The following is a 220,994-nucleotide window of genomic DNA, read 5'->3' on the forward strand; positions in this document are numbered from 1 at the left end:
CCGCACCAGTGTGGCGGAACGCAGGGATTAAGCGGGACGGATGCCGACCACTCCAGTGTCGCCTTGGATGCCCGCAGGACATGTTCCTTTGGCATCAGGACTGCCCAATACGACAACAACAACAACAACAACCTGAAGGAAACCGGAAGAAAGGGGTGTAGGACCAATCATTCTGCCCCCACACCACCTAACCCCCTTCCCGAAGCCATGGCATGACACGCATAACACGCATAACACTGGGACAGCTCACCACCCCAGATGACCGGCTGATGCAGGTACCCGTCACTCTGAACGGGAGACCGACAGCTGCTCTCGTAGATACAGGTGCGAGCCACGTGTTTGGTACAGCCAGTGGACGTCACACCAAGATGCTGCACGCTGCGCCTGGCCACGAGCACTGGAGTCGGGACAGCCATCGGGGACGCCATCATAACAATGATTGTGAGGGAGCTGGTTACACAGAGGGCAGCAGTTGTAGTAGACTCAGGGAGGACCTTGTGCTCGGACAGCCTTGGTTGGTGGAGCATGACACAGTGATAGTGCCGGCCTTTGGGCTAGTGAATGTCGGTAAACATGAGCGCCTGGCAGTGTATGCACTAGGTAGAGCACCCCCTCCCCCAAGAGAGCCCACGAAGTTAGAAGATGTGGACAATGATGTACCCCCAAAGTATCAGGATGCATTCAGGCGGCTAATAAGGGAAAGGCAGAGCGTCTTCGCCACTGCCGACTCACTCAGGCGTACAACAGTGACAGAACACCGAATCCCCACTATGCACGACCAACCAGTGTATGAGGCCCCCAGGGAATATGGTTTCCGCGAGAAACGGGTGATACGTGAGCAAGTGCACGAAATGTTGCGAGATGGTGTCATTGAAAACTCCAACAGAGCATACAACTCACGCATCGTCCTAGCTGCCAAGAAGGATGGCACCATGTGCTTCTGTGTGGACTTCTGTTCCCTGAATAGTGTCACCATCAGTTCGCCACCACCGCAGATCAGTGTGGACGAGGCCTTGGCAGGCCTGGGCAATGCACGAGTGTTCACGACCCTTGACTTACGTTCGGGCTATTGGCAGGGTACATTGACCAGTTTATGACAGCATACCTCGACGACGTGATCGTGTACTTCAAGACCTGGGAGGACTATGTGCGGCACCTGTACCAGGTCCTGGAGCGGCTCGAGACGCACCACCTGACCTGTGCCACACAGAAGTGTCACATTGGACAGAGAGAGGTGGAGTTCTTGGGGCATGTGTTGGATGCTGATGGTAATCGTCCGCACCCGATGCACCTGGCGAAAATTGCAGAAGCTAAACCCCCTAGAACCCGCAAGCAGTTGCAGAAGCTCTTGGGTTTCGCCAACTGGCTGCGGAACCATATCCCGCAGTTCTCCACGCTCACTGCCCCTCTGACAGATCTGTTGTTACCGCGACAGCACTAACACTGGACACCGGCTGCACAGAAGGCGCTGGACAGCTTGAAGGCGGCTTTTCTTCGATACCAAACTCTGTCAGGGATAAACCCCGAGAGGACGCTGTGCGTTCAGACGGATGCGAGCGCCGAGGGGGTGGGTGCGGTGCTTTACCAACGAGACGAAAATGGGGAAAGGTGCATAATTGATTACGCCAGTGCCAAGTTCGGCCGCGCTGAACGGAACTACCACAGCAATGTGCAGGAGTGCCTGGCAGTGGTATGGGCACTGAGGAAGTACCATCCCCACCTCGAGGGTAGGCAATTTGTATTGCGCATGGACAACCAATGCCTCACGTGGTTGCGGACCCTCCAGGGGAGGAAAAGCAAACTCGTGAGGTGGGCGCTGTTTCTACAGTCGTTCGACTTCGTTGTAGAGCACGTCCCAGGAGTAGAAAACTAGCTGCTGAACGCTCTGTCATGGGACCCTGATGAGGGATCGTGCCTGGAGGACAGGGTATCTTGAGATGAGATACTGCCACCTGGCCGTGAGATGGATCACCACCACCCAAGGGACCCAACCTGCCACCTGCTTGCTCTAGGTGTGGACGACTACCAGCCTTCTGCGAACCTGATCGAGCTGAAATGTCGGGTGCACAATGCCCAATGCACTTCTCAGGATGCTGAGCGCAGACACGCGAAGCAAATAAGGGAACAATGTGAGACCTGGACTATGAGGGACGGCGTGCTCTACACACGAGGAACGGGACCCGACCAGGAGTGGCGCACCTATGTCCCACCAGAGGCACGTGAAGCAGTGTTGCGCTTTATGCATGATCACGACCTGGCCGTACACCCTGGGGTGGACCAAACACGGCGGGCGGTCGGTCAGAACTACCACTTGCCCGGCATGGCCCGGGACGTGCGGGAGTACGTAAGGACTTGTGAGACATGTCAGGAGCGGAAAGCGCGGCGGAGCGACGGGATGGAGCAACAACAGCCTCGCTTTCCCACTACCCCTTTCCAGTCCATCGCATTGGACGTCATGGGGCCATATCCCCGCACAGCCTGGGGCAAGAGATTCCTGGTGGTAGTGACCAATCTCTTCACCCGTTGGGTAGAAGCTTACCCCACCAACAACGTTCGGGCCAACACCATTGGGACGATATTGCAAATGGAATTCTTCCCACGTTGGGGCTACCCGAGAGACCTGCTGAAGGAAAACGCCAGCCAATTCGTCGGGAGGCAGTGGCGGGAGATGAGCAACTCGTGGTGCGTCGAACACCGGACCACACCTGCCTTTACCCCCGAGCCAACCCGACGGAGAGGCGAAACCAAGAGTTGAAAGTCCAGATGCGCATAGGGCTGGGTAGCGACCATACTAAATGGGATGACCATCTTGCAGAGGCTCTGTTTTGCATCCGTCGCAGAACCAATGCAGCCGCAGGAATGACCCCGGCGGAAATGGTCCAAGGTCACAATTTGCCCTCGCCAGAAGAATGGACAGCCCACAGGGTAGCCGAAGAAGAAGAAGACCCAGAGGAGTGTCGTCAATGGCGAGAGGCAGAAATGACAACAGTGCGTGAACACGAGAGGGCCTATACTCGCTAGATAACACCGCAGACGACCCGACTGCCACCAGAACTCCAACCTGGAGAACTGGTATAAGTGCGCACACAGCCTCTGTTCAGCGCGCCGAAGAATTACAGTGCCAGGTTGAGCCCCAGATGGTCGGGACCACACCCGATCCTTAAACGGCTAAGTAGGAGCACCTACCTGGTCCGCCTGGATGGACAGCGGGTACGAAAAGTGCACCGAGACACCATACGAAGAACAACATTCCCAGGAGAAAATTTGGTCTCTGAAGATGACACCCTAGTAGAAGTGGACGAAACGCCAACTTCAGACGACTCGATCATGCCCCGAGGCATGCGGGGCCTGTTCCATGCCACCCCCAACCCAGAAACAGCGACGCTGGAAACAGCAGGAAGCTCGGCCACAAGTCCGAGGCGACGCTGTCGGAGACGAACGACGCGGACACAGATCTGTGATGTCACCGGTATTGCCGAGGCAGGCGCCGATGCGGCGAACGAACAACCTCTGGTGATCGAGCCGGACAAGGAGGCAGCTGAGCCACTCTCCCCCACTCGAGGTGGATGGGGACATGGTGGCTCCCTCGCCGATGCAGTTCCGAGTCACAGTCGAGGAGCCGGCTGAGACGACCCCGAGACACAACCGACGACGTCGCCGAGCTCCACATTACTTGGCAGACTATACCACAGGCTCGGAGCTGGACGCGCTTGTGTACGACGACCCGGCGAGTACGGGACGAGAGAGGCGGCCCTAACCCCGACGACCGCCGCGGGAGAGGGCGTCCCGATCCTGCTGCCTCGTGTGGATGCACGGACGGCCTAGACCCGGGCTTATCTAAGAGGGGGAATCTGACGTCGTACCTCCATGCCTCTGGGTTAAAGCCCGGATCACAGCCCTGTCCGCAGCACGCCGCGGCTTTGGGAATGACGTCACTTCCGCTCCATACGCGCGAGAGCATTGCCCCGGCATCCTGGTCGCCAGTCATGTGCGAGCCACCTTCGAGGCTAGGCGCGGTCGCGATACACTCCATAAACTCGCCGCTATTATCGCTTTTGGTTCTGTTCTATAGTGTTATAATCTCTTTAATCGTTTTTCTCTACCGTGTGCGTGAGCGTTGTTTTGTATCTGGCATGTCCACAAGCCAAAACACGTGGACTAACACAACTAGCCTGCACCGCACTTTTCTCCAGCGCGGGAGACGTCCCTTGGCAGCTACACGGGCTGGACGGTCCAACCCTGCTCCCCGCAGGGGGCTGCTCTACGCGAGAGAGCTGGCGCCGGGCAATACAAGAAAACGGCCGAGACACGTCCGCCACGTCTCTACACATCCTACGGAAACGCATACGCGACAAGCACTTGACGATTCAAAAAGGTATAGATGGTATTTTTTGAGGCTTTGCTATTTTTAAATTACTGAGATAGTTGAACAGAGAATTATTTTTTCAGGAGAATATACTTCAAAAAGTATTTACAGCATTCCACTGCTCTACATTACTTACTCATTACTCCTTCTTCCTTAGTCAGCAAACAAGAGGGTACATGTTTAGGAAAGGGGGGGAAGGGGGCTATACATACTGAAATTATTGGTTCTGAGGCTCTTACAATTTCAATGCAATGTACTTAACATATTTATTGCAAAATGTGAATACGGATATAATGAAAAACCAAACACACTATGAATTTGAAATCACAATTCAAAGACATAGAAATTAAAAATTATTTAAATTTGTAATTTAAATATTTATCAAAGCTTTTCTGGTGCCACTTTCATCAGTAGGGTGATTTACATGGCAATATTTGAAACAATAAGCAGTAATCATAAAAAAAAAGAAAGTTTTTTATGGCTGTAGTTCAAAAGCCATTTGTCAGAAAGCAACTAATATTGCAATATTGTGACACTACGTGCCAAAAATATTTATTTTTTTTCCTGGTTAAAATTAGTATTCTGTTTTTTTTTCTTTACTTTAGTGTTTCAGCTATTTTTATTTAATTTAGTGCTCAGTTACTTTTGAAAACTTTGAATATTAATGGTTAAATTTATTTACTCCAATATTTACTGTAAATTTATTTCAGTATAAATTTTTTTTTTTTTAATGCTACAGTTTTGTCTTGGGAGTCATGTGACAGCTTTAGAATGCTTAATAAAGTTAGGGAATAAGCTCAGTGGGTGTTTATGTACGGACTGTTGGTGCACCTGAATAATGTTACCGGATATTGTCGCAAGGTGTGCGGATGGATGAAACCTACTGTGACCAGGGGGGGCTGAGCATTGTCCCAGCAGCTAACAAAATCTGTAAGTTACGAGCTGCGGCTGAATTGGGTGTGAGGCCTGGGATAATTTCAAATTAACTACGACGTTTTCTTTGCAGAGTGGTTTCGGTTGCAAGGAAACAGGCTGAAAGTACCTTTATGCCTATGTAGTAGCAAGTATTTTGTCTTGAGAAGTATGTTTTTTTTTTGGGGCAAATGCAAGGAGTTGTCTCGCACGCACGCCTCTAGTTTATTTTGGTCTGGACTTACAAGTACATTTTTGCTAAAGAATCTGAGAATCAGCGTGGGAAATAAACACCTGAAAATCTGTGATGTTTTGCTAGAGCTAAAACATTGCCCTTATTTGTGTAGGGTACTGGAAAGAGGAAACGAGTATTCGGTGGCTGTAAGATGGCCTTCACCAGTTTCTCTCGTGCTGTATGATGAGCCCGAACTAGACTAAAATTTCACAAGTGACATCGTTGGAGGTAAATCGTAGTAAAGGAAAAATAATGAATGTACTGATCCGGTAATTTGGAATCCTACAAGTGGTTTCTGAGGTTGGCAAATTTTCTTAATGTTGAATTTCGTCAATTGTAAATTGCCATAGAAGTGGCATACAGTTAACTTTTTCACTGTGATAGGCGAGTAATGGAGCTTGTGTACTTTCGTAAATTTGCATTACTTTTGTGTAGGCCGTTTAAGTTAAAGAAATCTTTTTTGACTTTGAAAGAAGAGTTTTTCTATCGGTATACTGAACGTTTTTGGATTAGTAACATTTAATTATTTAAGACATTAATTTTTATTTCAGGTAAATATATCTCTAGGAATAGGGTAAATTTATATATTTATAGTGTAAAATTATTTTGAATAATTTTCTAGTTATCCTTTTTTTTTTTGCTGGAATATGTGCATAACAACGCACAGATTTTCCAAATGGGAGAAAAAAGTAAACTTGTGGTTTTTACAAATAAATTTTTGGGTTAAATGTTTTCTTTCTTTCTTTGCCTAGATGACTCAATTCCCATTAATTTAATTTGTTGTCTGCTATTTTTAGCATGGCTTTGACAGTGATAAGGGAAGAAGGTCAAAATATTTAATTTTTTATATTTTTCTAATTTTTACAATTTTTTGATTGCGAGCTTAGACCCAGCCGGGGGCAATGCATTGCTAATATGCTGTGCTGTTTTGAGGGCACGAATACCTGCAGTGTATGTACTCATTTTAACTCTCTTTACCTCCCCTTTAGGGATTCAAAATTGATTCTGTCTCATCTGTCAAGCTAGATAATACCTCGCTCCCTCTTCTTAAACATTAATTCAATAAGCCGTAAACAAAAGCGGACTAGAGGGGCATAAGTGAGGCAGTTTACAGAAAGAACGTGTATTTTTTTTATCTAAGCGGAGATTCGGAGTCAAAAATTACCAGCGGTCTATAGTGGCTTAGTGACGTAGTTATGATTACACAGGGCATATTTTTTCACCTGCTTTTCCCATCGCTGTTAATTCATGTTCTTTCAGCCACAAGATACAAGTTCGTAATTATATTACGACCCTCACTTTTAGTTTCAGCAGTGTAGGTAAATATCATCATTTTATTTTCGGGTGAAAAAAATGTCAGCAAGCAACGAATGTCCAAAATGAGGCTCACTTCCATAAAAATTGTTTGATCTGTGAATTTTTTTTTGCAAAAAACTTCACATCTTCTTTTATGATGTGTAATTACAAAATTAACAAATTTGTCAATAAAACATACATTTAATGACATTAGGAGGTTCTGAAAAGTCTTTTGGCTTTAATAATTTAAAAAAATTTATTATTGAAAAATATTGGTATAGGAACTTTCAGAGATTTTAACGATACATACTTAGAGATCTCTTAGGGAATTGCTTGAAAATGAAGTCTCTTTTATGGAATTTTAGGAACTGCTTCTGCCCCAATCACTGCTTTATAGACGGTGTTGGGGTGTAGGACGAGTGCGAAGGAGGGTAGAAAGGCTTCTGCAAAGCACGAGAGGGGTGGTGAGCAGCTGGGCATGTGGCAGGTCGCCAGCAGGCTTCCGTGCGTACTGCGGGCGTGGCGGCGAGAGAACGCACGCTGATTTACTTTGATTGAGGCATGGGCGTTAATACTGACACCTAAGGTTTAAAATAATACTGATACTAGTTTTTACTTTCCCCAAAGATATATTAAAATTGACTAACATTACAACTTTAAATATTTCATGATTTTTTTTTACTTTATAATCAACTTTAACATCATTGCTACATATTAGGTTTATTATAATTTATAATTTCCAAAATATAAATTTTGCATACATTTCTTTTTTCCTTTGAAAAATGTTTTTTTTAATATAAATATCTTTACAATGAACATAAAAGGAAATACACAACTGCATTTAAATGAGTTCAATACAATTTATTTAATGCATTACCTTTTGTTTTATACATACTGACAGAAATGAAAATTGTCATGAAATGAGTAATAATTAAATTACTAGTATCATCAATATATAAAAAAAGTGTCACACATAGATAGGCTAACTCACTTTGTTAATAGAAATTATATAAATTTGTGAATACACTTTCTTAATAGAATATTTTTCATGTACTCAAAACAAATACATATTTTTATTCATCTTTTGAATCTTCAATACAATGTTACAAACTTTGATTGTAATAATGCATAAAAAGCACATACTAAATGCTTAGTGAGTCTACTTTAGTATGTCATTTGACAGCAGAAAAGGCATATCAGTCATTATACCACTGAAAATTATATAGTAGTTTATACAGCATGACCATTCTATTCCACGCACGAAATTCCACACAAAATGGAATGTTCTAAAAACAATTTCTAAAAACACCGAGTGTCCACTGTGACAATGTTGAGAGATTCGAGCATCACTCGGACACATGACAAGTATACTACCCGGCCTAGGTGGGCTGCTGCGGGGACGGCTGGGCGGGAGAGGGGGATGGCGCAGCAGTGGCCTGGGGTGAGGGAGGGGTGGGGGTGGTGCTGGGCGTGGCCGGCCCCTGCTGCTGGGAGTCGGCGGGCGTGGGAGGGGCAGGGGAGGGGGCCGACTGCTCGGCCGCCAGCCGCTGGTGAGCCTGCTGGCGGGCGCGAAACTCTGCCGCCTTCAGCTGCTCCAGGTGGAACTGCTGACGCTCCGTGATGAGCTGCTGGCGCTGGTATTCCAACCCTTCGCGCTCCCGCTCCATCGTCGTCTCCAGCTCCTCGAAGTGCCGCAGCTTGATCTCCAGCTTCTTCATCTGCGTCTCCACCAGGAGTGCCACCAGCGACTTGATCTTGCGCTCCTCCACGGCTGCCAGGTGCTTGGCCTTCACCGCGGCCGCTGCTAGCGCGGCGGCCGCCGCGGACTGAAGCTGTGCGTCCTTCACCAGCCGCTCCCGCTCCGTCTCCCCGCCTGTCACACGGTGCCTCCCTTCTCATACCTCATCACATCACGCTGCAAAATTCTTACAAATAAGTCAGACAACTTTGTATTTCCGTTAATTAAATAAATAAGTGGTAATGACCGAAATTAAAATTTTGATTATACCTACACCGCGGCGACACAGACGATCAGATAAAGGAAATAACGTTTAAAAACGTCTTTATAAGAAAATTTACACGTCATACAACTTCGTATTTTTCCGTTAATTTATTAAGTATGTGGTATGACCGAATAAATATTAGATTTCTACTTTAAAATACATCGTTTTATACGGAAAAGATACCTACACAAAGCGCTCGGCATCTACTAGCGGGACCAAAAACATCATGCGACATTTACGCGAGAAGTTTTTTAATCCCAATTTTGACAGCCTAAAATATGGTTGCGACGATTACGCGCGTACGACGAATATGCGATAAAACACGGTACTTTCTGGATACTTACATTTTAATTCTTCAAAAATTAAAGTGCTTACCGTGTTTTATCGCATAGTCATTGCACATTTTATACTAAAATCAAGTTTAAAAAGTAGGCGTGTGATTTTAATGTGGGAAAAAAATATTTTATTAGGTAAAGTTATTCATAAAAACAAAACCCATTCATGGAAAGTACATTTATTTAAAAAGTAGAGTATACAAAAGCATCCCAAACAATTTAAATTAATAAGTCATGCAATAAAAACCTTTCTTCAACTTTAAATAGAAAAACAAAATCTGTGACTCGAATGCCAGCCTAAACTAACGCATAACTATCGTCGTAGTACACGCGCGCCGTAATACTTCTAGATTTGTCTCAAATACTTGAAAACGATGCATTTTGCTCTCACTTGGAAGCCATGATTCCACTATGATTCCAACTGCAGGTGATTACGCACGTTCAGTTACTGGCAGCTGAATGGGCAGACGTTGCTTTTGTTTGTGTGAATTCCCTGCCACTGGCTAGACTGAGTTCACGGCCCTGTCTGTGGCCAGGCGACAACGGTACTACGGCACGGCAGCTTACGCGCGGACATAAACTGGTCCTTTACACTCCATAGCCGTAATTTAAATTGCCATAGCTGATGTTTGTACAAAAGCCGATAACGTAGTCAGACCTGCGCGCGCATCTCTTCCCCCCTTGTTTGGCTAACTGTATCCCATGGCACATCTGTTGTTTACAGAAGTTGAAACAGACTTCGTGGCGTCATGCCCAATTTTTTTTTGCCTGCGGAGATTTCGCGCTAACTGAAATTTACAGACTTGCTATTCAAGACTGGGGCAGTAAAATTAACATTGCACTAACTAAATTCATGTAATTTAAGATGTGCAAAGTGTGGGATAGGAATAGTATGTTTATTTCGTGGACCAACATAGTTTTTGTATATTACAAGTTAAGATGAAAGTACAAGATAAGGTTTAATTATTAAAAAAAAATTTAATCTGCTTGGCACTTACTGAATTACAATTTTAATGGTATCCTATTTTGTCATATTGGAGTGATTTTTATATGTGCAGTCTTGATAATTTTTAATATACAAAAAACAAAAAGGAGTTGTTATAATTTTCTCTGTCAGCAATAATAAAGTATGTTTACCTTATTAACTAAAGGAATTTGAACTTGGGTTGATAATGCAAAATAATAACATCAAATTATAAGATTTTCTGAAGTAAACATTTTTTTTAGAAAAAACAATTGGTTTTATGTTTTCAGAGAGAGTTGATAATATAATCATGTTTCATGTTGAACATGATTATTAGAAAAGAGTACTTACTTAGCATCATAGTGATCTAAATGGACTAAACATAGTGTTGTGACTGATGAATTTTTACCTATCTTTATCTGTAGTCATGTCTAGTTTTAATGTAAACCGTATGGTGAGAAATGATAACAAATACTACTGATGAACTCTATTCACTAGACATGTGCAGTCCAATAATATTTTCAGTTAGAGAGCTTTTAATGGCAAAATCAAATAGTTAAAAATTGATTTCACAATAGGTCTTTAAGGTTAACACATTAGTTACAAGAAATTTGCTGATACTAGTCTATTCAATGCATTTACTGACAGAATATATTTTTTTAAACCATAAAAAATATTGGGTATCGGATTGGTAAAATGTTAATTATCGGAACCTGTATCGCAATCAGGGTTTTTCAGTATCGGGCCACCATTGATTGAAATGCAAAGCACGTACCTTCACTTGTGGCACCAGCTGGCGTCTCTTCAGTTTCCCCTGTTTCCATCTCGTCTTTACTCTCATCTTTTATCTGTACTCCATTGACTTCTCTGCTCTCATGGTCCTGCTGTTCCTCTGGCTTCTTGTCCACGTCCATTGACTCTGCCTTCTCCTCTTTCTTCTCCGCACTCTCTGCCGGCTTCTCATCACTTTCTTTCTCCCCATCTCTTTTCTCCTTCTCCCCATCTCTGTCTTCTTCCTTCTCTGGTTCTGTGCCAGCAATCCCACTCTGAAAACAGAGATGAAAACATGTACTCCCCACTGGCTCGATTTTCCCCTGCAAGTACTTTCTCTACTCTTTCTCTACTATCTCCCGGCACTAACCTGTGCCAAGCCAGCCGATGGGTCAAACTTCCCATCCGTGCACGATGCTTCTACATTTTTCACATGAGCATCAAGAAGGGCAGCAGGAACTTCATCCTGCAACAGCAAAAGTTAAATGTACTACAATCACTTGATTTATTTCTGGACCACAGAACATAACCATCCTAATAGTAGCTGATAGTACATGCACATTTCAATAGCATTGCAATAGCTAAATTTTTTCTGATGTCACACTTGTGCAGAAGTATATTTCCCTTAAAAAATAATAAATGAATGATTCACTATGTACGTGTATGAATGGTAAAGACACTGATATAGGGTAATTGTAGGTTTATACAGTTATTTTAATTGCTTTGTATGTTTCCTCCAATTAATACGCAACTTAAAAATGTGACAGAGAACAAACATAACTGTTACTAAGTTGAACATATAATATTAACTAATAAAATTAATTTATACACAGAAAAATGTACCAACTGAAGAAATACATTTCAAATGTTGCTATTTCCAGGAAAAATTATCCACTGGGTCTAAAATTTAAAGATAATATATTGTAATCAAAACGTACATGCTATTAAAACTACATATTTACATCACTAAAGCAATCACCTGGTTCTTTCTTTTTAAAGTTGGTATTTGTGATAGTTTGCAAATTTTCTCCAGTAATAACAGTTCAACTAATAACTAAGATTTTTATTTAAATCTTTTTATCACCTTACCCTTTTATTTACAATTAATTGTACAGCAAATGATCTTTACAACTAACGGTGTACCTAGAAAAAACCACCCGGTACAATAAACTACACCAAAATACAGACGTAACTAAACAATGCAAGGAAAAATATTTCTATGACTTTTCTTAAAGTAACCAGAAATCTTATAAAATAATATGTCTGCTAATAAGTTACAGACGAAAATAATAATAATAATAATAATAATAATAATAATAATAATAATAATAATAATAATAATAATAATAATAATAATAAATGCTACTAGCTCCTGCTGCACACAGTGTCTACTCTTTTTTGAAACTAACTCCCTGTGCTTAGTAGCTAGGTCCCAAGAAAAAATAATTGCTTTTTATGGAAAAATGGTTTGATAATAGATGACCTGAAGAGCTAACTAAATTTGATTAAAAATCTTAAAAGTAAAATCAATAGAAAATTTTGTTGAGAGCAAATTCTAATATTCATAGAACTTTAACTTTGTGGTACTATACAGTCATCACACATGCATGATCAAGAAACTACTATCTGTAAAACTGACCTTGATACTGGCAAACTCCTCCATTGCTGCCTTAGCTGCGGACGCTGCCACTCGTGGGTCTACGACGGAGGCTAGGAATGCCACAGTGGACATTATCGGGTTTCCTGCCTTGCTGAAAGGTATCGGCTGGTATGCAAGTGGTCCCAGTGCACCACCTTGAACAAACATTATATCTGAAGCAGGCTAACATGTATTAAATGAGGATGACATTGCTAAGATAAGGACAGAAAACTCACTGCCTAACGTAAGGAATAACTAGTTGTTCATTCCCGTTAATTTAAAAAGTGACAGTAATGAGAAGAAACAGTGTTTGAATTAAAATGAGCAAAAAATGGTACTAATTACACTGAGTGTTTCCTCAGAAAATACAGTACTGTTCTTCTTTGTAGTGTTTGCTTGAGAATACAACAGAGAATTAACTGCCCAAATACCTTTAAACAAAGGAAAGGTACGTATTTTATGAATGCATAGAGCCTTTACTACATGAAAATGAAAATTAATGAATACACTGTGTACAGTAATTTATCTGGTAAGACAGACCTCAGAAATATACTTTATGAAAGCATAAAGCTGTTTATAATGAAAATTAAATAGCCGACTTTGCAATAAAAGGCTAATATTTTTTACAGAAATGCGTAATGTCCTGTTGTCTTCTGCTCTGCACTCTGCATTTTGCTGCTTCATCACAAAGATGACGAAAAACATTAAGTCCATTACAGACACACCTTGTTCAAAATACTTAAGTGCAGTTTCAACATCTTTTAATCCCTCAATATGTGATATTTTAGGAGCTTGTACAGTGGAGTCCTCAATGTCAACGTCTTCATCATTTTCCCATATATTTTTTCTAACTGTGACAGCAGCAATAATTTCTGCATTGGACATAATGTCTTCCTCAGTATCATTCTGAAACCACTGTTCGATGTCATTTTCATTGGCTTCTGCACATCCAGGAATTCTTTTCAGGAGGTCAAGTATGTTTACATTTTCTGCATCATCATGTTCAACTAACTCTTTTCCCTCATGATCAAGGAGTTTTTGCCACGAACAAACTAGTTTTAATGACTAACTCATTCCTGGCATCTGCCATCCATCCAACAACATCCTATAGGTTATAGGTTAATTTTCTTTAAGTTCTGGATAATATCTTAACCACAATCGTTTGCAGAAAGAAGGGAGGATAATATCTTGCGCCTATATCTTCTCTTGAGACTAAAAAAAACCCCTTGGTCCATTGGCTGTCGTAACGCTGTGACATTGGTTGGTAAAAACATTGCTCTTATGTTCCCATTCTTTAACAATTCAATGTCTGGGTGCGAAGACACGTTATCCAATATCAGAATAGTCTTTCTTGGCAGGTTTTTAGATTTGAAAAACTGCTCAACAGATGGAACAAATACTTCATGGAACCATTCTTTGAAAATTGCACAGCTCATCCAAACATCACTTGGTTTCGATACCAAACTGAAAGTTTATCCATTTCAATGTGCTTAAACACATGAGGTTTCTTTGATTTTCATAACAGATAAAGTTATCTGTGCTCACCTGTTGCATTACTGCATGATAGGATTGTTAATCTCTCCTTGTTCCTTTTAAAACCTGGAGCTGACTGTTGCTCGAAAGCAAGACTTTTTGCTGATAACAGTTTATAATTTAACGCTGTTTCATCACAATTGTACAATTGCTCTCCGGTCAAACCTTTAACTTCGATAAATTTCTGAAAGTTTTCTTTAAACTGAGACATACCTTCTATGTCCCCAGATTGTTTTTCCCCACGAATACTAAGCTGCCGGACTCCATAGCGTTTCTTTCAGCAATCAAGCCACGCAGTGCTTGTGACGTCATATTTTTTAAATTTTTCATAAAATTTCAACGACTTCTCTTGCAAGATTGGCCCACTAATTGGTGTGCCCTTCTCTCTTTGTTTGGTGAAACCAAATGAAAAGTGCTTCATTTACCTCATTAAAGTCACTTTCATTCATACTTTACCTTTCTTTCAATGTTTCTGTAGGTACACATTCTCTTAACCCACCACGACTCGATTTCTGTCCGCTTCTTCTTCCAGACTCCAATCGTACTTTTGTCGAATCCCAAGTCCTTAGCCACTGCACAGACACTTTCTCCCTTATCCAGTCTTTTTAATGCCCGCAACTTTTGCTCCATAGATAAGTTCACTTTTTTTCTTTTAATGAAAGATGCCATCGCAGAGTACTGTCCAGCACCCACAAACTGTGAAACAGCTCTGAACAATACATTATGCACAGTCACTCACATCAAGTTACGCAATGCGGTTAAGAAATCGACTAACCCTGGCAAAGGCTGCAGGTAGGCTGAATGGCTGGACACGCGCCGGCACCAGACACGTGGTGGAGGAGTGGGAGTGTGGCGCGAGACAAAGGAATGCAGGACCTTGAACGGGTCTGCGCCCTGGTATTTTTTTTGCCCTGCCAGGGTGTGGCCGAGTTATTCAGACTGTCCGGTTTTTGAGTGCCTAGTTTTCGGGACTCTTCTGCATGAGTGAAAGGGTTATTTCTAGAGTCACGCTGTAGCTTTGACAAGTGATCATTTGTGTTATAGTAACAAGGTCGTCGTAACCTGAGTCATAGTAGCAGTGGGTACACTATGGCTATTTTTATTGAACCAGGTCTAGGTTACCTGTGCCACAGTAACGCTCATAGTGTGTTTGTTTACACCAGCTATTTTGGCTGTTGTGAATTTTTATAAGATAGCCTGGAATTTCCTTAGCTTAAGGTGGACGGGGTTATAGTTATTTGATTGATTATGGAATTTATTATATTTTATTGTGTATAGTATTTTTTTTATTTTCACTCATTAAATCTACGAAGTAATTGTTTGAATAGTTGTAGAAAGACATGTATTTCAATTAAAGAATACAATTCTTCATGTCCTACGCAGATTTGGCAAAGGTATTTTTTTTTTACTGATAGCGTTACAATAAGTTTGTAGTATTCTCAAATGTGCAAGCCTTAGGGGTAGAAAGGATGAGAAGTGACATTAAATGAACCTGTGACATTTTCAGCAAATGTAAACATAAAGTTATATAAATAATTTTGTTGATATTACTCTAAGATGATAAAAGCCATTATATGTATATCAAATGTCGGTATGGACATTCAAAAGGTTACACCAATTAAATATTTAACTTGTTTTTTGAAAATGTCCACACTATTTTGTCATTCAAAGCAGATGTATCCATTTTGGAGGAGCTAAGTTCTGTAAAGAAATTTTATTTATTTAAGAGAAATGTCATTAGTTTAAACACCACAGACTTTATGCTAAGAATATGTATTAATTACTCGAGGTATTACAAATATGACACATCTAAGTTTCAGTAACAAATTTTTTTTAATTTATGAAGTGATAAGTTGAAGTTCCTCAAAAGAGGACAACTATTTCGCCTACTGATTTTTTCGCAAGATTTCCATATGAAAGTAATACGTTGTGTACGCTACCCGCCTAGGACTTCTGTAGCCAATTTTGAAATGCCTCAGCTTCTGACTTGACAAATCTGGCGGGCCAACAAATATGCTGGCAGTATGGAAATTACTAAGACCGTCGAATAAGCTATCGTTGGTAGACACTACTCGTCTGGTACCTAATACTTTCCTCAATGACTTGATGCATTAGTATCCAGATTCTCTTAAGGAATACCTCACTGCCATTGACTACCAGTACTATTTACAGCAAACCTTAGTCGGTGTATAAATTTATATGTTAAGGGCACCTTTAGACTACTGACTTATAAATTAGACAAATGGAAAAGGATCTTTCGTACCATTAGAATTTTATTTAGTTTACTTCACACAGTAACCAGAGTCACAATATATTTATAATCAACAATTTAAATTACAATTATAATTTAATGTTACTGTGAGAGTTATACCTTCTTTTAGTATGTAAGAGTAAAGCCTTTCCTAACTAGTTGTATTTCAACATACGTTTTGCGTGTAGAGAATTGTCTAACTCACCGTCAACAGTCTACCGACTAAACTAGTATTTCTGAGAACACGAGCGATGGTTCAGGACTACTGGGAATCTTCCTGGATTCGGGTAGGCAATGGATTCAAACTGAAAAAAATGTCTAATGCTACGGCAAATTCGACATCTCGTTCCGCAGCGACTTGACGTCCCTCTGGCTCTGGAAAGTGGTAATATCAGAACAGATGAACCTCACCAAACGGTCTGCTTGCAGAAAAAGACACGGCCACGTCTGACGACAGCGGGAAGTCATCACGGCAAGGACACATCCTCCGGGTGTCGAGGTCGGCACTGACAAACGCTAGAAGCGTCTGATGACTTCCTTCCAGAGTCGTTCCGAAGATTTTTAAAATGTATTTCTCATAGTTAATCACCAAAAACCGTAACGACCGACGCGGTTGAATATTCTCTTGAAGTTCGGAAATTTGCCTAATTCCGTCACTAAAAGTGCAGAAGTTACTATCAACTCGTCGTCGTCAGCTATAGAACGCACTCCGCGGTTGTCCCGGATCAATTTAGAGTATTTCGGGAGAAAATAGCCGTTCAACCCGAATATACATCTACTCTCTTCGGAGATCTTTTATCCTAAAAACTCGAATCCTTCAAACGTTCTAACAAAAAACAAAAATTATTTTGACAACCAACGACGAAGCAATTGATAAAAAAACCTAGTAGGAGAAAGGAAGAAGATGACAGCGCTAAATTTGAAATATCAAACTTATAAAAAAAATCCATAGAAGACAAGAATAACCAATCAATACTTTCCCTAATGATATTTAAATCATAAAATAAATAAAATTTAGGATTCACTCGCACGTATTCCAGAAATATAACTCGTGTACATAATTTGTTACATTAATTAAAATCAATTTATTTATCTATAAACGAATTGAGTGTTTATAACATGTTAGACCTAGACTTATTGAAGGAGGACTAAATCTTTAATTCCATCTCTATGGCCAGGCCGAGGATTGTCGTGGAGCTAAGAAGAGCTACTAACACACGAGAATCATGCTTGAACTGTTCTGTGTAAATTTGCCGAAATCCGTGATGTCTGGAAAGTGTTTTCGTGATGACACATTCTGGAAACTCCAAGAAGAATAATGAAGTCTACCAATGTTTTACTGACTTTTAAAGGTGTAAAATATAATGGAGAAATGCCAGGTGTGACAAATCAAAATGCGCTCACTCCAGATTCGCCATTTGAGACACTGCTATTGAGTGCATCATTGAAGAAGTGAAGCCATCGGTAGGTTGAAACCACCCGCACAACGAGACTTTTTACCTTGTTGATGACAGAGATCATCCCTAGAGGCTTATTCATAGTAACTACGGACCATGAAGTGGATACATCATGTTGAGAAAGGACGAGTATTTAAGTAGGTACTGTAATCTACAACGGTATGTACACAGGTATACGATTGTTCTAAAGTTGTTTGCATGTTTTTTTTTATGTGATAGTATCCAAAACACATTGGATTTTCATTTCATATCTTTTAAACATAAATTTATGTTGTTAATCTGTACTGGGACCAATTGTAATATTAAATTATCTAATTCTTTACTATCAGAAACGGTTGATTGTTTTGTTTTCTCAGTGGTTCCATAAAAGATAAGGGTTTCTTTTAGGCATGTGCGAGAAAGACTTTTTTGAATTCGAGACGAGATCGAGAAAGCAATTTAAAAATTCTCGAGAATCGAGTCGAGATCGAGAAATCTGTACTTTAGTTAACAGGATATGATCCAAAAAAGTAAAACTCAATAATCTGACAAACATACATAATTATTCAATAATTTTATCAAGTATCCACAATTGCAATTGCAATTACAACTTTACCTTTACACTCAACAGTTTATTTGCCTACTGTCGTATGTAAACATACGTTATTGACTCCATAGTCTATACAGTTTCCTTGAGCCATGGACGGTACTTGATCATGAAAGTCTGAACATTCACCACTATCGATATGTCACTATCGATACGGACCGCAATTTAAACATCATGTTGCTTGTTATATACTGCTGGCCGTGTGTATAACCTAAGGCCATAAAACAAAATGCAATCGCGGAAGAATTCTGCAGTCTTGTTTATATTTTTATTTTTTACCGTACCGTTTTACGTTGATACTTGATATTGATACCGAAAATGATTTATTTTTAACTTTAATGTTGGTTTTATTAACGGAAAATAATCATTTTCTTCTGTAATTTAATGTCATAACCACAGCACAATTCATTGTTTACGTTTACCGTTTCATGTAGTGACTTGTGAACGGAAGTTGTTTGTTTTTAACTTTTTAATAATTTATCGTGTATACTATCGTAACAAGTATATTTTATTTTTTTCGATCTACGTTACGTTGAAGATATGTTAATTATTTCAACACGCAACGCAAAATGCTGCCTCAATATATTATATTACCTAACCTATTTCTTGTTTACAAAATTCTCGAAAATTCCGAGCCAAAAAAATTATCTCGAGACGAGATCGAGAAAATTTCTGTCTCGACTCGTTCTCGATGATGCCGAGACTCGCACATCACTAGTTTCTTTTTGAACTGTTCTTTGAATTATTCTAGTTTCCATTCATGCATTTATAATTATTGAGAATTTTGTTTGTTGATAAAGAGATATATTTGCTTAACTGATTTTGAATTATAATATAATTTTCTAGTAAATAGTACCATTATTAATTTTGGATACTTAAATTCCATTATTCATATTCTATTTTATTTAAAACTTAAGAGTATTGTGAATACTGTCACGTTTCTCATGCCAGAGCAGTATCTCGTTGACTTGCACGAATTAAAGTTCAAGATTGCTAAAAGTCATGAGTTATTATTGGATGTAAATAAAGATAAAATAATTAGAGCTGCACCAATTTACAAAATTTTGCCGATACACCAATATAACTGTTGCCGATTCACCAATTCTGAACCCACATTTGGTTAAAACATTTTTATAATTTTACTAAATTATACAAATTAACTCATTTTAAGTAAAGCATGCAATGAAAATGACATTTATTTTAGTTTAAAAATGGAACATAACCTCTCTTTTTTTAACTCATATTTTATCTTGTTTTCGTTTGTTTGTTGATGACCCGTTAGTTGCTTATTGAAATATTTATTTAATAATGGAGACTAGAAAATTTAATTATTTAATTTGTAATTATATAAAATAAGATTATTTAATAATATGTAGGTAACTATGAAATATATTGATTCACAAGATACTAAGTTTTAAAAAATAAATTTTAAATGTGAAAAATTGTTAGACTTTGTACATGTTTACAATTCAAGAGCGGAAATTCTAATACCATCTTAACACATTCGGAGGCAAATATTTACATTACCACACATTTAACGGAATTGCGTTTCATGTGGTCGCTTTGCACGGGAAACAGTGTAAGTAATTTACATTATATGAAGTCTAATATTATACTGTTATTACTTTTTTATTCAATTCTAAAAACTTTACGTAAGTTAATTTAAAAAATCTCAGTCACAATATTACGAAACATATTTTGCAGTTCAAGCAGTTGGTATTTTCCTATTTTCCTTGTTTGTATGCTTCCATGCTCTAAATAAGCAAATTTTTGTTCTATCTAACTTTACCATGCTGGTGATGTATATTTACTATGTATTAGAATCAAGAACATTATTAAAACATAAGATGTTTAAGTTTGTAATGTACGGCTGGCACACATAGCTAAGAAATTATGCAAGTTCTTAGTATGTAGTGGTACAAAAAGTGAAAAGGGTACTGGTGGATATATAGGTTATCGTGAATGGACAGAAATGCTGATTCAACAAAATATTAGCAAATTCGGCTCCTGTAAATTTGTATCGGCACAGCTCTAAAAATAATACTAAGTATCTTGAATCAAATTAGCAGTACTAGTGGCGCCCAGGCGAAAACCTATATAACAATTGCTCAGTATAAGTTGCTATTTTTAAAATTTCATGATGGGCATAACTACTGTCGAACCAATAGTAAACAAACATGTATTAGAAGGATTGGTTATAGTGGATACACTTAAGAGGTGCAATTATCTGGTCCATTATATATAAACTTTTGAATTTATAATGGTTTAGGGGTCTATGGATCAATAAATGAAAAACTATAAAAAAATTTAGAAGTCACACCAGGTAACGGCTACAATAGGTAGTAGGGATGGGTCGGTACCGGTTCTCGGTTCTCAGTTCTCGGTTCCTATGGTTCTCAGCATTTTAACCGGCACCGAGAACCGCAGCTAAAATGTCGATGTCGGTGCCGGTGCCGGTACCGGTACCGGAGTATAGCAAAACCCTTTACGAAAATAGTTCTTCACTACAACTTAATTGCAGCATGAAATGGCTCAACTCACGTCCAATTCACGTATGAATAATTTTTTTTGGACTTTTGTGGAATAATATTCATCTCTAACTATAAAATAAATTACACGTGAAAATATTTAATATTCTCGTCACATCTGTAAACAAAGTAAGTTTTTCAATCAAAACATAACAATTGAAGGTGCCATAGATGTAGTTCATCGATGTGTGCAACTGTATAACATGCCTCGGCAGAGAGATGAGAACAGAAAGACACCATTTTTGTTTCAATGGTGTATAAAGAACAATTAAAAGTGCAAGTTCCATAGCATATTTGTTTAATAGAATTAATTGATTGATTGTAAATATTTCCGTAATAATTTTCGGTATTCTAAAATTGTATGCTTTTTGTGCAGTGCTGTGGAGTGTAACTTCACTGCATCTGCAGCCATCTAACGGAATGGCTAGTAAATTTCTCTTTTAGGCAAACGGGATTGTTTTGAAAGTGGCATATCTTTGTTTTTAGTGTTAATAGCGTTGACGAAGATCCCGCGGACACATGATAAAAAATAATGGTTTTAACGTTTTAAAGTGAAGTGCTTGTTGACGCTTGTAAAGTATAATTATTCTGGCAGAAGTGTGCAAATGTGTAAGAAATGGTATCAGAAGTGTGGCAGTAATTTACTGTTGACTGTCCAAACAAACTAAATGGACAATTCATTATTTTATTTTCTTTGAAAGTTCACCATCATTTTATTTATTTCCATTACTGTAATATTTTCTTTTTATTCCTATGTTTTAAAGGAGGGTGTATGTAGATTTCTTGAAGTAATTGCTAGATTAATATAGCAAATTTTAGTTTTATTAAGTGTTCTCTATATTATTTAGAATTATTTTTCACTAATACATATTACATATGTAATAGGTTGGTGTGTTTGCCTCTAGCTTGAAAACTATACTAAACCTTTTAATTTGCTTTGATAGCCTCTTTAAAGACTGAAACATTATGCCAATGCATTTCTTAGTAATCATTCAATAAAAACATTGAGGACAGAACAATACAAACAAATTATTATTTTCAGTGTTATAAATAGTAAATTGTTGAAGATATAAGTCTGGATACAGGCTTTTTAGTGTTTGTTTGTAGCCAAAACAATAAATCGTTTATTACTTGAAACACCTCATAAATAATGTGTGAATAACGTTTATTTTATTTTTTAAGTCAGAACCGAGGACCGAGGACCGAGAACCGAGAACCGATTTTTAAGAACCAGTACCGAACCGAGAACCGGGAAAAAGCAGGAATTCACCCATCACTAATAGGGAGTACAGTGTTTTATCGCATAATCGTCGCACGCGCATGATTGTTGCACCGTTATTTTAGAACATTAAAATTTGGAGAAAACAATTTCTCGCATAAACGTCGCATGATGTTTTTAGATTCCGAGCGCTTTGTGTAGGTAGTTTTCCAGTATAAAACAATGTATTTTAAAGTTTAAATCTAATATTCATTCGGATATTATGGTTTAATTATTTAATTAACAGAAATACAAAATTGTCTGATGTGTAAATTTTCTTTTAAAGACGTTTTCAAATGTTATAACCTTTATCTTTTCGTCTTCGCCGCCGCTGTGTAGCACTTAGAAAAATGTAGCCAACGCTAGTTGGCATCATTCATGTTTGGTTCTGTTGCTTCCCGTATAGAGCGCACACACGTAGTCAAGTATCGATATCTTGCAGATTGCATACAACGCGCGCTCTCTGTTGAGTGCCGAGTTAACTACATTTGATGGCCCGCACTCTTTCGTGGTACGTGTGTACTACGACGATAGTTACGCGTTCGTTCAGGCTCGCATTCGGATCACAGATTTTGTTTTTCTATTTCAAGTTGAAGAAAGGTTTTTGTTGCATTACTTATTAATTTAAATTGTTTGGAGTGCTCTTTCATACTTCACTTTTTAAATAAACGTACTTTGCATGAATGGGTTTTGATTTTACAAACAATTTTACCTAAAAAAAATGTTTGTTTTTTTTTCGCATAAGTTGCACCCTTACTTTTCAAACTTTATTTTAGTACAAAATGTGCGACGATTATGTGATAAAACAGGTTATTTCTGCGAAATCTACCTAAAACCTTTCAAAATATCTCCAAAGATACACGTAACATATGATTGCATAAATCAGTTTTGATCTCAAACACATTTTAATAGCAAACCAGCCTATATTTAGTAACTACTAAACACAAGTGAAAAAGTTGGTGTTCCATTTAAAAGCAATATTATATGTATGCAATGTAAGGGAGCTGCTACATCATCATCAGTGCATCCCATTAGGTTTGATGCAATCTTACAGGGGAAAAAAAAAAAAGGACTTTGAAAATGTCTGTACGATGAACCTGGAAAGATGATTGCCTACTTCGGAAGTGTCTTTCTTTCCGGGGACTCAGATTTGAGAGATGACTACTTACTTTGGAAGTTTCTTTATTCCCGGGGAAGTAGATTTGATAGAGGACGACCTACTTCAGTAATATCTTTATTCCAGGGGACGGAGAATTGATGGATCATATTTGAAAAGAGTGTGAACACAGACATGTCCTAACCTGCTTCGTGGTCCTCCAGGTAGGGGTCTTCAATGGGCAGCCGCAGGAAGTGCAGGATGCACTCGTCCTGGGTGCGGCTGCCCACGTGCTCGCACACCTTGTTCCAGTCGTCCTTGTACAGCTCCAGCCCTTCCAGCAGCAAGAGCGTCTCCTGCTCCGTCCACTCCCGCGTCACGCTGGCTGCCGTCTTGTTGCGCAGCGCCGCTGGCTTGCGTGCGTACCTGCCGCACCCACAAGCTTCGCGTGAACACTCGCAACATGGCAGTTCACAACACTAACACACCAGTGCATTGTGACCAGAACAGTATCACCCTTTTTTTTTACAAGTGGAAGAGAAAAAAACCTTATATGGAGGAAAGGTTACAAGCATGAATTAACTAAATTTCTTCAACCTCAATTCTATTGTAATCTACATTATTATGTAAATACAGTAGTATACCTACATTATTATATAAATACTGAGTATACCTACATTAGTATATGAGCGAGGGCTGTTTTATTTCATCAACCTCTAAAAGGGATATAAAAAATAGACCAATTTACATAACATAATAAATTTACTACCAAAAGTTCAGCAAGGTCTTACTTATTTTTCTACTTAATCGCTAAAACGGTTAAGGCATTTGTCACATCGTAACACAAGCTTCTTGATGTCTTCTTCGAAGAAGTCAGCCGCCAGTGAGGAGAGATACAGGACAGCCCCTGGACCTCCTTCTCTCTCACGACGCTGCTATGAGGCGAATATAATAATCGTACAGCGCACTGGCTCCTGCATCAAGATGTATAGCAAGAAATGTGAATGGAGTGGCACAATGCACCGTGTGATCGGTCTATTGGCATCACAGCAGTGTCGTGAGGGAGAGGGAGGTCCTATATCTCTACTCACTGGCAGCTAACTTCTTCGAAGAAGGCATTGAGAAGCTTGTCTCATGATATGAAAAATGCCTTAACCATTTTGCCGATTATGTAGAAATAAATGTAAGACCCTGCTGAACTTTCGATAATAAAATTATAATATGTAAATTAGTATTTTTATTATTGCCCATTGAAGTTTGAAGGGCCCTCGTAAATACAGTAGTATTTTTTATTATTACAATTTTTTGTTTAACCATTCAGATCTTTAACTAGGTACTCAAAATTCCAAAAGCCAAACATGTCAGAAGTTTCAGAATAAATTAAGAGCTGCTTTAATATATCTGTTTCTACTAGAGCATAATGTCTAGGGAATGTACTTTAAAATCGAAGAATTATATTTTATATTTACAAATTCATTCTATAATTTCTTTGCTGTTTGGATACAAAACAACAAGTGACTGACTAATCAGTTTGATGACAATTACTATGCAAAAGTAATAAATAACTTCATCATTTTAAAGATTAGTTTACAATGTTATAAGCAGGACATTTTTAACATGAAATATTAAACACATATCTTTTATGAAGAAAATGCTGCGAATGTAAAATAACAAGCAGGAAAAATGCTATAAGCTTGAACCTTGTTACACTCCAGGTTGGCCTGGCTAAGCAACCTAAAATAGTAACAAGCAATTTATCACTGGAAAGTTATAGAATGACTTTGCAGTTACGTTTTTTAAGTTCACCTTTTTGCAAACATTGAGGATGAATTATTCTTCCAATAGAGTAGATTTTTCTGCAAGAATTCTTTTGCAGTCTTTTTCGAAACAAAACGCAGATCACCACTTACATAACAGACCCACATGACATTCCACAGTCACTATAGTTCACCGCATGATTATAAAAAAAAAATAAAAAAATTAAGTCCTTAAGTTCAACTCTTCACTAAGATACAAAATAACCCGCGGAAAATATCCTGGAGGGGTGACAACGGTCACCTTGGGTCGATGCCAACGCCTGGGATCAAATCTCTATAAAAAAAAGTCCAAACGAATACAAGAAGAAAGGTTAAATCTTGGCCTAGCCCCAACCAACAGGCGTGAAATGATCCTGGCACTTTTCACATAATATTTTCAAGAGCTGCAGATAACGTGGACGCACGAGGCAACAATCGAGCAACAAGTACTAGTTGAGCAACAACTACTAGTTGAACAACAAAGCTGTTGGTCCGTACAAAAGTGAAAAAACTGGGAAGCAACCCCATGGATCAACCTACGAATAACAATAACAGAATCAGAAACATAACCATATAGGAAATAAAATTGGGAAAAAAAATGTCCTCTAAAGTCTGGAAAGACACAATACAACACCGCATGGTTTGTCCTGATTGTTTGGCGAGACAGCGCCCAGCAAAAGTTCTACTCTACTGCTGCGCAGTTATGCATCCTACGTGCTGGGTTTTCCCAACAACACACAAACTTGAGGCATGAAAAATAACTTACTGGCAACAGTGTATTGCGCCCATGTCTCGTCTGTCTCGTCCTTTTCTTTAAACCTTCTACAATTTACAGCCTCACTAACCAAAAAGATGCTTTAAAATTGCAAAAAACATAATTAATAGACCAATGTAATTAACTAACCAAACCAATTAGAGTGAAAAAGCAAAACAAAATGCATTCATCTTTATGTAAAACCTAACCAAAATTAATAATTAATATTTAAGCAAAAATTAAATACTTAAATGCCTATGCATAACAGAAGAAATATGAGTATAAATTAATTATGAAACATGAATAAAACATCAGCAACATAACATTCTCAATTACAGTATTATTAGTAGCAGGGAGCAGGAATTATGATATGTTACAAACTTATAATAGAGTTCTATGCAGGGAACTGTAGGAGTTGGCCATAGCGCGTTGCAATGAACTATCCCAGCATTTTGCTAGAGTGATTTCGAGAAACCATGGAAAACCAAAATCAGAATGGGTAGTGCTGGATTCGAGCCACAGTCCTGAATGTGAGTCTAATGTTTTACCAATGCCCAGGTGAGGATCTAGACTTTCGATCAGGAGGAGGCAGTTTCTATAAAAATGTTCCATCTCGCCAAATATTCATTTTGGTTGTGTGATTAGTGTGTGTGAAACCAAAATTAAAGTTATTAGTTATTTCAAAAATATATAAAAAATTTTAACTAAAAAAGGGGGTTTTCTATTTGCACCAATGACAAAGAAAATAAAATAGATAGCTCAAATAAAAAAAAATTATACTTAAAGAGGAAGAAATTTCCTAAAACATTGTTTCGGCTCTGCAGCTATGCTCAATTATTCACTGATTTATTGACGTGACGTCTAATAAATCGATGAACGCCGGCTGCACGCACGAAAAAGTGTCCCACTACGGATGTGTCCTGTTTGCTTATTGTACGCATGTGTGGCATCTCTCTTCATGCTCATTGTATGCATGCGTGACATCTCTCTTCCACTCTATTGGAACAACCAACGATTTGACTATTCAATCATATTTTCGTCGTTTGAATTATTAATATTATGTAATTTAATGATCGTCCACTGATTTTCAACACAATCGGTACAGTTATTTAAAAGTAATGTTGAATATTAAAATCCTACGTTTTGAACCAACAATGGTGTTTTACAGTTACACATAATAATTCAAATTACACCCGTGATCTTTTGCACAATGTTTTAAAAAATATTGTAACACATTATAAATAAGTCTGGTGTATTTGGGATGCGTATTTGTTATAAAATCGTAATAATATTACTCCCCTACCGTGAACAACATTTTTATAAATTTATATAGATCATCTGAAACTATTATTTTTCAAACATGGCCTCGTGGCCGATCGGTCAGCGTCGCAAACTTCCAATCCAAAGGTTGTCCGTTCGAATCCCGGCAGCTGCGAAATTTTTTTTTGCACTTGTAAAAGTAAATATGGCGCTCGCAACATTTCAAAAGTAATAAATATATTTGAATTAATGAATCCAAATAAAAGTAAATTTATTAATTAAATTGAACATTTCATTTCACTCCTTTGTATCCATACAAAATAGTGATAATTCAATAAAATTGATTCAATTTTATTCATAAAAGTATACAGAGGTAGATTTTATCATACAAAAGATGGAAAAATTAAAAAAAAATTTCTTCCTCAAAGAATATAATATTTTTAATGCCTAACTGGTTTGGTTGCAAAAACTTATTACGGCTCAGTCTCAGGCCGAATATATTTCCTTATTTTTTCTGGATCAATCATTTCATCAATGTTTTGTTATGACGTTGTCACAAACTATCGTCCGTAAACCGACTTTACAGACAACCAATTTTTTTTATGTGGAAAATAGGTTTTACGGTGCCAGTGTTAAGACCGCATGCTGTTGCAGTTCTCAGAGTTAATTTAAAAAAAATTAAAAAATATTTTTTTAAAAAATTATTACAATAACATTAATTTTCAAAAAAAAAAAAAAAACTTATTTTAATCCTTTAAAGAATATAATCCACTTTAGAAATGTTTTTTACATGAATTTTTCATTATTTGAGGACATTGTTGATTCAACATTTATGCAGGAATAGTTTTTTTTTTTTAGAAAGTCATTTATTTACTTAGTACATACTCAAATTATTTTACATTGTGGAAGTCTCAATTCTTACTACTAGTATATTGATCCAGTTTATAAGAATAAGGTATATACGTAGTTAAATTTCCTATACAACTAGAATTTTTCTTACTCTACAGCCATTATTGTTTAATAAATATTAAAATGTATTTCATGAATTTGTAAACCAGACACTAATATAAAGGGATTGCTTAGTTCTCAGTGCTTTGAGTAATAACATATAATTACATTTTACCTTTAGGTATTCACACTTACCACAACAGAAGCTACAAAACCATCACAGAGCAGAACCACTCTGCGCGGAGGCCGTAGCCCAGCGACCCAGTTTTAATCCCCCTAATTTTTACCACTAAGGTTATAGTGGGCTGTGCACCATGTGGGTACTCATTCAGTGCTCATAAATTTAAGTTCTGATGAAGTGTTGGCATTTTACCCACAATTCTACCACAAGAGTATGACCTGTTAGTGATCACTGACACCGAGGTCCTCATAAATGAAAAATAATCATGTCAGTTCGAGCGAGTTTAATTTTGAATATGAATGCAACCTGCTTGCCATAAACATCTAAATAAATATAAATTTTCACTGAATTAATCATTTAAATTAATTCTATATAAACACTACAAGTCAAAATATGTGTGTCACAAGCAGGAATTAAGATTTTACGAATACAGTAAAACTCAGTTTAGATGTTTTTCAACAGACTGACTTCAAAAACTTCTTAGTAGGGAAAATTTCTTAGATGGGAAAAGGAAAATTTCTATCCTTCATAGTTCACTAATAGTAGGCCTAAACGCATATAACAACAAAAATTATAAATGCTTTATTTAAAAAAATCTAACTTAAATATATATTGAATAAAAAAGAACAAAAATGTTCGAATTGAAATTGGAACATTTTAAAATTAGTCAGAAAGTAAATTTACACATAAAACACATATTCTAAAATTGTGGTCAGTCCCAATTTTATCTGATGCAATATTACTGGTAAATAATTATTGAGGAAAAAAAAACAAACCATATTTTTAATCAAGTTTAAATATCATGACAACTAAAAAAGTATTAAAGAATGAGAGTACCAATAACTACCCTCTTTTATTGCATAATCGTCACACGTGCATAATCGTCGCACCTATATTTTAAGGCATCAAAATTTGGATAAAAAAACCTCTCGCGTAAACGTCGCATTGATGTTTTTGGTCCCGCTATTATATTCCGAGTGCTTTGTGTGGGTATTTTTTCCGTATAAAACGATGTATTTTAAAGTAGAAATCTAATATTTATTCGGACATTACCACTTACTTATTTAATTAATGGAAATACGAAGTTATCTGATGTGTAAATTTTCTTTTAAAGACTTTTTAAACGTTATAACCTTTATCTGTTTGTCTGCGTCGCCGCGGTGTACCGCTTATAAAAATGTAGCCAGCGCTAGTTGGCATCATTCATGTTTGGTTAAGTTGCTTCCCGTATAGAGCGTGCACACGTAGTCAAATATCAATATCTCGCAGATTGCATGCAACAAGCGCTTTCTGTAGAGTGCCAAGTTAACTACATCTGATGGCCTGCACTCTTTCATGGTAAGTGTGTACTATGATAGTTATGCGTTCATTAGGGCTCGCATTCGGGTCATAGTTTTTTTTTTTCTATTTAAAGTTGAAGAAAGGTTTTTGTTGAATGAATTATTAATTTAAATTGTTTGGCGTGCCCTTTTATACTTCACTTTTTAAATAAACGTACTTTCCATGAATGGGTTTTGCTTTTATGAATAACTTTAACTAAAAAAAAAAAAAAAAAAACTTTTTTTTCCGCATAAACATTGTACCCCTACTTTTAAAATTAATTTTAGTATAACATGTGCGACGATTATGCGATAAAACACGGTATAATCAAAAAGTACACTTCAACCACAGCGTGCAAGCTATCAAATATACACTCAAACCTCTCTGAAACGACCCCTGACGGTTCCCAGGAATAGGGTCATAATAGAGGGGAGGTCATAATAGATGTTTTCCGAAATTTTCAGTTGATTTCAACACACCCCCCCCCCCCCTCCCAAAACGCTACTCGCTATGAAACCAGCCGTACAATGGCAGGATGCTGTCACTCACAATGCTAGACGGCTTTGCTTTAAACCCACTTCAACCTTCATTACAAGTCCGTCATGCTACAGGCCACCTCTAAAGAAAATAAGTCAAAAGACAGTTTATTTTTACTGTATAGTTTACATGTACGTTTTCTGCTTGCCGTAGTTAAATACACTAGAACCCCGATGTCACGAACCCCGGATTTAACGAAGCAGTGATTTTATGAATACATTCTCGGGAACCGTCAAAAAATTGGACATTTTTACCAAAATGTGATTATCAGAAGAAGGAAAAAAAAAAAAAAAATGAAATGAAAGATCATTAATATCTGTTAATTTTAACACACAGTGTATTTTTGTGTCGGCTTTAATACTTTCAATAATGTTCATGTAAGAATAACAAAAAAATAATGGGACATTTCCTTTAAAAATATGGCAGCGGTAGGTTCTACAACGCGAGTGGGTGCACACGAAGCTCGCCCGGCTGGCTGGCGGGGCAGCGGCTTCATGATGCATAAGCTCACCCCTCCCTCTCCTAGGTAACATTCTTCAAAGCTAGCTCATCCCTCCCAGACACACAAACCATCTAGTGTCCTCCCTTATAACACCCCAACTTCGCTCCCCTTTGAAAAACCTTCAGTGAGAAAATGCTCTATTCACTCTCCCTTCTCCCCGTTGTAAATATTTTCGGACCCCTCCCTTCTCCCCAAACACGCCCAAAAAAAAGGATGTCAAAATGTCACTTTTCACACCAAGTTCGAGTTCAGTCATCTCTGGCAAGGAATTTAGCTTTCAAACTTAAATATAAATGTATTTTAATAGCAAGGGTCCTATGAAAAGAAATATACCAAATAAAATCAAGCTGCTGTCACCAAACAAAGCACAAAACGGCCCAACGCGTGGTCGCTTCGTTATTGCTCGCGCGAGAGGCGAGAATGAAATGTTAGAAGAAAGATAAATGCGGGGGAGACAGACGGCAGCCAGTGTGTTTCCTGCGTGGGGAATAAGTGGCGTAGCCTTTTTTTTTATGCTGGGTGAAGCGACCTTTTTCTATCAACCCACGGGAAAAGATAATTGCTTGAGTTGTCAAAATAAAAATCACTGCGGCAGTTAATACAAGTCGAGGCGGGCGTGCATTCAGTCGGTCGCTGTGTATATCTACTCGAAAAACATAACATCTCAATTCATAACAAGATTCCTTATAACCTACACGTATTGCCGAGTGTTTTCAGCCTGATCCATGCCCCTTTTTTTGCGGACACATAAAGCTTTTATCAACTTGCTGACAGTTTTAATATATTTTTACTCTCGTTAAAATGAAGCAGATAACGTGATTGTTAACAAGTACAAGCAGCATCCGAGATCGACCGCAGCGCACAGTACGGGCAGAGAGTGAGCAAGGGCGAGCGAGCGGCCGACTACCATGTTCACACGCTGCGTTCGGAGGGTTTTTCCTGCATTGTATTAATAGTAATTAATATTTATGGTATTTTATTTAGTAAGTCAGAATACAAAAAATCGAAAGAAAAAAACCCTGCATAAGTCATCAACAATAGTTCATAAATTCAAGCCAGAAAATATACCAAATCGGACTTCAAAAAGTAAGCAAACATTGTCAACCGATAGTAATCAAAATCAAGAGAAATCCCTCAGGTAGCTTTGCCTTAACTGCGTACTACATTAAACACTCGCAAAAAGCTAAACGTAAACACGTTGCCACAAAAACCTTTATCTGCACCCTGCCGGCAAAGGGACGTGGAATGGGGGTTGTCAAGCGCTGACAGCGGTCAACAGGAAGTGGTATCTAATTAGATATGCGCTGCCTACGGCAGCACAGCACTCGGCAAGAGAAACACAGTAACACGCTACTCACCACAAGAAACTTATTTTCTGTCCGATTTTCGGCAATTTTTTCACGGTTACTCGAAATTGTGTTGTAATAGAGAGGTGGTCGCAATAAAGGGGGTCGCAAAAAAAAGGTTTTACTGTAGTTTATTAGGCACAAGACAGAGTACACAATCAAAAAGCAATCGATTTTGCTATCTGACTACGAGCACATGATGTCAACCAGCACTGTCTACAATATTTTGTGTGCTACACAGCGGTCGCAGAACAGGTTGAGAATGTAACGTTTTAAAACGTGCCCGAAAAAAAATATGATTATTATTATTGAACTACCATATTTACCCACATATGGGTAGCATTTTTTATGCCGATTTTCAGCTTAAAAATATGTAGTGCAACTCAACATTGGGTAAAAAAAAATTTGTTACTGCAGTATGTCTTGAGTATGTGTGTAAATAATTCTCATGTGTTGTTTTAAATAAGTATGTTCCAAGTAAGTATAAATTGTTTAGTTAAAATATCTGAGCAGTGTGTGAAAACCACAATGAATGGCGCCATTGTGTTTTGTCTACTCGGTTGGGTCGCCACACCAGTCGTCCAGCCACAGCTGGCGCCAGCGAGTGACGTGACTTGCTGGGCTGGCATTATGCTGGAAGAGGGAAAATCTCAAAATAAATAAATGAGTTTGCGTGTGTGCATTTTGTGAGTTTGTGTGGCCATATAGCGGTGTTGGCGGTTCTCCCTCCCACCTTCTCACTTGTAAATTTACTTGAGATTCCTCAACTTTCAAATACAACATTCTATGACAAAACTACAGCCATTGTTGGTGCTTTGAAAGCCACACATCAAAGCCTGGACTTTTATTTCTTCAGCTCTGTAATATGTGTGCATGCTAGTTTTATAAAAGATACTGGCAAGAAAGGGTAGCTTGCTGCCTTTTTTTCTATTCTGGAAGAGGACTGGTTTAAAAAACTACAATAGCCAGGAAGGGACACATTGTCTTTTGTTATTAGGAGGGGTAGTAAATCAGTAGGGGAGAAGCAGAGATAAGTGGGATGGCCTCACTTCCTTCTACACAGTAATAAAGTAGCACAGAAAGCAGACAAAAAGAGGTTGGAGGGTTAACACCAGGGCCGTATTTCTTACGCACCAATAAGCTGAGACATGAAACAAAGACTTCACTTGTACTCGACTGTATACAGATATACGGTGCGACTCAAACTGAAGGCAACCCTTACCGTGATAAAGTTGTAGTTTTGAGACCCATATTCAGGGTGTCCACCAATATTTACAAAATATTTTCCAGTACATAACAAAAAATTCCAGTACATTTTCCAGTACATTCAAAAATATCAAATTAATTTCTAGTTACTTCTCAATTTTGAAAATAGCATAAATATAGATGCCTCAATTTAATTTTCTTAAAACCACGAAGAACGTAGACTTGATTCATAGTTTAATTACACATAATAAAAATAACATACAAAATATAGTCCATTTAATGTATATAAATGGAATACTTTTAAAAATACTGCAGAGCAAACTTACCCTTTAGAGTAGTAGCAAGTTAAACTGTTTCAGTACAAGTGTCTATGTATTTCTCTTGAAAACCTTGCTAATACTGAGTACACTATGTATCACTTATAAACAATGTCCTCAATGACACCCACGCCATTCAACATTCTGGAAATTACAACTATGCCACAAGTAATTGTTCAATAAAAGTTAACCAATGTACGTTCTTGATTATTGTAATCAGTAAACCAATTTTGGGATTTGTGTTTCAAAATTAGTTCAGTGAATTAAAATATGCCTACGCCTATAATACATAATTTAAGCAAGTATTATTGCAAACCAAATTCAGATTCTATAAATTTATTTTACAAGAACACTGCATTGCATCACTTATTAATCCAAATCCATTTCTAACTGCTGCTTCAATTTTTCAACATATTTATTTTTGCTGAAATTTCATTAAGTGCCTTTTCCTTCTCTTCAATTAGTTTTCTTTTCTTTATTTCCAGTTGTCTTATTTCCAAAGCCATTCGTTTTCTTTTATCTTGCTTTTGCTCTTCTGAGTCTTTCTCCTGTCGCTGTTTTTCCAGGGCTTCTTTGTATTTACCATTGGCATTTCTCATTGCAAACACAACAGACTTTGTTATTTCAATATTGTCCAAGCCTCCCTTCACAGTTACAGAATCATGAATCATTCGCTGTGCCACCAGTGACTGTTCCTTTAAGTTTTCCACCAAACATTCCCTGTTAACTGAAAAACCCCTTTCTAGATTTGAGTTGCCATGTGACATGATGAGAATGAGTTTAACAAAGTTTTCCAGATTTCTGTATTCTACCTTGTGCTCAAGGACTTCCATCCAAAATTTATCTAAACGTATATCACTTCTTGAGTAGTGAATCATTTGATATTTGACGCTTTCTCTAGAGCACAAGTCAGTATACTCACGTTGTATTTTATCTGCTACATTGCCTTCCATTACATTCCTTGAAACAAGGGTTTCAAGCATGGGCGTAGATCCCGGGGGGGCCAGGGGGGCCCGGGCCCCCCCTGGAATTAATGGGCCCCTCCTTGGGGGGGCCCACTTGGTGATTTTAAAGTTAATGGTGTACACAGCATATATATCAGATTATTATTTACAACGACGACAGACACTTTGACATGCTTCTTTATATTCCTACCTTTGAGTTCCGTAGTTATTTTCCCCTACCCCTTCTGCGAAAGCCATGGTATGGAGTTTTCCAGTGAGAACTTTGAAACCCTTAATTCCTAGAAACCGTTCATTCCAAAGGACGAATCTAGGGTAGGGTTCCGTTAGCATTTCCTCCCCATTGATACCCACACTACCTTGTCCTCTGAAACGACAGTATTATAGGTTTCAGGTAGTCTGTTTTTAAAGTGGTTTTGCTCTCGTGTGCGCCAGTCTTCTGCTTTCTTGGCAAACATCAACATGGAGGAAGAAACGGAAAACAGAATCTGATTCTCACCTGGTATGCTTGATTGTTTTATAAGTAGTGACTATTATTTAGGTAATATATTTTATTTAAGTGATTATGTAACGTTATTTTTTCCAGTAAATAAACAACTTAATACTTTAACAGTAATTATAGCAGAATTTAGTTTATTTACGAACTGAAACTAATATACCATTACTGGAATTTTTTTTAGCTCATCTCCATTCTGTAAGGCTAGCTGCTCTGTACGTTACATGTGAATATACAGGGAATAATTTTTTTCCTCGTCAATATGGAATTTAAAATCACTCCCCTTTTATTATCAAACGATAATTTTCACAATTCATGGCCGATAATCACTTTATAACATTTGTTATTTGATAACTGCAACACTGCACGAGTAAACAAAAGTAAGATTGAGAAAGAAGTATTTAAACGTTACACATCCGTATTTAAGTTAATAAGGAAGCAAACGCGTCTCTTTAATAACTAATCAAGCGGTATATTTTAACTAAATAATATTCACTGCCAAAATACTGATTATACTAAAAATAAGCCGAGAAATGTATGTGGTTCAATTAGCTGTAGGATAAATTTCATAGTTCTATCTACGAGATTTTTCATTTGTGTCATTAAGTTTTTTTTTCTTTTTTACCTGGTTGATGCCTTTACTAAATAAAAGAGTCTTTAAGGGTTTTAATATGACTCGATCGTTCATTTGATGTTGATCCGTTTATTAGCTTTGGAGCTTTGGGTTTTTAGGGCGCATCAAAAACTGTGAACAAAGAATTTCACGAACAGCATTTGAATTGCAGTAATTATGTGATGTGGCATAAAAAACCTGACAAAGTGCGAGTCGAACTCGCGCACGAAGGGTTCCGTACCATTATCTATAAAAAGGCAAAAAAAATCATGTCTGTCGTATGGGATTGGGAGCCCCTCTTAAATATTTATTTTATTCTGTTTTAGAATTTCTTGTTATAGCGGCAACAGAAATACATCATTTGTGAAATTTTATTCTGTTTTCACGTTTGTTGTATGGGAGCCCCCTTAAAAATTTGTTTTATTTTAATTTAATCATTTATTTTAAAGTGAATATATAACTAAATATTCTGTGAATATTTCAAGCGTCTACCTGTTGCAGTTTTCAATATCAAGCAAAAACGAACAAAAAAATCACGTTGGTTGCATGGGAGCCTCCTTAAATATTTATTTTACTATGTTTTTAGTATTTGTGTCTAACTATCACGGTTCATGAGATACAGCCTGGTGGCAGACGGACAGACAGACGGACGGACAGCGTTATATTCACGTATATTATTTTAATAGATTTTTTCATGGATATTTTATGTATTTAGGTTAGCAAATTATACAAACATGTTTGAGAGATCATTTCTTATAGTCATTAATTAATAATTACTAAAACATATGTTGCTCTGCTTTATTGTTAATATCACTTACGTAAAAATAAAGTGTATAACATACGAGCTTATCATCCAGAGAAGACTTGTTTCGGTTGACCTCTAGCGCAAAATTCTTAAACCACAGAATTCACGGGCCCCCCCTGGAAATCCTACAGATTTGCGCCCATGGTTTCAAGAGTTTGTCGTAGCCTTGTATTTCCTTTATCTGATGCAGAAATATGCGGACTAAGGCAAGAAACAGATTCTGTAAAAGAATACTTTAATGGTGACCTCTCCATACATTTCTGGATAAATAACTTCAGGAATGTTCTGCAGTCATTTTTGAAGACAAGAATATCTTTTTCAGTAGCACCCTTACATTTCTTTAGAGATGACCTCGTCGCAAAACCAACATCAATGTCTTTAGAAAGCATTAGAGTTTCCTTTTTTCCAATGTCAATCTTCAGAAAATTTGAGCTCATTACTTCAGCTCTGACTATTCTTGTCATGATATTCCGTACAAGATCAGACAGTGTTTCAAACAAGAATGGCACCATTGGACTGTCCGTCTGAAACTCTCTCAAGAAGGGCTCGACCTCTTTGGACAGAGACTGAAAAAAAGTCAGTTTGGCCAATAATAACCTATCTTTGAGACTACTAACAACAGTTTTGAAACTATTGCATTTGGGTTCCATTGGAGTGCCTTCAACTGTTTTTACATATTTTTCTATGCAAGGAAGAACCTGCAAGGCTCTTGATACAACAATGTCATTTTCAAGCCACCTTACATTGCAGAACTTCAATGGGAAAACAGAGCTTCCTGTAACCTGAATGTAATCTCCTCGCCTAGCAGGGGAATCTTTGAACAAATAATACAAAGCTCTAAGAAATTCATTTAGATTCCATTCAGTTCCCTTGAGCCCTACCTTAAATGCATTGTGCAACGTGTGCAACCCACACGATCCGATATCAAGCAACTTGGGTCCATCAACCTCACAGGACGAGAGTTCACTGTTCAATAATTTTTGAAGTTTCAAATTAACATTCGGTCCATCCATAGACAACTGCATAATTTTATTCAGTGATATGCCTATCAGTGCCTCTTTAATGCCTTGAAGGAGACATTCAGATGTAGAATGCTTCAAAAAAACAGATGTCAAGTACCTGGTACATACAGTATTGGTGTTACAATCCCAAAACCGTACAGCTACATCCATCTGCTGGCTCTGTGCTACTTTGTTTAGGGATTCATCAAAGCCTAAAGTAATCTTACTACATGTTTTCAACAGACCTTCTAGCTCATTCTTGAAGTATGGTGCTAGGCCATAAACAATTGAATATGCCATTTTAGTCCGGTGGAGTTGCATGCTATTGGCAATTTCACATGTTGGGAACATTTTCTTAAAGAGGCTGCAATTTCTTTCTGCTGAGCGTAAGGATGAGTGGTTTAGCACCGTGGATAAACACCAATAAGCCTCTGCCTTTGTAACACTGTCTTTAGTCAGCATTCTTTTCAGACCACTACCTTCAACTGTGTGTAAATGTGATTGTTGTATGTCAGGTGATTGAAATGGTGACGATTCAGATTTTTTGTTTACTGGCATGCTTAGTATGCTCACTGACTCACCAACTGACGTTTCTTGTCCAATGCTTATTTTACACGTATCTTGACTGGATGCATATGTAGACACAAATGATGAATCAAGTGCAAATGACGTAGAGGCATGTATAGCAGACGTAGAAGCGGTTGAAACAGATGTTGAAGCAGTAGATGCAGAAGTAGGTAAAGCAGATGTTGAAGCAGCAGATGTGAAATCAGGTACAACAGATGTTGATGCAAATGAATACATCAATGGTGGTGTTGAGTTCTGAACTTTAATTCTTGACAAATGGTCCTTTCCTTTGCTATGAGAAACCACCGCACTCCTACCCATACTGTCTATAGCAAAATGTTTGTTGCATACTTTGCATTTAGCTCTATACAAGTCGGTTGTAACAAGGGTTAGCCAAGTGAATTCTTGCTCCCACTTACTATTATATTTTATTTTGCCTCGTTGCGAACGCATTATGATTTATAGGAATTACAGACACTGGAGTGTATGTTGAAATGACACTAGTTAACTTGGCCTACATGACCAATACTAGACAAAAGTATCGAACATAACACAATGTGAACATCACTTACGCAGCATACGAGAAGCGTCACATAAAAATAAATAAATATTACATTAATCACAACAAAGAAAATCACACTTTTTGTGGACTACACGTCTCTTTTGCAAATCTGTAATTCTAGTTAATTACCGCGCTGCGGAAAAATACTGTCATAACCCATCTCTCACGGCGCACTTAGTAGTATCAACACCTTTGTCTAGAGAATGTTAACAAAGAGTCCGAGGTTATCCCACGAAGAGTAACATTTCAACTGAAACAATTTAAACAGTGAGAGAAATATTGTGTTCTCTTTAAAAAATGTCCGAAAACAGTAACACTACGGCCTATCCACCAAATCAACTTGCCAACGAACTGCGGTAACTTTTACCGCCTTTTGTTTCTCGCACCAAGAAACGACAATTCCTCATACTACACGCCATAAAATTCGTTCCCGTACAGATTACCACCCAAAGCTACCAGTTTAGAAGTGCCACTATTCTCTTACGTCCTACAATATTGATACAGCACAGTAGCATCTAGCATTCCAACGAGCCGAGACATAACGAGCGTTTCCGAACATGGGCTTGGCTATCACAACGACGTTATCGTCTATCGTTTCGAATTCCCGGATGGAAACTTTCATTTCCCGCACATTCCCGTATGGTAAAAAATCCCCGTACATTTCCCGTACTTCCCGTATTTTCCCGTCTGGTGGACACCCTGCATATTATAGCTGCGACCCATATTATGGCTGCTCATACACAAGAGTGACTCTTCTGCGAGTAAGTACTGTAATATTTTTGGTCAATTAAATAAGTAAATGGCAATTTCCTAACAAATAATAGATTTCATTAATTTTTTTAAAATTATATTTAGGGGAACCAAAGTTTTAAATGAATTTTTTATATGGGAAATAATAATGCACATCTTATGAAGAAAATAACAGTGCCAAAAACATTTTAACGTATTATTAGAGATGGTGATTTATAGCATTTAAAATAATAACATTTAGCATTTTAAATTTGAAATTTAGCATTTTGTAGCATTTTTAAAAACAAGATTTAGCCAATTCTCTTAATTTACATTACTGAAGAAAAGAATATTTTTAAAAAGCATTAAATAATACACATATTAATTATTAACAACCACAGAAATAAAGGTCTAGCACAACTACAAAGATAGCCTATCTTGGCAGGTTTTCAAACAACTTTTTAGTACTTATGAGTGCAATAAATTGAATACTTAAAATTACAATAAATTTTTTTTAGCCGTGTTCATGGCCATAGTTGATGTAGAGTGCACAAATAATGTTATTGGAACTCGTTTTTTCAATTTTTTTTTTCAATTCTCGCCTTTTTTTGGTTTTCGATCATGCCAGAAACCGTTGCTTGCCGTTTTACAGACTTTTTTCCTTCATTTGATTTCATTTCTTAGTGAATCTTTTTTTTGCAGCCTGATGTCCCTCAGATTTAATGTGCTTTTCAAGTACATCTCCGCCACTCCAGGCCGCGATTACATAAATTGCACATTAAAATATTTGTATCACTTTCGTAGAACTGTTCACTTTTGTATTCATTTATGCGATCGCGAATGGAAATTACGTTTCGTCCCATTTTTACCACGAGAAATAACAGTATACAACACATTCACCAGTATGCACGTATTTGTAAACACACCACCTTCCACAGACTACACAAGAATGCAGCTTTCACGTGAAACACAGCCAGAAAATGGGACTTACAATTGTTAGTGCGATGCAGAGATGTCGCAATATGGTGGCCTAAAAACTTGTACTCAGCAAGATGACGGACACTCTTCCAGCTAGTTGTTCTTTGCTTTGTTTACAATCGCGAGGCACGGATGGCCATTCTTAATTCAATATTTACGAACAACAGTGTTGTGAATGACGTGACAATTAGATACTTGTGCTGAATATGCCATAAAATGATGGTTTCTTTTGATACTGAACTGAAACGAAATACAATCGGTAAATAAATTGTGTAGAGCGAAGACGAATCTACGTTTTTTTACCTTTATTTAGCATTTATCTCAGAATAGTCTAGATTTCGCATTTTATAGCGGAAAAAATATAATTTAGCATATTTTTGCATCTATTTTGCGAAAACGAAAAATCACCATCCCTACGTATTATAAAGTAAATCACATTGTGTGGGATCACCTCAAACAAGTTTTACTGTACTATTTTCCAATACTTCCAAGTGCATATCCTTAGCAATCTAAAGTTTTGAATTGCAAACTACTAACACAATCAAATTATTTGAATGTGAAGAAGAGCACAACAGCAAGTTAAGAAGACCAACATGGTGGACTGTAAAAACTCACTGGTCTAGCTTTAAGCCAAAGTTGGATCCCGGGTCGATGTCGAGCTTCTTCGCCAAGTCTCGTTTGTCTAGGTCCAGCAACGTCTTGGCCGCAGATGGCTGCGGGGTTTTGGGGGGGTTGACCGGCTGCAGCCCCGATGGTGTGTCCGACAGCACGTGGAAGTGAGATGTCGGAGGTGGGCCCATGGGTGTGGGCCGGCTGTCTGAATCCACCTGGTCACCATGAAAAAGCCCAAAATTTATGTACAGTTCCAGTTAGTAAACCGCAGGTTCAGATACTTGTATTTAAAAAAAAATCCTGCATCCACTCATCATTGAAATGTCTCACATAAACATAAAATTAGAAGATACATAAAATAATAAACTACTGTAATTATCAACATACAAGCAGAAAAAATCATGCAAGTATTAAGATTTTAAATCTGCATCTTGTCTTATATGCAATACTCTATTATGTTGTGGTTCGTAGGTCATTGTTACATAAAGACTGAACCATGCAGTACTAAGCTGCTGTTTCACAAAGGATGATGACAAACACAATTTTTTTTATGAATGGACTTGTTTGAGGCTGTATTTTACCCTCGTATTCACACATAACCTCCATGTTGGCTTTACTTTAAAACATAGTCTCTTTTTATATGCTGCAGAATTTAAAAGCAAGGCAGCTGGAACTAATCGCTCTCCTGTTGTATACAAAACTCCTGACTATAAGTTCCTACCAGACATCATTTTGCCAATACACATCTCGCCCTTTCCATCACCCTCTCGTCCATCACAGTTGTCAAGTCCTTGTTTATGTCCGATAGCAAGTACAACCAAAGCAGTCTTTTGTTTAACAGTTTCTCTGCACACACATAATATCATTATAAAATTCTATACATAATTTTTTATACTGCCTTAGAATAACCAAGACTAGGTGCTCCCCATCTTTATGAATGTGAAAATTTTATTTTTAAAATTTCATAATTGAAAAGCTAAATGATTTTATGTATCCTAAGGGGCCTAGTAGTTGAGCAAAGTATATTGTAAAGATGAAGGGTACAGTAGAAGTGGACTGAATATGATAAGAGCACATATGTGTATTATAAAATACCCCTCTTTTTCCTTTAAAACTGGTTGAAGAAACTGCCTCACGCTGCACCCATATAATAATTCTAGTTTGAAAAATTCTACGGCTTCTCATCCCACTGGGACAATTAAACTGGGGACCAGACACTGGCAGGAAAGGATTCAGGTAAATGGAGAGTTAAATTTATTACATTCGTAGGTAGGAATCCCAAAATTACACATTTTCAAGTGGCAAAGGAACTGGAAATAGGCATTCCCACCCTAAATGCCGTCGTCACTAATAGTGAGACAATTTTACAGAAATGTTAATGCTAAACTCACCTGGTAGTTTATGAGTCCCCACTGTTCGAGGAATGCATGAACTCTCATGATGGCACACACATCTCCAGCCAAGTTGCGTCTGCAAGCCGTGCTGGTGATGTACTCTGTCGGGTTCAGTCTGTAAGTGTCGATCATGAAGTTACGGTACGCCAAATAAATCTCCGGAGTTTTGGATTTGTTCTTGCCTGAAACAACAAATGCTTTGTGAAGTTCTACACCACTGTGTGCACATGGTTGCTACAGATCAGGACCAAATTTACCAAACTTTTGCAGGTTCCCTCAATAGAAAAAAGAATTGATAGTACAGTAAAAGTCCGTTATAACGTAAATTTATAACGGCGCCAAAAGTTTATGTTATAGCAAATTTTCGTTATAGCCAAAATTTAAAAATTTAAAAAAAAATCTTATTTTTGTAGCATTTTTAAAATATATTATTTTCTCGCTTGTTTTTACTATGGAAATTCACAACAAAAGTAAAGGAAATATACATAAAACTTACTAAAATAACATTTTTAAGCTATATCAGCACTTGCAGACTGCGAAATATGAGACCACGTGGCCGTGATAAGGCCGTCACGGACATGGTGGCTAAGCGCACAGCTGTTTGTTTACATGGAGACGGGCGGCCGGGGTCATGCAAGGTCATGCCGGCAGCTTCCTGTCGCTTTGACCGCAGCTGGTTTGCTGGAGACATGTGCGCTAAGCTAATGATATCGGGTGCATATTTGCAGAGTTTTGAATACTTACTAACAATATGTAAACTCAAAGATGTAGTGAAATTTATTTTAAAATTTATCACATTATTACTCACGTTGACACCTATGAAAAATGTCAAACACAACATTTTTTTTGAAAAATCTCTAATTACCGTATTTACCTGAACGCAAGACGACTATTTTTTCTCCCAGCAACGGTAAAAAATTTCACATTCGTCTTGCATTTGAAAATCTTTATTTTTGATGGTAGTTTGTCCCACATTTTTAGGCTAATACAATGTGAAATTACTTTTATGGGTACAGGCAATAAATAACTATTAACATTAAAATCATTTAATGAAAAATACAGTACAATTTAAAGCTAATTTGTATGCAAAAAGATTATAAAAAACATCCACGGTACTAGTCGCCATGCTTTGTTTATTTGCGCTCACGCCATAGATAAAGTATGCCCGAAAGAAGACGTGAAACCTAGACTTGGGAGTTGGTAAACCAGGTCATTTCTCATGCTGAATTTTTAGTACATGATATCTCCACTATGTTGCGAGCGCTGTAACAATTTTAGTAACTCAAAGTGTTGTATACGTTTTAACAATGTTATTCTATGTAAACGAAATTGTTTATTTTCGTTAATAAACAAATGCGGTAAATTGCGGGAACCTAAAATGGATAGTGTTGAAAGGCGAGGAACATCAAGTTCTTTTATAAAGAAAGGCTCTCGAATATATCACGATGCAAATTTTAAGCTCATTGTGGTAAAATATGCAGAAGAAAACAACAACAGTGCTGCATCAAGACGTTTTGGCATATCCGAAGCAAACGTGCGACGGTGGCGGTAAAATGTTTATTTATAGCATGTTATATACTATTTTCTGGTTTATAAAGGTTAAAACGTTGACCTCGTCTTGCATTCGAGTCGTCTTGCAATCGGGTAAATACGGTACGTTGGACAACATACAAATTATATAAAATAATTTTTCCGACAATTGGTAAGTAACACAAAAATAATCACTCGTACAGACCCTTGAAAAATAACACAAAATTAAAAATAACTTTTTAAAAAACGAATTAATTTTCGTTTGCCTTGATTTCACTAGACTTTCGGACAAAATAAACAACTGGACCTCTTGGAAGTTCATCAAATCTTTCGTCTATGCATTTGTATGCTGATAAAAACGACTGATTGTGTCAAGTGCCTCCATCATTGACGTTTTCGACGGACCAGATACACCACTTGGTTCGTCGTCATTATTGTCATCATCTTCAGACGCCGCTTCATTTTGATTAGAAGAGACGAGCTCGACAAGTTCTGTATTCGTCAACGCCCCGCACACGTCAACATTATCATAAGCCATGGCAAATTCGTGGAACGTGCATGGCACATGCAAATGTTCAGCAAACGGTAGGCCAAACACCGGGCTTATCTGCTGAACCATCCGGCAATGCATCGTCAGATGTAGAAGCATCAGTTTTACATTCACGGAAACCTGCATGCCTGAAACACGCAGCTATCACTGCCGGCGTGATCTTCTCCCACGAAACTGCCATAGCCTGAATAGCTTCAAATACGTTCCACTTGCAGACAGTTTTCCCAGCAGCAAGTTTCCTCATCCCCACATTCACAAGCATCTTGCGAAATTCTCGTTTCAATAAATTAAACACACCCTGATCCAGGGGTTGCAAGATGCTAGTACAGTTAGCTGGCAAGAACACCAACTCCACATTTTTCAGCGGAATGTCTGGATGTGCCGGACAACGATCGATAAACAAAACAACTTTACGATTTTTCATCCCCATTCTGGAGTCAAAGCTGTGAAGCCACTGCGTGAAGAGCTGCGACATCATCCATGCTTTTTTTGTTTGCTTCGTAAACACATGGAATGTTGCGTGTACCTTTAAAAGCCCTGGGATTCCTTGACTTTCCAATAACAAAGGGCTTTAACTTGTCACTTCCATCCATGTTTGCGCACAAAAGTATTGTCAGTCATTCCTTGCTTCGTTTTCCCCCTTTGCAAGGATCATTCCTTACTGCCAAAGTCTTGTCAGGTAGTAAATTATAAAAAAGCCCAGACTCGTCGGCGTTATAAACCTCGGAGGGTTTGTACCTATCCAGTATTGATAGAAGAATAGGTTGCCAGTTGTTGACTGCTTCTTTATTGACACTATCCGACTCCCCAGAAATTTTATGCAGTGTTATTCCTCTTCTTGCCTTAAATCTGTTCAGCCAACCATCACTGGATTTGAAGTCTTCGTCAATGTTCAGTTTTAAGGCTAGTTGCACAGCTTTAGCCTTTAACATAGCACCGGCAACCGAAATACCTCGTGTGTGATTTTGGGAAAACCATGCAAACAAGGCTTTCTCAAGATCAATATGTTTTGCAGCACGTAATTTTTTTGTTTTACCTGGTACGCAATCTTTTAAAGCTGCCGACTGGATATTTTCCTTATTTTTCAAAATAGTGAATAAAGTAGATGGAGTCAAACCGTAGCGTCTACCAATTTCACTTCTGCTAACGGACGGATTTTCACACTTGTAAAATTTTCAATTTAGTAGATAGTTCGAGAGATTTCCTTTTTTTTATCCAGGTCTGAAGCTAAGTACGTAGTTACACGTGTCGCGTATAACTAGACGTAAACAACGTCTAGCGTAGTGCCGTACACTGAAACTACACCGTACGCAACGCTTACGATGCAAGTGTGAGACGTGTTATGCTCATTTACGGGCTACAGTCGGCGTGATTCTAAATAAGTAACGCTCGCAACGGGGCCCTGTCGCAGTGGGTTAACGACACTTGCTTTCGTCGCCGCGAGGCAAGCTATGCTCACTGTGGGGCCCCACCTTGTGCGGTGTTGCCAAGAAGGCCACATCATGCACGTTGTTTCATTTGCCGGACACGTGGAATTGTGCGAAGCTGTTTCTCATTTATTAAGGAAATTGTAGATGTTTTCTCATTGTTTTAGAGCAAAAGTACAGGTGTGTAATCTATCGCTATAGCGAAAATGAGCCCACGCTACATTCGTTATTTCCGAAATTTTTATCCTACGCAGCATATGCAAAACTGACGGTGCCAATGGCAATTATCGTTATAGCGGACTTTACGTTATAGACCGTATTCGCTACAACGGACTTTCACTGTATTTTTCTAATTTAAATAGTTACTATTTCAACCAAATCAAAATACAAAATCTTAATCTTTTTTAACTCAAAATAAACATAATGTTTGCTGTTTTGAATTAGAATTTCTCTTTGAATCCAAATTATTTTACTGATACTATTTTCACTCATGGAATATTTTTTTTTTAGTTGTAAGAAATATTTCCAAGCTAACATAGTATCTTAGATCAAAATTAACAACCTAAGTGTTATTTTCCTTAACGACTTTAAAACTCACTGACTTCTACTAGTTTTCAAGATGTGTAGCAATGGTCGCAAGCTCACCGTTGAAGAACTCAGGCATGGCTCTCTTCTCCACCATGTGTATGCTATTGTAGTCGAACCAGGCGGAGTACGAGGGTATGATGATGTGGTGAGTCTGCTCCGTCACGTTGTCCTCCTGGCCGTCGTCCTTGCTCCCGGATGAGGTCTCCGCCCCCGAGGCGTCCCCGCCCGGCCCGCGGCCGCCTCCCCCCGGGCTGTCCTCAGCAGGCCCCACCTTCTCCGCCCCCGCGCCTCCCTCCTCGTCGAGGTCGGCCAGCGCGCCACCCTTCACCGGCTGCAGCTCCGAGTCGCGCTTGGACGACGAGCTCGGCTTGGGCACCGTCACCTCCGTGATGTTCGGCTCTTGCAGGGGCTCCTCCAGGTCCTTTGTGAGGTCATCCGCCTCCTCCTCTGGCTTGTGCTTCTTGTTGATGCCCACGCCAGGGCTGCGTCCGCTGCGCAAACCACATGTTCACTCGTACCTGGACCACCTTACAAGGGTTGCATCTTAATGGCAACAAAATTAGTAGACACATAATTTACAAGCCAATGAATTCAGGGAAGGAATCAGCCCTGGCCTTTAACAGCAACTATTCCAGAACTTGCCTGGAGTCAACTATAGAAACAGAAAGCTAAATTCAAGATGAATGGACCAAGATTCGAACCTGGGCATTCTTGAATGTGAGTCCAACATTAACAAAAAAAAAAATCAAAATTAAGTTAAGCACGTAAGGTAGGCCTCATATATAGTTTAAATAAAATTTGAATACAAATAAAACTATACATATACAAATGTTATATTTAAATATTAAATGTAGCAATATTTTTTTTGCCTTTAAGTTGTATTTTAATAAATATTTGTACATAGTATTTCACAAATGCTTCTTTCATGTTCAAATAAACCCTGGGTAGTTATATTAAGCCCATTAATATATTTAAACTGAGCTGTACACATTTGTATTATAAAAAAAAATTACTCAACCTTGATTTTGATCATTACACGTGGTGGTGCTGTGCTCTGAGTACACATCCTCGTGGGAGCTGTCTTGTCTACAGTTCTTTCAGCCTGTGGAGCAGGCACCCTGCAATACTAACGTGTTAGCGAGGAAGCCTACAGTCCAGGCGACCTGCGAGGCGGCATGCGAGGGAAAATAAGAAAAACAAAAAAAGGTTGCCGACAACTGTTTCTGGTTATGACATCATCCCGGAAGGTGACCATTGCTGCTAACAGAAGATAGAATATCCTGGGTGGTCTGGCTGGCCATCTGGATGACTATATAAAACCACGCAGAGAGACTCACTCAGCAGTCATCGGGAGCTCACCAAAGCACTATCGCTGAGGGCTGCCGCCATGAAGAAGAACGCTGTCGTTACGCCACCCAAAGCTCCAACTAGTCACCACAACGTCAAACTGCCTGACCTCAGCTCCATGTTGAAGTATGTTATGTCAACGAGAGTTTAAGTCCAGCTTCTGGTGATTGAAAATTTTCCATACTGCAGGTGATAGAAATTTTCCAGGTGCTGTTAACTGCAGGAGGAGAGGCATAAATATTCTAAGTCTGAACAGGACTTAGCCATTGGCAGGACTGTTGGGGCCACGACTGGACTTAATGTTTGGACTTGGTGATTGTGTCGAGCTAATCTGTAGTTGGTCATATTAATGTTTTTTAACCCGCTCTGGACTTTGTTTATTTTTCCGATATGATTAGAGATGTTGAGAGTGAATACGTAAGATTATGTAACATACGTACGATTATGTAACATAAATAAAAACTGTTACGCTTATGTGTTGAAAAGGTTGCTATGCAGATTTGAGCTCTATGAGACGGCGCATTCAAGTGACTATAAGACATAGCGAATTTCAAAAATTCACCCGCCGTGTTCAAAATAGTTACGTAAGGCTGATTGACTCAGATAGAAGAGAGAGAACACGAGTCTTATAATTGCTGCTTATTGTCAGAGTACATTTCAACAGCAATACTGAATATGATTTATGCGTGGCCATAGAGTGAAGTGTACTTTCAAATGAGTCTGCATGCGCAGTATTTGCTGGACTTAGTTGCCACCAGCAATCAATGAGGTGATCCACACAGCTGTTGGAGTTTCATCAGGGGCTCAAGATGGTACCTGGTGATTGAGAAGCCCGGCGGTGGATGCTCGGACACGACTACCAGGGCGAGTAGGAACTCGCTGCCGCCGCAAGGCAATACAAGACAGGTGACGAGCAGCAGTTATTTCCACACATTTTTGGTGGTGTTAATTTCCGACACATCTCACATAACTGCGCGACGTAACAATCTGGCTGAGACTTTTCTATAATATTAATAATATTTGTAATTTTGGAAATATTCAGTCGATGTCTCTTAACAGCTCAATGTTTGATAATATAACTGTAACTTCTTCCTTCTCTTACTTTAACATGGATATTGACAGATAATTATGTATATTATTGCATATGTAAAAGCAAATTAACTTTACCGATTTTGTAACTGATTTGTATAGTGGAATAATTCCGGACCCATTTAATATATGTACATATATATATTATATAATTATATTATATAGTATGTGTGTACATTGTGATTATTTGCTCTCTAGTAATATTTAAATTATTGTGTTGCAGCTCTGAATCTAGACAAGGGCAAAGAATATTGTTGAATTATAATTTCATTATGATAAATTATTGTGAATTTAATTGTGCTTAATAAATATGTATAGCATCCGCCTTGTTCTATATTCTTTCTGTTGTGACCCCACAGTTACAACAGTGGTATGAAACAGCTTCATCAGTTATAATGCCGTGGGATCAAAGACACAATCAATACCTTTTTCTTTTTGCAGCTTTGGGTGGTGGTGAAGGTGATCGCTTGCGCTTTGCTTTCTTCTTACATTTGTCAGGATCTGACTGGCTCATCAAGTCCTCCACTGACAGTCGCAACTGGGAAAATGGGAAATAAATAAATAAATAAATATATATATATATATATACACACACACACACACACACACACACACATGCATACTATAGTTAAACCTCGTTTATCCAGGCTTACTGGAATAACCAAAGGCAATCTGGACAAACAAAAATCTGGATGGTCAAGATAATATGAGTAATAAGTACAAAATGTTTAAATTAGAACAATTACAATTTACTACAATAAAAAACTATGTTTTGTAACATAATTATGTAGTATACATGCTCCATTTTGTTTACAGTCATTAAAAAATACAAAATAATTTTCACATCATTTCTTAACAAAGAATTCGTCAACTTCCTTCTGTTTAAAACATGTATGGTGTTTGAACGAAGCATGGTCAGGTACATCATCGTGTGCTAGCTGTCTTTGTTTGCAAAGATGTAGAATACACTTGTCATTTTTATGTGAACATTAAATAAAATATTTATAAATCTGATCCACGTTTGCTACATATTTTTTAATATGCAATTCCCTGACTCTTCCAGGTTTCCCAGTCCATATAGAAAATTTTCCAGATCATTACATAATATTGTAATAGTACTTGGTAACTTATTTTGAAAGTTCATAAACTGCAATATTTATTCATCATATTTGCAGCAAAACTAACTGATAATTTTATAAGTTTTTGCTGAAGGCTTGAAATGTCTCCGAGGAGGCTTAAACCAATTTACCAGCCTCCAGTAAGTCTATGGAGAGGACCTTTTGATCTTGACCATGGCCACCATCTTGGATGACATAATGTCCGCTATTCTGAATAATTATGACATCACTTCCGCCATCTTTAATTAAGTGTCAAAAATGTACCAAAACATGAATTTTTAATATTCATATGTATAGGCACGCAAATGAACTTATAAAAAGATTAAATTTAAAAAGTATTTTCTCCACTTATTAATTAAACCTTTTTAACAACATTAACACGCCTGGTACTCGCATTTGTTGCAGCCTTCCCATTTCCATATTATTCTACAAATGTTGAACAATCAAACCCCGTGTAACCAGAAAGCAGGGCAGCAGTACATCTGGAGACAAATGACAATCAAGGTGTTTCAATTGAAAGTCAACAAAACTCAAACTGCAAATTGCTAAATGTTGAAACAGATTTTGATTGGAACACGGCCTAAGCAAACAATAATCTGAACAAATTTGTTTTGGTACTGGATTAACCTACTTAACCCCAACATAAAATTCTATGTTAATATTCACAAAACAGAAACTATAAAAAGCAAAGTTATTAAAATTCTAGACGATTTTCATGTCCATGCACGATGTAAGTAAAAAATATGAAAAGAAGTTTTTAACTTACTACAAAATCATAACAAAATAATCACAGTGCGCCATGGAAGTTAAGATTTTTTGACTACTGCCCACATCAAATAGTCGTAATCACCAAAGTATCATAACAATTTACATCACAGCGTAATGCTATTTCAAGATCAAGCCCTATTGATTGATCAAAATTATGGGAAACGGAATAAGGTCTATTTGGTTTATTAAATGCCATCTTGTCTGTCGTGTTTGTGACTTGACAAAATTAAAAATAACAGGAGAAACAAAAATATTTTCTTAAACAACTTAAAAAAATTATATTTTAACAGTGTGGGGGAAAGTGTGTTGGTTCATAGTAGTATGTATAGTAAATTCCAGATATCTTTTTGATTTCCCTGACTCCTCCATGACTTTTCCAGGATACATGGAATTCCTGACTTTTCCAGGTTATCCCTAACTGTAGCAACCATGTGATCCAGATTAGCTGGAGATCCGGATCACTGAGGGCCAGATAAAAAATGTTTTACACAGTGTGTATATATAAATAGTGATGGGACGGTCCCGGTTCACGGTTCCACTGGTTCTCAGCAAATTAACCGACACCAAGAACAACAACCGTAAATATAATTTTGGTAACTGTATTGCAAAAAGCATAAAAGCTAATCCTTTTCCTTCTGAAAACCTCCAGTAAAACACTATGCTATATTGCCGTTGACCAATGCGCACATCTCTTTTTAACTGCACTTCAAGCCCCATGTGACACGTGAATGCTTCGTAAATCTTTGAAAATTGCAAGAGTTAAAGGACAAAGGGCAGTCTCCCTTTCCCTACTTTAGCCCCCTTAACGCTAGACCACATAGCGAAAGGTCCCTCAGACCTGTGATACCGACAAGATGCTTGCGATCTGCAAATTCACGGGCATTATCATCCGAGTGGAGGACTACCGCAAGGGCTTGCGGCACTCAGGCTGTGTGTTGCTGGTGTAGCGGCGCATATATTACTCCTGACTGACCACACTGCGGCAACCGAGGCTTTGTCAAGAGCTGGCACTGCCGCTGCAATCACTGCGCTAACTACCACGGTTGCCCGACCTACAAGGCTAAAATCTGCCAACACCTCCCTCATCAAACCAGGAGGAAGCGCAAACAAAAATCCCACCACGCGATGTGGGACAATAGGCGAGCTGCAGCCGCAATCCAGGCTCCGCCAGCGCACCACAGCTCCTCAGGCCCACAGGGACCACCCAGACCCAACCACTGAGGACACCAGGGTACCCCTCATCCAACTACTTCGGCCAGTATCTGGCACAGGCCAGTCGCAACATTTTTGCTTCTCTCGACTAACAAGGGTACAAAATTGGGAAATTTTGAATTTCAATGACAAAGGTCAAGGTCATCCAATATGGCCACCATAACGTTACAATCCAAGATGGCTACCGACACCACACCCTGAACCCTGGTGCTGGACATGCATTTATATACTACTAAAATCAATATTGAAGCAATAAACGAGACACACCTGCAACCAACTGATCGGCTTACTGTCATTAATTATGTACTCTACAGGCGAGATAGAAATGACAGGGGAGGGGGCGTGGCCATAGTGGTGCACAAGAGTATTAAACATTCGGTATGCCAGCTACCCCAGTTTCCTAACCTAGAAGCAATTGTTATACACATAGCAATCAATAACCAACAAGTAAAACTAATCTAATTTATACCCCACAAGGCAGCTTCCTAGACCCTGTACTATTTAACTACACCTTGGACTCGCATACCGCGAACAAATGGTTCAGAGAAATACTCGCACTAAGTGAATTCGCATTACGCGAGTTCGGCTATCCCCGTTAATAACAATGTTATTTTACATGGTACGGTTTAGTGAAAGCACAAAAAAATCCTTTCAGTACGAGGGGAAGTTAATAAAACTGTCACACGTAGTGGTAGAAAGCATCAGTGGTATTTACTTTGAGGAAAAAACATCTAAGAACAATAATGAAACATGGTACAACTGTTTGGGCGCACACACACCAAGTTACCTTTGAGTTTTCCCCTAAATTCTTATATGTGTCTGTTAAAAAAAAAAACCTAAAACAAAAAAATGAACTCGTAAACACACATGACATAAGTTGCAGATTGCTTTACATAAATGGAAAGAATAACGTAGATTGTCCGGAGAAAAAGCGGATGTGGATGTAGTCGTTTCTTCCTCCACGAGTGAAAATGTAAACAAGCTGTCTTTGTGTTCGAGTACAGCAGGGGGTGACTCAACTTCCTGTCCTGAAGTGGGAGGGGTAGCTGGCGTGTCACAACCTTCATCGCTTCCTGCTCTGCACATCTCACCTCATCCTGTTCAATAAGTTCTTGTGCGGTAAGTTCTACATCATGGGAGTTAATGTATTCATTCACATCTGTTGTGTCAATTCCTTCAAATCCAATTTTTTTACCCATATCCACTACATCCTCTGCAATTTCCTCTAGCCGACTCTCAACTGGCTCAAAGCCAGGGAATTCCTCTCTAAATAATGGACACAGCTTCTTCCAAACACCACTTGAACAAGATTGTTTCATTTCATCCCAGCTTGCAGAGATGTTATTAATGGCATTTTTTATGGAATACGATTCCAAAATTCTTTCAGTGATGGTTTCCCTTCCCCATCCGTCACTTTGATTGCCTGCAGAAAAGTGCGTCGTAAATAATATGCGTTGAATGTTGCAATCGGCCCTTGGTCCATAGGCTGCATCAAAGAGGTGTGTTTTTAGGCAAAAATACCACCTTAAAATTTTCGTTCAGGTCTGTCAGGTGAGTTGGGTGGCCAGGAGCATTGTCTAGAATCAGCAATGCTTTGTTATCAAGGTTGCTGTCTTTGTTGTACTTTCTAACATCTGGTACAAAATGTTTTGTAAACCAATCTGTGAAGACAGCCTGTGTAATCCATGCTTTACGATTTGCCTTCAAAATTACTGGCAAATGTGGTTTTGAGCAGCCTTTGAGTGCTCTAGGATTTTCGGAGTGGTACACTAATAAGGGATTTAATTTATTATCTCCCGTTGCATTAGTGCCAAGCAGAAGTGTAAGCCTATCCTTGGAAACCTTAAATCCGGGGACAGTCTTCTCCTCTCGAAATGTAAGTCCTGTAAGGCATTTTCTTCCAATATAGACCTGTCTCGTCTGCATTATACACTTGTTGAGGACTGAAGCCTCCCTCGACGATGATGTCTTCTAGAATGCTAGGATATGATGCAGCTGCAACTGAATCAGCACTAGCTGCTTCTCCTTTCTTTTTAATACAGTGCATATTGTACCTGTCTATGAACCTTGAAAACCATCCTTTACTTGCTGTAAACACTTCACTACTATCGGGGTACTTAGGTTTTAAAGCAGTAAAAATGTCTAATGCTTTTTCTTTTATCACGACCGAATTAACACCACACTTATCTTTACCGTGATTTTTTTCAAACACCCATTCACTGAGCAGTCTTTCAGTGTGAATCATGATGGGTGTTCGGTTCCGCACTCTCACCTCCGTGGATGTTAATGCATCAGATGACAACAGTTTCTCGAGTTCACTTTTATTTTTGATAATTTTCCGTACCGTAGATTCACTTAGGCCTAATGCGGGACCAATTGCACTGATGCTTTCATGGTTTTTAGAATGCCGTACAACTTCCAACTTCGTTTCTAAAGAAATAGTTTTTTTTTGCTACCACTTTATCAGACTGTACTTATTTTGCACGTTTCATAATTATTACATATGTACTGCGAACTTTACCACACAAGACAACAAAATGACTAGCTGATTATAATGTGTACAGCAAAACAAAGTTTGACGATAACTAGTATATCTACAGTCGCCTGGGAAGCGCTTTGAGTCATGAAAACTACACACACACACGTGGCGAGTGGGTAAGATATCATGATAGCTGAGACTGCTTTTTCCTGCGATAGTTAACGCGCCTAGCTCGGCTAGACACTGGCCGAGCGGCATTCACGCGATGTATCCGACGATGCGGCGACACCCCGCGGCAGTGAATTTATACCAAAAAATTATTTCTCACCTCGCGTTATGTGGGTTTTTATTTTGCACTATCTGAAACCATTCCACAAAAATTGTTCTTGCGTTATGCACATTCGCGTTAATTGAACTCGTGCTATGCGTGTCGGAGGTGTACTATGTAAGCGACATGCCTTGTAAAACAAGGCTGCTATGCGGATGACACAGTCCTGTATAGTAGGTCACATAACCTACAATAAACCACTGACCGACTGCAACTAGCGCTCAGCGCAATGCAGCAGTGTAGCACGAGCTGACGAATTAAAATAACCACTACCAAAACAGAGGCAGTGGTGTTTACTTGAAGAAATCTACTGCTAGTTGATCACAGGCTCTTAAGTAACCCTGTTTGGAGATCACATTCCCCTCAAGGATGTTGCGAAAAACCTAGGTGTCCAAATGGATCGCAAACTATTGTGGCGGACCCACACAGAATCAAAGAGGGGACAGGCATACAGCAGAATGTGCACACTCTACTCTAATAAGCAGGCGCCTCGGCAGTACAGACTGTACAGACTACTGCTTTACAAAGCACTCATACGACCAGTAATTACATATACAGCCCCAGTGTGGGATACTGCAGCCAACACGTACCTCTTAAAAATTGCAACGAATACAAAACAGATGTATGTATTTGCATTGCCACATACGCCTCCAGATACAGCCCAGTCGAGGCACTACACCACGAGATGAACACAAAAACCTTGCATGATTTCTATATACAAAACACGAAACATTTTTATGGCAAATGTGAAACACATCTAAACCCACTTGTTTCATCTCTCTGCAATTACGACCTCGACGAGATACAGAAATATAAATGTCTAAAATGGTGCTTGTGCCCCAACCACCGTAGTGCACTGTATGTATAGTACTATTCTTTTCCTCTAGTGATAGCTGGCCGAGTTTTTCCATCACTCTCACCCCCTTCTACAATAGGATGTTTTTCCCCTTATATGCTCTACTGACACATCTGGACACCCCTGTTCTTTAAGTGATTCATGCAATGGGGAATTTTGATTTAATGCAGTTTGTTGGACATATGCAATAATCATTGGACACTCCTGGGCACGCCAGCCTCAGCACTTACACCCCAGTCAATTACATTTTTCTCAGCCAAAGATTTCCAAGCTGAAAGACCCAATGAAAATAATAACTACGTATAGTATTCTGAAGGGTTGGGTTTGGTGAGGGGGTTAGGGGTTATGTTTTGCAAGACAAAGGGTCCCTTCATTATTTCATGGATATAAATATCTACTCGCTTTTATCAAATTAGTATTATAATTAGCTTCTGTAAGTATAAGTGGGAATAATATTTTAATATAATTTATTATGTTTTGTTTATGTAAATTAACAGAATACTTGGTGATGTCTTTTTAACTAAAGAAATCTATTTTTTAATCAGGAATTTTTCCAATTTTACACAAGAATTTGTGTGAATATCACCCAAACATTTTATGACTTGCTATTCATGAAATTTCTAGATCTTTACTTATACTTATAATTCAACCAACACAACAAGTATCAATACTCTTTTAACAGACCTCTGTTAACTTGGGTGTTTCATCCCTTACCCATTATAATACATACATAACTTGAAGAAATTGTGTGAAGGTTAACCAAAAACTGAGAACGGATTTTTAAGAACTGGAATCTAACAGAGATCCGGAAAAAAAAAAAAAAAAGGTAGAACCAACACATCACTAATATGTAATCAATACTACAAATCATACTAAATATCAATTAATAAGACACAACTCACTGACAGCAGGTAAGACTACAAATTTAACTAGATTCAGAACTGCTAGCTTCCAGTTTATGATAGCAAGATTATATCCCGACTAAAGCCAAGGTACTGACAGAATGCATGGTTCAAATAACAGATGTAACAATACCCCAAGAGTTACACAACTCTTACCTTGTGGACTATTTTGCGACCATTTTCATCAACTTCATAATCCTCTTCATTCATCCATTCATTATACTGGTCAAGATCCAGCGCCCAATTAGCTTCTACCTGTGAAATACAGAATGCTATAAGTACGTACACAGATTACTGGACTGTGCCCGGTAGTATTAACATTAGGTTATGAAGAAAATACTGCAAACACATTTGTGGCAAAATATGGCATGAAAAGTAAAATCACTATAGCAGTCATTTTCAGTCTATAACCAGGTAGGTTAGCAATTTGCCTAAACCTAGTTCTGTTTTTTCAAGACCTTTCTGCTTTCACTCAATACAGGCTTCGACTGTTTTATATTTCTTTTGCTGAACTTGAGGTCGCTGCTCACAATTTTTCAAGTCCATCATTTTCCTTAGCACCATTCTGTTTACATTACTGTAACATCCTATCTTTGCTTTCACAATATGCTATCTTATAAACTCTGTATAGTGTAGTTTGAACATAGCACTAAATATTTTCAGGATATAGTATCAATTACTTTATTATTTTTCCTTCTAATATCTATTCATATCTTGATAAACTGTATGAATGACAAGGGTTCATAAAATGGACTTTGTGGCATTGCAAGACCCGCACTCCCCAAATCTGTAGTGCTCTTATAACATGATGATGTCAGTAATGCAGTATATCAAGGTTACAGCGACCTAGTTTTGTATTTGCATTTTACTGACATGAAAATGTTGGTAATAGTTCTTGATATTTTGTTATTATATTAAGAGAAGCCTTTTAACTAAGTTTTTACTAGTTTCCACTTTGTTTGCTAGGATATCATTTGTATAAACACATTTTAAACGTATTTTAGTAACTTCAATATTATTATGTTTACAAGTTTTTACTACATTTCTAGAACATTTGGATAATCTTAGTGAATAAAAAATGAGAAACAGGTGTGCGACTAGGCGGCTCCAATATTTTGGAGATTTTTTCAAATACAGAGATATTCAAGCACTTTCTGTGTGTTTTCTTATAATGGGAAAATCAGCAGATGTTCTGTCTCACAAGAGATGGTAAATTTATTACATTTTTATGCCAGTCAATCAGAAAAGACTTTTTTCAGGTTTTATTTTTTGCAAGAAAAGCAATGGTAAAGAAATTAGTATTCTGCTGTGTCCTTGTAAGAGCTATGTTGTGATTAATCGGTGAGGTAACACACTTGCCTCTCCCCTGCATGGAAGACACAGTTGCAGAGCCTATTTATTGGTTGTTTGAGTGCTTTGCCGACAAGTTATGCTGTTCGGCGGCTCGTAAAGTACATTTAATGAGCAAATAGAGGTGGATATTTTCACGACTGGGTGTTGGAGCTGTGCTGCCAGTAAGTGTGTCAAAACACTAGCACCACACATTAGTGCTGGCTAACGTTGTGTGTTCGATATATTGAAGGTACATTAAAGTTCGCAGTTACGGGTTTGTTAGCACCCTTGTCTTGGAAAAAAAATTGTAAATCCTTCCTTTCCTTGCCATTCTGGTGTTTTTTCTGTTTAGCATCTATTGTGTTGTAACCAGTCCAACTGTTTACAGTCATATTATTATTATTTTTATTATTATTGTAACATTAATTGTATATTTCATGAGGCGATCTTATATTTTTAATTATTTTATTGTAAAGAGGAAAACCAAAGTTTAACATGTATAACAGATCTAATTGCCAGAGACAACACACTTTTTAACTTCAGGGTCCTCTAAGCACTATTCTTTGGAAACTTTATTCATTTTCCTTAGTTCAGCACTTACACGCTAATATCCAAGTTTTATTTCACTATGCAGTTAATTTGGTTTGCTGATTGCCCTATAGCTCCTTGGTTGCTAGGGACGTAAAATAAATAGTTAGAAGGAGGAAGAGAGAGATGCCATCGCCATCTTGCAGCGGGAAGACGTTTCTCGGGCTGGGGCGAACCAAAGCCTTGGTTGCCGCCCGAGTAATTGAAGACTCGCGTCATCCGCGGTCGTGTGCTATACAGAATTCTCCATACTATGATTTGCGAGAATAGTTCTAGACTGAATAAGTCTCAGATAGGGAGTATCGGCGACATCTAGTGCCAACTTCCACGTTGGTCCCGTTCGTCCCCATAGTGGTTCCGGACGACTGATAACAGCACCAGCTACGATCGGCTACAACGTTTGGTGAGACCGATCCAAATTAAAACAGACTTTTTAGGACGAGAGGGAAGTCGAGTCTTCAGCCAGACACCCAGCTACTTCAGATCTTCTGTAGTTCGCCAATTACAGCTTCCAGCGTCCAGTGTTCCAGCGTCGCAGCAGACCACCTGGAGGTCCTAGGAAGAGAGCCTCAAGCCTCCGACAGATTATAGCTAGACCTGGCATGGTAGTCGATGTGTTCCTGTGACCTCATTTACATTTATTTACTGACACATAGGTCTGACAAAAATGCTAACATACACTGTAAATGATTTTGGTTGTTCCTCTAGCTGAATTGCATGTTGACAGTAACTTCACGTCAATATCTAAGAACACATTAAAATCACATGTTTTCCAGCTATTTCTATTTTATTTATGGTAAATGTCAATTACGTCTAAAACAGACCTGGTCATAGTTAATGCAAATTTTCACTCGTCACACAACACTACCAAATTTCTTTTTAATAATTACTCTCTGGACAGTAATACAATGCAGTGACGTGCTAGCTGGATTAGCAGTCTGGATAGTCACTCCAGCAGCAGCGTTCCTGAGATTTACTGCAGAGAGAATAGGCGACAAATCCCTGAGAATATTCATATTTTATGATAATAATTATTGGCAGTGTAGACTTTCACAATATCTACACCGTAAAACCTCGCGACAGTACCCGAGAGTCGCGACAGTGGCACCCATTATCGTGGGGCTTGTACAATTGGCCACCACCATAACCACTGTGACCGACCAAGGAAGGGGCATACGCGACAGTGTGGTGGCAAAAAAAAAAAAAAGCATTTTCTAATGTGATAATGTTGAATTTATTTCATTCATAGCTAGGACTCCCAAAAAACATAATGTTCAATTGGCGAAGGAATTGGACAAAGGAATTTCCAACCTTAACGTCATCATGAACTGTGAAACAATTTTACATAAATGTGGCAGTTTTTCTTTAAAGACCAATAAAAAAAAACAAGTTAGAAGCATGAAAAATTCAAAGAAAAATTGTTGGCCATAAAGTAATGAGACAATCGGTAAAAGTTCAAACAGAGCCAAGTGCTAAATAGATATTTCCTGCTTTAAATGTTTTCCGGCATGTCTCTAGTAAGATGCTTATGGAAGATGTTGCCTTTGTTATTCGATGCAGGTGGTTGCATACTGTAAACCATGTTGCGAGCGATCACTCACCCGCCAGAAGCTGGAGTGTGAGGGTGGGGAGTCGGGCGCGTCGACCGGAAGCTCTACATTGGTCCACGTGTCATAGCTGTCGGGAAAGTAGTACCAGTGCAGCAGCACCATGCGGTCTCGCCTCATGGTGGGGCGGGCGTACTCCTCCTCCAGGGGATCGCACCTGGGGTAGATGAGGTGGGTGGCCTCCTCCTCGTTATCTACAACCACAAGCCGTCCTGCTGACGTCTGTGTTAATGCAACCCTCAAGTTTCACCTTGTCACCCTCTCTATTTCCGAATGTTCATTGCACCGAATGCCTAAGAATATCCACAACAATCAAACATTATACATGTATGCTAAGCATCAGTATTTCCAATATTAATTTTAAACATGCTAAACTAAATTCTTTTACTACAACTACAAAACATTTAATCCACTTATTCAATGTCACCAATAATAAAACACTGTCATAAAAACACTGACTCAGAAATTTGAAAGCTTTACAACTATTTCAAGAAAATAAAAACACAAAACATAACATTTGAAAAACTCTTAGTTATTACCATCACACACAAATTAACTGTCCTTACCAAAAGTCAGGTCGGAAGAAATTTTGCCATCCAGTGCATTATCACATCAGAAAACTTTGGAGGCAACCTTTGTTTAATATTTTTTTAACGTATGTATTTTCTATCTAGCTGTTACGATGGTAAGTTAGCACAGTTACGATGGTCCGAGCCTATCTGAAGACCAATATCCAAGCAGCTGAAAATAAATGCTGTTAATATATTTACTGACTTTAACAGTTTTCTTTTATCCTAAATTAAGATTTCTGTTTCACAAACTGAAACTTAAAACATAATATATGTTATTAAATAATAAATAATTTATAAACCAAATCATTACAGTGTGCTATTACAGTGAGATCTCATTACATGCTAATTAATAGCTTAGTGATAAAGAGTAATAAAAAGAATGTTGCATAATAAGTTTAACTGTGACATGTTCCCTCACAGCAATTGGTGGCCGTGCTGGGCCTCTCGCCATTTGGCCTCTCGGACATTTGTATGTACTGTGAGTTCAAATGATTTAGAGAGACTTTATTTCATTCAAGGAACATTGATTGTAATTTTTTTTTAAACTAAAAAATGCTTTCAACACCCAGAAAATTTCTTTACATGTTTTATGCATGTAGCAGTTGGACCAAGTAGAGCTAGCCAGAGGTCTTGACTGTTACCACTTTGACAACTAAGAATAAAACAAATCCTAGAACACACACTAAATGTAACAAAATCACTTAAATTAATAATTTTTATCTGCTAACATGTTAATTTCATTTAATAAATCATTGTTAGGGCTTTAAATACAAAAACTTAGAAAGTATGTACTATATATTAACTTAAATCTAAATACTAATCTACTTACAGCTGCTTACAAACACAATATATACATGCATTCAGACATACACCTAATCTCCAACAAACAGTTACGCAACACAGATCCAAAACGGCTAGGATTGAGTTTAATAACTCAACATTGAGGTCATTAGAGATGATAAAAGGTGATGAGAGCATGGAGCACTGACAGAGTACATGAGTGGGGGAAACTAAGTGTCCCAATAAAAACCACAGGCACACCACAACATCCATCACGTTTCCACTAGCATGGGTCGTTGGGATTACCTGTCACAGAGCCCTGGTGCCTTTTGATGATGTCACGGATCTTTGCTTGGAGGTTTTTGTCCACGTCCGGCTTGATGTAGATGACGGGCATGGTGAGGCACTTGTTCTGGATCAACACCTTCTCCACGTTCATGAACATCTCCACGTTGCGGTCCATCCGAGACGGCGACTACGGCAAAGGAACACAGGTTCGTCAAGCTGTCGCATCGAGGCAGCCGAGGCCCAGCGAACCACTCCTCACTCGTCCCCTCACCTGAAAGTCGAACCGCCTCCATCCCTGGTCGCTCTTGAACTTGTACACAGTGGCCAGGATGTGGCACAAGGCTCCCCCAGGCTTGAAGTCCAGGAAACACCGCATCTGCAGCACCATAAGGCAACACTACACGTGTCTGTTCCTTAGCTTCCCTTCCTGCATGCACCTTATCACACCAGCACCAGTCCAAAATATTTCATTGTACAGTATTAGTATTAAGTGCATCATTTTAATTAACTTATATCCAGGAAGCAAATTTTAATAAGTCCCTAAGTAAGTTATTTAAAATTTTTTATTGTATATACTAATATTTATTACATAAAAACTTTAAAAAACCCAAGAGCTGTAGAATTGTATTATGTACACTACAAAATAGTCCTCCTTCTTCACATGGTATTTTTTAGTAATAATCAGTGTTGACATACTTAAAAACAAATTGTGTTTATAAGTTTCAGGATGAGGAATAACATTTTTGTGTGCTGATTTGAAATGATATAAATTGAAATCATTTCAGAGCCAGTGACTCATTCCCTCATGTTTGAAAAGTGAGTATAACCAAATTTTGCTCTTGGGTCTGTGACAATGACTCTTCAAGCAGTACTTTTAAATTAAATACAGTTGTCCCTCGATAATCCAACAGGTAAGGGACCAGGGGCGTGTCGGATTACCGAAAATGTCGAATTATCAAAGATGTTTTTTTCTCAATGATTTTAAACACAATGAAGTTAACAAAAAGTACCAAACAGTATAAGTACATGTAATTTATTAAAACTAGGCTATGAAATTATGGTATATATAAGTTTTTAAAAAAAAATACGGAAAGAAAGTAAAGTAAAATGTTCAGTACATATGTAAAAAAAAAGTACATACTACATACTATATATTTACACGTTAAAAAGTCTGTGATTTTCTACTGCTTCTTCTTACGCAAGCAGTCCGTCATTGCTTGTTCTTGAATCCCTTTTAACAACAAAATGTTTGAAAAATCTTACTCTCTCTCCTAGCACCAACAAAGCAAAGTTTTGGTTGCCGATAACGCTTCATCACAGCTGATAGTGAAGTTTAACTCCGGCATTGCCTCCTTGATCACTTCGTCATCTACTGTCGTGACTTCCTGGATTATTTCTGCATCTGTCACATCAGTAGCAAGGTTGTCTTCAATAATCCATGTCTTGAACTCTTCAATTGATACTGGCGCAAGTTCCACTTCGTTACAAATTTCAAGTGCAGCATCCAAAATAGATTCAGAATCATTGGATGCAGAGTTGCATGTTGCAAGATGTGGGTTATTAGGCCAAATATTCTTCCAAGATTTTATCAGGGTTGTGCTTTTTAGTTGCTGCCAAGAAAATGCGGCATTCAAAATCGTATCCTTAATGTTGAAGGATTTCAAAATTGTTGCAATGTCATAATTAGGTTGACTGACGACTTCCATTAAAAGGCGCTTTTTGTAACGTGCATCAAAGCGGTCGTGTTTTTTGATAAGTACATTACCTCAATGTACCCTTTGGCAGTTTTAACTTTTAATTCATTCTTGTCAGGGTGTCCGGGTGCGTTGTCAAGCAACAGAAGGGCTTTCACTGGTAACGTATTATTTTTTAAATCTTGCTTAACTTGTGGGACAAAGCTGTTAGTGTACCAATCATGAAAAACTTCTTTGGTGACCCATGCACAGCTTTGAGCCAAGTAGGTTACTGGTAGAGATTCGACCTTTACATTTTTCAACGCACGTGGGTTTTTTGATTTACTAACAAGCAGTTTTAACTTATGAGTTCCTGACGCATTCGCACATACCATCAGGGTAATTCGTTCTTTTTGTAATTTTCTCCCAGAAACTTTTTTTCCTCTTCAGTATCAGATGTTTTTGTTGGTAGCTGATGACAATTTAAGCCGGTTTCATCGGCGTTATAAATTTGTTCAGGAACTAGGCCAAGTTCATTGATTTTTGCGTACAAATTTCTGATGAATTCCTGGATTTCAGACTCGTTAGCAGACACTTTTTCGCCACTCATCTGCATAATCTTATACCATGACGTTTCTTGAAGTTTTCAAACCACCCGTGACTAGCGCGAAAGTCAGTTTTCTTTGTTATTTCTTGGTAAAAAAACTGGGCTTTTTGTTTCAAAATGTCTCCTGAAATAGGTGCATTCCGGTTCCGTTGCTATTTGAACCAAATAAAAAGAGTGTCTTCGACCTCGGGTAGCTCACTAGTCCTAAGAGTTTTTCTGTTCATGGGTTCACCTTCAACAGACTTCATGAATTTTTCAATTTTTCCCCTATTTTTCATAATATCATAGACAGTTGGTCATCCGATGTCATACACTTTAGATATTGCACTCGGAGTTTCTCCACGGTCTATTCGTTTAATAATTTCCCATTTTTCAGATAAATTTAATGTTTTATGTTTATGTTTCACACTTGTGCTTGCTATTTCTAAACTGTCACTACACGCACAAAGCAAACAGTAAATACAGTCAGCAGTAGTAATACTGAACGTCCGATGTACACTACAACTGCGCACTTACTGATACTGATCTGTCCCCGCGAAATAAGTGTACAGAGCGGAAGGGGGGGGGGGGAGATTCATGTCGCTGCAGGCTTGTATTGTTTCCACAACAAACAGCTGGTAAGACTGCTGGCGGCGCGTGGGACTACCAAGTACGTCGGATTAAAAAGTGTCGGATTATCGAGGGACAACTGTATACAATGTATAGGTAGGTCCTTAAGCTTCAAGCTTCACACATACAAACACAATAATGTCACCACGCCACATGAAACCCAGACCCAAATCTCTGAGTTAGATCAATTTAGTATACTTGAGATCAAAGTACCAAGTGTACAGCTCATCTGATTGGAGCAATTATGTTTTCAATTTGTGCACAAACAGACTAAATAATACATTAGCACACAGTCATAAATAATAAACACACATGGTGACATTCTAACTTTTCATTGCAGATTACTAACCAAAATAGTTAAAAAGCTGAATACGATAATAAGGATACTGATGACATCTATACTAATATTATAAAGCTGAAGAGTTTGTTTGTTTGTTTGTTTGTTTGTTTGAACGCGCTAATTTCAGGAACCACTGGTCCGATTTGAAAAATTATTTCAGTGTTGGATAGTACATTTATCGAGGAAGGCTATAGGCTATATTATAATATCAATAACATTAGGGATCCTTACTAAAAGTCCAATTTAGAATCAAATGCGTTGGAGGGGGTTAGATACAACATGCAGTACACGTACGAGTGTGTCTTGACAATGCCGCAGGCGCTAGAAGTTAACGACTATTTCATTGTTAGTGCAGTCCTCATCACCGTTAAAATTTTGCGGGTACTTTAAATATCAAAAATTGCCCTTTTTTCAAGTATATATATTTTACAGACTTGAAACTTCGCAGTAATGTTCCTTATGTTACGCACAATGACATTTTCCGAAAATTAGATCCCATGGGTGGTTAAAACCAGGCAACAGTGGGTACTTTGTCTGCATGAGAACAGGATTTTGCATTGTTCATGCCTTCTGCGTCTCCATGGCAACGGGCATCGCGCGGCAGTGGCGTACCCACAAGGAGGGGCATGTATAATGAGCGGCGCAAGAGTGATCTGCCTGTAGACTGCCGTAGCGAAGTACGGGTACATCAGTTGTACGTTGCGTGCACGAGTCGGGAAACCATCGGTGCTATTCATTTTCTCTCCGGTACATTATACAGCATTGTAATAAATTTTCACTGAATTTTTTTTATTTACCATTACTGTAAATGGGAGATGTGGCTTAATTTTTTTCCATTAGTATAGCCCTGCAAAGCCGGGTCGGGCAGCTATCAACAATATAATTATTGTTTGACAAGACAAATCTCACACTGCAATAATGACTCTGCTACCACAATCTTTCTTGGTATTATATAAAAACTTGTGTGCTTTTGTAAACAGTTCTCAAGCCTTGGACCCTTGAACACAAATCTTTTAAAACCAGAGACAAGGCACCTATCCTGAATTTAAAATTAAATAAATAATGAGAGACAGTGTTGAAAACCGGACTATAATTAACAATTTAAAATGTATTTAATTATTGAATGCTCAAAGCAATACAACTGAGTGTGTGTGGACAAAGAAAGATAATAAAACTATAAAATTCAATAAAACTATTACATTATGTGAGGATACATTAAATATTGATTTTGAATCTTTTCTTGAACAAGGATAGCAAATACCACTCACGGACTGACTGAATTTTCCAACTAACAGCTACATTTTGTTTAGTTATAAATAGACACTATATTGGAAAACATGCACCCAGTGTATATATACCAAAAACTATGTGAATAAAATTAACACCTAAAAACACTTAAATTACACTGACTTGCAATACTCACTGGTAGTCTACACAAAGGTGGCTTGCTGACATTTTTACCGAGATTGTCTTCTTGAAACTGGATCAGCTGAATAACTAATGTAGACAATCCCTTGCTGGTTGGAGGGTCAGTTTGGACATACTGAAAAAAAATCCAAATTATTGTATTTTTTGAACCTTAATGTTGTAAAACTAACCGTAATCCAATATAATTTTCAACATGAAACAATAATTTGTGGCTTTTTATTGACTTTGTTCATGTGAGCTGTACGTTCTCTAACTCCTGCTACCAAACAGTAGCTTGATGTTTTGGAAGTATAGTCTATCCCATAATCGAGTGCACTTTTTGACATATTTACGTGAGGCATTAAGGCTAAGATCCGTAGTTTTGCAGCCACCAGGGAAATTAATTCTCCTACGAAAAGTATTGTATTTAAAAAAAAAGTAGTTAGGTGTTTGGTAAATGAAGCTTTGAATTTTGCAAATATATTAATAAAAATATTTTTAAAACATTATTTCTTATTAAATTGTAATTAAGAAAGTTTTAAAACTCAAAATAAGGTATTTATAAATACGGTACGCGGTTTTTGCTTTGCACACAACTTAAATGAAGTATACTGAATAAATCATCCAAACGAACGTGTTTACATAACGCACAGAGTTTAAATTACTTAAGTTTAAAACTTGTGATTTAACCGACGCGTGTAGCTGAACCAACGAACGTATGATGTGTGAGTTCAGCTTTCCGCCGCTAGATGTCAGGCCCAAACTTTACAAATGAGTTTGTAGGTTGGCCGCTAGATGCCCCAACTATCACGGAGGAATTTTGGCGGGAATTAAAATTGCTTCGAAGCAGTCACTGACAAAACTAGTGTGTCAGACGGTAAGTTATTGTGTTTTGAAAATGAAGATCACGAAGAAATGGAAAGAAGCTAATAGACGCCAAGTTAAGTAAGTAATTTTATCTTAAATTTACTTGTTCTACATAGTATTATTTAATGTTCCCTCCGTAAAAGTAAACTGAGCCTCTAATTATCGGCGAACATGAAGGCTTTTGAAGAATTTAGCAGTTTAAAATTTTCAAATTTTTAAATATACATGTTTTGATTTATATCTAACGGCGATATTATCTTTAGACGTAGATTGTTTATACTCTCTCTATATTTCTTTTTCTTGTACATATAGTGTTGGAGTTATAATCAATAACGTTATTTCATTGAAATGACTTGACTGTATATAATTAAGTGTCTATATTATCTGTAAATATTGTAAATTCTTTTTTTTATACCCTTGCATAAATATTTTAATTTTAATAAAGGAAGTTAACGTAATAAATAAGATTAAGACACAAAATCCATGTTTTAAATATCTGAAAACAAAAATCGTGAGAGGGATTAAACAAACAAATGCTAGGGAGTTTAGACCAGGAATCAAACGTGGTATAAATGAGTATAGGTATGTTATAGTCCGCAGTAGTAATTAACTTCGTACTCGATGACTTCTGGTTTTGTGGTTTGCGTACTTCTGCGGCACAGACGTAAATTATGAATTATTTAACTTATTGTTTTAAAATATTCCATTGCAGTTGTAATTGATCTGGCAAATATAACATTACATTGATTATTCGTATATATTTTATTAGCTAGAACGCCGAGCCAAATTTACTACCACATGGATACTGAGCAACCAATTCTTTTGTAAATGTGTTTGTACGTTTACGTAGAGTCGGTTATGGACTTATGGTGGTTTACACTAGACTTCCGAATTCCAAAGACTGTTTTAGCAAAGTGTGTCATAAATAATTAATGTATCACATTGAAAACATGATTAGACACTTGTGCCACGTAGACTGTCTGTCAGAACTTATTAACAAGACAAAGATATAAACAAACAAACAAATAAGCACTTTCTAAGATATAGGCTCTGAAAAAACTACAGCGCAAACCAAATGTTCAACAGTGAAGGGACCAAATGTAGACACAGCACATAAACCACAGAAAAACACATTACAATAGGTTACATGAAATATTTTTACTAAATAAAGTTTACAGGGATTTTTATGCTAACATAACTTTGATATATATAGCAACTAGCTGACCCGGCGAAAATTGTTCCGCCTTAGAGGTAATAAATGAGCATTTTTTGGATTTTATTAAATTCAATATTTTATTAAGTAATAAATATAAATAAAAAATCAAGTATTTTAATGATTCTTTATTGGCCATGTATTTTTGTGCATGGGTTGCACTCTTCATTGAAGCACCTTGTGATAAGACGACAGTTTTTGTTTTATTATCATGCGCAAGAACAAATAACGCAGATGATCTTCCGACCCGTGAACATGCCTCATGGGAAAAACATGGATTTTCTAGATTCAGACCACAAACTTTCAAGGATTGGCCTTGTGATTTGTTAATGGTCATGGCGAATGGCATGTTTTCAGTTTTTTAAGCTAAATCGGATGTTATAATTTTTAAATACTGGTGATTCCAGTTACGCAATAAAAAAAGCAATTACCATATTTTATTTTATTTGAAATGATATTTGATACTTAAGCACATAACGCGAGCAAAGCCGCGGGTAAAAGCTAGTAATACATAAGAATAAGTATAGTATATAATTATTCTACTGTATTGTATGTAAGTACAAAAATAAATAAATACCTTGAATGTCGGATTAAATCCTCGTTCTTCGATAATGTCTGCCCCAAATGAGGTCATTTGGAAACAACTATTGTATTTTTGTGTGTTTGCTAGAAAATTTCGTGATTCGGGTGTTTCGCCACGAAGCAATGAATACAATGGCTCAGGTGGCGGAGTCAATAATGGCAATTTCACTTTCCCACTAAGGCAGCACAATCCTGGCGTTTCTCCGGAAAACTTCAATGCGTCACAAAACTCGCAAACTCCGTCCATTGGCCCAATGCGAACGCTAGTATGCAAGCAGTAATCAGTGCTGAAATCCTATCGAAACGCTGCTTGGTTCAAATCAGTACTTGATAAATTTCTTGTGCGTCCAAAATTATCTAGTTGTTGATCTCTGAGGTTTGCTCGACGATTTCGCATTGCCAACCGAGCCGTTTCACGGGCTGCCTCGCTTTGCTCTTGTGATTGAGAAGCACGAAGTCGAGCCATACTAACGCGGTGCTCTCCATGTGCAATTTCCTGTTCTTCCTCAGTCCTTTCATTCGCAATGTTTCGAATCCTAGTTGCATTACGGCCTTGTCGGTAAAGATTTGATAGTCTTGGTCGCGGCATGGTATTATTAATGATAATATCGGTACGATAAGCCAATAGAAACTCGAAAAGAAACACATCAACCGGTCAACCTTAAAATTTTACGTTGTCAAATTTTCAACCATACTTAATCATAGACAACATTACGTTGAGCTGACAGTTGTGTTTTGTTAATTGTCAAATTTTCAATCATACTTAACCATAGACAACAGTACGTTTAGCTGTCAGTTGTGTTTTGTTATTCCATGTCAGTTGTGTTTTGCTATACCATTTTTAACAAATGAACGGCTAGACTGATGTTTAGACTGATAAATTTTTCGTTTTGCTTTCAGTTGCGTTTTGTTATGCCACTTTTTTTTTACACGCTTTATATTGGCTTTATCTGTATGTTTGTTTGTTTGTTTGTTTGTTTGTATGTTTGTAACCGACTCCTTTGTGTGCGATTTTGACCCACTTTAAACGGCCATATTTCATCCAAACTTTGTATATTTATCGAGAACCGATGACAATACATTAATTTGATAAGATTATTCCATTATTAAATTTGTAAAATAATATTTTCGTAAATTTATATAATTTCACAATATTAAGTAGGCTTTGTTTATATCGCGCCAAAGACAAACTGGAAGTAAAGAGTTCGCACATTGTAAAGAAAACCATTTCGCTCATGTGCGAGTGCGAACTCTTTTCTTTCAGTTTGTCTTTGGCGCGATATAAACAAAGTCTACTAAATATTGTGACATTTAATTAAATGAAAAGTGACATTTAATTAAATGAAAAGTGAGAGTGGGTTATGATTATTGTGAACAATATACTTTCATGATTTTCTATTTTTTAGTTTGGTTTTCAATATAGAGCGTGTTTTTTTTTTAGTTTTTTTAAAAAAAATTTCCCCGGGAACAGGATAAAAAGTATCCTATGTCCGTCTCCTGGTTCTAAGCTACCTACCTACCAATTTTTAAGCCAAATCGGTTCAGCCGTTCTTGAGTTATAAATAGTGTAACTAACACGACTTTCTTTTATATATATAGATGGCAAATTGAAATACGGCAGCTGCTCTAATGAAGTACATTATTTTCTAGGCTTGCAAGATTAGCGAAAGAAAGGAAGAAGCTGGGTTTGGTACAGAACGTTTTGCCTGCTGGTGAAGGTTCTGCAAAAACAACATTGCCAGAAAGCCAAAGTGTTGAAACTTTGGTATCCAAAGTGCAAGAAGTAACCAGCATGGCATCTTCAGTGACGACGTGTGCAGCACATAACACTGATAATACACATACTAGTTCAGATGACGCTCAAGAGTAGGTTTTACACTTACATTACTTTTAATTATTTTAGATATGAATGGTAAACATATAATTAATGTGCAAATCTTTATATGAATAAAAATTAATTGTATGCGCGATATTTTTTAAAAGTTTGTATCAAACTTCTAGGGACGATGACCTCCCCCCGTTGGAAGTGGTTTACGAGCCTCCATTGCCACAGACAGATCCGGGACTAAGTTTGTTAAACGGTCGGATGCTGGTAGACGTACGTCACTTCATGGTGCAGTGTCGTCTTCTGGAGAGACACAGGTAAATAATTTATAATATTCATTATCGTTAAACACAGGGTGCAATAGACATTGCCATTGAAAATACATAGTAATAATATATAAATACCCATTGTTAAGTGTAAATTTAAAGAAAAAACATCTTAACAATAATATAACTTACACAAACTTAAGGTCATTAAAATTTAAAACTGTACCATTCATCTAGTGAGTACAGAGGATTGGATATGATCCATTTTTCTAGAATTTGTTTATTCTTATCAAAAGAAACTGCCCTAGCACACAAGGGTAATCTATTGAAAAAACTTACACTTATATTTTCAAAACCCATATATGATTTACATAGTCGTTTGTAACTAACATCAATTAAATATCTAAGTATTTCTGGTTTTATAATTATGTACAATATTTCTTAAAATTAAAGTTTGTAAAATACTTTCAACATACAATAAGCAGTATAATATAAAAATACAAGGTAAAGTGAGTATTTTCAAATTTATAAAATATTCTCTACATGATTGTATTTCAGTACTTCCAACGATAGTTCTTATCGCTTTTTTTGCCATATAAATAAGTGTACATGAAAAAAGGCATAGTATGAATTCATTACTAATTGTATCACTACAGTTTATCAACTTCTGAACGTTTAGCCGGCTGGAAGATTGCAAATTCTACTGCATACTTCTTGACTTCATTAGTTAGTAGGTAATAAGAATAAATTCATTCTTAAATACTTATTTCAATAAATAAATTTATAATAAATTAAACAATTTATTAATGCCATATTGACAAGATTTAATCTAAAACACAAAACACCGTAGTGGGAAATATTACTCAGCTTAAAAGTTTTTACCTTAAAAAAAATTGATGATTCCCCTACATACAAGAAACAAACAATAATGGCTAATTATAGAAAATTTATTACACAGTTTTTTAACATATGGTTTCATTCAAAGTTAAGGTGCAGTACGTAAACAATTATGTTTACCTTTTAATTTCACACCGGAATACCTGTGCGCCGTGCGGCCATCTGCCTGTGGAAACTTCCTCTTGTAATGATCTAGGCCCGGATCACATCGAAGATCAAACTCCAGTATGGGATTGAGGATTTAGTAAGGACGTTTAAAAAACCTAATGAAAAAGTGCGTGATTGAGATGTGTGAAACCGTGCAATAGACTTTATTTGTCGATATCATACTGAGGCTTGATATTCAATGTGACCCAGGCCTTAGTAATTTATAAAACAACGCAGAGATCAGCCCGGTGACACTGATTTGAATATAGGACCTATGGTTTGAGTTGATCGAATATGCAAAAAGTCTAATCTACAAAAAATAAATTCCAGCATGGCTGACAACTTGAATTTTGGATATAGGCGTGTAATGAGTATCACTGGTGACATGTTGAATATTAGCGGCTCTGTTGTCATGTCAATCTGTTCACATATCTTTCTAGAGACATAATATTTTTGTGTATGAAGAAAATTTTTTTTATTCAATTAGAATATTTGGAACACGACTGCACTATGTTGAACTCGCATACAACTACATTTAAACATGTTACAGTTCATAACTTTTTAATGTACTTAATGACTTTCATATCTGAACGTCCATATAGCCTACATAACCTACAATCACATTTCCATTAGAAAATCTTTCATACTTTTAACTAGCGAGACCACACTTTTGACCTTGTTAGTTGTTATAAAGATTTTTGGTAATTTCGTTACGAGATATGATAATCAGACACATGAAACATAAACAACACACTGGGTTTAAGAGTGTTTACTGAAGGTAAAATAAAGACATTAAATGCGAATAATATTCATGCAAATTAACCAATGTTCCGATTAGCAGGTATCTTTTCGTGCTGAGCCCGGTGAATTAGCACATTTGAGAGGAAATATAAAATTGTTTGAATTGGTGGTTCAACTACCATTTATGTAAAAGAGGAATGCAGTCAATCTCGTGGTAAAATTTTTTTCAATAGTTTTATTTTTTATACAGTAATTAGTGTCTTTATGAGTTAAAAAGTGATGCCTTCAAGTAATTCGTTTAATTGGTTTAGCCATTTGGTCACGATAGCATTCTTTGAAGCAGCCTAAAACCCAAAAAGGGCCATGTCTCGACATTAGGTCATTAGGAACAGATAAAGTGTGAATTGACAAGAATGTAGCAGCGATAGGATGCACTTGGTTGGTATGAGAAATGGTAACATCTCATAAGAACTAAGTTCACAGGATTTTCACATGAAGAAAAACCATGCTTGATCGCCGTAGAAATTGAAACCGGGTATCCTTGGAAACAACTGATCTGACCAGAACACCACTCTGACCCTTTCTAAATAATATTGTATGTGAACTTACAACGTGATTTCATATTTTTTTAGCAAACACAGTATGTAACAAATAACATTCTGACTGTCAGCTAATACTTCGTAGAACTTAAGAATGCGATGTTTATACAAGCACATTTGTCATCAGTCAATTATAAATGTTTGTTTATAGGGCTAAAATCAAGCAATGCCTAAAATTAGAATAACATTTGCCAAGTAAAAATAAATACTTACTCTAAAAAATATTTCAATTGCTTTTTAAGGCCACGCCATAGCACATGTATAATATAGGCCTAATATTATCTCTTATTTTTAGCCAAATAGTTGTTTCGCAACAGTGATGACTTGGGAAAAGTCCACGTATTTAAATAACAACAAATAAGTATGCCATATATACTGAAATTCGTACCTTGTGCATGAGCAGTACGTTTTACAAAATGCTAACAAATAACATATAATCACCTCCATACTGCGGTTTGTGATGGATATACCACCGAAGAATCACTCAGACTTGCAAACATGTGTTACAGCTTTCACCCCCGAGGAGTCAGCCATGGCTGTCAGGGTTCGTGCCAGCTCTTTATATCTGCTTTTCATTACAATGACGATTGGCTATATGTAACATTAGCTGATACCGTCCTGGTAGCGTGGTTGTATGAAATTAGATAGCACACCCTAACTCTTGAACATCACTGTAAAGCACAAAGGTATAGCTAAACTGCCATGTTAGAGAGCCTTATATTTAATTATATTTATTTTATGTACACTATAATTTCTTGTTTACTGAATGAAAGAGGGAAAGGGTAAAATACATTATAGTAAGATGTTACCAAAATTATTATTATTATTTGGTTTTACAGGTGTCCAATTCACTCTTCGGGGACATATGTGCTGAAAGGTGTAAAAAGGTTTGGTCTGCTGACAGATTTTAAATTTAAGTGCACACACTGCGACCAAGAACAACAATTCCAATCTGAACCTTTGGAATGTCTTCCAGTGGGGAGACCAAAAAAAACTAAACAAGAAGTCAACCTGGATGTCAACGATAAGATTGTTTGGGCTACTATTTCAGTTGGCTTAGGCTATGGGGCACTGCATGAACTGTTGTCGCTCATTGACATTCAGCCTATGAGTCCGGGATGCTTCTCTAACCACGAGAACAAAATCGGAGAGCACTGGAAAGTAATGTTGCAGAAGGAAATGGAAGATGCTGCACTCGAAGAGTTCTCTATTGCGAAAGACGATGGACGAATCTGTATGGTTGGAAATGAGGAACATGCTTGGACCATAGGAATTGTGGATGGTGGTTGGAGCCAAAGATCCTATGGTCATAGGTTTTCTGCTAAGTCTGGATGTGCTGTAATAATTGGGTTCTACACAAAGAAATTGCTATTCCTTGGTGTGAGAAACAAATATTGCACTGCATGCATTCGAAGCGAACGAATGGAAAAGGAACCCACACCTCACTTGTGTTTCCGAAACTGGACTGATTCTTCCACTGCAATGGAGGCAGACATTATAGTGGAAGGATTCCGGTTCTGTGAAGACAAGTACAAACTTCAATTTAAGAAGTTTGTTGGTGATGGTGATTCCAGTGTGCATGCAGCCATAATTGCAAATGTTTCGTATGGGAGAGATGTTGAAAAGATTGAATGTGCTAACCATGTCGTGAAGAATCTTAAAAAGAATCTTTATGCCATGGCCAAGGGCAGCCATACGCGGCATCTCAGCCAGTCGAAAATCAAAGCCCTTTGTCGCTGTGCAAGAGGTTGTATCAGCAACTGTGGGGGTAATGCTGTGCAACTTCAATCAGCACTTCTAAATGTGCCAAACCATGTGTTTGGAGATCATAAGTTATGCAATTTAGAAGTGTGTGAGAGAGCTGGTACATCAGTGAATCCCTGCAGTTATGATTCATTGCCTCGTGAATTGGTTGTGGGAGTCAAACAAGCTTTTGACCGAGTGAGAGCAAAGTCACAAGCACTTGTAATGGATCTCACAACCAACCAAGCAGAAATGTACATGTCATTAGTTGCGAGGATGGCAGGCGGTAAGCAGATTAACCGTTCACAGCAGGGGTCTTACAGCCGTAGGGCTACTGCTGCTGGTTTGTCTTACCAACTTCGCTACAAATGGCATGGACAAACTATGAAGGCGATCACAGGTCACAGCCCTGGAGTGACTGTGAAGCGATTAATGGCAAAAAGACAGAAACAGCAGGCAAACTGTAGGCGAAGGCTGGACATGAATCCTCATGCACCACGAAAATCGGAATCATCTAAACCACAGGGTGATAAGAGCTATGCTCCTCATGCAACTCAGCCTCCAGCCTCTGGTCATGAACTAGAGATTCTGACTGAGTCTGTGATGAGAAGCATAGAACTTACAGTACAAGAAATAAATGATCTGGAGGTGCAGACGCGAGATCAAGGAAGCAGTCAATTGTGGATGAAAGAGAGGAGAAAACGAGTCACTGCTTCCTTTTTCGGACGTGTCTGTAAAATGAGGGAAAATACTTCGTGTAAAGTGACAGTGGAAGCGATTTTTTACAGTCGTTTATTGGAGAATGCTGCCACAATTCATGGCCTTGCAAACGAGCGCGTAGCTGTTTCTTTGTACGAAGGAAAAACAGGCCATACTGTTCAACAGTGTGGTCTCTTTGTTGACCTTCAGCATTGCTTTCTTGCAGCTTCTCCCGATGGTTTAGTTGGAGATGATGGTTTGGTGGAGGTGAAATGTCCATACTCTGCAAGAGAACTTAACCCTTTAGATGCGGCAGTGCAGCTAAAAACATTCTTTTGCAGAGTTGTCGACGGCGAGCTGAGCTTGAATCGCTCTCACAATTACTACTATCAAGTCCAAGGGCAATTGCACATCACACAAAGAAAGTGGTGTGACTTTGTTGTTTGGACAACGAAAGGCATTTCAATAGAAAGAATTGTGAGAGATGATTGTTTCTGGCTTGAGAAAATGGAGTCAAAATTGGTGCGGTTTTTTAACAACTGCTTGTTGCCAGAGCTTGCTGATCCATGTCGTCCGAGGGGACAACCGATTCGCGAGCCAGAATATATTATTCAGGCACAAGAAAGTCGTTCAAAGAAACGCAAAATTTCAGATGTGTGAATCTTGAGTAACTGGAATTGTTTGGCTGACGAGAACATTTTTTTTAAATTTTATGTAGTAATGATCTGTTAAAAAAATATATTCTTGTACAAACTGAACAGTACTGTAAATATATTTGCTGACATAAACAATAATAAGTTATTAGCTTATATGGAATCCAAACAATTTCTATTAATGATTACAAACAAAAAGTTCTCTGCTTGGCGAATGATAAAATTATTTTTAGACCATTGATAAAACATATTCATGTTTCATTTTGTATAAAAATAAAACATTTAATATAATATTGGGAGACAGCCTTTGAAAATCGTGCATATCACCAACATTGCCAATCATACTCATAGTCAGGTTTACGATGGCAAGACAGCTAGCAAACCAGTTCAGTTCATATGCAGCTGAAAAATGTATTCGTTATTTTCGGGGTGGTTTTACGCTCAAAATTAATACAAAAACAAATCAGCGATCCTTGTATTATCATTTATAATACTTCAAAACATCTTCCATTTCCTTCGAATTGTATCGAACAATGAAATATTGATTTACTTTTGGCCCAGATTTTATTTGACGATACTCTGTACAGTTTCCCTTGTTTGCACTGTTTATGTATTTATTAGGTTTACATCAGAGCCAAGTTTATTGTATTTATATTACTAGTCCTATCTTAAGTGTAGGAATCTGAATGATCTACTAGCAAAAATATGTCCTATCAGTGTATTAGTTGTGTCCTTGCAAGCATGAAATGTTTATGAAACATTTAATTTATTTCATTTTTAAAGCCACCGACGTGTAGGCCTATTTTATTAATTCATTTTGACAAAAATCATGCGTCCTCGTTTTCAACATGGCACTCTTTGTCTTGATCACGCCACGTAATACTTTAAATAATTGTTATTGTAATTTTGGCTTTTTCAAATCTGTTATTTATCCGCATTGAAGTAATTGGTAAACTGTTATAATTTTTTTTTTTTTTTCATATTTGTAAAGCATTTGAATTCCTTCAGAATGGGTACCTATTTCAAAACTAAAAAAAAACTATTCTCTTACATATGAAAGGTGATAATACCAATAAAGAAAATTATCGTCCGATAGCGATGACGTATAATATCGAAAAAATATTTGTACACTGTATTTTTAATAGGAAAATTATAAAATATTTTCAAATCTACGACATGATTTTACATCAACTCTAACCACTGAAGCACATAATGCTTATTTTCTAGAAAATAAATCTTCACACGTAAACTGATAATCAAACACTTGAGTTTTTTATATGGCTTTCAAGGCTGTTGGCACAATTGATCAAAATATATTGTTGACTAAATTAATTAAACTGGAATAGTATAAAATGCACAAAAAGACAAATAATATTATTTTAATGACATAAGGCATAATCTAGCCATTTAGATTGTCAATACTAATATTTAATAACCGTGCAAGAAGCACTACAAATTAATTATCACACATTTGCGGGTGACTCAAACATCATACATGCAAAACGAAATATCCTTAAACGCAAGAAAGTCTGTTTTACACAGTATATAAACTAGATTTTAAATCAAAGGCTAATAATAATAAGCATTCTGTAAATTTAAGCATTCAATGCGTTGGAAATAGAAGAGCATCAAACATATTTAATAGGTTTTACTGTCAACAGTGAACTCACACACACAACACAATTTCTTTCTGCACGACCTGCAAGCTCAGGCATCTACTGGGGAAAAACCGTAAAACTTTCTGGACGTCGCACCATGGCAACGGTTGAAAATTTTTCTAAATCTTTTTACATAGAGAACAAATTGTATTACATTATTTTAATGATTCAAACGGTAGAAAAATTATGCCACTACAATTGCATACCAACACAAGTTTGTTCTTTTATTCAATCTATTAGTTACGGCATACATTTTTTTAGTTATAGACAAATCCAATGTACAGCTCAAATGCCTAACAACAATATCCTAATACCCTAAATCCTGCTTAATTTTTTTAAAAATTATTTTAAATAAATATAGTAAATAAGTATAGAAATTGCTTGACATGTCATGTCTATGGCTATGCATAAAAGAAATAATGTTATATTTGTAATTCAGATTATCTGAAAATTTTTATTACTATTTGGTTATCTTGTGTATGTAAAACTATATTTGTATGTGTATGTAAAACTGTGAACATGTAAAACTGTATGTGTATGTAAAACTGTAAATATGTAAATGAAATTTTCCATAGACTTATGGTTTCTACTAAAAAGAAGGCTCAGTGGAATACAAATAAAATAAATAAAAATAAATAAATTAACAAACCCAGTCGCTATATATAACTTTCATCCTGTTACATATATTTTTATCTTTATAAACATCTAATGTATAAAAAAATCTGAAAAAAGACAAATTCAGATTGCCTTCATTACCGAACTAGAAAAAAAATAATATACACTTGCAGAGAACCACCAAAAAAACCGAAGTGTTTCTGCATTCATAATTTCATTAAACACATTTAAAACTAAAATATATTCAAATAAATGTAATAACAAGTCTTCTAGATGTAATGGAACATTGTAATGCCGTTTCCGAATTCACCTGAAGAATATACTTTTAGATACTTTCCCCGGAAGTGACTTCGCAAGGGCTGTCTGAACAGGAAGTGAAGTCGGGCCTATGCTATGCAAGTACGCAAGTAAATGAATGTGTAGTTCTCGCGTACGTTTTCATTTGAAACTTTTCTGGTCATATTTAATGTCTCATTATAAAAATATAAGTAGTCGTAAAATAATCATCTTTTATTTTAATTTTAATGGTATTAATAAATTAATTAATGGATGATTAAAATAAGTTTTAACTAACACATGCACTTATTTGTACTACCTATCGTTACTCCAAAACAAAATTATAATAGCTAATAATAATGTAAACTGCCGTAAATGCACGTGAGAGCGATGAAGTGTTAAAAAAAAGACTAACTTTACATGCGCTTGAAAATAAAATTTTAGCATCCTTTTCGGCTGGCTAGTATCATGTAAAGAGGCCAAACATTGGCTAGTATCATGTAAAGAGGCCAAACATTGAACCCTTCCAGATTCGTCAAAGGCAAGTGCAGTACGCAAGGTCCCAAGCATGTAACTGCATTACTTGAAATCGGACATGTCCTAAATAAAGATATTAAATACTATTAGAGGGTATCTTTTTCTGATACATTTTCATAAAATTATGCGTATCTACAAAATATATTTAGTTACAACTATTATTGTATTGGTGTTTGTATTTAACTGTAATGTAGACCGGGTAAATTTACGTTTATGTCCTCATGTAGGTACTTTTGGTGCAAAGTTAAAATGTAATTATGTATTATTATCAGGGCCCATAACATAACTCTATGTTCGTTGGCCGACAACGAAATGTATTTATAATTGTGTATTTAAGAAAAAGATTTGTATATTGTACGAGTGTAATTGTTTTATTATGTAAATTTTTATTAATTACAAGGCTAATCAAATTAATATATTATGTACTCATAATGGTTAGTTTTCATTTGTGTCTAGACATAATAAAATTATATACTAAGCTAAAAATTTGTACTGGTTCACAATTTTTTATTGTTTGAATATTTTAAATGTAGATTTGCCATGCAGCATTATCAGCGTCTAAAACGTGAGTAAAAATTATCGTAAAACTTTTATCAATGGCATATTTATTGCATTAGTATTCCTAGCTGTAAGTTATTCCTTTCTGTATAACCTCAGTGATCACAATTTACGTACACGTTTTCCCACTACGACGATTCAGGTGCAGATTCTGGAGCAGTTTTTTTATAATTGTGTGGATGTGACAATATATTCACCTGTTGGGTGGGGGGGGGGGGGGGAGAGAATTTCTACTCTTCGCGTATCACTTTATTTCTATGCACGAAAAAATACCCCAACTTAGCGCCCTTCGAAATATTCCTATACAGCCCATGACGTGTAGCATACTCCATAGATATTTTAGTTACAACTCATGTTTATTTCGAGTCTGTCTTGCAGTTCACACATGCAGGACGGACTACTTGTGATGCTTGAAGTCACCAGTAGGGATAGCGTGAACGAGCTCTCCCTTTCGCAGAAACGCGACAGGCATTCGTCAGTATTTATATTGCAATAATAAATTACTATCTGATTTCGAATATTTAATTACCTTTTTTTCAATAACTATTTTAACGAATATCAGGACATTTACTAATAACATCGGTTTTAAACATCACATATAGAAAAAATAAGTGTCATCGAAAGCCACAAGCTGCAGGTGAAATAGAAAAGCAAACCAAAATATTTTCGAGTTCTATTCTGGTGAATAGTACATACTTAAAAACCTAACAGATTAAAAAAAACTAAAGTTAATGCAATAAGCTGCAATATTTTGAGGACAGATATTCAGCTGCATAAAAGTCTCCGATAGTATAAACCGTTCGCCTGTATATAGTTGAACACAAAAAGAAAACTACCAATCCTATCAGAAATCAAATATAGCAAATAATACCGCTTTACAACATAACGTCATACAATTAGATGGTCAACGTTCAACTGTTTGTGTAATACACACCCACACCTGTTACAAAATGTGTAAAGCAAGAAAATTTGTAGAAGCGAAAAACCTTTATCATACACTGGGTAATAATAATATTTTATACAGGAGCAGGAAAACTACCAAAAATTTGTAAACCGTATATGTGCAGAATTGCCCCCAATTAATATATAGTATAATTCCATTGGGTTGCACACGGTTGCGTACGGGTTTCTAATTGAAATATACTGAACATAGTAATATTTTTTTCTGGCGCTCTGCTCTGTGTGGGTCGAGTAAGTCTTGGGTGGATGTTGTGAGCGAGGGACAGGAAGGGAAGTCGAGGCAGTCCACACCCTTCCCCCAACCCCTCTCATAGAGCGGTCGTAAACATGACACCCCGCTGGGCCACACGAAATTCCGGGAAAAGCGTCCTCTTTCCACCACCACCCTTCATTCTTTCCCGCCCGCCAACCACACCGCTCAACCATACTGCTAGTGCGCTCTGTTGAGGAAGCAGGGAACTAGGCGTGTCTTTGCCCTCTCACGGAAACTCAGGATCTTAGCCTTAAGCTGTCATTCTGCAAAACTATTTCACAGCATTTTCCCCAGAAATTAAGAAAAAATATTCAGCTGTCAAACAAAAACTTTGATGAGTTATCTGTCGAAAAAGTGCCATCGTTCATGAAATATACTATTCTATAGTACTCCTGTTGCTATCACTAAATCGTCCTACTGGTGGGTGTGAATACATCTTCTCCATCTGGAATTTTTATTTTATATTTATAATATTTTACATAAAATCAAATGCATGATGATTGAAATATGACAACCATTTGTAGTTTCTACTTGCAAAAGGTACAGCCCATCAAATAAAGGTAGATGGAGTTATTTTTGAGAAAATTCAACTAATAGCTATAACACAAGAGCCAGAAGACTTTTTCACCTGCCCCATGCAAACTTAAGGGATTGGATTTTCAAATATATTACCACAGCTTGTATTCAGTTTCTATAACACATTTTACTGGCTTAATGAGGCTTAGTAAATAGCTTTCGACACTTGTCAAAGTCAACTTTCATATACTACGGTAATTATCATGACAGTTATCAACAGAGTGTCATAATTAGTTATTTGATTCTGAGCGGATACAGTCAAACATTTCTTACTAAATATCAGACTGTAAAAGCTATGGAAACCATTTTTTATCTCTCATAATCTAAATCCTTTTTTCAGTGTAATCTAAAATTTATATTAGGGCAAAAATAAAAAAAATAAACATTCAAGATGGCAGAGATAAATCCATTTTTTTTCTGCAAGTACACTTTAAAATTTGCAAGTAACACATTCCCCTAATAAAAAAAAATTAATGAGAGTTATAATTTCCTCATTACCTTTAATACATTTTAAGGCTATATCCCAAAAATAGAAAAACTATCTATAGATGTAAATGGATGTTTTTCAGGTGTTTTCTGTCTCTACCCTAACCCCCCCCCCCCCCCCCCCCTTTTTATGTGGAGGACTTACCAACTCAGCAAGATTGAGATTTAAGCATAGAAAGTACAATAGACCTTTTTACCCAAAAAAAAGTATTATATAGTGTAAATGGTATATAATTTGTATGATAGTGTACAGCGGGCTGTGACAATAATTATTTTCTTAGCTGTAATGAGTTTTTTGACCACCGACTACATAAACAATCCGTGTGGCCACTTGTGTTGACCACAACACAACCTAAATTGATTTGTGCCTCTGACTTTTTAACTGCTTAAAGGACTATGTGTACGAGAGTGTATAACTTCTTAATAAACCTAGACATGTGATTTAAATGGTGTTCCTCCTTCTTTGTGTCCATGTGTGTAACACCTACTGCATTGTGGCATGTGGGACGCCTTGACAGCCCACTGTGTTCATCCTTATAGCGTGCCCGACACTGAGTGGGCCAGGTCTTGATAATTAGTGTGCAAAACTTAGAAGGTCCAAATCTCCCTCCAGCATGGGCTACGTCACGCCCTGAGAGGTGTCTCCGCCATCCGTGTGCTCTTTCATACAGTGAAGCCCATGCAATATTCTTAGTATCGCAAATCCATACCCTATAGCACACGTCAAATTGGCTCCCAAGAATGATGGGCGAGATATAACAGCTACCACTACTGCCAGACCTGTAACGAACGAACGCGTGAGATATGCTGTTTTGCACCAGAACGCGGAGATTAGTAGACAAGTGAAGCGGTTAACGATACAGAGAAGACCATGTGACCGGCGAGTGAGCATGCTTCCGAGAATTCCGCCACGAGTGATCATGTGATATCCTTTCCAGGCGCAGTGGACAGTTTTGCACAGGGCAGTGTGTGCTTGCAGTATCGTGTGGGGCAGTGAGGAAACGCAATCGAACGGCCTTGCCATCACACATAGCCATGTCGGGTAGTGACGGACTGAATATCAATCCGAATGTGGTTAGACAGAGTCTTGTTCAAACTGAATACTATGCATTGCGTGATGTGGGCGGGGCCCCGCCATATTAACGGGACAGCAGGAGCCTTGTGTGCAGACACGTGCGTGTGTTTAAGACAATACGAGAAACCACGTGGCCATGATGGCACTATCAGGACCGAGGCTAGCAGTCCGGAGCATGTGAAATGCGCCAGTGTCAGATGCGACTGTAAAACGTGAGGGGGCGACTGGTGCCGAAATTTCCGCGCATCAAACACATAGTGTGTTTCGAGAAGGTAAAGGTCACATCTTTCAGAGACACTTAATACACCTGCTTTGGTGCATATAAAATCTGCAGTCAAGTTCAATAGACAACCGACCAACAGACTACGTGCCAGACCGACTCCCATTGGCCAAGCAGAACTACCAGAGTTTGCCGAAAGGACCAGCGACGACCTGTGGAAGTTATTAAATATGTGTCGGGAGTGGCTGAGTCGTTATAGAGTGCTGGACAGTGAGTTGTCAGATCGTGTAGGAAACACTCTCAATGGCGACGCCAGAACGTGGTGGAACATTGAACACAAGTAAAATATGTCGAGGGTGGAGTTTTCAAGGTAGTTTGAGTCCCGGTTCGTGAATGTCAGGTCCGAGATGAAGGTCTCAAACAAGGGCAGTCAGAGACAGCCTTGGCATTTGTCATGAAGAAGATTTGTCTGTACAAGTGACTTTTCCCTGCAAGCAATTCGGCGGAGGTGTTGGAATTAGTAGAGTTGATGCGCCCAGAGTTTTTCTCCCATTTGCACCTGGCAACGTACTGGTCGGCCAAAGAATTCATCCAGAATGACCGCGCGGTGGAACAGGATATAAGATAGGCAAAATCGAGTGAAACCAACATCGCACTACCCACCAGGTCTGAAACCGCTGTGCCAACTAACGGAACAGTCCTCGTACAATATGTCACACCTGGAACCAGCAACAGCAGACGCAACAAGGCAGACTAGGGAAACTGCTCACCACCTCCTTGGCAAAGACGCACCATCGGCGAAGACCCACCGCCCGAGTGCCACATGTGCCCAGCGGGCACACAGCACTGGCATCCGGACTTTCCGGTGCAAAACAAGTTCCGGCCAGACTTCGCAACATGCCAGCGGTTGGGTAACAAACAGCTGAGGGCAGCGAGCTTAGTCAGCCCACCACTCCGCCACACTCACCAGCACAAAACCAATGACAGTGGGGCCCCTCTTAGGTCATGTGGGTGCAGCGAAAGCCAAGCTTACTCAGAATCCCGGTGGTTGTCATTGAGCTGTCCATGCCCTCGTCGACACCACCGCCAGCTACAACTGCGTCGCGGCATGGTTTATCCTCAACACGCTTCAAGCCCCGAACAGGGCAACTCTAGCTGACCACCATGCAGGGCATCGCGACACTGGACGTTGACGTGCGGGACCAGCGGTCTAACACGACCGCCTTGGTGGTGGACAATCTACAGGACGTCATCCTGGGGCTGCCATGGCTCTATGACCAGGATGCTGTTGTCAAAGTACAGGCTGGATGCGTACACGTTAGCATTTAGGGCCACCGGACAATCTGCAGGCTCGAACAGCCAACGCCTCCAACTAAAACCAAGTCAGTCTCGACATGTTCCAACATGGAGTTCCTCCCAAATTCTGTGCCGCCACTCAGAATGTTCTAGAGCAACAGTTTCCCGTGTTCACGTCCATGGAGCCGTTAAAGTATACCACCAAAGCTGATCATGCCATCTCGACCCATCTCCATGAACCTATGTTCATACCGCCCGGTAGCTACAGTCATGTAGGTAAACAGAACATCCTAGGCTAGGTGCAGGAAATGTTACATGATGGGATAGTGGAGCCTAGCTAAAGTACCTTCAATTTCCAATGTGTACTGGTGGAAAAGGACAGTAAATTACTTTTTTGTGTGAACTTCAAACCTATAAACAAAGTGACAATCAATGCCCCGCCCCCATTGATAAACATAGCCGACACACTTACAGGACTGGGAAATGCTAAAATATAGAATAGACCTTGACGCTTGCCCGCCCTCTATATATAAAATATCACGTTACTTTATGTTATAATTAAACCCAACCCGAGTTTTAATAAGTAAGCTTAGAAGTAATTCAGGGAAAAAAGGTATTTCGGCAATAGGTCTACTCATGTAATATGCTGCGAGGAATCTGTGCAACATCGTAGGTTATAAACAAAGCGACGAACAATAGAATAATTCATTAAAGCAACCAACCATCTTCGCCCATTTTTTTTTACCTTGCTATAACCACACATATTTACTTACTTTGGGATATAATAGTAAATATGGACGAGTTATGTACACAAATGGATATTTTTCTTTTGCCACAGCTGAACATGTACACTGGGACGCCATCTTGTGACTGGCGATATAACAACTATATTTATATTTTATAAGAGTTTAAAATATGGAGAGCAAGCAAGTTTAAATACTTTCTAATACATAGGATTGAATATATATGTACATATAATTATTTAGGCCATGTTTTTCATTTATTATTATTATTATCTAGTTTATACTTCCACGGCCAGGGCAGGGAAATTTCGGCAAGATTTATGCGCGCACATCTCATCCCTTCAAAGGGGAGTTAATTCGCCCCTCCCTTCCTTTCTTCGTTCCCGCGCTTTCCTCCCTATATAAAGGGGAGGTCATCACCCGAAGGCAGTTGATCGGCCCGACGGCCAGTGAGGCTGGAATCCGTCCACTGACCACGAGACGATCCTAGGAGGAGCAGCAGAACAACTGGCTATCCGTTTTCTGCAGCCTCGCACCCCTACTTCACGAGCCAAGGCATGCGAGGACCTATCTCGGCATAGGGCATATATTTCCCCCCCCCCCCTTCTTGACGCTAGGGTGTAATTAGTGTAATTTTGTGCATGTGTATCAGTAGGGAAAGTCATCGCAGTCGACCAACTGAACTGTATAACAAGAATAATTAAAGTACTCTTTGAGATCATACCATCATTCTCTATGAGTAGTTTAGCACCATTCCTCACCCCAGCAGGCCGCACTGCAGAGAACCTCGAAGGTCTCCTCCGTCAAGTATCCGCTGGAGTTATTTCCAGCCTTGATCCGGATACCCGGACCAGTTCCAACCATGGAAGAGCTCGCCCAACGTCAACAATACGAAGAGAGCCGTCCAGATCTACACTTCGGCTTCCCTCTGCCGAGGGGACTCTGTGAGCTCTTGCAGACCGCACTTCCGAGCATCAGTGCATCCACCGTCAAGAGGAAGGAAGAGGAGGAGCTCAACCAGCTTCAGCTACACCACCTCTTACCAACCTCGCTCTCACCAATAACCAGCCCCCTCGGCCCTGTATCGCGAGACCAGGAACCCAGCCAGAAACGTCTACGCAGCATTCTACGTCTCTTTCGACACCTCCCAGCACCTCTGTCACCCATCGCTGGCTCTCCCTAACATCCTAGTATGAACCAATCCACCTCAACCAAGGAACTGCTGCAAGCGGCTGTTTCCGATCCAGTACCAGCCCGGAGACAGACGCTCCCGCAACCCCTGCGTCGCCCCTCCAGAAGACTGCCCAGCCACGGGAGTGTGAATCCTGCCGCAAGAACAGCTCGACCTTCTCTACCCCTGTACACCCCTGGAAACAGGAGATGGGCATCGAGCCCAAGAGGGCTCGGTGCAAGAACCTTAAGTCAAGGTATTGGCAAGTATAAAGCCAACTGACTTCCTGAAGACCACATTTACGATGTGTTACAACTGGGTTGGTAACGGCGTCACCCGTTTACATTTTTTTTGTTAACTGAATTTATTTGCTATGATTAGTGAATCTAGATTTGTTTATTTCAAGTAGATGGTATTTTTTTTTATTTTTTCTTCCGAACTTTCCCGTGTTTGTGCCGTCTGGACGTACGGACGAGTTGTGAAGTTGGTAACATTGTGACTGACCCCTTCGTGGCTTTTCGGTGGAGACGTAGATTCCCGAATGAGGAGCGACGAGGGAGTGTGCGGCGAGCACCACGATGGGAGAGCGGTTTTTGACGCCGAAGTGAGTACATCGGGAAGTGGCGGCGAGGTCTGCAGCTTGCGTCCGAGCTCTGTTCGTCTTCCGGGCTACTGCAGTCCGAGGGTATGGCGAGAGGCATGACGCGATGCGAGGAGGGTCGGCAAGTTCCCGGGCCCGGGCGAGCGCCGAGGTAGCGGCGTTTCATCACGGCGGATTGCAAAGTAAGGCAAAAAAACTGCAATATTCTCCACAATGAGCTTTTCCCCAGTTGCAAGACATACCGGGAGTTGAATCGGACAAAGTATTTTGAGACTCGTGTGCACTCATTCACGGTGAAGGAACTCACGTATTTTGGTTACCTTGCATTTAATCTTGATTAATGACCATGCATAATAAATTTTTTGTAGAACAAAGAGATAACGTTTGGTACCATAACTACAATGAAGTAGTGCGGTTTGGTAAATTTACGTTGGCCACATGGACTTATTAGTGGACTGTAATTTGTAAATACTATTTTTTTTAATGTATTATTATATTACTACTTGGCTGTATAATATTACCTATAAGTAAAAGAAAGGTAATATGGTTGTTCTTGGATAGAGTCATAGATAGTAACGAAAGAATTATATTAAATTTATGCAATGATTTACTTAGTAAACAAGAGTTTTTAGTAAACAAGAGTTTTTAGTAAAGAAGAGTTTTTGTTAGTCTCGACCCCCATAGCCTCCCATGCCACTTTATTATTTAATTTTGTTTGTTTCAGGATCCTACACCCACACAACAGGGCAGGGCGAAGTTTTTGATTGTGTTTACATTTTTTTTTGGCTTGCCTGTAACAGTGGAGCGTGGAAAGTTTTTTGTAGATCCCCGGAAGTTTTGCATGAGGTCATGCTGTAGGTCGGGGCTACAGATGCCAGACAGGCATAGATTCTAGTTTTGCGCGATGCCTTTTGGTCTCCAGGATGTTCCCGCAAAGTTCCAAAGCATGATGATGAAGTCCTAGATTCATACTCAGGCAGATTTTCAGCCGCATATTGAGATGACATAAGAATATGGTCCCAGTTATGGGAAGAACACGCACATCATCTAGCCTTAGTCTTGGAATGCCTTGACAGAATTAGACTCACCTAACTACAAAATGCTGTCTGGGGACGACAGAACTATATTTTCTTGGACTAGTCAGTGCGGAAGGGAATAGATCTATCGACAAGCAGCTAGGCGTTATTACCAACAAGGACCCACTACGCACGAGGAAACAGCTCCAGCGGTTCCTGGAACTAGCCAACTGGTTACGCACCTTCATTCCGGAGTTTTCGATAGTAACAGCACTCTTGACAGAACAGTTTCCTAAAAAATATCCTTACTGTGGACCGAGAAGACCCAGCGCGCGTTTGACGAACTGAAGAGCCGTTTTCAGCAATGCCTACTGTTAGCTCGAATCAAACCCAGTAAAAAATATGTAATAGTTCATGAGAAATCACACTTTCAAATTACATTACAATACCTGTGCATGGACGGTACAGCCGCCATTCATTGTTCATCCTTAAGGGTTTCTGTGTTTATTTTAGAGAACTTTAGTCAACGGAGGTATTGTTTTATAGTAAAAGTAGTTAGTATGACAGTGTATTGCAGTTGTAGGAAAACATTAATGTATATATTTTCTGTTTGCTAGTTGTTTGTCCAAATGACATTGAATTAAGAAAGTTTTTTTTGTTTTACATTTAATTTAAAGTAGTGTTTTGAATCACGTAGTAATGAATGATTCATAGGTTACGTTAACAACGTAAAAAATACTTTAAATATTGTGGAAGGTTGGTTAAGTTAGTGAAGCAAAATTAAAAATACTTTAAATATTTTGGACGGTTGATTGGGTTAGTATAGTAGCATTAAAAATACTTTAAATATTGTGGACGGTTGATTGGGTTAGTATAGCTACATTAAAAATTCTGTGAAATCATATGAACAGTTGGTCAGGTCAGAATAGCCACATCTTAAATTGGTAATTCCTAAGCAACCATAATTACAATAAGTCTCCCGCATTTGTCCTTGAGCGCCATAAAAAAGCAAAAGACAGATTGAACATGCAAGGGGAGGATGGGTGGGCGATAAAGGCAGGCAATCGTAACATGTCAGTGGTGGTGTGGGAACAGGGACTGGCGGAGATTGGGAAGAAAGAGCAAAGATGGGCATTCCAGATAGTAAATTGTGGATTGGAGCAGGTGGTGGGGGAGCATACCCGAAAGGGTAACGGTAGAGGTAAGAAGAGTGGAAACCTGCTGGATGTGGTGCTTGTGAGACTGGTGGAGGTGCTGGTAAGCAGTATGGTGATGGCAGGAATCAGCAACCACAGGATACAGGTGGTGGAGATTGGGATGGGATATCGGGATGGAGAGGAAAGGCGAGAGAAAATGTTGAAAGCGTGGGGAAGAGCAGACAGAGTAGGGGTGGAGGCATTCTCAATGGCAGTGTATCACAGATGGGTAAACATTGAAGGGTTAGAAGAAAAATAGATTACCTTCAGAAACATACTGGGGCGTATGGTGGAGCATTTTGTGCCGGAGTCTGCATGCTAGGGCCAAGAAGCTAGGAGGGGAAGGACTAAAAGCAGAGATGAAGGAGCTGAAGAAGGAACTGGGGAAAAAGACAAAGGAGGCAAGGGATGCCTCCATGGAAAGACTGATGGATGAACGCTATGTCAGAAGAGTAAAGGGGTAGGAGGGGCTACCAGTAATGAGGGGGAGAGATGGGCAGGAGTGTGTGGGGGGGATCTGGAAAAGGTGAAATTACTACAGGAGCAATAACTATCTGTTTTTGTAGAGGAAGAGGTATGGTATGGACCACAGAGCGAGAAACCAAGGGGGGAGAGAGACCTGGAAATAAAGATAGAGAAGGTGATAAAGGGGGTGGCTAGGCTAAAGGGGAGGAAGGCGACTTATCCCGATGGGTTAGGAAACAGCCACCTCAAATTAGGAGAGAAGGAGGTCTGTAGATATTGCAAGTACTATACAGCAGTAACTGGAGGAGAGACATCTGCCAAGGCAATGGAAGGAGGCAGTAGTGATGACTATTTTCATGGGAGATGGAGATAGGCTAAACCAGAAAATTATAGGCCTGTCAGCCTAATGTTGATTGCAGGGAATATGATGGAAATACTGATAGTGAGGTATATGGTAGGAAAAATTGGAGAACTGAAATGGATGGATGGATGAGAGGCAACATGGCTTTCGGAAGAGTTTCTCCTGCGAGACGCAGATGACTGGACTGCTGGAGCACTTGATGGAGGCAGAGGATAAGGGCAAACAGGTAGACGCAATCTGTATTGATTAGGCAGAGGATGAGGGCAGACAGGTGGATGCACTCTGTATTGATTTTGAAAAGGCATTTGATAAGGTGCTACACAAGAATGTGATGGAGAAGGTTGATAGTCCGATAGAGGACAGAAGAATGGTGAACTGGACAGGGGACTTCCTGAGGGATAGGAAACAATGGGTGAAGGTGGGAATGGAATGGTCAGAAGAGGGGGATGAGACATCAGGGGTACCACAGGAGAGTGTTATGGGGCCCCTGCTATTCCTAATCATGATGAATAATGTTGGGGAGGAATTGGATAGCAAACTGAGACTGTTTGCTGATGACTGTGTGATCTATAAAACTGTGGCAGAAGATTTGAAGAAGCTGAAAGTTTGGTCAAGGGCAGATGGAATAGGGATAAATATCAACAAAATGAAGGTGGTGAGATTCAAAAAGGAAAAGAAAGGTTGCTAAGCAAATATACAGTTGGAAGGGGCAAGAGATTCAGGAGGTAGAGTAATACAAGTACCTGGCAGTAACCCTACAGAGTGATCTAGGTTGGGGAAAGCAAGTGCAGCAGGTGGTAAAGAAGGGGAGGAGGGGGCTGGGGCTGATTGCTAGGACACTGAAGGGGGCAGGACAAAGAATAAAAGAAAAGGCGTATTCAATGTTGGTGAGGCCAATGCTTGAATAAACAGTGGTAATTTGGGACCCATACCTAAGGACAGGGTTGGAAAAAAAACTAGGTTTTGTTTAAAAAAAATCCAAACAACCAGGTTATTTTTGGTTTGAACCAGGTTTTTTAGGTTTATACCAGGTTGATTATTACATTATTTATTTTAGTTCTCATCATATTCAAACTAAATATATCTTAATTCAGGTTGACTGATAATTTTACACCCCATTCTTAACTGACGACAACTAAAACACTCATATTTCATTTTAAGACCATCCAATTTGTTTCAGATGTAAATTTTATGAAATCTATATACCCACTTATGATTCTAATGCATGCAAATATATTGTTAAAATGCAAATAGAAAAAAAATTGGTGACAGTACTACAATGTGTACAACAGAATAAACTCATCAAACCTATAAGCCATTACAGCTAAATTTAAAAACAAAACACTAATTTCCCTTCAATATTTTGGATTATAAGTTATTAAAATCAAAACATCAAGATCAACCAGTTAAAACAATATTATTTTAGTTCTTTCCTGTTTGTATTGCAGGTCACATTACATCAGATCACATCACATCACTATTGATTGTGTTCATTGAATGCTTTAAAAAGAAATACAAGTTTGGATGCTTTCTCTATGCCTAACTTATTACGTACTTTACAATGCACAAATCCATATGAGAAGACTCTCTCTACACTGGCTGAAGTAGCTTGTGCTGTAAGTAGAAATGTTCAACAGAAAAAAACTTTTATCATTAAATTTCTCAATGTCATTTTTCTGACTTCTCCACCACTCATAGGTTGTAACCTGTGATGTTACTTCATCCTAAAAAATCAATTTTTGGAAAGGAAAATTTTTTGATTAAAATTTTACAATTAATGGAAGCAGTGAACTCGTTGAGTACCTTGATTTTGCAAACTCAAATGCTAAGAACATTTGACCAGCCATCAAACCACACACTTTCATTTTCCAGAGTAAGGAAACAAGTTTTCTTTTCTTCTTCATAAATAGCATCTAGTAACGGAGCACTGATTTATTTTCTGTTTGGAGGAGTGTAGCCAGGGCGAAGCTGTTGCATAAGTTTCACAAGCTGAGGATGTTCGACACTACGAAAGGATGCATTTTTTGCAAATATAAAGCGAGCTACTTGCTGATCCAAAGACTTTTTCTGCATTGGTGTTGATCGAACTATGTAGGAATCCATTGATATGTTACTTTTAAATTTTTTTCTTTCTGCAAAAGTATATTTTGACTTAGTACCTTCATTTGACGAAGTAGCAGATGTAATGATCAATGTATGAGTTTTCCTTATGGAAGCTGTAATGCAGTCTGAAAAAGAAATGTTTCTTATTAATTTATTTCCAAATTACAAACGGGAAAAAAAAAAATGAGAAATGAAAACAGTTTACCTCTCTTAATAACTCTAAACCTATTATAGACAACTTAGTTACATGCTTTGCTACTGCCAGGTTTTCAGTGCTAACTGCGTAAAGCTGGGATCACACGTGGAAATTAAGAATTTAGAATTATGCAGAAAGTGTCGATACAGCACTGTCTTTGATACACCACGACAATATTGTTAGAAATTATTTCAAAATAATATTAAACATTTAAAAAAAAAAATTTAGGCTATCAAAATTCTTAATAATCATAAAATACTATTGTAAGCTAACAAAATCATTAAAAAAAGTCAAACTTGAATACAATGCTTGAAATGTAAACACAGTCTAAAGCAAAATAAAATATGAGCATGCTTTTGATACAATTCACATGTGACTTGTTTAAAGTTAAGACTGAAAACTTCATATATTCCTAAATGACTTGGTTTCATATCAATTACAATATGTAGCAAATTTAACACAACCGTGTTTTCTGTTTAAATCAAGAGACAATAGTATTACACTTGATGGACCTTACCTGTATCATATTCATCAACTTGCATAGCTGAACCTTCACATTTAGGTAGGTGATTTTTAATTCACTGTTACATTTTTTTTTTACATTTGACCCTTACACCTTTTCTCAATTTCTTCTTAACTTCTTCAAATGAAAGCCGTACAAGATCCCGCTTTCTGCCACTCATGTTGAACCAGATAAGTTAAAACATCAAAGGACTGAATTCTGGCAAATCTGCACATTAGACTGGGACTTAACCACAGAAAGGTTACTTCCCCACAGAAGCAGGTTTCTTCATCGAAAGGGTTTCCCCACAGAGAGGGTATTTCACCACAGGAGGAGGATTCTGCATAGAATGGGTCTTCCTCACAAAGAAGGGTATTTCTATAGAGGAAGATCCTCTATAGAAAAAGTGTTTCCCATAGAGGAGGATCCTCTATAGAAAGGGTGTGTCCCATAGGATGTGGATTTACAGTAAAGTTGAGGATTCCACACAAAAGAAGAATTATATATTTAATTTTTTTTTTTTTTAATTTTAGAGAATATAAAGCTGGGTATGATTTATAACTTATTCATATAATATCAATGATGAGATCTTGATTAATATGTATTTTTGTTCCTGTAAATCACAATATACATTAATGATAAAGTTTTGCAGTTATTAGAGTGGAGTTACACCTTTCATAAAAAAATTAAAATATTCTATTTAGAAATTAATTAATTATTTTTTTTTTTTTTTACCACTCGGTTTAAACCATGGTGTAAATCAGCCAAACCTGCCTAGAGTTATTAATTAAGGAACTGGAAAGGGTGTAATGTAGAGCAGAAAGATAGGTGATGGATATGTGGAGGAGGAGGAGGGGGGAAGGGACAAAGGGTGAGATAAATAAGTTTTTTATGGTGACGAGGGGGACTGAGGAATGCTGGGAGACAATAAAGGGGTGTATAGAGAGAGGAGGGATCATGGGTGGAAGATTCAGAGAGTGTGGAGAAGAGCAGAAAGAGAATGTCAAGTATTCCTGGTGACGACAGGACGGGAGTGGAATGGAATTGAGGGAAAATTACTAAATGTGAGAAGAGTAAAGGACTTAAAGAGGAGGCTTCAGAAATTGGGTGAGTAGAGGGTGGAACTCCATGCCACCGGGCCGAAAACCAATCACAAGTTAATTAAATTAAGAATTTTTTTTTAATGTAGCAATACTAACCCAACCAACCATCCACAATGTTTGAAAGTCTTTTTAATGTAGTGAACTTTACCTAATTGAACATTCACAATATTTGAATAAAGATCATCAAAACAAATACACTAACCAACACAAATAAATAATTAATGGCAGCAGCAGCAATGCAAAGGTATTGAAATAAGTTAAAAACTGTGATTAATCACAAACTACTACAAAATTATTAATGCTGTTTTCGAAGTAAATCCATGAACAGCTTCTAGTGATGCAAAATGGTATTTTCGTAATTTTAATTTTACTTAGTGGAAAAGCCATGATGAAAGAGATTTACAAAAAATTGTTATCATCTTGCAAAAATGTATTCTTTGATTTTTTTCCAGGAGAGTGGGAATTTGCACATCTAGGTGAGCATTTCTAAATGAGACAGAGGTAACACTATGGCAGAAAAATTTTAAACTCCAAAATCTTGAACGTAGGAATCCTAACTGCCCATCGGCCTTTTAATGTACATAACCATGCTATGGAACAAAACTAAATCATACATACTATTGTTAAGTATACTTCTATAAAGTGAGCACAACATACCTAAAACATAACAGGTAATTAATTTTTTCTAGCGCACACACTTCATAAAACGCATAATTAAACATACACAGATGCAAAATATCAAAATGCTAAAATAAACTTTGGCAATAAATTATATCTGCACTGCATTAGAGATGAAAAAAAGCACAAGTTAATAAATTAACATTAAAAACCAAAGCAAATTTGCCAATTTTCTTACCTTTTTACAATTCTTTTGAAGCCATGACTTTATTCCATCGAATAATGATACTGTTTCTGGGGACTCGTAGAATTTCGTATTCGGACCCCCATCCTTCTTCGGTGCAAGGGACATCATTTTCACATACAATTCAAAATAACTTACCACAAATAAAGTTACAAGCCTTGTTTACAAGCATCAACCTCGGTAAAATGTTGACTCCTGGCGGTTCAATAACAATATTACTCACGGAGAAAGAAGCATACAAAACAAACACATAAAAAATATGGAGCGTTCCAAAACGCCAACATAATTTTAAAAAAAACAAATTTCAATACGATAATAATAAAAAAATGCGAAAGGCGATGACGAACCAGAAAAATCATACATTATTATATACAGACTTTTCCTTTGATAGAAAACAAAACCATTCTTAGGTCAATTATTAAGGGCCGAATACACAGAATAATCTATTGGCTGCTACCACTAGATTCTTCGAGAAATCCCCACTAAGCTAAACAATAATTATTATTGACAAACTGAAGCCTTCTACCGAAGTTTGACGATGCTGGTGATAATGCTAAAGCACCAAAAAAATTAATTAATGTGCTACAAACTAGTCCTCAGGTCAAACAGCAACATGACCTAGAGTGTGACCTAGCCACGTGGCCAGCAGACTGCAGGTGATGAACAAACAGAGGTACTCACGACTGTTATAGCTGACAGGGATGCTATGCTACATGACTATTATTTACTCGAAATAGAAGGGTAAATCTGGATACTGTATTTATTGAGTGTATCACTCTTTCACGGTTCTGCTGATAACATTGCTTTTGTATGACGTCGTACCTCCGTGCCTCGGTGTTAAAGCCCTAATCACAGCCCTGCCCACAGCGCGCCGCGGCTTTGGAAATGATGTCACTTCCGCTCCGAGCGCGCGAGAGCAGTGCGCCGGCGTCCTGGTCTCCAGTCCCGTGCGAGCCACCTTCGAGGCTAGACGCGGCCGCGAGACGCTCCATAAACTCGCCGCTATTATCGCTTTTGTTTGCTGTACTATAGTTTGTTATAATGTCTTTTATCGTTTTCTTTACCATGTGCGTGAGTGTTGTTTTGTATCCAGCGTGTCCGCGGGCAAAACACGTGGACTAACACAACTAGCCTGCACCACACATTTCTCCAGCGTGCGAGACGTCCCTCGGTAGCTACACGGGCCGGACGGTCCACCCCTGCCTCCCCGCAGGAGGCTGCTCTACGCGAGAGAGCTGGCGCCAGGCAATACAAGAAAACGGCCGAGAGACGTCTGCCACGTCTCAACGTATTCTACGGAGACGGGTACGCAACATGTAATGTGTGGAGTCTAAATTCGATGGTGCAAGACTTGACGTCATACGACCGGTGGCCATTAGACCGGCCTCAGCTCGCAAAACAGGCTCCTGCTGGTGGAACGCACCCCTCGCCAAGTCTCCACCCAAATGGGACGAGCGACGTAACCTTGGCGCATGGAGGGAGTGTCCCCCCCCCCCAAACCCTCCGCAAGCCAACCACTGAGGCAGTTCTGATCAGCTCGCAGCCCGGAGTGGACATGCGCGTACCATGGGGAGCATTCAAGTTTTGTCTCTGATTCCTCACGATTGGTAACTATAGTTATCACCAAATACCTTTTTCAACGCAACTCCCCACGCGACTCCGGGTCGGTTTTTTTCTTCGATGCAGGGATTAACACGGCCGTCGCTACTTTCAAAGTCAAGCCACCGAGTCTAGGAGATACGCTGGGGCCGATCGACCCACTAACGGTTAGACGACAGAGCTAGCCTGGCGGCCTCCCGGAAATCACCCCAATTTTCACGTAGAGCTCATTAGACTAGCCGCAGGAATCGCACCCGAAAGAGCGGCTGATGGCAAATGGCGCCCCTGCGTGTGGCAAATAGTGCAAAATAAATAAGCAAGAGAAACAACCGTCAAGCAAAACCGGACAGAAAACAAACCAGGAGAAATCTCAAAACAGAATTCTTGAAGCCATTCCCAACTCAGACGACAAAGCGGGCACGAAACGGCCATTTTGCAGGCAAGAACGGATCAGGTTCAGACAAACGGCGCGTCGTGGCGAGAGGACATAGGAGCTTCTCTCCAGCCCCCGCAACCACCAGCTTCGCGTCCTTCGCGACGCGGGAGCGCAACGCCACAGCCCGACATCCCCTTCCCTCAACAACCGTTTTTCACCTCCGCTTTGTGTGGCTGTCCGGGCGCTCTCGGCCGCCGCTGTGCTTTTCTATCCGCACTCCCCCTCCTCCACCAAGCCTGTGCGGTCCTCCGCTTTGTGCAGCAGTCCGGGCGCTCTCGGCCCCTACCTTCACACGGGTGTCCGCACCACCCCCTTCTCCCGGCCACTGGAGCGGCGCGCACAACCAACCCGCTCTCCCAATCGCGATCTCCGCTTTGTGCGGCTGTCCGGGCACCAAGCCCATGGACGCGCTAAGGCGCGCGCGGCACGCCAACAATAACAGCTGTCCAAAGCACCAAGAGTCGCAACACAAATATGTTTCACCAAACATCCAACGGGACATGCGCACACTGCAAGCAACCGAGAACCGCCGACTTGCTGACAGGCTCACTGCCTTGGCAAACATGTGCCAATGCGCAGCACAAACCAATATACGTCACCAACCAACCAAGCGAACCATGAACAGTGGAACATGTAATGGGAAAAGATTTGGAAGGAAACATTAGAGACAAGGTATACAATACCACCACAACCCACACTGACAGTGCCAGTCACCGGGAACAAGCCAAACACGTGTTACGGCATGCCCCCACAACAAACCTTAGCACAACCGATTGGGCACGACATAGCAACGTAACCCACCAACACATGCATGGAGACGGTGCGAACCGCCGCATACACATCGAGGTTACCCGAATTCAGTGGTGCACCTCACGAGGACCCTCGTGCATACCTCCACCAGTGCGAAATCCGACTCATGCGAAGCGGAACCCCAATCGAAGAGTGGCCCGAGCGGACCAGCGAACAGCTGCGAGGAAGCACCCTGATATAACCACCCAATTTTTGTGTATTTTTCGCCACTGGAGCAGTCAAAAGTGACGAACAGTCTCCAGTGTGAATCACATTATTTAAACGTAATTAAAGTAAACTTGTTGAATTCAATTCCTTAAACGATTCTGTGTGTTGGATTATAATTATTATTTAATGTGTAAATGTAGAGCCACTTTAAATCTCTTATTAATTTAATAATTTCCGAATAACAGAACTTTAGAAACTTTGGCGCGAGAGGACGCTGAGCCTTCCCCTCACGCCAGGGCCAGACGCCATTACCGTCCCACGGGGAGCCTTCAACCATTAGATTCACCGATCACTCTCCAAAACCTTTTTGATATTAACTCCCAGTGTGCACCCGGTCCCTTTACGATGTAGGGCCTATCCCAGCCGCTTAAACATAAACTCCTAGCACAACGCATTACACGGGGTAGTGCAGCATACGGTGCGGGCCGACTCCCGCAATCACAGACGTTTGGTTAATCGCCGAAGTGCAATGGCACCGGCCACAGCGACTTAAAGACATTTAACGAATATCATAACTAGCCAAGGTCCACACAGGTGGGCCCGGACGTCGCCATTCGCAATTTACGGAATTGGCCGACTCCATTCGAACTCCCCCCCTCAGCCACGACTGGCTTGAGGACTTAATATTAGTGACGGCGCGTCAGAGCACCCAATGTCAACCTAGTATACTTTGTGTAAGGAAAAATAGTGTAACTGTAACTGCAAGTGTAACGGCCAATTTCAATTAAACGTCCACTCCACACTCTCCGTGCGTGACGTGTATACGGCAGTGCAAACCAGACTCGTGTATGTTATTTTGTGAACTACCCCAATCCAGTTAGAGATCAGCGTGCTATGCTGTGTAGGGCAAGTAGTGTATCAATAACCAGGGCTCCCTTACACCACGACCACCGCCGCCGTTCCTAGCAGGCCACCCAGGGGCATTCGCAAACAACGACCATCCCGTGGTTAACCATAGAATTAGCCTGGCGCCCTCCCGGACACATTTTCAGTAAAAAAAACCAGCCTTCTCGCTTGGAACTATTTCAGATCTCGAACACGAGAACCCGGACGACGGCATTTGGCGCCCACTGCGTGGGGCGAAGCCAGAAAACTCAAGATTTTCTTCACGTTCGTTACAGAAGTCTCAATAAAAAAAAATTATTTTAGCCATCTTTCTGTCTATTTATTTCTCCGGCCACAATGCGGACACGGGACGGCCATCTTGAGCAGAAAAAGGGGATTAGGGTCAGACAGGCCGGCGCGACGAGGCAAGGAAACAAAGGGGCTCCAGCCACCCCCCCTCCCATCAAACATTCCGGACCAGAGTGGGACGCGGACCACTAACGTCACCATCCGCAAACCCATCCACTTCCCCTCCTCAACGTTTCGTCCACCGCTTTGTGCGACTGTCCGGGCGCTCTCGCCCACCGCTACGCACGCCCATCGGCACCCCGGCCTGTGCCGCGGCCATTCTCGGCCTCCGCTTTGTGCGGCTATCCGGGCACCTGCCCAGCCGGCGAGCGCGGACCAGCGCGCAGACTTACCCGCGCGCACAACGCCACAAATGAAAAAACGATTCGACACAATGGAACACGCACCATAACAGGATCACCAAGTGCATAGAGATGTATGCGGACGAATGAATGCCCGAGTTGGGACTTATATGGCAGGACCGTCGCTGGGTATGAGTGTGGCTATTGTGAAGAGTACCGTATATACGGGGTGACAAAATATGGAGCTGCGTCGAGTCCCGGAGGAAGTAGCGTGGGCTCCCACTGTGACGAATGTGCCGGCCTATGGCATTGTGGCTTTACCACCGAGCGTGAAAGGACTCTGTGGCACGAATCCATCACCTTCACGTGCGCGCGATGTACCGCTTTACGAGCCACCCAGGCACTGTACCCAGCAGAGACGCTAACAATTCCTCCACTACAATACACCACGACGATTTACAACATCCAGACACCATTCACGCCGACACATTACGTACCAGGGATGCCATCCGTTGCCGGAACAACACCCGCACAGCATCAAGAAAACTCCTCACGTACAACACGGACTCCAGTATCACGAAAGCACATCCCGACGACATCCGCACCGTCACGTGCAATGTCTCCGACACCTACTGTCCCGACGCCGACGCTCATAATCCTGACGCCGGCAATCCCGCTCCCGCCGCCTCCTGTCCCAGAGCCACCAGGCTCAGCACCTCTCGTAGACCTGACGCCACTCATCCCGACTGTGATGATGCTTGACCTGCCGAAGCCAACCGAAAGACGCACGACGCCGACCTTTCCACTGCAGTCTGCCACGCCGTCCCAAACCCGCCTCGTGTCGGAGACACCGCCCGACACTGGAATGACCTCGCCACCCCACCGGACCGCCATAACATTGCCACGAAGGACCATTCCAACGCAACCTGTGTCGTCTCGTCAAAACACTCATCACGGACGCCGCCAGACTGGACACCGACACGTAGCGCCACTTTGTCGCAACCGCCTGGTTTCGACGTCATGCTACCATCGTCACTACCACCCGAGTGCGCAGTCACAAACGGGAAGCTGTACGTCGCAATGTCCAGGGCTCTGACGCTGAGACGTCTGAGCGAGGCCCCGCCGCCTGGATTTGCTCCGCGGTGCCCGCCTATCTTCGAGGGACAGTCAGTTCAACCCACCAGAATGAGACAGATGTGCACGATGCCAATGCCATCTTCGTTACCACCTGAAGCGACATCAAAAACGCCCGAGACACCACGTGCATGCTACAAGTCGGCAACCTTGGAATGCCCCCCCCCCCCTTTCCCCTGGACGTCACCACGACTACTGGGTCGCCTGAGCTTCCTGCATCCACCTGACGCAATGCAGGTCGACGCCACGGCACCTGGACACCCGACCGCCTCACCACTGCATGTGACACCCACCCAGAATTTGGCACCTGTCATCCGTATGTCACGACGGGCCGAGAAGCGCTGCATGTCGGCGAGGCTGAGCCGAGCCATACCGAGTGCCGCCCGCGCTTGCTGCCCGCCTGCCGGGAGCTGCCTGACCTTGGTCGCCGCCGCCCCTGCCGGCCGGCATCCTGGCCTCAACCGCACCGCCGCACGCTGCGAAACACCGCAGCTGCAGTCGGAGCAACTATCACCCCCGAGAACGAATCCGGGGAGGCCCTTAGGGCACAACCGCAGAACGACCACGCCGACACAACCCCCATGGTGACGAAATGGATGACGAGGACGAGGAGGCATCTACTCCAAAACTCGCCCAGCATACCGGAACTGGAGAGGAGGCTGTACCCATCCACACCGTACCAGGCGCCGAGAGTTAGCCTGGTGCCCTTCCTGACACATTTTCAGTAAAAAACCAGCCTTCTCACTAGGAACTACGCCAGATCTCGAACACGAGAACCTGGACGACGGCACCCTAATGGTACACATACATAAAATACACGGAACAAAGAAAAAGAACCTAATTTGTGGTACAGTGAAAGAAACTAATAAACACATGGATAATTATTTACGTTGTTGTCCTACCAACTCTGTCATTCAAAATGGTTTCTTTAGGGGTTCCACCTGACCTTATTTTGTACCTGCAGGCCAGTTCGCAGGACGAGCAGAGAATCTCTTCACGACATTACGTCGCCGTGTGGCTACAGCAGACAGCATTAGTGATGGTGGCTCTTTGATGGTTGCCGTCGTCCGGGGTCTCGGGCTCAAGTCCCGGTGCGGTTCCTAGCGGGAGTGGCTGTTGCAAATGTAATGAGTCCGGGTGGGCGCCAGACTAGTTCTGGTGCTAGTCGGTAGTTGGGTCGTGGGGTCGATTGCCCTGCGTGGCCCACTAGGACCGTCGGCGGTGTTGCGTGGGTTTGAGGAATTCCCTACTCGGCGGTGGTTGGGAATAGCAGGTTTAAAGAAGCGTACGCTGAAGTGAGGTAATAAATGACGTGCGTCATTTATTCAGTCGACGGTGGCTCTGGTGTAACGTTGTTGGTTACACGCCACGTCGTACAACAGGTGACGTCACAAAATACAAATTACACAATTACACGCAACTGAGTCTGAGAATTACTGAATTACCGTAGCACAAGTTTACAAAAGGAATGTTAACGAGGTTGCGTTATACAAGTTTACGAATGTTACATGGAGAGATGCGTCGCACAAGTTCACAAAAGAAATGTTACACGAGGTTGCGTTGCACAAGTTTACAAAAGAAAATGTTACACGAGGGTGCGTGGCACAAGGTTACAAAGAAATGTTACAAAGTCACTAATTATTCCGTATTATCGTGTCCCTAGGCGTTTCTGAGCCTGGCTGCTCAACGAGGGGTGAGGGTAATTGGAGGCAGCCAATCCCGTAAATCTGCGTATCGAGGCGGTGCTCGCGTCCACGGCAGTGGAGCGCGGACCGCAGCTAAATTCGCTCAAAAGTTCCCTTACGGGGAGTGTCAGTGCCGGAGCGACTGAGTTTAACCAAAGTTCTGTCCTCGGGAGTCGGCCCGTACCGGATAATGAACCTACCCCGCGGACCAAGTTTGGTGCAGGGGGGGGTTTGATATTTATGCGGCCGGATTAGGTCCTGGACCGAAAAACTGGACCGGGTACACACGGAGAGATTATTAAAAAGGGGTTTGAAGAATGACTATATTTACCAGAAGTGAACTCGGTGTGGACAAAGGATGATGTCTCTTCGTGGGACGTGCGTCCGCCCCGGTCCACGAGTCGCGTTGAACTGGCGTCATGTCATGGCGTCCAGCCGAGGCTCGGTGGCCCTCGCGCCAGGGTTGACCTCATTACGTTAGTTTCTGATATGATACGTTAATAAGAGAATTTAATGATGTTAAATTCTTATATTAATTATAAAGGCTGAATCAAGGTCATTCGTCCCTTCTACGAATTGAAAGTTATTATATTTAAGAATTATTATGTTTGAATTTTTACGTCACACCAGCGACTGTTCGTCTCTTGTCGGATTGCTCTGGTGGGGTTAATGACGCAACACAAGGTTTGAATAATTATGTCATAAGGTCTGATTGATTGATTCAGGCAGAAGGCCGCCAGGGGAACACTCACACGCGTATTGCTGTAGTTACACACGTGAGTGCCCAGGCACTCCTACGTCGCACTTTCGTTGACCAACTTCAAATAAATACGTAACACTGTTTAATAATCTATGTTTGTTTTTTAACGTGGTTGGTTTTAATGACGGTCTGTTTATTTTGGGGGGGCCGGGTTCTACCTTGGTTGCTGGTGGCTCGCCTGACTCGGGTGGGCCATGGCTAGGGGCGCGTTCCGTTAACGGGGGTGAATACTGGCGGTTGCAGGTCGGGCTTTAGGGTGGCCTTCGGTCGGACGACGTCATGGTGATGAAGGAATCTGTGTGATGCGTACACACTGGTATAATTCTGGTTGCATCCTCCGCACTGCGTGCACACCCTTCCCTCTCGACCACTGATGATCAACTGCCAAACATCGTCACACAGTCAATTGTCACGTGGCCGACAATCGACTAGCAAGCAGTGGCTGGTATTCGTCACGCTACACTCCCCTTCAGAGAGGAGGTGTCGAGGTGGCATAATGGGCTACACGAATGAGAAGAGCCCATGGGCGATGTCAAATACCCCACCACTCAGCAAGGCTGTTATGCCCCTCGAAGACCTTACCACACACAATGCCTCAGAGTCTGTTTCTCCCCCGATATGTGGAGTGTCTCCGGGGGATCCGGTGATTGGGGCGAGGATGGGGATGATGGGAGGTTGTGTTGGGCTTTTGGCGGGAGGACATCCATCATGCTAAGGTGGTGTGCATTGGGGTTTGGTGTTTGGTTCGCTTTCCTCTGTGGGCATCGCCACTCGTAATCTCCGAGGTGGCATATGGCTATATGAATTCGGGCGGTGTGTTTTAGCCCTTCAGGCTGACCTGCTCTTAGGCGCTGATCGGGTTTGCCCGCTGAGGTTCGATTTTGCCCATGAGTCCATCCACCTTAAGTGGTTTACACTCAGGTTGTTCCGGTTCCTCCACGCTGATTACAAATAACAAGCTGTCCAGGCTTAGGTCCAATGGCCACAGTGGTTGTTCCCAGAATGGCCACCCTGGCGAGCTGGACCTGGAGTTGTCGTCTGTATCGTCAGGAAACATGATAAAGTGGCTCGACATGGAACTAGGCATAGTGGGGTCGCCCCATTATATGGCCTTACTGTCACCTCTGCAGTCCATCAGGCTCTTGAGCTCGCGCAGCATCGTGCCGTCTGGACAAGATGTGGGTTGAGTGGTATGTGTCTGATGGTCGGATTGGGACAAGGGACAAGTATTAGGGGGTGGGTTGCTAATATAATATAAAGCCTCATAATAAAGCCCGCATACAGAATAGTTAAGTTAGACAATTCTTCAGTGGCTAGAGCAACACCATAACCAGGACATCATTGCTTGTCGAGTATTGCAAAATATGTTTATACTCGGCAATGTTTCACTAGCTTCAGAAATCGCTCTGTCAAACTGGAATAAATATATATCAAGCTTATATCGAATCTCACTGCTTCTATAAAGATAATGCTAAATCATTGCCAGTGAAAAATAGTATTCAAAAAAGACTTGGTCAAGCTCACCTTAAATTCTGTTCTGTAACATGGAATATAAATTCTAACATAAAAAATTGAACAACTAGTTACAAGATGATTAATTTAGTAAACACAATAAATTACCTAATCAAGTTTCATATTGAATACCAAAATGTGTTAATTTCATTAAATCTTTTCGTCGTCCCTTCCAAGGCCATAAAGCCCGGCCTCCACCCGCCAGTATTAAACCCCGCTAATGGAACGCACCCCTAGCACGTTTCACGTGAGTCAAGCGAGCCGCCGACGCCAGTAAATGCCTTCACAGATTATGTCCAAATGCCAAAACCACCAAATAGTTCTCACGCATCATGAATTACTGTGATTAATTAAGTTATTTTTAATTAGCAGAACAACCCTTAATAGTGAAAGTGCGTCATAGGGATGCAGCAGTTTTCCCCGTGGGAAACCGCAATTAATAAACGTCCAGAACGTCCCATGTGGCCTTCTGCCAATAATTAATTTACCTCCCTGTTTTTTTTTCTTGCAAATAGCCACTGGAGTAGTCAACAAGTGACAGACAGTCTCCAGCTTGAATTTTTATTTTCAAATATAATTAATCTAAATTTTATTATGTATGCCGTCATCCGGGTTCTCGTGTTCGAGATCCGGTGTGGTTTCTAGCGGGAAGGCTGGTTTTTTACTGAAAATGTGTCTGGGAGGGCACCAGGCAATCTCTGTGGCTAACCACGAGTTGGGTCGTTGGGTGCGAATGCCCCTGCATGGCCCGCTAGGAATGGCCGAGGTGGTCGTGGTGGGAGGGATCCCTGGCTATTGGTACACTACTGGCCCTACACAGCATAGCACGCTGATCCCTGACTGGATTAGGGAAGTTCACTAAATAACATACACGAGTTTAGTGTTTCACTGTCGCATACACGTCGCGCACGGAGTCTGCGGGGTGGACGTTTAATTGAAATCGGCAGTTACACTTGCAGTTACATTTACATTATGCACATTAATTTTCCCTACCCAAATTACACTAGGTTGACACTGGGCGCTCTGACGCGCTGTCATTAATAATAAGTCCTCACGCCAGTCGAGGTTGAGGGAGGGAGTTCGATTGGAGTCGGCCAATCCCGAAAATTGCGAACAGCGACGCCCAGGCCCACCTGTGTGGACCGCGGTTCGCTATGAAATTCGTTAAAAAAATTTTTAAATCGTTGCTGCCGGTGCCTGTTCACTCCAGGATTACCCGAAAGTTTGGTTGCGGGAGTCGGCCCGTGCCGTATGCTGCACTGCCCTGCGTAATGCCTTGTGCGAGGAGTTTACGTTAAAGCAGCTGGGATAGGCCCTACACCATAAAAGTACCGGGTGCACACGGGGAGTTAAATACGAAAAGGTTTTGTAGAGTGATTATAATTACCAGGAGTGAAATTGGTGAAGACAAAGGTTGAAGGCTCCCCGTGGGACGCACTTCCTGCCCGGTCCGCGAGTCGCTCGGTACTCGCGTTTGCTCTTGGCGCGAGGGGAGGCCTCAGAGTCCTGTCGCGCCAAAGTTTCTAAAGTTCCGTTATTCAGAAATTATTAAATTAATAAGAGATTGGAAGTGGCTCTAAATTCACACATTAAATAATAAAAATTAACCTAATACACAGATACTTTTTAGGAATTAAATTTAACAAGTTTGTATTAATTAAGTTTAAATAGTGAGTCACACTGGAGACTGTTCGTCACTTGTTGACTGTTCCAGTGGCGAGTTATACACAAAAAATGGGGAGGTTATAATTACGTGACACACTACTTTATTTAATTTAGGCTGAAGGCCGCAAGGGGAGCACTCACAAATGTATTAATAAAAATCCACACGTGAGTGACCCGGGTACCCCTATGCGCACTTCCCTTGGATTGGGTTTTTAATTAAAAGTGATGCTATCATTAAATTACGTTTAATTTATAAGTTACAGGAACCGTGGTGTCTGGTTGATTAGGGCATGGTCTTTAATTCTACCTTTTGTTCCGGTGATCGCCTGACTCGGGCGGTCCATGGCTAGGGGTGCGTTCTGTTAGCGGGGTCGGATACTGGCGGTTGCAGGTCGGGCTTTAGAGTGGCCTTCGGTCGGACGACGTCTTATATTATTAATATTATAGGCTTTCCGCCAATTAATTCAGACATATGTCATTAAGATACGAATGATCTATAAAATAATTGGTTGTCTGTAAAGTCGGTTTACGGACGATATTTTAACGTGACGTCATAACAAAACATTGATGAAATGATTGATTCAGAACAAAATGAAATATCACATTCGGCTTGAGACTGAGCCGTAATAGGTTTTTGCAACCAAACTATTTAGGCATTAAGAATAAAATATTCTTTGCGGAAGAGATTTTTTTTAAATTTTTCTATCTTTTGTTTGATCAAATCTACCTCTGCATACATTTATGAATAAAATTGAATATTTTTAATTGAATTATCACTATTTTGTATGTATACAAAGAATGAGTGAAATGAAATCAAATTAACAAATTTACTTGTATTTGCATTCATTAATTCAAATATATTTATTACTTTTGAAGTGCTGTGTCTGCCGCATTTATTTTTACAAGTACAAAAAAAAATTTCAGCCAACAGGTTTTGATCCATGTGTGGCGGCCCCCGTGTCCACTTGTGTGTACCGCGGTCTGCAGTTAAATTAGATGCAAGTACTATGCGTAGCTGTCGTCGGTGCCTGTGCTCTCGAAGTTTAATAAAAATTCACTTGTAGTGGGAGTCGGCCCGTGCCATATCATGAATTGCCCCGCGTAATGTCTAGTGCGAGGAGTTTATAGTTAAGCGGCTGGATTAGGCCCTACACCGTAAAAGGATTGGGGATTAATGGGGAGTTTACGCAACGAAAAAAGATTTGGATTAAATGACTATAGTTACCAGCAAAAATGTTCAGTGGAGACAAAGGGTAATGACTCCCCGTGGAATGCACGTCCGCCCCGGTCCGCGAGTCGCTCGGTACTGGCGTTTGTCCTTGGCGCGAGGGAAGGTCACAGCGTTCTCTCGCGCCAAAGTTGCTAAAGTACCGTCATTCGGAAATTATTTTAATAACAAGAAGCTGGGAGCAGCTTTAAATTTACACATTAATTATTAATAACTAATCTGATTTACAGATACTTTTTAATAATTATGGTAAGTAAAATTACGTAAATTAAGTTTAAATATTAAAAGTCACACCAGAGACTGTTCGTCACTTGCTCACTGCTATAGTGGCTAGTCACACATAAAAACAGGGAGGAAATATCTACATTAACACAACACTATAATTAATTAAGGCTAAAGGCCGCAAGGGAGACACTAACAAACGTATTAACATCATTTCACACGGGAGTGACTCGGGCACTCCTGCATTGCAATTTCCTTTTGCGGGGGTTTTAATAAAAGTGGCGTTACTATTAAATTATGTCTGATTTTTAATGAATTGGGGTCTAGGTGTTTGATTAATTATGCATGGCCCTTGGTTCTACCTGGTCCTCAGGGGTTCGCCTGACTCGGGTGGGCCATGGCTAGGGGTGCGTTCCGTTAGCGGGGTCGTATACTGGCGGTTGAAGTTCGGGCTTTGGGGTGGCCTTCTGCCAGACGACATTTATTAAACAAATTCATATATAAACATCATCAAAAATTGATGTTAAATAGGTTATATGGTATTGTTACTGACATTGTTCCTTCTGCGGAAGTAAAGCCTGGTCCCCATCCCGCCAGTACCAGACCCTGCTGACGAAATGCACCGCTCACCCTCACCACTGAGTCGAAGACACAACTGTGCCGGTACAGAAGGAAAGTAACCAGTGTTGTGGTAAGCTATCATTTGTTGTTAATTATTATTTCATTTCTGTTTGTGCCCATACAATGTTTATCAACCCCTTTAATGACCACAGGGGATAGTGCTTCATAAAAGTGTGTTGGTCCCTTAAGACCACCCTATTTTGTGAATGCTATTGTTTCCTCTTATAGCCTGGGGTCTAAAATAATTCATAATTATGCTGGATCACACCATCTTAATTTTTAAATACATCTTAAATATATTCATGGAGCGGATCACAGCAAACACTGACTGTCTCCAACTTGACTAGTAATTGTAACACTAATTTTTATTAATATTTAATACAACATTTTTAGACCTTCAGCCAGTTGATTTAACATATGATTCTTTACGTGATAATGTCTTATAAATCGATGAACGCCGGCTGCACGCACTATTAAGCATGACTCATTGTCACGTCCCGCCTGAGCCGAGCATGCAAGAACCGGACAACCACTGTGCGAGAAAATATTCTATAATATCAAACAGGTTAAGGCGTTTTTTTTAAACTAATTGTTTGTGATTATATTTAAACAAATTTTTTAAATCAAATTAGCAAAAACATTAAATAATATTTGAAAATTAAAATGTATACAATTTTTCATCAATGTTTTCTTATGACGTTATCACGTAAAATTATTGTCTGTAAACCGACTTTACAGACAACCCCCTTTTTTTATTCAAGGGATTTGTGAAGTTTTTAGCTATTAAGTTTCACATAAAATTGGTTTTAGTTCTTTTTTGCCGATTGGCAGGAGGTTACTATTTTCCCTCCCCTATCACTCCAACGCTTCCTTATGGCAGTCTTCAGTTTTCATTAGACGTGGTCCGGGACGGCTGTATTGTCCCGTGGGGAGTCCTTACAATTGTTTCATTGAGCACAGTACTTCTGGTAATTATAAGATTTCAATCTAAACCTTTTTGATTATTTCCCCCGTGCGTCCCCGGACCATTTACGCTGCAGGTCATAACTTGGCCGTCATTAGCTTCACTCGCTGTGCTGCACTGTTTCGAACTTATGGCACTGGTATACTCCAGAACAGAACTTTACTTCAATCGACCGCGCCTACTTCGGGCAGCTTTTCAAGTTATATTGTTTAAGCAAATTTAATGTAGATTATCGGCGCCCACTGCAGAATCCGAGCTACGTGTTTTAACCACCCTTGTTTCTTAGAAAATACTTCCGCGAGGACTAAGCATCGTGTGCCACTAATGATAAGTTATGTTTCATGTTTCGTTCTTTCAAGTGTATTGTAGTATGCCCACTGAAACTCTAAATCTGTAAACCAAGTCACGTTTGAATAATAGATATGATTACAAATGCTTCTATCATTCAGAGAAACTTTGCACCTTAAAATGTGATGCGAGTCACTGGTATTTGATGGGATTTTTTTTTATTAAACATCAGTCTCCGAGCCAAGTGTGCCATGCTGAGGCCAACGACCCATGAGACATCATCGGTTAGCCGCAAGAGCTAGCCTAGTGCTCTCACAGAGCAAAGTCACACCTGGTTCACGCTAGACCTCAATAGGCACACCCCAGATCTCGAACACAAGACTGCTGGTGATGAAATTACTTATTATATTTTCAGTTAAATTTTAAATGTTTTCATAATTATTTATCTTTTAATGCTTATCTTTTGACATCAACCATTGATGCTCCTCTGTCACACAAGCCTTATGCCACATCCTCGCCCTTCCCGATAGTGTGTTCATCCACAAACACATCGTGTTTAAGTGCAGTAAAGTGTATGTTTTGATATACCGCCTCATGATTTTTATGAACGTATTTAATATCGACCTCAATCGACTATGACAAAATCAATTTGTTTTTAAATTTAAATGTATTGTGTGTTATTTTACTACTAGCATATGTCAATAGTAAACAGATTAGAACTTCCATTCAAGTAATTACAAAATTGGTATTATTTGTGTTTAGCAATAAATGAATTAGGCTCTGTTAAAATGGAGCACGAATGCGAAGATTGTTTAATCTTCCAGCAAACGGATCTTTTTTCTCAAGGATTTCCAATTGTAGAAGAAATTAGACGCCAAGGAAAGTTGTGTGATGTGACTCTAAAAGTAAGTGCTTAACATTTTATTGGTTTAGTTTTAATAGTATTTAAAGGTCTTGTTGATTTTCTAGAGTAGCTGCCTTTTCGGAATAAAATAAATTCCGAAAATGATATTTTTGAGTAGTACTTGTCTTGAAAGATCGGTTAAGAATTTTTAATGCCGTAAACCTAACCTATGTTGTCGTTTATACCAATTTACAGTAATTTAATTTTAGTTAACTTAACCAGCCGTTGTTCTAATTCGTTTATAGTACTATAAATGTTTTTTTTTTTAAATCATTTATCCACACAATATTACATTATATTTTTATGTATATAACCTAACATATTATTAAGGCTCTTGCAAAAAAAAAAAACCTGGAGACGGTTCTCACTAACAGTGAATCTATATTGTCACGAATGTGGATACATACCCAAACAGATTAGCTCGGCGATGCACAGCTCTTATCATTTACTTAACTTATTGTATTCTATAGCAGCAGAGTATTTGGTTGTAGTGGTAGCTATATTTGTTTATGTTTTAAATGCATTAAATATTGTATTGATACAACAATTTATAACATGTTATAACAACAACAAATATGTTAATCGTGATGGTGACATTATGTTCTGATATGGCAAATTTTTTTAAGTAAATTAATTTTTCATAATTGTGAAATTCAGTTTGATTGGTTGCCATTTTTTATGTTTCCATGCACTGTGGAAGTAGGAGATGGATAGTGAAACTTAAATAACTTGATTTTTCGTTATCCATTCCCGTGTTTATGTTTTCGCATCATTATGGATTGAGTCAAATCATGAAAATGGTTAGTTAGGTTAGGCTACCTACATTATGAATACTTAAAAATATTTCATATTGCTTTTACTGTAGCTAACCAAATCTAACCAGTTGTCCACACACACACACACGTTATACCTAGTAATAATTTTTAATGTAGCTACCCTAACCCAACAATCCGTTGAAACTGTAAACTACTGGAAAAATTCTCTAATTATTGCAAAAATGTTTGGAAAACATATCAGGAAGTACTTAAGTAAATGCATATTAAATTTTTTTTAATATAAATAATAAAGTTACTGTGCTACAGAATTACCAGATTTTACGTATGTTCACCTTGTTATGTATTGCATATCAATCAAAAAATAAAATAAATTTAAGGTATTCAGTTGATTATTTTATGATATGGAATAATGCTATTATCTCGAGACATTCTCCTGCGTGAGCCAGTTCTCATATCTTATTCAGTGATTCAGTGATGAGTTAGTGAAGTGTCACAGTGGTAAGACTCTGGACTGGCATTCCCGAAGACTGGGGTTTGAATCCCTGTCCGGCCATCCTTAACATGGTTTTCCATGGTTTACTGAAGGGTCATTCCATGAAAGATGACCCAAGTATAAAAAAAATTAAAATATTTAAAATTAATTGTACAGTGCATTTTTGTATTACTTAATAATCCTTTTACTATATATGCAAAATTAAAAAATTATTTGCACAGTTAAAACTTTATTTTCCAATGTTAGACTTTAGTGCTAACAGTACTGTTGCCAAAAAGGGAAAAGTACATCTCCATATTGACTACCCTGATTATCTTCCTGTTTGAGTTATGTCCATTGTTTTATGTAGACCATACTGTACAGATGTGGAAGTATTTTTAATACCATTTTGGACCAAATCAGGTGAGCATATATTGCACAGCATAAAATGAAAATATGTAATGATTTTGTGTCACACACGCAACACAAAACATGGTTAAATTAGTTTTTACAAACAACTAATTGACATATCAATGTGAAACTTTCTAGAAGTGAGGTGTGCCACATGGCCTACATTTTACTATAACAAAGTTTTCTGGCAACTTTTATATTTTTAACTGGAAGTAGTGTTGCGTGTGTGACACCGTCAAATACAAGCTTTATAAGCTTGCAACTCCAACAACACAAAAGAGATGCATTCTGGTTTGATTTCAACTATGAACTAACCTAAAAAAAAAACTTGTAACCAAGAGGATTGCATGTAACACAGTTTCTATTTGAACACCAACATTAAATTTAAATGACCATTTTTGCAAATGCCTTTGTGTGTTATATGCTGTTATTGGTTAAAATTTATTTGAGGTTAATGTTAAATCTATAACTGGTATTGTTGCAGAAGAACTATGACATCTACGAATAGGTCACAGGCTTTTAGAGAAAGGCTTAAACAAGACCCAGCGAAGTATGAAGCATACTTAAGAAAAGAACGTGAAAGATTTAAATTACGAAGGGACCAACAAAAACGTATTCAAACTGATAGGGAGTTAAAGTTCAAGCGAAAGCAAGACAGAATAAGGCAGAGGAAGCACAGAGAAAATAAAAAGTCACAAACTGTTAAGAGTAATAGTAATGTGTTGCCTGAAAAGAGTTTGTATAGAAGTAACAGATCCCTAGGGAAAGCAGTTTGTTAATTGATGCGAATTTTACCACATAGCCCAGGAAAGCGTAAAGCAGTAGTAGCGAAATTGTTAGTTGATGAATTACCAGAATATGGGAAAAGATTGAACCTGCTAAATAAAATGAAAAAAGAACATGGCCAGAGACTAAATGAAGAAACCAAAGCTAAAGTGACGCAGTATTATCTCCGTGATGATATAAGCAGAACTGAACCAGGAAGAAAGGACAAATGCACTGTTAAGAATGTTCAGTCTGGCAAGAAAGATGTTGTACAGAAACGTAATATGACGATGACCATTGCGGAGGCCTATGAAGAGTTTGTGAAGGAATATCCTGATTGAGCTTCGACCGCAATTTGTATATCCCGTTTCTACTATGAGTCATAACACATGTGTATGTCATTACCACGCGAACATGCATTTTTTGGTGGAAAGTTTGGCAAAGGAAGTAAATGTTTTCCCACATAGTACAAATGATTTACTAGCAATTCTTGTCTGTGATGTTGAAAGATTTGATTGCATGTTAGATATATGTGAGAAATGTACGTTGGCATGCAATTCTGTCAGAGATATTATAAGTCAATATGATGAAGAAACTTTGACTAATGAAATGAAATGGAAACAGTGGAAAAATGTGGAAGGACATCCCCAAATTGTTTCAGAAACTGGAACAGTATCTGACTGTGTGAAGAAAATACAGATGCAGATGATAGCAATCAAGCTACATCATATATAAAAAGAAAACAGTCTAAACATTTTAAGGATGCAAAGAAAAATGATAGGGTTCAATTTTCATTTATGTAATCAGTATATATTTTTTCTATGTGTAATATAATATTACTTTTATTGCTATCTTGGTAAATATTTATTTTATTTTGCAACCGAACATATCTTTGTCAATTTGCAGCTGATTATTATACCAGCTTAAATACATGTCTCAAAGTGTCACACACGCAACAGTCACACACGCAACATTTGCAAAGTTAAGTTTGCATGTGAAAATATTGGTTTTGAGGAACATTGACTAGATCATCTTAAAGGTGCACATTTTATTTGTGCTACCAGCAAGTATTGATCATTTTTATCTTTTAATAAAACAGAATTTTAACATTGATTTCATTTCCATCAAAGAGGGGTGTATGCTTTTGTCACGCACGCAACAAAGATTAACAATTTTTTTTTGCAAGTGTTATTCTCCTTAACCAATTGAAAAATTTATGACATACTTATCTAGTTGTAGGTTAATATATTATAAGAAAAAAAGTGATATTTATTATGACGTATTCATTATATAATTTTTATATTATTAAATCCACTGTCAAAATGTCACACACGCAACCATGGAATGACCCTGAAGTCACTCCCGGTACATGCTGGGATGTTTCCTTACCTTAGGCCATGGCCGTTTTCTCTCCAGTTTCCAGGAACAGTTTTGTCGAGTTTATACCTACATCTTTAATGACCTTGCTGTCAATGAGACATTAAAGCCCAACTTAAAAAAAAAATGTATGCATACAGTCTACTTATGACAAAAGTGAAACTTGTCGCTTATTATAATAATTCTTTTTGGCTGAGGTCGCAGATTTAAATAATATATGCAAGTATGTGAATGCTAAATTTTGCTATTTTGCAAGTTTGCAAGTGTGAAAGTGTGCAAGTCTGAAAGTGTGTCAATGTGCAAGTATAAAAGTATGCAATTGTGCAAGAATGCAAACATGCAAATATGTTATTAGGCTATTGTGCAAGTATGCTGTGTCATTTATACCTCTTCCCTGCTGTCTCCTCTACTGGTTCCCCCACCATATACCTAACTATTCCCCTCATGTGAAAATTGTAGCCCTCTCAGCAAAGAATTTCACTTCAAAAGCAAATAAATAAATAAATAAGTAAAATATTTTATTATTAATTGTATTAATTCAAATGCTACACCAATAAAAGTAATGTTTGTACCACAAAACAAAACTATACACGCTATAAAACTGTATTAACGTTTTAACGTTTTTTGAAACCAATGATAAATTGTATTAGGTTTTGCAAAAAAATCACCACTTACCTAATCATAAGTTGTTGTGTGAAACTCCTAGTTTCAGGCAGTCACTCGTTAAGCCATACTAAGGTCTTCCTATTTGGTATACGTCTATTGTAAAAGCTCCCTTGGCAAATGCATCTTGCTCCTGCTGAAATTTGTTTGCTACTCCATACACTTATCTGCTATCTCTGCGAATGATAAGTTTGCTATGCTTTTACTGTTTGTCAAATCTATCATCGTAGCATCGTAATTACTAACAGTCATCACTGTGCTAATCTCCCAAAGCCAAATGTGTAAACACACTACAACCAACCATTCACTTTGCTGGACACAGTACAGTGTATGTGTAAACGTCTGAGCCCGGCTTGCCCCCTGCTTTCCATGGAGCATTTGAACACCACTGCACTGCGGCGCTTGGAGAAGTCCTCTAATGTCCACCAAATTCAAATTTATGGGCTACTGTTTACACCTTTAACTTTGCAGAGATTTGTTTCCAGACATTAGTTCCTTTAAAAAAGTTATTTTTTTTTAGTATTTCCCGCCACTCATTAAATTTATGCCCTGCAATTTGTGAAAACTAATAGTCAGCATATAAAACCCCTTCAGGTTCAGCCTACAGACGCAGGTAAATTCAGGAGGTCATTTTTTTTTTTTAGGAAAGTTCGGGAAACTTCTGGAACATCCTACAAACTTTTGTAACATATTGGAAACTATATATATTCTTTATTTTGTTACATTTTCCATGCAGCCAAAATCTTTTGGAAGTTTTAAATTCAATGTATCCATCATTTTCGTATAATTTATAGAAATTCTCCATAAGAATGGCATGGCTACAAGCTTAACATTGGTGCAGAGCAGTTACATAGGTTCTGTGCTGTACTGCTCTGAAAATTCCCATGAAAATAAAATACCCATGTGTCCCCAGATTTTATAAAAAAAAAATTTCTCGTTACAATAAGGTTGCAGTTATCAAAATTTTCAGACAACATATTTTAGTAAATTTTAGATTTGAAACAATTGAGTACATTTCGCAAACTAATTGCAGTAATTGTTAGTTGTATCAAAAATTGTTTCAGACAAGATTTAGACAATATTTAGGAGGTTTACGATAATTTTGTCTGAATTTGATAATGTGCTTACTAAAGGAGTACCGTGAATTTCTTTGTCCATCAACCCCTATCTCCTTTCCCCTCTACCTTTTGCTAATGGTTAGAGTTTTAATAACACTGTGAACAGTCGCGTATTCCCCTTCCTTGGTCGGTCACAGTGGTTATGGTGGTAGCCAATTGTACAAGCCCCACGATAATGGGTGCCACTGTGAACTATTGGGGTTCTTGCGGTGTAGATATTGTAAAACCCTACACTGCCAATAATTATTATAATACAATAAGAATATTCTCAGGGTATTGTCGCCTATTCTCTCTGCAGTAAATCTCAGGAACGCTGCTGCTGGAGTGACTATCCAGACTGCTAATCGAGCTAGCACGTCACTGCATTGTATTACTGTCAAGAGAGTAATTGTTAAAAGGAAGTTTGGTAGTGTTGTCTGACAAGTGACAATTTGCATTACCTATGACCTGGTCTGTTTTAGATGTAATTTGACATGTACCATAAATAAAATATGAATAACTAGAAAACATGCGATTTTAATGTGTTCTTTGCTATTGACGTGAAGTTACTTTCAACCATGCAATTCAGCTAGAGGAACAACCAAAATCATTTATAGTGTATGTTAGCATTTTTGTCAAATCTATGTCTCATTAAGTAAATGTAAATGAGGTCACAGGAACACATCGACTACCATGCCGGGTCTAACTAGAAGCTGTCGGAGGCTTGAGGCTCTCTTCCCAGGACCTCCAGGTGATCTACCGCGACGCTGGAACACTGGTCGCTGGAAGCTGAAATTGGCGAGCTACAGTAGATCTGATATCGCTGGGTGTCTGGCTGAAGAATCGGCTTCCCTCTCGTCCTAAAAAGTCTGTTTGAATTTGGATTCGTCTCACCAAACGTCGTGGCCGATCATAGCTTGCGCTGACATCAGTCGTCCGGAACCACTACGGGGACGAACGGGACCGACCTCGGAAGTTGGCACTAGATGTCGCCGATACTCCCTATCTGAGACTTATTCAGTCCAGAACTATTCTCACAAATAATAGTATGGAGAATTCTGTATAGCACACGACCGCGGATGACGCGAGTCTTCAGTTTCTCGGGCGGCAACCAAGGCTTTGGTTTGCCCCAGCCCGAGAAACGTCTTCCCGCTTCAAGATGGTGATGGCGTCTCTTTCTTCCTCCTTCTAACTATTTATTTTACGTCCCTAGCAACCAAGGAGCTATAGGACCATCAGCAAACCAAATTAACTGCATAGTGAAATAAAACTTGGATATTAGTGTGTAAGAGTGCTGAACTAAGGCAAATGAATAAAGTTTCCAAAGAATAGTGCTTAGAGAACCCTGAAGTTAAAAAGTGTGTTGTCTCTGGCAATTAGAAGTGTTATATATGTTAAACTTTGGTTGTCCTCTTTATAATAAATTATTAAATACATAAGATCGGCTCATGAAATATACAATTAATGTTACAATAATAATCAAAATAATAATATGACTGTAAACAGTTGGACTGGTTACAACACATTTCAAACTAAGTTTTTGGTAATACTCTTAGGAGATTTCTTCAAACAAATGTAGCCTAATATTTTTCATGTTAAAGAAGTTGCAATGATTTTTGTTTTTAAATACCTCCTCCTATCTACTGTCATGTTTTGATGTTGATAACCATAAAATCTTTTGATCTGATTATGGTTTTGATGTCTAGAGACAATGAAATGAATAACTAAAAGGTCATTTTTCAGAAGTCACACTATTTTAATGACTGCTGTAGGTAGCCTTTCTTCAAAATATATGTAATAGTATTTCATTAAAATAGATGTTTACAAGGAATTAGTAGTGATTGATTTATTAGGGCTTATATTGTATATGCTGTATTGTAAGTAATGTATATTATTATATGTTGTGTTTCTTTCACTTGTAATTAAAATTGTGTAATTTTTTTGGTTTGCAGTTTATTGATTTGTGTATTTCACTTTCATTAGTGCAGAAGAACAACAGTGTTGTATTTCTGAACGTCTGCTTTTGTGGTTGTTATTTAGAGTTTTATTATTTCTCATACATAAATTTATTTTGTAGGTTGATGATGAGTCATTCAGCGCACACAGAATAATCTTGGCAGCAACTATACCATATTTCCATGCCATGTTTACTAATGACATGCTCGAGAGTAAGCAAAAAGACATTGTCATACGTGGAATCGATCCTGGGTGAGACATTTTAGCCATTTTGTATATTTTGCAATAACTATTTATTCTTCTGCATCCTTGCAGCTTAGTGACTACCTCAGTTGCCTGTGACACCCGAGCTACTCCATGCATTTGATGGGTTTGGTGTGGTCTAGGGATTGGCTGGCTGTTGTTTACGATTAATTTGCACCACAGTGATTACTAAATATTTATTTAAGCATTTGAGCCCCTGAGGTAAACTCAGAGATAAAAGAAAACGATTCAAACTACTTAAGAAGCTAGGATGACGGAGATCACTTAAAGTACAAATTTGAAGTCCTCGGAGTGCTGGAAGCGTCTTACCTCGGGTGGCGATGAGAAGTGACTGGGGCAAGAAATGGTCGCCAAGACTGCTGGACAATATGTCTGATACCAAGTTGAAAAATCCATTAAGTTATTCAAATTGGTGCCATTAATTATATTTAATGTTTACTATTTTTTATACTTGCTTGTAATTTTTTTAGTTTGTATTGTATTTGCAAGTTTGATTTTTTTTGTTATTGTTTTTATTAAGGTAATCTTAGTTATATACTTTTTGGTTTTATTATCACTCTTCATATACTTTGTAAATATCTATGAAGGGCACGGACCCGCTAGACACACTTATCTCTGGGCATAACGTCGCCTGTGCGAGAACGTGACTCGTATTCCCCTTAGCACAATTGCCAATAACACCTGGACCTGTCTTGCTCTCAGCGTCGGGCACTCTATAAGACTGAGATATTAATGAGTGGGCTCTTAAATGTGTCTCACACGCCAGTCCACAGTAACACATGGGTGAACGCAGAGTAAACACAAGAGTTGCAGTTCTGAGATTTAATACGCGCCACTGTACTCTTCTACTATTAATTAACAATAAAAATAACGTATACCTAACTGTAAAAACATCTTAATGGCATGACTGGTTTACGTGAGACCAGAGCCACCTCATGTTTGGATAGCTACTACATGGGTGTTGGTGACCGAACTCCGGCTAACAGATTTATTTTAACTAAGCATTTGAGCTCCTGAGGTATGCTCCAAGGAAAAAAAAAAAAAATTCAAACTACTTAAGAAGCTAGAATGACAGAGATCAGTTAAAGTACAAATTTGATGTCCTCGGAGTGCTGGAAGCATCTTACCTCGGGTGGCGATAAAAAGCGACTGGGGCAAGAAATGGCCATCGAGGCTGCTGGACAATGCGTCTGATGTCAAATTGAAAAGCCATTAAGCTTTCAAGTACGTGCCATTAAGATTTCAAGTACGTGCCATTAATTTAATTTAAGATTTACTATTTTTTTGTACTTGTAATATTTTTTCTTTGTATTATATTTACAAGTTTTTTTTATTGTTTTTATCAAGGTTACCTTAGTTTAATACATTTTGGTTTTATTATCACTCTTCACATACTTTGTAAATATCTATTTGATTTTGTGGAAGACAAGGAATGCCTTAACTTTGCTAAATAAGTCAATAAAATAATTTTCATAAGTTATTTTACATTTTCCTAATGCTCTCCAAGAATCTGTTCTTAAGCTGTGTAAGGTTAGTTTCTGTATTTTATCTCCAGCATATCAAAGATTTTCTCTTTGCACACCATCAGGACTTACGTAACAGTATTAATTTGTGTTTATTTATAACATCAGTGGTACAGGCAGCAGTATGAGTAATCCAGTCAGAACTTACCATTACACTTTGCATTATTTGTCATGGTACTTTTACAGGAGACACTCTTGTGGTGGTACGCCAGAGGAATACATTCACTGCAATCACATAAATCCTTGTGTTGCCAATCTGTATATTCACATATTTTTGTCTAAATTTTCTTACAACTTTACCCTATCATTGGGTTTTAAAAATATAGGACCTTATCCAGTCATACTCGTGCAAAGATGTATGAGACACATTTGGACATTATAAAGAATCAAACAGCTAAATTAAAAAGGCAAAATAATCAGTTCAGTGTCTCACATCTGCTTGCTATGATCCGTGCACTGTAAAGTTGGGCGATGTGACATCATCACTGCTAACCATGGAACTTTACATTGTGGATTTCTTGCATTCTATGCATAATGGGAAACCCTGGTTTTCACTGAAAATATTTTCTTCGCCGAAACTAATCAAATTTAGTTTGGCCTAAAAAATAAATTTTTTGAATTTTACAGGGATTTTAAGTATTCCATGACTGTTTTTGTGATGTACCCACAATCACTCCCTTTTCTTTACAGTATATAAATTTTTTTATGTCTCATAATTGTATACTGTAAGAGCTTTACATTACTTACGATTTATTTAATAATCAATATGCATGACTCATAACCATCTGCATGAAAGGCTGAATATGTGGTGCAGCTGAACATTGCAAAATCACCCATGTCCTATAATTGATATTCGCAAGTCTTTCTTTCGACTGCTGGTGAGGGAATTAAAAAATAATTAACTGTTGCGGGGCTGCTAGACACGAGGTTGGCTCAGCGTGGCCCCCTGCGGGATCCCTGGGGACTTAAACCCCCCCCCCCCCCCCCCAAATCTTCTCTCTCTCTCTCTCTCTCTCTCTCTCTCCAGGAGCAGGCACAGCACATATACGACAAATATTCATTAGTATGGCCGCCCCTTCCTTTAACGCTTTCTAATTGAGTCCGGGAGATTCTCGGTGTGTCTTGTGGGTTCAGTATGTTCCCAGAGCCCTGACCGTGTGAAGGGGCGAGACTAGGAAGTTGTTCTTGCAGCTTTGAATGTTAAGTCAGGGGACCTTTGATGACACGACACTTCGTAGAGCTATGAGACCTATCCAGGGTGGGACTGAGAGGTATTTAAACAGGGAGATTGACCTGCGAGGACAGTGAAGTGAAGAGAGTGAGTGACACCTCGGTGAGCAATGACAGGCGACAAGCGACGGGCTTTGTGTACAGAGATAGGATCATCAGAGACCGAAGAAACAGGTATGGTGTTGCGTGCCTGGTGGACGAGTGAGTAGTGTGAAGCAGTGTGTTAGGATTGAGTCAGTGGTAAGAGACGAACAGTAGAGAGAGAGCCATTGTTGAGCTAAGCTTCATTGGGGACAGTAAATAGTGGACTTATGGAAGTTGATTATTTTGTGAACAGTCATTTAAATTGTTATAATTTAACTAGGAGGGTAAATATTAGCTGATAAATAAAACTGAAATCAATTAATTGTGCTAACTTTTTGGATCTGTATTTCCCACACTTGTAGCAAATCTTAATCATTGTGTTTCCCAATTCCTCTGCTGTTTTTTTAATTGGTTGTATTTTAAGTTTTTTAATAAGCTTGCATTTCCTGGTGGAACGCAGGGCCCTAGAAGCACTAATAAACTTCGCGTACAGTGGGCGCGTTGCGCTCGACAACAATAATGTGCAGTCGCTGCTGGCCGGAGCATCGTTCCTGCAGCTGACAAAGGTGCGGGACGCCTGTGCGCAGTTCCTCAAGAGACGGTAAGCTAGCTGATGTCTTCAGCTTTCAGCATGTTGCAGGAGATATGTTTTTTTAGAATTCTGATTGCACAAGAATAATTTTAAGAACTTATGTCATCATTTATAATATTTTATACTATCATGCTTATAAATTTGTAGTAAATCACCACTGTTTTTTTTACATTAACTTACAACAAGAAACTATTCACACACAAATTCTTACTATAGTTGTAACTTGAACTCGATAAAGAAATTAACATCACATAAATTTTAATCACTATCACTACCGCTGACCAGGAGAATGGGGTTGGGGCGATGGAGATGACTGGGATGAATTAATTGGATGAAGCTAAACTTATCAAAAACCTTTCCTCGTCATCTTGAATTTCGTCAGCTTTCCACAGCTCTTCTTCCAAGTTTTTCACAGTTTCTGCATGCATTTTCCAGTTTTCTTTTGATTCGCTGTCAGAACCTTGTGCTATGAAGGTCTCCATATCATGCTCCTTGAAAGTTGTGCTATGCAGTCTTATGATATATTTCACTTGTGCCGATACCATTTCAATATGGTTGAGCTCGCAGTAATATGGGGGCAAGCGAAGTACAGTTTATCCTTGCTTTTGGCTATTTCTTCAAGTTTGTATTTTTTGTACTTATGCCGTTCCTGTGATACTATGTGTAGCAATTCCTGCTTAATCATACTGTCAGAAATCAGTTCACACATCCTGGTAGGACACATTATCTAAAACAATAACAGATTCCTCTGGAGTGTTTAGCAAAAGTTGTTCAGCAAATCACTTTTCATACCCATCTGCAGTAATTTCATTGTGAGCGTCAGCTGTGTTCTTTTTTGCACAAGAAAGTAAAAGCAGAATTTTGATCTAAATCATACTCATTGCCTGCATACATTAATACAAAGTGTGCGCCACGTCCTGTAGGAGGTTTGAAGCCTGAATTAAGGGCTTCATTGGCTGCCTGTCAAGCGCTCTTCCCTGTCATGTCTTTCCATGCCTTTTTCACACTGAGCCCCACTTTTACCCATGACTCATCTGTATAGACAACTGGCTTTCCTAAATCCCTAAACCTTTTGATTTTACTCCTCTCAAGTAGGTTTGCCACCACCCAATTATGTTTCACGTTCTTTAAATGCTGCCTTGTTTCCTCTTCATAAGTACTTAAACTCAATGTCGTGAAGAAACCTATGCAGCGTGGTACGAAAGAAATCTGTGATTACTATTCACTTTCGCTAGAATAACATCGAAAGTGGGAAGAATGTTAGCAAACAAAAAAGTGTGAATGATCTGCTGTAACGCACCCTGTACGGTGCCATCGTAAGTTTTTTTTTTAGGAATTTTTCTGTTGCCTTTCTTTTTCTGTTTTACTTTACCAGAGGTACTTTAGGTAACATGCCGCTGCAGTTCCGTCCTAAGGACGTAAATGGTTCATTCAGAACAGCATGTTGCCCTGGAAGCTTCCCTAACTACATTGTTCTCAATGATGTTTTTTTGAAAATTACTCAATACTTTCAACACAATCTTGCGCTCCCTCACTAGTAGCATACCAATGTAGTTTCTTTTCGTTGTTCAACATTCCATAGTTTATATTTATGTAATACACATAAATGCAGAAAATAAAATCATATGTAAATAAATAACCTGTCAAAATTGTAAGTGCAACAAGTCACCCAACACAATGTATCACTTAGTCACTAGACATAGTACTAACTAGCAGGCTGGTTTTCAGAAATGTGAGTTAAAGGATATAGCTGACTAAGGAAGCATTTATCTTTGAACTTATTTGCAGGACAGAATCTCACTCTTTCAATCACACGGTTGTGTTTCCTCTTATGACGGCATTTTGGGAGTGAGTGTCTATTGCAGTGTGCGCTTTCATTAAGACCCTTCTTCACAGCTATTGACACAAAAACTGTAGGAGCAGTTGAGATGGTGTTGTTTTTAAAAACAAATTTCGTTCATTGTGAACTTCTTTCACGATTTTGACATCCATCTAACTTTAATAATGAAAATTTTGCCTCTGATCAACTTTTTGATTATTCAGTTTCTGACGAAATACATTTTATGATTATAAAAAAATGATACAACTGAAACATGGAGGATTTATATCTTGAGATTTATTCTGTGGCATCCTAAAACATGAATTTAGTAACAGAAAAAAAAATCTGATTTTCATACACCTTTAGGTTAAATTTTTTTATGTGATACAGATTGGAATACTTCAAAACAGTTTCCATTGAAGAAGTTTGATTTTTAATTTTTTTGGTTCCTTAAAATGCCATTAAGTATACAAAATATAATCACTTGATGCATATTTCAGTGCTCTACAATCTACAAAAATGCTTTCTCCAAGAAATAATATCATAAGTTACCAGTTGCACCTGAAAAATATAATATTTTAAAAATGCAATTTGAATATTTTCATTGAAAATTCAACTTTTCATAGTTGTGATTGCTAAACTCTGTAATATAGTTTTTTTTTTTTTTTTGGAAAACCCTTGTGTTTGTGGAACTGTTATTTGTGACATAATTTTTGTTTGGATTATGCAAATGTAGACACATTTTTATACAATTAATGCATTTTATTCAAGTCTGCTTAGATGTTTGATTGGTACGCATTGAAAAACTTATTTTCAAGATGCCAGAGAAAATCAGAAAGATTTTTTATTATTGGAAAATACTTTTTAGGAGTCAGGTGGATTTTGGGATACAAGAAAAGAGCACCAATTAATAATTTCTAACCACCATTCATAATTTCAAATTAAATGTAACTGAAAATATTTGTAAGTTTACAAGTAACTGCATTTTAAAAGAAATATAATTTATAGTGTATGCCAAATGGGAATCCAGCTACCACTAATGAGATTAAATAACCTAACCACAAATTAAATTTGAAACTTCCTTAGCAAAAACAATTTATGTAAAAATGTAGAAGTAAATTTATAAAGAAAATTATTTTTGTTCCCCTTATAACTTTACTTCTATTTTTCCCCCTTCAGAATCATGGTAATTTAAGACAACCTAAATGTTTGAGATCTTAAAATGTGATTAAATGAAATCATTGCATTTTTTTCGGTTGAGTTGTAATTTTATTCATAGTAACATTAATGATAGTACTTTTGAGGCTTGGTTAAATATTGATTTTGTAGAACGTAATTATTTATGTTAAACTGAAAGAACATAATTCAATGCCAAAAGAAAAAAAAATTAAATATATTATAAAAGGAGAATATAAATCAAGCAGTGGATTGATTTATAAATAAAGAAAGTCATGAGGAGTCTTGGTGACCAATCAAACATTTTACAGGTTATTTTATGAAAGAAAGCCAACTGGGTGGGACATGTTTTCAGAAGGAATGGATTATTTAGTGATGACAAACATGTGAGCTGTATCAATTTGAATAGAGTTCTAACAGATCATTGCGAATAAATGAAAGGATGTTGGTCCAGGTTCCACCCAAATAATGTGCTGGGTATCCGCTACTTTGCGGATGTCCATGGCTGTGCCCCGCTCGTGGAAGCAGCCGAGAAGTACATCCAGCAGTACTTCTGTGAAGTGTCGTTGTCTGAAGAGTTCCTGAACTTGTCTTGCGCAGAGGTCTTGGACATTGTCAAAAGTGACGAGCTGCATGTTGTCTCAGAAGAACAGGTGAAATATGATTTCATATTTTACTGTGCATTTTGTTTAGCACTTAACTAGCTAGACTTTTTGAAATCAAATACAAGAAAAAGTCAGTGGACATTTATGCCTATTTATTTTGTATAAATTTGTTTGTCCACGTGCAGTTATATTGCCAAGACACCAACAAGAGTAGTTTAAGACCTTCTCAAAAGAACATATTATCACATAGTAATTCGTGGTTCCACATGAACTATGTATGGATGGAAGTTAACCATTCTTGTGTCAGCAACCATTTTTGTGTTAATGTTAATTTTGCTGCGTAGTTGAAGACTACATTTATAATAGGTAGGAAGTAAATCTCAACCAAGGCTTCCAAAAATATTCATTTAAGTGTGAACAAATTATTTTCTCCCGCGTTTTTGCAGCGACCCTTATTCTCACTAGTGGAGGAGAACAGGTCTGTCATACTATTTCCATTTAAGAAGTTAGCCTCCACTTATCAATCTTGACTATACTTTAAGGAAGAATATGTGGAACTTTTTTTACTTTCATCTTACCTAGGAAATCTAAGAATACAGTTCAAACCCAATACATACACTTGTACTGTCTGATATACCACAAATTACGATTACCACAGATTATTCTGGACCAATTAATTATAATCCTACCCCAAGAAAAAAATTTTTTTATCGCTTGTTTTCATGCCCACCAACAGTCAGGGATTTTAGCAGTGGGCATGACAATTAAAAAAAAAACACACACAAATACATAAAATAACGGTAAATAACAATAAATAAAAGAAAAGACATATAAACAAGCAGATAGCTGAAGAGAAATATAAAATGTAATATAATTTATAGTATAAAGTAGTAACAGTAGTAACAAGCAGCAAGACGTAGATTTAATAGAGTACAATAAGCTTTACTTGAAACTAAAAAAAAAATATAAATATATTGACAATCAAATTTATGTAAAATTTTTAGAATTTGAAATTAATCTATATTATCTATAATCATTATTTTTAACTGTACACAAAGCTGATAAAAAGGAACTATTAAATTGAGACACTCTAAGGTCACTATAGCTAGGAAATGGTTTTATACATTTTTACATAATTGGTAGCAATTGTAAAGTAGCCACTATTAGGATGTTCACAAATGTTTAGCAGGAGTTTACTGTCACATGATATACAGCATCTGTTTTAAAGCTCGGTCTGATACGCTATTTTGACTATTTCATTTTTTTGTCATAACAACTATTTGAGAGATTTTTCCTGTAAATTTATCACTATTGCATTGTATCTTTAATCTCAAATTTTCCTAAACATATGTTTACTCAATATTATCTAATGGTGGTCAAGTCACGCAAGAGTTCATAATAATGTTTACTAACGTGACTTTCCACATTAGGTAACTAACTGGTGAGAAAATGTTTACCCAACAACAAAAGTTAGAAAGCTAGTGGAATGAATTTACATAAATCTATAATTATTTATAGTAATTACAAAAAAATTAAATAAGCAGCTCAGTATTTTAAACTGAGTATTTTGTTCCACTTGTTTGCTACAGTGTTGCAGCAGCCGTTGCTAGTCGGAAAATAATTTACCATTTTGAAAAGGAAGAAAAGCAAGTGCATTTTTATACATATTAGTGCAATATCTTTGAAGGAACAATCAGAGGTTGAGTGAACGAGAAATGTTACAACTCTCAACTTGAATCTTTTGCCTCCTGTTTGTCGTTTAGTTTTGTGTTTTCTGATGTCTTAATGAAGACCTTGTTTGGTAAAAGTAATCTACTTGTTTAATATAAAATAATCTAAACCAGAAATCACAGCTGCAAGTCTCCATGGTAAATTATGACAGCATTAAAATATTTAAATGACAATGAAGAAGAAAGACTGGGCTGTCATCTTGAAAAGTCGGGGGTATACTCATCATGCAGATGTTGAATGAAAGGCAACACCTGATCATCCAGAATGTTTAAACATGCTGATTCATGTTAGTGGTCACCGCAGTGAACAGGTCAATCCATGATACGAAAAACACCCCTAAAACATCACAGACCCACCTCCAACTTGAACCTGACCTTGCACACATCCAGGATGAAATGCTTCATTTGGCATTCAGTGCACTCGACGACGTGCGTCATTGGAAAACAGGCAAAAACGTGATTTGTCAGACCAGATTATGGTCCGCCAGTCATCTACTGTCAACATTCAATGAAGATTTATAGCCCATTTAAGACGTGCAGCTTTATGTGCCTGTGTGAGCAATGGCCTCTTGTGTGATGACAGACTCCAAATGTTCATTCATGCAGTTCCCGTCTCAGTTTTCTCATGCAGTTCCCGTCTCAGTTTTCTCATGCAGTTCCCGTCTCAATTTTCTCATGCCAACAGGTTGGGAATGGACCTTCATTAACTGACTGCAGCAATTCCTGTCGGGTTTGGAAGTGATTTTGATTCACAAGCTGTGAAATGCATCTCCAGTCTGTCTTAGTCAGGATCTTTTTCCGACCACAATTCTGATGTTGTGTTTCGTGGCCACGTGTAGTTCACCACTGCTTTTAGACATGTTGAACAGTCCGCTGCGTAACACCAATAAATCCAACAATTTCACGCACTGTATGGCCATGGGCACGCCAAACACGATTGCCCCGTTGACCACTCTTGTCACATCTTTACATCTACCCATGTCAACATGCACTGTTTGCTTGAAACATCAATATCTCACTGATCGCTACTGCTTTATGCTGACGTAGAGGCAGTGCGCGCGCGATTGAGCACGGAACTCGTTCACTGCACCATCTGTACAGGCCAAACTATCCATCTGTGCATGTGCACTGGGTGAATAATTTTTTGTCCTGTGAGTTTAGCAACCCTTTGTGATTTGCGCTTGCTGGTCCTCAGCTAAATGTCATGAAAATTGTGCTGAGCGAACAGGGAATCTAAATATTAATTACGGTTTAAAGAGTTATCTATGCCCTAGATGCCAAACAACTAAAGCAATGAAACAAAATTCTTCTTCTGATAAAAGATCTAAACCCATATCAGCCACTGCAAAAGGCTCTGACATAGATTTATCATTCAAGATGGGTGCACTTGCATGTGAAATTAGTGTTCAGATAGATGAACCAATTACATAGCTGCCAACTCGTACAATTTTTTCGTATTTTGTACGAATATTTGTTGTTTGTACGATTTTACGAATTATATTATTTTTTTTACAATTGTTTTTCTTTCAAAATTTTTGCATGTTGTTGTGGCATGCTACCTCACTTGTGTGCGTGTAGGTTCATGGGCGATCGCTTCAATAAAAGTTTTTTTGGCACAAATCGAAGGACTTCGGCGCCATTCGGCAAACGAAGCCATTTTGTGTTCTTGGTTTTTGTGCCGTCAAATGCGCCGTCATTATTTACAAAGTTTTGAATTAATGGATTACTGAAGCTATTGATATTTCATGTTATATTTATGAGAGTTGGCAATTTAACGAGTCGTGCTTATGGTTAAATGGGAAGCAGAAGAATGGTTTATACGAAGAAAGTTTAATGAACGAATGGTTTAAATAGTATAAATTGAAACACGTATCTTTAAATAGGCCTACTTTGGTAGGCCTACTGAAGAATTTAGTGTTTACCTTAGTGACTGCACTGCCTCTGCTTGTAGCTTGTTTTCTTTTCCGCCACATTACCACAGAATATTCTCTGGTATTACCCATAGAAAAGAGAGTATATAATATATTACCATCGGTACCGCACGATGGATTGTTACGTGACATTGTGAACAAAAGTAATTTTTATTTGTGGTAAAATTAATTCTGCTTGCTATTAGCATTATGATATTTTTGAATGAAGTTGTGCAATGGCACCGGTTAACCATAGCTCGGTAAAGATGTATATTGTATATACCAACACCAAAACTGGAAACAAGATGGCGAAGGGTGATGGACGTTGAAAAATACTAACGCAACTAAAAATATCATCGCCAAATGGTAAAAAATAGTCAAAAAAACAAAAGCAAATCAATTAATAACTCGGAGTATTATTACTAAAAACCGCAACCATTTTTTATTAAGATAATAAATAGATAATGCTCAAACTAAATAAAAGTCTTGCAAATAAAATCTTATAAATATATTAATTAATGGGAATAAAATTAAGGATTGTCCGAACATAACACATGATTCCAATGTTAGCTAAAGGTATCCTTTACAATTTGTACCATCCACAATTTTAAGCTGGCCTGTGAGATCTTCTGTACAGTATATACTTTTACCAACAAAAAAGTGTGCCAAATGACTGAGGTAGCCAGCGTGAAATGTGTTTGAAATAAATAATTTTTTTCTTCATTCTCAATTGAGAAAAAAATTGTTTTACAATAAGCATACAAACGTGAAAATTCTACTCAGCAATAAACCAGAAGATATTTGGGTTTGAAAGATAAGTACTTTAAAAAAATACTTACCAAACATGAACCACTGCAGTCAGAAATTATTATTAATGTTAATTCATAGTAATCAAACTAAGGATTGTCCACACACAACTTATTATTTCAGCATTAGCCCAATGCTTTCTTTACAATTTGTAACATCCACAATTTTAAGCTGGGCCGTGAGATCTGCTGTATATACTTTTACCAACAAAAAAGTGCGCGGAATGACTGAAGTAGCCTGCGCGAAATATGCTTGAATTGAATAATTTTTATCTTTATTCTCAATCGAGAAAAAAATTGTTTTACAATAAGCATACAAACGTGAAAGTTCTACTCAGCAATAAACTAGAAAATATTTGGGTTTGAAAGATAAGTACTGAAACGCCCCTCGTGCCCTAAAATTATATCATTTTAACTTGATAATAAAACCTTGGAAACTGCTGGGTTCACAAATATTAAGAAAATTAAAATTATTTACCAGAGGGGGCACGAGGCGGTGAACAAGACAAATTTCATACTCCCTGCACACAAACAATTTGGGAGTTCGTGGATCGTTAAATAGAAGAAGGTATATGATAAATACACTACAAATAATTGTGTGCACCGTAACGGCAACTAGCTTTGAACATTATTTCTTCCTTGGTCATCATACGGATTGTTATTATTATAGTGTGCTGTAGTCACCCAGTTGCTATTTCTTTTTTTTTTTTTTAAATAAATATCAATTTGTTATTGCAGTAATTTTATATGTATGAATCTAATCCTGACCATAGATATTGTATGTATTTTGCTAGCTGTTAAATGTCGTTCCACGCATACACTAGAGGGCCCCAGTAACCGTCATAATTCATATAACTTAAAAATTTGTCACGCCACTTTGTGGGGCCTTATAGCGTTATAGCCTTATAGGTTATATACAGAGTTGTGAGATATACAGAGTTTAAAGAAATTGGCACAGCATCGTGTAGCTGTACATAGTGTACATGTGTACATTAAAAGAGGTTTTTAGTATAAAACCATCATGGACTCCTACAGTATGTAATTTGTTGGTGTTGGTCATATACATATGGAACTTAACCAAGGGGTTAACCCTAGTATTTATAATATGGCGGGATGCGATGACAAGAATAAAACTTACAAACAATCGTTTCTGCAGTCTTATTGTGCAGACTTCCCTTGGTCAGTACATTCGCAAAAAGGTGAGAATTTTGCGAAATGTGTAGTGTGCAAGTGCGACGTAAATATTGGGCAGAATGATGATTTGAATGTAATTCGGGCAGAATGCTACTTCACTGCATTCATTATTGAGCATAATTTACCTGTTTCTGTTGCGGATCATGCCGGACATCTGTTTCGGAAAATGTTTACAATATGTGAAGTTGCAAGACGGTATGGTTGTGGATGCACAAAGACAATAGCAATTATAGGCAAAATGGCAAAACAACATGAAACTAGTGTAACAGATTTGTTAAAAACTGTTCCTTTTTCGGTTGCAACAGATGGCAGCTATGATGAATCGAAGCTGTACCCAATAGTTGTGACCTATTACAGCACTGAACTTTCAATTGTGAATTTTGTATTTCTATCAGTCAAGTCGTTGAAGGGTTCTTCCACAGGTAAGAACATAGGGGAGATGATTATAGCTACACTTACAGATGGTAAAATACCATTGGAAAATTGTATTGCTCTAGGATCTGACAATGCAGCAGTCATGACTGGTTCAAAAAATTGGGTTGCAGCTGTATTAAAACATTATCAGAAAAATGTCATAGTCTTAGGTTGTGCCAGTCATTTGTTGCATTTGGCTGCAGAGAAGGGGTTGAAGGGTCTTAAAATGAATGTGGATGAGATTCTGGTAGATATATTACTATTATTTAGACAAAAGCAGCAAACGGAGAGACTGAAAGAGTTTCAAAAACTTTACGACACTGATATCAAAAAGGTGCTGAAACATGTATGTACGCGCTGGCTTTCACTAGGTGTATGCTTGAAAGGGCTAGTGGATTTATGGCAGCCTTTAGTTAAATTCTACAAGGAAGAAATTGCTACTCAGGTAGCATCTGTTCTGGTTTTTTAAGTAGCTACAGGATACCAAAAAAACTGGAAAAACAAACTGATGATGTATCGGCTGGTAGTTGTCAGGCCAATACCAGCAGCCAGTCAGAAGTCAAGTCGGGGAAAAACATTATGCTTGATAATGTCTCTTCAAAATGCCTTCTTCACAAGAAGACCCTGTTTCTAAGAAGAAAAAAACTACATGTGGATCAATTACAGAAGAAACTTCTCAGATACTTTCACGGCAGGAAATAGTGTTTATGTTTCTTACGGATGATGTGAACAAAGCTTTGTGTTATTTCCTGTTACATGTAATACCACTTCTTGATACAGTACATGTTGCACTGCAGTCAAGAGAGCCCCAAATTCACAAATTAAGAAATATGCTTTCTCAACTGTTGAAAGATTTGCTCATCAAGTTTGTTAAACCATTAGTTATCAAGTCAACCCCTGTACGTGATGTTAAGTACAATACATCAGTAAATCAGAAGAATGATGAGGATATTGTTGTAGGTAGCAGTGCATTACATGTTGTCTCTACATTGAAACCGGCAGAAAAAGTGGTATTCTACAGTTCTGTGAGATAGTTTTTTCAGCTGTCATGTGATTATATTTTTTTAAAGTTACCCCTAGAGAATGAAACTTTGATACATGCTGAAGTCGCAGACTTGAAAAATATTGAATCTGCTTCCTTTTCACATGTAAAGTTCTTTGTTGATAAGTTTCCTTGTGTTTCTTGTGAAAGGAGAAGAAAAACGTGAAGAGGCAAATGATTTGCTCCAGGAACAATTCTGTGCCCTGCAAATAGAAAATGATCTTCCGACTAACCAGTCTGATGGATGTTCAGTGGTCCACAATCTGCAAAATTGAATGACTTAATGGTTGCCACAAATTTGATAGACTATCTTTCACTATGCTGTCAATTCTGGCCATACCTCATAGTAACGCAGAATGCGAAAGAGTTTTCAGTGGGGTAAAGAAAACTAGAACCACCTTCAGGGCATCTATGTCAGATGACATTTTAAATAATATTCTTTTGGCAAAGTATCAGGCAGCCCGACAGAAGTGCTATGAACAAGATTTTAATATTGATTTTTTAAAGAAGGCAAAATCCACAGTTCGTTTGTCTTTGCAGAAGAATCAGCATCATAATGACAGCTGTTAAATCTTTGTCGCATAAAAAATTGGTACTTTTTTTAAATTGTACTAATTTCTGTTTTTTGAGGTTGGCAGGTATGCAATTAAAAACATTGTCATTCCTAGTTCTGAAATTACTCTAAACATGAATTCCTGGCAGCTCAAATAGAAGAATCAGGAAGCGAAAACTGTTAAAATTAAACTCATGAAACAGATGATTTAACAAGCATCTCCTTTTACCTTTCTAGTCTCAAGTCATATGATCGAAAACTGTTGAATTCTCAAGCTTCAGCATGGCCTCAGCAACTATGAAATGTGCAATGTAAACAATTATTCTATTTCAGTGCTTGCAAAAATAGCACTGTCTTAAAAGATCCTTTTTGAGACCACCTTGTCAGTAACTGCTTGGGACTGGCTCAAGCTGTGTAAAGAAAATTGTGAACATGAGCTTGAGAAGAGGTAAAATATTTAAATGTAATGTTTGAATCGGTAGGTACTAAAATTGATTGTGTTTCATTTTGTAGAAATAAGAATTAGAGCGTGTGCAGTCGTTAGGGACAAGATTATTGGTGAATTGCGATAAAACCAAAATAACACTGAAAAGCATGTAATAACACAGCGTAGCACTGAAATGCAAGTTAATATGGCACCAAAATGCAAGTTATATCATGGAATTAAGTAGCATTTAACCACAATTTAGTTCAAATCATAAAAAAGGTAGGTAATGTTTGAAATTCAAAGAATGTCATTTCAGGAAAAAAAAAGTACCAATTGAATGATTTAGAAAAATTAATTTAATTTGTTTTATTGTGCATTTATTATTGTATCACTTTTAACTAAAAATGCTAGCTAATTAATTTTTATTGTAAAAATGCAGGATTTAAATTTTATCACTATTTTGGTTGAGTAAGTATTACAAACAAGCTTTTGTTAAAATTAAAAAAAAAAAAAAAAACACTGAAATCCTCTGTTTTAAAAAAAAAAATTGGACTGAAAATAAAACCATAAAATCTTGTCTCTAGTAATAGGTAAATTTAAATATTTAATTGATGCAAGTTACTGTTAATCCTGACACATGATGGAAGGAAGGATAAACGTACCCAGAGGCCGGAGAGCAACGGAGTGGATGTGTCAGGTGATGCAGATGGGTGCAGGTGTTTGAGGCGGTGATGCGGTGGGTGAGCAAGGACGGCGGCAGCAGGAAGCAACACCTGCCGCAGCTGCTGGCCAAGGTTCGCCTGCCCCTGCTCACGCCTCAGTACCTCACGGACCGCGTCGCCGTCGAGGAGCTGGTCAAGACGTCCCACGAGTGCCGGTGAGACGCGTGTGTTCACCTTCGCCTTAGGCTCTAGCTTCGAGCATTTGTAGACTTATGTGATAATTACAACAGTTGTGTTCACGGAATGAAATGATCTGTCATTTTCTATCAGCAAATACGTATTAGTGTCTTTTAATGAATCTGATACTTAACTAGGTATGAAAGTTTGTGAGGTATCATCTGTGCCATTCCTTGCCAAAAAAAATTTAAAAATTCATGATGGAGGGATATAATCTCTTACAAAGGTTTGTCCAGCAGATCTGTTTTTTGTTGTTGTTAGTGAAGCACAGAATCAATTTAAATCTGTAGTGATTCCCATTGGTACACCTAACACAGTATTGCCTCAATGCAAGAAAATCTAAATAGTATAGGTGTATGGGAATGGCATTTTTACTTAGGGACAGGATTCGGTCGGGAAAGATTTTGAATTTTCGGGTTGGGGAGCAACAGCATTGAAATTATGTCACGTAACTTGGTATACAGAAAAAAATATTTACTATCAAACTATTAATATGTCTCTCAAAAACATATCATCCATCCCTTAAACCATTAGTACTTCAAATGATTTCAAGTTCACCAAAAAATATTGATACATAAAGACAAATAATAAGTAACATATAATGGAAATAAAAACAAAAACCTTCTTCCCTACTCATTTCCTGTAATGTACTTTTGATCATACATAATGACCAACTGCAAAAACTTAAAATCGCTTTGATGTTTCTAAAAAAAAATAAAAAATAAAAAAAAAAAAAAATTATGGCTTAAATAATTGAAACCAAGATGGCGTTTTTTCAGTTGCTTTGTTAAAAACAGAGTTTTATGTCACATCCAAAGGGCAGCATTGTTCACTGCTGCTTTCGTAAAGTTCATTTTCAAACATAACTTAACATTATGCTAAAGATGTTTACATTTGTTCAAAATAGTAATATATTATTAAAAATATGTTTCATCACATTGAGTACTTTATTTAGTCTGAGTTTTTATTTTTAAGAGCATTATTGAACGAGGTTTGAAATACGTTTCACAGATATGTGTGTTTTTGTGATACGTTGCTTTGTCTGGTCATTAGCTTGCCGGGAATGAAAAAAATTGGTTTTCCTGGAGTATTATACCGAGTAGAAAAATTATTTTCCCGAAGTTATGGAATGGTCTCTTTCTCAAGTTTTGGGATCCCATTCACCTCTACTAAATAGTTTAAAAGTTAGATAGTTTAAACATCCAGACTGTTTTTCTGTACAACTCTCTGACAATTCAAGATTGAGTACTATAAAAATAAGTCACTACTGTTGCATGATGCAAAATAAAATAAATACATATATTAATTTTTTATATATTGCTGACAGCACTTTAATGACTTTTTTTTTCTTTTCAATTTAGTAGTTGCTGTACACAGTTAACATATAGGTATTAAAATTTGAACAGTCACATGCTAATGTTGCTGGACATAGCAGTTGCTTGCTGCTTTGTATGTACGTACAAACATCTTACATGCACTTCCACTCTTCCATTGATTGTCTTATTGAATGGTGAAGCTACTATATTTTCAAATGATTCTATGAAATTTCCACCTTTATTTGTCCAATAAAATTGGACGAATAGTACACTAAATTTGATGTGTCCATTAAAATATTTTTGTAAAATTTTTTTATGATTAATTCAGTATTTTTTTTTTTACAATGAACACTTTTAAATGTTCAGGTGTTTTGATTTGACAGCTTTATTTGAATGCTACTTTTTTGCAATTATTCAATAATTATTTTTTGGTATAAAATTCTACTTTCATTTGAATTATATAGTAGATTTATTTATTCTTTTATTCACTGTTAGATTTTAGGATTAGTAATTGCACAAATGCTCAAAATTAAAAGAGGCATATATGAATGCAATTACATATGTATGCTAAGCGGAGATTGTGAATCTTCCTTTAAATCGGTGAGTCTGTGAAACATTTGGTCTGTTGGACTGCTTGTCACACAGTCACTGCACCACGGCTCTGGGACGATTGCAGGGATCTGCTTGACGAGGCTCGAGACTATCACCTCATGCCAGAGAGACGACCCTTGCTCCAGAGCTTCAGGAAGCGTCCCCGCAGTTGCAGTTGCGTCATGGGCAACATCTTCGCAGTGGGCGGACTCACCAAGACAGGTGAGTTTCCCCCTGTGGGTAATGCATGTATTTCAGAAAATCTAAGGTAGTGAATAAGAACAAAAAATATTACAACTAAAATTTCTGAAGCAATATTCAGTATTCATGTACATGATCTAAATATTAACTTTTTTTGGTGTACCCGGTTATCGTCTAGGTATTAGACTAATGAAGATTTCTTTTTGGGGGGAAAAATATTTTTTGGGTCATCTGCCACACCCCTTTGGTTAGTTTCAGATAACCTCACAAAGAGATGTGCCAGGGAAGCCTGTCAGACAAGAGTCTCAATGGTATCTCATCTTGAAGTGCAGGGTAAAATAAATGTAAGAGAAAAGAGTATGCGTACCGACTGGACCACCAAATATGATAAAAAAAATTGATAAAATACAAGTATGTTTTATTTAAGCTACACAGAATTTAGATTAAGAAAAAATGAATTGGTTGTAATTATCAAGGTACTTAGAATTTTTAAGTTTCAAAAGAAAACAATAAACACTACTTGAAATCTGTGTCAAGCCATGTGATATTTATTATTATGTAACAAAGAAGAGTATTAACATTGCAGGAGTATCATACACTTCTAAAATTGTATCATACACTTCCATAATTTATATAGCTCCATTAACAAAAAAAAATCTGAAGATATGTTAGAAATAAAAATTTGATATTTGTTTATTTTAATTGGCATAGATCCCTGTTATTACTGAAGGAACTAAATATTTAAAAAGTCTGATTTCAAACATTATTATTTAATTTTATAAAAAAAAGTATTGTTAAACGATATCGCTATAAATATATTGGACTTTCCTCTTTAACATTTATAATTCAATATATCTATAACTTCACTCATGTTGGTCAAGTTTTTCATTAAATAACATGCCAATTAACAAAAATCGTGAACCATGTCCTTAAATTTTTGATGTAATTTGGTCCTCAGCTTCTTTACCCAACTGTTGTTTTTTAATGGTTTTTAATTTGATTTTAAATACCATTCAGTCATATTATAGTGATAAAAAATGGTTGCCTGTAATTGTGAATAGTTGCATGAAGAAGTTTAATGCACAAAGAATAGTAATACATTCAAACCTTGTTGTTATGACCTCATTTACTACGTCCACCTCTCTGTAATGACCCCTTTTCGAGGAACCTTAGAAAATTTTTATTAAAAAAGTAAAAAATTTAAACGTAATCAACCAAAAATTCATTTGAAATGATTTTCAACACATTTATCTAGGTGAGCGCTGTACTGCATTAGTGCAGTAGACACCATATCTTCCTGGTTTATCCTCTTCTCCCTCCCCTTACAGATAGTGGTTCCGTGGCATCAGCAGACTGATTATGAACATTCGCGGAGACTTGCCGTATTCTCCACGCTCTACCGAAACACGTACCGCATTTGGTGATTATGAACCAACATGCGGTGTGCGTTTCATTACTATTCATGAGACTTGTGAGCCACGGTATGAGTGACATTACCACTGAATAATTAACATGTGCATTTAATATTTTTTAAATTTTATTTTTATTTTGGGTATTTTATCTATCAGTGATTTGTTTAATTATTATTTAATTCAAAGATGAAGTAAAATAAAGCTGTGTCCTCAATGTTGCAATACCTATGTAATGCCATAGCAAACATAAAACCATAGATAAAAACTACTGTAACAATTCATAACCCAAATATTGTTTACATTAAACTTCATTGTCATTAGGTTTGGCTCCTTAACAGTATCAGCTATGTTAAAAAGAAAATCATCCCGCAAAAATTTCACATTATTATTGTAAAATTAAATCGCTAACCTCTTATTAGTTTCACAACACCAACTGATGAACAAGTGGTAAATAACGTAGCTACGGTGTGATAAATACCATCCAAAAAGTGTGGTAATACTCATAGGTTACAGAATATACCGTCAGAATGTCATCACTGGTCGGAGTTTAACGAAAAAAGTTGTGTTTGTAATCGAACAGCTTCTTCATGCGGTAATCACCACAACCTTCGTTACGTACCATGTCTTGTATCGCAGAATAGTCAGCCTGCAGGTGTGTCTGCGTCCCAGCTGGACACTTGTCACCCGTCAACCAACCATTATGATCAGGGGGGCACAACTGTATAGGGGAAATATGGCTACTAAAATAACTGTGCAGTTGAAAAATACCAATATAAAAAATTAAGTTTTATATTTAAAGAAAACATATCAAATTTCTTAAACATAATGAATAAAAAATAATATTTATGAACATTCTTAGTTCAGAATTTATGGAATGGTGTGTTAACAGAGTAGCGTATTGATTATGATGGCAAAATATTATCTTTGAAATAATTTTTGCCAATGTTAAATTATTTTGATAGCAAAGAAATAAGCATGGCTGCAAATAAAAATCTTGTGTGTACTTTCCTTTTGCTCTTGTGTATTTTTTGCATTAGAAGCAGAGGTTATGATTTTCAGCACTCAAACTTTGGGATCATGCAGTTTTTAATATTTGAAACAAAAGATAAAGCATTTTAACATATTGTTTTGGTTGATCCGTGTTGAAAAAAAATATCTTAAATGTAATAGGGTTAATATTCCTGCAACAAATGACCACAAAAAAAATTGTAGTTTGCCAACATTTTCTTTCAAAAAGTTAACGTCTTTCAGGTTCTTAGGTTGTCTCTAAATCCCGCACAGTTCTTGGATTTCCAAAGAAAATAAGAGCATTAGTTATAGTTTTGAGTTGCCACTCTGTATCTTCTGTACTTTGTGACTGTGATATTGCTTGCTTTTGGACACACTGCCTTCTCTGTTTGCTACTGTTATTATAACGTGGATTTGCATGATTTTGGATCTTTTTTGGCTTGATTACTGTTTGTAAACGACTTTTTAGGGTTTTTTACTCTGATTTGGTTGTGCTTTAGAATTGATTTTGTGAACAGTTGTTGACAACCTGTTACCACTCACCACCTCCGGCTAACTCAAAATTAGGTGATGAGGGAACATACAGGCTGGTAGGAGGTCACAAAGTAATTTATATGCAATGTTATGTACTACCTGTTTTTTTAATTCATGTAAAAATCACAAAATATTCCTCACAACAGAACACAAAAAAAAATTAAACTGTACATTCAAAAAAAATAAAACACGCAGCCATCGCCCGGCCACGGCCTGCTCGGCCCGCCGCCCGAACAACGACCGCTCGGCACGGTGCTTGGACAGTGACTGACTTACAGCCTTCCTTCCCTTTGTGCGGGCAGTGACCTGGGCTCGCTGACATACCGTATTTAATTGCATAATGTCCGCCATCGCATAATGTCCGCACATTTCTTTTTAAATACTTGAAATGGAATTTTCTAAAATCCGCATAAAGTCCGCACCAGACAAAGCAACCTTGGCCACCCCTGAAAGGCACAGTAATGGGATGGAAATTTACCGACGCTGTCAACAATGCTTTGACCTTGAGTTGTTCATTTCTCCGGAGCGGTCGCTGAGAGGGTTTGTAGCGTGGTGAAACCGTCCAGACTCAGAAACTTGCACACTACTGTGCAGCTGTCTGCGCCGTCACGCGAGTTGCAAGGGGATGGGCTATATATAGCACAAGCCAGTACACGTGAACTCACACTACGTCACAAAGTAGGGGAGTTAGCGGAGAAGTGGTGGGGGTACATGCGCACAGTTTTTTTTATACACACAGTGGGCAAGGGACAGGGAGGGAGGCTCGCCGGCACCGGCTAATGCAGACATTAAACATCTGCCCCGTGCTGTCAGTGGCCATCTCAATGAAAGATTAAAAAAATATCTTTTCACGCAAAGCGTTTATTTTGTGTAGGCTGGCTGCGGCTTCTGAACGTAAGAGCGCACACGCGAGTGAGAGAAGAAAAAAAAAAGAGTGGCGTCTTCCACTAATCGCCGGCACCCAATTATCTTGACACCTGTCACATTTCTCACGCCTGCTGCGGAGGGTCGCCAGTCACCAGCGCTCTGCTAGTAAACTAATTATTAGAGAACAATTTTTTTACTCTACACAAAACGTTACATTTTGAAGGAAAAAAATTTTTTTTTGACTTCACCTCATAATGTCCGCACCCCATTTATTTTGTCAAAAATGTAGCCAAATTACTGCGGTCTTTATGCGAGTAAATACGGTAATTTTCAGCCAATCATGGCGCATGACAACAGGAACTTCCACAAAATTTTTACTTCTGTTCCCATGATGCAGCAATTTTCTCTCACACTCCCGTGAGTGTGACTCAAACGCCTAGAGTGTGAAACAAAGCCTCGATCGTGGAAATGAGGGGGAATTACGTCAGCACGCCTTCCCACACAAAGAAGCCAGCAAAAAAGAATTCTTGCAAAATAAACTTACGAATTATAAAAATAAAAACAAAAACAATAAACCCGGAGAATTTTGTTCACAATATTGTCTAAAAAGAAAAAAAAATTACATCTAACCTGAAATATGACAAAAAATTTATAACAAATAATTATTACTGGATTGTATGGGGAAGGCTGTAATCTGGGTTGTTACAAACCTGCATATCTTTTTACATAATGTATGGATATCTGATTTGTTTAAAATGGGTAGATAATAGGACTGTGTGGGATCCCAAAATTCTGGAATAGTTTCAGATTTATCAATTTAAAAAAAAAAGATAATTCATGTGGAGGTTTTTATTTTCCACTATTTTCAGTGATGTAAATTGAGAGAAAACTAAGATAGAAGAAGACCAATTTAACGTGGTTGGTCAGAGACATAACAAGTGAATTATTGCTTACTTAATTGTACCGAGAAGATAGATAAAGTATATTAGAACTGTCATAAAACTAATAAACTCCCTATACATGTTTGTAAAACAGTGCACAACTTGAGACATAAAGGACTGTTTTCCTGAAATGCTGTGACATTTTTTTCAAGTAGGTATACGTACATAGCAACCATCCACTGCTGTTCATGATGTTTATCTCTGATAGTTCCAGCAATTATCTTTCCCCATGGGTTGACCAAAAAGGTTTGCTTCACAGTGTGGTAAAAAAACCTACACCCTTTTCCCCCAAGCACGGCACACACTGCTCTGTTGGCTGCAGTCAGTCGTCCTGTCCTTCCCTGCATTCCCCTTCTCTCTTCGTAAAGGCCCCTACACATGATCAGTCCGATTTGTCAGTTCAGACTTATCAGTTGGAACTGAACAGTTGGAACTGCTGTGTGTGTGTGAAAGGACGGTGGACTGATCAGTCTGAACTGATGGCTTTCCAACAACTCGGTCTGTGGGCTTGAGAGCCCTCAGTTCAAACTGCTGTGTGTGGGAACAGCGTCTCGCCATTTCAAACTGTCAGTCAATCAGCCCTTAGTCCATCAGCTGAGTGATGTGGCAGACATATTTGTTATACTCTTTGGTTGCTTTGCTATTTGTTTTCCTTTTTCTAATTAAATTGGAATTTCAATATCCAATGTTTCTTCCATATTCTATGATGAAACGATACATCTTAATACAACACTAACCAGAAGACTGGTCACGTACGGAAAAGGCTTCAGTTCATTCCAAACTGACAGTTCAGACTGTTTGGTCCTAACTGAGCACCTGGACTGATTGTGTGTGGAACATTACCATGTCTTGTCCACTGGCACGGGCGATAACGAATCTGTCACAATGCGTAACCTTCTTGACGTCTCTGGTGTGGTATGTAGTAACGGCCCACGTCTAATAATTTAACATTTTAATGAAAATTACTTTCATTTTGCTTATGAAATCAGTTTCGAATGGACTTCGCACACGTTAAAAGATAAGGTTGTGCCACACTCCACACATTACCCCATGTTATTTCTCTTTTTGGTGACAGGAGGTGATCCAGTATGCTTTTCTTGAATATCTTTCTTTTTTGAAGATGTCTATTATTAAAATAAATTTATTTTGAGTTTTAAAACTTGTCAGTTTCTTGTCAGAGATGATGACTGAACACGTGTGAAAAAGAGCTTATTTTGATGTATAGCGCCAGGGGATTACAACACTCCTCTATCACAACCCTATACCTGGTAACTGTGAGGGGTCGTAATACGGGGTTTTTCTGTAGTAATAGTATTTGATAATGGTTACCTATGGACTATTTGCTGTGTGTTTTGTGTCCATTCATTTTATTGTCTTGCAAAAGTCACTACCTTTTGCTAAAAATTTCCTTTGAGCACTAATATTCTTATGGGTCTGTGGTGAAAATGGTCGGCTAGTTGGGAGGGGATGGGGGGTTATAGTTATTTATCAGATGGCCAGGAGCCTTCTGGGTTAATTAAACAGGATTTTTCTATCCACTCTCAAGCATAACGAAATCATACTGGGATGTTAATAGCAGTACAGAAGTAGAATCCAGAAATAACAGGTTCAGGAAATCACGAATTTGGGTATTACGGGATACGAGTCATTTTCGCAACTAGCGATCATAACACATGCCTCCCTCTCATCGTAGAAGTCAACTGGTTGGGGTGAGTGTGATAGGGTTTGTCTGTACCTGTTAACTGCTTAGAAAGAAGACACAAGAGCAAATGCAAATATCATGAGCAACTGTTAAGTAACTGTTAGTGGTCTGTTAAAAGAGGAAACAGAAGATATGTTTGGATTTAACTTTGCACGGTTATGCACAGAGGTTTAATGGTGATGGTACATCCAAGATTATAGTGGGCTTCATACCATATGGGTACCAACTCAGTGATAATAAATTAGAGTCATTGCGGATTTTTCACTTGTGAGAAAGTTCCTTCTTGGGTTCAGGACTTGTATCCTTTCACATCCTTTCACATTACAGAAGGCAATGAAATGACATCGCGGAATCACCCTACCATGAGAACCTCAGTTGTATTACAGCTTCCCCCTTCGCACCAATACCTGGGGTTACCGGGCTTAGAATTGAGCATCAGATTCAAAATCATTATTTTTTTAAATCAGATTTTTTCCCCCCCTAGAGTAGAATCTCGTATAGTCAGTCCCCCTAACCTTGGATCTTTGGGCGATCCAGACTGATTAAGAGAGATGAATAAACAAAAAATTAGTAAAAAATGAAGATGTAAAATCAGAGACTCAATAAACATTTCAAAACTTAGAGATACATTTTATGCGAAAAGTACGCACAGAGTTAGGTACTACATTCAATGGTGTGTACGATTTGAACTGCACACAAGTGCATGTTTGTAAGCTGTAACTGAGAGGTAGGCCAGGTGGGTAACGCGGTGCGTGTCGCGTGGCAGGAGACTCCCTGAGCACGGTGGAGGTGTACGACCCGGCGGTGGACACCTGGCAGATGGCCGAGGCCATGAGCATGATGCGCAGCAGAGTGGGGGTCGCCGTCATGCACAACAGGCTGTATGCGTTCGGCGGCTACAACGGCTATGACCGCCTCTCCACCGTCGAGGTGTTCGACCCGCAGAAGAAGGCCTGGGGCCGCGTCGCCTCCATGCAGTGCAAGCGCAGGTGACCCTCCTCTGTGTATTTATTCCATCTGATACGTACGCTGGTGGTTAGTGCCGAGCTCAAAAGTATGAGAAATTAAGGCTTTCCAAGGCATGTGACATTTTGTGTTGTCAGTGTTAGATGGTTTTTTTAGATATCTATTTCGTTATGAAATACGATTATGAGGTGAAATTATAATTTTTAAAGCATTTTTAATGCACAGGTTGAGTTTTATTGCTATGATTATGTTTACATGAAATAATTTAAAGTGTGTCCTCCACCATTTTTTTTATTTGTATACATTCTTGATGCAGATTGGCCAAGTGAACCTGTCACATGTTTTAAGGTATGGTTGATGTTCACCACGAAAATTCAGTACTACATAACTCAGTCTACACTCCACCTCTGTATTCACTCTATAAATCAGTCAAAAGACCAATAGCACTGTCAGTATAGGTATTTCCATATAAACCCGAATAGTGGACGAGATTTTTATTAAAAAGAAACTGCTCATGAAAACAGGGGTTGGCCTGAAATGCATCCCAAGAAAGCTCAAGTAGACTTAAAAAAAAAAGAAGCATTATGTGGTAAGTATACTTGACCATCCACAAAACAGCATTAAAATTACTTTTTACATTGTGTTACCATGTCTTGATGACCTCTTTATTTAATATCTTAGAGTAAAATCAATTTCCGTGTGTACACATTTTTTTCTCCATCAATTATTGGGGGGGGGGGGGGGGGGGGGGGGGGGAATGTAAACATATTATTTTGTTGCAGGATAACCAACCTAAAAATAAAATATGGTACAGATGTGTTCCATTGCTTATAAAGCTGGGTTTTACGATTGAAAATTAAGAATTATGAATTAAGAATTAGTTGTGTACTTAACATATGACTCCATGTATACTAGTGGAATGGTTTATGATTGTCGTGTAGGAATTTTGAGGGGTTGTGTGTGTACCATATGATGACTTCACGAAAATTAAAAATAAATAACTCTAATGGCAATATTTATTTTGTTTTAAGATTTTGGAAATTGATTATTTGGATGTGTTTCTGGTTGATTTATGCTATTATACATGAATATAGTTTCTTACTGTTAAACCATTTTATGGTGGCTTGGAATGAATGATATTAGGATTACATGAACTGGTATTTATATATTAAATTTAAATATACTTTATTCTGAATTGTGTATGTATTCTAGGTTACAAGCTGAAATATTGCAATTTTTAGGTTCAGTCATAGCCATGTGTCTGTTTTTCAAGTACATAGGTGCATAACCAAATTTACCATGAATAAAAATGTTACTCTAAACAAATTATTAATCAACAATGATTATAAACAGAAATCAATTTCAAAATGCAGATGATAACCTACGAATACAAAATTTCAACTTAATTAACATGGATGCTTTCTCACTTGTTTTTATTGGCTGGAATTAACAACCACTAATTCAATCATAAACTAAATGTTACTTAACCATGTGCTCGTCTGTGTACAGGTTAAGTTTATAATTCTTAAGTTTTTCAATCTTAAACCCAACATAACTGCCTGCAAGTCTGAAAAAAACAAGTACCTATAAGTTTTTGTCTATGTTAGCTAAAGGAATGCATCCTATGAATTTTTATTTCTCATGTTGGTGTGCTTGATTGCACTCCAAAATATTTTCTGCCTAACCTTAACCTCAGTTTTATGTTAGACACGTTGCACAAAACTGAATTTTACTTACATTTTAGTTTTTCGTAGGCTTTACAATTATCTTCATGTTATTTGTGATTGTACCGAAAAAATGTCATATCTGCATCTCAGGTTCCAAAACAAGAGGAAACACCTCTAATAGTAATTAAAACCTCAAGTTGTACACTATATCAAAAATACCAACAATTGCAGCAGCATGACAATAGACGTTCTGCTAGAATAATATGCATTGGTGAAGGATGTAGAAAATGAGTTGGTGAAGTGATTCTGATGTTAAAGAAAAATAAATTTATTATTTTTCAAAAGTAGGTGACTGCTTCTATTCGGATCAGGGATGTGCCGATTCATGAAAAAACCGATTCCGATTTTCGAACTGTTGTTTCAAAGATTGACCGATTCCGATTCCGATTTATTCCAATTCCAATTATTTAATTAATTTCTGTTAAACATTTGGTACAATAATTTTTTTTGTAATAATTAATAGTATATGAAACTTTATCAGTTAATGTAGATACTTACATCATTTGAAGGCGAGACTTTTATTTATTTTAATTTTTCTTGTTTTACCCCAAACTATCCCTCCTCCCACATTTTACTACTTATAATGAAATTATTTAGTCCTTGCAGTGACATTTTTTAAATTGGCCTGGGTTGAATAGGCCTACTAAATATCAGTGTCTGCAGCAAAGGGAAATAAATTAGATCTATGTAAAACACTATTTCCAATTATTTTAATTTTAAAATAGGTTGGAAAAATCTCATTTTCTAGATAATTACCAACTACCTAAAATTATTCTTTATTTTGAAAACCAAATCAGTAAGTGTATCCGAACACTGTAAGATTCTTTTTCAAGAACATCAGCTTTTGAAGAGTCTGGGGCTGCAGTCTGTTACGTTTCTTGTCTGCTATATCCCCAGCAGCACTAAACAGTCTTTCAGAGTTGACAGTGCTCGGATGAATACTCAAGAACTTCCGTGCCACTGATCTTAGTTTCAAGTGTTGAGAATGATGCCAGTAGTTATAAATGTCAGCACTAATTGACAAATTTGGTTCACTGAGATATTGAGTCAATTCATTTTCTGCAGCTTGACTTGGGGAAGGTTGATGACTGGAAATGTCAGATGCACTCATAAGCTCTTCGCAAATTGCCCACAAAGAAGCTTTTTTGACACTAGTGACTGCAGTGTTTACTTCTGTCGCTTTGGGCTTTGGAATGTTGTCATTCAAACCAGTACATGTAATTGTCATTGCTTTTAAGAGCTCCTCTTTTACTAGTTTCACTGTATTCTCCTCTTGAAATGGTCTACAACAAATAAGAAATGCAGTCATATACACCAGTTAGTCTAAAGTTTTAGATGCATTTCAAGGTTTGGATGTTCGTACAGCCTAGTTTTTCAGTTGCTGATAAATCTGAAATGACATGAACATGATGTAGTATCCACTTGCAACTGCATTATTTCAGCATGATTTCCACGTGGGAAAACGGAGTGACCGAACCAGGAATCGAACCTGCATCTATTTTAATGGGAAGCAAGCCCTATTATCTCTTTGACCACAACTGCCCCATTTACATATGTCAGCAATAGGCCTACTTAAAAGTAATTGTTTGCATGTCAAGAATCACAAATAAAGAAAAGACTATTTGTCTTCCTTACCTAATTTTGTAACGAGGATCAACAGCAGTTGCTATCAAGTAGAACGGGTCATCTTTAATATGACCAAATCTTGTATCAAGTGATCTTTTAATATCTCTCGCTATGGAACCCAATCCTTGAATTGTTAAGAACTTCTCTGCTGCACACTCTAGGCTTGTAATAATAGGTATTACATCTCTGAGTGTAGCTTTAGATGAGCTGAGAGAATGTGTTGCCTCATCAATTAACTTAAGGATCTTCACCAAATTTTCTGCAAGCACCCAGTCACTGTTGGTTAATTCTACATTCAAACTAATTGAGGCAGTGGCCACTGCAATAGCAGTGCGTTGCTCGCACAGCCTCTGCAGCATGTGGAATGTGGAGTTCCAACGCGTAGGTTCGTCTTGGATCAGTTCATGTTGAGGAAGTCCCAAGGATATCTGTGTCTGCCTCAGAACTTTGGAAGAATTAGTTGAATGATGGAAGTGGGTTACTATTTTTTTGCAATTTGACACAAGATTCGAGACAGAACTCTTGATGAAACAACTATCTTTTAATACAAGTTGAAGTCTATGTACAGTAAAACTCTGTTAAGACGTTTTTCAAGGGACTGGATGCTAAAAACTTCTTAACAGGGAAAACTTCTTACAGGGGAAATACATTGGTTAAAATTCAGTCGCTATATAAAAACCAAATTTACTCAAATAACACACTGTATTAACTATAAAATTACACTCACCTATTATCATCAGAGTACTTGGAAAACTATACAATTACATCAATAAACTGAATTATATACACTGAATTAAATGTAATAAACACAATAAAATACTTATTAAAACACTAGCAAAAAAATTACTGTTTTGAAAAATATTGTGTCAGCTTTGATTATTTTAACACATTTTCCGACTGACGCATTACAAAATTGTCAAGTTCCCACAAACTCTTGCTCACACTATCAGAAACATTTTGTGTTCCATGCACAAATAACTTCAGTTTGTCCAAGTGGTCAAGCGCTTCAGAGTACGTGAAACCTCGATTCTACGTACACTCACGGTTCTCCAAAATTTGTCCTTACGACCGAGTTGTACATACGAACCAGCGGGGCCAAATTACGTCAATTTGTGGCTATTCCCTCCCCCCACCCATTTTTCCCCATCGCTGCCGCGGGAAATGAATTGCCGTTGCCGTGTCCTGCTGCCACGGGAAATGACCTGCCGTGTCTATATATTATGCTGATGTATTTTCGATCGAAATTATATCCTATTCGTGCAGAAACAACAGTTGAGCTAATCAAATGTAAAAAAAAAAAAAAATTGACACTGAGTGCAGTGTCGTAAGCCTCGTGTTTACATTTTTTATATTTTATATCAATAAAATAATAATTAACACACAATATATTTGCTGAAATAAAAAAATACTGTGGCTACTTTAAGTGTATATAAGATTAGCTAGTAGGCCTAAAAACATTGTGAAAAACGTGACGTTTATAGTCGGCAATGAACATTGTAAATCGCAAAATATACATATTTTATAACATGAACAGTGGCTTTTATTTCTAAACATATAATAATTTAAGCTTAGGCATGTAAAAGTCTGAGTAATTATAGCAGGAGATAATCTAAAATACACGAGGGAAAACCCTAAACTCACGAATGTATAAACATAACGGGAATATTACGTGGCTGCTTGTAAGTTCTGATACTGTATTTATGTCACAACATAGCCGAAATACTGGTAATTTGAGTGAACAAGAAGCTGACAGTGTTGCAGGCTTTATTGAACTGGTGAACAGCTGGTTTGAATAATGAACAGTTTCACTCCATTTAATCAAGTAAAACAAAAATGTGCGTATGGGAAATTTCTGAATGACCAAAATACTGTACTGAATGAAACACAAAATGTTATAGGCACACTGAGATGTAGAGGGAAGAACAGTGTTCAGATATTCCAGAAAGGAATTGTCATGTCAGTGAATGCTGTCAAGAGTTTGTTTTGCGAATTGAAATCTAAGTATGATGTGGAGTATTTTCTAACGCACAGATTGAATCAAGACTCCCTTGAAAATTTATTTTCTCAGGTTAGATGTAAAGGTGGCATGTATGATCATCCAACACCTTTAAGTGCATTGTAGAGAATTAAAGCCATAATGCTGGGGAAAAATCCCGGTATACTTCAAGAGAAAAATAACAGTGCTGTTAACTTGCATGTCAAAGAAGACCATTATCTGGTTTGTGATGTTTTCCAGAAAGCAGATGTTGATGTACAAGTTAAACGTCAGGATGTACTTGCAGTAGAGGGAAAAAGTCCAGGAGGTTTGGAGTCCCTGTCAGAAATAAACCCTGAAAATAATGATGTTAACAGTGTCAATGGTTTTGTGGATTTGACTAATAGTCCTACCTCTGTAAATGTATTAAATACCGAGATACCGGTATCTCTTTACAGCACAAGCAGTTGTGTGGGAAAGAAGCTAAGCTGCTGAGCGAACATTCTGTCGCTGACTACCTTCACACTCAACATGATGTAAAGTCAATTTGTGGCATGCCTTCTATTCATTACAGTGTGTATAAGTAGGTAAGTAAGTATATATATATAAGAAATTAAATGAAATTAAAACACCTTCGGCCGACCTCGGGTTTATTTATATATATTTATATTTCTCTGTTTATTTTAATGTAGCTATACTAACCTAACTAACCGTCCATAGTGTTCTAAAGTGTTTTAATTTAGCTAACCTAACCGACCACTTTTAATATTTAAATTCATTTTTCCTGCGCAAAAATAAAACAAATCCGGAGGTTGGCCGAAGGTGAATATTCGGGTGTGTTCGGGCAGGGACAGAGCTTGATGTACATCTTAGGCTTCTCTCAAAGTACGCTCAGTGCGCAGTGCGTGCTCCTTGCAAAGATTGAAGACTCCTATTACGAAAGGCGTGGAAAGAGAACACCGATACCTTTTTTCGACTACGAAGAATGTAGAATGAGAAAACTGATACCTTTTTACGACTACAAAGAATGTAGAATGAGAAAACTGATACCTTTTTAAGAAGAACGTGGAAAGAGAAAACTGATACCTTTTTACGCGGGTGATGACGGCACGGAGGATGTGTAACCTGTAACGAGAATGCTGATACCTTGTTGCTTCCTGGGACCGCTACTGCTGTAGCTGATACAGAAGTATCAGCTACTTGTTACTAGTACATTACTGTATCAGTAACTGGTTGGAACAGATACCGAAAATTGCTGTAACAACCCACCTCTAATATGACATTGAAAACATACACGTGAAATTTAAAAGAATTATGGGTGCCCTAGGTAGGGAGAAAATATATATTAAAAAAATTAAATAAAAAAAAACATATATAAATAAATTTACCTTGCAATCAACCAAACAAAATGTAACAATAGAAAAATACTTATTTTTAGAGGTATATACAAAATTCCACTGGAATTGTACATAAAAATGAGCTTATGTCACTCTCCAGCCCATAAATTATCTCTATGCAAAATTTCATGGCATAGCAAATAAACACTCGCTTTTATAATATTAGTTAGGCATTGCAAACTATAAAATGAATAATAAAAAAACTAATAGTGACATCTACTGGTGTATTGAGGTACTACGATGCAGAGCTTTAATTTTTCTTACTCTCTACTCAATTCCTTACAATAGCAAAACGTAACGTAATGGCTTGAAAGCTATTGCTCGGCAGACATAGAGGAATGATACTAACAGTTTGTATATCTATTACATACATTACATAAAATTAAGATATATATATTTTTAACCCTTTTAAAGATTATTTTTTTTAGACAAAAGATAGCCTATGTCCATCCCTAGGATATAATCTATCTCCTTGCCAAATTTCATTACGATCCATTCAGCCTTTTAGCCGGGAAAAGGTAACAAACAGTCATACAGACAGACAGACAGACAGAGTTACTTTCGCATTTATAATATTGGTATTGATTGTAATAAGCAAGTTCAACTTTTCGGAACAAAAAAAATAATTCGGTTAAGTATTTGTTTGTTTGAAATATGTTCTACAGTCGTAATGTAAAAATTAGTAACTAATAACCGTTCCAAGATTTAAAAAGTAACCTTTTTCCAATTTTTTTTATTAAAATGTGGTACAAACATCATGCTAATTAAATCACTTTCATTGAAATAGATAGATTAGGTATTTGTCATTAAAGTTAGTGTTGATTGAAAATGCTGATAAGTTTCATGATTTTAATCGCATTTCGATGCTTTGTGATATATTAATATGAATTTTGATGTTATGTGGTGTATTGACATGCTTTTTGGTGTTATTTCGGTTTTATCGCAATTCACCATAGAATCTTGTCCCAAATATACCGTATTTACTAGTATTTACCCGCAGAGGGGTTGCCCCTGCATATGGATCGCAAATAAAATTTTGAGCATAAAATTCTTAAATTTTTATGGTAAGGGTCACCCCTAAAATAAAATGGGTCATACATATATTCGTCTGCATTAGAATTCTATGTGCACAAGTGAAGTCTCTGTGAACCGTCTCAGTTTATTGGAATGTAAACAGTATGGCACTGTGCTGTCTGCTTTCTGCCATACTTTACTACTGCGGGAGGGGGAGGGGTGGCAGTGGCCCATTCCACCCACCTGCTCAATGTTATCGCCAAACTCTTTGAAAGTTATTTGTATAGGGGTGCGGTAGACCGTCTCCAGAAGGGTTGGAGGAAAAGAAGGGGAAGAGAACTGGTTGGCCACGTACCCTTTCCATGGTCTGTGCGATTCTAAAAAATATTGGCTTTTTTTAGCCGAGAAACATTTTCAATAATGGAGAGTAACGAACGTCAAAGAGTGAAGTTAGTTTCAGTATTAAAAAATTACAGTAACAAAAAACTTGGTAACAATGTTTAACCACAATTTTGAACATACGAGTACTAATTCACAACTACAGTAAAACCCTGATAAGATGTTATTCAAGGGACTGGATGCTAAAAACTTCTTAACATGGAAATACATTTGTTTCATAAAAACAAATTTTAATAAAAAGTGGCATACTGTTTAGCTCAAAATGACACCAATTATCATTGGCATGCTGGAAAAACTATACAATTTTATCAGTAAATTGAATTATTTAAAATGAATTTTTTTAATAAGCACAATAAAAAACATTTATCAAAACACTAAAAAAAAGCTAATATTAGTGTTTTGTAAAATACTGCTTCAGAGTTGTTTGTTTCAACACATTTTCGTTCTGACGCAACACAAAATTGTCCAGTTCCCATAAACTCTTCCTCACACTATCTGGAACATTTGGTGTTCCATGAAAAAATAATCTCAGCTTGTCCAGGTGGTCAAGTGCTTCGGAGTAAGTTGGCATGGAAGTGGAATCACCTTCATCGCAGTCCCCATTGCCAGTCTCATCCTCAGTTAAATCCTTGTGTGTTTACATCAATCTTAGATGGTTTGTGACTCGCATGGTAGAACCGCATCATCAACTGAGACATAATCTTCAAAATTGCATGAAAAATTTAGGTGCTCTTGAAGAGTTTTCCAATTTGCACTGCATGTAGAAGCACATGCAGTTGGTTCACTGTCCTCCAATGCTTCTTCAGGGAAAATATCGTTAAACTGTTGAGCATCAAAGCATGCTTTTTTGAAGCAATTTCTAATGATGGTTGAGTCAAGCAATACCGATGAAGCATTAAGAAATGCATGGTGTCCAGGATGATGATTTTATAACCACTAGTTTTGGTACTTTTCATTCTTGTTATAAATCGTAACACAAGGCGCTTACAAAAATGCTGTTTCAGAATTTTTAAGCCTGGATGTTAAATTTGGTGGAAAAAATTCAATCTGGATATTTCTAAGGTTGGATATTTCCTTGGGATGAGCAGGGCAGTGATCCATGAAAAACAAAATCTTCCGATTTTTGCACCCCATCTTTGCATCCAATGCTCTAACATAGTCTTCAAAAATGCTGCCTGTGATCCACACAGACTTGTTTGCATACTTGCACGTTAATGTCTTTACTCTTTTTGTTTTTAAAACACAGTGGTTTTTTTGGTTTCTCAAATACCAGCAATGGTAAGGTTTCAGTGCCATCCATGTTGGCACCCAATAAAACTGTCACTCGTTCCTTATTTTGTTTGCCTCCATGGCATGTTTCACCTTTTAAAACAAAGGTTTTTTTCTGGAAGCATGTTGAAAAACAGACCACATTCATCAATGTTGAATACATTTTTTGGTTCAAAGTCCTTTATAATTTCAGGCAACTTTGTGTTTATCCAACTCTGGACAGTATCATCACACACACTCTCAGATTCCCAACTTACAGTTCTATAGTAAATTCCTACTCTGTTCTTAAATCTGTTGAGCCAGCCATTTGAAGCATGAAATTCAACACCTAGGTTATGTGCTATTTGTACAGCTTTCTCTCTTAAAATGGGGCTGTTCGTCGGAATTCCAAGTGCCCTCTGTTCTTTAAACCACGCCAAGAGTAAAATTTCAACTTCTTCGTATTTACCAATCTTCATTTTTTTACACTTTGACGAAACATTAGTAGCCAAAAGTTGGTCTCGCTTCATCATGATTCCGTTCAAAGTAGACGGCGGCATCCCGAGTTATTTTCTATACTCACTCTTGGTATCAAAGGATTTGCATCAACTTCTGATATTATTTTCAGTTTTTTTTCAAACCATAATGCCTTGCGTTTAATGGTTCCTCCATTACTTGTATATGCAAGATCAAATTGTTTCGTTATCGTTTGGAAACAAGTTAATTTTTTTAAAATTAAAAACAAATAGAGTTTAAAATTTTAAAGATAAAAATTATTTTATTTTTTTCCACAAACGCTGAACGTTATATGCGGAAAGCATCTATTAATGCAAACATTATGAATGGGAAAAATTAACATAGAGATGTATGGAAATGATCAAGAAATAATTTTGTGAACTTAATAAGCGGGAAAACGTATTATGCAGAAACGTCTTCAATGGGTTTTACTGTACTAATAATACATTTATTTGCATGGGAAAGAGGTCATACGCATTGCAGTGACATTAATATATTGTTACGAACGTGACATTGGCCAGGACACGTGCAGGTGCAGAGCTGGCTGGCGACTGCCGCAATATGATATGCGCAGCGCCCGCCTGTAAAATAACAAGGATTGTCGCTTTCCCCCCTCCTCACCACTCCCCACGCGGCGCCCTGCCTTTGACACGTAACTGACACCGGACAGCTGGGAGTTATGCGAGCCGCCGACACGTGTTTCAAGAGATTTATACCGTAGTGTCTGTGCGGAATAACGCAACAGGCCCCGGCCGCTCTCGTGAGTTCTTGAATTGCGCTGGGGCCTATATATATGTCCGAGGACGCCGGCCGGAGGAGTTGAGTTCGGAGTGTTCAGTCGGGAGTTCTCCCGCGGCGGATTTTCCGGGCGATAGTGCCGCGGGTGTGGCAGAGTGGCGAAGTCCTTGGACGAAGGTTCCAGGGCAGGGAGTGAGTGAGTTCAGTGGAGTCGGGAGTTTTCCCGCGGCGGAGTTTCCGGGCGATAGAGTTGCGGGCGCGGCGGAGTCCCGAGCGAAGTTGCGAGCGAGGAGTCGAGCGGATCCTCGAGGGGTGCTGCGGCGAGAGTTGCGCCAGAGGTGCGGCCCATCGAGGTGTGTGGAAGGAGTGACTGGGGAATAGACCTTTCTTTAAGTGTAATTAATTATTTGCCATTTTAGAAGATTTTTGTAAGTGACATAAGTAGTGGCAATAAATAAAACTGCGTAGTGTAGTAAAATCTTTAATTGGGCTATCCTTTACGAACCTGCGGTAAATCGTAACAATATTTTATTTCTTTTGTAGATGCATATACAACAGCCATGAGAGCGAAGTAGGTTTGCTTTTTGGCAGGAGGTGGGAATTGTTTACATGTATCATGTGCCAAGAAATTGTTGAGATATTAGCTTACATTGCTCAGGTAATACCTATTATAAAAATAAATAATTGTTTTTATCTAGACAAGTGAAACACGATAAATGAACTATAATGTTAATAATATTATTCACTGAAATGTTTGCTAAGCTATTATGATATATTTTTTTTTAGTAAAAAATATATTACTTACAAAGCTGCTAGTCAGCTGTCACAGGAGAATCATAAGTTATTTTTGACTTTGATTCATATTGATGAAAATGGTCCTCACACATTCCTAGTAATTACACTATTATTAACCTATGGATAAACCATGTCTCAGACTGACTATAACTGGGAGCTATTACATCAACATTGTTTGTTACAGCATTTGTTTAGTCTAAATTTCAGTGTTTTCAGACATAGTCATGTACCTCCCACCCACCATCATTTTCATATTAGCCATCACTAAATGTAAGTTTTTTCAACTATTTCTCTATGTAAATTTACCTATAATATCTGTGAATTTTATTAGCATCCAAATTTTGCTCATGGTATCATTTAACAAAATATGTAGTAACAATTTAAAATCTGTAGCAGTTGCTATTTTACATATAAGGAATAATTGGCTAAGAGCCATACAGATAAACAGAAAAAGAAGTAATGTTTTTAAAAATTAACCTGTACGTTATTCAATCACTAATTGTTCTGATCTCTACTACTCCACAGCTTTCTCTCTCACTTTTCCATGTTTTATCTAATCTCATAAATGTATTTATTGTATAGTAAAATGGCATGTGAGAATTAATGGGGAAAAAATAAGACTGCTGGCTCTTTCGTCCAGCTAGTATGTATATCAATGTTAACAAGGACACAGTATCCAGGTTGCTATGTTTATTTGGAAATGGTGGTTCAGGGAAAGTGTAAAATATTTAATTTTAATCACAGTTTTTATTATAGTTAAAATAAAGATGTCATACATACAATTGGTCTTTTTCTATGACATTTAAAAATGGCCCTCACTACTCGGGTTTTATTGTTTGCAGTAACAAATGCTTTTTTTTTTCTTTTCTTTTCTTCTCCATTTGCCATGTGTAAACTGTATGTCAGGTCTGACACCCAACTGCACCTTTCAGATATAATGTTAACTACCTGTGTTTCAATTATAAAAAATGACTCATTTTCTTGTAAATGGCAAAACACTGTTTATTCAGGCACTATAGTTTTAGTTCATTTGTAGTACATTTCTGCAATAATTTTGATGTTTATTAGTATATGTGTACTTTTGAGATGTAATTGAAACCAGAACAGGCCTCGTGAATGTTGTGATGTGTGCGAGAGGGTCATTGAGAGCAAATGGCTGGCCGCAGTGCGGTGGGAGCTGCCGCCCTCAACGACCGGCTCTACGTGTGCGGGGGCTACGACGGGGTCACCTCCCTCAACACCGTGGAGTGCTACAACCCTGAGAGGAACGAGTGGACCTACCTGGCCAACATGACTCGACACCGCAGCGCCGGGGGCGTCGTGGCGTTCGACGCCCACATTTATGCCTTGGGTGGCCACGACGGCCTTTCCATATTCGACTCTGTGAGTAGCGATGGTGCAGATCATCATCTGTTGTGATGAAGTTAGTAATTAGTTTAAGTTTTGTAGGGCTTAGCATTGCCACTGCCTTATTTTGTAAAGCGAAGCGCCGACTTGTTACGTGCGATAGCAGGTAACCTGACATAAAATGAATTTTCACAGTCAGGTGTTTATCCTTATCAGTATGCTGATATAATCTATTTTTAACGACATGCCGGACTCTCTTCTCTGTAAAATACTTTAGCTGATAACATGGGTGTTAGTAATGGTTCTGAATTACTGTGTTAAATCCAGCTTTACTATATTAGTCTTCTCAATATTTACATGGCCAGATGTACCAAAAAACTCCACATAAATGACCCTAAAACAGTATGTAAATCCTATGGAAAGTTTGTCACCACCCAACGAGAAAAACTAATTTGATTCTGAATTTTTACAGACTGTCGAGATCCTGCAAAGCCGTATTCATAAATGACTGAGTATTCATTTTTTCGAAGTGTCAGTATTCAAAATCGAATTGAATACGAATAATAAACTATTTGTTTCAAAATTCATAAATACAAATATTGGCATTGGTCATCACAATGTCATACACATAGTCAACTGCGGAGACAGCCTTGATCGATGTGTAGATCGACACTTAATCTTCTAACTGCTGAATTTGAGTTCTCTGATCTTGGTCACTTCATTGATGTCTCTTGAATGTCTATGTGTCCTGACCAAAAGTCTCTGGTTTTAAAATGTTGACACAAAGTTCTGGTCACCGATGAGAAGTCTCTAGTCTAAGTTAATATAAAATAGTTTCTTCTTAAAACAAACTGCCCTTTCCAATAAACGATTGAAATAATATTCCACAATCAATAATTCATTTTACATACTTGGGGGTCTCTTGCTGTGAATTCGTATTGATGTAGCTGAACAATTATTCTATCTTCAACATGTAGAACTAGCTGCAATTTCACTCATTTTTTGATACAGTTAATAAATTATTAATTAACTGTTCTTCGTAGAAAAGGTTTGAAAACACCAAATCTTGTAGTAAAATTACCGTTTTTTCTCGCATAATCGTAGCCCTTTTTATTCTAAAATCAAGTTTGAAAAGTAGGGGTGCGACGATTATGCGTAAAATAAAATTTTTGTCAGATAAAGTTATTCATAAAAACAAAACCTATTCATGGAAAGTACATTTATTTAAAACATGGAGTATAAAAGAGCATGCCAAACAATTAAAATTATTAAGTCATGCAAAAAAAACCTTTTAACTTCAAATAGAAAAATAAAATCTGTGATCCAAATGCAAGCCGAACTATCGCCGTATACACACCACGAAAGAGAGCAGGCCATCAGATGTAGTTAACTTGGCACTCGACCGAGAGCACGCGCTGCATGCACTCGGTGAGATATCGATATTCGACTACGTGTGTGCGCTCTATATGGGAAGCAACATAACCAAACATTAATGATTGCGAGCGCTGGCTACATTTTTGTAAGCGGTACACCGCGGCGACGCAGACGAAAAGATGAACGTTATAATGTTTAAAAACGTTTTTAAAAGAAAATTTACACATCAGACAGCTACGTATTTCCGTTAATTAAATACAGTGGAACCTCGCTACTACGAGAGCTGACAACGGCAGGAAAAATCCTCGTAACGAGTACTCGTAATAACCGAATATAAAATAATAAAAGTTAAGTTAGATTCTGGACCGTCCAAACAGTCTTAATTTCACACTGTAACTTGAAAACGGTGCACTATAGTGAAAAAAAGTGTTGAATAAAAGTTGTAGCAAATAAAATTACGAATAGAAAGTGTGTCTATGGAATTTTTTTGTATCTACAACGGTTTTTGATATAATCGAAAATGAAATGGCCCGATACAAAGACCGGCGCCGTTTACTGTTCGTGGGGGGGGGGGGGGGGGGGGGGGGGGGGTAGTTAAGCTATGAAAAGAAAAAGGAGTGAAGGAATGAAGGAAGGGTGTTGGCTGGTCTATTTTTAGATTTACCCCTCCGCCGACTTAGGATGGGAAGCGACTGACGCCGTCAACAGAGAGGGAGGGAAAGAGAGAGAGTGCATGTTGTTTGTCACCAGTTCTTCCTCCCCTTACCATTACTCATACCTGCTAAGGACCCAGTCCGTCTGGCGCCCGCGTAGCCACGCAAGTGTCTTGTGTTTACTGCGTATTTTTTCAACTGACTGTGTTTTTTTCTTTTTTTGAAGATGCCATTCAGATCACTCGTACTTACGAAAGGGCCACAAGGAATCACTCGTAATTACCAGTTTAATTTAGTATGATTTACATAGGCAAACTGACAGTGCTTTACAAAACTGTCGTAACAACGAAGGTCTCGTAGTATCCCGTACTTGTAATAATGAGGTTCCACTGTAAGTAAGAGGTAATGTCCGAATAAATATTAGATTTCTATTTTAAAATACAACGTTTTATATGGAAAAAATAACCACACAAAGCGCTCGAAATCTAATAGCGGAACCAAAAACATTATGTGAAGTTTACGCGAGAGGTTTTTTTTTTATTCAAATTTTGACGCCCAAATAATGGGTGCTACGATTATGTAAGTGCGACAATTATGCGATAAAACAGGATAAATCAAGCCTTAACATATTCAGCTTTACTACAACTGCTGATATTAATTACATCCAGCTATATCCAAAGTCTAAAATATACTGAACCAAGAATTCTAAAGAACAATCTTTTTTGTGTGATAAAATAGCATTTGTTTTCCAAAAATATATTTTTACCTTGCTTAAAAGCAGAATAAGCAATTCCAAAGCTGTTGATTACTGAATTTTTAGTATTTAACTGTACAGCTCCATAGAGTAATTTTTAATATTTCTGTTTAAGCTAATAATACTTAAATTTAATTATACATTGTTGCTGTATGAAATTTCCTTATAACTCACTATATTCAGTTCTACAGTAAGTCCTCGGTTTACGTCGGGGTTACGTTCCTGAAAACCGCGACGTAAATAGAAACGACGCAAAATGAGCCATGTTTCATGCCACCGGCCGGCCACGGCCCAAGGTCGGCCGGAAGCGCTGGCATACAGACGTGACAACAGGCAATTTTATCAGCAAATGACAACCGACAGAGTGGGAAACAAGTCCAACTAGTACTTCTCAGCTTTATAGAATGGTTATTTAACCAGCTGCTTTATTACCTTTATTGATTGAAATATAAAAACAGATATATAGTACATACTGTATGTAAAAGCAGGAAGCGTCCCTCATTATGTATGATAAGATAAGGCGGTGAACGTGTAGCTTACGCTACATAGCATAAATTAACTACCGAAGGAAACAAAGAATTATAAACAAATTATATACGGTGTTTTGGTTAAAATAAAGATTTACGGTCAGTGTAAACGACGTTATTGTGAATCGGCGACAACTTAAATTGAAACATGAGTACTCAAACATTAGCGACGTTAATCCGAAACGACGTAAATCGGTACGACGTAAATAGAGGACTTACTGTATTTGCAGTGTGTATAACAATTAAATATTAACAGATTAGTTAGTTATGTATTTCTGTATGTAACTAGTTGTGTAAATTGCATTTAATGTAGATCTGTAGGTTATCAACTGCAAAATAATTAATAACTGTCATCCTGTTGAAATGTAAAATCACTCTGAAGTCCAAGTTTTTAGGCACTCACTGCTAAATTTTTTTTAAAATGTCAATGTACATCTTATATTTCATTGTTCCTTCAATAACACGTAACATTCCGACTCCTGCAGCACTCATACACGCGCACACCATTACCGAACCACCGCCGTGTTTGACAGTCGGTATCAAATGACTTGGATGCAGTTCGGAGTTTTTTTTTGCCACACTATACGCCTCCCATCCGAACCGAAAATATTAAATTTACTCTCATCGGAGATGACTTTGTTCCAGAAATCACTGTCTTTATTTCTGTATTTTTTGGTGAATTCAAGTCATTTTTCGCGATTAGTTTTGTTGAAAAAAAATTTTCATTACTCGATCATGATATCTATTTTCCTGCAGGTTATTTTGAACTTTACTGATTGAAACTTTTGTATTTCGATCTTGCATGGTAGCAGCAATCATCGGAGCAGATATTTTAGGTTTTTTTTTTTTTGATAAGACGCACAATATATCTATCATCAGTACGTGAAAGAGCGTGTGGTCGACAACTTCTGTGCACATTTTTTTACAGTTTTTAGCATGCCAAATTAATCGATTATGGATTGAATTGTTGAGCGGGCTCGACCGACTATCGTCGAAATTTGCACGAGACTTTTGCATTGATTATGGAGCCTAATAATAATTTTTCTTTCTTCCACTGTAATAGTTTCTTTTCCTTTATGACCCATTTTCGACAAGTAAAAAGTAACAACTGAATGAAATAAGGAACTTTTGTCAATAGACATGGAGGGAAGGACAAACCGAAAGATGTAAACAAATGTACGAACAGTGTTCCCGACTTAACATTGAATGTTGTCCTTGGTCTCATAATGTAAGAATTCTTTTTGTACTTCTTGAAATCACTATATTTCGTTATTTCTTTGTTCAAAAAACTATTCATTAGTTTTTTTTGTTCAATATTATCAAGAGAAGAAGAATTGATTATATTTATTTGTTTATCAAATTCTTCGATAGAGATACACTATTTTTTTGTAAAAAAGCTCAGTTTACGAATACTTTTTACACTCACTCTATATGTTGATAAATAGAGCTTAAAATAAATTCAATTCATTTATAGTCTAAGGCCTCCAATGCTCTAGCATTTTCATTGAATGTGTTGACAAAATTACAAAATGTACTTATGGTTAGAAGAGCTTCTGTGTGGAGATCAAAATTCTGTTGAAATGAAGATTGTTGAGTTTCTGTTTGCTCTAATTTTGGGAATAAAGGAGTTCCCAAGCAACATACAGTTGCTAGTGATTGACAGATTTTTGACTAACTACACAGCTTCACACTTTAAGCAACTAGTCAGATGCTAAATTTTTCCACATCCGACAAAGCTTGATTCTTGTGGATAGTTGCTTGATACAACTGAGAAAATGTGGACCATTCTTTCCAATGGCCAGATAAATTGGGGAGGTTAATTTTTGGCCACCTAATGTTGAGAGCAGAAACAATGGTGGTAGAGTGAACGTGTTCATTTTCAGCGAGATACATGGTAATTATTGAATTTGTGTCGACCACTTAAATTGAGATCCTGGTCTGTTTTTCAAAAAGTAATTCAGTGTTTCAATCTTGCTGGTGAGAATCATTCTGGAGTAGTTATGCTGGCATGATGTTAATAGCTTCATTTACCGCAGTTCATGTAGCTTGCCAACAGTAACTTCTAGTGCTTTTGTTAAAATTTTAACTCTTTCATTAATATGCTTAATTTTACTCTCTTGAAACTTTAAATTCAACAAAAACATTTGCAAACTTATTTTGAAGATGACAGACTAATAGGTAACAATCAACAAATGAAAGGAGACAGGCCAACCTCTAAGGAAGTTCACTACATAACATAAAATTATGTAGATAATAGTGTTTAATTCAATGATAAACACTATTTATACAATTTGGTCATGAAAAATAAATTAACTGATTAGGACACTGCAAGGTTTTGACCACAAACAAATGACGAAGAAGAATGATGAACCAATATTACATCAAAGAATAATCCATTATATTGTCTGAACTTTCTATCTTGAAAATTAATTGGAACAATGAAATTCAAATTGAGAAAGTGAAAGAGAAGTACTTACTCTGTGACATGAGACATAAGAAACCTTTTCAGAGATTAGCATGACCAGTCTATGTGCATACATGTATGAGATGGTGAAACAAAACAAGAACACAAACACAAAACATGCAGCACAACAAAATACGAAAGTAACACATTTGTGAAGATATGGCTGTACACAATAGGCGAATATCCGACCCGGAGGATTAAAATGTTCTCTTAATCAAAATGATTTATTCATTTTTTACACAGGAGGACGGAGCTTGCCTCACTTAAAAATATTGCGAGTTGCTATTATAGTACAGCACTAAGAAAAAATAAAATCTTGTTTTTTTTTTTTTGTTCCGTATGGTCCAAAGAGCATACCAAACACTACTTCTTTGGAAACTATTCATGTGGTTTGTAAATTGAACATTGTTTGCTTGGTAGTCCAAGGTGCAATATGTTTCACTTCAAGCATTTCTTGATTATTTACCTGGCAGGTGGAATGCTACAGCCCTCAGACGGGCAAGTGGACTTCAGTCGGCCCCATGCAGACAAGACGATGCCGCCTGGGAGTGGCAACCCTCAATGGGAAACTGTATGTCTGTGGTGGGTACGACGGCTCCACCTTCCTGCAGACGGTAGAGATGTACGACCCAGACACCAACCAGTAAGTATCAGTTCACGCTCAGTGTATGAATAACACGCCATGTGGCAAGTTTTGACCAACAGGAAAATCTGGGTGAGCTTTTTGTCTTTCCGTTCAGTATTGATGTCCACCTTTTAGAGCCAATGGTCAGGATACTAGGATGATGGGCCAAAGGTTTTCAGGTTGAGTCATGCAGATTTAATTCTCATCCAGTTCAAGGAATTTTTTGATTGAAAAATTTTATTTTAAGGTTTCTGGATTGAATATGTGTTACCCTTTCACCTTTATACCAAGGGCGGTAGTAGGAAACCTAAGCAAATGGTAGTCCTGCATCACCAACAAATTTTGTAGCTGTAAATCGACTAGAAGCAAAAGAGCCTGCTCTGAATATGCTATGTTAATTGACAGTCTTCCTGATGTTATTTTGAACATATGGCATTGCTGGTCACACTGTATGTCATAAGAAACCTCAATAATAGACAAAAATATATGAAAACTACAAAAAAAAAAATCATGCAAATACACTGGAAACAGCTAAAATCAGCCAATGTCAAAAAATTTTTTAAAAATAAATAGCACAGAAAATTCTATGGAAGGAATTAGTCAAAAAATTAATTTAGTACAGACGGACACAGGGGGGCTAAAATGACGAGACAGTAGCAACAAGGACACTAACTAAAGACAAACTATGACCTTGGACAGCACAGCAACAAACAGACGAACCCAAATATGATACTGAACAGATAATGTGGACAACACTACAATAACATTGAGATATATAAGAGTACCCAGTGATGTGACAAAACTGATATTCTGGACACCAAAATGATTACAGCACAGATAAACACAGTAACGCGATCGCCAGGAGAAACGCAGCACAATGAGCTTCAAACTAATTTTCTGGTGATTTCCATCAGATTTTAGACTCTTTAATACAACATTTTCAGGGTTCCTTGAAAAGGGGTTGTAATAATGGGGTTTTACTGCATATCTTCTGGTTTAAATGTTATAAAAATATACAAACATATAAAATATAAATAAATCATTGCTTATCATGTTACAGAGCTGCCAACCATTATGGATTTTCCATAATTATTACGGATTTAACACCGAATTACGGAATTACGGAACATTGCTGGTTTATTACGGAAACGAGGGTTTGTGCTGCATGGTAACGGAAAAAATTTCGTTTCTGGTATACGTGTTTCGTGAACGCAGTTCGATTACATCACGTGGTTGTGCTAATATCGGAACTAGTAAGTGTGTGCATGTGCTGTCGAAATAAGTAGATTAATTCTCGTGTTTTGAAATAATAATGGGATGGTATTACGTCCGTTGTACAATACAACTAGAACATATTCAGTTTGTTGGCTACTTACGTCATGATAATTTTTGTACGGTACTTTGGCTAACCTGTGTTTTAATTTATTTCTTGTAAGCCATTTTTTTTCATCAGTGTTTTTGTCGTGTCTACAGACGAGAAATTTTTTTATGTTTTTCGGTAGTGTTGTGTTCTTCAGTGCCGGTTGTAGAAATGAAGCGTGTGACAGAACAATGTGTATCTGGGTGGAAAAAAAAAGAATGCAATTCTTCATAACTTTTGACCTAACTATTCAAAATAATGGCCATGCCTGTCGTCTTCAAATGTTTTGGAACGCCATGCAGGTGCACATGGTTGCACATGGTGAAAGGGATGACTGTAGACGGCATATTGAATCAAAGAAACATGCGAAACATTTTATAGCCACGACGAGTAATAAATCTATATCATCGTTTTTTCGCTACATCTGAAGAAACGAAAGTAACAAACGCAGAGTTATTGTTTACAAGTTCTTTTCTTTGTCTTCTGTTTGTTTTCAAGACAGTTCATATCCAACCAGGATAAAAGAAGCAATAATAAGACAGTTGTAAAAAGTTTAACTTTGAATACTTTGAATTGAAGATTCAAAATTTCCAGTAAAATGATTGATATTTCTTACATATTCAGATGATTGTATTGTTCAAATAGTTTATTTATTCATTTATTTGCATTGTATTCATATAGATAGGCCTATATTTTCAATTTTTTTTGCATATTACTGTCCTTGTTTTATCTTGTGTGTGTGTCATAATTCCCCAGGAAAAATTTATTGTGCATGATTTACACGTACTTTTTTCTATAATTTTCATAACTGATGGGTGTGATATGAGTTTGGCAGCTCTGCATGTTACAATATTCAATAATCATGAAGATTAAATACACCACTCTTATATACGTCGTCGTCATCTCATCACCATCGTCATCGTCAACTGCTTCCAGACCGCAGATGAGTGAGCAAAGTAAAACACACTCATGCACGTGTGCGCACACACACACACACACACACACACCCACATGCACACACACACACACACCCACATGCACACACACACACACACCCACATGCACACACACACACACATGCACACACACCCACATGCACACACACACACACAGAGAGAGAGAGAGAGAGAGAGAAAGATTCATACATATTCATATACACACATGGAAAGTGTTATAATTACTCATCCTGTTACAGTAAAACTAAATTGTATAAAAATGTGCTCTGGGAAAAAGTCGGTCACCACAATCTCAACTGCTCGGTGACCCTTGGGTACTGTCTTACGAACCTTCGAAACATAAGCATCAGCACACCATAGCAGCAACTTTGGTCTCCCGCACACTAGGCAGCCAAGTCGCAGCGGCCTGAGGGTGGTCACAGCTGCACACGCGGCTAGTACTATCGCAGCAGTGGCAGTGTACATTTGTAATATGGAGACTCTTGACGTAGAAAAATTTATTTTGGAAATTGAAAAGAGCCCTCCAAAATGGGACTTGACTACAGATGAATGCCATAACTGTGATTTGGTGGTGGGGAGGGGAAGTAATTGTTGAAGTTATAAGTTATTTGATGTAAAAAAAAATGAATTGGGTGAGTACAGAATATAACGAATAGGCTAAATTTAGGGAGTGAAACAAAAAAAATTATTTTATTTATTAATCGTACACTATTTAATGGCTGATCTTCCATGCTGTTGTCGGGTCCTGGTCACTGTGCCTCAACCAAATGCTACCACCCCTGGTTTGCCGCCTGTTTCCAACTTCACTGGGAAAAGGGAGGGGGGTGTGCTTGTTATCGGGAGCTACAGAAATGAATGAAATCATAGATGCACGGCGCGTTTCCAATCCCTTTATTCACTTCACTACTATACAGTGAGCATCGCGTGTGTCGTGCCACCGTGGGTCCACCGCGCGTCCTCCTCTCTCTTCCACACTCCTCTACACTCTCTCCACAAGGACCCATCTCCCCCACCATTTCGCCGACGCCACCGTTTTGCGTCACCACCCAATGGCGTGCAGGGACCTACTGGGTGGGGCTTCACAAACGAACCACTAGGTCCACACAAGACCAAACAATAAACAATTTCTGCTTGGAGCTCCATCGCTGCACTGTTGCCATGTGGCCGCCGGCGTCGCGTGTCTGGTTCTGGCCGCCGTGACTTGGCCCCCTAGTGTGCACTGAACTCCGTCATTCGTAGTAAAATTGTGAGTTTTCCTGGCAGCAGGAACATATACATCAGGCCACACGGCCTCCATCAAAACAGGAGTCAATTATCACTGCGCATAAAAAGAAAACTTTAATGGGCATTCCCGCTGTCCCCTTTATTCCTTGTTCATTGACCTTTTGAATAACCCCTATTGCATTTTCTTTATGAGAATATTAAAATGGTGAATTCATCACCTCCTCTGGCTGTTTCATACTTTTCTCCATTATTATTGACATGTATTTATCACGTTTGAATTTTAACCCAAATTTTTATGTGTTTTTAAATGTTTTTGAGACAAAAGCAAGTACTATTTTACTTGTTTTTAAATACTGTGAATTCACTTCGAAACACTTAGAATACTGCATAAATGATGTTTAAAAACAAATTTACATAGGTGTAAATCATAATTTAGGTCCAAAAATTGCAAGAAAACAATTAAAATGTTGTCATACATTATTTTTCTACTATTGTTTGGTTTTTATCCACCTGTAATATCTGTTGTTTAAAAACACTGTTTTACCTAAGACAATATACTTCAGTATTAAACTACTGTGAATGCAAACAGCCAGAGGCTGAACGCTACACAGTTAAAAGTTTGGTCGATAGTGTCAGTTCTCTATTTGTTTATGATGTGAAGCTAGGTGGAAGTGGGAGATCGATGTAACTTCAACAGGTTAAGTGGGAACCAATGGTGTACCATTCCAGTATGATACAACAGCAGTTGTAAAAATGTTGTTATATTAGAAAAAAAATGAAAGTAGAAAAAAAAATATATTTTATTCATTAAACCAAAATGATAATGTATTAAGGTACAAATAGATATAACAAATGTGCAGACAACACCCATTAATCGTTATGGTTTTTACAAACATGAGTATAAAACAGATGCTTGAAAAGAGAGCATCATGAACAATTAGCGCAATGAAAAATGCGCCTGACGTAACACGTATTTAAATACTGCGCATAAGGAAAATTCTTTTAATTAATGTACATTTAAAAGACCTTAGCAAGCAGACAAAAGTCATATAAAAGTCTCACGCTATCAAACGTTATCAAACAATTAAGTATAAATATTAAGGCTTTAAATTATGCATTAAGTTTACTTGCAACATAAGCTTTCATGGCAAATTTAAATGGGAATCGCGAACCCCAGCTAAAAGACATTAAATCAAAAAATATTACGACAGGGAGGAAGCCCAATGCGCAAAACAAATAATCAAGCAAACACTCATGTAAATTAAGGTCGGTGATAAATGGAACATCCAACAAAATTAGGTACAAGACCCATCTAGACCACTCAATCAAGAGCAGAAGGCTCGTAAGAAAGAAGTAAACAGACCATTAATGCACGCGGAAATTACAAGGCAGAGATCCATAGTGGATTTAAAGCGAAGCTTCTAACATAACTAATCAACCATGAGCATAAGAAGCGCGGCCTCCTCCCAGCGGACTGCCTACGAGCGAGAGTGACTGAAGACAGTGCCGGCCTAAGCAAACTCGCGGCCTTATATACAGGCGAACTGTCTTTCGAGAACAATATTGAAAAGCGGCGGAGGGGAAGGTTCGAGAAACGAGGAGAAGGGAAGACGGGAAGCCTCGGGAAAGGAGGGGAAGTGCGGAGGGGAAGGCTGGGGCAAGGTGGAGAGGGGGAAAGGATGGAGGGGAAGGGAGCGCTCTGCTAGCCCGGGAGGCGGCAACTGCTGCAACCCCCCCCCCTTAAGTGGCCCTACCCTGAGAGCATAAGATCACGAAGTCGAAGAACAATGCGAAGCCACGCAAGCTGCAAAAACATAGATGCTGGAACGCCAGCATGAAGAAATTTTTAGCGGCTCGCAGCTCGAGCCGAAACGTTGACGAGTCCAGAAGCGGGGCAGAAGACGCTATCAGTGTCGCTTGGTGCAGGGAATCCGCGAGTCTCAACCACCCAGGCCTAGGTGGGACTCCAGCGGAACCCGCCGTAGACCGAAGTGCCGAGGCAGGCAATCCAGAGCGGCAATCATCGTAGATGAGGGATCACCTCTGATGGGCTCTGGAGCATCCGAGCGCTCACAGGAGCGCGAAGGCGTTTAAACTGGAGACTGCCGGCGCTCAACAGGGCACCTCAACAGGGGGCCTGCATCCGGGCGCCGCGAAGGAGCCATGCCATCAGGCAAGAGGTCGAAGCGAAGATTGCTCTAAGGGGGACACGTCCCGGCGGGGGGAGGCGAAGACGACGACGACGCCCTGAAGAGACGTCTCTCCTCGAGGCGAAGAAGCAGGCTGGTGAAAATCGTAGAGATGCGGGGCCAGCAGAGCGAGGGCAGGGGAGAAGAGGATGGCGCGCCAAACTAAAAAGGGGGAAAAAAAAGGAGAGCCGCAACAGCAAACACAACAAACAAACAACACTAAAACTTAGTAATAAAACAGTTATCTAAACGCAAGCCTAATAAACACTCTCAAGTAACAATTGCAAAATACTTTAACTCACAAAGGCCTTGACTTGACTCACATGAGCCTTCTTAAACTTATGTTTAAACTTACATGACTTAAGTAACAAGGTATTAGCGGCCAAAATTCTATGCACACTATAAGGTCCTTCATAGGGAGGCAAGAGTTTCACATTTAATTTACTGGCCAAAGAAGGGAGGGTGAAGCTGCGACAGAGAACAAGGTCTCCAACTTTGTAACCATGAGGGGATCTGGATTTGTTATAAGATTCAGCGACAGCCTGACGGGCCTTACGTAAATTGCAAGCTACCGAGTCGAGCACACTGTCAAGGCCCGAGGCATCGAGGGCGGAGTCGAGAGGGGGAAGGCCCCACTGGTTAAGTAAGGGATGAGTGAGCTCACGCCCAAGGAAGGGAAGAGAGGGAGGAAATCCAGAGGAGGAATGAGTAGCAGAGTTCAAACCCACGTTAATATAATCCAAATCGGAATCCCAAAGAGTTTGGTCAGAACGATAGAAGGATATAAGGATGCTCTTCAAAACCTTATTTACTCGTTCGACCATGTTACCCTGAGGAAAATAAGCAGAGCTATAGATGGGTTTCACAGCCCATTCAAAAAGAAAATCACTGTAAACAGAAGATCTGAAATAAGGAGCATTGTCAGAAACCATGATACAAGGGGGACCAAACAATTTAAACACCTGTTCTCTAAGAACTCTAACGATCGTAGCAGCCTTCATGTTTTTGAGAGGAAGGAGAATGACAAATTTCGAAAAAATGTCCAGAACCACTAGTAAACAGATATTTCCCTTTTTGGACCGGGTAAGAGGCCCAAATATGTCGATATGTAAAGCGTGCCAAGGAGCAACAGGAGGATCGGCGGCATAGAGCCCTACCTTGGAGTTGTGAGGGGGCTTTGATACTTGACAGTCTACACAAGAGCGAACATAGCTACGAACATCGCTCAGTAACTCGGGCCAGAATAAATGCGCGGAAATCCTGCGCTGGGTTTTCTCAATACCCAAATGGCCACCGAGAAGTGAAGAATGGAAATAAGCCAATACCATGGCCCTTAAGGCGGCTGGAACGACTGCCTTGCGAGCTCTACCTGAAGTTCCAGTAAAGTAAAGTAAACCCTGTTTTTCAATATAAGGCACAGGCCTTTTGTGATGAAGATCTCTACGAATCTCCTGGCAAAAAGGGTCATTGCTCTGACATTCTCTAATATTTAAGTATGACTCTGGAAAAATTTTACAAACAGAGAGGAATTCAGTTCTCTCAGAATAGTCCTCATCAATAGGCTCAAACTCATCAGTACAAAACATACGGGAAAGAGAATCAGCAATAATGTTTTCTCTACCTGGTATGTGATGAATGGAAAATCGGAACCGCGACAACCGAAGGATCCAGTGACTCAATTTACCCAGCTGGTGTGGGTGGTTAAATAGCCAACTAAGGGCTTGGTTGTCGGTAAATAGGTCAAACTCGTTAGCATCCAAATAATTTTCGAATTTTTCAAGAGCAAAGAGGCACCCAAGGGCCTCCTTCTCGTACACACCCAGGCGCTGCTCAGATTCCGAAAGAGAACGGCTTGCAAAGGCGATGGGTCTGATCTTACCCTCTTCCAAATGACCTAAAACTGCTCCAAGGGCGATAGAAGAGGCGTCAACCTGAACTGCGAAGCGTCTACTGAAATCGGGTAAAATAAGAACTGGAGGAGAAGCCATACAAGTCTTCAAGGCCTGGAAAGATTTTTCTTGTTCAGGACCCCACTCAAAAGCTACATTCTTTTTTCGAAGGTGATTTAAAGGAGCACTTAGAGAAGCAAAATTATGAATAAATCTGGAAAAGTAACCCAGCATGCCTAAAAAACGCTGAACTCCCTTAATGTTGATAGGCTTAGGGAACTGTACAATGGGTGCAATTTTATCTGGATCCATGAGGAGGGTTCCCTGAGAAATGACATAGCCAAGGAATTTTACTGACGTCTTTGCCAAAATGACCTTATTAGGGTTAACAGTCAGATGAGCAGCTCGTAAACGAGTAAGAACTTCTGTTAAGTGGGCAATGTGATCGTCAAGAGTATCGCTATACACAATAATATCATCGACATAATTAAACACAAATTTATACTTAAGGTCCTTTAGTACATGGTCCAAAACACGACTCATGGCCTGACTGCCAAAATTAACCCCCATGGGTATGCGATTAAATTCAAAATGGCCAAACGGGGTGGAAAAGGCGGTATATTTGCGACAAGAAGGATCCAGGAGGCATTGATGGAAGCTTTGATTTAAATCAATAATTGAAAACACCTTGGCCTTGCCTAAGTGCTGCAAGGCACTTTCTACAGTAGGGAGGGGATAAACATCCTCCATGGCTATTTTACGATTCAAGGGAATGTAGTTGTGAACCATTCGCCAATTAACCCCGTCCTTCTTACGCACTAGGAAGGTGGGAGTGCTAAAATCAGAAGTGGAAGGAGAAATAACGCCAGCAGACAAGAGCTTATCTACGATATCATGCATGGCCTGAAGTTTAGGAGGGGAAACCTTGTGATATTTACTGCGAACCGGAGATTCATCCTTCAAGTAAAACTTGTAGGGCAAAATGTCGCAGCGTCCGATTTTAGGAGAAATGACATCGGAAAATCTATGCACAAGGTTGGCAACGACTTGCTTCTGTAGAGAGTCGTTACTATCACGACATTCAAAAATGACAGGCTTAGAAGAGTCGAAAGTTAAAGGGATTTTGACAGTAGGTGCGAATCCAAAAGAAAGCTCATGAAGACCAAAATTTAAAACTGCTTTAGTCTTGCCCAAAAAATCTAAACCCAAAATAAATTCAGGGTGTAAATCAGAAATGACAGCGAATTTCCAGTTCCAGGAAAAATGTTTAATCTTTAAATGTAAAGTGACTGACTTGTTAGATCGAATGCATTCACCATTTGCAACACAAATATTAACTGGATCATTGCAATACACATGTGAAGCAATAGTAGGAAACATTTTAATTAAATTCTGCAAAAAACCTTCGCTAATAACGGAATGGGTGGCGCCAGTGTCAACTAGAGCCGGAAAAGAATGCTCCTGAATATGAATTGGAAGAAAATGCAAATAGACTGGCACAGAGGATTTTTTAACAAACCGACAGAAACGACCTCTCTTACGTCCCGTCAGACGGAGTTTCCCGGACACTTAGCCCGGTAATGCCCTGTTCCCTTACAGGAAAAACATTTCCGGTCATTGTGCGGTATGAATGGCTGACCGCAGTCTTTAGAAATATGTCCAAAAATGCAACAGTTTGCACAGCGAGTGCGTACATTTCTTTGATCGCACTGTACATGACCTGTGGCTTTAAGAGCGGAGGCGGCAGCAAGGTGGGCGGGAGCACTTATACGAGGCGAAGAGAATGCGCCCGCTGCCGGCGCGCTAATGCGTTCAGTGTTGTGTGACTGAGTGTGTTGCCGGAATGCACCCCGATTAGGATTTGAGGGGCGATAAGAATGACATGCCTTATCATTTGCCTCTGAGCGAAATGTGGGTAACGAGCGAACCTCGCACTTACAGTCGCGAGGTTGCCACTTACTATCAGTGTCACGACGTGATGGAAATTCCGTCTCGTATTTAGAGACGGCTAACAAACGGGCCTCTATTTCACTACCCCAGGCTCGTAAAGAATCAAGGGTGGAAGGAGGAGTTAACATGCTAGCAAGACTGAGAACATGAGGGGCAAAGTTACCTAAGACAAGCTGAACTAATTCCGCCTCGGGGGTATCAAGTTCCAACACATCCGCGTACGAAAGTACCGAATCAATGTACTAACTCACCGACTCATCGGGGCGCTGAAAGCGAAAGACTAAGTCTCTCTTGCAGGCGTCCTACACCCGGGGGGGGGCAAACTCCCCTCAGCACAGATAACTTAAATGTGTGAAAATCCGACTTTTGCACAATAGCCTCAGTTAGCCTATTCACAAATATACCAGAACACTTAGTTAAGAGCGCCTTCATAAACGCCTCAGAAGGAACCAGGTTCAGCTTAATGAGGCGCTCAGCCTCATGAAAAAATTCAAGAACACGCTTAGGCTCACTGCTGTCAAGAGCGGGCATACACTTCAAAGAGGAAAAGAACAACTTTTGAGAAAAGGAATGAGTGGGAGCAGGACTTACTTCCAGTGAGGCTTCCACCTCGCCCCTTACAGGTGTGACGTCACTGCTGTCACGCATAAACCGAACGAGTCGGGCACGCAAGGTCGTGACAGTGTCGCCCGACTCGGCAGGCAGTTGATTTTCTTCACAGTACCGGACAAGTTCATCCCGGTGCAGCTGATAGATCCATGTGACTCCAGGGCGGCTCATGGTAACAGAGAACAAACAACAATGTAACAACTGCCGAAGCAGAGTTGCGCAGACGTTGAAGCTAGGTGGAAGTGGGAGATCGATGTAACTTCAACAGGTTAAGTGGGAACCAATGGTGTACCATTCCAGTATGATACAACAGCAGTTGTAAAAATGTTGTTATATTAGAAAAAAAATGAAAGTAGAAAAAAAAATATATTTTATTCATTAAACCAAAATGATAATGTATTAAGGTACAAATAGATATAACAAATGTGCAGACAACACCCATTAATCGTTATGGTTTTTACAAACATGAGTATAAAACAGATGCTTGAAAAGAGAGCATCATGAACAATTAGCGCAATGAAAAATGTGCCTGACGTAACACGTATTTAAATACTGCGCATAAGGAAAATTCTTTTAATTAATGTACATTTAAAAGACCTTAGCAAGCAGACAAAAGTCATATAAAAGTCTCACGCTATCAAACGTTATCAAACAATTAAGTATAAATATTAAGGCTTTAAATTATGCATTAAGTTTACTTGCAACATAAGCTTTCATGGCAAATTTAAATGGGAATCGCGAACCCCAGCTAAAAGACATTAAATCAAAAAATATTACGACAGGGAGGAAGCCCAATGCGCAAAACAAATAATCAAGCAAACACTCATGTAAATTAAGGTCGGTGATAAATGGAACATCCAACAAAATTAGGTACAAGACCCATCTAGACCACTCAATCAAGAGCAGAAGGCTCGTAAGAAAGAAGTAAACAGACCATTAATGCACGCGGAAATTACAAGGCAGAGATCCATAGTGGATTTAAAGCGAAGCTTCTAACATAACTAATCAACCATGAGCATAAGAAGCGCGGCCTCCTCCCAGCGGACTACCTACGAGCGAGAGTGACTGAAGACAGTGCCGGCCTAAGCAAACTCGCGGCCTTATATACAGGCGAACTGTCTTTCGAGAACAATAGAGAAAAGCGGCGGAGGGGAAGGTTCGAGAAACGAGGAGAAGGGAAGACGGGAAGCCTCGGGAAAGGAGGGGAAGTGCGGAGGGGAAGGCTGGGGCAAGGTGGAGAGGGGGAAAGGATGGAGGGGAAGGGAGCGCTCTGCTAGCCCGGGAGGCGGCAACTGCTGCAGATGCAACCATTAGTTCGTCATTAAATATAATGCATAAATAGCAACATGGACTGGATTAGAAGCCCATCTGGCACATTTCCAATGCTGATAGAGGATGTCCACCATAAACTTTCGGTCAACTTCCATTTAGATCTTTTTATACTATAATAATTGCGGTAGGTATCTTGTCCCTTGCATTTTACTCATTTTTAAGAGTGAACCCTCATATTTCCTTTCATTTTAACTGCTAAATTGTTTCGGTGGTGGTGGTGGTGTGTGTGTGTGTGTTTTTTTTGTTTTCTTTTAAAAAAAAACTCAAATTTAATTACATTTCATAAAAATCAGATCAACCAGTTCAGGTGATCCTTCCCAGAATTTGCCATTCCTCACAGTATTAACAAAATTTGTGCTTAAATGTTTTGACACACCAAACAGACTATTACTTCTAGTACCATGAAATTGTCCCTGTACCTGGTAGTATGTAGTATTTATGAAAGATATTTTAGCTGGTGTATTCATATATGAAATAGGCTCGTCTAGCTGGCAATATCCCACTCATATGCTCATAACACCAGTGACAGTTCATACCCATCTGATTTTTATGTGGACAGTTTCTTGATATTTTTGTTTCTACAATGACTATACATATTTTTACAGTGCTTTTAAAAGATAATTAATTATCACTGAGTTGCTCAAAGTGTGGGGAAAAAAATAGTTCACTTAACTCTTCTGTGACCCAGTAAACTAAAAATTGGCCTTCATGTCTTTCCTTTAGTTTTCAAAGTGGACATAGTTTTATTGGCTGTCTGACCACGGCGTGTGAAGGTTCAAATCACTAGCCCCCCATGAAGGCAATCCGGAGTCAAATCAGATTTTTAGCAGTCTCTTTTGTAGCATCTGTGCTTCAAAATTCAATGTTTTCTTTGGCTCGTGCTACAATTTCGGACTTTCAGATACATTCTGCCTAGTAGGAATACCATTAGTACAGTCGACATTATCATCACTTTGAACTGTTTTCTCTCCAGCTGCAATTTTAGTGACGTTGTCAGTGTGATGTTCAGTAGTTGAGTTGCAATATTGTTTCATAGAGGGTAAAGAGAATGCAATAAATCTTAAGAATATGCGGTCAGCTACAGCTACCGCTGACACCAGGGGTGTATAAAGCAGTATCAGTGCTGTCTTGAGTTTTGTCAGCTGTCTCAAAAGCCAGAAAACAATTCACATTAAAAGATTTTAAACCTTTTTTAATGAAACATTTCTGCTCAGAGTTTAAAAACAAGGGGTTTAAATTTTAAAAAGATATATTATAACTTTCTTACTACGAACACTATAAAATCTGTTCAAACTTTCAAACTTATTGTAAACCTAATAATTACATTTGTTAAGTGATTCTTGTAATGGGGAAGATTGATTTAAAACATTATTTTGGACATTCATTGCTGGTTTACACTGTGTCATTAAATAAAACCTGAATAATGGACAAAGAAAAATTAACACCAACACGTGGAAAACAAGCCAAAATCCTACCTACTTTTGTCAGGCCAAGTTCAAGTTGTTGCATTGTTATCAAGAACCTTCTAAAAATTCTACCAAAATGCTGGTTGCATCAAATCAAAACATTTTGAAAAATATGTGAAAAATATTGGAGAACATATAGGATGTTTGTACATTCAGTTTTCAATGTGTTTCAGAAGTTTATATAATAATCAAAAAGTTTCCAGAATGTTCCACAAAAAATAGGAACTTTGACATCTACATCCACCTGTAGGCTGTGCCGAAGGGGATTTTTGAATTTATAACTCTTAACAAATGCTAAACTTCCATAGCAAAATTAAAAAAAAAAACTATTTAAAAAGCTGTTCATGAAGCTGTATTCTTTTACATTAAGGACTTTGGTGCCTCTACATCCTGGTGCGCTACTCTGCATGCCGTGCAGAGCGAATAATTGCACAACTAAGTTAGCTCCTTGGAAGGGACAAAGAATTTTCGAATTGCAGAGAAAGAGAAAATTGCAGTTTTAAAAATGTTCACTTTTGCAACTTTGTGCCAGCATTCTTTGTGAAGACATATTCATAAATTGTGCTGTAGTTAATTTTATATCATGAATCATAGTAGTAAGTACTCCATCTAACTGAAATTATAGTTTTAATAAAATACCATACGTGTTAGTAACATTACCAGTATTTTATTTTATACTTCGTTTTAACAGTAAAAAAAGTTCTTAATTGAAAACTAACATTCATGAATATTCTTTTTTTTTTTCCTTAGAAAAATGTTTTTTTGTTTGTTAAATATGTGGTTGGGTGTGCAGGTGGCAGTACGTGGCGCCACTGAACGTGATGAGGAGCCGTGTGGCGCTGGTGGCCAACATGGGCAAGCTGTGGGCAATCGGCGGCTACGACGGAGTGTCCAACCTCTCCACGGTGGAGGTGTACGACCCCAGCGCCAACGCCTGGTCCTTCGTGTCGCCCATGTGCGCCCACGAAGGAGGGGTGGGCGTCGGCGTCATCCCAACATTCTGACAGCGAGCCAGGCATTCCGAGTGCAGCTAGTTGCAACTGCATACAAGTGCAAGCTAAGCAAGTCTTAGTCTTGTCTGATTATTTATTGGGTATATTTTGGGGTTGCCTGGTAATATCAGCTAATCAAACCAGAGTAGAACTATTTATTTATTTATTTATATTTTTTTTGTATGTAGAAGAGTTGTAAAAAATGTGAGATGCTTCTAAGTAAAACTTTTGATTTTTATTTAATAAAGTTAATCAAAATATTTTTATACAGTAGAACCAAGCATTCGGTTAACCGGGTTCTCAATTTAAAATTAAACTTGGGGGGAAAGGGACCAAGTCTGTGGTGTAATTCATTAGGGAACGGACAAGAAAGGAGTAAACTACGTATTAAAAGTAGAAACAGACAAAGAAACTGAATAGAATCGCCCTTACACACTTTTACTGTCTTGTATAGCCTTAAAAAAAAATTTTTTTTAGTTAAATTATCTGTGATTTTTGCTTATCCATGCTGACTTGCCCTCACATTACCCCGGTTAATCAATTTTCTACTGTATATGAAAGTTAAGTTGCAATACTGGTGGTGAATATTGTTTTAATGAGTGCACTAATTGCAAATTAATGCACTCAACTATGGAGCTGTGTGTAAAAAGTAAATCATTGTTTAAATTAATAATTTTTTTTTATACTTATTAAATTTTGTTTTCGGATGGCTGCACCATTTTAAGTGGAAATGATATTGCAGCATCTGCCTTGTTCGTGAATGTTCACTAAATATGTATGATGATTTGAATTGAATTGTTCATATATTTAATTATTGTTCAAAAAAATTATATTTACATTAATTTGGCATTTTTGATTACTTATGGAAAATTGTGCATTTCTGTAAAATGTTTTGTATTTTACCTCCATTAGCCAAACTCCTCTACTTCCCCCCCCCCCTTTTTTTTCTCAAAAATAATCTCATATAGTTTAAAACTTTATATAAGTCCCCAAAAAAAAGTCAAGCTTTTCTTGTCAAAGACACCGAAAATAGTGTCAAACAGATTTTTTAAATCTTAGGACATCGTGATTAAAAAAACTGAAAGAATGCTTTTAAAGGGATACATGTAACTTTATTTCAGTAGATATCCTAAAACCAAAAGCCCTTTACTTCAACAGTTTTGACAATTTGTGCCATGTCTTTTGGGTAAGGCAGAATAAAGTCTTTATCAGCTGATGTGTTTGAGACTTAAAATTATTATAATTAGTGGTATACTGATAACTATAAGTACATATTAGTACTAATTATAATCTGCAAATACTTAATACAGATTAATCATAGCCCGAGATTATTTAAATGATTATTACCAAATACATGTTCCATTAAAAAAAAAACCTATAGCCACCCAACCTCTAATGTATGGAAGCACAGAATGAACCACGAATCATTTTGATGAACAGAATCGCAAGCTGGAATTAGCTTAGTAGATGTTCGCACGCATCAGGGTTTCATATCTCTTATGCTTCTTTTGTCACCAATTTCCACTCGAGTGACTTGACATGTAAAAGACCAAATTAATTCAAGTGATAAGAAATCCTGGAATATTTGTTAAATCAAGCAGGAATTATTTTAATCATTTTTTATTTCTCATAACTACAGCAGTGGCTACTTTATTTCTCCAGTCATCTAGTCAGTCGCATCTGTTAGTAAGTGTGATGGTAACAGAAGATATGCTGGTAATGCCAAGAGGAGAACAACCATGAAATAAGATGCTTACTTGCCATCCACTACCACTTAATGGATTAATCTTGCATTATTCATTAAGAGATAGAATGTTGCCAGAAAATTTGAAGAAGATTGTCTGTCTGAATAACAACTTGCCTGTGCTGAAGTAATAGCACTCATGTGAAATCGTTACAATAATTCTCATTTAGTTCTAACCAAGATCTTACCAGATATATTTATTTTAATATTATAGCAATACATCAAAAATAATTTAGTCAAAATAATTGGTAACAGTAAACTCACATTGGTATTGATAAGAAGTTTGTAAATAACTGACGTGTTAACTGTTTTGCTCTACTGACAACAGGGAAATGCATCTTCCTACAAATCAACATTGGAAATAAAAATTGGTGAATAATGATGGATCTTTAATAATTATTTTAAGTAAGTTTTTACATCAAATGTAAGAGCATTTGTTACCACTAATGCATTTGTGCAACATATACTAAACACTAACGTAGCATGGTAGGCATGGGTCTCTTTAGACCACCCATATAATGTTCAGTTGAATGGTCTTGCCATACTTTGCTAGTGCAGGTATGCTTCACCCTGCTTATAGGGGCAAGATTAATTGGCGAATTGTGATTGAATTGAAGTAACACCAAAAAGCATGTCAATTCACCCACCATGTAACACCAAAGTTCAACTAAAATCATAAAATTCATCAGTGTTTTAGCCAAACTTAACTTGAATGACAAAAATGTAATTTTTAATTTATTAAGTTCAATAACTGTAACTTTGTCAGTATGAAGTTTGTACTAAAATATATCACTTAAATAGATACGAAAAAAATAATTTTACATCTGTACATTTTCCAAACACCTACAGATTTTTTTTTTTTTCCAGAATATTTCTGGCTTAGACATGCTTATTACAATTTATTTTATTGTAAAAGTGCATCATGTATCAGTCAGTGTAGCACTATTTTGTGGAATTAGCATTAAGAAATAGTTTAGTATATTATTTTTTAAAAATTACACTATCTTGTTGAAGAAAAAGAATTCATAAAAATAAAACAAATTCTTACTCTACCCTTTTGTAACACAACAAATAATAATTAGTAGAATTCATAGGCTCACTGATCCAAGATGTCATAATGGGCATCTGTATGCATGTTTTCTCATGCAACTGACAACAGTTAATCAATGTCTCGCTCTGTGTACTTAAAAAGCTCTGTGAATCTAAGATAAAATGCTAACTAAGCAACACTGATATTAACAGTCAAAACTGCAGCTTTTCATGACAGTCTGTTCTCTTTCCGTGCAGTGATAACTACACAGCAACTTTTGCTCTGCTTGAATCACGGCTATGCTCAGACAAGCAGTGAACCAGTTTGATTTAACTGTCAGGATTTTCACCATGCTATGTACTTACACCATTAACAACATTTTTATGGTCATACTCCCTTGTTGGTATGTCCATAAAAATGTTTTAAATGAATCTTTTCCATTGCAAGAATCATTCAAAGAACATACTGTTTTCGTTACTTCTGAAAAGTTTGATTCGGTAAACCTGCCTGCCATAGCTTGTTATCTATCATTGTTGGGACAAATGTTGTCGCAGATATGCAAATTGTTGAATAGCTTTAAAAAAAACCTGGAGCTGATAAAAGTTTACATGCTTAAGGTGAGTCCTAAATAAGTCTTACTCTAGACAACTTCAAAGTGCTGATTATAATGTGAAGCACTGCCGAAACCTCAATCTTGTGTGTGGTATATTTTAGAAATATCAAAAAACTGGTTTGAAGGGCACATCCATTGGTATTTTCACACATGGCTGCAAAAATACTTTTAGGGATGTATTTTATCAAAATATGTACTTGTAGAGTAAGAAATCTCATTATGTTGCTCTCTTTAGTACAATTAATTTTTAGGAACAAACTTCGTGTTTTTGTCCACTTATTTGATGCTTTGAAATCCATAAGTCAGTCACTGTCTATATGGCTTAGTTACAACTTCTTCAGTGTTCCTATCACTTTCGTCTATGATTACCTGAACTCTCACGAGCTGTCCTCTCAACTGACATAACATTTACAGAATCTGCATTTTTGCAACATGCACTGCTTGGCTCATACAGTGTAACTAAACACACTAAAATTTTAAGCTGAATACAGTTCATACAATAGACTTTAAATACATTTCAACCAAAGATTTAAATTTTCTACTCTAACACTCATTGCCCTTGATCATGAACACCAACATTTACATATTTTTCCTTATGGTATGGTAAATTTGCACTGTACCGTATTTACCCACCTATGGGTAGCCTATTTTCTGCTGATTTTTAGTGTAAAAAAATGTACTGAGATCCATATGTGAATTTTGGTTTAAAAAAATGTATTGTGTGGTTGAATATGCTGTGTGCTGCTTGTACTAATAATTTTAGTAAATCTTTTGATAATACTGTACACCCATACTATCGGACAGCGGAGCCAAGGTGGGTGACCTGTGACGAGGTGAGGCACCTGGAGAAGCATGGACCACTTCTACCCAAGATTCCTGTTCCAGCGATGAAAAATGATAGAAGTGACGTCCTAAGCGAGTCCAGTTGTAAACAGACAAGCTCAGGCCAGCTTGACTGCCATTATATGAAGTACATTTTAAGATTTACATTCTGAACCTCTCGCACAAAGCGTGATTTGGTTGCCGTATAACACAATGGTTTCTTTAACCAAACCACACTTAAAGAGTAGATTTAAATGCTAGCATTATTTAAAGTAAATGCTAATGCACAATGTTGTCCGGACTAACCTCCAGCTTAAATACCATCATAACACATATTTTATTTCATAAAACAATCATGTTACATAACACACACGGTACATTTTTAATGTGAACAATTTCTTTATAATTTATATAACTAATTTTTTTAACAATCTGAACTTTAAATGACCCAGACTAACTCTCAATTGAACCAAAATCATTAACTCGTCAGCTGTTTTACATAAAAATGCTCAAGATATGGATGTAAGGTACTAACTGAATGCCTAGTGAACGCTAGCTTTGTTTTAACTGTACATGCAAACATCGTAGTTATTAAGGCTTCTTTCTCACTGGATTCCAGTATTAGTGATCCCTAGTTAGTGACTGTACGTGTAGTCCAAAGGGTCTGAATAGATTCAAATGTAATCATTTTGTTAGTTTTTTTTCCCAAAGTGAAACTTCTTTGCGGAGGTGGCTATAATTTTGAGCATTAGGATAATTCAGATTGCATGAGGAAAATAGTTAAAGTTCATGGTGCGGGAACTGGTAGAGGAGAGTACATCAGTGGTGATGCTAGTTCAATGCATACACTAGCGGTAGAATGGAAAGTCTGGCTGAATACTGCTTCTGTAGTATGTGGTGTTGGCCCCAAGTTGTGGTAGCCACTCTAACTAATATGTGGTGTGTTCACCACTCTCTAACTTATTTGGTGTGTTCTTGCGGGGTTTTGGCGCCTATTCTCTTCGCAGTAGATATCAGGAACGCTGCTACTGGATTGACTACCAGACTGATAATACAGCTAGCACGTCACTGTTACTGTCCAGAGAGTAATTATTAAAAGGAAATTTGGTATTGTTGTGTGACTAGTGGAAATTTGCATTTCTTATGTCCAGGTCATTTTTATAATTAACTGACGTTTGTTATAAATGAAATAGTAATAGCTGGAAAACATATGATTTTAATGGGTTCTTGAATATGGGCGTGAAGTTACTGTTAACATGTAACTAAGCGAGGACAACCAAAATAATATATTTTGTATGTTAACTTCTGTTCAAACCTAGGTGTCAGTAATTAAATGCAAATGACATCACTGGAACACATTGAATACCATGCCGGGTCTAGCTATACGCTGTCGGAGGCTTGAGGCTCTCTTCCCAGGACCTCCAGGTGGTCTGCTGCTACGCTGGAACACTGGACGCTGTAAGCTGTAATTGGCGAACTACAGAAGATCTGAGGTGTCTGGCTAAAGAATCGACTTCCCTCTCGTCCTAAAAAGTCTGGTTTAATTTGGATTGGTCTCACCAATCGTCGTGGCCGATCGTAGCTGGCGCTGACATCAGTCGTCCGGAACCACTACGGGACGAAACGGGACCGACGCGGAAGTTGGCACTCAATGTCGCCGATACTCCCTATCTAAGACTTATTCAGTCTAGATACTATTCTCCCAACTCGTAGAATGGAGAATTCTAGATAGTACACGACCGCGGATGACGCGAATCTTCAATTCCTCGGGCGGCAACCAAGGCTTTGGTTCGCCCCAGCCCGAGAAACGTCTTCCTGCTGCAAGATGGCGATGGCGTCTCTCTTTTCCTTCCTACTTATAACTATTTACTTTCAGTCCCTAGCAACCAAGGAGCTATAGCTATCAGCAAACCGAATAAACTGCATAGTGAAATAAAACTTGGATGTTAGCGTGTAAGAGTGCTGAACTATGACCAAATGAATAAAGTTTCCAAAGAATAATGCTTAGAAGACCCTGAAGTTAAAAGTGTGTTGTCTCTGGCAATAAGATGTGTAATATCTGTTATACTTTGGTTGTCCTCTTTACAATAAAATAATTAAATACATAATATTGGCTCATGAAATATAATGTTGCAATAATAATAAAAATAATAATAATATAACTGTAAACAGTTGGACTGGTTACAAAAGATGGCAAGGGGGGAGGATAGATATGTAGCATAGGATGCTACATGCTGTTTGTAATGGCAGATAGGGGAGACGGCAGGGGAGAGGTAGAATTGATGTAGCAGTGATGCTACGTAATTCTTGCAACACTGCTCGTTATTGTCTACTCCTCACTTTTTGAAACTGCTAAAAATTGACAGTACAATTTATTTTTTTAATGTGGAAAAAAGCTATTGTTTGGTGCAATTAACTTTATAAGTTTATCGTGAGTGGGTTTCGAATCGGCGTACGTGTATACCTTGGGCGCCACCACGTGGATGGGCACGTGGACCCGGCTACCGACTGTCCCAGGACCGTGACGTCACCCATGTGGAGCTAGGCTCGACTTTCTCCCGCTAGCAGCCACCGGCCCGCTCTCGGTGGCGGGCACGCTATGTTACTGCTCGTGGGGTCTTGAGGCGCCCCACACACCTCCGTCTCTGTGCTGGAAAACTTGTGGTCGGGAATTGAGTGCAACGAGTCGGGTGAATATTGAGTTTTATTGGCACTGACAACACATACAAAAAAACAGCATATAGTCCAGCTTTCATGCTGACCAGGACACCGCGTAGCCCGGCCCCGAAAGTACAAGCCCACCGATTAATCCAAAACGCTCCGGGGAGCTTTAATTAATTAAGTTACACAGTCTGCCGTCGGGGTAGGCCTCGAAGGTTGATTAAAAAAGGTTTAAAAATAGTTACGACGGCTGATGATAACAGATCAGTTGCAAGCAAAGTTGAAGTTGACCAGGTGCTGAGATGCGTCTTACCCCGCACGGCGAACGGAAGAGACTACCCAGAGCCCTGGGTGTCATGGCCGCAGGAAATTCTAAACTTACCGTTAGTAAATTGATATGACAGACAGTTAAACATAACTATTTAAACCTTTTAAAAATTACAAGTTAATTTAGATTTAAGGATTATATATTACAGATATTTAAGTATTACTACATTATTTAAAAAAGATGCAGTCTCCAATGCTCCAGTTAGGGTGGGCGCCGAACACATGCACTTGTTGGCGGGAGGTTTGAAATGGAGGTGTCGGTGGGAGGAGAGGGGGGTCGGCAGTGGCGTGAGGCACATCGGGCTTAAGGAGGGCGTAGCCCTGGTCGACATCAAGTTTATGTCAATAGTGAGAATGAAAATGTAAAAAATATATATAAAACTAACCTCTTAAGTCTTTACAAGTGCAATCTATGTTCGATTGGAGTGTTTTATTTTTTATGTGAGATCTACCATCCTTACTATTCACAATTATTATCTCTTGTTCAGTAAAAAAAAAATATACTAATAATTATCTTTATCTATATCTAATAACCAAGATGTTTTACTTCTGTTGCATGTGGACTCTTTTTTTTATTATTATTTTTTTTTTAAATAAACACAGTATGAAAAATTATCTGTAAAATGTCTGTATTTAAAATTGTAGTAATTTTTTAAAGAAAAATTTTAACTTAAGGTTAAACTTCAGTTTGATAACACACGAAAACAGTTTTAAAACCTTGGAGTACATGTTTTTTTCTTCAAATATGATAAGTTCAATGCAGCAGTTGGATGAAGACATCATTGAGTATTTTAAATAAAATTATCAACCATTTTTTATTGCACTATAATTTACTGAAATGCAATGAGAACACAATACCAAAAGATGCACTAAATCAGCATGACATGTCTCATATTGGCACGTTGTGTTTGAAGGATGTTAAATCAACAACATTGGAAATTTCTTGGAACAAATTGTTTCATAGAGTTTAATACTATGTGGTAAATATTTCTGAGTCTGAGCAACCTCACAAGAGAGGGCTGTAACCTTCCATGCTATTGGGCAACAACACGTTTGTCTCAGGCTAAACAGACTAACAAAAAAACAATGACTTGCTGACTTAAAGTTTTTACTGGTCCTTGGCGAGTTCTGCGAAGCCATCCATTTCCTCTATTAATGAAAGTGCACTATCATCAACACTATCACTGCCAATACTGCTTAAATGTACTATTAATTTGACGATCTCGAGTCAAAAATGCACAACTGTGTTGTATTATTCATTCTCTAATTTCTTTACCTGCTTGTACAATGGCTTCTAGTAATCATATTCTCCAATATCATTGAAAATATCTTCACAGAGACACTTAGCATCATCCAGATTACACTTTACATTATTTCTGGTTGCAAATTGTTCTTTCACTACAGCCCAGATGCCATGGAATTCAGGTCAAGATGATACAGGGGGCATTAGAAGTGTATGACTGACTCAGTAACGTTTCCACAGAATAATGAATTTGCAGAGGTTTGTTCTGCTTCAGAAGTTCATAAAGCTGTACTTTCAAAGTGTGTTGCAAAGTGATGTTCTCCCTCTATAATCACTGCTGTATTTCCTATTTCATAGAATTTGATCCTGGAACGAAGTCTTGCCAAACTGTTTTCTATCGTTGGGGGCAGCTTAATTAAAGTGTAGGTGAAGTCTGGATATCACCCCAGTGAGTAGGTATTAAGGTGCAAGGGGGCAACAGAGTGGCTGCAACAATAGGCCAATAGAGTGTAGATTCGTCAAGACCCGACCGAACTATCCACGCACCACACACTCTTCACACCGCTCTACCGGCAGTTGGTACCCGAGGTATTACTTCAATGTTCACCTCAACCACAGCTCTACACTGGCTAAGCTATCTAAGATAGCTTAGCGTCAGTAAATTGTCACAACATGTATTTAAATTTAACAAAAAAAACGAAAGAAATCACTATGATGCAACATAGTGATGTATTCTAGTATATGAACTTTTAATATTTTTTGCTAAAAGGTTCTAATAAATTTGACTATCTTCCTGAATTTTTGCTAGGCTTACAGGATGTACAGCAAAACCCACAAATGGAATTTCTTTTATAATTTTACACTGACCAAAAACCTGAAATATTTACATATGAAACAACCAATTTAAACTACTTCCTAACATTGCCATACCATAGTTACATGTCATGATAAAACTGTTCACAATTTACTTGTAAAATATCAGGAGTCCATTGTCATTTACATTAAAATACATGCTGAATATTTTGTCCAGGTCATACTGAGGTCACCTCAATAATTGAGGAACTGGCTGGCGCACGCACAATGATAGGACTACTTATCTGAAGCATCAGGTGTCTGCAGCTGGTGCAGACCTGCCAGCACCAGCTTGATGTGAGCTTTAGTGAGGGCGCTGTCCTTCCTGAGCTTGTCGACCTGCTCCCTCAGCCACTTGGTGCGGGCGTCGACGTACTTCAGGGCCTCCGGGAAGCTCACCTCCACAAAGTGCAGCAGCCCCACGTTCAGCAGCAAGGAGTCCGCTCGTGCCACGTTGGCCTGCACGTAGAAGTTACAGCCGACATCCATCTGCGTCTTGGTCACGGGTCGCCTCTGCTTCTCCTGGCTCAGGAGCAGCTCTATGTCCTTCCTCAGGGACATCAGGTCATTCAGCTCTTCGTTCAGCAGGTCCAGCTTACTGTGGACCATCCTCAAGTCCTCCTTCAGCACATTGTTCACGAATGTTTCGTACTTTAACACCTTCGGGGGAATTTTCACCTCCATGGCTCCTGGAAAAAGAATCATCAAAAATAACATCAGAGATCATTTATGTTGTAAAATATATTATAAATATGTCATTTTTATTTGGCTGCTGTCCAGCGAGTGTGACATTTGCCTGTGTGAAATTATGGTTTAAATAAGTGACACATTAGGCAATAACTTTTACCACTTAATGGAATATGAATCATTAGGTAAACTCTAAATTAATTAATTACCACCTCAAAATGTGTAAAACTATGTTAATTACTTATTAATTTAACCACCAAAATTAAAACTTTAATTATTAATGTGGGCTAACAAATAATAATAAAATTGTTTGGGACAAAAGTCAGTATATAACATAAATTAATATTGGGGAAGACGGGAACATTGGTGCATGGCCACCATACACTGTGGAAGTGACATGTTGCCACGAAGAGGTATGGGAACGTATAAGAATCTGCAAGTATACGAGTGAACAAGTTTGCACATGAACAAGTATGAGAGTACACAAACATAAGTGTGCAAGTATGCCTTAATGGAAACGTGCCATCGAGCAACCCACTCATGAGCCCCTCCACACTTTCATTACACTCTGATGACATCATGACCTCGATTTACCTTACCAGCTAAAAGAAAATTTCACTTTAAAATAACTAAATTCTAATTTGGGTATGAGTACTAGATTTGGAATTTTATAGAGTAGGTGCTCACCCATGAAAAAAAATTATGAAAATGTTTTTTTATGATCACTACTTGTCCCAAAAAAATGCCATTAAGTATTTTTAATGTAGCTAACATAACCTAAACTAACCGCTTGTTCACACACATGCAGGTACACAAGTAAACAAATCTGTATAGGTACTTCTTGCTTTACTTCCAGTTGAAGACATGTTGCCATTTTGAAAAAAGTTTTGAGTTATTCCGTGTGAAATCACTAGTGTGGTTGCTTGAACATTTTTGGAAAAATTTAATTTTTTTTACCAAATAAAGCTCTTTCAATAAATAGCTCAAATCTATTTTCATTTCATTATTATCTACCACCATTTTGAATCAAGGCTCAATTATATTTGTTACTGCATGCAAAACAGGGCCTTGTACAGGTTTTGATAAAAATTCATTGTTAGCCTTGTCTAAAAGACAGAAGTTTCTTTGTCTTTGAATAAAAAAAACCTCATAATCATACATATAATGTATAAAAAAATATGAAATAAATTTTCAAAATTTCAGTAAAATGACTTTCAAATGTGGCAAAATATTTAACATTTTCAGCATTTTTCATGATGTTTTAAGGTGACTTACAACCCCACAATTTCTGTGTAACAACTATAACTGGAGTACTTTCCACCTGTGTTGAGTTGAGTAAAATGAAATTACACATTACACATAATATGTAAAAAAAAAAAAAAAAAAGCTTAGAAAAAAAACACCGTATAAAAACATCCTCTACCCTGAAGTTCACTTGTACACTTTAGATGCCTAAGGGCCGGTTTCACCAAGCGAGATTATCTCGATAAAGAAGTAATGAATTATCCAGATTAACTGAATATCCCGTTTCACCACAACGAATATCTCGATCTTTTAGTGTTATCGAGATAAAATATTTTAACCACCGATTTTCGTAGTTAAAGTCTTATTATCGAGATACTATTGTAAAAAGAAGTGACCAGAGGAGATTTTAAAAATTTTAATGGCTCGAGGCATGTACAATTTGATTTTTGAAGATGAAAGTGATGAAGAAGATGCCATTGTTCGTCGGCCACGATGGATGTGAGATAGAAGCGATTATTTTGAAATGTATGATGAAGACGACTTTAAAATACATGTTCGCCTTTCAAAACAGTCGACTATGTTTGTTTTGGAACTTATAGAAAATCAACTACAGTTACCCGAAAAGTAAGTTTATATTAATATTTGCCCAATGTTAATTGTTTCTGTAGAATAAAAATTATGTATATGAAATCATAGACAATTAAAATAAAACTGATTTATACAAACATTACATTACAACCTTCAACTTACTTTTTTCTTCTTTCACAGGAATATGTCAGTGTCGCCAATGAACCAACTGCTGGCTACACTTCGATTTTATGCTACAGGCTGTAACCAGCTAACCGTTGGGGATTATGCTGGCTTTAGTAAACCCACAGCTCACCGAATAATACATAGGGTTAGCTCCACAATTGCATCTCTTCGACCGCAGTTCATTAAATTCCCAGAGACGATGGAAGAACTGAATTCAGCACAAAGGGATTTCTATGCAATTGCTAAATTTCCCAGGGCTATTGATGCTATGGATTGCACTCATGTAAAAATCCAGTCACCAGGTTGGTTTAAACACTGATTTTATGCTACCTTTTATTAAACATTGCAATCCACATACAAGCTTGCTTCATGTTTGTTGCAGGTGGAAACAATGCAGAACTCTAACGTAACAGAAAAGGTTACTTCTCTGTGAATGTGTAATTTGTAATACACAATTGGAAATTACAGATATTGTTGCACGATGGCCTGGTTCCTCACATGATAGTACCATATTCAACAATAGCAACAGAAGGGCATGTTTTGAGAGGAGAGTATGGTGATTCTGTACTACTTGTTGACGCGGGCTATGCTTGTAGGTCAAATCTAATGCGTCCATTAGATAATCCCAGAAGTCCACAGGAACACGCATTTAATGAGTTGCAAATTAGATCAAGAAATCCTGTAGAGCGAACATTCGGTTGCTGGAAGCAACGTTTCCCAGTCTTATCTTTAGGATTGAGAGTGACATTAGAACATTCGTTTGCCATCATTGTAGCGACTGGGGTGCTGCATAATATCCTGTGACAAACTGGGGAAGAACTCCCTCCAGACGACCCTAACCTCAACCTCCACCTCCCTTGGCAACAGTTGCTTGAGGAAGAGAATGTATAGCAGAACAACGAAAATGTAAACAGAAGGCCCAGATATGACAGTGTCAGGCATTTACTGATTGAAAACTACCGTATTTCAGAAGATAAATGAAATTTACATATACCTATAATATACCTATATATATGTTTATGTTGTAATACTTATTTAAGATACAATTATTTAATACTCTATGTATTTTCAGTTTGTTGTAGGTCATACTGATCTATATGTCACACAAAGATGCCATCAACTTGAAGATTTGCTGGTGAACATAACTACATATAGCAAGACGTATGGAATATTTTAATACATTTGCATTGTACAACTGCTGAGATCATAAAAAATAATGTAACATAAGCAAACATGTATTATCTTTTATATAATTCTTAACATTTGTACTTGAAACTGTTTGTTAATAGGCATCATGAAAATCACTTTGTAAATATACATGTAATATATAACAATTATGTCATAATAGTTGAGCAAATGTTTAATACATAAGAACAATTCAATTACTGCAAATGTTCCAGTTCTTTCTTTATTTTCAAGATTTGTAAAGATAAAAGTTCAGTTTGCAGCTTTTCCTGCTTTACTTTATCTCGTTCTTGTTGTAACCGCAATTCCCAGATCTCTTTCATAACCTCTTTTTACTCGATTGCATGTTTTTTTTTGCAAGTTCAATTTGTTTGATTTTTGCTGCATTGACAGCACTTACTTCGTTCACTTTGGTGGCCGGGGTTGGTCGCCACTTGCTAGTAAAGGGAGATAGCACTGAAGCATTTCCCCTACTGCTAGGAGGCATTGCCTTCCCACTACTTGCACTGCATGAATCAGTAGTATTGGCCTGCACTGTGTTTGTGATAGCCGAGTTGTTATTGGAGTGTCGAAGGGCAGAACACACAGGACTGCTGAGCATGGCTGGAGTATAATGTGTCCAGTCACCATTTGGAAGAGTTACCTTATGTGAGTGAAATAAAGTTAACACAGTGCATATGCTATAACTATACATGATTAATAAGCATAACTATGCACAGTGACACATCCATTAGGTTTTCTCAAAATAAAAAGTGTAGGCCTACTAACTATCTCTGCCGTCTCCAAGAAAGAAACATCCACTTCTGCTCCGATATCCAGTTGAATGGTGTCATCCTCAGCAGTAGGCCTATTTGATGCATCAAATGGTAATGTTATTGCATTTGCATCTGAATCGAAAGGATTCTTGGCACCATCGACAGTTGGTTTGATTAGGCTCTGAACTCTCTCACAAATGGGATCCTTACTAACTGTTTTTGAAGGACCGCCACCTGAAAAAATACAGAAATAATTTAGTTATATGGTGTATATTTTATATCCACTCCTGGTACAGTGCAAAGTGTTTTCTAGACCGTGCAAAGGTTATAGTTCTGATTCCAACTCCACCCAAGATACCTCTTTAATATATTGCAATTAATTCAAGAAACTAAAAAAAATTGTTATTGCACATGTTTACAATGTGTAAAATTGCATTATCATTATGGATAAAAATGCATACAATATTTATTGCTGTACCTAAATATAATGTACCAGCATATACAGACAAAAAATATATTACCTGTTCCAGTTAATACTTGAACTCGTTGATCAGCAGAAGTCTTTCGCGTGTGCTTTTTGAGATTCTCCCACACCGCTTTTAAATTTTCTGCAGTCCTGTGATGTTCTCCATACATACAATTGAAAGTATCTGCAAGTATATTTCAGAAGATTGAGTTAAACTTATCTCGATTTTCTCAGAGAAAGATAATATGTGGTGAAACACATATAACTTTATAGAGATAGAAATGGAAGATTTAACTTTTTATCTCAATAACATTATCGGGATTTTCAACTCGACTGGTGAAACCGGCCCTAAGTCTAAAGTAAGGAGACATGGATAAGCATGTTCTAACAAGCATGGCTAGTTAAATCATCTACCTAGCAAGTTGTAATATATTTAGATGTTGTGAGTTGCAGCCAACACCAACCAGTTCCGTCTTGTGTTTTTCAAAGAGTTAGTTTTTTTTAAATTAATTTATTTATAATTATCTTTCGCTGCTATGTATTTTTTCTTTGATATTTGTTGTTGTGTTAATACTATTGGTAGTCTTATAGTTCTGCAGTGAAGTAGGTAGCTTACTTGTCAACTATGTTTTCTTACTGGTTTGTGTATAATTACATACTTTAAACTAGATATACAGTAACATTTTACAAGAAAGATGAAATGTTTTGTGGGAACTTTTACAAATGAATACCATGAAAATCAGTCCAATGGAAGTCAGAATTAAAGTTTGTATCACAATTAAATGAATCACAGTTCCCTTTACAGAAGAAGAGCTATAATAGATTGTCTAGCTAGTGTGTGTTCCTATCATGAGAAGAAATATTTGAAAAATACTATCATTTATTTAAATATTTGTGTTTTGATCCATTTTCATATCATAAAAAAGTTATTAAGAACAGTTGAGGGCAATAACCCCAGAATTGTCTGAAAGATGGCCCTCATTTATTCCTAGTTAATCTGTTTGTTGTTCTTGCCATAACAAATTCTCATCACCATTGAGTAGTTATTACCAATAAAGAAGGCTCTGTTTCAGGAGTTTTTCGTACTAAAATTAATAAAGTTAGTGCCAAAAAGAAACATCTAGATGTAAAGTGAACTGTGATTTGTCTTGCGCAATTCAGAAAAAAATAAGTGACATATTTACCATCAGCTGTGATCTTCAAGGCAAGGAAGAAGAATAAAAATTGCTGATACTGTCCAAAAAGACAAACAACTTCTTATTGAAGATCTAAAGTGAAGAATAGTGAATGACCAGCATATTCAAAAATGAAAAGTTGTAGTCGTACCAAACAGTTGGTCAATTAAAAAAAACTGAATGAGAGTTAGGAGTGAGTGAATACCTACTTGGACAAACCCACAAAATAGTTCAGGAACATGGTATCATTCCACACTTACATTTTAGAAACCAGGGAAAAAATTTCCCAAACAAACTAAGGATTTGGCTGTTGAATTTTATGAAAGTGATGAAGTTAGCAGAATGATGGGATGAAGGTTACTTAATCAGTTCGTCTTGAAATTGGGACTCAAAAATGTTAACTCCTATGCAATTTAAAAGAACTACTATATGGAAAGTTTAAAGAAGAATATCCATCTTAAAGATTAGATTTTTAACATTCTGTTCTTACACACCAAGTGGTGCATCCTGACTGGAGCTAGTGGTATTCATTCTGTTTGTGTATGTTCAATTCACTGAAATTTCAAACTGATATAGTACCAGCTAAATTAGATAATTGGAAGCTCCTTCTTGAAAAACTTGTGTGCGATTTAAACAATGAAGACTACATGCTTTGGGAATGCACTAAGTGTCCTGACCATTGAACCCTCTTTCAGATAGCACAAAATAAGTCTTTTTGATATTTTTGATTCATTTTTATTAGGTTCAGTGACTATTATGCAGTCTTTAACACCAGGCATCGCTCTACTGACTTTTAGTTTTATGTGCATTTCGTTTCATGTTTGGGTGAGAGGCGAGTAGTGTTAGGTTGATTTTGCAGACGTTGGAGAGAAAAAACAAGGCCAAAGTTTTGGTGAGGGTAGGTCAGCTAATAAAAAAAATTATATATGTTTACATTGCAATATGGTAGGGACGATGATGAAGTCATAAACAAGGCTGTGCTGAAGCAATAACGACCTGTATGTTCTTATGGGATAAGTGGGAAAATTTATGGGTTTTGACGATGGAGAATGCAGATGCAGTAATTTTCGCGATTTCATTTAGGTAAATTATAGGTTTCGGTTATCGTAAAGTAAACTTAAATTTTACCAGGTCTAGGTTGTTTAGCGATACCGTTATTTCATTTGCTGAAACTGAGACATTTTGCCATAATACTGAAGTAGACTACAGTCTAACCCGGTATTCTCTATTTTGATACCAGTACTTAATTTTTTGAAAGTGAGATTTTTCGACATAATATTTCATCGGTATTGTGAAGTAGACTACAGTCCACCCGGTCTTGTCCATTTTACAATTTCAGAATTAATATTTGAAAAAGAGACAATTCCAAATAATATTATCTCGGTATCATGAAACAAATTTTTTTTTCTCATTATCGTAAAGTAGAATACAGTTACCACCCAGTCTAGTCTATCGATACCGGTATTTTATTCCTTATATTTTATCACTTTACCCGCAACTTTCATTTTTCAGCATCACAAAGTTTTCTAATACAGCAAGCTGTTAAATTACACAATACCATCATAAGTTGTAAAGTCTACACACATTAATTTATTTGAAAATGAAATATTTGGTATCGGAAAATAGACCAGAACAGGGGGGAGGGGGAGGATTACTGTATACTTCATGATACCTAAAAAGTATAATATTAAAAAAAATGAAATATGTGAAAAATAGCATGTTTATAATATTCCACCCAAAACCTCCATATTCTTGCACTTATTCTGTAAGTACGTACAGGTGATAATGAAGTAAGAGACGCCAGCTTGGTTATGTCATCAGTAATGCCATGGAATTGCAAAGTAGACTACTCCCTAGCAATTTAACACCTGTAACTTTTAAACCAGTGTGAACCACACAATGAAATATGCACATTTAGATAAGCACTAATAGAAGTATTTTTTTTTTTGCATAAACAGAACCTTTTGTATCTTATATTATACAATATTTGACTTTGAAATTTAAAATTTTTTTGAAATTTTGAAATTTGGTGCAAAAAAAAGCAGGAAGGAGTTAAAACCCATACTTAACACAGGTGAATAGTAGTGTACTTGGTACACAATAATTTTGGTCTTATGATTCCTACCTGAGTCACCTTAAAAGGTCATGAAAAATGCTGAAAATGTTCAATTTTGACACATTTCAAGGTCATTTTACTTCCAAAATTTATTTAATATTTTTTATGTATTATAAGTAAGCCTAAAAAGTTTTCTTTTTATTAGCTAAGACAAGAAATTTGTGTCATTAAGTCAAGGCAACAATGGACGAGCAACTAGGCCTACTAATTAAAAAGAAATTTGTTGAATTTACATACAACTCTTTCTGTAGGTTAAATTTGAAATACCTAACATATTATAAATTTTAAAAACTCATAAAATCATTTTCATATAAACTTTACTGGTTTTAATACAGTGAATAACAAAATTAATTCTAAAACATAATAAGAAAGTTTTAACAAATATATGAACATAATTACATACTGATCGTAACTACAGAACGAAGGTAAAATACTAAAGATTTCGCTGTAAATTCTTGTGGCAGCAATAAAGTTTTGAAAATTACTAATTTCAGATAAATTTTTTAATCCAATAAAATTTGTGTTAAAAAATAAAATGTAAACAGGTTCGGCTGTCTAATACCATGCACACAGACCAAACAATAAACCCGTCGGATTCAAGGGCAAGTAAAATACGCAAGAACTCAAGTGAAATAAGCAAGAACGCAAGTTCACACCTGCATACTTAACAAAGACTATATAAGATACTTAAGTTCGGACAAGGTCTAATCTATTCTAAACAAAGCTTAGCTAACATAACCTAACCAACCATTCAAACAATTTAACCTTTAACTGGGCCCATAACCTTAAAAAACTTTCTGGGCATGGAAGTCATTTTAAAATAAGTAGGAAATTCAACATTTCATACACACTTTATTATTTTTCCTGTCGTTGATCGTTGCTAACAGTAACCTCTAGACAACTGAATTGCACACAAATTTAGCATTACTGCCATCTGTGATATTGGCTGTAAATATGTATAACTTAAAAATATTCAACAATTCATTGAACTATGAAGTTAATCAATAAGATACATAATTATAATGACCATGACGAAGAAAAACCTAACGTATAACATTTATTTACAATATTGAATGCTCTCTCATATTCGATTACATGTACAAGTATCTATGATCCAAGATATATGTTCTAATGGATAATTGTTGTAATTCAACCATATCGAGCTCATTTTTGTACGAACATAACCGAAGGGGAAGCCTTTTCACAAACGAGAGAGCCAAACCCCTGATTGTGCATCTTCGGTTTTTTTTTCCATTGTAAATAAATGTGGCGGTGTTCATTAAAGGATACTAATGGTCAAGTAGGTTAGGTTAGCTACATTATAAATACTAAAACATTGTGAATGGTTGATTTGGTTAAGATAGCTACATTAAAGATACGGAAAAAAAAAACATGAGCTTCGGGGAACTTCGGTATTTGGCTCTCTCGTCTGTGAAAATAAGGCTTCCTTTACGGGATATGTGGGCTCGCCAGAAATTGCCCTACTGAATCAACGACCATATCTATGAAGTGTTTAAACCACCCCCCCCCCCCCCCCCCCACCACTCTTCATAAATAATTAATTTGGGTTGTATTGAGTAATGCTCGTTGGTTGTATTCACTCTGTACGTAGCAGACAGAATCGATGATTGAAAGCGTATAAAAAATTATCTTATATTGTTAATTATGGCTGAAAACGAAGATTTTGAAAGTGAAGGTGTTACAGATTCACCCAAGAAAGGTAACATACAATCTGAATTAATTTTAAGTTACATATTAATAATTTCTATACTAATATTATAAAGCTGAAGAGTTTGTTTGTTTGAACGCGCTAATCTCAGGAACCACTGGTCCGATTTGAAAAATTTATTTCAGTGTTGGATAGTACATTTATCGAGGAAGGCTATAGGCTAAAGGCTATATTATATTATCAATAACATTAGGGATCCTTACTAAAATTCCAATTTAGAATCAAATGCGTTGGAGGGGGTTAGATACAACATGCAGTACACGTACGAAGTGTGTGTTGACAATGCCGCAGGCTAGAAGTTTATTTCCTATTGCCTATTAACATTGTTGCCATGCACTAGATGCCTTATCATTCTTAATTTTCCCATACAAGTAAAAAACACCCACGTGATATTAACAACGAAGCAATCAGTACCCTCATATAGGATACATAGAGATAGTGTGAGGTATATATGTAGATATAAAGAGATAAATACAGATAGAGAGATACATATATATATATATATATATATAGGACTATAGATGTAGATAGAGATAAATATATATTTAGAGAAATGGACAGATTATTTGTTTATGTGTAACTGCTTCAAACATATTACAAAACAAAACTGAATGAGGCATTGCATTGCATGCCGAGCATTAGCTAGATAACGGAATCCTTTCAATATTAGTAATCCCTTATTTTTCAGTTTGTTTTTTCTATATTACTTTATAGAGTCTAGATTACATACAGACCAGGTAAATAACTATAAACTGGCAGAACAATGTCTGTCGGGATCTGAAAGTCATATAAATTATTTTGCACACTTGACATTAAAATTAAGAAGACAATTACTAACTACATCTGATCTCTAAACAGTTCCTCTTCACCCTGTGTTCAGCCCGGGCAACGCTGGGTACTGCAGCTAGTATAAAATAAAGTAAAAGGAGAATAAAGAAGGCATATTTAGTGTTGGTGAGGCCGATGACAATATGCAGTGGCAAATTGGGACGTATACCTAGGGAAGGAAATTAAGGATCAGGAAACGTAGAGCAGCTCAATGGGTATGTGGTTGAGAAGGGAAGGGCCGAAGGGTGAAACGCATGGGCCATCTGTGATGGTGAAGGAACTGGGGTGGGTGAGACAACACAGAATTAGGAAAGTAGAAAGATTGATGAAGATATTTTTAAGGTTTCATGGGGTGGGATGGGGGAAGCTGGAAGATAGGTTGAACAAAGGGGTGTATAGAGGTTGGAAGTTTCAGAGAGTGGAGAAGAACAGAAAAAGAAAGGCAAGTATTCCTGGTGAGGACGGGTGGGAGTGGAATGGGATTGGAGGAAAGATACTGGTTGTGAGAGGAGGGAAGGACTTGAGGAGGAGACTTCAGGAATTTGGAGAGTTAGGGGGGATTCCTTGCCACCGGGTGGAACCCCAATCGTAATCGCAAGTGTATCAATCATATGTACGCTTGGGCAGTTTGTAACAAGTTACAATCTTGCCCATCAAAGACAATGACTGTTCCTTGCACAAAAAAAAATTAAAATCTCTTGATGCCTGTTGCATGTAGTTGGGTGTAAAACTCTGTGACTGTTAATTGACTTGAAACAGTTAACAATAATTAGCAAATGGAAACGTTCGAAATAAATTTCTACTTTTAGGCCTATTCTTAGACAATCAAATTATTACATGTTCTTTACACAACATATCAGGCAGAAAACACTTTCGCCTATCATTACTCACTGTTCTGTGCCTCCATGACTAAATATTCCTAGTGACTCCGTCATCTAGGTACGTAGATACACAGGAAATAAATCCCGGTAGACCAGTGGACCACCCAATTCTATATCGCACATCTGGGGCCTACAAATTCTAGTCATAATGTCTGAAAATTGATGGGGGGGAAAAATTTAAGACTAATATTTAATTATGGCACAGTCCCTGTACTCAGACATGAAATTGTCCATCCTCACAATCTCATACTATTATATTTGTGAGCCGCCACCCCTACACGTCCTGTTGGCACAGTACTTGAACAATGACTGACGAAACACAGCACATTACCAAACCTTACAGAAAAATTCAGTTAGCTGGGGACTTCCCCAAAATATTGCATTACTATTGGCTACAACACTTATTCTTACAATTATATTGAAGTACCCCCCCCCCCCCCCCTCCCCCACCTTCTTGAGAGCTACCCCTTGCTCTGTCACCTGTCACCTGTCTCTGTCTCACAGCTTCTGTCTCTTTTTAAAATAACAGAGAAATCTGGGATATCAGATATTCCTACGGTCTGAGCTAACTTCTGTTTCTCTCTTACACAGGATGCTATAAACGATTGTCTTTCGGCGCCGCTGTGTCACCGCATGTCTTTCTTTCAGTACAATACTGTCAGTTTCAAAACTACTATAAAACTCATACATAAAATTATTATTACTATTTTTATAAAAACACTGAAATGCAGTTAAAATACTGAAATTCAATGAAATATGTAAATTCACACTTCCGCGATTAATACCTAAGCCAGCAAAGAGAAAGCCAATAAAATTACAGTCAAGGGGCTTTTCAAAATAAAATACTGAAACATTAAAATTAATTACAATAATACTACAAATAAAATACAATTATAAACAACTCGGTCACTACAACCTTGAAGCATATAATCAGCTCATCAACTGCAATACTGAGAAACCATAATATTTATTCTTTTAATAAACACTTTTAAAAGCTGGGAAAGTCAAGGTGTTGCAACGTTACAAGTTAGTTAATAATATTTGATTATTGTGTTTATGATGATTCCCTAGAGTAGGTGCTTTTCCTGGAAAATAATTAACATTCCAAAAATGTACTTTCATATAGGTAGGTACTAATTGACCTGAAGAAAAAATTCTTACATCACTGCTTTTCCGTAAAAAAAATATATATCTCGATGATACTTTTTTTTCTAACATAAATACATTCCTGTATTTATCCTGAAAACAGCATTTCTAAATTCCTACTGGTTTCTGAGAAATCACCATTTATAGGTTACATTACAATACCTGTGCATTGATGTGGCCACTGCTTTTTTTTGCTTTAGCATAGCAACTTAAATTCCAAAGTTCACTGTTCGTTGCTTGCACGTGCAACATTAATAGCAAATAATAAAGGATAAATACATAACAAGAATGATGTTGATAGGTATAGTCTTTCATAGATTTCAGCTACAGAAAAATTAGAGAATTGTTGAGCTACATTTAAAATACATACTTTAAAACATTTGACTGACATTTGACTAGGTTAGGTTGGCTACAGTAAAAATGCTGTGAAATAGTGTGAACGGTTGGTTAGGTCAGGATAGTTTCATCTTAAATAACTAGCTATAAAAAGTTTTTTTATTGTAGCTTTATTAACCTAACCAACCATCTGCAATATTTTAACTTATTTTTAATGTAGCTATCCAACCCTAGTTGACCATGCTCACGATATTACAAATGTGTAATATTTAGGCCTACACCGAACTTGCACGAACGCGGCCTCTGCCCACATGGGAAAGCAAAAAATGGCGGGGGCCGAGTCAATGCACAAGTATTCTAATGTAACCTGTAGGTAAATGGTGATTTCTCAGAAAAAAGTAGGAATTTAAAAACACTGTTTTCAGGGTAAATAGAAGAATGTCTGTAAAGTTTGAAAAAAATGTTTGGAAATGTATTTATGGAAAAGCAGCAATGTAAGAATATTACCAAAAATAACATTATTTGGAAAGTGATTTTTTTCAACACTACAGGCCTTCCTTTATTTATTGTTAAAACATCATTTGAAAATTACTACAGGATTCTGTGAAACTATCACTTATAGGTTACATTACATAGCCTGTGAAGTGACACAGCTGCTGCCATATTGTGCTGTAATAGCTTAGTCAAGACTGTTTCAATGAGAGATTGCTCTGATTGTTGTCTCTGCCCTACTGTTTTCTTGATACGGTAATTATTCCAAATAATGTGTCCAAGTTTTTTCTTTGATTCTGATGGCATGATCATGTAGGTATATATTGATCCTGTGTTATACAATGCTTGCTGTTTTAACAAAAACGTGTATATCACAATATAAACAAATTGTGTCAGGTCTTGTGGAGATTTTTTCTATTGTATACATTATTCATTCATAATTTATTGTTTTAGAAGAACTGAACAATATTCACTTGGAATGGAAAACCATTTAGGACAAAAAACAGTCTTGGCGCTGGCTATAATGAACTGACATTAAAATCCGTCTTTTTGAAAACAGTCTTGGGTAGGGTATATTCCTAAGGATATCTAAAGAACCACAGAATCAAGTTGCAGATTGTATCAAGTAAACAGTAGGGTGGTAAAAACGATGATGGCAATCTCTAATTGAAAGAATCATGGCTACATTATTAAAGCACAACATGATGGCGGTCGTGTCAATGCACAGCCTCCTTAATTTAACCTTTGAATACCTAATAGTCTCTTGGAATTTAGCAGGAATTTTCTAGCATTGTTTACACAGTAAATAGAAGAACATTTGTTGTGTTCAAAAATACAATTTGTAGAATGCTATTATTTTATTTATGTGAAATCAGCAACTCTTACAAGTTACCAATACTTAAAATATCATAATGCCATTTTATAGTCATCAAAAATTGAGATAAAAACAATTACCAATTTCATTGTATATATATATATATATATATATATATATATATATATATATATATATATATATAATAATAATGAAATTGGTAATTTTTTTATCTCAATTTTGATGATTATAAAATGCCATTAGATTCAGACCACAATAAACTTAATTATTGGCCTTGTAATTTGTTAATCCTCATGGTGGATGCAAGACAAATCGGAAATTGAATTTGTTTAAACTCAAAGGGCATATCAGTTGGGATCATCAGGATCCTTGGAATGAGAAGTTCCATACCTTTAAATTTTCCTTTGAGTATCATTGCGTGAATCACATTGATCATCAGTTTTATCACTAAACGCTTTCAATTGCATAGTTTTGGTTGGTTTATATTTCGAAGCATGATGACTACTGAGCCAACCTTGACGTCGTACCGACCATGGCTGTTAAGCCCGTGCTCCGCACCGCCAGTACCGTATCCCGTTTTCGGAGCACGCCCCTCGCCCAGCCGGATTTAGTCAAGCGAGCGCCCTGGGCGTGACCTCAATTAACTGAATTAAAACAACAGGACACGCAACCCTTGACGTCGTACCGACCATGGCTGTTAAGCCCGTGCTCCGCACCGCCAGTACCGTATCCCGTTTTCGGAGCACGCCCCTCGCCCAGCCGGATTTAGTCAAGCGAGCGCCCTGGGCGTGACCTCAATTAACTGAATTAAAACAACAGGACACGCAACCCCGGGGGCTCGACTACGGAAAACAATGTCCAAACGAGGCATTAGGACGAAATTAAGTAATCACATGCAATGAGCAAGTGCGTCGTAGAGACTCCGTGCGTGCGCGGCTCACACGGAACAGAAAAGAACCCTCGTTACTAGCCACAGCGGCTACGGGCCTTGATTAATTGGCCTATGATAGTGGTCTAGCCAAACTAAGAAAATTCAAACCCAAACACTGCACATTGAGACAATTTGTAGTTAAATTTACAGTCGCCAACTTGGTGCCGCTTTTTAAATTAATTATTCAAGTAAAACAATTGTTAAGCCTTAGGTAAATATTTACCAGGTGCAAAATTTTAATCAAGCACCTGGAGCATGTTTTTTACTCATCATATAACCAATTAAATTATTATAAGTTTTTGGTGCCGACTCACAAAGAAGAGAAAGTTTCTCTTCCTTGCGAGACGGCCATGTTCGGCAGTCTCCAACCACTCCGCGCCGGGAACAGACGTGTGTCCGTGGGCAGCATTCAAGTTTGTTTCATTGATTATTTTTATTCTGTACTACATCTTCAAATTTAAATCCTTTTATTAATTCACCGCTGCCCACGTCCCGATCGTCTTCAGTATGATACCGCGCTACGTATCGTATCACGGAACGTACAGTACTGGCCGACTCCAGCGAAAGTATTTTTAATTAAGGACACCGTGCATATGCCTGCCGGCTGCACTCACGTAAGTGTTTCTCCGAACTTAGGAGCCCGCTCATAGAGCCCCCCCTGTACCCGTTAACTTTCGGCGCTGGCCGTCTCCAGCGAGCATCGACCCACGTCCCGCGAGACTGCTGCGGTAACCATTAGTGTCGCGTAGTGTTGTGTTTTTTTGTGTTAATTGTGTAACCGCTAGACATCGCCAAGTGTTGGTGAGAGTTTTTGTAGCGGGACTAAATTAAAGGTAATTCTCACCAACTCATGTAGTCTCCCGTCCTCCACACGGCCGAACGGCCTTCACAGTCAAGGGAGAACCATTCAGGTTAGATTCAAGCCGTGTACCTGGTGGGGCAGGCGGGGGCAGAGTACCCACGACCCAACATCAACGCCCTAGCAGTCCGCTAGCCTGGTGCCCCTCCGGACAACAGTAGCATCGCAACGCCCGTAGCGCCCGTCAGGTACTCCCCGGACCTTTCACAGAGGTCGGGTGACGGCAACCTTCAGTTGTAAATTGTGTGGTAGTAAGCCAGGCACATGCAAGAAGTTTAAAAAGTCAGTTGGATAGTTGGTGGTTTCATCTTCGTTTGTTACACAGTCAATAGATTTGAATGAATGCCGAGTACCAACGATTTGATTCTGAATTACGAAGTTTAAATCATCCACATATTTGTTCTTAGCCACCAAAATTGCTCGCTCACTCAACCATTTGTTATTTTTGTGGTTAGCAATGATGTTGGGGAACACTTTGTTGATGAGCTCGATGAGACGAAATTGCAAAAATTCGGAGTAAATGTAATCAATCCGCTCGATTCATAGACAGGAACACTGCCATTATCGATAGTCAGCAATTGCTTGGATAAATTTCCAACAGATAGATCTTTCAGCAATGTAACTCTCATGTTTGCTGCCAGCTGAAGTTTCTTCACATAGCGGCACAGATTGGATGATTTGAGGCAAGCGTTTATTTCATCGGCAGATGTCGATCTTGGAATGATTGGCAGTGTTTGGCGGAAATCGCCAGACAGTAAAATCATTGCGCCTCCAAAACATCTCGAGTCATTCCGCAGATCTTTCAATGTTCGGTCAAGTGCTTCCAATGCGCGTTTGTGCACCATTGTGCATTTGTTACAGATGATGATTTTAGATACTACTAAAACTTTGGTCATTGCGGAGTGTTTCGCAAAGTTACCTGTCAGTTGTTCAGTAGTTTGAAGGTTTAACGACAATTTTAACGCTGAATGAGCCGTACGGCATCCTTCTAACAATGTGGCCGCTATTCCAGAAAAAGCAGCTGCTACCGCAATGTCGGATCTCGCACGAACAATGGTCAAAATCAAGGTAATGAGGAATGTCTTCCCAGTTCCACCGGGGACATCCAGGAAAAATAAGCACCATTTCCGACATAAATTGCCTTAATTAATGTATCATACACTTTCTTCTGTTAGGGGTACATTTGTTTGAACTGATTGGTCTAATTAATGTCTATCATGTTCACATTCACTTTCCAACTCTCGATTAAATGCGTCATTCATTCCACGATCTGGCATTCCGAACATGAATAACAAACTGCCGCACAATAGGTAACACATGTCTTCGATCAAGAGCAAAGCCTGGTTATGCAACTCCTCATTCACCTCATTTCTTGAACTTACACGAATTCGATGAAAAATATCATCTGACATATTATCCTTGTATTAGTTCCACAGGTCACGTGGACTCGATGTGAAGCATGTCAAAATTATGATAGCAAATATTGTGCGTATCTGACTTAGAGATGCTGTTTTAATTGCTTTAGCAATTGTTGTGACCCAATGAGTATCGTTTTCAATCAAATTGAGCTCTTGACATGCAGCACAAAATGTTGTGTATACTATACCATTAACAGTTCGTAGTGATTAAAATGACGTCGGCCTACGAACATTCACCAGCAACAACCGAAAATAGAAGCATTCATCATTCTCCGGATGAACTGTGTAAATACGACCAAGAGCATCAGTATAACGCACACCCGAATGAACAGGAATCACATCGCCTTGCTTCCGACGTTGAAATTTCTTCGATGATGCGTTCCAATTGTAATAACGTGGCATCTCCGAGTAATGCAACGTTCGTGCAAACGGATCACTTTGGCAAATCGCAAAGAAACTGGTCAATGTTGTCGCTGGAGGTGATTCAGCATGTTGAGCAAAATTCTACGCAGTGAAATAAACTCGTTGACCATTCTCCAGATGCACCACCAAATGTTCAACAATGGGATGGTGTTTGTGAATAGAGAATGAAAATCTACGCCAAATCACCTCATTGCAGTTCACATATCGACCAACTTGATAGCGCGTAATTTCATCATTGGTATTGGATGTTTGCTTGCCAAAAACCGCCATAACGCTGCCTTTCGCGATGCATTTGATGAACTTCACCGAATTGCAATACTCAACTTTGCAATGTGTCTTGAATGTTTTGGAAAGAAGTGGCGAATATGGAATAATCCAACTGTTGTCGACCATGAAATTATTTCCTTTCACTTTCATGAAATTTCAAGAAATTTAATTCATTTTAATGATAAAAGTAAACAATACACCACAAAATGGGTAAAAACAATTGTCCCAAACATGGCGATGACAAACGGTATAGAGCTTTAGTTTTTCTTACTCTCTCTACTTTATTCGTTAGAATAGCTTCGCGGCAATTGCTTAGAGGACATAGAGAAATAACACTTACAGTTTGTACATCTGTAACTTCGTATGTCTATGGCCAACCTGCGTGACATGAGCTGTCAATTCCGGAATATGGCGGAGTTCCAAACCTAATTAATTTAAAAATTATTTATTATTTAATTCTATAAATATTTTAATAGTTATTCTGCTATTCAGGGCATAGACGAATTGAAAAAATCATAAAACATTAAAATCGGTCCAGTCGTTCTTGAGTTATAAATGGTGTAACTAACCCGACTTCGTTTTATATATAAAATTTTCCCCCCGGAACAGGATAAAAATTATCCTATGTCCGTCTCCTGGTTCTAAGCTACCTCCCTACCAATTTTCAGCCAAATCGGTTCAGCCGTTCTTGAGTTATAAATGGTGTAACTAACACAACTTTCTTTTATATATATAGATTTACGCCAGTTAAAATTTGCCATTCCTCGCGAAATATGAACCGTCGTTTTCCTGGTCACTACTACGATTACAACCACAAATTCTTTCTCTACCATTATGTTAATCCAAAATAAATAAACACAGCCTTGATTTTTTATCATAACTACTAGACTCATTTCCACATATTTCCAATAAATTTTTCACTACCTACCAAATGCTTATTTTCTTACTCATTTATTTTATAGAGATACTCCATTCCACTTATTACTTCACTCCTACTCGTACCACGACTGCTACTCTTGCTCCAAAACTCACTATCATTCGTATTTACTTTCACTGCGCTATTTTGTCTTTCGCTATTACCAATATTGCATACTATGTTTGCCTTCGTGCCTCCATTCAAGTTTATCATTAGCCAACTTCCATGACATCATACATTTCCCCTACTTTGTTTCCAGCCATTAGTAAGTACAGTATATACAGTGAGTGAACTTGACACAAATTATGTTTATGATACATATACAATTTTGGCTGAGTGGGTTGCTGATCATGAAAGTAATTGTCATATTACAGTAGGTACTCATTGAACTGGTGAATTCTTTACAGCTTATTCAGATTGAGTGAAAGTTTGTGGACATAGTGCCATTGTTTATATTAGTACTAGTATGGTAACAAAATTAATGACAGTAAATGAAAGTAGTGTATTGTTCTATGTTTGTTTAAACATTTGAAGAGTAAACTATGAGGTATGATTGGAAATTTGTAAGACAGGTTCCACCACTGCTTAATAGGAAGTTCTAGGTTGGCATGTGGTTGTGGAAGGGAAATATTGTTTTGTCCTTGACACTATCTTATCAGATCACCATAATATTTTTGTAAACCCTCCAAGACTCACCGCCTTCCACTTGGGGTTGTGGTGGTAGATAGCCATTGGTATACTTTGATTCTAAGAGGGTTTGGTGGAAGTGGCTGCACATCTTAGTTTTGATTTTATTTTTTTATTTTTTAATTAAATGTTAGACTACATTTTCCGGGTAATGTCAGTAGCAACTTCTGTTGCATTCTTGATGCCTCCTTAATCTCCATGGCAACAGATATTGCAATGGTGATGCATTCTTCATCTTCTGGCAATGAATATTGCATTTTATTGCCTCCCAACAAATTTTTTAATTTGTTAAATGTGCCACGAATGTAGTTGCACTTCTTCAAACTGGAGGTTGGCTTGCCTATCATTTTGTTGTGGAATCTAAATTGGCTAAAATTATATAATGGCACAAAGCTTTGCAGAATAACATCATTTAAATGAGAATAATAATCAGCAAAGAAAAAGGAAAACTCTATTTACACTGCGAATGTCTTTAGTTTCAACCTAAATGCTCTTAATTTTTAAAAGAACACTATTTTTAAGTTAGACTATCAACAAACTATCAACCACTACTATTAATCTAAAATCATAATATATTCTTACCTAGGCAACACAGGGTATTGCAGCCAGGTATTGTTGGTTAAAGATGTGCAAACTTGAAGACCCTTTGAAAACTGTTAGAGCCAATATGTCTTCCAGTTATCTTAGTTCTGACATTTTTTTTTCTTTCAGGATTTGATTTTCAAAATTCAGTTTATTTTTTCTTTTCTTTGTTTAATGCATGGTAGTGGCATACCCACAAGAAGGGGCATGTATAATGAGGAGTGCGAGAGTGTTGTGCCTAGATAGATTCCCATAGTGAAGCATGGGTGTATCAGATAGGATAATATAATAGAATGTGCAAATATTTTTTGTGTTGCATAGCATTTGGTAATCTTCAGAGAGTAATACTCCAAACCTCCAGCTAGCTCAACATTGTTCTAGAGTGCACATATGTGAACACTTGAAGAAATTCTTTGGGTGTTGAAATAATATTTAAGTAACAAAAATTACTGTTACTGTTAAGTATTGATTACTGAAATAACATATCTCGGACACAGATAGATTTTTACTGTTTTTATTTCTACTTAAAGAAAATTCACAATTCACCAAGGCCACCATATTCCAACCACAAAACAAATAAATACAGTATGAAAATACAAACAGGTTGCACAAAACATCTGCACTGACTCCAAAACACAAATTTTCTGTTTGAGGTTGCCAAAAGTTGAATGTTATATGCTGTTTGCACCATAGTTACTGCAAAACTCTGTAGAAACCAAAGGACTTCCTTACTTGGAACAACGACGAAACTACTCACGTTTGCCTCTTTACGGACTTAACACTTACGACTGCAGTCAACAAATTATAAATAAAAGGTCATCAAATGTTTTTAAATTGGGGCCGCCTGACCGCAACCTGTCGGTGCCTCACCACAGAATGACTAACTTCATGGCTACTCCTTGTACTCTAACAGGAAAAAGAATGCTCTTGTGACATGATCTCCACCCAATCACAAAATTACACAGAAAATGATCAGTTAATCAGGGCACATGGCAACAGCTCTTTGACTAAAATCCAGAGTATTTCTCACACTTACAGAATGCTTGTCTCTTTCTAATTATTACATAACTGGCAAACTATTGCAATAGCTTGTTTTCAAACAAAGATCTATTGCAATAATAGAAAATACAAAATAAATTACTTGAACACACATGTATGAATATAAAAAATATTTAAAATGTGGAAATGCATAAAAATGCAACTACACAAATAAACAAATAGATAAAAATAACTTTAAGTGGTTGATGCACCATAACACAAAATAATCATCTGAAACACTTAAAAAAAACATGAAAAAATTCTATTTATGATAATGATATCATAAGCACCAACCATAGCACTGTATATAATCCAACAACATAATAAATCGTCATAACACCTTATTTAGATAGTGGGGCGGGCAGTAGTTTCAGTAGTTTGGGTTGCTACAAGTGTTCTTAAAAACTTTGATGGATTGGGATTATTTTCAAATGTATTTCATAACAGTTACATGTAGATTAAAGTTACAAGTACTGGTAGATTACACTTACATGGTACGTATTGTCTTTCCATGAATATTTGATCATTTTCTTTGCCATTCAGCAAGAATTTGACAGATATATTATGCCAGTTATTTGTTATACATTACAAAAATAGAGAGAGACAGTGACACATTGAAATTCAATATGAATCAGATATATAAACAAAACTTGTCTTATACAAATTTATAAGCTTAAATATTTTCTTAAAGGTTTTAAATATTAACTCAATTTAAATTCTCTCATTTGGTTCTTTATTCACTTATCAGTTCATAAATGCATGTCTCGAAGCTCAATATGCATTAGGTATAGTTCTTGGCTAGTCTGTTAAGCTTAAATTTGTTTTTCTTATATTATTGTTTCATTGGTCTGTGGGTTAAGATACCAAGTTGGTGGGTTATAGGGTGTTGGTTTTGTACCAAAATATGCCTGGGGTTCCTTTGTGAGTTTATTGCCTACATGCAATGTTGGGTCTCCCACCTTCCTTCTGCAAAAACAATAGCCAATAAATATTGATCTGTTTTGTAAACATAAATAATTTCTTCCTTTTCACAGGCCCAACACTATCAACGAGCACAAGCAGTTTTGAAGCCCTGGACCCTCATGATCCCAACTTGAGCCGTCTGGCAACCAGCATGTTTCAGAAGACAGCGGACTACTTGTTTGGCGAGCTTGCGTCTACTCAGGTGCGGATGATTCCTGTATATCCTGCATATTAATGTATGAAGGTTTGCCATACTTGTCTATGGCTCACTCCTTAGTAGCGACTGTGTTTCCGTACCATGTGCGTCTCTGCCTGAGGACGGGAGCAGATAGCAGTTCCCGAAACGTCGCTTGTTTCTGTTTTGGTAAAACTATTGTGTTTGTTTCGTCTTTTCGTTTTGTCATGTTTTTGTCTCGTTTCAACTGTTGTGCTGAATTATTTTGGGTTCAATATTTTTGTGCTGTCATCATTTGTGGGTTTTTTTAAATTTTTTTATCGTTCTATTCTGTTTTGGAAAACTATTGTGTTTGTTTCGTCTTTTCGTTTTGTCGTGTTTTTGTTTCGTTTCAACCGCTGTGCTGAATTTTTTGGGTTCAATATTTCTGTGTCGTCATCATTTGTGGTTTTTTTTTTTTCCTCTTAGTACATTTTTCTTTGTTTTGTTGACCATATTCCTGTTACGGAATATTTTGTGGTGTTTATATCCTTGTTGACAACAGCAATTTTTTGCTTAATTTTGTGTTTTTTTGTCTTTTTGAGGTTTTATTTATTTATTTCTAGTTTTTCAACAGAAAAAGTTCTTAGCAATGGCGTGCCAAAAACTTACATCAAGTCGATTTAAATAAAGTATTTAATTTTGATAGATTTCAACAAATCAATCACATTTTTAACCCCTTCCTCTTCAATTATTGTACCTAGCAGTTCTTTTCTGTAAACTCTTTTGGTGCTTTCAAGGACTTCCTGGTCCATAGACTGCAACAATGGGTTTGTGATTGTTGCAAGAAATTTAATTTTTATTCCTCCACTCATGAGTTCTTGTTCTTCCAGATGAGATGGAGCATCGCCAAAAATAAAATAGCTTTTTCTTGTAAACTTTTTTCTTTTAGGTATTTTCGAACTTCAGAAACAAAGTTATCAAAAATCAGGTTTTACACAAAAATCTGACTATCTATGCACTTTTGTGTGGTCAACATACCACTGGGAACGAATTGGGTTAATATTATTAGAGCGCTGGGAATTCTTTGATTTCCCTACATTAAGAGGAGACTTGTGTTTCACTGATGCATTCTACAAGCCATAGCAGTTAGCCTATCTTTGCTATTCTTGTTACCTTACCCTCTGCTGAATCTTTAACTTTGATGCTAATGTTTTGTTCAGAAGCATCTGGTTTTATAAGACTAGTTTTGTCAGCATTATAAATTTGATCCAGAATTCCTCAATTAAACAAATAGTTCCAAGCCCTTTTTAAATTATTCAGTGCTAATATAATAACATCACTGGACAAGCTCTCTCCAGTTCCAGTAAGTTGGCAAATATCGTGTCAATTTTTCCAACGTACTAGCCACTTTTGGCTAGCAGTGAATTTTAGGCTAGGATTTGGTAATGTTTTGTTTCAGCTCAGTCTTTTGGGCCAAATTTTATTCATATATAGAAACACCATATTCTCGCTGAGCCCTGTGCCACATGAATTGTGTATTGTCTAGTGTACTTTTTTTTTTGGGCCATTCCTCTGCCTTCCAAACTGTCTTTACATGTCATTTGACAACAAAATTCTTCAATTTCTTTTTTTTGGTTATTCTAGTCAGACACTGTTGAAGTTTTAATTCCCAATTTAGCAGCTATTTTCACCTATGCTTCTCCTTTATCAGTTATATTAATAGCGTCTAACTTTTTATCCATCAAAACAATGACCTTCTTTTGCTTCAATGCCATTTTATTGCTAAACTCCCACACTTTAAAGGAAAAATATATATTATATGTAGCAATAAAGTTAAACAAAAACAATCCGGTTGAACCACACAACACAAACAATAAACAAAATGACATGCTGTTTGAAAAAAGAAAAACTGAGGAGATTGAAGGAGATTGAGGGAGGGGAAGTGATAGCTAGGTATCGAGGTCAATGCTCTTTCCCAGCCTATTTATAGCTGGTGAGTCAATCCACATCAACGCCCTGTGACATTCTAGTATAGCTTTCTTAAACTTGACAGAAAAGCACTTTGTTACTATAATGAAACAATTAATGCAGAAACTGTACGTTGAATCAAACTAAAAGGCAAATATTTGGCATTCTTATAGTTAAGTTTTTGCTATCGTAGTTAAAAATTATTTATCTAATGCAAACTTAAAACAAAATTAAATATCCACAAATCTTACCCGGTTTATCAGGAGATCTATATGAGTGAAGACCGTAACTAGGTTTCACTGAATGTAAGAATTATCTAATAATGAAAGCAGTTGGTGGCAAAGAAACAGGTTAAAAGTACTATAACAAATTATGCTAACAGTTGTATGTGATATATGGAATGGAATGAACCAGGAACCCAGAACCAGGTGGCAACCATTCACAAGTGTCACATGGCAAAGAATTACCTAGAAATAGGTTAGTTTGTTTTGCTTTAAAATATGAACAGAACTGCAGTAGAACCTCTATTTTACACTTTGCTAAGGCCAAAACACTAAATATTAATTACCTAGTTCTAAAACCATGTGGGGCCATAGTGGTTGAGTGGTCAGATCACTTGCTTCTCACCAGGGTGATCCAGATTTGATTCCCGGTTGAACAACCCAGCTGATGTTATAGTGAACCAGTGAACTGTCCTCACACACATTCATTCCATCAGTGGATCTCATCATCCTTCACTCTCTCTAATGGACTCCATGTCAATGAGACATTAAGCCACACACACTTTTCATCTCTTTGCATTTTTATATCAGAGTCTACCGAATTAAGTATGTTTCATCTATATAAAAAAAAGTAAATGTTTGTTCAATCAATATCTTAAATCTCAGAAGGTTTTCACCAATTGCTTTGAAATTTTGACACAACGTTGCATTAAAATCCATGTGTGTTTTTATATATCTAATTTCACATCTGTGGCAGGTAAAATTATAGATATAAATATGTATAAAAATTGATGTTTGTGTGTTTGTCTTCTGTTTTGAAAAGATATACGTAGATAGGAAGATATAGACATAGAGAGAGGGAGATATCCAGAGATATAGAGAGATAGAGTGAGGGATATATAAACATATATATATATAGAGGGAGATAGATTTTGATAGATATAAACATATATACATAGATATAGAGTTATATGAAGACGTATGGATAGAAATAGAAATACATAGATGTAAATCAAGAGATAAAGAGAGCTTTTATATATAGAGAGAGAAATATAGTGAGACTTATAGAGGGACATATATGGAGAGATAGAAAGATATTCTTTGTATATGTGTACCTACTTCAAACAAATTACAAAACAAAATTGGAATGAAATTGTAATGCATGCCGGGAATTAGCTAGTTGTAAATACAAGTATTAAATCTTACATAACCAACATAACTTCTAAAAAATTATTTTAGGTTTTAAATATTTAGCAATAAGTTTTAACTAGGTACCTATTTTTTTTAGTTGTGTAATAAAAATGTCAATACTACTGAAGCTTGTTTAGTAAGTAAACATAGAGCTTAATTGTACTCAATAATTAAATGTTGATTTAATAAATAACTGGACATGAGTAACATCATTCAAGTTATATTAAAACTAACACAAGATGCAAAGTAGATAATTTGTTTCAGTGCAAAGTATGTGTACAGTACATGGAGACAAGTCACCTAGTTCTTCACTAGGAACCTGTGGTCAGTTACATAACAATGCTAAAAACTCATTCCTTTCAGCGTCGGAAAGGAAAATTTTTCAGCACCACCAAATATAATACAAAAAATAGGCAAAAAAAACTGTAATTTAGGTGAATCCACAGTGTCAAAAGAATTTATATCTTCACTTAATAGAGAACCACTCGTGTATGTAGAAAGATCAAGCGAAGTTTATGGTTGATTGCAGGAAGACTACAGGCTACTGGAGGCTATGAATCAAGCGACTATTATAAAATATTCAGACATGAAGCAGATTGCCACCAACGTTGCCAGGACGATAACAGATCTCAATGAGAAATGTGAGTTTTATTGCTAATCTGGTTGATATATTTTTGCTGTCATTACTATGTACTTAAATTTTTATACTATTATTTAAAATAAGAATCTTGCTATTTTGGGATGAAAGTAAATATTTTTTATCAGACCACCAATAACGATTTGTAGTATTTTTCTGTTTGGTGATTATAGAAATTATGTTTTTATTTAAAACTTTGTTTGGCTGATTCTCATTTTCTTACCACATTAATTTATTATAAAGCATCTTATTATAAAGTTGTGAGTTAAAATAAATATCCACCTATGACACAAACTAAACATGTTCAAAATCAATAAAACTTTATAGCTGTCAAATCCAAACTGGCTACCAAAAAGGGTGCGAGAGCGTGAAGTGAATGATTATATGCTCTCTCTTCCTTGAGTTCTGGACAGCAAGGTCGGATGTCGAGAGTGGCTGAGAGTGAGCAAGAGATTATATGCGATTATATGATACCATTAGTTATCAAGTCGTGACTTAAAGTGGTTTTTTATGGTTAATATTAGGTTATTGTGGTGTTGTTTAAGTGCTTCTTTTCTTGTATTGCATGTAGTACTTTTTTGGTTTTAGGTCAGATTGCCTATAATGTCTTAATATTGTTTATGTATTTGATAATTATTATTTATATTTGCACCACCAATTCAAATGTTAAACTGGCTACTCATCCTCTTCCTGGGAGATACTTGGTAAAATATGTACAGGTCATAAAAAATACTTAAGTATAATTCAAATAAAGTAGTTAGGGGTTTTATTTCCAAATTAACTGCATTAGCTTAGCATGTCTAATGCGTTCCTAAAAATGTTTGTGTTATCTGAAATTGCGTATTCTGAAGTATTGGTTTCCATAAATAGCAAGGCTCATTTACTTAACGTGTTCCAAAATGTGTAGAGAAATATTCTTTACGTAATATAAATGTGTAGAATAACACTCAACAATAAATATGTTGTACCATTTGTCTTTATAAACCTACCATCAAATACTTTGTATGACAAGTATGACACCGCATAATGGGTGATAGTTATTGTCAGTCGGCTGGTTGACTTGCCCTCCCGGGCGTGACCTTAAACTCACGTCGCGTACCTTTCCGCGAACTTTCCAAACCATCTTTTCCTGGCAGTGAAACTGATATTACTGTCTCGATATTTACGTTTGAATTTTCTTAAAAAATTGTGCTTTTACATGTATCACCCTTGGTTCACATCAATCCTGTCAGGCCCATGATATTTTTTCATTGCACCTTTCATTTAACAATCTTTTCCATGTGAATCATCTGTTAATTTGTGTTCCGGTATCTAATGTCAAATATATTCCAGCTAGTTCAACCAACAGCATCAAACTTATATAAACATTTGATAGAGTCCTTATTTCGTACAATTGTACGCACAGTTAACTTGCTTAAAACTAAAGTGTGACCAACATAAGTGTGGCCTTCATGACATTATGCACGCTATAATACTTCTAGTTTTGTGTCAAATACTTGAACACAATGCATTATACGCTCACTTGGAAGCCATGATTCCACTATGATTCCACTAGGATTTCACTAGGATTCCAACTGCAGGTGCTTACATACGTTCAGTTACCGGCAGACGTTGCTTGTGTTTGTGTGAGTTCCCTGTCACTGGCTAGACTGAGTTCATCATGGCCTGGTCGGTGGCCAGGCGACAACGGTACAGCATGGCGGACGTAAACATTTGGTCCTTTTAACTCCATAGCTACAACTTAATGTGCCATAGCTGATGTTTGTACATTAGCTGATAGCGTAGTCAGACTTGCATGCGCATCTCTTCCCTCCCTCATATGGCTAACTGTATGCCACGGTACATCTGTTGTTTACCGAGTTGAAGTAGACTTCCTGGCGTTATGCCTGACTGTTTTTTATTCTGTGGCGATTTTGTGCTAACTGAAATTTCTAGATGTACTATTCAAACTGGGTAAGTAAAATTAACATTGCGCTAAATGAATTTGTGCAATTTGAAGACGTGCTAAGTGAGGGATTGGTGTATGTAAGTTCTTAGACTACGTAAATTCCAAAGAGCAACACCTAATCAGATATTAAAATAGTTTCATAGAATGTAAATATGCAAACTATAACCAACAACACATGTTTATAAAACAATTATTAAAACCAATATTATGGTGAAGCTAAAAATGTGATGGGCAAGTTACAATCCACTTATGAATTATTAACTATTTGTACAGATATGTTGCCAACATTTACATCAAGTTTGTTAAATTATGGTTTAAACAGTGCCTGATTTTATAGGAAACAATAGTATATAAATATCAAAACTTCATGATATGACAGGCCTGAACTAAAAACTTAAAACAAATATGCTATACAGATACGTAAAGTTAGGTTCGCATTGTAATAAAACTTTTTGTGCTGTTGGTTATGGTAGCCACTGTAATAAATCTCATTACTATGGTATTATATGGTATTCAACTCTCTCTAATTATTGGTATGTTCTCATGGGGTTCTTGGCGCCTACCCTCGTCGCAGTAAATACCAGGAACGCTGCTACTGGATGGTCTGCCCAGACTGATAGTCCAGCTAGCACGTCACTGCCCTGTGTTACTGTCCAGAGAGTAATTATAAAAAGGAAATTTAGTATTGTTGTGTGAATAGTGGAAATTTGCATATAAATGAAATAATAATAACTGAAAAACATATGATTTTAATGAGTTCTGGAATATGGGTGTGAAGTTACGGTTAATATGTGATTAAGCGAGAACAACCAAGGTGTCAAATCTAGGTGTCGGTAATTAACTGCAAATGACGTCACTGGAACACATTGAATACCATGCCGGGTCTAGCTGTACGTTGTCGGAGGCTTGAGGCTCTCTTCACAGGACCTCCAGGTGGTCTGCTGCTACACTGGAACACTGGACGCTGTAAGCTGTAATTGACGAACTACAGAAGCTCTGAGGTAGCCGGGTATCTGGCCGAAGACTCGACTTCCCTCTCGTCCTAGAAAGTCTGGTTTAATCTGGATCGGTCTCACCAATCGTCGTGGCCGATCGCAGCTGGCACTGCCCTCAGATGTCTGGAACCACTACGGGACGAAAACGGGACTGACGCGGAAGTTGGCACTCGACGTCGCCGATACTCCCTATCTAGGACTTATTTAGTCCAGATACAATTCTCTCAACTCGTAGAGAGGAGAATTCTATGTAGTACACGATCGCGGATGACACGAATCTTCTATTTCTCGGGCGGCAACCAAGGCTTTGGTTCGCCCCAACCCGAGAAACGTCTTCCCGCTGCAAGATGGCGATGGCGTCTCTCTTCTTCCTCCTTATAACTATTTACTTTCAGTCCGTAGCAACCAAGGAGCTATAGCTATCAGCAAACAGAATAAACTGTATAGTGAAATAAAACCTTGGATGTTAGAGTGTAAGAGTATCGAACTAAGACCAAATGAATAAAGTTTCCAAAGAATAATTCTTAGAAGACCCTGAAGTTGAAAGTGTGTTGTCTATGGCAATAAGATGTGTCATATCTGTTATACCTTGGTTGTTCTCTTTACAATAAAATAATTAAATACATAATATTCGCTCATGAAATATACAATTAATATTACAATAATAATAAAAAAATAATAATAATATAACTGTAAACAGTTGTACTGGTTACAGCATGTACATTATTTATTGTATTTATTTATTTTAGTTTAAGTTTTAACAATGTGGCTTTGACAGCTTCCTGAACAATGTATTCATCTGGTTTGTTTGCTTTCTTTTGTGTAGGAACTCATCTCGGAAAGCCATTGCCATGTATGGAAACGTTAAACTAAGTAATAGTTATTTTTTATTTATATATCTCTCCCTCTGAGTAAAACCAGTCTAGTTCATTTAATAATAATTTTGAACTGAATATAATTATCTATATATAAAAAAATGTAAATGTTTGTTCATTCAGAATCTTAAATCACTGAAAGTTCTTCACCAATTGCTTTTATATTTTGACACATGTTGCATTTGAATATGCACATGTTTTTATATACCTATGTCACACCTGCAAACAGGTAAAAATATAAATAAAAAGCTAGATAGGTAAGAACGTAGATTTTTAATATTTTCATTGCTATAGTGTGACATATAGATATAAAGAGGTATAAATAATAAGTGGTAGAGAGGGAGATATAGAGATATAGAGAGGGAGATATAGAGAAATATGTAGATAGAGATATAGAAATATACATAGAGATAGAGAATTAGAGAGAGATGCTTTTTATGTGTGTACCTTCTTCAAATAATTACAAAAACAATTGAGATTGCAATGCATGTCAGGCATTAGCTAGTTTTGAATATATGTAATCTCTATAGACCTTAACCCTGAGTGAAAATTATTTGCATGAATTCTAAGTTCACAAGTCATTCCTGTACATTATTCAAAATTACTTTTGATTACATATATAAACATCTGTAGCCACCCTATTTCCTGATATTTTATATTATTCAGTTAGTCGAACAGTGTCTGGACCATATAATTGTGATTAAATATTTTTAATTTAAATAATTTATTATCCCTAAACATTATATTTTATGCCACTTTGTTTGATTCGTTCTACATTCATAAATATATCTCATTGTTCATTGTGTCATTTTCGTTTGTCTGTGTCTTGTAGTATTTAATGTATTGATTTTTATTTTGTTGAATAAACACAGCCTAATTGTTAGCCTGCAAATGCAACTGTGTTTCCTAATTCAACTGTTCCACCTGAGCACCAGCTACTTACTTAGGTGTGGCCTTCAGACAAATGTTGTGCGTAACATCACAACAAACAAATAAACGTTCTATAGCAGTAGTAATTTGTGCATAGAGTATACAACATAGTACATTATGGGCCATACATAGAAACTGTACAAGGTGCACAGTAAAGAACTCTTGTGTAAGATGTTGCTCATCTGTGACTTGTACATTGCAGGTGTTTACTGTTGCAGATAAGTCTCTGCAGCCGTACCTGGAGCAAATTGACCAGATAGAGGACAGTGTTGTGAAGCTCGAGCAAGCAGCTTACAAGCTGGATGCGTACTCCAAGCGACTAGAGACAAAGTTTAAGCACTTGGAGAAGCGATAGTTCACTAGTATGTGCCTGCATCTTTACTTACTTCTGTGATACAAACTCAAATGATTTTGTGTTTTCTTTAGATAAATATCAATGACTATTGTTTTTTATGGAGAGTTTAATAATCAATGGAACTTGGTCATAACATTTTTGAGGGGCTTGACGATTTCCACTTAATATATTTAATTGTAAACTTTGTAAATAGCAACAACCTGATAAATTCAATTAAAGTAACGGTTTGTGAATCAATGGGAGTTTACTTCCTAATCAATAAATGTTTACAAAAATATAAATATTGCGACAAGATTCGCTTGTCTGTTATCATATGATTTTTAATGATATTTTATGGAGTTACACTTGTTTCGAATTTTGTAATGTTTTGATAACTGATTTATTGTCTTATGTAATTATGGATGTATATATATAATAAAATATAAATATTTTGAAAAATATATATAAAAAAGGTTTTAAATATATTTTTCCTTGTTACAGAGTAATAGGGTTTTTATGTAAGTTTAGGTATGATGCAGAGATTGTTAGTGGTTTTTAGGGCTGGAAATTTATCTAAGGCCAGAATTAGTCAATCTTCAAACAGTGAGACCCGATCAGTGTATCAGGTATATGATCTTTTTTTTTTTTTTTCTAATCCACATTTATTTTCCTCTGATTTTATGTTATTTTGATTTTCAATAGATCATGAGAACAGAATAATCAGCATTATTTGAGTAAAATCACAGCTCTCACCCACAATTATTAAAAATGTTATTCAATATTTTCATTAAATTAATTTATCAGTCGAGTAGTTACTTCCTGTGTGGCGAGTTTCTGCTTGTAACGTTGCAAGACCCCTGCCCTCCTAGATAAATATTTTTCTTTTAAACTATGTATTTTCATGAATGTAAACATTTCTTAGAAGGTCTCGCTAAGAATATTTTACCATTTTTATGTGTTTTAGGGTTGATATTTGCACTTGCTGTATTTGTTAAGAATGTACTTTGTATTTTAACATTTTAAATCATTACTATTTTTTAAGTAATTGTTCACAAATAAGTCGTCGTACTGGATTTTTGCCTGTTTTGGCCTACTTTTTCAGGTTTTTTCTAAATAAGTTTAATTTTGTCAAGTAATTTGTATTTTGATTGCTGTTACCTAATGTTCTAGAACAATGGACTTGGTGTGGAATGTATTAGAAAGAGGCAGGCATATAAGACCTATGAGTGCGAGTGAGATAGAAACGGTGATTCCCCACCAAGAGAGAGCCAGAAATGATATCTCGTCACTGCGTGGGAACTGTAGGAGTGTTAGAGAGAGAAGGAGAAAGTGAATCCCCTGTTTCTATGTGTGGAAAGGGTTTTCAGTGTATATGTTGTGTGTTCTGATTGGCTTGTAATTGTTAGTATGAATGAAGAGTGTATGTGATTGGTCGGTGAGGTCATGTGACTGCCCTTCCTGCGTGGAGGAACCAGTGCCATGATTTCACCAGTCGTCTGTCGATCGTTGCACCAGGAGGACACGTTCGGTGGCTTCTCACAAAATATGTAGTAATTGAGAAGGATAAATTTAACGTCGGTAGCTCGAGCCATGCCGAAGATAGTAATTTAATCATTTGTTGTTTTTGGAACTCTTTGAACATTTTAAATTAGAAATTGTGGCTACCGACATCAGCGTTTGGCTCATGGCGAAATTCATTTTCGCTGGGTGCGGCCCTGTTTGAGGCCGCACTGATTTCGTGTACTTACAGTAAGATATTACTGAAGGACTTAACCTACGTTGTTTTTTGTTAATTCTCATCGCCCGAGCTGCGAGCAATTCTCGACAGGTGGATGTACGAGTGGAATGAGAGAGAAAAATTTTGAAAGTGATTGGATTCGTCTGTGCAACATTCTATTTTGAAAAATAAAACAAAAACTACAATTGGCGCTTAACATATTTTTATTTTTGTATATAACGAACCGTTATATGCTCGAACCTTAGTGGGCCGTAAGTGACTTGCAAGCCACCACAGATTGGCCGCTATGACCACACTATTAGATTTTACTACCGTAATATAGTCAAATTATCGCAGATGTGATAATAGTGTGACTAGTTTGAGAACTAGTGTTTGATCGATAGTCCAATTGGTTTATATGTCTATTATTTGCTAATATTTACCCAAGAGTATGCCTCTATCTTGCTATATTGTAATGTGGTTCTGCAATCAAGTATTAACTCATGTGGGGGTTAAACAGCGTAACTCACTACAAATAAGACTGGTAGATCAATTCAGTGCAGTGAGAGGAATTTTAATTACCATTTCTTCTGGAATCGATCAGTTTCCTTCCCGTACAGGAATTTCTTGGGTATGACTACTTACTTGTCTTAAGGCTTTAAAGGATTAATTAAAAATAACTTACAACTTAATGCTATAAAAATCAACATTTATTTTCAACCAAATAATTACTTTGAAATTTGAATACAAATCAGTATTAATGTTTCTGCTAGATATAATAATTATTGGAAGTTATTTTTGTAGTTATTAATTTAGCTTAACAGACCTGTTGGTAACCGACTTAAGAATTCCCAGGGAGTATC

The 220,994-nt window shown here is 37.8% G+C and overlaps 4 protein-coding genes across 9 annotated transcripts; 2 read left to right on the top strand and 2 right to left on the bottom strand.

Annotated features, from left to right (window-relative positions):
* Positions 1-7,418: 7,418 nt before the first annotated feature.
* Positions 7,419-95,402, bottom strand: LOC134530989 (SWI/SNF complex subunit SMARCC2). Of its 2 annotated transcripts, none has more exons than XM_063366396.1 (15): positions 95,169-95,402; positions 66,130-66,249; positions 61,749-61,853; positions 61,496-61,664; positions 59,832-60,049; positions 56,467-56,565; positions 49,073-49,185; positions 46,269-46,702; positions 42,114-42,298; positions 40,726-40,937; positions 23,436-23,656; positions 12,522-12,676; positions 11,253-11,348; positions 10,887-11,157; positions 7,419-8,682 (listed from the first exon to the last, which is right to left on the bottom strand). In XM_063366396.1, exons 1-15 carry the CDS (start codon positions 95,283-95,285, stop codon positions 8,189-8,191), a joined length of 3,009 nt encoding a protein of 1,002 aa, XP_063222466.1. In that variant the 5' UTR covers positions 95,286-95,402; the 3' UTR covers positions 7,419-8,188. The 2 variants fall into 2 exon arrangements, with proteins under 2 accessions (XP_063222466.1, XP_063222467.1); XM_063366397.1 differs by having other exon boundaries at positions 7,662-8,682; positions 59,832-60,031; positions 95,169-95,401.
* A 14,902-nt stretch (positions 95,403-110,304) lies between these two features.
* Positions 110,305-178,369, top strand: LOC134530990 (kelch-like protein 18). The gene is made up of 10 exons (XM_063366398.1): positions 110,305-110,685; positions 118,323-118,453; positions 121,763-121,903; positions 125,344-125,542; positions 134,287-134,447; positions 136,462-136,598; positions 143,808-144,030; positions 156,609-156,825; positions 163,035-163,204; positions 176,955-178,369. Exons 1-10 carry the CDS (start codon positions 110,569-110,571, stop codon positions 177,163-177,165), a joined length of 1,707 nt encoding a protein of 568 aa, XP_063222468.1. The 5' UTR covers positions 110,305-110,568; the 3' UTR covers positions 177,166-178,369.
* Positions 178,370-184,048: 5,679 nt separating this feature from the next.
* On the bottom strand, positions 184,049-196,080 carry LOC134530991 (protein UXT). 5 transcript variants are annotated; one of them, XM_063366400.1, is made up of 4 exons: positions 195,679-196,076; positions 191,592-191,720; positions 191,084-191,304; positions 184,049-187,134 (listed from the first exon to the last, which is right to left on the bottom strand). In XM_063366400.1, the coding sequence occupies exon 4, from the start codon at positions 187,127-187,129 to the stop codon at positions 186,683-186,685; it is 447 nt and encodes a 148-aa protein (XP_063222470.1). In that variant the 5' UTR covers positions 187,130-187,134; positions 191,084-191,304; positions 191,592-191,720; positions 195,679-196,076; the 3' UTR covers positions 184,049-186,682. The 5 variants fall into 5 exon arrangements, with proteins under 5 accessions (XP_063222470.1, XP_063222475.1, XP_063222469.1 ...); XM_063366405.1 differs by lacking the exons at positions 191,084-191,304; positions 191,592-191,720 and having other exon boundaries at positions 195,893-196,080; XM_063366399.1 differs by lacking the exons at positions 191,084-191,304; positions 191,592-191,720 and having other exon boundaries at positions 195,679-196,054.
* Positions 196,081-196,322: 242 nt separating this feature from the next.
* On the top strand, positions 196,323-220,348 carry LOC134530992 (biogenesis of lysosome-related organelles complex 1 subunit 2). The gene is made up of 4 exons (XM_063366406.1): positions 196,323-196,547; positions 209,230-209,360; positions 213,225-213,336; positions 218,299-220,348. The coding sequence occupies exons 1-4, from the start codon at positions 196,493-196,495 to the stop codon at positions 218,433-218,435; spliced, it is 435 nt and encodes a 144-aa protein (XP_063222476.1). The 5' UTR covers positions 196,323-196,492; the 3' UTR covers positions 218,436-220,348.
* Positions 220,349-220,994: the final 646 nt, after the last annotated feature.

This window comes from Bacillus rossius, chromosome 3, assembly GCF_032445375.1.
Source record: "Bacillus rossius redtenbacheri isolate Brsri chromosome 3, Brsri_v3, whole genome shotgun sequence".
NCBI classification, from domain to species: Eukaryota; Metazoa; Arthropoda; class Insecta; order Phasmatodea; family Bacillidae; genus Bacillus; species Bacillus rossius.

Excerpts from the sequence above, each read along its gene's own strand:
- LOC134530990 (XM_063366398.1), top strand. The coding sequence starts at position 110,569 with ATGGAGCACGAATGCGAAGATTGTTTAATCTTCCAGCAAACGGATCTT. Across the intron at positions 134,448-136,461 it reads AAGACGTCCCACGAGTGCCG|GGATCTGCTTGACGAGGCTC; the intron begins GTGAGACGCGTG and ends GGACGATTGCAG. Across the intron at positions 163,205-176,954 it reads TACGACCCAGACACCAACCA|GTGGCAGTACGTGGCGCCAC; the intron begins GTAAGTATCAGT and ends TTGGGTGTGCAG.
- LOC134530991 (XM_063366405.1), bottom strand. The coding sequence starts at position 187,129 with ATGGAGGTGAAAATTCCCCCGAAGGTGTTAAAGTACGAAACATTCGTG.
- LOC134530992 (XM_063366406.1), top strand. The coding sequence starts at position 196,493 with ATGGCTGAAAACGAAGATTTTGAAAGTGAAGGTGTTACAGATTCACCC. Across the intron at positions 209,361-213,224 it reads GCGAGCTTGCGTCTACTCAG|GAAGACTACAGGCTACTGGA; the intron begins GTGCGGATGATT and ends GGTTGATTGCAG. Across the intron at positions 213,337-218,298 it reads AACAGATCTCAATGAGAAAT|ATAAGTCTCTGCAGCCGTAC; the intron begins GTGAGTTTTATT and ends TTACTGTTGCAG.
- LOC134530989 (XM_063366396.1), bottom strand. The coding sequence starts at position 95,285 with ATGATGTCCCTTGCACCGAAGAAGGATGGGGGTCCGAATACGAAATTC. Across the intron at positions 49,186-56,466 it reads GTCGCAAAATAGTCCACAAG|TTGCGACTGTCAGTGGAGGA; the intron begins GTAAGAGTTGTG and ends CCATTTTCCCAG. Across the intron at positions 11,158-11,252 it reads CATCGGCTGGCTTGGCACAG|AGTGGGATTGCTGGCACAGA; the intron begins GTTAGTGCCGGG and ends CTCTGTTTTCAG.